This window comes from Idiotropiscis lumnitzeri, chromosome 12, assembly GCF_059441095.1.
Source record: "Idiotropiscis lumnitzeri isolate Australia: NSW breed Sydney's pygmy pipehorse chromosome 12, RoL_Ilum_1.0, whole genome shotgun sequence".
Classification (NCBI taxonomy): domain Eukaryota; kingdom Metazoa; phylum Chordata; class Actinopteri; order Syngnathiformes; family Syngnathidae; genus Idiotropiscis; species Idiotropiscis lumnitzeri.
In genome coordinates this window covers 19,803,943-20,027,956 of record NC_142402.1, presented here as the reverse complement: position 1 = coordinate 20,027,956, position 224,014 = coordinate 19,803,943, and the positions used below count along the sequence as shown (strand labels likewise).

The 224,014-nt window shown below is 43.0% G+C and overlaps 15 protein-coding genes across 31 annotated transcripts; 6 read left to right on the top strand and 9 right to left on the bottom strand.

Moving 5' to 3' along the window:
• Positions 1-3,326: 3,326 nt before the first annotated feature.
• On the bottom strand, positions 3,327-5,386 carry gbx1 (gastrulation brain homeobox 1). The gene is made up of 2 exons (XM_088311468.1): positions 4,885-5,386; positions 3,327-4,237 (listed from the first exon to the last, which is right to left on the bottom strand). The coding sequence occupies exons 1-2, from the start codon at positions 5,333-5,335 to the stop codon at positions 3,720-3,722; spliced, it is 969 nt and encodes a 322-aa protein (XP_088167594.1). The 5' UTR covers positions 5,336-5,386; the 3' UTR covers positions 3,327-3,719.
• Positions 5,387-7,916: 2,530 nt separating this feature from the next.
• asb10 (ankyrin repeat and SOCS box containing 10) lies at positions 7,917-12,317 on the bottom strand. Its single transcript, XM_088311894.1, has 5 exons — positions 11,993-12,317; positions 10,811-11,078; positions 9,995-10,499; positions 8,827-8,940; positions 7,917-8,102 (listed from the first exon to the last, which is right to left on the bottom strand). The coding sequence occupies exons 1-5, from the start codon at positions 12,315-12,317 to the stop codon at positions 7,917-7,919; spliced, it is 1,398 nt and encodes a 465-aa protein (XP_088168020.1).
• A 4,970-nt stretch (positions 12,318-17,287) lies between these two features.
• Positions 17,288-18,789, bottom strand: h2bk1 (H2B.K variant histone 1). Its single transcript, XM_088310645.1, has 2 exons — positions 18,488-18,789; positions 17,288-17,573 (listed from the first exon to the last, which is right to left on the bottom strand). The coding sequence occupies exons 1-2, from the start codon at positions 18,599-18,601 to the stop codon at positions 17,337-17,339; spliced, it is 351 nt and encodes a 116-aa protein (XP_088166771.1). The 5' UTR covers positions 18,602-18,789; the 3' UTR covers positions 17,288-17,336.
• A 4,228-nt stretch (positions 18,790-23,017) lies between these two features.
• Positions 23,018-77,651, top strand: asic1c (acid-sensing (proton-gated) ion channel 1c). 7 transcript variants are annotated; one of them, XM_088310638.1, is made up of 11 exons: positions 23,018-24,435; positions 64,506-64,656; positions 65,730-65,857; positions 69,731-69,881; positions 69,958-70,014; positions 71,137-71,290; positions 72,299-72,390; positions 72,509-72,588; positions 72,897-72,968; positions 73,676-73,728; positions 75,913-77,651. In XM_088310638.1, exons 1-11 carry the CDS (start codon positions 23,767-23,769, stop codon positions 75,983-75,985), a joined length of 1,680 nt encoding a protein of 559 aa, XP_088166764.1. In that variant the 5' UTR covers positions 23,018-23,766; the 3' UTR covers positions 75,986-77,651. The 7 variants fall into 7 exon arrangements, with proteins under 7 accessions (XP_088166764.1, XP_088166763.1, XP_088166769.1 ...); XM_088310637.1 differs by having other exon boundaries at positions 75,537-77,651; XM_088310644.1 differs by lacking the exon at positions 23,018-24,435 and adding an exon at positions 50,757-51,314 and having other exon boundaries at positions 75,537-77,651.
• Positions 77,652-77,873: 222 nt separating this feature from the next.
• cdk5 (cyclin dependent kinase 5) lies at positions 77,874-82,697 on the bottom strand. Its single transcript, XM_088311321.1, has 12 exons — positions 82,522-82,697; positions 82,125-82,213; positions 81,977-82,044; positions 81,260-81,320; positions 81,136-81,192; positions 80,828-80,923; positions 80,683-80,757; positions 80,435-80,531; positions 80,131-80,200; positions 79,930-79,990; positions 79,782-79,862; positions 77,874-79,634 (listed from the first exon to the last, which is right to left on the bottom strand). Exons 1-12 carry the CDS (start codon positions 82,556-82,558, stop codon positions 79,548-79,550), a joined length of 879 nt encoding a protein of 292 aa, XP_088167447.1. The 5' UTR covers positions 82,559-82,697; the 3' UTR covers positions 77,874-79,547.
• A 125-nt stretch (positions 82,698-82,822) lies between these two features.
• abcb8 (ATP binding cassette subfamily B member 8) lies at positions 82,823-87,789 on the bottom strand. Its single transcript, XM_088310962.1, has 16 exons — positions 87,614-87,789; positions 86,828-87,152; positions 86,601-86,756; positions 86,430-86,524; positions 86,255-86,360; positions 85,551-85,712; positions 85,088-85,173; positions 84,903-85,000; positions 84,698-84,803; positions 84,583-84,616; positions 84,377-84,513; positions 84,207-84,301; positions 84,001-84,134; positions 83,668-83,815; positions 83,217-83,467; positions 82,823-83,117 (listed from the first exon to the last, which is right to left on the bottom strand). Exons 1-16 carry the CDS (start codon positions 87,709-87,711, stop codon positions 83,034-83,036), a joined length of 2,115 nt encoding a protein of 704 aa, XP_088167088.1. The 5' UTR covers positions 87,712-87,789; the 3' UTR covers positions 82,823-83,033.
• A 244-nt stretch (positions 87,790-88,033) lies between these two features.
• On the top strand, positions 88,034-100,180 carry atg9b (autophagy related 9B). Of its 4 annotated transcripts, none has more exons than XM_088311384.1 (15): positions 88,034-88,411; positions 88,539-88,681; positions 88,804-88,849; positions 89,228-89,290; positions 89,984-90,154; positions 92,014-92,155; positions 92,318-93,066; positions 93,147-93,300; positions 93,564-93,743; positions 94,254-94,499; positions 94,577-94,815; positions 95,477-95,570; positions 95,675-95,759; positions 95,933-96,099; positions 97,157-100,180. In XM_088311384.1, exons 2-14 carry the CDS (start codon positions 88,573-88,575, stop codon positions 96,079-96,081), a joined length of 2,427 nt encoding a protein of 808 aa, XP_088167510.1. In that variant the 5' UTR covers positions 88,034-88,411; positions 88,539-88,572; the 3' UTR covers positions 96,082-96,099; positions 97,157-100,180. The 4 variants fall into 4 exon arrangements, with proteins under 4 accessions (XP_088167510.1, XP_088167509.1, XP_088167508.1 ...); XM_088311383.1 differs by having other exon boundaries at positions 88,523-88,681; XM_088311382.1 differs by having other exon boundaries at positions 88,520-88,681.
• A 2,378-nt stretch (positions 100,181-102,558) lies between these two features.
• Positions 102,559-151,186, top strand: obscnb (obscurin, cytoskeletal calmodulin and titin-interacting RhoGEF b). Its single transcript, XM_088310213.1, has 80 exons — positions 102,559-102,754; positions 104,023-105,100; positions 106,269-106,538; positions 106,839-107,099; positions 107,192-107,497; positions 107,583-107,849; positions 107,940-108,046; positions 108,617-108,785; positions 108,927-109,202; positions 109,280-109,561; positions 109,784-110,065; positions 110,170-110,451; positions 111,048-111,323; positions 111,427-111,717; positions 111,800-112,066; positions 112,174-112,443; positions 112,525-112,791; positions 112,994-113,260; positions 113,924-114,036; positions 114,116-114,269; positions 114,349-114,510; positions 114,868-114,972; positions 115,530-115,796; positions 116,787-117,056; positions 117,143-117,412; positions 117,549-117,815; positions 117,898-118,164; positions 118,973-119,242; positions 119,314-119,583; positions 119,870-120,136; positions 120,380-120,646; positions 120,803-121,069; positions 121,162-121,428; positions 121,769-122,035; positions 122,130-122,396; positions 122,805-123,071; positions 123,304-123,378; positions 124,074-124,151; positions 124,271-124,537; positions 124,775-124,852; positions 125,579-125,650; positions 125,892-125,969; positions 127,840-128,106; positions 128,426-128,695; positions 129,389-129,655; positions 130,648-130,926; positions 131,021-131,278; positions 131,823-132,089; positions 132,424-132,696; positions 136,116-136,382; positions 137,220-137,768; positions 138,181-138,471; positions 138,619-139,929; positions 140,094-140,375; positions 140,679-140,760; positions 140,847-140,968; positions 141,032-141,229; positions 141,308-141,340; positions 141,459-141,557; positions 141,669-141,887; positions 142,164-142,197; positions 142,295-142,347; positions 142,698-142,796; positions 143,139-143,195; positions 144,374-144,513; positions 144,581-144,781; positions 145,267-145,343; positions 145,420-145,590; positions 145,672-145,831; positions 145,954-146,061; positions 146,141-146,305; positions 146,506-146,664; positions 146,727-146,904; positions 147,167-147,280; positions 147,454-147,621; positions 147,693-147,795; positions 147,950-148,079; positions 148,194-148,284; positions 148,370-148,412; positions 149,071-151,186. The coding sequence occupies exons 2-80, from the start codon at positions 104,032-104,034 to the stop codon at positions 150,128-150,130; spliced, it is 18,786 nt and encodes a 6,261-aa protein (XP_088166339.1). The 5' UTR covers positions 102,559-102,754; positions 104,023-104,031; the 3' UTR covers positions 150,131-151,186.
• Positions 151,181-156,400, bottom strand: guk1a (guanylate kinase 1a). Its single transcript, XM_088310521.1, has 7 exons — positions 156,233-156,400; positions 154,623-154,736; positions 154,035-154,076; positions 153,723-153,958; positions 152,968-153,052; positions 152,793-152,878; positions 151,181-151,924 (listed from the first exon to the last, which is right to left on the bottom strand). The coding sequence occupies exons 1-7, from the start codon at positions 156,264-156,266 to the stop codon at positions 151,886-151,888; spliced, it is 636 nt and encodes a 211-aa protein (XP_088166647.1). The 5' UTR covers positions 156,267-156,400; the 3' UTR covers positions 151,181-151,885.
• Positions 156,271-161,175, top strand: c12h1orf35 (chromosome 12 C1orf35 homolog). The gene is made up of 8 exons (XM_088310520.1): positions 156,271-156,928; positions 158,006-158,153; positions 158,241-158,286; positions 158,384-158,466; positions 158,744-158,816; positions 159,193-159,272; positions 159,580-159,699; positions 160,611-161,175. The coding sequence occupies exons 1-8, from the start codon at positions 156,832-156,834 to the stop codon at positions 160,864-160,866; spliced, it is 903 nt and encodes a 300-aa protein (XP_088166646.1). The 5' UTR covers positions 156,271-156,831; the 3' UTR covers positions 160,867-161,175.
• Positions 161,176-163,456: 2,281 nt separating this feature from the next.
• LOC148326411 (ADP-ribosylation factor 1-like) lies at positions 163,457-166,274 on the bottom strand. 2 transcript variants are annotated; one of them, XM_088310686.1, is made up of 5 exons: positions 166,143-166,274; positions 165,467-165,677; positions 165,283-165,393; positions 164,685-164,809; positions 163,457-164,452 (listed from the first exon to the last, which is right to left on the bottom strand). In XM_088310686.1, the coding sequence occupies exons 2-5, from the start codon at positions 165,627-165,629 to the stop codon at positions 164,294-164,296; spliced, it is 558 nt and encodes a 185-aa protein (XP_088166812.1). In that variant the 5' UTR covers positions 165,630-165,677; positions 166,143-166,274; the 3' UTR covers positions 163,457-164,293. The 2 variants fall into 2 exon arrangements, with proteins under 2 accessions (XP_088166812.1, XP_088166813.1); XM_088310687.1 differs by having other exon boundaries at positions 165,467-165,566; positions 166,143-166,259.
• Positions 166,275-182,403: 16,129 nt separating this feature from the next.
• On the bottom strand, positions 182,404-194,765 carry wnt3a (wingless-type MMTV integration site family, member 3A). Its single transcript, XM_088310656.1, has 4 exons — positions 194,650-194,765; positions 189,227-189,468; positions 183,143-183,408; positions 182,404-183,038 (listed from the first exon to the last, which is right to left on the bottom strand). The coding sequence occupies exons 1-4, from the start codon at positions 194,721-194,723 to the stop codon at positions 182,559-182,561; spliced, it is 1,062 nt and encodes a 353-aa protein (XP_088166782.1). The 5' UTR covers positions 194,724-194,765; the 3' UTR covers positions 182,404-182,558.
• Positions 194,766-196,490: 1,725 nt separating this feature from the next.
• Positions 196,491-198,743, top strand: LOC148326409 (chymotrypsin-like elastase family member 3B). The gene is made up of 7 exons (XM_088310562.1): positions 196,491-196,648; positions 196,729-196,903; positions 197,793-197,918; positions 198,004-198,140; positions 198,218-198,360; positions 198,426-198,578; positions 198,691-198,743. Exons 1-7 carry the CDS (start codon positions 196,612-196,614, stop codon positions 198,706-198,708), a joined length of 789 nt encoding a protein of 262 aa, XP_088166688.1. The 5' UTR covers positions 196,491-196,611; the 3' UTR covers positions 198,709-198,743.
• Positions 198,744-199,323: 580 nt separating this feature from the next.
• On the bottom strand, positions 199,324-204,402 carry wrnip1 (WRN helicase interacting protein 1). 2 transcript variants are annotated; one of them, XM_088310560.1, is made up of 7 exons: positions 203,684-204,402; positions 203,117-203,311; positions 202,375-202,616; positions 201,122-201,345; positions 200,115-200,270; positions 199,942-200,021; positions 199,324-199,808 (listed from the first exon to the last, which is right to left on the bottom strand). In XM_088310560.1, the coding sequence occupies exons 1-7, from the start codon at positions 204,275-204,277 to the stop codon at positions 199,527-199,529; spliced, it is 1,773 nt and encodes a 590-aa protein (XP_088166686.1). In that variant the 5' UTR covers positions 204,278-204,402; the 3' UTR covers positions 199,324-199,526. The 2 variants fall into 2 exon arrangements, with proteins under 2 accessions (XP_088166686.1, XP_088166687.1); XM_088310561.1 differs by having other exon boundaries at positions 199,661-199,808; positions 200,119-200,270; positions 203,684-204,400.
• Positions 202,027-223,537, top strand: mylk4a (myosin light chain kinase family, member 4a). 6 transcript variants are annotated; one of them, XM_088310556.1, is made up of 16 exons: positions 202,027-202,690; positions 204,994-205,170; positions 215,685-215,822; positions 215,975-216,059; positions 216,126-216,558; positions 216,728-217,029; positions 217,705-217,810; positions 218,271-218,364; positions 218,636-218,745; positions 219,216-219,357; positions 219,434-219,504; positions 219,576-219,704; positions 220,358-220,510; positions 220,579-220,657; positions 220,860-220,914; positions 221,675-223,537. In XM_088310556.1, the coding sequence occupies exons 2-15, from the start codon at positions 205,090-205,092 to the stop codon at positions 220,911-220,913; spliced, it is 1,977 nt and encodes a 658-aa protein (XP_088166682.1). In that variant the 5' UTR covers positions 202,027-202,690; positions 204,994-205,089; the 3' UTR covers position 220,914; positions 221,675-223,537. The 6 variants fall into 6 exon arrangements, with proteins under 6 accessions (XP_088166682.1, XP_088166683.1, XP_088166681.1 ...); XM_088310557.1 differs by lacking the exon at positions 215,685-215,822; XM_088310558.1 differs by lacking the exons at positions 202,027-202,690; positions 204,994-205,170 and adding an exon at positions 212,581-213,395 and having other exon boundaries at positions 216,731-217,029.
• The last annotated feature ends 477 nt before the right edge of the window (positions 223,538-224,014 follow it).

The window sequence follows — 224,014 nt, the reverse complement described above, 5'->3', positions numbered from 1 at the left end:
TATATATATATATATATATATAATTAGAAATCCCTTTATTGTCATTGTACTCAAGTGTGCAACGAGATTAGATATATATATATATGGATATATATATATATATATATATGTGGATATTATTATTATTATTATTTTGAATATTTCACTTTTTTCCACAAGAAATGGGAGAGAAATAAATCCTGCAAAAAAAATTATAAATTTTTATTTATTAATTGATATTACAATTACACCAGTTTTTTACTGCCTTATAATGAGTAGGCGTAATATTTTTTTTAGCGGATATGGAATGACACGCAGGACAAACATAGTACACTCTAAAAAAGGATTGATTAAAAAACTACCAATCTAGTTGTTTAACGTAGTCAAGGCTCCGTTTTCACTTTAATTCAGTTCTCGTGAGATCAGGTTCGCGCATTTGTTCTCTCGCGTTGTTGAATACGATTTCCTGTTTCTGGCTTAAGTCAGGCGCATCCTCGACAGTCCAGTTTGTTATTAGCTTACTGGCAAATGTGTCCTTTTTTCTCAACTCATTGTTGCTGATTGAGTTGATGACAAAAACGTAAGTACGTACATTTGGGTGTACTCGAATTGTTTCGTTAATTATGGTTCGTGAATCAGTTAGCCACGTTAGCCCGCTAGCATTGGGCTTCGGCCGTTCGCGTTGATTAATATGTGACGTGACTCGCACAGATTCCTCTCATGTCGGATGACGTGTTGCGTTCGAGTGTCGCGACGGTTGCCGCCCCCTTGCAACATTGACGAAGGAGTGATTAATTCGCATTGCATATGTCACCGAATGTTGTTATTTGTGTGGCCCCTAGAAGGTCCTGTTGTACTGTTGTTTCTCTCATACATTTGTTTACATTCATAAATTTTGGGATGTTCACGTTTAGACATTGTATCTTAGTGATGGTCACTCGCAAACCGAAGCTTCGGGGCGCGTTTCAAAACCGGAAATGCAATTGCATTGGAACACTTTTCCGACGCTCCGTTCAGTCTGGATAAAAACACGTGACCTGTGACGTCCGACGCAATAAGTGTTTCGTTTCCTTCTATGAATGAACTCGAGTAAACCGCGTGACTGTCTCCAATAGAGTGCGCGCGAGTGTTGCGACCTCGACTCTCACCGCGAAGTCGATGAGCGAAAGCTCGATGAGCTTTGGTACTTCTCGGCAGCTTTTAGTTTTCAAATTACAGTGAACGTAAGAATAGTGAGATCTACAAATCCTTAAATATATGGTTTTAAAATAGAATTAGCTGGAGTTACCTTTTTAATGGCAGCCAATCTTATAAAGGAACCTAAAAATCACTATCAATATCTGTATATACATGTTTTGAAGATAGTTTAGCAGACGTGCATACGATCGTGCATTAAGATTCAACAAAATTCATAAAATTAATTTGACCTATATCTTGACCAGCAGGCGTGTATTTAAGTGCAGTGGCTGCTGTAAATCAGAGCGGAGCCGCAGTACCGCTGTAGACTTTGTATAATGGGTGGTTCAAAAACAAACATGGGGGGGGGTCAATAAAACACTTCTAATTTTATTTTCTTATTTTGATGACGTCAGGCCGCCTATTAGAGACGCTTTCGCTCATCGAGGTACCTGTGAATGATGTTCACATTTTTGGTGATTTTATTTATTCATTTTTTTGGGGTTGAACTTTTTTTTTTTTTAAATGAGTTCTTGGACTTAATGTTGACATGCTGATCAGCAGTTTTGTGCCATCCTTGAATGGTCATTTTTATGCAAGCAAACCGTTGCATTGGGAAATGAAATAATACACTATGTGGTTATGTTGTTGTTTGCTTCAAACGCTTTCTTGTTATGTTTGGTTGGAAAGTAGATTTTGGAAAAATGCATTATCAGAAAATAAATATATTAACAGCTCGTGTTTTTCATGATGTTTGTCCATATTTAAACGAGCATTTTTGTCATACATCAGTTTAAGAACTTTGTGGTCCCTACGTGACCTTCCAGTAGCACTGATGAAAAATTGTGGCCCCCCCTCTAAAATTCAAGTTTTGTCGCAAAGATTTTTTTATTTTACTTGACTTCTGCTTTTAATAACGGTTTTGTAATGGAGCTTTGTGAGTAAACTCGACATTATTTCCTTTCTGATGCCATTGGTTTGGATTTAGACCATTTTGGAAGTCAACCAGCGTTGCTCAGAGCGACTTGTGTTCCACTTTGGAGGTCTTACAGTACGCTGGGAGAATTCTTGATGTTTCTATTTGTTAGTGGAGTGGCTGTGTGACAACTTGGCGGTTGTTCACGAAAGACTTGAATGGAGGCAAGCTTGTCACCATAATGGATTTATGTGTCCTTCGCACGTAATAGCGGTGAGCAAATTTGAGATCAGCATGGTGACGGCAATCATGAGGTTATTGTGGCATGTCACCCGAAATAGCTGTGGCACAGTGTCGTGGAATTGAGCATCCCAATTAATCAGCACGCGCGATGGAATCATCAAAACTTCTCCCCGCGTCCTGGTGTTACAGTCTTTAAGGATGAGCTGAATGGAGAAGAAACATCAAAACGTTCACAGGAAGGGTCACACACTTTGGACAAATATTGACGCTGTGCAACCGGCATGAAATTTAAAGCAGACGCATATTTGAGGATTCTTCAACAGGTGCTGCGGTCGTAACACGAGCAGGGCTGGAGGCCGCAGTCGATTTTGGAAGGAAAACGTGAAAGGATTTCAGCTTTTTCTGGCCAGCGTTCAGAGAAAGCACAAGGATGTGAGATTTGCATAAAACACCAAAAGGCCCTCCGCTTCTCCTTCCTGTTCCTGGATGTGGTTAGATAAGATTTGGGATATGCATGCTTTTCATTCTTGCTGTCCTCTTCTGTATTTTTTTTAAACCAACATACTCTGTTTTTAATCATCCCAAACAACTACATTTTATTTATATATATAAGAATCAAACTGACCCTTGATATTTTTTTTTAAGCTATTTTTTTTTTTATTGGGGCGGCTTTATTTTCCCACAAAGGTGAATGAAGGAGAAGTTGATGTCAGTGCTCCATCAGTCCACAAGATTGTTTTAAAACAAATCAATCACTACGTCTGCGATCACTAAATCGATTTGCTAATTATTTTTAGCTGCTGTTCAGGTTTTCGGGGCGAACAAAAAAAATTCCATGTTTTTATATATATAATTATTTTACATGTTTATTTCGAAATGGAGAAATACTTGTATCCGATGCAATGATTTTCTATTTTGTTATGCATTTTTTAACACTTTTTAACCTTTTGTTTTGTGTCAGATATCAGCTGAGTGTTCTAACCTTAGTGAAAGATTCAAAGTGGAATCAGACTTTGATAAAGAAATGTATTTATTAGATCACTAGACTTTACACTTGTCCCTTGTTTGGTCAATTTTGTTTCATGATCTATCCAATGTGGTTCTTCCAAAGCAAAACCTTCTTACATGCAAACACATTGTACAAAAAAAAAAGTTAAACAGACTCTCCACTAAATCAGAAAATGACATGCAACCAACAGAAAGTTTTGGCCTGACATATAAATATTAAAAAGAAAAAGTTACACATTTTTTTTTCATAGTGCCCATTTGTACGGTTTTGTTTGCTATGTACATATTCACAAATCAATAAATAAAAGTGACAGCATATTTCCAGTCCCCCCTCTAGTTTGTGCTTCGTGCTGGAGCCTCGTAAGTGTTTCTTTTTCATTTAATGACGTCACTGCGCTCACGGTCGCGTTCCTTGTTCGATCTGCTGGTGCTGGCTCCTCACCGCGAACCTGTTGACGTGCACCGGGATGGGCACCACGATTTTGGGGTTCCTCACGGGCTCCCCCGATCGGTTGTTGACGTTGCCGGCCTTGATGCGTTTCCACTTGGCGCGGCGGTTCTGGAACCAGATCTTCACCTGGACCTCGCTCAGCTTGAGCGCATGCGCGATCTGCGAGCGCTCGGTCAGCGAAAGGTACTTTTTGCAGTGGAACTCCTTCTCCAGTTCGAGCAGCTGCTCGCTGGTGAACGCCGTTCGTCTCCGGCGGCTCTTGCCCGCCGAGGAGGCGCCGGGCGGCAGGGCGTCGTGGGGCCCGAGTTTCAGCTTGCCTTTCTGCGACAGCGGGCCGCACGTGTTGCCGTCCGAGAAGCTCTCGTTCTCGCTGTCCGCGGAGCTGTCGTCCCGGTCGCTGCACGCGGCCTCGGCGGACTTCAGGTCCGCTTTCTCGTCGTCGGAACTGTACAGCTTGGTCTCGCCTTTAAAGACAATTGGCGAGAGGAAAGGGAAAGCGTGAAACGACGTGGAGGAAATTCACGTTGATAAAAGAAAAATGCGTCTTTAAAACGGATTGGGCGTAAATATTCCAATTTTGTTAAAATTTAAAAAAAAAGGCGGACCAACTTTGGGTTGGTTTGTATCAAGACAGCCCTTTTTTCGTGTTTTGTAGGGGGGGTAAAGAAAGTTGGATCAAATTAAACCAAGCAAATATTTTATTTATTATTTTTTAGTGTATAAAAATAGAGATTCATAAAATGTATTTATTCCCAAAATAACGCGCACAAGCAAAAGTCATTTCGTGAGTTGTAGTCATTTAAGATGAGGAATCTGTCGTAAAATATTAAACAAAAAAAAAATATTGTCATTAACATTGCGCACAATGACTTTTACGCGCACGTGTTGCGTTTTTACGCACAACTTGCATCACTGCAAATCAGAAGTGTTCATGTTGCGCTTTTAAATTCAAACCTTGACAGAATTTGAGAACTCAGGCCAACGCGTTTTATTGATCTATTTTTATGTAGCGAAAATGCATTTCCGATTAATATGACGAAACAGCAACACACGTTATCTTCCTGAAAATTCTTCCAGTTCTGCCACTCGTATGTCGAAGACAAATATTCACCTGATATCGTCTGAAAACTTTCCGAGAAGTTCAGCAACTCTGAGCTTTTCTCCCGGCCGTGCAGCTCGTCTGAGTGCGGGCTCTCCTGCCTCCTCGAGCCGGGCTCGGCCGCGCTCAGACGCGGGCCCGGCAGCTCCTGGGGCGGGTAGAAAGTGTCCGGCGGGTCGGAGAAGTTGGGCATGGTGGTGGTGAGCGCCACCATGGACGGCACGCCTTGGCCCAAACTGGCGCAGAAAGTGTTGGTGAGGCGGCCCGCGAAGGACGCCAACGGCGCCAGTGGCGGAATCCCGGAGGAGAGAGGCGAGTGCGACAAGGCCTGCGGGATGACCAGAGGTCTGTAAGGCATGAACATGGGGTAGCCCGTGTAGAGCAGGTGTCCCGGTCTGGGCTGGGGTGTCCCGATGAGGGAATCGATGGAAAAGGCAGTCCCTTGCCCTCCTGGTCTCTGCATCTTTGCATGCAAACTCCCCCCCACCCCCAAAATTGTCAAACTTTTCGCGAGTAGATCCTGAGCCGCATCCCCGGAAGTGGAACTCGAAGGACGTTTTTTGCGCGATCCGCTTGTGTTTCCCCCCCTTTGCGCTCGTCTTATTTGTCACATCAACACACGCTGCCTGGACTCTAGAGCTCTTTGGCAACTCCTCCCTCTGTGATGTGAGCGAGCGAGGGAGGGCGAGAGCGAGCGCATTGGTTATCATGTGAAAAGGGGAGGGGTGGTGGGTGCAGGGGGGGGGGGGGTGCTGGTCCCTGGGGGCTCATCCATCTTCCTCAAATTACGCTTCATTTCCTTATTCAGCCTCTGACTTTTTGGCCGTCCTGAGAGGCGGTCGTTTCCCAGTAGGGACCCCCGCCCCTAAAAACCCCCTCCCACCTCCCACCCCACCCCAACCAAGTCCTTCCCCTTCTATCACCGTCGACCACACCAAGCCAATCAGCTATTATTAATTTTGATTGATGATTAGCAATTACTGTGGATTCAAAACAACCAAGCCTTTTGTGCCCCCCCCCCCCCCCACTCGCTTAGAGTCTGGAGGGGAGGAGAGGCAGATGTCCCCCCCCCTCTCTCTCCCTCCCCGGCTCTCTTGGCCTATTCTCCGGCGCCCCTCCGAACAATGTGTTTGGCCCCGGATAAAGAAGTGCTGCAACAATTGTTCCCCGGAGAGAGATACTTTGGGAAAATTAGATTCTGATAAAAGGCGTGCATGGGCGAGGTCAACTGCGGCGTGGGTTTGCAACATGGCTAAAGTCAAATTAGTTTGAAGTTGAGGCGAGAGGAGGGGGGGGGTGCGCTTCTGTATGTTTGTAAATTAACCGAAGATGCGACCTTTTTATTTGCTGTACGAAGGCAAACTTAAAGCATCTTTGGTCTTGAGGCAATAATAATGTCATCTTGTAAATGGCCATGCATGGGAGCTGATGATGATGATGATGATGATGATGGCGATGATGATTAGCCCCCATTGAGTCCCGGGTGGCCGAGCTCTCCAAGCGCTCTTCTGATTGCACGCTTGCGCGACAGCAGCATCAGATCACAGTCCAGCCTGATTAGCAGCGGAGGGCCCCGGCCAGCCTCTTGCTCATAATTGCACCGAGAACATCGCTGAGCGTGCATGCAGGCATGCCCTCAATTGGACTTTGATTTTCATGAAAATAGGTCCACTAGTTAGTGGGTCCAAAACACATTTGCGTCGTTGCTGCCTCGTGATTTGCCTGTTATAAATAGGTAAATCTATTTGTAATTGTTTATATAATCATTTCAATTGTAATTGACGCATTACACTGAAAAAAAAAGTTTTTGTTGAATTTGTTCAGTTTTATTTTGTCAAGTGCATGGTGACACGAAATATAATCAGCCGGATACAGATATTTCTTTTAAAGTGGGCTATTTAAAAGAATCTATAGATTCAGAACCAGATCATTTTATTTGGCGGAACCACCTGACGAAATCAAATTGAGTAAATTCAATGCGCTGTTTCTTTTTTCAGAGTACCACTACCAACAACAATGATAATTTAAAATACATATCTTAAAATGTTCATTATTATTTTGTGACTATAATTTCATATGCATCAAATTAAATTTCAAATGATATGTTTAAAAAAATGTGTGTGTCTTTCGGCTAAGGTGTGTTGTGGAGAGGAATCGGAAAATAAAATAAATGTTTTCATTATTATAAAATAAAATGTACATAAAGATTGTTCAAACGTAATTTTTAAAATAAAGATGCATCTAAAAAATTACTCCATCATCGAAAAAATCTGAAAATATTTCAGTCGTTCAAGTCAAAAAGTGAACTCATACGCAACTAATGCAAGATTTGATTTGATTAATTTTAATATGCTGTCTGTAGCTTACAATGAATTAAAAAACAATAACTCAGTATCTCAAAACATTTTGAGTGTTAGTCATTAGTTTCACTTTTTGAAAGAAACTACTTAAATTATTCCACGTTATTCCTTCATTTATGAAGAGACACCTGAATTGTGTTTTCCTCATTTTGATTCAAATATGTTGAGCTTCAAAAACGTTCCAATTCTGTGAAAAAAAATATGTAGTGAGAATTCGCACAAGTTTGCTCTGAATTATGATTAAAAAAAAATCAAAGTTTTTTGTCCAGGAGAAAACACACGAAAAAAGAAAAACTTCCTAATGTCTAATTAATTTGCACGTTCCTCCATTTGAAGTTTATTCCAGATAAAAGCTTCCTGTTAAATGCTTGGAATTTGGCAAAGTGGGACACACAGTGAACATTCACATCAAATTCAGAACATTTACACGTAAAAAAAAATAAATAGAAAAAGTCATCAAGAGCGAAGGTAAACTGCGATTAATGTAGAAGCCAGGACGTTTGACGGAAACTCGGCAATAGTTCATCACATCAAGTCTCTAGCGCCCTCTCGTGGTACAAAATGACGCATGCTTTCAATTTGAAGTCAAGACCAATCAAACTCTTGCAATATTGATCTCTAGCAGCAGCAAACTCTTCATCGAGACTTATTTAAAAAAAATAAAATAAAAAAAAAAGTGCTGAATTAGTGGATATAACCTCTGTAATCCAAAAGCAAGTAGTTCTTGATAAAAGTTGGCAGCTGGAGTTTTGGGACCACTTTGTTGAGTCTCCCCTCCATGAAGACTCTCAGCTTGCAGCGTGTCAAGTGCTGCAGGCAACGAGGAGTCCGTGCCAGGGAGAAGACAGACTCGTAGAACTCTTGGTGCTCCTGGTTGGGAAGACATGCAAAAATAATAAATAATAAAAAATACAAGTTAAAAAGTGGCCAGTCAGCATTGCGCTTAAGTGATATTTTTGAACGTAACATTTCAGATTAAAATGCCAGATACACCTGTACTGATAACCGGCCCTCATTTGACCGTTCCGTCGTCCCTTTCGATAAAAGTATGCAAGGTTATCCTGAGTGATTATCACCACCGATCGTAAACGTCAAACCTATTTAATATGTCCGACTGCAAACACTTTTGTGAGTGGACAACACCGTGGTCAGACGAGTCCCGGATTGTGACTGACAAATATCAATTTATGTTGCGGGTTTGAATAGTTTGATGCGCCAATAGTCACGAGTCCATCATAGATGGATGTAACGGAGGAGAAAAGACAGACACTTTTCAAAATAAGAAAATTGTTAGCCTCAAATAAAAAATCAACCACAAGTACTGGATGATTTTTTTTTTTTTTTTTCCATCAGTGCGGCCCAGCCCAAAGTGGCTTGCGGACTGCAACCGGGCCGTGGGCCGCTGGTTGAGGACCACTGGTGCATCGTGTTAGCTCAAGTACACTTGACTACACAAGCAATAAGCGCGCACACGTTTTTGTCCTCATCGTGCCTTTTGAAAATGAATTAAGATGTTAAGAATCGTTCAAATACGAGAACAAATTTGAGTAGAAAAGCGAGAGTTTCCTCCAGTTCCGCCCACTGGCAAACTTGCCTCAAAGACTTCGGGGGGTACAGACTCGACCCAGGTGTCGGTGACTTTGAGGTGACTGTAGGCGTTGAGCAGCACTTCGATGGTGCGTGGAGATTGCGAGCAGTGCCTCAGAACCTGAAAAGCAACACGGAGAAACGCAACAGGATTCCAACTATTGCCATTTTCTGGAGTTTTCGAGCCGGCGCCATAGAATCAAAAGAAATAAAGTAATTAAACACTTGTGAAATGAACAGATTGGGGCTCCCTCCGGGGGTCTAACTGGAAATTATGCAATTAGTGCTAATTAATCTCCTATTAACACTTGCCTAATTAGGAAGCAGGCGTTTTGTCGGAGGCACGTGGGTGCAATCGTAGTTGTGAGTCTGCTTCCCGCGGCGAGAGCAACGCTGCGCGTTGTGTCGGGGAACGGGAAGGGAAGGACCGGGGAGGTGAGAGGTCTTGGAAATGAGACCAAGTCAAGGTGGTAAAAGTGCAGCGCTCGCTAATGATGCAAAATTAGACAGCTTGATGGCTAATTAGCAATCGGCTAATCATCGACTCGAAGTTGCTGTCAAAACTAGAACGGGAATATCCGAACAAGGATCGTCATGTTCTTGATATGCTCTGTTTGTCCAAATCCAACCCCAAAAATATTAGCTTTTCTCATGTTTTATAAGAGGGCAGTCGTATAAAAGAGAGCGTAAGCATGACATATCTGCCATCTAGTGTTGATTGGGGATATTACAACAAGTCAGTGGTGGGCCGTGCATTTCACACGTACGCCTTCAGTGAGTTTGGACTTAGGACGAATAGTGCCTCCTACTGGAATTATGAAATCTGCCTGGCAACACGAGCTCGCTGAATTCTTATTGGATGAAAACTGTGACCTAAAAATTCAACACCAGGATATAATATGACATCAATATGAAGAATATGATGATGATTTCTTGATTTTGTTAGGCCAGCAGAGAAGACCTGGAAAAGCCTTGACTGTCCGCCACTTTTTGGTTTTAGCGGTGGTAGTTTTTTATTGATAGCAATTTAGCTAACATCGTCACCGTTGTAGCAAATGAGCTCCAAGAACACACCCACAACTGACGAATAGGACCATTTCGGGACCTTTTCCAACAGAAACGCAACAAAAGTTGCATAAACCGAACCCCAAAAACTTTGAAAGCAGTTTTTCTACCTTGGGAAGCGCTCCGGGCCACACCCGGATGGAGCCGTAGTTGAGCAGGGCACGGACAACCCTCTCTGGACTATGGGCCAGCTTGTAGCAAACCACCTTGAGGATGTTGTGCATGGGGGCTTCGCCGCCGTAGTCCATTTCGTTGACGTTGGCCCCGTTGGCCAACAAAAGCTCCACCAAGTCCGCGTTGACATTCTTGCACGCCATGTGCAGGGGTGTGTGTTTGTCCTGGTCCGTCGTGAGGATGTCGGCCCCCGCCTTCATCAGAATCTGGCACGAGTTGAAGTAGCGCCGGAGGTCTTGCAGCTCCTGCGGCTGGGAGCAGGCGGCGTTGAGGGGCGTGAGGCCTTCGTCGTTCTTTTTGTCGGCGGCGGCGCCGTAGCGCAAGTAGAGTTCCACGTGATCCGTCAGACCGTTCCGAGCCGCCACGTGCAAGGGAGTGTCGTCTTCATCCGCCGTGCGGCCGTTGATGGCTGCGCCGTACTGGAGGAGGTACTTGGCGCATCTGCAGATGAACGTACGGAGGAGCGGGAAAATTGCGATAGGGATGAAATGGTTCAACTTTCGCTGTTTGCTGTTAGCGATAGCATAGGCAGCTAGCAAGATGAAGGGCGGTGTTATACAATCCTGTTCCTCGAGGGCCGATCTCCTGCCTGTTTTCCATCTCTCCGCCGGATTCAAACAATCGGATATTCAAGCTCTGCCGAAACTACATAACGATCCTGATCATTCGAATCAGGTGGAGAGATGGAAAACAGACAGGACATCGCCCCTCGAGGAACAGGATTGAAGACCCCTCCTCGACCGAATACTCACTCAAAGGACTCTGGGTTTGCGCACAAGTGCAAAGGCATCCGGCCATCCTCTGAGACGGCGTTGGCGTTGGCACCGTGGACCAGAAGCAGTCTGGTGCACTCGGGCTGGGAGCGGGCACAGGACTCGTGCAAGGCGGTGATGCCACCTGGCGCCAGGTCCACACTTGCTCCTCGTTGCAGAAGGTGTTTCAGACACTCGGTGAAGCCTCGTCCAGCCGTGATGTGAAGCGGCGTTGTCAGCTCCTGCTCGTACGTCAGCGACCAAAGCCCTGCCGAGAGACAGAACGGCAATCAGATTCATGGTTCGACCGCTCACCCTCCCCCCAAAAAAACAACCTAGCCCTTCCGACGGCAGTCCTCGTAACCGTTCGAAGAACCTACTCAAGCTTCTGTAATTAAATCTGAAGTCGGTCCACTCGTCCATGTTGCTAGTATCATAAGTGGCGTCAATCAGCCCGACGTATTCGTCATCGTCCATTATGCTGACCAGCGTCGGCACGTCCCCCACAAGCAGCGAATTCCAAAAGCGCAATACGCAACCCGTGGCCTTGGCTGTGGCAATCACGTCGTGGCGGAACGTCTTTGGCTCTTGTCGCTTCACTTTTGGCGCCACGAAAGCCATTGCTTCTGCCTAACTGGATCACGACGAGTACTTGTTCCGTCCGGATCAACGTGGTTAGGCGTGTTGTCTGCGCAGGCGAGGCTATTTCAGGAGGTCATGTCATATGACCCAGTGAACGATGCCAGAGGAGATTCGGGACAGTCTTGGGTTTCGTTTCTCAGCGGCAAATGGTCAAAGGGTAGAACTACTCTGAAATGATCATTTTTGACCTAGAAACTGTAAGGTGGGCTTCAGTCTAATGAAGTAACGCTCGTAACTGCGTCAGGACAGATACCGGATTATATGGCTGACACGTTTCTCACCGTGTTCCTCGTGATCCGTTTCTAAAAATAATGCATTTCTGTGTTTAAACAGCACATCATGTTGAGTTGCGGAGCCGCCACGCCGCTCACGATTTGCATACTATCACAGTCGATTGTTGAGAACCAGTCAACGACATGCCCCCATTCAATGAGGGTCTCTCTCGATTAAAAACTCCACAATCCTCATAAATTAGGCGACCACCTACCGCGTGCCGAATTCCGAAATGAAATCCTAATGATGACAGATGTCGTCTCTTACCCTCCCCCCGGGCGACCCAGCGCATCTCCCCACCCAGCGGCTCGATGATGAGGCTGGCGGTGGATCCTTGAGGAAAGAGGCGCCGCACCGCCTCCGGGTCGCCTGTGTACAGAGCGTTTTGGATCACCACGTCCCGGCACATAGCCGGCTTCGGCGCGACGCCGGACCTCAACGGCGTCCTGTCCCAGGCCTCCTTCTTCAGAGCGTAACTCAGCAGATGATGGGAGGCCAAGCGGCGCTTGAGTTTGTGTCTCTCCAGCATGTCCTCGTCCAGTTGGAGCGAGCGTAAAGCATTGGACGTGAAGACGAAGCTGCCTCGCGACATGCCGGACGGCGTTGGCTCGCAGAAAAAGTGAACGGGGTCAGGTGGAGTCAAAGCGAAAGCAAAGTGTCTCACGCAGGAAAGATGTCAACAGTTTGCCGAGCAGCTGCTCGGTGCTGCTTGTTTTGATATTTGGTATGAAGCCCCCTCCCGCAGAACGACGCCACGCTATTTTCGTCTCACGTGGAGTCAAATCGGGCCTTTAGCCAGCGCAGAGACGGCGGTCACGTTTTGCTGTTTGACTGCCATCCGGACTACTAAAAATAAGAAATAAATATTTTCGCTGGTGTGCTACTCATGAGTCAGAATAGGCGTGGGAAAACTACGGCCCGGGGGCCACATGCGGCCCGTTAAACGTTTTAATCCGGCCCGCCAAACTTTAAAAAAATTAAATGAATAACACTTGTTAATGTTTTATTTTTAAAATAATGTGGTTTTGTGTCAAATACATAAATTTTGTTGTTATGCTTTTGTTCACTTTCATTTCAAATTAAATGTATTTTTTTTTTCTCTGATGAGGTGAGGTTATCGAAACACTGCATCCATCTGCTCCTGGTCCTGGTCCTTCTTGGCTAGCGCTCCATTTCGCGTCGCACTCAAAGACCAAAAGCGGTCCACCAATCTGGCCTTTACTGACTTTCATCGGGAGTGAGGAAAAAAAAAAAACGCTCAAATTTGGTTTGATTATCATCCCGAGTGCACTCTTCTTTCGACGAAGACAACTGCTCCTTTAGCAGCGTGCCCGTTTATGCGATGTTTGTAAAATATCTTTCCGTTCCTCCGTGTTTTTCACGAGTCTTAATGGCTTTTATGTATCCACACGACTCCCCGCATCGGCGCATTAGGCTGAATGACTCGCCACCGCTGTGCATCTGCCCCACGTGAAGTGTTCTGATGGAGGAGGGACGACGCATAATTAAGCCTTTTAGAGCCTACTCACCAGGCACCCGGCTAATATCTCTTTTTGAATGATGGGCCAGTATTTCCACGGCGTTGTGGTGATATGCGTGCTTGTAGCCAAGTGGCTCAAATGTATTAATGCAAAGTCGGGCGCCCAAAAAAATAAATAAAATAAAAATAAAATGACGGGAGGCCAGTGTTGTTTTTGGCAGGCATTTTAGATTTAGTCTTAGTTTTTTGGACGAAAATGCTTCTTAGTTTTTGTCACATGAAGTCATTCCAATTTGTGATAGTTTTAGTCGACAAAAACGCCAAAAGGTTTTAGACTAGTTTTTGTCGCCGGAAACTCCCCCAAAAAAGGCTTAGCTTAGTTTTCGTAAATTTCGTCGACTAATACAGATTTTCAGTTTACTACACTGAATTATAAAAAGTAAAGAGAGAGTTTTTAAAGATAACCGCTGCTTACAGTGTACGCATGACACTTGACGATGCTAACGCTATTAAAAATAGCGTTTTTACAGTCAAGAAAGCTTTTAGGAAAGCGACGTTTTTTTTTAACGCTATTAAAAATACAGTTTTTACAGTCAAGAAAGCTTTTAGGGTTTTTTTTGGTCGGTAATTGACGTCGATGGGAAATTTAGTTGAGAAATTCGACGTGATACCGTATCCATTTGAAGACACCAAACGCCAAGCTAGCCGCGTGGCGTCTATACCTTAACGACACTTCCTGCTTTTGAAATGGAGGTCATTTATTTTATGTTACAGTTTGGTAATGGATGCCGCATTCAACGGGAGGCGAGCGCCAGTTTCAAGTTGGAGAACACACATTACCCGAGACTAGGAATATTGTTTTCTGTGGCTGGAGTACATCCTTTTAAATGATACACATAATGAGTTTATAATATGCACGGAGGCTACCTCCTCTCTACTTTGATGTCTTCCAAATGGCCCGGGTGTCATCAGCAAAACATGTAGGCACTTTCCCGCCTCATTGGCTCCCAAATGTATTTTAAATATCATTCCTTGTAACACAATTATTTAAAACGCTGAACTAAACACTTACTAATGGGCGGAAAAAAGACGGAGACTTCAATCGATTCATTTCTCAAATGGTTGGCCTTGGTGTGAATTATTTTTTTTTTGTCTGTGAAGTCAAAGCAACTCTGATGATATAAAAAAAAAAAATAACATCAATAACATGCCCCCCCCCCCCCCCCCCCCTGTGGACGTATTCCGTTTCTTTACATTAGCCGGCACAAGCAGTATAGCATCATGGGTCTTCTTCTTTGCGGTCAAGCGCCTTCCTTCTCCCGAGGTGGCGAGTCCTGATGAAAGCGAGCCACTTCATTGATGCAATCATTGGCAATTAGTTCCCTCTGATTATGTGCCTCTTAATGCCGTTTGGAGTGCTGGGGCACACATACGGAGGAAGATTTAACCGCAGCCCTCCTGCCACACTGTCGAGTCATTTCATATACTGTGAGCGTGATGAAATGTAATTAGAGTAATATCACATGCTAATGGATTTGCAATTTCATTTGTTGTTGGTTTAAGGCGGAATTGGCCATGATAAGGTCGCTTTTCTTTGTCAGGTTTCATGATATGAGTTGAGCAGAGCTGGGCACTTGACCCTTTTTTTGACGCTCAGTTCTGGGTAGCCTTCCGAGCTCGGCCCGCTGGCCTTGTTCATAAAAATATTTTCTGAATGAAACAAACAAACAAAAAAAAGTTGTTTCTTTCTTTCCTTCCTTGAAAGTAATCTGTGTTAAATTACGAATGTTCAGCTGTTAACAAAAATGACTTGTTCATGATATGTTGTCGGCGGCGTGGTGGCCATCGGGAATTTGGGAAGAAGAACTCATCGATCACACCAGGAAAGTGTCCTGTTAAGCAGGGCTTGACGTTTTCTCGACATTAGCTAAGTAATTTAACGTGATGAATAACTCAAAATATTTCATTAACATTTATTTTAAGAATTAGCCGCTAGAGTAGTCGTCATTTGCCATTTTTTTTTTTTGCGTCACACATTTCAGATTTAAAGTTAGAGAAAATGTATACTATTTTGTTTTGACATATTAACTCACATTTAAAGGGGAAGGCAACCCCCCATTTTCTTTTTTTTGCAATAAAATGTTCTATGCACCTTGGCTAGTTCAAATATGGCATTCTGATTAATATTGCAGTTGTTAACTCATATTCCGCAAAGGCAATATTCATTTGAATTTTATATTTAGACTAGTGGGCCTGCATGGAAAATATTGTTGCAAAGAAACGTTCCCTTCCCCTTTTAAAAATCTTAACTACGTATCCAATTTCCACACCAGTTTGTACGCTGAACTTCCATTGCTTGACAAAGGTTTTATGATGGCGACAATTTGACTTTGGATCCAATTAATTTAATTTTCATTTTTTCTCAAGGGAAAATCATTTTGAAATTCAAACAAATCAGAGATTGTCAAGAATAACGGATTTATATCGCGCACAATCGAATCAACTCTAAATGACGAGTTTCAAATGACTTATCGTCATTATTGATTGCGATCAATAATGGTTCCTATGGCCGCATAACTCCATGAAAGCCGCCAACGTGGCCGAATGCAAAAGTACCCGATGTCTACTTAGGATGCTTGACATGTTGCTGGAGAACCCAAATGAATTTATAGAGCATTAAATTAAACCGCAGCTCGGAACTACTCTGCACTGGTGTGATTACATTTCTATATTGTTGGAGCGTCGGGCCTCACTCCACACATTGCGACGCGGATTCCAATTGTCTCTCGATGCACTGATCAACATGCAAATAGCTCGCTGCTTCACGGTGACAATAGGGAGGTTCATATTTCAGCATAATAGTCTTGGATAACTTTAACCATCGATCACAACCTCATTTCATTGTGCTAGCGGTTAATACGTGCTTCCCTGCCAAGTGGAACATTTTCTAATGATGTGCTCGCAACACAAAAACAAGGCAAGCCAGCCCAGGCGGTGCATCACTCACTAATGCACCCATCCGGAATATCTTTCATAGCTGCGTGCTTAACGGAGACGGCCAGCGTATTGACTAGCACTACGCGTGGGCGCGATGTTGGGAAGTCGTGGAATGGTGTGAAATACCAAAACTTTCATTTCCATTACAATCATCAACAAAGTTGCTGGCCTCAGATATCGCACAAGACCCTCAAGAAGAATACTTAGAAACGTGTTTGAATGCTTTACGTATATCGCTGGTAGACATCGTAAGCCGATATGTCAGAGATGCCCAAACTTGTTCCGATCAAAAAACAATATTTGAAATATGGTTCCAAACAGAACTTACAAAAATATATCCGGTTGGTATAATGTTTTGCACAATTGCACTTAATTGAACGATAACGAATGCAAAATGAATCTTCAGCAATGAGAGCAACTCAACAGAAATTAATCCCGGACCCATTTTGTTTAACAATAACTTTGTCCGTTCCCTACATGTTATGCAGATTACTCCAGAAACCGCTCAAATTACACAAAAAAAAAAAATTAAATGTCGTATAATTATTTAAAGACCAAAATTTTCAAAAAAGTATCAGTCTCCCCAAGATGGCTCATTTTTCACTAACAAGCTCAGTTGATATATTTTTGCTCAGGAAAAACATCCATGCCTGCCTGCTGGCCGCTGTCTTGTCTGGAAAAAAAAAAACGCAGTCAGGATTCGTGTGCACATTCTTGCGCTTGTCCGCTTCAGCCTGTGCAAGTGGAGTATCAATTGGAAGGGTATTTTTTTTTATTTTTGTGGAGGTGATCACATAAATCCAAACTATTGTTTCGAACGCTTTTATACTTTCACACGTTGAAGTGGTCAAGAGTAGTAACGTATAAGTGGCAATGTTAACGTCAATCATGCTTCCCTTTAAGCAAACTGCATTATTTTCATTCCGGCTTTCGTCATCTCTGGTGAGGTCCCACGACTTTTTTCTTTTTTAATTGAAACAGATTTTTTTTTACGTGTTAATACTGAAACAAAAAGAACTGCGTAACGACGCCATCTTGTGGTAAATGAGTAGCAGTGTTGCCGAGTCAAAGATGACGCCATTCGATTGAGGCCAGGGTCACTTCATTATTTTATTATTTTTATTCAGTAGCTGCTCACTTGGAGCTGGTGTACTTGGTAACCGCCTTGGTGCCCTCGGACACGGCGTGCTTGGCGAGTTCGCCGGGCAGCAGCAGCCGAACGGCGGTCTGGACCTCGCGGCTGGTGATGGTGGCGCGCTTGTTGTACTGGGCCAGGCGCGACGCCTCGGTGGCGATCCTCTCGAACAGGTCGTTGACGAACGAATTCATGATGCTCATGGCCCGGCTGGAAATGCCCGTGTCCGGGTGAACCTAAACAAAATAGAAATGTATGACATGTTTATAAAAGTGCTTTAAATGAAGTTGTCTTGAGTTGTGTTGGTCGTAGCCATATGCAAATCGCTTATTTGGAGGATTTATTTCATAACACTAATAACGTTTGTGCTTTTTTTAGCCTACTGCATTTGTTTTTTTTTTTTTACTATTAAAACAGTTGGCATTGGTACATAATATAAATGATTTAAAAAAAAACATTTGTCCCCCCCCACCTCCTCCTTATTTAGTTAAATGCAGTCTTTCTACTGACAACTGAGGCAGCTTCCACCGTTTAAAAAGCGCAGTAAAAAGTGGTATGGTACACGTGCGCCCTCTAGTGGACTTTTTATTTTCCAATTAGTTTCAGTACATACATTTAATCTTAGTTTCTTTTTATTTTCAACATAAAGGTAGTGCATTGTATATTGTAATTGAATCGTTTTAAGTACAGTACTTTTTTTCTCCTATATTTAAGCAACAGGTTAACCCTGATACTGAGCATAATGTTCCAGTGGCTTATGATAATTATTAATAATAATAGAGCCTCTGCATCATTCGTAATGGATACTTCGGCTTACTACTTTGTTCAGAGCCAAATATGTTTTAAGTAGATGTCCGTCCATCCATCATTTGTGTAGAAAACAAAAAACATTTGTTCTAAAATGAAAGACTATTAAAAAATTTATTATTAAACATGCACTAAATAAAACAATAACATGTTCAATTACTTTTCATGGGTTTCAATTGGTCAAATGATGCAATACAAGAACCAAATGGTACCATTTTGTGAACAATATATTACTGATATTTTTCCCCACGCGTGGGAAGTTAGCAAAGCTGAAAAAAACCAACAAAACGGAAGTGAGGTGAACACAAATGTTAAAAAAGCAGAAGTGAAAGTTGTTGCCCACCTGTTTCAAAACTTTATAGATGTACATGGCGTACGTCTCTTTTCGTTTGACCTTTTTCTTGGCCCTTTTCTCTCCGGAATTCTTCACCCTCTTCTTTGAAATATCATTCGACATTTTTTCTTGTTGTTGTTTTTCTTGCACAATTGTTTCACACGTTGTTTTGGAAAGATTCTGCCATTCTTTATTGGGCGTGAAGCAATTAGCAAATGAAGCTCACCTGTTTGCACTTGTTGTCCGCTCCATATTTGGGCCACGTCACAGGAGACAGAAGGTGGACTTAAGTTAACTTCTTTCTTTGAGTCTGGAGATCTTAACTTGTTTTGGTCGATTTAAATAAGAACGAATACTTGCACGAAGAAGTTTTGTCCACTACGTGGCGGACTTGTACCGTTTCATGGCTCCATGCAATCCAGTGACAAAATATCTTAAGTATTCTTCTGCCCTCTAGAGGTGGTTAGCCGAATTACATTTTATTTCCGTGACTGAATTCGCGAACTTGAGCAGGTATTTGGGCGGCTATTTTTGCTATTTTTGGTCTGTTATTGGATGAGGGTGTCATTGTCGTCATTATTTTGTTGTAGAAATGTTAATTAGTCACAAGTACAGAATATTATGCTTGTAGGTAGGAGTATTTCTTTTTGAAGTCGAGTGCTGTATATACCTGCATATTACTTGGTTGTCTAAGCAACTTTTTTCATTTTCTTCATGCCATGGATATTTTATTACTTAACCCAACATATTCAAACGTGTACAAACCGAGCCCATTACACTTTAAATGCCCTCAAAATGAGTAGTGTGAATAATTTGTATTAGTAATCAACAATTAATTAAACTCTGTTAGGTTAACCTAATAGGTTGTCTGTGAAGTTAATTTACTTCGCCTTTGCTTGGCAGAGTTAGTTTCTGTGTGGAACTGTTGTTTAGTTAATTATCGCTCAAATTATAGTGAGCAGCCAAACCTTTTCTAATTTGTGGTTCATGACTTTTGAGGCACATTGGCCACAAACGTGTAATTAAGCTCTAAATTGTGCCGCTTTTAGGGTGTTCTACCGTATCTTCAGAGTTAAAGAGAAATCCATCAAGTGCATAAGTATATTATCCTTGGGACTCGCAAAGTGCTTCTAGACGTGGTTCGAATACGAAATCACAAAGATGAAAAAGTTAATACAATAATACAGAAGGCATGCCAAAGCAAATGTGTTTTAAACAGTTTATTTTAAATATCTCAAAAGGAAGAGCATTTCACAATGTTTCAATTTGTGCTGTTTTTTGTTTTATTTAGTATACTTTTACCCACGGTGCACGACGCAGCGGCGATGTATTTTGTATTTGGCCCAGATCTAAAAAAAAATAAATAAATTAAATTGTAGCGCACAAAATCCATCACTCACAGAACTCTCGTCATTGTCTTACTGTTTGATCAGACAGAAGTTAAGAAGATTTAGATCGGTAAAGCTTCTGCTTGTTGAAACCTGACTTTTTTTTTCTCCAAAGTGGTGACTTGTGAGGCGCATTATTAGACAAAACCAAATAATCATTCTCGATAATCTTTTAGCTCGCTTTGACTTGGTGTGAAAAAATGCTCAAATCTGAGCCAATTATCAGCCGCCATTGTTGTCTGTGATTTATGGCTTAAAACTGTCGCCCTGCAGATGGCAAGAGGAGAAATGGACAACGTGTTCAAATTGAAAGATAAGAAGAGGCCTCTGTCGACGACTCCACCGAGAAAACGACTTGCACACCTTCCCAAGCCAGCGCTCGTGAACAGAGGTGAGTGTTGCAATAAACTCATTAAATGGGAGTTTGATTCAAATCAAGTCATCATGATCCAACCACTCCTGCCTTGTAAAAAGAATTGACTTCACTTCCTTTCGCTTGACGTGATTAATGTTCTCTAGAAGCCCAGCAGCGCGAACGCGGTCTTTGTTTATTTTAGAGTCCTTTTATGTTGCGATAAATACATTTAAAAAAAATTTTTTTTTTATAAAACTCAATCCGGAGCTCAATAGCTCGCATCCTTGAGTCACAAAAAGGACGAGTGGGTGATGCGTAATGCACGTCACATCATTGTGGTTAGCATTTCAAGAAAAGACTGAGGAAAGATTTATTTATGTTGAAGGATATATATGTAAAGGCAATTAGAATCATATTTGTTTTACTTCCCGCGTAAATCAGAGAACAAGTGGTTCATAGATGCATAGATAGTAAAACATGGCAGGCTGTGATTGCCATGGATGCCCGGCGAGATGTTTAAATTGTCCCAAAAATTTCCACTTGTTGGGTTGGCCACAACTAAACATTGCCGTGAATAAGTTGCGGCACGAGAAGTCTATTTATTTCCCGATATCTGACACTCCCTGCCAACAAGTCTTGTGACGCTAAGCCACAAATTCAATTTATCCACAATGCCCACGGTGCCGTGCCAGATAAGAACGCTTTATGTTGAAAGTGTGTGTGAGGACTGAGAGAGAGAAAGAGACCTCACGAGGCCACCGTGCAGCGTGTATGCGAGGGTCTCGCATGTTTTGGGACTGGAGACGGATTCCTGAAAGTTGTTGACCAAAAAGAAATATTATCAAAGATCGAGCCTCTTGGACTTGACACCCCCGTCCTGAGTTGTTTTCTTCTTGCTGGGGGGGCGTAACAGAAAATAATTGAGAAGCACTGGTCTTCATTGACATTGTGTTAGTTGTGAACACAATTGTATTATCCTAAATAATTTTGTAGCTTGTGAAAATCACCCCCCCCGCACCCCCCCTTCGTTAAAACGGTATACTTTGGTGCCTTAAATGTTAGCCCTCCTACTTGTTATTCACTGCATTAAGCTGTGAATTTCTCCATCTCCTTGAAAAGCAATTACTGCTGAAAAGTCCGCCACATTCTTGCTGCAATCTGCAACAACAGGCACACCGGCTTGTGCGGAATTAAAATGAGCGTTTCGTCATCTTTGCACGGGACGCTACGCCAAAATGAGTGAGCTCGGATTTGGGACATTGTTGCAAGATAACACACCGAAGATGACATTGTTTGAAAGAATCTTTCTGAATTGTCTGATTTGAAGCGCGAATGTGCTGTGCGGTTGTGAAATTGCCGTCATTTTACCACTTGACATCACCGACGTGGGTGGGCGTGTCACTCAAGTCATGAAGTTACATTTTCATCTTCGGGCGCATGACAATTTCGGGTTTCCTTTGCATCTTTTAATGTTTTTTTTTTATGTAGATAAACAGAAATTGCTCCGCTCCATCATGTGCGCCTTCGTCGTTGTAATGGTTGCTATGGTCTGTGTGCTTGGTTACCAAGGCAGAATATTGATTTAATCCCCGAGGGTTGTGGTCATATCCTTGACAGTTCACCTATTGTTATGTTGATTTCACATCCCTGGGTTGCCACTGAATTAAATGTTTGGTGCCGGAAGGAATGAAAAGGTTTCACGCAGCTTCGGCGTGAACTTTTGACCCAAATGAAAATTGCCCGGTTATGTTTCTGTTCAAGCCTGAAACTCGCCGTTCGCGGACACACAATCTGACATCAAATACGAGGCCCTCGCTCTTTATGGGATAAGCATTGGAAACGGATGAATCGTTCCGCTCCGATACATCAAATAATCGCTGTATTGCGACAAAATAATACGTTTTTGTCGCATTTTGATTTTCGTGCGGGGGCAAGTTGAGTTTACCAAGTTTGGGGAATTTGGCAGACTCCGCCCCTCCATGCTGGGTGTTACGTCGGACCCAACATGTTTTACTTTATACAGCCATGGCGCACTTGACTATTTAGTGAATTAAGACTATCTTAGAGCAGGTCTAAGTTGTGGCGCGCCGCTGATATGTGTGCTAGATCTCATTGTATTTTTATTTATTTATTTATTTAAATATGACAACAGCGTGGATGTGAATCCTTGCAGAAATCAATTAATTAAACGTCATTATTATTATCTTTATTCTATATTTATATTTTGTATTTATATATTTATATTTCATATAACACCCCACCGGACCGGGGCAGAGTTATGTGGGGGTTTTCACACACTGACACGAATGGTCAAAGTGTGAAGTGGCCATTTCTGTGATGGCGCCGGCCAACTTCACATCATCTTCTCACAGTTACTTCTAAACATTCGTTGCGTGTGTTGATCTCCTGAATTTATTTCATTTTGAAATTATTATTAGAAGCATTTGATGGTATTTTTCAAAAATTGAGCTATTCTATTCTTATACCTCTCCATAGAAACAGAAATAACCCCAATACGTTGAGGTCAAAAAACCTTCAATATTGCAGCAATGTTTATGCGTGGTAACCTGTGGCATGTTTACACAAACGTGTTGCTGCTATCCCGACAGCGAAGCATCGCGAGAGCCAAGGTGGTGTCCAGATTGAGCGACTTGGCTTGTGAGCGCAGACACACAAGCAAAAGCAGCCATTCGGCAGTGGGATGGATCCTGACTACTAAAGAGGAGGCGGAGGGAGGGAGAGAGAGAGAGAGAGAGAGAGAGAGCGATAAAAAAAAAAAAAAGAAAAAAGGGGGGGGTGCTGTTGCTGGTGCTGGTGGCGGCGAGGGAGGCGAATATAAATCTGTACGTTCGTAGGAGTAAAGCCGGAGGTCTCCAGTGCGGCTTTAGCGACGATGCCGACCAGAGGGCTGGTCGTAAACCATCAAGCGGCGGTCTTCCCGTTAACTAAAGGATTTGCGTAAGTAAGGAAGTAGATCCCGCGTGGAAGCTGCGAACACCGGTTGGCAAGAACAGTCGTGGGCTGTTTGGAGGTCTCTGACCCACCTCCTGCCCGCTCCCCCCCCCTCCATCTTTCCTTTTAATTTCCGGAAGGAAATAAGAAGCAACCCGAAGACAGATCTGAGTGACAAGAGAAGGTGGCGGTGAGGGACTCTGGAGCCCTTTTCTTTCCTTCTTACCTCCATTCACAAAATCATCGCATTCCATCATCACAGCAATGTAGAGGCATTCCCGATCGGGTCCCATTGACTGCTGAGGCTTAGCACCTCTCTCCAAACAGCTAGCCCTTTTCATTGCAGTCAACACACACACACACACACTCATCTCTTGCCTTTCTTTCCATTCGCAATTTGCCCTGTTCCTCGCTTTCCCCGTCTCTCGTGTTTCTTTCTCTCCCCGCTTTTGGGTCGAAGTGGGTGTTTCCGGAGCTGTCATTGTGTTTGTGACAAAAGCGCAGTTTGGCGTGGAATCAAATCCGCTCGGAACAGCTGACAATCGCTGCAAGGCGAATGGTGACGAACAAAAGTGGCAGACGCACTCATGTAGATGTTTCTTGAGAGCGTTTGGAACGCGACGAAGGGTGGAAAAAAAGCGGCGGCCGCCGCTGTTGCTAAGCAAAGCGGTTTTGAGCCCAACTTGGTTGGGCATCATTCTCCAAACATGAAAGGAAGCTCCGAGGAAAGTATGGCCAGCGCCAGGCCGTCCAACCTGCAAGCGTTTGCGAACATCTCCACGCTGCACGGCGTGAGTCACATCTTCTCTTACGGCCACATGACATTCCGCCGCTTCCTCTGGACTCTTTCCTTCCTGGGCTCGCTCTGCTTACTGCTGCTGGTGTGCATGGATCGCGTGTCCTACTACCTGGAGTACCCTCACGTCACCAAGCTGGACGAGGTGGCGGCCACCAACCTCACCTTCCCCGCCATCACCTTCTGTAACCTCAACGAGTTCCGCTTTTCCAAAATCACCCGGAATGACCTCTATCACGTGGGAGAGCTTCTGGCCCTCCTCAATAATAACTACCAAATCGCCAACCCGCATTTGGCCGAGCCGGAGGTTCTGGCCGCCCTGAAGGAGAAAGCCAACTTCCACAACTTTAAGCCCAAACTGTTCAACATGACTGATTTCTATAACCGCACGGGTCACGACATTGGCGAGATGCTGCTCCAGTGCACCTTTCGCGGGGAGGATTGCTACTCGGTTAACTTCAGCACGGTGAGTGACGCTTCAAAACCGCGAGCTTGTCTTTATTTCCCACGTGGATCGTCTTTTCGGACAGTACGCTCCATCCTTTATGAAATGCTCCCATTGTACCATTTTAGCTTTTTTTTTTTCAGGGTATTGCTTTCTGTGGCGTAGGCATTGATTTTTTATTTTTTTTTTATTGTTGAAAGCACGACAGTTTTATTTAAAGAGCAAATTTCATACACAAGACAACTCAATGTGCTTCACACAAGCAAAGACAAAATTTCTACCAGCGTTTGCAAACGACCGCTCACAACAATCAAAAGCAAAGCAGACACAACAAAAAATGCTGAAAAAAAAAAATACTAAAACGTACGTTGAGAACATTTAACAGAAAACATTTGAAAGTAAAGTAAAGAAATAAAATACTTGGAAAAAAAATTCACATTTTTTCGAGGACCTTAATCACAGATTTGAGAAAATGGAATAAAATGTTTCAAAGCATTTACGCTCTGGACGGACTCCGATTCTGTTGGCATCTTCTTCCTTTTGTGTGCAGCATAACGGCTAAATGCAGCTTCACCATGTTTACTTTGAATGTTGGCAGACTCCAGAGCCCGACTGGGTTTGGAGTCGATCTCCAACGTATTCAGGACCCCAACCGTTCTGTATCATTTATACCCCAATAGCGGAATGTTCAAATGTTTTTTTCTGTTTGGGTCACAACTCGAGCTGCAGCGTTCTCAATGAGCTGCAGCTCTTTGATGCTTGAAATAAAAACTTAAACTGTACTGGAGTCGAAATCATGTTGAGTTTGCTCTCAAAAGTAAATGTTGAGAAATTTGACTCACCACCAAACAAGATTTTGAACTAATAACGGCTGTTGTCGTTTAAAAGCGCTTTGTTGATTAGAAACGGTCAGATGTCACGTTCAATACCTGAAGAAACATCAACGCATTTGTTGTTTACGTTCAAATCCATCCATCCGTTCTCCTCGTCAGTGTGTCAGCCGAGCTGCAGCCAATCCTAGCTGACTTTGGACCAGCGGCGAAGTGAACCCAATCGCAGGTTTCTGTTAAAATCCGGAAACCAAATTGATTACTTGAGAAATCCCGAGGTAGAAATCCTTTGAAGATCTCCTGAAGTGTGTCCAACTGGCGGTCATCTGGTTTTGAATTGAAATCACGTCAGTGGTGTTCATTCATCATCGTGACATCTTGCAATTGGACGTTTCAATCGGACTGAGCGGCAATTCAAATGGGAGACGCGACAAAGAGTGAATGCTCTCATTATGTTTCCATCTTCTATAATCGGACGGCAATCTCACGAACGGGGACCCGTTTGCACAACCTGCCCTCGTGGATTACAAAACAGCGTTTATTGTTTTGATATCAAACATTCCTCAAAACGGGCCGCCGGTGGACCTGAGCGGGAGGCGGAGTCCACCCTGGACGGGTTGCCAGTCAGTATCGGGGCACATCGAGCGTACCGAGACCGCGGAGGGTTACGACAGAAGAATTCCAATTCTTCAAATGTCCCCACAGACCCAACAAGAAAAAGATTTACAATGCAAAACGACGGGTGAGAGTGATGACCTTTGACCTTGAAAAAATGAAGGAAGAATTCCATTTTGTCCGCATGATGATGCTCTTTGGATGCCGAGCGTTCCAACTGGTGAATTTCGTGAAGGCGCTCAAAGTATTTTTGAGACGCGTAAATATATATCTATTTTTTTTTCACAAGGCAAATCATAAAAAAAAAAAAAAAAGCCGTTCACAAACTCTGTTGTTCTCCCACTCACGACAGTTTATCATTTGCCTCCAAGGAGACACATTTACAAGAAAAAAAAAAAAACAGCGTTTTATTTTACTTTCCAGTTTAAAGTGAAGCACCATAAAAATCTGCGATTGTAAACTGTCAAAAACCTTTTCGTCAGTAGGAAGCATGTTAGGTGAGGGCAGTGCTTCTCAAATAGTGGAGGGGGGGGGGGCGTGTTGCAATGGTGAGAGGGGCACATGCGACTCTGAGGAACTTGCTTTTTTTTCTACTGTACGACAATAAAGTGTAATTGCACCTCCCCTCCAGTAGTTGGCAGTGGCGCTCTCCTTGCCTATTGTGCCCAGCGAGTATGAACTCGACGGTGTTGGTTTGTTTTGCAACAAAAATGAGATTATTTAGCGTTGCGGCGGAGATTGGGTGCTGCTGGGGGGCGCTGAATGTTTTCTTCTTGCTGGGGGGGGCGTAGCAGAAAATAATCGAGAAGCATTGGCTTAGAGGTTAGACTCGTTTGTCCCGATCAAGAGACTTTGCAGTTGGTTAACCTTCAAGTTTTTCTGAATGGAAAATCCTTTTCAATAGCATATCGTCGCTGTTGGGCACAATTCCCGTCCTGTCAAAATGACATGACTGAAAATCCCCCCCAAAAAAGTTGTATTTGAACTTTTTTTTTTGTTTGCGATTGCATACTCATGTTAGCATCATACTCCCTACAAAATTAATTCCATCGCTAATTTAAGGCTCGCGTTGAGTAAGAAGCCGACGGGAGCCGCGGACTTCAAAATCGGCGATCATGTGGAAAGGCCTTAAAAAAAAAAAAAAACGCCATCGTCTGCCTTACAGCATCTTCAAAAAGGCCTTCTTCAAAGTCTAAAGCCATGAGTGATGCAACCAACTAACCCCGTCTATAAAGTTTATTGGAATATGATATGGAGACTTCCCTCCGTGAAGCTCCAAAGAAGTACAATGCTGAAAAAGGTGTTTTTTTTCCCACCGTGTAATTGCACCTCCACTCCAGTAGTTGGCAGTGACGTTCTCATTGCGAGTATTAACTCTCCGTATTATTTCGAGTTGCGGCGGGAAGTGGGTGGTGGGGTGGCGTGAATTGTTCGACCTTAATCAACTTTAAACGCCTGTTTTTTAAGTCATTGAAATCAACCATATCAGGGAAAAGTCAAAACTTGGCAAGCATATATCGATATTTCCATTATTGTGCTCGATTTTGTTTGATAAAATAACGTTGGAATGTTTCTGTTGAATATGCAGAAAGCGCCAAGTTGCGGTTAATGGACTTTATATGCATTCAATGCAATTTGGAGCGATAGCGTCAGTCTCATCCGTTGCTCTTAATAATTCTAATAACCAATATTGTTGTTTTGCTGCCTGGTCAGATGGACACGTGCAGAGTCAAGGTAATTATTGAAGCAATTATCCCGGCCATCATTTCAGTAATTACTTTTGGGCAGAAGGTGAACGTTATTATTGTGATAAACCACAGCTCAGTTAACAATTATTGTCTCCAAAAACAAATATAAATCCTGAAAAGCCCATTATGAGTTTATGGTTAAAAGCAGCTTTTTTTCTTTTTTTTTTCTTTTTAATATGGTGATGGAAACCAATAGATCTTTTACTTGTACTTTTTTTTAATTTAATTATTTTTTATTATTTTATTGTTATTATACAGTATTATTTACAAGTTTTGCATTCCATGATTTGCTCTGACTGACATTTTCTAGTCAAACTATAATTCCAAGTAAGTAAAAAAAAAATTTAAAAAATCAGTTGGTAAAGTTCATGAGGAATCCCTTCGTAAAAAATATATATTTTTTTGCTTCAACAATGCAGAGCTTCTTCGATATAATAATTCACTGTTAAAGGTTAATGGAGTTTGGTTTGAAAACATCAACAGTTTTTTTTTTTGTGAATTAAAAAAAAGAAACTTTGTTGCCCGGCTCAAAGACGTGCGTTGAACCTTTTATTTGCTCGACTGCCTTTTCCATTAAAAGTACAGCAGTCCAACGAGAACGTGCAAATAAAAATGTCTCCTGATAGATCCGTTGAGAATGTTTATTCATTCCCAAATGATTTGGCCTTCAGATTTAAAACAAGCCACTTATTTTACATTTGAATTCATTTGATGAAGCGCATCGCCGACATTTGGGACTTTGCGCGCATCAGGGGCAGCTGCGGTTAAATCATCCTCATCAATAGTCTAATAGTTTTTCTTTTATTCATATTTCACCCTCATAAAGCGGAGTCTTACAACAAAGAGCTCCCTGCGGAGTGTAAACATCTTGTATCGTGTTCCGGCTTTGATGAGAATTCGCATTCCATTAGACCTTTGCAGGCATCCACGTGAACGGTGCCGTGAAAAACGATTTGCTCGCGTTTTTTTGATGTCACCCCCCAAAAAGTATTTGCGATAAAATGTCTTTTGTTCCTTCGCGAGTTTAAACATGGCATCATCTTTGATATTGTCTTTGCGGAAAATGAGCCAAGCAGTCAAATTCAGCCGTTTTTGTCCATATCAGGCGGCGGCCATTTTGTCACCTCTGTCGACTGAAAATGACATCACAGTTGCTCAGGGCTCCGCTCAAGACCAAACACTGCTTGCTTTTTTTTCTTTTAAGCTTAGCCATGATTGGGTGTTACCTGAGCCCTGAGCAACTGTGATGTCATTGATGTAAAAAAAAAAAAAGGAATCTGCCCCCAGGCCTGTCTGTCGCCATGCTAAAACTTCTAATAAATTGGCGTGAAAAGTTTGCTTTGCTGGTGGTCCGCAAACTCACCACGGTCAAATCTCTTGGTGGTCAACAGCTTGTTTGGTCAGCACACAAATGGGATTACCTGACCAAACAAGCTGGTTTGACGAAAGCGTCCGTGCACGCTCTCCCGTCTTCTTCCACTTGCTTCGGTTGCAACGGCTGAGGTTCCAAATCCGAGTTGCAAGCCGCCAGTTTTGTCTGCTGCTATGCCAGATGTCGCATGCAGCACAACGCCGTCGGTGAGAAGATAACACCTCATTGCCGATCATGAATTTCGACATTTTTTTTTTTATAAATGTGGAAAATACATGCCGAGTTAATGGCCTAAAGACCTCGGAAAGAATAGTGCGTGCTACTGCTATTGTGAAGTCTGCCTGGCAACACGAGCGAGCTGAATTCTGATTGGATCAAAACTCTCACCTAAAAATACAAAACTAGGATCTAATACGACATCAATGTGAAGAATATGATGCTGATTTCTTGCCGATGTTAGCTCGGCAAAGAAGTCCTCGACCGCCCCAATAATGTACTGCACCCTGCCATGAAAGGCCGATTTGAACAACACGCTGCATTCTAAGCGCCGACGTGTCCGACGAGACGATCGCCTGCAGGCAGCAGACGCGCGCGAGGCCTTGAATTAAGAGAACACCATCGTATTGCTCGACTTGTCGATTTGATGCAGAGTACATAAAATGAAACAAATCTCCCATCCTGTCTGTTGCGTTGCTCCCGCCTTACACACACGCAAACTTTTTTTTCAATTACATCCAATAGAAGACAAACGGCTTTAAATTAGCGGCCGTTTACAAATACTGACTTTGTCCTTTCGAAATGTATTTTCTCGAAAGCGCCTCGCACTTTTTGAACGTCTTCGCAGTCCTCCAGATCTCAACGGATAAGACCAATTAACTTTGTTCTTCGTTCATTTGATCCAACTGACTTCTTAAAATTGCTTTATTGCATTGAAGTCTTTATGTTTTTTTCTTCTTTTTTTTTGTTCATTATTTCTAACCAGTAAACCAAAAAACTTTTTTTTTATTTTTTTACTCCCAATGAGACGCATTCGGTGCCGCCTGTGATGATCACATACGTTATTTTAAATTGGATGTATTTTTAAATGTTTTATTTCTTTCTTTTTTTACATTTTGAAGTGTCGATAGATTGAATTTATGTCGAATCCGGCAGCATTTCTGTGCGTGCACAAAACAATTGCGGCCGGTCCCTCGTCACCTCGGCTAAGTCTGTTGCCATGGCACTCGGCTACGATGGGAGTGACGACGCCAATTGGAATTGCCACTTCTCAGACGCATCCAAGCGACTCTTGAGGCGCCGTATCGCTCTCGTTATGTGCTCGTTGCGCCGCTTTCATCGGATCATCAGCCCGAAACTCTTTTTGACATCACAAGGATCCCATTTGACCGATGCTGACCTATCTTTCTTTTTTTTCCTTAGTTATTTTGTCGAATGATATCGCAGTCATCATAAATTGTAATACCCCGTACCGATAATATAAACACCCAAATTTTTCAAATTAGAATCGAGTACTTTTTGTTCCAACTCGATTTGAATGACGTATCCGTCAGCGGCAGCGCGTTTCCGGTTTTTGAGCCTTTTCTTGTCTTGTGTTTGAAGAGAGAGAGCCCGGTTTTGTCAATGCACCCGCCCGGGACTTGTTATTGTTCTGCTACTGGAGGATATAAACTAATGGTTGCACTGGGGACTTAACACACATTTACAAACGTGACGTCTTCATCATGACACCTGCTCGCTGGCCGATTGCAACGCGGGAGCTCGATTGGTGTGACTCCATTTGAGTATGATTAGAAAATGTCAAGCGACATGTTTTGTCTTTCAAGAGCGCTAATTAATTAAAATGTTCATTTTTTTTTTCAATGTATTTTCAGTTTTTTATGCAAATTTTGGACGGATGCCACTCCACTTTGATGGGCCATTTACCCCATTTTGCCGGTCCATCCTGCGCCCCTCGCCCTCGGCTTGGGCACCCTTCCGTCTTTATACTTTTCTGCCAATGTGTGCTTCTTCTTACGCGATTGAAGCTCTAAAAGTGTTTTCGTAATCAGGATTTTGTCGGCGCTATCAGATCCAAAATGTTCTTCGGGCGAACCGACTGCAGTCAGCGTGGTGAACGGCAATAAAGAAGCAATAAGGTCGGCTGGGAAATTCTCTCTTTCTCCTTCGCCCTCCCGCGCACTCCAACTTCCCTTCCTGGTTTTCTCCTGCCATCCCGGTGAAACAGCGACGACGTCCGTATCAGCGGTGCGGATTTAGTCCAGGCTGCAAACCTGCAAGCGATAGCGAAACGCACAATGACGACGTTTATCTGTAATTGCGCTGACGTTACCGGCAGAGTGTTGTTGGGATACTTTGGAGAAGGAGCGGTGACTCATCTCATTTGCATTTTGTCCAACTTGTACTTATCTCACCCGCGTGTGCGCTCGACAGCACGGTTTATACGCTCCCGTCTCGGAGGTTTATGCTGCTGAACATTCACACTTTCAACCCCACCGCTTTTGGTGATTTCTGTTTCTTAAAGCGCATGCAAAAGTATGTTTCACAGGACGTGCAGAATGCGCAGTCAACTGATTTATGATATTGCGAGCACAAAATGTCGCAAGTGATGGAATGGGAAGTGTCAGTGGAAGACAAACTATAACAAAGATCTTCCTGAGTTACAGGAAATACATTGATTGCAATGATTATTTTGCAATCCCATTAAAGCTTTGTTTGATTCTTGCTCACTGACTTTATGATTTCATTTTTTTTTAATATGCAATATAAATAAAGTTCTTGTTATTATTACAAAGGCAGTGCTGTTTGAACACAAGAAATCATGTCACCTTCCAAAAGCACGCGTTTGATTCTCTTCTTTTCTTCTCTGCCGCATCAAAGGCCAGAACGTTATCCGCAAAGCGCAGAACTCGCGTTTGCTCCAAATTGAAATGGCAAGCAGAACGACTCCTGCTGCAAGTCTTTTAAGATGTACAGTAGAATATAAAATCAGCCTTGGCGCTTTTATTATTGTCATGAAGTCATTACTGTTCGGGTAATCGTCCCCACTTGGAAAGTTAGTTTTTGAATTCCGCCGTGTATCCTGTACATTTACAAAAAAAAAACACCAGCGTCATATTATGCAGCTACTGCCGGGGTGTCATATCTTTTTGTTGTATCTGTGTGATTATTAAAATTTGCTGAATGAGACTTCAGCGAATTGCGATGAATCCCTTTTCGGAATCTGGCCACGTCAAGTTGGAAGACGACGGTTATAATAAGGCGTCAAATCTGGGATTCTCCACGCATGGGAGGGATAAAAAGGGATTCGCGCTGGACTAATTCTGGTTTGCTGCTTTGGAATCCAAATGAGAAACTCTAGTTGGAGTTGCGGGATGATCGGTTAAACTTCCGAAAGACAAATAAATACATTTGGTCAGACCCCAAATTCCAGTTTTTGCGTCTCTAAAATGTAGCTAAGCTGACATTCAAAACCCCTTTTGTTGATTTCATCGATTCCACAAACATGGCGTCAATGGCGGCTAATTCCCTGCTGTCTCGCCGTCTTTTTTTTTTTTTTTCTTTCCCAGAGGTTGCACGAATTGCGCATACAAATTGGGTTTGACATTTAAAGTGCCGTAACATTTGGCGAAATCAAACGGGCATTTCCCCAAAGCGTGCCTCTTCCCGTCTGCGGCATGTTAAGAAGCACGAGAGCATGCTGTTTATTAGCGTTTGTAATGTGCCCTTCTGTCTGCGCTGCACACTCGCTGCATACTTAGCGAGGACGAGACCTCTGACAGCGCCACTGTTGCCCTGCCAACTGTTGCTGATGATTCATAATGCGCCTCATTTACGGAGCCATCAATACAAACCGGGAGTAAATAGCAGCCGGACCGCACCATGTTAAGATCACTGCGCTTACTTCTACTTATTGGCGTGTCGCTGGCTATAGATAACATGTCTGCTTTTGAACTAGTGGTAGATCAAGTATGGGCCAGGCCGATATTTGGCATTTTACCGATAATCAGTATCGGCCTTTTTTTTTTTAAACTTTCAAGGCCGATAAATTAAAAGTTAGTTTATTTTGGCTCGCTGCAGAACACTTTTCTCTCTCTCTCTGGTGTGCTGGTGGCCCTGCGTGCAGAAGCAGGTTGGCCCGCCCACACTACCATCTGATTGGTTCCTTGTGCAGTGGGTTGCAGCCAATCAGCACTAAGCTGCCTGTTTGCTTTTTCACCTCGAGTCACACGCATGACGTGAGGCAACAGACTTTGCCGAAATTTTAATAATGCCAGTCTACTGCAACTCACAACTCAAAGAAAACTATTTGCCGTCGTATACTTTAAAGAGGTGTTTGCTTTCATACAACTATAAGAAAGGCAGCTGAGCCTGGGAGCTTTGTGCACTTTTTTTTTTTTTTTTTAGACTTTTAAAACTAAGTTTTCGATTTTCTAAGATGTAAAAAAGCTTTAAGATGTTGTAAATCACCAAATTTGTTTTTGCCAGCTCAGGTATGAATGTGCTTTTTTTGCTTCTATATCCGTCAATGGTAGTGAATGAGTCGATAAACGTGTCCAAAGCGGCTTTGTTTTGGTTGTTTCGCCCATCGCGAGGATGACGTATCATGTGGTTATAAAACGCTTCCCTTTGATTTCCAAAAAGTCACAAATGAGTCAGTTTGAGTGTGCATCGTTCGCCGCTGAACTGTGCCCTCATGACACATTTTCTTCCTTTCTATAGCTCAACGTCACGTCGTTCCAAAGTTTGATTTATAAATCTGAATGATTTTCCCAAATGGTTTTGGGAAATAAAGCTTTCTAATTGACGTCTTTTGAAATTCAATTGATTGCGACGGTGTGTTTCAAATATGAAGTGGCAGCTGGAGGGACACACATGCTTACGCCTTCGTTCAGTCGCGCCAAAAGCTTTACAAGATGGAACGATGAGTCACACGGCACAGACTGTGTGCTGTGGATCGACAAATTCACCGCCCAAGCCAAACAAACGGCGATTTTCTGATGGCTGTGGCCCACTTGGATCGGCTGACCCTGGAAGCGGCGCTCGCCGTTTGGCGCTCGCTCAGTTACGTCTTCGAGTCTTTAGGCTTGCTTCATCAAAGTCTTCATTGACCTGTTCGCAAAAAAAAAAAAAAAAATCCCATCAAAATTCCATTTGCACACATTGCAAAGTTTCCGACCCAGTCTTTACACTTCCTACACATTCTCAAAGTTTTGTTTCGTGTGAACGTCCGATGACTATATTTCTCTCCCAGACTGCAATTTCCCGTCAAAGCTAAGTCACGGAGCACTCGCTTCTGGAAGGAGAAAGGGGATCCCCCCAGGTACTCTTTGGATTTGTGGGAAAAGTAGCTACATAAAACTAGTGTTGATCCGATACCGATACCGGTATCAGTATCGTTACCGAAACTGATACCGGTATTGGTATCGGTCCCGATCCTGCCTTAAAACACTGGTATCGGATCGGCGAGTACCAACCAGTGTGGTCCCGATACCGGCTAATGTCATTGGTATCATGCTTCAAACGCTTTTCAAAAGTATCGGTACAGTATCGGAATCGGCCGATACTGCACAGTATCGATGATCAGCGAGTCGCCGTATTCCCAAAAAATCCTACATAATTTCTGGAATTATGGTGGGTGGAGTAGTCCTGTAATAAATAGAATAAAGTGGTCGAGACCATCGAGCTATCTCAAAAATTCTTTACTGAAGAGGTCTGGAAAAAAAAAAAAAAAGACTTCGGGTCGTTTTGTGCGATGCAGGCTGGCTGATTGATTTTGCAAGCAAGCTTGCCCATGCTTGACATTAGAAAGAAAGAAGTTTACGAGGCACTTTCTCTTTGGCTTTACGTGTGCATTCCTTTTGGTGTTTCATCCCGCCAATTTCCATGTGTTCAAATATGAACGCGTAAGCAGGCAGCTTTGCATCAATCGGACGGCTGGACGCGTCGTTAGCAAAGCTGCTGGGATTGCGGCGTACTGCTGTTGAACATGAGTAATTACCTGGGCCTCTGCTGGTGGGATTAGCAGCAGAATTAAGATAAAAAAAAAAGGGAGCAATTTATCGCGATGACATTGCCAGTGGGAGCTTTTGTCGCACCTTGCAGCACGGACAGACGTGGAGTCCGTGGTGGTCGGTCAAGGCCTTCTTTGCTGAACAAACATCATCAAGAAATCATCATCATATTCTTCACATTGATGTCATATTATATCCTGATGTTGTATTTTCTAGATGAGAGTTTTGATCCAATCAGAATTCGGCTTGCTCGTGTTGCCAGGCAGATTTCACAATACCAGGAGCACGCACTATTCGTCCGAGGTCTTCAGATAGAATCGTGCGGGCGTCTGTTCTGTGTCTCAAGGGGGATTTTACGGTTGATTGACAGTTGCGATAGCCAATCAGATCACGAGTTGGTTACAAGGAGCCTTTTTGCTGGTTGAAGGTGAAGAACGCGTCTTGTGATTGGATCCTCACTCGTGAGGGGGCAGCGCTATGCGGAATCAACACGCCCGGAAGTCATCACTGGCGACCGTTCAAAAATCCAAATGATATTTTTGCTTTTTTAAACCACAATGGCAAAAGTGTGGATTTAATTGCAGATGCACTTGCATGGCCATTTTCAAGACGGACCTTTTAGGAGAAGCTCGGTCATCCAACACTCACTCAGTAGTGCGTAAGTGTGTTTGTATATGATTTCTCCAGTCATGGTGTCATAAATGATCGTATTATGAGGGGAATAAATTCAAGTCGGACTTCCCTGAAGGCCTTCGTGTGAGATGCACGTCCCGCCACTGCGTCGACGATATCTTCGAACAATGGAGCGTTTTGGTCTCTGCTGTCAATCTCACCTCGTCATCCAATCAAAATGGATTCCACTTGTCAATTTTTTAAATGTTCCTCTAGTCTTGCCTACTTTAAACTGAGGATCAAAGAGCCAACTGCACTAATGGGCGTCCCCTTTTGGGGGGGGGGGGGGGGGGGAACTGATTAGCAAAGACCAAAAGGTGACAGGCGGAGTCTGGCTGCTCCACTTGTTAATTATTGAACAAAGGGATTAAGCGCCCGATATTCACATACCGTCGTCGGTAGCACAGCGTCCGTGCTGCCGTATTAGTCAGTGTCATTCATTCCTTTATTTTATGCAAGGTTAAATAATTATGATAATACCTTTTTATTTATTTATTTGTGTTTTTAAAATGCTCTGACAGGATTGATAAAAGACAATCACAAAGCAGAGTCATTCAAACAGACCTCGATATAGAAATCGTTTGGTATAGCCTCGCGGGCCAAATATAATTACACTGCGGGCCCAATTCGGCCCGGAGGCCAAACTTTGACACCTTTGCCCAAAAAAAAAAAAAAAACGTTAGAAAACTCTCCGTCTAAATATGCTACGTTACAGTTGTGTCCATCATTAAAAAAAACTAGAAATAATTGCCAACGTGGAAGTGTTACTCAATTAAATCAACCAAGTAAACGTGACGTAGCGTTTCCTATCCTATCCAGTTTGCAAGCCTCGGGCGGAGTGGATGAGTAACGCACTGCTGCTTTGTCACCGCAAGTCTTTAATATAAAAGCCTCGGCTGTCCGTCTTTCCGTCTGACATTTGAATGCAACCAAAATAGATGAACCATTCGACCGAGCGCCGTGCTCGCGCGCAGCCAAAGATGGAAGCGGTCCGCGACATTCGCAGGCATGACAACGCGCATCAGAAGACGACTGGCTTTGGATCCTTCCCTCAGATGTCCACGTGGCGTTGTTGCATCTATTAATTCGCGTCTGCGATGGCTGCCAATTTTCCAGCCACTTGGACCTTCGTATTGTTCACACTCGCTTGCAGACAGCGGCGTCGCCGGCTCGCTTTAGAAGAAACTGCTGAGAGGGCAAAGCTTTGTTGTCGGCTTTTAGGGCGTCAAGGGGGGAATTAATCAGCCGCTACGATACAACATTTTAGGTGCTTGCGGAAAAGGATAGGACGTCTCATAAAAATTCTAGATATGTATTTTACTGTGGCGGGCCGTGCATTTCACACGTAGGCCTTCGGGGAAGTCCGACTTGAATCAATCCTCCTCATATTACCATCATTTATGACACCACGACCAGAAAAATAATATATAGAAAGACACTTACGCAGTACGAAGTCAGTGTTGGACGACCTCGCTTCCCTTGAAAACGGCCTTGCAAGCGTATCTGCAATTAAATCCAAACTTTTCCCTCCTTCGGCCGTTGTCGTTTAAAAAAAAGCAAGAATATATTTTAGATTTTCGAACGCTCGCCCGTTACGACTTCCGGGCGTGTTGATTCCGCATAGCGCTGCCCCTCATGAGTGAGGATCCAATTACAAAACGCGTTCATCACCTTCAGCGTAAGCCTCGCTGTCACCAACTCGTGATCTGATTGGCTATCGCAACTTTCAATCAACCGGAAAAGCTCCCTTGCTCACACCAAAGAGACGCCCGCACGATTTCATATGAAGGCCTCGGACGAATAGCGCGAGCTACTGCTTTTGTGAAATCTGCCTGGCAACGCGAGCGAGCTGAATTCTGATTGGATAAAAACTCTCACCAAAAAATTCAACACTCGGATATAATACGACATCAAAGTGATGATTTTTTGATTATGTGAGGCCAGCATAGAAGGTCTTGAAGGCTTTGACCGCCCACCACTGGTATTTTCTTTCTTTCCCTCATGACAGCTGTACCAGGTTGGTCTGCGCACATTAGCCGTTTCATGAAAGCCATTTTGATCAATTGCTGTGGAATTATTTCACCTTGGCGCAGTTGTGAATGAAAACGGGCAACGCTGTTGCAATTTGCTTTCCAAGCCTCGATGGGAGTCCGATTGGCGTCTCGTCAGAGCGTTTCCAGCGTCGTGAGTTTACTCGCCGTGCTTTTCAGTGAACAAAATGGCGCGCATCAATCACCACGAAGCGTTCGGCGAGGCCCGATAGCGACGGGCGTTTTGAAATGCTGAAGGCAATTATGTCATTTTTTTTAAATTTGGGGACTGATTACACCTGCCGTTTGTCTCCATACTGGCTGACCCATTTAAAAAAAAAAAAAAAAAAACTTTTGCCGCCATGACTCACTGTGTTCCGGACAAAATTAAAGCCAGTGAAGGGTTTACTTCTTCACTTCGGATACGAATATGATCTCGCCAGCTGAGGACGACATTATCAACATCGGAAGGATCACATAAATTCACCCTCTCCATTCTAGAAATGATCTTCAAGATAAAGTTGTTTGCATAAATTCGTAGACGACGTCCGTGGTTTGGATCCCTGTCTGAGTTTTCAGGATATTTCTCTGGGGACTGGTATAGGGAAAGGTCAAATCTTCGGGAATAAATAAATACACACGTGCACGCACACACACATGCACACACGTCTCACATTGACATATTCTCAACACCTTCCCTTGCTGCATGTGTGAATCCACCCACTCATCTGTGTACATATAGACGGGCAGCCACCCACACGCGCATGCATATAAATCATCCAACACACACACACACACACACACACACACCGTGAAACACATCTTGTCCTGAACCTTCAATTTAAAATCCCACCTGTCAGTTTTTATGAAAAACAAACAAACAAACAAAAAAGGCAAGAGGAGTAAATGAAGCGTTCAGGAGGCGCCAGTCATTATCAGTTTCACTTAACGTTTGCGTTCTTGAGTGGCAGAGAGTCTTCGGCTTCTGTTTGCTTGGTTCCATTTGCGCCGTTACGTCACGTGAACTTTGACCTGCTTAAAGAGAATGATGCTGCTATCCATTCTGTGAGATTGTTAATGGTTTCCTTTCGCGTCGCTGCTCATTATTCGGCCGGTTTTAAGTGTGATGTACGAACGCTTAAGTGTCAGTGGACTTCGGAGTCTTGCTGGACTTGGGATTGAAAAATATCAACAATAGAATATAATGACTTGAGTGAATTGCATAATATGTAATCTTGCACTTGACGAATACGCTATATATTACAAAAATATTAAAACTAATACTCAAACTAATAAAACAAAAATAAAATAAAACATTTAAAAAAACTAACAAACTAGCTTAAAAAATTATGAAAATTGAAAAATGCAAATAGAAACAAAATAAAAACTAACCAGAATGAAACGCCGCCAAATATTATAACCTTGATGGTTGCCGTATGTGGTGAGCATTGTTAATCATCTCGAGGGCACTACTCACAATAAGTACACGCGTGACATTTCAACAAATTTAGTGTGAAAGTTTGGATTTGGCATCGTTCAAATGCTGTCTAAAAATTTCCTGCTTAAATTTTGCATATATTTGCCTTTTTTTACATTAGTAGTTTTTTTGTAAACCCACCAAATTTTCAAGAAAAATGGGTAGAATGAAATCAATAGATTAAAAAAAAATTAATGGCAATTGAGAGAAAAAAATGTTGTTTTTAGGAGAATTAACTCATTTGCTACTAGCCAAGTAAAAAAAAAAAAAAAAAAAAAAGGCTCTTTGACGTCTTTAGCCGTCAATGGCAGTTAATGAATTGATCGGTGGGCCATGCACGTATCAAATATTCGACTGACCTTATGTCCGTACCCTTGTAAAAGACCAAATCTCTGAACATGTATGTCAGTACTAGAACGTCACGCGTCTTGGAGGACTTTCTCATTCTGTTGGAAACTGCGGGCTTTTTGTTCATCACTGGAGGCGAGCGTCCCCACTGGTACCAGCAGGGACTCTTGATGTACTTATTTGCTTCATTTTGTTGATGTTTTGTTACATTTCTTGTCAGCAGTTGCCGCCTTTTCCCTAAGGGACTGAAAGGCGGCGTTGTCAGTGGCGCGGCGTTTGATTGATAACGCTTCCCTCCCGTCGAGGCGACGTGTTCACTGGTGCAGCGGCGATGGAGTGAGAGGCTCCTGCTGGAGCTGGTCGAGTGTGCGGCTGACCCCCCCCCCTTATTTCCTCCCTCCTCGCGCTTTTCGAGACTGTTATTTCACCCATCGCATTTTTCCAACTATTATTGCAGCTTCGGGGGGTTGTTTTGCTGGCTTGGCTTTGGGGCGTAACACGTGATTTAGTGAGTGGCTTTTTAACCGCAGGTTATTTTTTATTTTTTTCCCTGATGGTCTGTCGAAAGTGTGGGTTTAACAAAGTGGCAGTGTGAGTCAGTCTTTTGTTGCCTTTATCACGACCAATAGTCTGAATTTGATGTGTGAAAAAGACGGGGGGGGGGGGGGCTATCTTGCCAAATTGCTGTTTTTGTGCTGATGCCAAAACCACGTCTAATATGAAAGTTGTGCTTTGGCGCCATCTTGTGGCGCATGTTGAAAGTGCAGGGAGGCCCAAAGCCACAAATTGCTCGCCAATTTTGGAGGAGCGCGCCCCCCCCCCCAAATAAAAGCGGATTTCTGTCCATGCATCAATCAGTGCTGCTTTTAAAGTCAGCAATGACATTTAAACAAGCTGTTTTTTTCCCTGATATGCAAACGGTAGACCCAAAAATTTGCCAAACCAACCCCATAATTAGTTTTACATTTTTATTAAAAAATAAAAAAACACTGAACATGAAATGCAAACTCTCCATAACATTTTTTTATGCTAACAGCAAAAATGTAGCTGAAGTAAGTTTAGTTGTCATGAAATAAAGCCGCCTCCTCCTGTACAATAACAATTTTAAAAATTCATAACACCGCTGCTAAACAGTGTGACTTTCTAATCACACAAAATATTTGTAGCTGGCTTCATATGCATGTCAAGACCTTGCATTTTGTTCATCGCTTCATTATCCCGGAAGGTACACTGACTCATCCACCTCCTCACTTATTTTTTTTTTCTCCCCTCAGCATAATTGAGCTCAAAACACCTGATCATCAGACCTCTCTGCTCAAAAGCTTTGGAAATTATTGTTTACACAGCTCGTGACTCAGCAGCCGTCATCATCCGATGCCGACTGGCGCTGTGGAATTTTATTTTACTTGCGGAGCTCGGTCACATCCTACTGAGGAATTTCCCTACAAAATGTTCATATGACGTTGCCGTGGGCTTGAAAAGACATTTTTCCTGAATGCACACACACACACACACACACACACACACATAGACGCTATTAATTTGTCGGAAGAAGAACAATAAACACGGTGACGATGCACTGCCGTCAAAATCATATTGCACGTCAGCATCGGGAGCGTTCGGCTCAAAAGGCAATTCCATGCTTCTGCTTAATTTAAGTTTCCTCATGAAGACGACTGATCTGCGCGACGTCCTCTCATTACACAAAATTGCGCTGCTTTTCCCACGTGCAAAGAAATTCCTTTGGAATCAATCCCAGATGATTCGCTCCAAGCGTTAAATCAACAGCCTGCCCATTGACATGTTTCTATAAATAGCTCACTGGCTTTAGAACGCAGCCTTTTACACTGATGGCAAAACGGGGGAAAACGTTGTTCCACTGAATCACTCTTCCTTTGCAATTACACCTCCAGTTAATCAGCTAACAGCTTCTTGTCATCGTAACGTTCAAGTGATGTCAATTGATCTTGGAATTTTCAGCTCACCTCAAATCACACAATAGCTGACCGCCTCGCAAATGATTTTTTCCGAAATTGAGCAGTCGCGTCGTTTGCATTGCCTGCTGACCTTGCGCGTTCCAAAGTAGCAACCCAAAATGTCAGCGGGCCTCGACCTCGCTCATGTTGTACGAGCATTGCTGTTTCGTGTTTGTATGAAGTGCTGGATTTGAATTCTTTTTTTTAAGCCACGCGTACACGTCTCCACTATCAATTTATTCATTGAATTTTGATTTTTTTAGTCGACTACAAGCGGCCGCCCCCGGAGACGGGAAAAAAAAGGATGGATTTTACTGCTTAATTCATATTACACTAACGCCAAATTAATCCGAATATCATGTTTCGACTAGCGGGCCTACATAGGGTTAACTTCCCCTTTAAAAAAAAAAGAATTCCAAAAAATGGTCAAAATTAGCATACAGGCCAAAGCTCATGAATTGAGTCAATTTGATCACTTTGTGGGTTGTTTTGCACAAAACAAGTCAAAAAATTAGGTCATTTTTGATAAAACCAGACAGAAAATTGCATCATTTTGTATACAACAACCCACAAAGTTTGATAGAATATCCTTAATAGAGCATTTTTGAACGAGTATGAATCCATCTGTGACGTCACGCAATTACCGTGTAGCCCTTGATCTTATTCTTCCCTTGATTTCTTTTTTGGGGGGCGGGAAAAAAAATGTGGAAAAAAAAAGTGGGATCATAAAAAGCCTACCTTACAGTCACTTATCGAAAGAAGAGCAAGTTACAAATATATATTTCAACCTGGTGAGAAGCGCTTAGCGCCGTTTGCACGTCTCAATGTACACGACAGAGCGAGGTACAGAGAGCCCCAGCTTCGTATTCCGTGCCCACACAAATCGCAGGCCGCGTGGGCGGGAGATTGAACGCGCACACAATGTATGGCGCTTCACTCCGTTTGTATTGCTGCTGGTTCCAAATTTATTATGCAACACTTTGTGGCTTTTTTTTTTTTTTAGTCTTGAACTTGACAAACACTTCATATAAAAAAAAAAAACATACCATAACTAAGAAAAATGAATAAATTGGAAAAAAATAAAAACTAATCATTTAAAAACTTGTAAATTAATTAAAACTGACTAGCAGAATGTAAGTTGTATTCCCCCTCGAGGTCTTATAATAAGGTAATAAATAAATCCTTTAAAAATGTACCCCCCCCCCAAAAAAAGTCCATTTGTTAAGTGAAAACTTTAAGCGCATCGTTGTACCTCAGTAAAGCGACGCAATTTTACCAAGGTTCAATCGAGGAAACGTATTGAATTTGGCTAGCTCTTGTTTACATTCCTAATTGTATCTTACTGGGTAAATTCCTCATGTGAGCAGCTTTCAGAGTGCCAGCAAGCTCCCGATTGGTTGGATGAAGCGAGCCTTCGTTGTTCTGCATCCATTTGCTTACCGTCCTCCCCTTCCGGGGCGACAAGCGTGAGCCTTCTCCCGCTAATGATCCTCTGCAAATTAAAAAGCTGCAGCCCCGAGGCTAAAGTCACCCCCCTCCCCTCATCAATCAGATTGCGGCCATCATTGCGCTGGCTCGTATTGAAATGGACCTAATCCTCTCTTCTCTCTCACCCCGAGGACGCACACTAGCAGCCGTTGCGTAATAAATGCGAGTACTAAGAGATCTCAAGTTTAATTGATCAGTAAAATGAGCAGTGGTTCAATGTGTTCTGATTCATTGGCTTTGTGGTTTGTGTACAAAGAGTCTGCAAAGTAAACCGCCCCGAGTACACGGGCCGGTTTCGGTACGAGATGTGGACGGGTTGCTCGATGTGGTCGGGGTCCTTCGGAGCGCTTGCTAATGACGTCACGCTTAACACGTACTTTTCAAATAGATTTCTTTGCCTCAGTATTTATTTTTACCCCTGGCTGTTTTAGTTGCATATTTTGATTCGCTAAATAAAAAATAACTGCATTGCCGCCACGTTGGCGCGTCAGCTCTTACGTCACTTCCGCCTGTGCCCCGAGAAGCCGCTGCTTCGACAGCAGTGGAACGTTAACGATTCTTCTTCCGAACTTGCAACAATGCAGTAGTTCTCTCGGGCTGTGAGACTGTATATAGTGTGAAATATTTCTTAATTAAACATTCCCGTGTTTTCCCTCCGACCCTTAGCCAGTCTGATTCCCAAAGCAACGGAACATTGACGTGACGTCTTTGACAAGCACACAGAGGACACTCGCAAAAGTAGCAGTAAATGTACTTTATTAATTTTCAATTGATATTTAGTAACTCTGAACATAAAAATGTAACAAACAGGGGTGACAAACATATAAAAAATATAATACATAAATATATGAAAACGCGTGACGTCATCAGCAGACGCGAAGGCTACTGAAGGGCCCCGTCCACATCTAGTACCGACACCGGTTTGAAGCAATGGCACCAATGCACCTCGTCAATGCGAGTCGGCGGCGTTCAAAGATGAGGAGTGATTGCGGCGCCAGGCAAAATGACGCTGCGTAAATTATAAACATGCTTCACGGGGGCCGCCGCGACGCACACGGCCGCCGCAGTTAGTAGCGAGCCTCGAGAGCATTTATCAGGGCGAGCAGACTTGTTGGTGCTCCTGCTCTGTCTGCTATCAGTCATGGAGGCTTGAGGATGGAGAGTAAGAAGGTGGAAAGCCAAGTCCTCTTCAATTGCCATGTGCCAGTGGCTCGTACACTCGGTCATCTCCCAGCTGAGTGAATCCAAATTAACTTTAAATTCACGTGTCAGAAATGTTTGAGCGACCATCCGCGAACGCCACTCCCTCGGCTGCTTCCAGGCAATGATTGGCACAAGCGGCTTGGAGCCAGGGGGGGGGGGGGGGGGCAAGCGGAAGGTGGCAGCTTTGTGACCTGGTACGGAAAACAAAGGGAATGAGACAGCAGTGCGGATGTGCCATGAAGCAAGGCACCAAGTCTATAATGCTGCCACGGCCACGGCTGTTGACGGGAGCAGATCTGGATTGGGATAGATAATAAATAGCTTGTTTGTGGGAGCTCACGTGATGATTTGTGGCTCGCCAGTTGCACTTTGATGGCAGGCGCTCGCATTGTTATCGGGGTTTAACAGCGCCGTATTCATCATGCCATTAGTCAGACGCAGACTTTGGAACGCGACTCGGTCAGGTTTGTTCACAAACAGTTCAAAATGTGTGCCAAAAAATACGGCATAATGGACGTGGACACTTGCCGCCAGTTGGGATCATTTTACACAGCAAACAAACAGATTTCTAACACTTTCATTTATAAAAAAAAAAAAAAAAAAAAGTCACCAAAATACATCAAAAGCGATCTCTCATCTCATTATTTTGCCATTGTCACGCTGGGATATCAGTTTAAAGCTGACAATTCCCTTTTGCTAATTTCCTGCTCAGTTGAATAATTCTACGTGAAAATCCGTCGCATTCGCCACGAACAATCGACATGAACACTCGCATGGTGACAATTTCTTTACTAGACTTCATGACCCCAAAATACCGGCCTTTGATTAGCATAAGTAGCGTTATTAGCAATAATCACAGCTATATGCTAGCACGCTGTAGCAGCATGGCTAACCGTGGCGGCCATATTGGCAAGAGCGAATTTCTCATCAAATTGAAAAATTACACTGAAAATACGTCATAACTTACTAATTTGTCATCTGATTTGAATGTGGTTACTTTTTTTTTGTCAATGCCAAAGCGTTTGCTAACAGCATGTAAAATTTGAAACAAGACACCCCAAATATTTTTACTTTATATTTCAACATTTGTCTGCCGTTGTACGCCACCGACATGCTTGTTCTTTTTGTTTTCCCGCCTTCCACTCCCATTGAATTTGTGACTTTGCCCCTCCTAGCTTAGCGTCGCCGTTAGCACACCGCACAGGTGTGCTAATAATGACATGAGTAGCCTAACGCTAAAGTTGATCTATCTTTTTGATTACGGCAAAACCTCCTTTGTGAAATTTGAGAGCCATTTTACTGTGTTGGCTAACAAATACCTTTTAATGCCATCTGCGTTTCGCATCCTCGTTGAAGCACCTTGTCACCGTTTTACGTGGCCAAGCGGCTCTCTTAAGCCCAAGTGTAGGAGACTGTAGCGCCTATGGGAGGGGGAAGACAATTTGTGGTTACTCAGTCGCTAGCTGGCACAGTCGAGATGTAGCTGTGGGGCACGCAGGAGAGCTTGTTAAAGAGCCAGTCGAAAAAGTAGTCATGGAAGCTTCATCGCACACACAATACAAAAATGGCTGGCCCTCCATCTGTATTTTGTAGCGCTAGTCCTCACATGGGTCGATATTTGAGCTGCAGTCTGACCGATCCGAGTAAAACTGGGATCTGGGATTAGAGTACAAGCCTTGAAAGTGCCTCTATTCACTAGTTCATCCATTTTATGTCCAAGTGAGCTGGAACCTACCCCGAGGTACACAGTCAAGGATTAGGCACATAAAACAAGTGTACACACACTCGGGGTTGAGACGGTGAGTTGACTTGTCGACCAGTTGACTAGTCTCTAATCACGTTTGCAGCCAATTCATGAAGTTGTCAGCGTCTATTTCGGATATTCTCTGTACTTCTGCTCACGTCCACATGTACATCAGCCACAAAGATGTTCTTCCTTTTGATATGTTGAAGTTGTCATAGGTAGGGATGTCCACGTGAATTTTGGTGACAATCCATCACCGTTTTTTTTTTTTATAAGCAATAAAAGTAGAATGATTTCCAATGGCCAGTTTGTAATTTTTTGTTGCTTCATGAATGATTACTTGTCAAATCGACTTGAATCGGCGCTGCCTTCCACACGGCGATTACTCAGTGACGACACATCGCATCACGCTTAAATTGCGGTGAAGGTATGGCGAGAGATGTTTATTCATTATAATAGGACAGCGTTGCGATATTTATTGCTTCGCTAAGGTCGAATGCAATCTGTTCCGTGGCTCCGGCGGACATTTCATTTTAATTGGATTCAGTTTTTCCACGGAAGAAATCATGTCAATTGGAACTGAAGACACAAAACACCGCCCTCAAATAGATTTTCTCTTTAAAGGGGAGGTCAACTCAAGCCTTTTTTTTTTTTTTTTTTTTTACAATTTTATGTTCAATGCGACCTCACTTGTCAGATTTAATAATGTTTCTGCGGAATATGAATTGACTCAATTCACTACCAGCGGATTAAAAAAAAAAAAAAAAAGGATCTAAGACGTCCTTCGCCGTCAATGGCAGTAAATGAGTTAATCAAAAATATCCACCCGTTTTTTTATCCAGCTTTGAGGGCGGCCATTTTGTCACTTGCTAACGACTCAAAATGACGTCACAAATCATCGTCAAATAATTTTTGTCAGTCTCAGTCGATTCAAATGCGCAATTATTCACTCACCTCGGATGAAACAAAGAGCCAAGCGAAATCGGAGCCATGGATTTAAAAATTTTCTTAAATTTAAGCAATTATTTCACGGCTGCTTGTCGTCAACAAAATGGAGTGTTCGAAGCGGCATGATTCACTGTTTATGAATGGGAAGATTCCCAGTGGACACGATTTATAAGGCCATAAATTCAACTCTGGTCTCTGTATTCTTCATGTCAGAGCACTGGGAGAAAAAAAAAAAAAAAAACTCTTCCTGAAATTGCCTGCAAAGCGCAGTTTACATATGCTCCGACCTTGGGTGATAACATCAACTAGCCGCTATAAAGCTTCAATCAGCGCCAGGGACAAGCTTGTCGTACATTTCGTGGAAAATAATCAGTCGCTGACGACAGCCCACTGGGGATGTTATCCTGCGCTGCGTCATCACGACGTTTTCCAGGCGGCCATGTTTAGTTTATTTTTTAGGGATCTTTTGAACGCAAAAGGCCTCGTTTTCGCCAGCGTTTATCGTCAACGTGAATACTTTGACGGCTGCGCGGCAGCTGGAATTCTTTCGCTAGTTCCCGTTGAAGAGCTGTCATCCTGGAATCGGCCTTTCAAATCCAACACGGGAGGCATTCTGTCATAACGCGATACACAAAGCGTCACATGCCGAGTCCCGACAGAAACTTACATTTCCGCCTCGCCATCGATCTGGAGTGGTTGCGAGGCAGCCTTCGGTCTTGCTCACTGAGAGTCACGATGAAAAAAAGAATGACGTTGATTGAAGCCATTTTCACGTGACGCTCGTGATGAACGTGTCTTGGCAGTTTCTGCTGGGGTGTCTTCTTTTGGATTTTTTTCAAATAATTTTTTTAAAGGAGCGGATCATGTTCATTTGCAATTTAATTGGCCACGGAATCTTTTGGAAATGCAAAAATAGAAATAAGACATTTTTTTTAGGGTATTTGTACATTGGGCCAATTTAGCAAAAATTGTACACTGATGAAATTGTGTTTTTTCAAATTGTTTGTTTTGATGCTTAATAGTTTGGCTACTGATGTGGAAGAAAAACGAAATAAAATTTCTGAAACTATTTGAAAATGTATTTGTTCAAATCTGTTAGCTAATCAAAATATATTCATTAATATTATAAAAACCTTTTTGATACTTTTTAGATGCTATTTGAGCCTCTTTTGTGCCATTTCACCAAATTTCAAAGGATACCCAGAATATTTCAACTGATGTTCATCTGTCAATACGTTGAAATATTAAACCAATTAATGCAACCGTCGCCTGCCATATGACAGAATAGTATCTAAGAATGTATACCCCGCATAAGTTGACACAATGGATCACTTTCCACACAGAAAAGCAACAAAAAAAAATGGAAATAACTTACGGGCACTTTCCCCGTAAAAAATAATAGCTGAAATTTGTTTTTAGGCATTTACGGTGTCAACAGGCTCCTCTGTTAGCATTTCGTGCGCATAAAGCGAGCGCCGGTACGTTGTCTGCTGGGTGGAGTGTGAATTGAGCATTCTGCTTCCCCCCCCCGCGGCATTTTAATGAGATCATTTGCATACGTCTTCGTCATTATCTCATTGAGGCCGATTGAAGTGCAATGTGTCGTGACATCAACATGTCAGCTCAGCACTTTCACACTTTCAGGCTGTCTCTCTCTGTCTTTGGATTTCGGAATTCATGACGAGACTTTGCAGGCACCTCAGTCAGAGACGGTGGATCACCTGTTTTTGCTTTTGTTCCATATGTGTGCGCGTATGTATCGATATATCTATTTTTATTTATTTAATTTTGCGTTGCTGAATGCTTTTAGATTTTGTGAAGCATTTTGAGTTACCGCGTGCATGAAATGCACAATATCAATAAAGCGCCGTTGCCTTGGCAACATAACATAACACAACAAGTTTGTCGGTTTGAATGCAAATGACCTCAAGATTTTCTTTTTTAACGAATGTTCTATGCCCCTGTGAGCTCTCATATTTAGTTAGTATTTAATGATCGATGCGATTTCACTTAAGTTTTGATTAGCGGCAGGTGTTTTTTTTTTTTTAATTCACCACAGGTGTGTTTTTGGTGCCATCGGTCGTCGAAATCAAGTGAGATCCTCTGAACTTTTTTTTTTTTTTTTTCTCTGTGTGTAACCCCGAATTTGAAAGTCGTTACATCCCCGTAGCACACCACAAATCTCCATAAATGCATTAGTGAAGTCATAATTATCAGAAATCTTTTTATGGAAACCATTTCTAAGCCACAAACGCTGGCAAGCGAGCGTGCTATGTGTGGTCACGTGATCACGGGTTCGAAGCCTTGAAATGTCACCTTACGAAGCGAGAACTGCCTGCATATGCAGTCGCTTGCAGTTGCGCTGGCAGGAAGCCAATTTCCCGCCATTTACTTTTGGGGGATGTTTTATGAACAACATCGATCATTGATGATGTCACACCTGACGTGTAATACGCTGACGTCGGATTCACACACGGATATTTGGATAACGGATTCCTTTTCTGTCTTTCCACATGAAGGACAAAAAAAAAAAAAGTACAATTTTGTGCATCCAGACTCTCATCAATGTGTCTGACTCGTGACCTTCTTGTGAATTGAGTGGCGAGCGCCAAGCTGGTCAATATTGAAGAACAGCGCAACCTTGTTGCAAACACGCTCGTAGAAGAGCCGCATCCCGGTTGAGATGCACTCCAACAAACCGGCGGCGCCGGTAATTAGAGTCTGAAGAGCAGCGACTGAAACCTTCCGGCGCTCACTCTGGAGGTGACCTTTCGTCAGCGGGAAAGTGGCATTTTTGACGCTACCTTTTTACACGTCCTCCTTGCCGTGCGCCCTCGTTCCTCCACACGGAGTTGGCATACCAAGTGGCAGATGAGAAGGGAGCACCTTTGCCACCGCGTTCTCTGGGAAAGAGAAAAAAAAAAAATCTGTAATCCCGACATGCGTCTTGACATCCAAAGTCCTTCCAGCCCGCAGAGGCGCTATCGGGTACTCAAATTGCAAATTCCTCAAGCTTATTAATTGCAGAGAAGTGCTCACGAGGCATAAAACTCACATAATATCTGTTGAAGCTGCTTTCGATGAAACCCGATTGGTGTTGATGTTGTGGAAATAACAACATTTCTATATCGAGCAGTGGTGGGCGGGCTGTGCTGGCCGAACATAACCAAAAATCAAGAAATCGTGATCGTATTTCTTTTTAGGTGAGAGTTTTTAATCCAATCAGAATTCAGCTGGCTTGTGTTGCCAGAAGAAAAATGGACACCATTTGACGCCTTTTTTCAAGAAATGAATATCGGCTTGAAATATCGGTCATCGGCCTCCACGACTTCCAATAATCGGCATCGGCCGTGAAAAAAGCATATCGTCTCTCACGAGACTGAATGAAAGTGTCGAATCAATTTTTAAACAACAACTTCCTTCCAGATTTCCCAGAAGCCGATTAGTGATGAAGAAAAATTGACCAGTTCTGTTTTAATGCCAATAGCACACGAGCTTGATTTGATTTCCTCCACTTTTTAATTGCTCAGCATCCCTTGATTCTCTCATAAATCATGATGAAAAAAAAAATATGTATGGATAAAATAAAATACGCTTCACTTTTTGCAATGACATATTTAGCGCGTCCTTGTCAATCCCGTGAAGGATCCGCGTTTGCTTCCCAAGTGAAACCCGATCTATTCCACCCAATGCGCCAATCTCCCATCTCAGTATGGATTGGCTGGTATAACCATCCCTTGGCCTCTTCCGCACTCCGGACATCCAAGCCCTTCCCCTCCTTTGGGTGCGAAGAAGAAACCAGAGCCAAACCCGCCCGAGCCCTTGCGCATTGGTGTCGACTGCACCACTCCGCCTGGACGAGCATCCGGTGGGCCGCCATTCTCGAAAGACCGTCCCCGGTCAACACGTGAAAATGGGAGCCCAGGAGGAAGACGCGCCGCGTCCGCCGTCGGATATCACGGTTTTCGGAGCCAACTGTTCCCTGCACGGTCTGAGCCATATCTTCCTACCTGGCGGGGTGACCCTCCGCCGGCTGCTTTGGGCCGGCGCATTCTGCTCCTCCCTCTCCATCTTCCTCTACCAAGTGGCTGACCGCGTGATCGAGTATTCCAACTCCCCTCATGTCACCATCCTGGATGAGATGGACAGCCCCCTCATGTATTTTCCCGCCATCACTTTGTGTAACTACAACAGCTTCCGCAAGTCCCAAATTCGTCGGAATGACATCTTCTGGATGGCCGGGCTCTTGGGTGTGGAGCAAGGGGATTTCGATGACTTCATGGCTGCCTTAGGGCAACCCACGGACAACAGCAAGTTTTTTCCCAGCAAGACTTTTAATATGCTGGAGTTTGTGCAGAGAACCAGTCATAACATTGAGGAAATGTTGCTGGACTGCAAATACCGAGGCAAAGACTGCGGGCCCGAGAACTTTACCACAGTAAGTAGGACGGACAACGCCATCCATCTGTTTTAGACCGCTTGCACACTGTGGCGGGGGGAGTTGGAGTCTACTCCGGCGGAGGTGGCGTGAGAGAGGCTGGGTTGGCAAAAAATCTGGTGATACGTTAAAGAGACGATGGTGAAAAAAATGTGGCAAAGTGTCGGACGGAAGTCATTTGTCACGTAGCCTGCATAACATAAAAGTAGATGCATACATCATTGTCGGCACGCCGATATTTTGGAATAATGTGGCCTCATCCTAAATGTTGCAACGAGAGGTTTCAGAAATGAAAATTAACCTGTTGCTGAACATAACCCTTAATTCATAAATATTACTATTTTTTTGTTTTTATTTTATTTTATTTTATTTTATTTTATAGTTTGTTTTATTTTATTTTAGTTTTAATTTTATTATTACAAAAACCTGATGCGTTGGAGAAAAAGCAAGGGCAGAGTCGGAAATCAATAATCATCTGGAAAAGTTGACTTGCATCTATGATTTAAAAAAAATAATAATAAAAAATGTGTTGACGAGTGTGACAAAACTGTGAAAAGGGAGGCGTCTATTTTAATAATTTAAAGCATTCATTGATGCGGCAGGTTTGAAGTGGATGATGCACTCGTCGACCCCAATTGAAGGAAACACTTTGGTTAAGGATAATCATCTTGAACACTTTTTCTTGTCTTCTGGCTCAAATCAAACCTTTTTTGCCAGCCCTTTTACTGCTGGGCCAATGGCGAGCTTAGCGACATGAAAGGATTCACCGGCTGCCTCCCGTCATCTCACTGGCAAGTGTTTGCCGAACAACAGGCTGGCTCTCACCAGCGAGTGCGCGCTGTTGGCTGCCTCTTGCCTTCGACTGTGAAAAGCTCACGGCGCGAAAATAAAAGAGAATAAAAGCATTTTCTCTTTTAACATTTTTGCTTTCCGCCTTATTGCATTTTTTTTAATATTCAGTCATAGAACGTGGGTTGGTTTCACACTTATTTTGGTCGAAAAAATAAACAAAACACAGGAAACAAGCTTTTTGTGAAAATACATATTTAATCCTCAACTGTGAATTTTGCGCTAATAATTCTTGTTTTAAGGACACCGAACGGGCTTTTTTCTTCTATAAATACTAACAACAATAATGAAAATATTTTTTTTTACAAATAATCACCAGTGTAACTATTTTTGTGTGCATGCTATCTCGTAGTAGTGGTAGTAATATTTAGTAGTGTGTGTGTGTGTGTGTGCATCATTAAGAGGGTACCTAACATATTCAGTATTTTTTTAAAGTAGTACTTTATGTAAAACGACTTCACGGTGTGTACGTGGCACATAAATCCAAAAATGACGACTTATATTTTAGTGCGAAAGTAAAAAAAAAAAATAAAGCAAAATGCGTGTTCTGCCGAAACGGCCGATCGGTCCCAAAGTGTCCAAAACAAGATGCAAATTGTTGCGATGCCATATGGTTCAACAAATCTCCGCTGGCGTGCGGCGTCATGCATTATGAAGCAAACATATGCTTGTTGTCACCACCGCCCCCGTTAATAATTCACCATTATTGTTTTCATATGGAAATATCTTAAACGCCGTTCCGGCCCATGTTTGACGACTCAACGCGTGACATTCAAAGACGAGCGAGCAAATTAGCACGGGAAGGTTATTGTTGCCGCCGCCCTCGCTTCATCGTCTGTGATCAAATCATGTCAGCAGAATTTGAGCGGAACTTAATGGTCCTGCCGCCGAGACAAGAGACAGGTTGCATTTGGACGCTTTCAATGAAAGGGCTCATCGACTTGAATGATGAAAGCCCAGCTCGGAGATGAGCGCCATTTCTTTACGCGGCGGCCCTCACGGAACAAAAAAAAGGCGACGACTTTATTGGAATCAGTTGAATGGAAGGCGTGAGAAACGACAACAAACAAAATGGCAAGGTGGACCACGGTTGGCCGAAGCGGAACTCCAGAAGCGGCCGTTGGGCAGATTTTGATCCTCGAGGTGACCTTGGCTTCTCCCATCCTCCGAATTTCAGCTAAATGTCAGAAACTGGAGACGGCCTAAGTATAGAGGGGGACTGATTAAAGATTCATGCAGCTCCTCCTCGGGCCTGCTGATCTCGAGATGCCATGGAACGGCCGTTTTAGGAAGCGTGCACGTCAGCAACGGGACGGCGGGACGGTGGACGTGTGTGACAATTCATTGTTGGATTTTCAGTTTATTTCTCAAAACCATCTGTTAGATTGCTTCGAGGGTGGAGGGGGGGAATACGGCGAACGGTTTTATCGTCAAGCATATTTCATTCACTTTGGTTAATATCGTAAAAAAATCAAGCTCATGCTCGGGGTTAGTTTTCATAGACGCTTTTTTTTTTTAGATGCTATAATTTTTTTTTAGTTGTTTTTGCTAATTGGTACGAATTCAAGTGGAATTGTCACGTCTGCACTAAACGATGAATTATGGTCCTCTCCTTATATGTTTGTCGCTGAGCCCCGAATGTTGCCAATGAGATGTGACCGCAGCAACAGAAGCAGATGTTCTGACTAATGTGTGGATATTAATGAGCTGCTTATATTTATTCGCCCTCAAGCTATTTGCAATCATTTTCCATTGGGATAAAATATTCCAATTTGTTTCAATCCGGGTGCCTTTTTCCCAAAAAACAGCCAAGTCAAAGGGAAGCCGTTCCCCCCCCCCAAAAAACGGTCTATGTTGTATAATAAGTGTACCGTATTTTCACCACCAGAGGGCGCATTTTAAAGTTACTGAGATCGATGTGTATTCATGATTATTGACTGGATCAACGGGCCTGTTCCCCATTTGGGCATTTCAGAGTGAATGTTAGCAACCCCTGCTGGTTAAAGTCTCAGACGACTGTGTGCGAATTGACTGTGACAAATAAATTCTGTGAATACGTTTTTTGGTGATGGTGGAAGCTGGACAAAGGGGCAGCTGTCCACAATTTTGTAGTTTGTCTTGTCATTCATGTTATTGCAAGCATGAAACATCGCCGGTTTTGACAACAGACTTCCAAAAAAAAAAAAAAACCACACTCCCAAAGCACACCACTCACATCTTTGTCATCAGCCATCTGAATCTGATTGGCTGAGGCTGATTGGCTCCCAGAATCCATTGCAGTAATCGTTGTGTGTTATTTTTATTTATATTTGGTATCTGAATGGCACGAGAGCTCGTATTGCATCTTTAGCAATTGCCATTGACAAAGATGCCTTGCTCTGTATGATAGCTAGCATGCGCGAGCTAGCATGCGCGAGCTAGGTATTGCACATTTTTTCACTGAGGAGGAATTGTTTTTACGTTTGCAAGACATTATGCGTCACTCAACCACTCAAGGTTCTATTAAAGAAAGCATTCAAATATGTAGCGCAGCTTTCATTTTCCTTCATTATCGTTATTAATCTCCCGCCACCGGCGTCGTGTCGGAGCCGTCGCGGTGAAGTGCGACGGTGATTGATTGATCTCATTAAGACTTAAACAAAGTCACTCCTCTGGATGACAGCGAGGCCACCAACACATGAATCAAAAAACGTGCACGTCCCACTTGCGGTCTACTTGTCATGTCATTTCAGTTGATCGCTTTTCACGCACTTACCGTAAAGTTCGGACTTAGAAGCATTGACTTTGTTCCTCAACAATAATCGCCGTGGCTTAAAAACAAAAATTCTATGTCAAATACATTTTTTTAAGTCGAGGTGAGCACATTTGAACACAAACTATCTCGCGCTTCAGTTGTATCGCTACTCTTTTTGTATTGTCGTGTGTGTGCCTTTAAGAGGCGGGGCCTGGTGTTTTGACGAATGACATTGGCGAGTATGTGTGTGTGTGTCTCTGGAAGTGAGACAGCAGCTCCTGCTTGCGTGTGCTCATCACAGATTTTGTTGATATAGCGAGGAAACACCGTTCTTGTCATTCTTCGCTTGTCAAAATCTCATTGACTGTTGATTTTTTTTTCACATGAGCTCCATATTGGAGTGTTAAACTGTTGATGATTTTAAATACATCTGCGCACTTTGAAACATTCAAGATGAGCTACTTTGATTAGTGGCGACTTTAGCGGGCTGTGTTCCCACCTCCCTCATTTAGATCCGCCGTTTTGCACTCTTCAGCAAAATTTCCAAGTTCGGCTTTGCCTCACTGTCATATGGCGTTCCACACGGTTCAATTTTGGGGCCCCTGCAGTTTTCAGTTTCTGCCCCTAAGGTCCATTTTTTTTGTGTGCTGTTTTATTCAATTTGAGTTCACTGTCTTTGTTATTTTTTGACAATTTCTTCCTTCCTCCTCTTTTCAATGCGACTAAAAGACAATCTAGACAACAAAGGTGAAATAGAAAAAAAATCCAACATAAGGAATGAAGACGAACGCTTGGATGGAATGAGGAAGAAGGTGTGAGTTGGACACAAATTGAGCTGGGACTGGGACTGTTCTCGGGTCTGACGCCATCGTTGTGAGTCAGCCGGCTTTGGAGGCACACGGATGAGGTGTGTTTTCCGGGAGCGTATAATGACCATGCTGCATGCAGCGTGAAACAGAAGGAGCCGAGATAGGTGGCAGGCCATGTAGTGTCAACAATACTTTTTTTTTTTTTTTTTCAAAAAAATGTCATCTGTTTGTTGCATCCGTGTACAGCAGCAGCCAGCGTTTTTTTTAATTTGTTTTTTTTTATGGACAATCAATACAGCTGAGGACTAATTTGTAGTGTCGGCAGCCTTTTTTTTTTTTTTGCTGACTGAGCAGATGAGGAAGCCGTTAAGAGGCGTCACTTGACAGAAGCTATTATGTTAATGAACTTGTTAGAGGAAGTGGCACACAAACGTGCATGTGTCCAAAACCAACAAAAGTCATTCGCCCTCCAAAACAAAGCCATCTGTTTTTTTATTTTTTTATTTATTTTTTTTCTCTCTCCTCACCGAGGTATGACTCACCTTTTCATATCTCATGTCCTTTACGGCTCAAATGACTTCTTTTCTTTTCGCACTAATGGCTTTTTTCCTGCTCTCTTAAGTCAATAAAAGCCATGACTTGTGTCTTCCCAAGTATTAAATCGCCCGTTTTCATTCACGTAAAATGAGATTTCCCTCAGCGTCGAGCGCACGTCGAACGATTCATCGAGCCTCGCCGATGTGACTCCAAGTCTTTGGGCAACACATTTACGATAATTTGAGTATTTGAGATTTTTCACTCTCTTCTGATCAAAGTCAGAAGGCAACAAAACTTTTTTTTCTTATTTTTTTAAATCACAGATGCAAGTAAACTTTTGGAAATGACAATCCAGTTATTTCTCAGTGTTCCGATCGACTTTGAGATTTAAAGACTCCAGGGTGTCTGCGGGCGAATCCTTATTGAGTCTGCGAGTCTGTTTCTTTACCCAAGTTTAAGATCTTAAATACAGAACACTTTAAAAATCAATAAATCCATTCCTCAGAGATCTTTATAAAATATATTCCGTTTGGAAATCATTGTCAAGTCTGATTCATTTTGTCGACTGTCGGTTGAGGAAGTTTTCCAGTAAGCGTTTATAAACTCCTCCGCAATTCAACGAGGAGCACTTTTCACCCACGTCTTCAATTTGATGGCCCTAAAAAAAATATCTTAAAAAGTTTTCAGTTTGCAGATATTACGTTCTTGCTGCGAGGCTTATTTGAATAATCCTATGCACCACTGCATGTTTGGAAAAAAAAAAAAACTGCTTGCAAGTGCTTCCTTTGCTTAGCGTTGAGACAACTGGGCACCAAGATAACACGTGCTGAGCGAGCAAGATGCAACCAGACATTGAATATGGATCAGAATATTCTTGAAAATGATTTTTTTTTTTTTTTTTAACAAACTGCCAGCCGCCCCCTAAAAACTTGAGTGACAACACGATTTACCTGCCGAGCAACCGGAGAAGTTGTGAGCAAAAAAAGAAAAAAAAAAAGTGTTTTCTTCTCGATTGCAACTTGTGCTCCATCTGTCAAGAGTTGTGTGCCGTCTCGTTTGCTTGCAGGTCATTCCGCCCGAGTCGCCTGTTATTTAATGCGATGTCGCGCCTCCCTGCCACAATTTGTGGCTTTGAATCAATTAAAAGCGACAACTCCGTGCGGGTGGTGCCGCTGGCGCATACGAAGTAAGCGCCAGCGTTTGCTTTCGCCAACCTTTTCGAGGCCGACCACAAGATGGCTCCCTTTGCTAAAGAAGGCGGCCGTCCACGAGCGTGACGGCGCTTTGTCGCTTCCACGCGTCTCCTCACATTAAGATGACAACAGAATCCCCCCCCCCCGCCCCGCTTCTCCATGTCAGCCATGAAATACTCGCTGCTCGGCACGACAGTTTGAAAAAGCACAAAGAGAAACGTATTTTCATACTTGGGGCGCGAGAAAGCTCGAGCCAATTCCAACAACCACTCACGTTCACGCCAATGGACAATGTGGACTTTTATTTGAATCAATTTCACATCTTGAGCAAACAGGACAAGGATGCGAAACGGGACCCAAAATGAGTTTTTTGGTTTTAAAAAATGACAGTGGATTTATTGAGTGAGCAAAACACCACAAACAGAGAGAACAGAAAAGACGTCCAACCGTTAACCCGCTAACGGCTTTTGCGCTCACTTTTTATGAATAAGGTTGGAACGGTAATAAGATTACAGCCGCAGGGTGAGGGGACTGACCGCCCAAAAAAAGGGTCAAGTGCCCAACTCTGCCAAATTCTGTCCCTTTTTTTTTCAAATTGCCTTTGAAAATGGACGGCCGGTGACACGCTAGATTTTCGCTTGCTAGCGGCTAGAACAAGAAGCTAGCTTAGCAGTCTGCGTCTCCTCGTGGTCCTTCGTGTCAAACAGCACAAACAGACGGTCAAAGTTCAAAGTTGAGCAATACGGACTATGAGCAAGAGTCAAGACATTTATTTGTTGGCAATTTATTGAGTTTTTCCGCACTTTGTTAAGCAGTGATGATCCAAAAGTCTTGCTAGTGCTAATTATTGGCTAGCTTCGAAATATTTTCGCTATTTATTTGTTTCCGCTGTGCCCGAATGACGTTCGACTTCTTGAATTGTTGCGTACTTAGTTTGGCAGTGATGATCAAACAAGGCTTGCTAATTTCTAGCCGCATGGCGTCTGGAGATCGTAAATGGTGGCTTTAGCCTTCCATCTTAGCCGCGGTGTTTCTGATGTGCATTTAATTGCCGCCACTGTCTCATTTGGTGTCGGGCGTTCTCACTGGCCCTTGAAGGAGCGCGTCTCGTTATTCCTTTGAAGCCCTGCTCCTCCTTTTAATGAGACCTCTGGGGATCAACTGGGCTTTGACAAGGATGGTGCCGGGAGGGGCGGGGGGGGGCTTGACAAGCTCACAGATCACTGAGCCTGGGCAAAAAAAAAAGTCACGTCGGAATTGACTGCTCGTTTAAGTTTAAGGGTTAAAAAAAAAAAGGATATGTGAAGATGAGATAAAAATAGAACAGCGGAAATAACGCAAGTGGCAGAAATAAGATCTGGCTGGAAAATACGATACTGGTGGTTATTAATTAGCTGCGGCGCATTTGCTTTGATGGCTTTTTTGCTTTTACCGATAAAGTTGCTTCGACTGCTGGAAAATCCATGGGCATTTGATCAGGTCCACCATGCACATCTTGAAAACAAATAAAACCTCAGAGTAAGTTTCAAAAAGCAGCCACAAAGACAAAAATTGGGTCCGTTCACTGGAGGCACTGGGGCATCAATTACTTGCGGGTTTTCACTATTCGTGGCAAGGCTCGGTCCAGGGATATCATCTTTTTTTTATTTTTTTTTTTCTTAATTCATTTAGTTTTATTTGATTTCAGTGCTAGTTTGTTACTTTTATTATTTTAAAAAATGATTTGTTTTAGTTTTGTTTTTATTACTTTTAATATTAGATTTTTTTTTTTATTCATTTAGTTGTAATTTGTTTTCAGTGCTAGTTTGTTAGTTTTGTTATTTTTCAAAAATATATTTTTTAGTTTTGGTTTATTAATTTTAGTATTAGTTTAATTTTTAAATTTTGGGGGGGCTGTATGGAATATTTGTCCAATACAAGAGGGTGGGAAAAGGTCCCAATTTATTTTGTAATAAAGTTCGGTACGCTACAATTATGCTAACAGTTATAAATTACAATTTTATTTTATTATTATATTTATTGTTTATTATTTAAATGACAAAAATTAACCCTGAAGTTATTTCATTAATTATAATACCATTGGTCCGAACACTTCCTGTGTGTAGCCTGCCTGACATGAGAACGCAGCAACTCTTAGAATCCAGCACCCCACCAAAGGTCGAGAAGATGCCGATTGGATATTGAGCTCGAAAGACTTCAAATAATTAGCGTGGCTTTACATTGGCTGGGCAAAATCTGACGCAAGCAATAACTCATAATAATGACTTTTGGGTCAAACTGCTGACAACGAACAATTTTAAGCGCCAATGTTCTTGCATCACTCACAGCAATCAAGCAAAGGTCTACTTGGGGGTGCGTCATTTTTATGTCGCCCCCCCTAGCAGGAAAAAAATCAATGCGTTGGGTCGCTAAGTGGAGCGACTGAGCTGTAAGTGTAATGAGGTCGTGTGTTTAGAAATTCACCCGAGGTTCCCTTTTTTGCATTGATTTCTGCTTAAGATGAAATAGAGCAGATCTCTCTCTCTTTATTTCCTTTCAGTTTGTTTCAAAGCACACCATCAATCACGAAGGCGAAAGTTAAAAAAAAGAAAAAGAAAAGAATGTCTTTGCTGTCATTCAAAAGCCAGATTGTTGTGTCACCAGATTGTTTACTCCGAAAATTGTCTCCTCGTGCGATTCTTTTAAAGAGTCGGTGGCCAACCCGTCAATGATCGTCTGAAACTTCTTCAGTGGACGTATTTAAAAAGCAGTTAAAAGCAAGTTTGTTTCTACAGGCATTCCGGTAAAATAAGATTTTAGATTTTGGGGAATTTGTGTTTTTCTACGTATTTTCCATGTATGTCCATGTTTGACATCATTTTTCATGACTGTACTCAAACCAAGTGAAGCATTTTGTGAGTCCTCTCTCAAAAGTGCGAAATTGGCAGATGCTTAACCGCGCCGTGGACTCTAGGGGGCGCCAAAAATCAGGTGAAAATTCGCCATCGATAGACTTAATATTCAAAGAAACGATCACGTGTAAGTCGTAATTTCAAATCAAAAGGAAAGAAGAGTAAATTGAAATTAATACAAACAATTATGAGCCAACAGGTGAATAAATGAGAAATCATCTTATGCACTGAGCATCCCCTGTTGAATCAACGCTTGATTTGTTGAGTTGCTCCGTATTTCAAAATGCATGATGGCGACAGTTGAACTTTAAATGCTAAATGATCATAAAATTATTTTTTGATGGAGTTAAAAAAAATAGAAAAAATAATCTAATTATTATTGACAAATATTTCATCTTAAATGGCATTAATAAAATATAATTACAATGTGAAAGGCTGCTAAAAGAATTGAAACGTGTTTATTATGTTTGGGTGCCACGTTGGCTTGGCCCGGCCGTTTGCTACATAAATAAAATTTACTGACTTGTACGAAGAAAAAAAAGTATTTCCTTTGAGTGTCCTTTTAAAATGTGTAGCGCCACTTTCCCACATAAACTGTGCAACCGCACTCTGTGATTCTCTTTTATGATCTAATACTCCAAGAAATTCAACTTTATATCTCTCTAAAGTGCTGCTTGCTGTCTGCTTAAAAAAAAAAAAAAAAACAAGATGCATTTTCTAAAGTCCAGCGCCACATCTGCATGCAGCACGAAGCTCTTGCAAAAAAAAAGAGAAAAGCTTGTCTAGCCTGACTTTTTCTTTAATTACGTGGCCGTATCGATCAAACAACAAGTTGATGTTTCTTCACCATCATGGAACATAAATTTTGCAACACGGTTTCCTTAGCGACACTTTTTTTGTTCTCTGATTGATGCGCTCCACCCGCCTCCTCGTGCACCGTTGCAAATCTACTTCATCACCGGTTGGCGGGTGGGGGCGAGGAGGGGGGGGGGACCCTTTTAATCGGCTGGCTTCACCTCACTTTCGAGCGAGCGAACGAGTGCGTGCGGGACGCAACAAGCTTTTTTTTTTTTTTTATTCCTTTCGACGGGCTGCAAGTCAACAGACTTGAAGAAAAGCGTCTCTGCAGGCTGTGCTGGAAGAAAAAAAAGGAGGCTTGGACAAAACGAGACCAAGACATCCAAATCTGCTATCTGACGCTGGAGAAGGGAATCCCCTTCCACTGCCACCCCCCTGCAAAAAATAAAAAATAAAAAATCAAGATTTTGGGCGTTTTTCAGCATTGGACGTTTTCCGCTGGTTGTTTCAAGAGATTTTCTTCTCCCTCAGGAGCCGCACTTGTTTTTTCTCGCAGTCGATTTGCAAGCCTGAGCGGCGTGCTCAACGCTTCCCGTCACCGCTGCTGGGAATTTCCAATTGAGAAGTCACATTGTTGGAAATGGAGATCACACGCGAGTCGGACTCGCCGCCAAGCGACGGGCGGGCGCTCCGGAAGGCAAGCGAACAATCGTGGAAGCAAATGACGGCGAATTTCGTCACGAGGACCAAAGTCCACGGTTTGAAGTTGATGTTCTCGCCGCACAAATCCAAACTGCAGCGGGGAGCCTGGGCGGTGGCCTTCCTGGTCAGCGTCGCCCTCCTCCTCACCTGGTCCCGGAACCGAGTCCTCTACCTGATGTCGTACCCGGCGGTGACCAAGATCTACACGGTGCGGGCTCACAACATGTCCTTCCCGGCCGTCACCTTCTGCAACAAGAACGTGTTCCGCGCGTCCGGTCTGACCCGGGACGACCTGTACCACAGCGGCTACTGGATGGACCTCACGTACGCCAACCGCACGGTGGTGGAGACGAGCTTGGCCATCCTGAAGGAGAGCCACAAGCAGGCTCTGCTCAGCCTGCTGGACTTCAAAGGCTACGAGCGGCCGCCCCGTCGCCGCGTCAACACCACCGAGATGATGGCTCGCCTCGGACACCAGCTGGACGACATGCTGCTGGAGTGCCGGTTTCGTGGTGAGACCTGCAGCGGCAAGAACTTCAGCACTGTATGTAGGTCCAGGCGTTTGTCCGATGGGTGTGCGTGTGTGCGTGTGTGTGGCGTCTCAAAATGTTGGCGGCATGTTATGCTTACAGAGGGGACAGATAGATGACAATTGTTTAGCCCTAAATGTAAAAAATGTAAGAGTTGCATATTTGAGAGAAAAATTCATGTTTGACAGAGAACAAGTCAAATCTTTACAGTATTAAAGTCAAAGTTTCATTTTAACGGGAGAATTTAAAAGAAAAAAATTCTACTTCATTTTCTTATGCCCTTTTTCCTTTCCCTGAAATTTTTTAAACTGACTACCTGCACATAGGCCGCGGTTTTCCATGTTGAAAAAAGTTGAGTTGTTAAGTGCATGCACAGAACGATTTTGTACCGTGAATGCACATCAACAGATTGTTAAAACAGTGCCTTTTAAAACGGCAACAACTTTGCTCATTAAAACAGATCAGACCCAAGAGAAAAAAAAAAAATCGAGATTTATTTAACATATTTTCTGAACTCTAGAGCGCCCCTACTGGTGAAAGAAAATTCCGCAGAAAAGCCGCACCGTTGTATTCGCCGCATGGGTCAAAATTGAGGAAAAACGTAGCGGCTTATCGTCCGGAAAATACGGTAGTCAAAACTAAGAATTGTGTCCGGCTGCCCGACAGCGGAAATGTTGGCGAAAATGTGCCCTCATTTAATACACTTACATGTAGGAATTGGTACAAAAGAAGTATCATATTACTTCCATGTTACTTAAATACGCTTCAGTGGGAAAACGTAACGTGAGCTCCACGATGCCTGCATGGCGCTCGACATTACAACCAATTTATTATTTAAAAAAAAAAAAAAAGAAACTTTCTACATCCCCGTTTTATTTCGGTCCTTTTATATTTTCTGTCAATTTCATATCGAGTGTTCGATGATTTGAAATGAGATTGTTCATTATTTACGCCTCCTGGCTAAGTCCTAATGAATCTTTTAGCTTCTCTAATTAAACATCTGGGGAATTATGGAGCGAAAAAAAAAACCCGACATGTGGGGCTGATTGACAGCTGCAGGTGGCATTTGTAATTTATACCTGAGCCTCGTTGGATAGCTCTTACTGTAATGTCATAAAGGTGAATAAATAACGCCTCGCTGGTCACTAGGATGCATAATTACTTCGACCTTAACCTGCTGCATGTTTCTTCTCCCGGCGGCTTTTAAGTAGGATTATTTGTTGCAAAGTCTTAGATCACATTTAAAGCCGTCTTGCGAATCATGTGGGTCTTTCGCTCGCTTCTAATATGCTAATATGGCCGATATTTGGCATTTTGCCTATTAGCGGCATCTGCCTTTTTTTTTTTTTTTTTTTTTACTTTCAAGGCCGATAAATTAAAAGCTGGTTAATTTTGGCTTGCTGCAGCACACTTTTCTCTGGTGTGCTGGTGGCCCTGCGTGCAGAAGCAGATTGGCCCGCCCACAGCACCGTCTGATTGGTTCCTTGTGCAGTGCGTAGCAGCCAATCAGCATTTAGCTGCCTGTTTGCTTTTTCACCTCGAGTCACTCCCACTATGGGAGGCAACAGACTTTGCCGAAATTTTAATCATGTCAGTCTACTACAACTCACAACTCAAAGAAAACTATTTGCCGTCGTGAACTTGAAAGAAATGTTTTTTTTTTTATGGAACTATAACACATGCAGCGGAGCCTGGGAGCTTTGTGCACTTTTTGTTAGACTTTAAAAATTAAGTTGTCTATTTTCTAAGATCTAAAAAAAAAAAAAGCTTTAACATGTTGTCAATCACTAAAGTTGTTTAATAAACGTGCTTAAGTCATGTTTTGGAGTTGCTCTCTTTCAAAATGTTGACGCAAGTTTGTTTTTTTTTTAAATTCACTTTTCATTATTTCCTGTGGCGGAAATCAATAAGTTGAGAACAATTGCAGCATTCCTAAAAATTTATCCTGACTTTGGAGGTTCCACTGTAAATAAAATTGGATCAAGATTAATTGCGTCCAAGGTAGTTCCGTTATTTTAAAAATGATCATTTAACACAAGTTGTTTTACTTACAAAATGAGAACCATTAGAATTTGACCTTTTGGCGACCTCTGGAATGCTCGCTCCATGTTGTGCTCTTGATTCACTTTTTTTTTTTTTCCCCTCCAGATTTACACACGCTACGGGAAATGCTACACTTTCAACTCGGGGCTAGACGGCAACCCGCTGTTGACGACCTTGAAAGGAGGCACGGGGAACGGCTTGGAGATCATGCTGGACATTCAGCAGGATGAATACCTTCCCGTCTGGGGGGAGACGGGTTCGTGCACGTTTCACTTTTAACGTCTGTCATCATGAAAAGTGGCGGAGAAAAGATCGATTGTCGTGCCGCGGTCGTAGCGCCGACCTCCAGCCACAAAACGGTGTCTTCATTTCTTCAACAAACTGTGAGGGCCTCTCAATAAACTAAAAAATGGTGCAATAAATTTCCCCATTGTGGGACTAATAAAGGACATCTTTATATCAGTCGTTGAAGACCAAAATCGAAGGCCATTTATTATATCCAGTCGCTGTACTCACCGGCAGATGTCGGAGAAATGTGGTGACCTGGCAAAAGTCATGGAACACTGGCCCCATATTACGTCAGATCGTTTTTAACGATGCGCAGGGAATATGTATACAACACGTGGCAAGTGTCCTCACCTTAATTCATCTGAGAAACGAGTTGGGTGCTGCTGTTTTGGTTAGCGACACAGTTGCAATGGGCCAATTCAACTCTTTAATGTCCTTTTGTGTGACGTGGATGGGGAAAAATCAACAACAAAATATCCCCCCCCTCAAAAAAAAATATATTAAAAAAAAAATCTATATATATATATATATTTTCTTTTTTTTAATTTATTTATTTTTATTTTTTTTAAACAAAAATATTTAAAATTCCCCAAATATGCAAATCCGCAAGTGTCGAACCGCGGGCATGCAGGAGTTGACTGTTATTTTAATATAATATAACCATTTATGAGTAGCTGGCTTAGTTGCAGGCGTTTATTTGTCTTAAGTAGATCACGCATCTATTAGAAAAACGGCGTCTATTTGGGGAAATACGGTATTTGTTCTAAAGCCTCCACAAGACAGGAGCCCAAAAAACAAGAACGAGGGGCCAACATATAAATTATGTAATCATGAATAAATAATGTAAAATAAAATTTACAGCAGGTCTTATGCATTTCTTTTGCATAAATCTAACATGTGATCTTGGCTTCCAGCATGACGTTCTGCAGCGCTCAGCATCCCTGCCAGTGAAAGGAGAGACAAAAAAAACAAAAAACAATCCCGCACAAAACGGCGAGTTTGGCCCGATAAAGGTGTGGCGTGCTGTATGTATATCCACAGATGAGACCTCCTACGAAGCGGGAATCAAAGTTCAGATCCACAGCCAGGACGAACCGCCCTTCATCGACCAGCTGGGATTTGGCGTGGCCCCCGGTTTTCAAACTTTTGTGTCGTGTCAGCAGCAACTGGTACCTCGTTCTTAGCACATTCACAACCGGCGTGCACCCCGCTTGACTGTGTGTTTGTCCTGCAACGTTGCCCCCCCCCCCCACCAGCCCCCTCTCATACTGTCGCCACTTCCTCAGAGCAAAATCGGATCAAAATCCATCTGAGCGGTACTGGACTGGAGTGGAATTTAATGAGCCTCATTAACCGTGTGAAAAGATATTCGCGACCCTCGTTGTTGTTCGTGGATTTTTCATCTCTATTTTTAGTCGGCAGAGCAAGAAACAGAAGTGAAAAAAAAAAAAAAAAAAGATAGTCATCAAGATGAAGGCTCAAAAAGATGTTTTCTAAATATAAACCTCACAAAAACGAGCGCTCACTTCAGAGGGATTGTTTTGGCAACATGAACGTGTGACCGAGAAATAAACCATTTTTTTTTCCTTTCGCTTTCATCAGCACTTCATTGTCATGACTTGTCGCAGGATCAAAACTTGAAGAAAGAGGCCACAAAGAGTTCCAGCATTGAGACGCTCCTGCTCGGGTGCCTCGTTGTTATGCCAACGCATTGTTTTGACAAGACAGAAATCAACTTTATAAAGGATTTTTTTTTTTTTTTTAGATCAGCCTAAATTAGCATGCAGGTATGAAATGCACATCACAATTTTTTTTTCTCTTTAATTAGGACTCAAGAAAGCATTGATTGTTTTGACATGAACGTATGAGAAAGAAATGAAAACTAGCTCTTCATTTATTCACAACTCAGTCTGGAAGCGACACGCGTGACACAAAGAGACACTCAAGTGTCGTGTATCCCCGCCATCGAAAACCCAGCGACTGCATAATCAGGTGCCGCGTTGTTATGGCAACACAAAGCGTCAGAAAAAGCTGCTTTTTTTTATATATATATATTTTTTTAATTTTATTTATTTATTTTTTTAAGCCATCTTTAATGAGCACCACTTCCGTGGCTGCATTCAAAGTGCTTCAGGCTTTTTTTTTTTTGTCAGACTGACAGACTTATTAAACCGTCGCATCTCATTGAATTTGACCGTCAAACCCGGTGACAACCGCCTTCAAAAGCGTTCCGCTACCCGGCCGCTCGCTTTGACAGGAAACGTTGACATATCAGTCTTGAATGCTGTTGGTAAAAAATGAAAAATGGCTCGGCACAAACGACAAAAGTCATCCGTCAGCTGCCACTCGTCCCGCGGCGGCAATCCTTCATTTTTATCATCCGGTTTATTTTGTGATGTTTCGGAACGGGAGCGTCAACATCGTGTTTACCAACAAGCTGTCAATTTTCCACTGATTTTGCTCCTGAAGTGAACTGTCCCGTCTCGGCCAAAACCATCCGCATGACATCCAAGCGAGCTTATTTTCTTCAAGCAGAATAACTTGGGATGACTGAGGCGGGCTTGGAAAAGACACCTGGACACCACCAAGTTGGAAATCATCACATTTCTCTTCTTTGGTTCAAAACACTTTGCAGGTCGAAAATAATGTGTGCTATTCATTATCTTAAAGACCAAAAAACAAGCAGACGGGAATGAATTAATCATGACGGCAGCTAAAAGGAAAAAAAAAAAAAAGAAAGATTTGCCCCATTCATTACACGACGGCTATTCGTGTCGGGTGCCAAAGAACAGATGGATGCGAAGGCGCCATTTATTTAAATGTTGTCATTTTGAATCAAGTCAGACCGCGCCACCAAAAACGTCGCCGCTCCAGAACTGCGGGAATCTAACAGTTGGGATTGTTTTGCTGTCGATTTTGGAAAATGTTGCCATTATTGAGCATTTTCAACAAAAATGCACCGCGGCGGATGAATGGGCGTTTTTTTTTTTCCTTCCAGGTGCCATCACATAAAACTTAAAAATACAAAAAAATATATATTAAAAAAAAAAAAATAAATAAATGAATAAATAAATAATTGAAAAAGTCTCACAAAATCTCACTCGCATGCAGTTCAACCTCCAGGTCTTTCCCAGGTTGAACTCCAGATTGCATACATTTGCGAAGTGACATTTCAACAGCGCAATTATGGCACGTCTCAGGTCGCCAGAATGTGTTTTCCCGTTTCATTCTAATGCAAACAGGCTGGCTGGCCTTCCGAACGAGGCGGCGGCGTGAGCGTCTCACCTCTTTCCATCTCTCGCCCGCTCCTTTTTTTAAGCGCTTTACTCTTAACGACGTGGGCTGTGTGTTCCCCTCGCCCCTTGCCCTAGATGAGACGTCTTATGAGGTCCAGCTTCACACTCAGTCCGAGGCTCCTTTCCTCCACCAGCTGGGCTCCCCCGGCTTCCAAACTTTTGTTTCCACCCAAGAGCAGAGGGTAGCGTTACCGTACAGTACAATATGTTTGTCGGGGCTCGCTGCATGCCACAATGTCCACCGAAGCTCATCCGTTGGTGCACGGAACATTCTGGTAGTGAATGAGTTTGTGTGTTCTCGACGGGATTGCGTCACGCGGGTCATTCGGTGTCATTGGCTGTTGTTTGCTAGCCTAGGTTGGTCAACGGACTTCATAGCAATAGAGAGCCCCGTTGCGCTTGATGGCCAATTTTAATTTATAACAAATATGATGCAACATTTTATTCGATTAAAAAAATTTTTTTTTATTAATTTTGACCTAATACTACAAAATTGGAAAGGCTGCATGGCAACATAACATTCTCAAACATTTGTGCTAAGTTTGGTGGCAAAGTGATGACTTGCCATAAAACACGAAATTCATTAGAATAAAAAGTTTGACTTCAAATTTGGGAAGCGTGTCTGTCATGAGTACAGCCACAAAAAAAAAGTCTCAAAAACCTGAAAAGTGGGAATGTAACGATAATCGAAAATTGATTTAAAATCGATTTTAACTGCTGAAAATCTGCATCAATCTAAAAAAAAATAAAAGAATGAATATGGAAATTTTGATCGCAAAAGGATTTTTAATGCTAGAACTTTTTGGTTCCAAAATTAGTTATCCATTAAAAAAAAAAATCGACTCAAAATCGGAACTAAAAATCGAAAATCAAATTGAATCAAGGCTTGAGTAAATCATTACATCCTGACTGAAAAGTCACAAATTTTGTTTTAAACCGACCGATCCAGTGTCATTTTCCACAATTTTGTCTTTTCGATTCTGTCCGATTACGAAAAGCATCAAATTAAAAGTCCGTAAAATAGTTTTTGGGATTGCATGTGAGCGGAACACAGCAAAAAAATTTCATGATGTGCCATAAAACATGAATGAGTCCACCCCAAAAATGAAAGCAAACGAATTTCACATATTTTCCAAGACGACCGTCATCGCGTCCAAAGAAATCAGCCGTCATCGAATTTCAAATTGCTGGATTGCACTTGAGCGTTGGCGTTGGTTTGACCTCTGCGACTTTTCAGGATCTCATTAGAGGCATCGCGCTCATTGTTTAACGCTTTCCGCTGGGAAATCTAATCGAGCTCATCAGTGTGATAAGCTTTAAAGAGGGAAGGAGACTGACTTGTTCACTTGCATATTCAAATTAATTTGCCGCGATGTCTGTCAAGTGAAGCACGTGCGTCCAAGTGGAAGCTGTCAGGAGTTTCATTTTTTTCCCAAATGATTTTTCTGGTTGTGGTGTCCAGTGTGAGCCGGTTTCTATTCCCACGTTACTCTGCTTCCTTCGACTACGGGACGAGACCCGCATCCCTAATTCTGTTCTGCATGACGTCTGCTTGCTCCTGATCGGAAATGTCGGTGTGAACCAAACATTGTGTTGTTGTTTGTTTTTTTTTTTGTTCTTCTTTTTGGACCGAGTGTTGGCTTTGAAAAGCTTGTCGATGTTGTTGATTTGTACGTGAAAAGTGCTTGCTCGCTCGCTTTCTATAATCCGCTGTCCTGCTTTTTTTTTTTTTTTCTTTCTTTTCAGCTTCAGTACCTCCCTCCGCCTTGGGGAGACTGCAAGTCGACTCCCATCGACTCGGAGTACTTCTCCACGTACAGCATCACCGCCTGCCGCATTGACTGTGAAACGCGCTACCTGCTGGAAAACTGCAACTGCAGAATGGTCCACATGCCGGGTACGACGAGAGGGGAAAGAAACATTTGCGGCTCGTGCGCTGCGTCAGGCGTAACTGTGATGTTGTTTCAACGCAGGGACCTCCACGGTGTGCACACCTGAACAGTACAAAGACTGTGCCGACCCAGCCTTAGGTGAGCACGCACACTGCACCAAAAGATTGCACCTCCTCCAAAAGCACTTCTTCACAGGAAGAAAGTGCTACAAGCACTTGGCTGCAGCTTGTTAAGAAAAAAAGAGATGGGAAAAAAAAAAAGAGAGGCACAGTGTGAGATGCGGAAATATTTTGATTATGCGACCAACAGTCAGAGCAAACCAAATAATTCTATAAACTAAGTCCGCAAAGCATGACTTCAAGCCAGGCAGAGCGGAGGAGTGAATATTTCTAAAACAGTCTGACCGCTTAATGGCATCGCCAGTAATTCAAAGACGCACTGGTTTGCAAATGTGTCACATTTTAAATACTTAATTTCAGCGAGAAGGCGAAGGAAGGTGAATTATTTTGTGTCAAGCAAATATGTTCCTCACCGCTTGCAATTCACAAAGCCGCATCAATATTCTTTGCAAATGAGCGAAGTCAAGCATTCAGCCACCAACTAAGAGACATCATTCAGTTATTAAAACACACACTTCTAAATAATGGATTTCATGTATTTTTTACTGTGAAATGGGTCCAATTTAATTTGCATCCGATGAAAATTATTGTGAGAAATCATTGACTTAATCAGTGTCTTCACATCAATTGATGTCATTAATTAGTTTGCATTTAGATTAACATCATGAAATATTTTGATTATAACATAGCCATCTTGCATTAATTATGAACCAAAAAGTCAGTTTCTATCATGTTAGTGACTCCTTCTTTTGAATCGAAGACGCAAATCCTGCAATTATTTGAACGTGCATTCTAAAATGTCAAATGTACATTTATTCCACTGGCACGTGAACGCACCATGTTGCCTCAGTCAGCGACCGTCGCTTCTTTTACAGCGGAGGCCATTATTCGACGGACTTGATTAGTTCCGATTTATGTGTATTGATCCCAAATGAAAAGTCCGCCGAGCCCCTTCCTCTCTTTTCTTCCCTTTTCTTTGTACAACACTTTAGCTTCTGTCATTATTTGCTTTCAAGGAAAGTGAACGATGGCGGCGACTGCAACGCTCCTGATTTGTGCTGAGATATTTTAAGCGCAAAAGCGCAAAAGCGCAAAGCGATTGTTTCTCGGCAGTTGTTTGACGAACTTTGATCATCCACAGATTTTTTGGTGGAGAAAGACAACGATTACTGTGTTTGTCAGACGCCCTGCAACATGACTCGCTATGGCAAGGAGCTGTCCATGGTTAAGATTCCCAGTAAGGCGTCGGCGAAGTATCTGGCGAAGAAATTCAACAAAACCGAGCAGTACATTGGGTGAGTATGACTTAGAATCCGTCAGCAGATACATTAGTTTGGTGATTCTCGTTTTTTTTTTACACCAAGTAGCTTCTAAAATAATACTTCGTTGTCCAATTAAAGCCGACACTCAAGTACAGTAGTTTCGTAGGCCTAAGTATTCATCACAAACGAGGCAGAAGTTTTATTTCTAAAAAAGAAAATTGATTTACGGTAGGATTATTGTAAAGAAAAGAAAAAGGGTACGACTTGAAAGGTAAAAAGTTTAACATGCATTAAAAGTGAAAAGTGGGTTTAAAAAAAAGTACGAAATGGTATCAGCCTTATTTCAGGGTATGAGGTACTCCAGAAAGATACCGATACCGCCCACTGATTGTTGAGGAAAAAAATCTAATAAATAAATAAAAATCTGGCACCTTCCGTGCTGTAGGTGGCGCTACATTGCAGGCGTTTGGCTTTTCCGTGAATCTTCATGTGCGTCAGAAAGACGGAAAGGTCTTTGTTTTCATTGAAATTTTATGTATCGCTATATTCAAATGTAATAATTTATTTACATGTATTTTAATAAAATTTGCATTCATTTCAATCTTAGTGAATTTAATTTGCATTTCATGTATTTATTTTAATTTAATCTTATTTCATTTTAATTTTATGTATCTTAAGTACAGGTGGTATCCGTACTTGGTATCGGCGCGTACTCATAAGTGAAGAACTTTAATATTTAGCACAGTTTGGACATTTACACTGTGCGTTGCGTCGTGTTTGGTTTTAAGGTGGCGTTTGAAATGTGAATTGAACTTTGCCACGTACTACTCACTGAGTACCACTAGAGGGAGCCAGTGTGTGCCACGTACTGCACTCGATCGCTTGTGTTCTTCTTTCGAACGTGCGCATGCACGATGAGTCTCCATCGTTCACCTTCAATGTATCAAAAATGAAAAATGTGACATGATGACGCGTCGGCCGCCAGTCACGGAGTCTTCAACGCATGTCGGCTGTGCTCTTGTGTGACTCGACCCTCCACAGGGAAAACCTTTTGGTTTTGGACATCTTCTTCGAAGCTCTGAATTACGAGAAGATCGAGCAGAAGAAGGCGTACGAAATTGCCGGGCTTCTCGGTAAGACGCTCGCCGCCTGCGAACTTGATGGACGCTTTTGACGGCTGAGCTCAGATTTCCTCTTGACGGATTCTCAAATGAGAAGTGACGTGATGTCCTTTCGTGTCTCGTCTTCTAGGTGACATCGGAGGGCAGATGGGTCTGTTCATCGGAGCGAGCGTCTTGACAATACTAGAAATATTCGACTACTTATACGAGGTAAAGCGACACTGGAAAGAGGTTTTGTTTTTCCAAGTGCCCCCAAAACTGACAAATGTTTCAGAGGGGTCACATTCTGCAAAATGGACTTTTTAATTACTTGGATACAAACAGTTTCCTCTCCGGAGTGCCTGCCTACCCATCAAGTGTGAAATTAAACAGCCGAGTGAATATTTTGTTATCTGCTTTGATGGCTTTTGTGGGTTAAATCTAAATACTCGCTGACACTTTTGATTCTAGGGAAGTTCAAGCTTGTGTATTTTTTTTTTCTTTTATTTCTGCCACTCATCTGTCGTTTGTGTCTTCAGGTGTTCAAGGACAAAGTTTTGGGTTACTGCATGCACAAGAAGCGACCGCAGCGCTGTCAGAGTGACAACCTGGTAATTTATCATCATCTCTTACAATGTGCTTGTTGACATGCAAGGAATGCAAATGAGGGGGGGGGGTGGGGGGGGGGTCCAGGTGTGACAACAGTCAGCTTAATTTTACGGCTGTATTTTTTGTATATCAGCGACGTAGCGCAGACGAGTCGCCCCGGTGGCAAGAAAGGAACGATGGAATTCACTTTTAGCGATTTGAATCCGAATCTGTTCGAGACGAGTTTGTGGGCATCGAGAGTCATTTGGCAAAATTCAACTTTATTCATCAAATTAATTTCACCTAATTGACATGACAACAGTCGGAATACGAGGGAGTACTTGTTTTTTTTTTTTTTCCCACTTAAAGCGTGAGAGATAACGACACACAAATTGTCATCACTTGAAGAACATCCTACAGTGTATGCCTCACTTTCACTCATCTTGTGATTTTTGCTGCCTTGTTCGCCATCCGTGTCATACGTTCGTCATCATCATCCTCATCTTCATCCTCTCAATGTGTCCCATTTCTCACCAGTGAAGTGAAAACGTTGACTTGTCATCCTTCAAAACCTTGCCTTACATAACGCTCATCCGACTCCATCGAATGCCCCCCCCACCACCACCACCCCCCCCCCTTTTTTTTTTTTTAAACGCCAAACACATTGTGCTTGACTTTCATCTCAGTCACCCTCACCCATCTTTCTTTCTTTTCATGATGTCTATTCCAGGAGTTTCCAGAGAACCCAAGCAGCCCTGGTGTCACGCCTAATCATGCCCCCAGGTAGCACAAGTCCCCACCCCCCCTTCCAGCCTCCCCCCCATTGCTAATAGGTGCTCCCACGCTGTCATAAAGGCATCTCATGCATCCCCCCCCCCCCATGATGTCACACTCGTTCTAAAATGTGGAATTTTTACGACGACAAAAGAGCAGAAAATGTGAACGGCAGCATTACTGCGATTTGTCCACTAAACCTCCTCGAGGGTATTTAAAAGATAAGAATAATGACCAGAATTGTATTCGCAATTATTTTTTTCACATTCATCAATTTTTTTTTAGTATTATTAGAAAATACCAAAGCATACAGTGTTTTTGTTCAAATTGCTTTTGCAATAAATGCCGCAAATTTCTGAACAATCAAAGCTATTGAACACCCGAGGCTCCGAGCTAATTAAATAACAACAGCAAATATTTACTATACCCTTACAGCTATAAAAGAAACATTCAACAAATAAAAATTTGCTTCGACGCTGCTCTTAGATGGTGAAGAAAGAAAGCAAATCCAGCTACCGAACGTGTTTGTTGCTCGTTAGCGTGGCTCATTGTGATGCATTCACTGCAGCGCGTTTTTCAAAGTGTGTCATCTAATATAAAGTGTGGTTTGGGAAAAAAAAAAAAAAGCCACACATTGGTTGATGTACGACAGCTAGCGTGGGCGTTGTAACTCAAGGACAGTTTGCCTCCTCAAATTCAATCTTCTCTTTGTCGGCTTTACGGACAACTTGAGTCGCTTTGCTTCTCTGGTGACGCCAAGACTTTGTTTCCGCCAATAATGGTGCCTGCCCCCTTGTGAAAACACATTACATATTCATTGAAAGGTTGTATTACTTTGCCGCGGCACTGAGGCGCTTTTTTTTTCTCCAGATAGCATCACTTGATGCATTACTTTGGGATGTTATCACAGCATTTGAAAAGATTTCTTTGTCTGCGGGCCGCTTTCACCATCTGACTGGCAGCGAGTTCATTCAGCACGCAAATGTTTCGGGAACTATTCAGCATGTCCTTTTCCCCTCAAATAGTGGCCATCGCTTAATAAAGACGTCCCAATCAAAAGCAAGAAATTATTTCAAATTGAGAAAAATGCAGAAAATGCGGAAACAAATTGATTCCGTTTCTGGTGTGCTCCGTTGCATTTCAGAAAATTGGCAATAATGTTGATCGTTCCTTTCCAAAGTAAAAGCAGATGTTTTTGAATGTATTATTTTGATGAAGCGCAAATATAATCGGTCCGTTTTGACACATTTGAGAATATTGACTGTTGAGAGGCTAAAATTGTGGACTATTTCATGTTAAAGGGGAACGAAACATAAAAATGTTCTGAGCAAGAATATGTTGTATGCGAATCCGCTTGTCTAAACACTATTTTGGTGAACATTGTGTTTGTGGAATAGCAATAAAGAGGATGAATCCATCCATTTACATCCATTTTGGCCAATAGCGCCCTCTGCTGTCGACTGAAATTGACATCGCCAAGGTCACATGACCTAATATAATCTTACCAAGACCATTGATGTTTAGTTCCCCTCTAAAGAGTTTTTCTAAAAGGTGAATCGATTATTAAAATAGTTATCGATTCCTTTGATAATTGATTAGTTGTCGATTAATCGAATTGTTGCACCGATGTAGATTCAAAAGGAGGACTAAGATTGTGCTCTTTTCTTTCTCCTCTCCCTCCTTTCACCCTCATGTTTACGTGTGCTTCGCACTCATCATCGTCACAATTCCTTGGTTTGATCCCATTTGATTCATCCTGCCCCCCCCCTCCGCCGCACCCCCACCACTCCCCCACTCCCCTCCCCGTGTCTCCGCAGAGCACCTGTGACACACTCCGGAGTCACTCGGACAGTCTCGGATTCACGCCGAACATGTTACCTCGTCACCCGACTCTAGGCAACTTTGAGGAGTTTGCTTGTTGACAACCTGATGTTTGTGTTTTTTTTCTTTTGTTTCTTTTGGGAGGGAACGGGGGGAGGGGAGCAGGACTTGACAGCAAACTGTGAAACTATTGCCGTATATTAATCAGAGAAAAACAAACAAGGTTGAAATGTACAGTAGTATATCAATGCCTGAATAGAAATAGAACACTATCATCATCCAAAAAAAAAAAAAACTTCCGAAACAGAACTCAGGTTTAAATGCAACATAATTTATTCATGTTTTTTTTTTTTCCAAAATGTCACTTTTCAGTCTCAATGTGTCCAAAAAGGAAGCGAAGATGCAACGTGACCCCGAAGGAAATCACATGAGCTGCTATGTGTAGCACTTGCCAGTCTGCAGCATCTTCTCCAGAGTGACCTTAGCAGAAGGAGTTGATTGAATGTCGCCTTTCAGCTTAAATCCATCGCCTCATATATGCTCACGAGGAAAAAAGCCTCATGTCGCAATGATTGTGTCGCTGAAAACATCTTTCGTTGCCTTTCTTAATAATGTCGATTGTGTCTTATCTCATCGGTATGAAGAAGTATTACGGCCACGCTTCAAAGACGAAAATAGTCAAAGTGTGAGGAAATGAAGTGAAATTGTTATTTGAGGGAACTGAATGTGCATTTTGAATGTAAAAAACAAAAAGAAATACGTAGAAAATTTTAAACTAATACAACAGCCTCACTCTTGTAAGTCGTGGTATGGAAATCTTCTGCCAACTTTATTTTAGTGACTATCCTCAAAATAATTTTTTTTTTTCGCAAAATATAATAACTTTTCTCGTAAATTACGACTGTGCTCCCGCACAATTCCATAATTCCGGGAAGATTGTGACTGTTATCGTTGCAACTTTATTTTTTACCGTTGCCAGTCATCTTGTGTGTATAATTTTGGAAAATATTAATGTGATAAAATTAGGGTTTTGAAAAAAAAAAATCTGACTACAAACTTTTTCATTCCGACATTATTCTCGAAAGATTATTTTCTTGTAAAAACTACACCATCTTTTAAGACTTTATCGCCATAAAATCATACTAGTTTGTCATTTATTTTTAAAAATAGAACTTTATATTTTGTGTACGGTAACTATAACTAGCGATTTTGCGGCTTCCTTCCCGTAAAATGAGTTGTCGCCGTACTACAAAATGATTTGAAGCAGGGGTGGGCAAACTTTTGGATGGGCGGGTCACCATGGGTTCTAAAATTTAACCGAGGGGCCGGACCAGGAGCGAGCATTACAACAAAATTTGTGTCTTTGAAAAACCAGAGTATTTCAAAAAGAAAACATGAACAAGGTTTATTCATTTAATTTTTATCATGTTCGACGGGACGGATTAAAACGTTCAACGGGCCGCATGTGGCCCCCGGGCCGTAGTTTGCCCACACCTGATATAAAGTTCCTATATTCCTTCAGAATTCCGAGAAAACATCCCGCCATTCTATGCGGAAGGTTCAAACTGAAACTTTTTTCTCGTTCACGAACATTATACACATTTTGCCGTCATTCTCTTGACTTGTCGCACGGCCGCTTTTCTTCTCGCCGTGGCCTCAATCCTTCCTCATACACCAAATCAGCACAATGCCTTGTGAAAGTGGTCTCTTGTCTCTAGAAGCTCCAGTCGAAAAAAATGGTGACGTGACGCCGACGCGTGTATATAACCACGACCCGATGCCATGAAGAAATTCTCTCCTGCTCATTTGTGTCGCGTGCGTAGAAATGACAGGTCCGGCTTCATATAGATCTCGAGCGACTGTTTCCATGTGTGACCTTTCACCACAGGGATGTAGACCAGAAGTGTCTTGGTGATTAGCACTAACGTGACGGAGGATCATCGTGGACACGTCGCGTTCCTTAACGACACGAGCGCATTGTACAATTCCGCCGCCGTATCCCGTTGTTATTCTTCTTCTTCTGAATATTCCTCAACATGTAACGCGTCACAAATGACACTTTGTGATGTAACGACCATCAAGTATAATAAAGTGGATATTTACCCATCGTATTTTCGTCTTTGTCGCTCTGTTGGTTTCCGACTTGTTTTTCTCGGATTGTTTCAGAATTTGGTTCTTGAAAGTCAACGGCTCGATTTGAAGTGGAGTGGTGTGAATGTCGATTGTCAGATGAATGTACTTTTTGGCTTCTATATCCGTCAATGGCAGTGAACGTTCTGTCACTGGAATGCTGAATAATAATTACAAAAATTTTAAAAAATAAAAATCACAAATCAAATTATATTGGCCCGTTTATTGAAAACCAGCTGCAATTATGTCACTGTTCAAAACTCTAACAACAAAAGTCATGAAGTCAAACAAAAAAAAAAAGTCTGTTTAAAAAAAAAAGTGCACAAAGACAAATATAAAATAGGGAGCACATAAAAAATCATAAATTAGCTTTTCATGCCATTCTTGTCATCATACAATCGTGAAACAGGAGCGCATTTGTTTGCATTTATTGTCCAAGAACAAAAAAAAAATGGAAATTAAAGTCTGCACAATTTTTTTTTGTTTTTTTGTCAAATTTAAGCTGGAGCTCATTTGAGTGTCACGCGACTACATTAGCTGCCCAAAGAACTTGACACCAGCAGAATTTGTTTCACCTTGAAAGAATGTGAAGGGCACAACTCAGCAGTCATCCAACTTTTATAAAGCAGACAATTAATGTCGAAATGAACGAAGAAGGAAGCGGCACAATGTTTCTCGTTCTGTGCGACTGACCCCAAACTTAAGGTTGGTGGCCAACTTTTTTTTTTTTTTAATTGGGTCCCACACGGAATAGAATTGTGCAACTTTAATTTCAAGACATTTAGACAGCCGTCAAAGTGTAAAGCTGCTTTTGTTTTTTTTTTTTAAACACATTGATGTACCCACTTGACTCGTATTGTGATATTGTTGTTTTTGGACTCAAATATTAAAAATCCATTTCCTCAAATAGTGGCTCCTGCTCTAATAAATCAATCGAGTGGAATAAATAAAGGCCACGCCTCAAACGCACAGCTCCTTCCTTCCTTCCTTCCGTCTGTCCTTCTGATCACCGCAATTAATAAAATTAAATAAACAAATGTCCAAGTCCGGACGCCTCACTCCATAACTCCTCCGAAAAATAACACGTAATGGCAATAGGCTGCTAGCAAACTTTATCATCTATACATTATTTTATTTTTATTAATGGGGGGGAAATGTATTTGGAAAAAAAATAGGAGACCAAAAAAACTAAACTAAATGGAGCTTTTTTAATAATAATAATGTTCAAAATGTCCACGTTTGTATTTTCTGATGAATTTAGTTTCAATTGAACCAAATTGTTCAATTTACAAACATTGAAGAGTATGAGAAACCGCTCATTGTGATTTGAGTCAGTGGCGTCTTAATATTTTCCAGAGGTCGCTGGTACTTTCTGCACTTGAGTAAAAAAAAAAAAATAAATTATTTAAATCCCCCTGGCCACTATATGAGGAAATAAATAATAATAAAATAAATAACGATTCGACTGGTGACTGTCGTCCTTGCGCTGCTGCTGAGCGGGGCAGCACAGTTCTCCGCCCCAAGTTGCCATGGAGACTCAGAGAACATGAGTAGCGGTTTACAGATTCTGCCCGGCAACAAGTGACCCAAAGTTCTTGCTATGCGTTATCATTGAGCAGGACAAAAATTGGATCGTCATTTTTGTATTGTTCCTTTTAGGAGAGAAACTGGAAGTTAAAAAACAAAAAGTTTTTTTAAAACGTATGTAGTTTACCCAATTTGTTTGCAGAGGTATAGTCCTCTACCGGGGAAATGAGTGCAGTCGGTACTGTGTGGTAGAAAAGAGCCGCTTTGGTGTTTTCCGTGGAGCTGCGAGCGTGACGGGAGGACCGGATTGATTGGCGGCTGACGTGGAGCCGGGAGGCGACGAAGGAGATTTAGGGCGGGCAGAAGTCGGCGAAGTAAGGATGCTGCAAGGCTTCTTCTGCGGAGATCCTCTGGACCGGGTTACATTTCAAAAGGTTCTGTGAGGGGGGAACAGCAAAGGTTTGTTGAGGTTGTTTAAATGTGCTCGCAAAAGGCCAAAGATTTCTTGAGATTTCTCTTGCTCTCTCTCTCTCTCTCTCTCTCTGTCTCTTATGCTTCTTGGGCAGAACGTGGCGTTCCGTTACCTGGAGTAGGTCTCGACCTGTGCTACTGAGTTTGGGCACCACGTTGACCAGCGAGGTGGTGGCTGGATACAAAGGATATGGCTGCAAAGACACGAAGGACGTCTTCAGCACCGCGCGACAAACACTTAAACGTTAAACGTGCGGCTACCTTGTAGTCGGGGAGCTTGGTCATCGTCTGCCACTGCTCTTCCGTCGGCGTGCCCAACAATGTGTCAGGCGGTTAAAGAAAACGGAACAAAAGACGTGGGTCAGGTAAACACATTTTGGCCTCTTGCAATTAAAAATCCAATTTGCAGCAGATCGGATGCCCTTAAAAGTGTAACCGAATGCTATGTCGAGAAAAAGATATCTGAAGATCCTTTTCAACTGGTCGTCCACGTCGTTCCCGGGAAACAAAGGCCTTCCAGCGTTAGCGAGCTCTGAAACCGAAGACCACATATGATATGTGTTCAATATTATGCCGAGACAAATGAGAATGCTCACTTTTGATTGGCGCAGTCACAGACGTATTCTCGAAACGATGTTTATTGCTGCGATTGTTGTTTCTGATATTGCGAACGGTAAAAAAATAAATAATAATAACTTTGTTTTCGACAGGTGGGTGATTGCGATGGTGTACCTAATGAAGAGTCCCATGAGGGTGAGGATTATACCTGCAAATATGCAGCCAGCAGACCACATGTCGATGGAGGTAGAGTAAAGTTTAGCACCAAACAGCACATCTGGGGGTCGGTACCACAATGTCACCACCTGCACACCAAAATGTGACCCATCATGCAAATTCAAATGAATTGTGAGCGGACTCTCTTATGCACTCAGCATCAAATCCAACGGTTAAACTTTGAATGATTTCAACGGGTCGTGAGCTAGTTAGCGATTAGCACGACGCGCGTCAGCTTACCTCGGCTGAGTAACACCTCACGGGAATGCCGAATGCTCGAGCGAGACCAAAGTCAGCCAGCTTCAACTCGCCGTTCTGTAAACACCAACGTGAATGCAAAGGAATGCTTCACGTTCTTCATGTGTGAGATCGCAGGTTCACTCACCCTGTTGATGAGGAGATTCTGCGGTTTGAGATCTCGGTGAAGAACATTGCGACTGTGACAGAAAGCAAGTCCTTTCAACAGCTGGAACATAAACGACTGCAGAGAAGAAGAAAGGCGTTGACGCAATGCCGACTTTTTGCCCTCAAGTATCGCAATTGGGGTAAATGTAAACACAAGTCCGAAATGGTTCTTGAAATGTACATGCAAGTGGACAATCCCCGCCCAAAAAAAGTTACATACAGGCATGAAATGAGAATTATGCACTTGGTCATGCCGTGTAAACGCCATCCTCAAATGTGATTTCTCACCTTCACTGTTTCAGGGTCTAAATCTCCATTGCAACTGTCAAAGTATTTCTTCAAATCCTGTGCGTTGAAAAAGGTAAACATGAGCTCGAGAGTGCACAAGGGCTCAGATGTGAGTTTGTCTCACCTGGTCACAATATTCAAAGACCAACGTTAGCTTCTTGTCACTGTGCAACACGTCGTGTAGCCTGTAAAGGACAGAATTACGATTTGAGAAGAATGTGCAAGTGCTGACGCAGAACTGAAATGCTGTCAAACAAATTAACAATAAGAAACAATGTGAAACTTTGGATCATTGGTAAAGTTGAGTTATAGAATAAAAGTCAATTTATTAGGAAGGCTTGACTAGGGGTGATTGGTTAGCACGTCCGCCTCACAGTTCAAAGGTGCAAGGTTCAATTTCGGCCTTCTTGTGTGGAGTTTGCATGATCTCCCCGTGCCTGGGTGGGTTTTCTCCGGGTACTCCGGTTTCCTCCCTCAGTCCAAAGACACGCATGGTAGAGTCAGGTTGATTGAATACTCTAAATTGTCCGTAGGTACGAGTGTGAGCGCGTATGTTTGTCTATGTGTGCCCTGCGATTGGCTGGCGACCAGTCCAGGGTCGCCCAAACACAGCTGGGATAGGCTCCGGCACAGCCACGACCCTTGAGAGGAGAAGCGGTACAGATAATGGATGGTTGGGTGTTTGAACAAATGTTTAACATTTGAAAGTTAGAATGACCATTGTGCATTTTAGATAATGATTACAAAAGCCTCCCCCGGCTAATTTTGATGGGTCTCTTCAGCATTCACACAAATCTAATTCTCAATGACACTCACTTGGAAATAATCGAAATGCACTGACCTCACTATGTTTTTATGCTTGAGCTCCTTCAGCAGGCAGATTTCTCTCAGGGCAGAGCTTGGCACGCCCTGCAGGGGGTGGAAAGCGGTTAGCATCGCTTTGCGAGAGACGAATATGCACAAATCCACGTTTTAATTCAAACACACACCTCGTCGTCATCGTCCAAACGGACTCGTTTCAGGGCCACTATTTCGTGGGTTTCTCTGTTTTTAGCCTTGAATACAGTCCCGTAGGTACCTGTGGAATGAGTTTAGATTAAAAAAAAACATTTAGCTCAAATTGAATGGGACTGCTGCGCTATGGACATGCTAGCTCATTAGATCATCTCCCCAAAGCTAACGAGATGTACACCGACACGTGTATTTATATATTATTCACGGACACGTTTACATCAACCTCTCGGTCACTAAATTTGCAACGAGAGCAAGCAAACGACGTAAAAAATAAAGCTAACGTCAGCTAACCTATAAGCTACAAATATGCTACGACGGCAAATCCGCGTTAGCTGATATAACAGCGACGGTATTTTAAAAATAATAACTTACCCTCGCCGATTTTTTCGAGTTTTTCATATTTCTGCATGTTCGCCCTGTTTTAGCCAGCTAAAAAGAAGGCAACGGAACAACCCAGTGACCAAGCCCCGAATTTCGTGGGGGGGTTGTTATGATTGCTAGCGTTAGCTTCACGCTAGCAACACTTGCCGCTTCGGAGCGAGCTTGTTGGCCCCTCTAAAGACCAAATCTTGTATTACAACGCTTGTAAAACCCAATCCTGTAGTAATAACACGATGCATAATTTTACCCCTAAGAAGATTAATTTGCCAACGATAAAAACAGTCAGCAACAATTTCATTAAAACATGTTTATTCACAAGTCATGTACAGTAAGCTTTGGATAGAGGTAAACTATTAAAAAAAATAATTAAAGACATTGTAGTAGTGTTTTTCATATCTGGTCCAGTTGGTCAACTTAAATTAAAAACGAGTCTTATATCATCATAACTCATTTGACTGGGCTAATGTAAAATTATCATCTATGGTAAACATTTTGAGCACGATTCATTTCTGCCCGTCAGCTCTTTGTCTTCGGATCAGGTCGCAATACAGTCCGCCTCGTCCCAGCAGTTCCCTGTGAGTTCCAGCCTTAAAAAAATGTTTTTACAAATTATAGTCAGACACCTTAAACATCTGCATAACTTACTTTTTCACCCAATAATGCTGAGGATGTTCTGCCTAACTCACTTCTACGATGCGCCCGTTGCTCATGACGCAGATGAGGTCAGCCGCCTGAATGGTGCTCAGGCGGTGGGCGATGATGAGCACAGTGCGCCCTCGGGCGGCCCGGTCCAGAGCCTCTTGCACCACCCGCTCGGACTCAGCATCCAAGGCACTGGTCGCCTCATCCAGCACCAGGATGCTCGGATTCTTAATGAGGGCCCGGGCGATGGCGATGCGCTGTTTCTGTCCTCCTGATAATGTCACACCACGTTCGCCTGGGATGTAAAGGGGACACATCATGAAAAACTTTCATGGCGCGTATACAGCGAACAGGGTCTCTGGAATGCTTGTGCAAAATTAAACAACCAGGTCAATCTTCTAACTGCCTTTTCTGAGCGAGCAGTTCTTTACATAATAGCAACCTACCACGTGACTACAAGCCGACATGTTAACAAAATCAGACAAATTATTAAACCGAGCACGGTGCTGTAGCCGTCTGGGAAACTTGTAATGAAGCGGTGAGCATTGGCTTGCTTGGCAGCCTCAAAGACTTGGCCGTCGGTGGCCTCGGGTTTCCCGAAGCGAATGTTCTCCATGATAGACGCTCCGAACAAAACAGGCTCCTGCGGAGGAGAACATGACACCGTTTAAATGAGATCCATTATGTGAGGTCATTGTAAAAATTGCCGACCGCCATTAAGTGGCCATGTACAAATACAAACTCGCTACAGGTCCTTATATAAGAAAATACAGTTGACTTTTTTTTTTTTTTTGGACAAAATTTGAACCAAACATGATTTTCACTTACTTGATTAATAAATCCAATAACTTGTCCCCTGAGCCAGCAGAGATCAAGGGTTCGGATGTCAAGTCCGTCCAACATTACTACGCCGCTCGTCGGGTCATAGAAACGCTCCAATAAGGACGCCACAGTCGACTTGCCTGCAAAAAAAAAAGACATTATGCACATTATTGCGCCCGGCTGTCAGATGACATCGTTCACGACGAACTTACCTCCTCCAGATTCCCCGACAATCGCGATTGTTTTGCTAGGCGGCAGCGTAAGGTTGAACTTGTCCAAAATTTGATGGCCTGGTCTTGTTGGATAGCTACAAATAGAAAAACACCCAAAATAAACACAGACGCTTGAATGGTTCGCGAAATGTCAAAATGAAAGCTCCAACCTGAATGAAATGTTGAGAAAATCAACTCTTCCCGTCAGAGAATGATACGGGATGCGTCCCCCGCCGGAAAGAGCGATGGAAGGCTTCAATGACAAATATTCAAAAACACGAGCGCCGGCGCTTGTTCCTCTCACCATCTGGAATGAATTTGTGAAAGCAATGAGAGCGATCCAAAGACAACTTGCATTTTACTACAACTGACTTACTTGTCCAAAAAGGATTGATATGCTGGCTAAGGACCTGAAAATTACGAAAAAAAAAAGTATTGTTTAAAATATCTACGATTTAAGGCATATTTCTCGGATGAGACGCATCTTTTACCTCTGCACCGTCTGAGAAGCAACCAAAAATGACATGAGGTCTCCGGGCGACATTTCATTGCTCGAAATGAGAGTTCCTCCAGCAAAAATTGTCCCGAGAACAATGCCTGTAATTGCAATGTTTCCAAAAAATAAAAAATAATCATAAATTGGCAACAAACTGCGAACATTTGTTTTAATTTATTGGTTCAAATGAAAAGACTCACAGTTTAGGGCAACGTTTGAAAGTCCCTGGAAGACAGCGATTCCAGTGCCAAGATTTTCATTCATTTCGCAAGACTTTTCAACCTCATACGCGTACAACCTGCGCGAGACGCGGTGGAAATGGAAGCACGTTGTTTGAAAACATACCACGAATTTGAGTACGCCAAATGAAACTTTTTTCACTTACTGTAGCTCCCGCTCCTCCATGGCAAAGGCTTTCACTGTCCGAACGTTCCCCAGAGCCTCATCTGCCACTCCAGTTGCTTTGGCAACCTTCATGGAAACAAATATTAGTTCATACTTGCGACACATTTCTCAACTGATTTCGATGAGACACATTCATGGCTAGAGTCACACGACAGGTGCAAGTGCCTAATTCCGCTTTGAAAAATTTAGTCAATCTGGGGTGAATCATTTCTTTTTTTTTTTTTTTATTTAATTTCATGCATTTTTTTTTATTTATGCCACAATGACGCGTGCCAAAAAATGTGCCATTTGAGAGCAATGGGCAAAAAAATTTGAATTGTGTGACTTGAACCATACATTGTTAATCCGGCCTGCCTAATCTCGTTGCACTCTTGAGTACAATGACAATAAAGGGATTTCTAATTCTAATTCTAAGGTGTGGGGAAAAAAAAGCCTTGCCTCACCTGCTCTTGAGCCAAACGAGAAAGTCTGCGGAGGAACGAACCGATGAGAGCCCCCACCCCTACCAGGCAGGGGAGCACCACCACGGTCAAGCCTGTGAGTTTTGGGGAGATGATGTAAAGCGACACAAAGCATCCCACTGTCTGTGTGATGCTCCGCAGACCCTGAAAGTGGCAGCAAAATCCCCAAATTTGAAATGCCAACAACAACTTCATATATGGCATTTCCTAATATAGTGGCCTCGGCTCTAATACGCACTGCGCTCCATTTAAATGGAAGGATCATCATCAAATGAAAAAAAAAAAAAACGTGGCGTGGTATCTCTGAAGCGGCAATTCATGTGGACGTTAAAGACGACAGGAAAAATCTACATACCGGTACATGTAGAAGCATAATAAACTTAAAATTTTTTTTTTAAATTAATTAAAACTTCTCGATTACTTCAGGTAACTGGACAGACACATTATGGCGAACGTTCAGGAAAGTGTAAGCAGAGCAATACTGCCACCTTGTGGCATCTTATTGGTAATGACTTTTTTTTTTTTTAAAATAAGTATTGAAATTTTATTTAAATCAAAGGTGGGCAATTCCACCTGTCAACACTTGTCCATCAGTACCCAACTTATGAGGTGCTAGTACTCTCCGCAGTCGAGTAATTAGAGCTCTGGCCACTATTTGACAAAACAAGATAACGTATGTGTTGTACCTGAGAGATGACCAACTTAAAGGAAGATTTGAACTCCTGAATATCAGCTGTTAAGCGATTCACCAGTTGTCCCGTTTTGTTAGCGTCAAAGAAAGCCACATCTTGCCTGAGGGACAAAAGGTACATCAACGACGGGACGGGTGGTTTATGTAGGAGGACAGTTCGGAAGAAACACCTCAGAAGGGATGCGAAAAGGGTTTTCCTCATGTCCGCCGCTACTCTTTCTCCAACCCTCGATAGCAAGATGATGTAGCCACTTGTCAACAAGCCCTGTTGTACATTTACAGTTATTTAAGCAATTACATCAGTGTCATAAAAGGATTGTTGCTTTCGAATGTGTACATACTTGGATGCCATACAGTACAAGCAATTTAAAAGCGGGTCCTCTTATCTCACCGACATAATTGCCAGTGTCTTCCCTCAGGTAGCGTGCCACGACATTCACCAGCTCCCCCAGCATGAGTGGGATTTGAATGTTTAAAATGGCCGCACCAAAAGCCAGCTGAACAGAACAGACATTAAGTTGATTTGAAGGCCATAAATGTTTCGCTAGATTTACACGCACTGGCTTACCACGACAGCACACGTTAGCGCAAGCAGCTGAGGCTTCACAAACTCCCACAGAATGTGCCATTTAAACTCTGGATTTTTGGTCACAGTCTCCACTGGGATGTTGTTGTTCACGTCTGCCTCGCAGTACGCTGTGTGGCAAAACAGTCGGCCGGAGACCGTAAGTGCCACCGGCGCCAGGATGAACCTCAGTGTCACGCCAGAGCGTTTGGATGAAAGCGTGGCTGACTGGCGCATAACTCTCTGAGCCACGCTCCACAAGCGACTGGGGACATTCCCATGTTGACGTGAGGCGCTGATTACATTGGATGCTGAAGATGAATGCAATCTGTAAAACAAAATGACATTTTTAAAACCTCTAAATTAATAAAGGCACAACAAATATCCATTTCCTATAGTAATTGTTCTATTAGTCCAATACTTCAGTATTATTTATTCTATTAGTAGTTAATAAACTAAACAATTATTACTAATTGCTTATTTTTACATTTTGGCCCTAATTGATCATATTTCCCATGAAGTGGCCGGGGAGAAATTGAATATTGGAAAATGTGATTTATTTCACTTCTATTTTCAATTATTTGATTTGAAAAGTTCAAATTTGCACCATAAATAATTATTTAAATCTTGTAACAATTACAATGGATAAAAACCTAACATTGGAAGTTTAAATGACCCGAACAAGCAACGTGCATACAAGCTTGTTATTCTACTAAGCAAAACTGGTTGAAGGAGCAACAAACATTAAGCTGTCATAAGCCACCATGTTCGCGGGTCACATTACCCTACCGTGAATATTTCCATAAACCAGCCGCTTTATTGCATTGCAGGTGTAGCGATAGTGACCGCAGGGGAGCAGCAAAGTTTACTAAACAATAATTCATCATTTTAACACATTTATTTATAAAAACAAACAAAAATTCATTTGTTATCTTGAGGTTACAAGCGCGCAGCCATATTGAAGTTTCCCAGAATGCACTTCTCAGGATAGGCAGAGGGTTTCTATTTTTAATTGTTTTAGAATTAGGTAATTCTTCATACAAACAACTATAGTACATTTTAAAATTAATTGACGTGTCTTTTAAATTGTTTCGGATTACTGAAACAACGTGACACGAAAATCGCACAACCGTTCGTAAAAAACTACAACCGTATACCGGAAGTAGTCACGGCCAAAACCTGTAGTGACGTTTGTTTGTGAAAGACAAAAACAGTGGGCACACACGTAAGGTATGTTGTATTTTTGGAAGAGGGCTACCCGAATTTAAAGACTGACAGACTCAAGTCGATTGAACCGTCTGGTGAACCGTAGCGTGCGGGTAGTTGCGACGCGAGTCACCGTTGTGGTTTGGCTGGACGGCGAGCAAAAAGGAGTTCGACACCAGTCGGATGGAAAGGAGCGAGTCTGGAAACAAACCGTGCACTCTGCGTGACCACGCTCGACTGGCTGAATCATTCCCACACTAGGCGACCACTTCACACTCGCCGCGGGGGCATTAGGATTGTCGTGTACGGTTGACGGATCTCAACAATAACTTAAACCGAGTACTCCTCTGGGGGATTTTGAGCGCTACGTCACAAGCGATCGTAAGTTGTCACGCTAATGTAGCTTGTAGCTAGCCTGACTTGGACCTCTCGAGTCGCTAGCTGCAGAATGTAGCCTCGCTTTTGAACGTCTCGGTGTGACTGACACAGTAGCTCCTTCTTTCGTGAGATGAACGACTGAGTGGAGAATGTGAAGCTCAACCATGGCCAACTTGGAAGCCTACCGGGAGTATCAGAGGATTGATGACCTGGAGGAGGACTCTCCACCCGGAGAGGAGGACTTGCTGGTTCATGTGCCCGAAGGCCTGAAAGGTAAAAAAACAACAACAACAACAAAAAAAAAAACTACCAAACCAAAGTAGCATACCAGATTTCCAAGTCCAACTCTGCACAGTTATGCTATTTTCTTATCCCCTTTAACATTTGTGTTGCAGATTCATGGCACCACATCAAGAACTTGGACAACTTCTTCACGAGAATATCCTTGTGGGTTTTGCTGTGACGTGTGTCATTGCACTGAGTTTTGGTGTGGTGACTTGTCAGTCAGTGGAAAAGGGCAGTGATAGCAGCCTGTGGAAGCTGCGTTTTGTTTTGCCTGAAGATTGTCCTGTGCTGTGGATTGTCCATGATGCACAGAAGCTTGTTACTGAGCAGCAAGGCCATTCTCGTCACACTTTTGCTCATTGACTGTCTCGTCACCGAAGCAGATATTTTATTTTCCAGAATTACAGTTTTGCTCCAAAATGGTTTTATTCCTGTATTTGTATATGTTCATTTTTAGCTTTTTTTTTTTTTTTTACTTAAAGTTGTACTTCTCATACAGATGTGCCATGTTTCCCTTAACCTGTTTGTCCACATCTATCATTTTCATCAAAAGAATGGCTTCGCCTGTATGATGCTGTCGGAGTTCTTTGAACTCGTGTAAGTATTTCACATCAGCTACCTGATGCTGATTTGATTGCTCGTGTTGTTATATGAGGTAACTAAACTTCAAAATACATCCTGTGGTGGATATAAAAAGTCTACACACATGACCTGTAACTTGTACAGCTCAACCACAGGCAGGACAAGTGCTGTTAGAAAATGGCAGGTTGGTTTTATGTTTACAGATAAAAAAAAAAATCCCAGGCTTTAACATGAACATGTTCAGATGGTGGAAATCAAGAGTTTCAATCGTTATTTTTTTTATTTTTCATAAACCGAACTAAAAATGGTTGTATTGTTGTCGACTTTTCCATCACCCACAGCTCTGGTCCCGTCCTCACATATTGTTTATTTTCCATTCCGGCTGTCTGAGATAACTTTTCTCTGCTCTGCCAGTGGGGGCATGTCTATTTTTAGGTCTTGTTGGGCTGTTTGTCTCAGCTCGCGTTAATACAGGCCATCATGAACTGATAACCATACAATGGCCCTGACTATTGCAACTCAACAATACATTGAATTCAAATTCTCAAATATATATTGGAGATATTTGGAATCTAAGTAATAGCACCTACATAAATTGGAAGGAGGACAAATTTGATGTGGATTCTTCCAAAAGAGCGCAGGTGGATGGAAGTCAAGTCTTGTGGTATTAAAGCTTTACCGTTCTTTTTTTTTTTTTGTGTCCGACAGTCAGTTTTTGTTTGTCGTCACGTTCACGACGTTCTTGGTCAACTGCGTGGAATATGACGTCCTGTTCGCCAACCGCGCTGTCAATCACACGGGGCCGGGCCACAACCCGTTGGATCGGAGCAAAGTCACCATCCCTGATGCCCTTCTGCCCAGCCAGCAGTGCACGCAGAGGTAGGCACTCGTTTCAAAAGAATTCTTGGAACATGACATCCATTGGCCATCATTTTTATGAATAATTATTCTCACTATGTTCTCCATTTTCTATTGTTGTAAAAACTTATTTTGCCCGTCATCGTCCCTTCGACGTTATTCATAAAATAATCATCCTCGTCCTTTGAAGGTGCTTCCGTCCTTGCCCAAAAAAAAAAAAAAAAGAAACGCGTCCGTGCATGACAAGACGCTAATAAAGGCAGTTTCCTAATTCATGAATATTATTTAGAGCTCATTCGCTGGCTAATTTCCTGTTCGCAATAATTTCCGTACTACAAAACACATCATAATAAAAATCACAATAGCAAAATTTAGCCATAAAAATGAATTTGTACTTAGATAAGGCACTTCAGATGAATTGCCACGAGTCTTTAAATGAGCTATTATCTATTTTCTAAACAATGGAAGCTGCTTTTTACCCCCTAAACAAAGTCGAACGCAACTCTATTGACAGAGCGTACCGGAACCTTACTCAGACTCTTTGTTGTCACGCAATTTGAATTCACAGATGAGCTCGGACTGTGGTCGCACTGTAGACAATTATTTATTGCACTTCATCCCTTTTGCTGAAATTAAACGTAACTCGTTTTGGCTCTCAATTGCTTCTTCACACAAATGTTTTTTGCCCATTTCAAATTTTGGGCCACATTGTGGTCATTAGAAACCACGCAGTTGTAGTTTTAAACTGATTCAGGCTATATCAATTTATAGTCGATAGAATAACTTCTTTTGTCAAACAAGTTTTATTTAAGATAAGATAAGAGACGCTATCATAAACACCAAGATGTCGTCCAGAGGGTCTTGTTTGTTGGACTGAGGCTGTTTTATGACTCGGGACAAGTTGTTCCCTTTATATTCGTACCTTGTGATTGCTTTTCCTGTTGCGACATTTCAGCGTTTGCTAACACTGCGAAGTTGTTGTGTTGCACGTTTAGTAATTGATCCGTGTCAGTGAGGTAAACGTGGTCAGCCGAGACGCCGGCATTTTGGCTAGCGCTGACTACCACATGAGACTTTGTTGGCAGGCTGTGAGGAACAAGCGCCGCCAAGCTTGTCATATTTTTTCCTCTGCGGTAGTCTTACCGGGGATCGTCTCGTTCCTTTTCTGATTTCCCAATGAAGTGGAGCAGCTTCCTTAAATTGCATAATTATAGATTTGTCCGGGTATCGGGATAAGATGTGTTGTTTTGCTCATCTTCTCAATGTGTTATTTTTCTCTCGCAAAACGCAGACGATAAAAGGATTTGTGAGGGCCACTGTCAAGAACTTTTCAAGTTATTTCAAGTCAAATCTGCAATAGTCGTAATTGAATGTTTTGTTGCTTGATTATGTCACTTTTTTATAATGTCATCATTTTGAAATCCGCCTGCTAGTTTTTGCTCGGATTTGTGAGTGAATTTTAACAGTAGGTTGTTCAAATTACTGGAGCAGGATGTTTTTAAAATACTGACTTTTTCTTTGAGGAATTAGATTTTTTCTTGTAATATTGGGAACATACTCTCAAAGCAACATGACATTTGATCAGGAAATACATTCCTCATCAAATTAGGATTTTAGTCTTATTCTACGATTTTATTTTTACACTGAGAAGTTATGGTTTTCACTTAATATTTCTGCTTTATTTTTGTAACGTTGTGTTTTTTTTGTCACTTTTTTTCTCACAAATTGGAGTTTTTGCTTGTGTTTATGGTTCTTATTTCTAACAACTCCCCCATAACTTTACGACTTGTTGGAAACCTCTAGCTAAGATTTTGGTTTCTCTCAATTATTATTTTTTTTTTTCTTGTTTGTGATTTTCATATCTCCCATGCTTCCATCAGCATCCAAGAGAACAGTTGGAACATATTCCTTCTCATCATGGCGGCCATTTTCTGGATCTATCGACTCATCAAGGTCATTTGCAACGTCTTGAGCTTCTGGGAAATCCGGCAGTTCTACATTAAAGCGCTGAAGATCAGAATGGTACACATCTCTGAGCATTGTCCTAAACATTCATGAGATTTTGAGACATTCATTCAGGATAATTTTCTTAATAACATGGTTGTGACACACATTTATCAAAATAAGCCAAGGTGCGAGAATGATCCTTCACTTAACACGTGTCCCACTCCCTCATTGTCCCAGGATGAACTATGCAACTTCACATGGCAGGAAGTCCAGGATCGTCTAATCAGCCTGCAGCGAGAGCAGCAAATGTGCATCCACAAGAAAGAGCTGACAGAACTGGACATCTATCACCGCATCCTGCGCTTCAAGAACTACATGGTGGCCATGATCAACAAATCGCTGCTTCCCGTGCGACTGCAGCTCCCCCTAGTGGGCGATGTGGTCTTCCTCACGCAGGGCTTGAAGTATAACTTTGAGCTCATCCTCTTCTGGGGCCCCGGCTCGCTATTCCAGAATAAGTGGAACCTGCACCCCAAGTACAAGCGCAGCGGCAATCGGCTGGAACTGGCGCAGCAGCTGAGCCGGGTCATCCTGCTGATGGGCGTGGCCAATCTGCTGCTCTGTCCCTTTATTCTGGTGTGGCAGGTGCTCTACGCGTTCTTCAGCTACACAGAAATCATCCGCAGGGAGCCCGGGAGTCTTGGCGCGCGGCGCTGGTCCCTCTACGGCCGGCTGTACCTGCGCCACTTCAACGAGCTCAACCACGAGCTGCACGGACGCTTGGGCCGAGGCTACAAGCCCACGTCCAAATATATGAACTCCTTCACGTCGCCGTTGCTCACCGTGCTGGCTAAAAACGTCGCCTTCTTCTCGGGCTCGGTGTTGGCCGTGCTCATCGCGCTGACTGTCTACGACGAAGACGTCTTGACGGTGCAACACATTCTGACTGGCATCACAGTCCTCGGGGTGGTGATCACCATCACCAGGTGGGTTGTTGAATCCTCGTCGCCAATTTCTGTGCATCCACGTTAGTAAACATGAACGACATGAACATGTCCGACACAAGGTCCTTCATCCCGGACGAACATATGGTGTGGTGCCCGGAACAGCTGCTGCAGTGCATGCTGGCCCACATCCACTATATGCCGGACCACTGGAGGGGCGACGCCAACAAGAGTGAAACGCGTGACGAGGTGGCACAGCTGTTCCAGTACAAAGCGGTGAGTCGAGGAAACATGGCTCAATGTTCTTAACTAATGAATTGAAATTGTCCGATATATTGTTCAACGATTGGGTGGCGATGTGCATTTTATTGTGCATCGGACTGGTCGTATTCAGATAAAAGCAACCGAATCCATAAGAAAATGATTGCATGTCTTTGCGTAATGCATATTGAGCTTGCCGTTATCGCTCAATATTTATTTTCGATATAAGCCACGCATTTCCAGAACTTTTTTTAAGCACGTTTTCTGCCGTTCTTCAGGTGTTCATCCTGGAGGAGCTGCTCAGCCCCATCATCACGCCCTTCATTCTCATCTTCCTGCTGAGGAACAAGTCTCTGGAGATCATCGACTTTTTCAGGAACTTCACGGTGGAGGTGATTGGCGTGGGAGACGTTTGCTCCTTTGCACAGATGGACATCAGACGTCACGGGAATCCCACTGTAAGCGCCGCTCAAGCAGCACAAGCATACCAAAAACAAAATGAAACATTTTTTTCCCGTCCTGATTATTGGATTGGATTATCCTGCGGTGTTGATTTGTTTTTGTTTTTTTGTCCTTCCGGAGTTATTTTTACTTTTTGTATGGCAAAATATCACAAGACTTTCACCACAAATGACAAGGAGTAGAGCAGATAAGCAAACAAGCAACAGAGCTTCTTTGAATGATTTCTTCAGTCAATTTCATTTTGCATCAGTCTGGTTGCGCTGTGGCACCATGCTGCCCCTCACAGGTCAGTCTTGATATTACAGCAGGCCTCCACAGTTTTGTTGATGGAAATATGATTCAGTGTGAGGCGTGCTCTGTTATTTTGAGGGCACCACCCATTTGAAGTGCAGTGCGTACACATGATTTATTTTCCCTGCCTTTCACATTTGAAAAAAAAAAAAAAAATTCTATACGCGCACACGTAGTTACGAATGACCGATTTCAACGCGTGTGATATTTCGCAGTGGATGTCCGAAGGCCAGACGGAGGCGTCCGTGTACCAGCAGGCCGAGAACGGCAAGACGGAGTTGTCGCTCATGCACTTCACCATCAAGAATCCGCACTGGCAGCCACCGCTGGACAGCTCGGTGTTCATCAGCCACCTGAAGGACAAGGTGCAACACGACGCGCAAGGTGGTCCATCCACGCAGCTCCTGCTCTCTGAGGCTCCTCTCTGCACATCGCTACAGTCCAACGAGTCTGCTACCGGGGTAAAAAAAAAAATAAATCATTTCCAATTATTATTAATGAACTCACCGCATTACAGTTTTTTTTTCCTTCTTCCTAGCCTGATAATCTGCTGGCCAGCGTCCTCGCGCACCCCGTTCTCACCGCGTCAGGACTGCAAGGCAGAGATCACCGCTTTATCCCGCCGAACACGACAGCGTCAGCCGCCGCCAGCGTCCTGGCCTCTTTGTCCACCTCGCAGCTGCCGCACACTGGCCGGGGCCGCGCGCAACGCCACCAAGCTTCTTCCATGCAGCAAGAGAGCACCATGTACCACAGTGATCGCACCGTTATGGACAGGTACCGAACAGACCTATCAAATAATTATTTTCATGAAGTTTAGTTAAAGCGGGATTAGTAGGATTTCAAATAAAGAACGTGAACGTAGTAAACAAGCCGTTCTTAATGATGATGAGTGTTATTGTTCCCCTTTTTTTTTTTGTCTCGTGAGATGTCCAATTACACGTTTTGAACTTTTGTTGTTTTGTTAAATAATCCGGCCGAAAGAAAGTGTAGTCTGCGAGACTGTCACGTGCGCACGGCAAATGATTGACAGCACTCTGCACTCACGCCTTCTATTTTTTTCAAGGCATGGTGTGTGTTAGCATAATTAACTAAATAAAAGGCATAGTACGTGTCCAGAGGTAATGAGAGACTGTTTTAATTTTTATGACAAAATGTCCAAACTTCCCATCAAAGTTATGACTCACAAAGGATAAAACATTACACGACTGAACACTTAATGTCCCGCTGCTATGTAACCGTGGCGATAGAGTGACACATTTTGCTCTCAGAGAATTTGGGATAACTAGGAAATAAACACTCAAAGTTCCTGCTAATCTGCACACGATTTTTTTGTTGGTCTAATTTCTCACTGAATGAGGACAGGCACTTCAATGATTTAGATTATAATTGACAAGCAATTAAAAACTAAATGTTCCGTGTGTTGTCTTTTGAATAGCATGTCATTCAGCGACAGCCGCTTACGGAGCAATACGCTGCACTCGGAGTTCGCCTCAGCAGAGATGAGCCTTCACGCTATCTACATGCACGAGGTCTTTTTTAATTTTTTTTTTCTCTCTCTCTGCTGCCACACACTCCCACTCACGTCCACCACGCCACTCACGCGCCTTTTATCGTCGCCAATCTGTCTCTTCAGCTCCACCAGCAGACCTCGCATCCGCCGAGAAGTTCAGGCCACTGGCATAGCGCGGTGCCAATGACGGAGCTGCACGCCAATTCTGGTAACTTGAGCGCCACTCAACGCGTTCGACTGCAAATGAGAACAAGAATGAAGGAACTGAAAGGAAAATGTTGGTTGAACTTTGGGAAATGGTGCCACTTCTGGGATGTTTTCAGAATATTAATACCGAAGGTGAAAACATTTGGTGAGTTAATTCGCAATCCAAATTGTCAGGTTTCCTGTCCCATGTCGGTTCTACGCCGTCTTTGGTCACGCCGGTGCACCTTGGTGGCTGGCGAGAAGAAGAGGAAGAGGAGGAGGAGGAAGGTGAAGAAGAGCTAAATAGTGGCGCCACTCTGAGACAGGACACCAGGACTTGTTGAAGTGCCTTATGACATAAGGTGTGTGCTCTATTTTTAACGATGCAGCTTAGTGCTAAGTACATAAAAGATTTGCTCCTAATTTGTTAAAAGTTTTGAATGTGGTGCGCCGATGAGAAGGACCTCAATTACAAAGTTAATTACGAGAGAGATATTAAGAACTACCTTGAGGATAACTGTCTTAATTAAGTCGCGTTTATGTTAGCCTCTCAGTGTTGGCTGTTTTTATACTTTCAGATGGCAGCTTCTTAGCAGAGCTCGTCTGCGACGCGAGAGCTTGTTTTAAGCTTCTTAGAACTCGTTTTTGTAATGGTGGTGCGTTAAAACAATTGCAGATACTGTGCTAAATTGATGAATGGACTCCATTTTGATGAATCTTGTGATGTTTACATCGATCTCCGCGTGTCACACAGCTATGACGCGGGTTGATCTGATTCACAGGCTGGATCGGAAATGATCACGTCACATGTAAACAGATGAGCAGAAATCTTCACTCCAAATGATTTCAATCAGAATGACAAAAAAGTCTCTATGGAAACCTGGCTGGTTTTGCAGTGAAACATACATAAAAAAAAAAGAAAATCATGACTAATGATGTCATTAAGTAAATTAAAAAGCATGACTGATGGTAAAGTATGAAAAAGAATGACAGGCCTTAGTCAACAAAAACATGATTATGCTCAAGAAAAACAAAAAAGTCGCCCTACGAGAAAAGAAAAAAAAATGGATTAAAAAAGTAAACAAACACGGCAGATGATCACAACAAATGAACCAAAATAAAAAGTAAGCATAAATGTGGCTGATAGTAGTAAGCAAGACAATGTGGTTGACTTTACTGGACAAAAAAAGACAAATGATTGCGAAAAAAGAAAAAAAAAACACTGCAGGAAGTAGACAAAAAGATGGCAGAACAGCAGGAACCTATTTGATGCTCACATTTCCTAGTTCCCTCAAATGCATCACAAGTCCAGATTTATGAAGCCAGTTGGAGCATATCTAGTCACGTCGCCTTGTTGTCCTTTTGCCGTCTGAAAACATTCAAATAGTTGCGCACTTTTCCCTGTCTTTCTCCTTCTAGTGTTTACATGAAACTTTTCACCAATGAACATCGTGGCCTTAGAGGATCTTCAGCGCGGACCTTTAAATCCATCCTTTTGACATGAGGACATCACCTGAAGTAACCACAAACTTCATCTTCTGCACAGACATCAGGGAAGCATACCTGTTTTTCTTTTGTTCGGATGAACCATGCGCGTGTGTGTGCGTGTGTGTGTGTGTGTGCACGTGCAAACAACGTGGTGTATTCACAATACCACTCATGGAAAAACGCCAAAGGCTCCACATGCACAATTTAACTGTTTGTGGTGCACATCCCAAGCATCTAGTCTAGTGTTTTGCCGCATAATCGCTGCATGAGAGTATCGCAGCGATTAGATCCTTGCAATGTGTAAATACTTGAAGAGTCCGCTTTGTTACTCTGACACCGAAAAGACGTGCATATAAATAAGATAGCACGCGTCAGTGCTAGAAGAGGATGTAGCTGAAGGACTTGACCGATGACTTTACATGGAGCATTTTCTTGCTGCTTCTGTGTTGGGCTCTCACACTCGCAGATTTTCTTCAGTATTATCAACTCTTTTGTATGATGTTTATTTAGTAACATTTAAGACGGACAAAATGGGGCCTGAAATCCACTAGAGGAAGTGAAGGTTTTACGTGCTGTATTCCACCTGTGGGAGTGTCCTAGGAAGACAACTCAAGTTGTGGTCACTTTCTGGTTGTATTCCACGAGGGTTGCCCTGTTAAGTGAGCACTGTGCTCTTATCCATGCGTCTCGAGGTATTTTTTGTGGTCCTAATTAGGGTGAGCCGGAGCGCACGTGGCTGGTCGTCAGCCAATCACAGGACTCATGTAGACAAACAAGCGTTCACGTTCAGGCTCATAACTATGGACAATTGGAAGTCTTCAATGACCCTAACGTGCGTGCTTTTGGAATATGGAGGAAGCTGAAGCTGGAGCACGAGAAGGAGAACATGCAAAGTCCTCACAGGGAGCCCCAGGATTTGAACCGTCGATCACAGAGCAGTGAGGCGTGTGTGCGTAACCACGAAAGTATCGTCCCAAATTTATCGGGAGGAAAATATTTTTAACGCATTAGAGTTGCTTTTACATAACTTGTTGATGCAAAAGCAGTCGCAATTTTCTAGAGAAAATGTTTTTGGTTTTTTTTTAATTATGAGCATTGCTCCTTTTGACTTTCATCAAGGCATTTTTAAGTGATATTGTATTTTAATCAAGTTCTTTCAAAGAACTACAGAAAACATGCATGCTTTATAGACTTGACATATTCTTTGTGTACATCATTTACTACTCATGGATTCTTATTCATTTTTATGGAAAATTCCCCTGAATTTAGTCACTTTTATCTTTGTCTTTATGATCAACAATTTTTGCCTCAATTGGCCTTTTCATGAAACAAAGGCACTCAGTTTATGACTATATATATATATATATATATATATATATATATATATATATATATATATATATATATATATACACCTCTGTTATGCAACAGAAGCATATTATTTATTTACCTAATTTTTATTTAATTTTTTTGTTTTCAATTTCTGTCTGTCAAATTGTTTGACTAATGACTTAACATCATGTTAGAGTAGTTTAACCTTTGGGATAATATATATATATATATAAACACACATATCAGACATGTGTAGCATATGTAGGCTACACACGATTGCATTATGGCTTTTTGAACATCCAACTCTTATCACTAATGCGAAATATGCTAGTTGGCCTCTTCATTTATGTATGCGTGTATGGACAAATGCTTCACGATGCTACCGTCATTTCAGCATTTTGCACTGATATATATATTTACATATAATAAGCAGCGTTTTAAGTGTACATAACATGTACGTACGGAACGTGCAACAGCTCAGAAAGGGACCTGAGCCACGTCCTCGATGTTTGTATATAACGACTCATTTTATACCGGACAGATTGACGAGGTCGCTGTTTGCTTGATTGTTTTTTTTTTTGGGGTGCGCGCGTGTGTGTTGCGTCTTACAAATTCACCTTGTAATAGACACTGGAGTTGAACTTTTTTTTTTCTTTTTTTTTTTTATTGCAGTCACACCTCACTGCTGGTGTTCCTCCTTTTTATTTGAAGCAGTGCCTTAGCATTAAGGACTCAAACTCTCTCTCTGGTCATATAGGATTGACATCACTCATGCTAAATATTCTTTATACAGTGTTGTGCTCTTAGTAAGTCACTGTAAAATACGACATTTGCTCGGAAAGTGGCCGCAATTAAGGCGAGTAATTGCTTCACTCCAATGAAAGCCGTGCCGCGATTGGCCAATTTGTCAACCGGTGCATCATCCAATTAAAAAAAATCGGCACCAAAAAATGACTTTCTCAAATCAACACTGTCCCCGCGTTGGTCGTCATGTGTAGCATCCACTTCTGGTCCCTAAAATAACCCCCATTGCTCAAGTCATCGAAATAAACTCCGCCCTCAAACAGATGCCAAGTCCCAATTAGTCAATGGGTTCTTGATCCACTTAAGACACTAAAGTGTCCCCTCAAATAAACACTGTGCCCCAATTAGTCGGCTGGGTGTATCATCCACTTGTGTAAATAAATGCCACGGCCACTTTTTGTGTAAATATTGTTGCTTAGAATAAACGTGGCTTTAAAGAAGAACTGCAAAGGGACTGACAACATATATATTTAATTTATTTATGCTGTCTGAATTGGCACTGTCCTGTCATCGACTGGCATCTCCGTCATCACCGCGGACAACCTCACAACACGCCAGTCAAGTATAGCAAAAGACTGGGACAAGGTGCTATATGTTTTCATGCTGAACTGAGTTATGCAGCACTTTGTGTACTTTCAACAGCAGCTGACTAATGCAAGTCGCCAAAAGAACTTTTTTTCAACACAGGATCACAATACATGTTGTCTGTGTTTGGCAGGTAAATCTTATTTAATCATTTTTTTTTCTTTTGGGTGCGTGTGTGTTATTGATTCTGTGATGTCTGTTTAAAATAAAACATTTCCATGGTTGTGATTGAAATCTGGTGTGATGTCTTCTTCTATTGCGGCACGAAGGCTCTTAAACGACTGACTGTTATCTGGAATTTCATAATATATTAAATGTTATCTTACGGAACCACTTGTGAAGCAATAAAAAAAATTAAGCCCCAAAAAAAATATTCATAGTCAAGCAAATCGTCAATGTCTTGTGAAGAACACTTTCTTTTTTTTTTTAACATTGTGATTTTTTTTTCATGTTACAGACAAAACTGCCCATACGTGTTTTTCACAGGACAGTGACAAAATACAGTATGTCCTGTTCAATTTCTACCTTCATAGGAATACCTACAAGATAGCATTAACTCAAAAATATACATGAAAAAAATTCATATATTAATGATTAAAATATATGATGAATCCCATTTTTATGATGATTTCTGATTCGGTTTTTTTGACAGCCAAATTCTAATAATTTCAGTCGCAATAATTATTATTTTTTTCAATAAAAAATGGATGCATATTTCATTGGACATAAATTACAATTATCTCAATATATTTCTTATTTATTATACTGATAAATAATCAACATAATGAAAAAACATTTGTTTTTTTTCCTTGAATGTTATATTTTCATGTTCATGTTTAGATAAAAACATCACAAAGATCACTCTTGTCATTCGTTCCAGCCATCTACTGCCATCTACTGTTCATTGTTTGCAATGTCATGTCATAATTGCAGGATGTTTTTATCCTCCAATTATATAAAAATGTGAAGGAGAAAAAATGCTGTACTGTAAATGTGGAGCATAAATGTAAGCTTGTTAACATTTTTACACCGTTCCGAAGCACAGAAACTAACCGGGCAGAATGTAGTCCAAGCATACTTGGTGTCTGCTAGAATTTCGAGTGTTGGCGGGGGCGAGTTAAGTGAAGGTCCAGGCGACCTGCTGCTGTCAATCACTGGTGAAGGTGGGGGCTGCGGAAATACAGCGTTGCAACACGCTGCAAAAATGTGATTATGCACTCAGATATCGTCATGTTCTAAATGTCGTTCCCGCTTTGGCATTTATTTGCTGTATTCGGGGTATGATGATCTTTCAGGCCTTCAATGCGACGATGCGGTCGTCACGTGGCCGAGCAGCTGTAGTGAGGCTTAGTCGCGGCGATGGTCCGTGGGATGCATTGAGTCACTTGTATCCACAGGTGGATGAAGAGGCTCAAGGGCTTAAGCGAAAATATCCTGATAACACACGGAAGGCAGAAAAAGTCTCAGTGGAGACGACACGGTTTTTGGCAGTCCGGCGCAGGACATTTGGCACGTTTGGTTGCCTTTGCACTTACTCGACTGGTCAAAACATTTTTTCTCCCACTGATTCCGAATCTATATCTAAAATGTGAAAAATATTTTTCATATAATCATTATTTATTTGGAGCCTAGGAAGTGTTTTTCATCCAACTATTTACTGTGTTATGTCTTTATGTTAACAGGTTAGTGATTGCTCCCCTTCAACGGGTGAGTAGCTTTAAGCCTAAACCCGGTCTAATAGAAAAGTTGTGCTTTGGCGCCAACTTGTGGCATCTATAGGCAATTTCAAACTATTTCATGGGTGCTTCAATGACTCACATTTTTCCGGAGCAGCCCAACGTCCTAATGTCACAAATACTAACTAAGTGCTCAGTTTTATCTTTGATCTTGAAAGCTATTAGAACCGTCTTTGAATTAAGATAGGCTTCATATTTGGTGATTTTTGCATGATTTCCAAGATATTATTCAAGGTAATATCTGTTACAAGCTTCACAAAAAATAGTAGTTGAAAAATGGGATTAATCGAAATTAATTACATAATTTCTATGCGATCAATTAATTTCAAAATGTAATCGCTTGACAGCACTACTAGAAATATAGGCCTTCGGGGTTAATTTGCATCCGTTTCAGCACTATATTAATAGAAAAAGATTTGAGTCAGTGGTCTGGACTTACATTACAGATAACACCATGATCAAAGTGTTATTATTTGCCTCGTGACCTGACCCCGGGTGAGCGGAAGAAGATGGATGAATGGATATATAATTATATATGATAAAACGGGATGCACTAGCTATCATTTTTCTCAGTCCGTATTTATATCCGCAGCAAAGATGTCACGGAAGAGCAGAGCCATAACTTCTAAAGTCTCATTCATAGAAATGGAAGATCTTTGACGTTATGAAGTGGAAAGTGTGCATTGCGAAAGTTTTGACTATATGAGGGAGCCTTGTTTTGAATGAGTGCACAACGTTAAGTGGCGGTGCCCAATCTGCCCTGCAGCAGTGTGCAAGCGCGGTATGAGCGACTATGTGCTATCTGCACACGAAATGACAAGAGTCTATTTTGGAAAGGAGGCTGCGCCAAAATAGGAACGTCAGCTATCTGCCAGCATCATGTTGGACCTGCACGGCACAAGAAAGAAATAATAAGTCTAGTCAAGCGCGCACCACAGGGCACTGGGGGGATGCTACAGCACCCTGAATTTTCAACCAATTTACGGATATTTGAGCTCAGAGAACTTTTTTTTTGAGGGGTGGAATTTTTGGAGCCTTCCATGACTGACTGACCCAGCGAAGAAGACTCAAGGTGATTAACATAAGATTTAAAAAAAAAAAAAAAAAAATTTAAAGTTTTGTATGCTAGGAGATTATTTAGCTGTCTTATATCATTGATATGCTTATACTTAAAAAAATAATAATTTCAAAGTGTTACATAAACAGTTTGTTGCGCTGGCCAAGCTAGCTGGCTAGCATCAAGTTTCAATCTGGCTAGCTAAAATGCCCGCCAATTCAATCCATTTCCTTCTTTCATGTTAAAGAACACATTTGAACAACTCGAGCTGGCTTTTAATGGCGTATTCACAAAGCCCATACTGGAGGAAGTCAGGTAGGCTGGCGTGAATGTCGGAGCCTTATCAAACAGCTGAAGCATCGCCGGCTTCTACAAATGGAAATGGAGCGAGACGGCCAGGGACAGCTGAGGTTATTTTCGTCCCGCCGCGGTTGAAGGGACAGAGGCGACAAAGCCACTAAATGTCACCCTTCGCAAAGGGGGGGAAACACTCTCTTTTGACCTTGTCGCTGTGGAACTCATTAGTTTGCGTTCATTAAAACGACTTACTGTTGTTTTGCGGCGTGTGCAGTCGAGCGGAAGTTGTTTATGCTCGCGTATCGATGAGCGCGATGACTGGCGCTTGCGGTAAGTGCTCGTAAATGTGTCAGTCTGCACTTTGGATTGATGTCTATTTTCATAACACCCATCAACATGTCAAACAATGACCGGTCACAATATTAGGTACGCGTGGAAATGATATGCAATGTTAAGGAGGTCCTCATTTAACAACGGAGTTCTGTTCTGATGGAGATGTAACGCTAATGGGTACGCAAATAGCAAGTTTGTTGTCAACCTACGCGAACGCAGTAGTAAAATCATAAATAGAGCACATATTTCTATAAAACGACTTTCTTAGCCTATGAATATAAAACAAGGGAAAAACAGTCCAAATGCACAGTAGTAATGAAGCGAATTTTAGGGTTGAGGTCAACCGGTTTGGAGGGGATGGTTCTGGCTTATGCTGATGCTGGTGCCACCAGTAAAACCAGCAGCAAAAACAAAACAAAACCGCCGAACCTTGGGTCACTGGGCAACCCGATCTGTGAATTAAACCAACGCCACCCAGCAAGTGCAACATGCTGTTAATGCCCTGCCGGTAGCTGGTGACACCAGAAAGATTCGAGCTGGTCACCAGCTCGCTCCTCCTCCTGGCAGGGCTCCAGCAACATGCCGGTCCAGTTGGGCAGCACTCAGTTCATAGAGCGAAAATTTCTAAAATTTCTCTTCCTCCTTGACTGTAGGTAAAAACCATGGATCAAAATTTGTTCGGAGGAGCCCCCAGGTTCCTCACCCGGCCCAAAGCGTTCGCCGTGTGCGTCGGCAAGGACGCCACACTGAGCTGCACCATTATTGGCAACCCCACACCACTCATCACCTGGGAGAAAGAAAAGCTGGAACTGACATCCGGTGGCCGCTTCAAGACCGTGGAAGATGGAGACGTGTACCGTCTGACCATCTATGACTTGGCGCTGGAAGACAGCGGTCAGTACCTGTGCAGGGCGAAAAACAGTGTCGGGGAGGCCTACGCGGCCGTGACTCTCAAAGTGGCCCTTCCGGCAGAGATGACTCCACGGGCCCCCGTTTTCATGATCAAGCCCGCCTCGGCACGTGTGGGTTTGGGGGCCGATGCCGCGTTCCACTGCCGAGTCGTCGCTCACCCCGACGCCAACTTCGACTGGGAGAAAGACGGCCGCTACCTGGGCGAGTCCAACCGCATCAAGATCTTTTCGGACAGCGACAGCAGCAGCTTAAAGATTCAGAGCGTGCGCAACCTGGACAGCGGCACGTACACCTGCAGAGCCCAGAACACTTTGGGCCGGGCTCACGCCGCCGCCACCTTGGTGGTGGACCCCCAGGATGCCCACCTCCTTGCCGCGGAAAACCCCACCTCCCTCCTCTCTCACCTCCAGAAGCGTAAAGAAGAAATGAAGAAGGACATATCTGTCTTTCGTACCGAGGAAAGTGCCGCCACGGACAAAATCACAAACAGTCTGAGTTCCCTGAGTCTGGAGCACGAGGTGAGGTCGTCGGCGCTGGCAAAACTACCAAAGGGCGTGTTCACCCGCACCTGCACCGTGACGGAGGGCAAGCACGCCAAACTCAGCTGCTTCGTTACGGGTCACCCCAAGCCTCACATCATCTGGAGGAAAGACGGCGCAAATATCAGCGAGGGCCGTCGCCACGTCATATATGAAGACCAGGCCGAGAACTTCATCCTCAAGATTCTGTACTGCAAGCAGGACGACAACGGTTTCTACACCTGCAATGCCACCAATATGGCCGGTCAGACCTACAGTGCTGTGCTGGTAACAGTCAAGGGTAAGTGGCTTTTAACTCGATTTCAAGTTTGACGGTTTAGCGTGCTTTGAAAGAGCCAACGTTTCAACAACCGTCGCCAGTTCTGCGCTCTTCTTTTCGTTTCTGAGTGGACGTCTAAGCAGGGCGCAACATGATTGGCTGCTTGCAGAGTTGAATAAACAATTGCCTCCAATTATTTTTTTTTTACCTTCTCTGTGTTTAACGAAGAAAGGAGGGAGCAAGACAAGATACTGCAAACATTGATGATAAAACTTTCCTTTGATTTATGTGCTTTGTCCTTTAAACAAAAAAAAGAAAGTGCCAGCGGCTGACAGTTAGCCCAGAGGACAACATAAGTCGCCCATGGGTTTCGGACAACGTGATTTACTAAGAAGAATTACAATGTAATATTTATTTGAACTTATAATACACTTTTGCTGCAAATGGTTGACAACCAGTCCAGGGTGTCCGAAAAATGTTTAAAAAAAATAAAATCGATTTTGTTCAACGGGAAAAGAAATGTTGTTTTTAGTTACCCGTTTTATTGCTGCGATTTTAATGCCGTAAGACTGCAATATTTTTGCAAATGGTTATAACATCAACATCGAATATCTGCCCGTGCCAACTTTTAACATAACGTACAGCTCAGTGTTTTCCCTCTTTCTAAAAAAAGAAAAAAGAAAAAATGGATTGTTGACAATCTCTTCACATTTGCTGTAAAACTAAAACATTTTTGAATGAAAACAATTTGGACGTCAACCAGCGTCATTGAATATGTTGTCCACTTATGTCGGTCAGATTATCAAAATCTCTTTTTGACGCTTCTGATTTCGATTTGGCAGGTGTAGAAAAAGTTAGATTAGATTTTGCAGCTATATCAAACGCGTTGGCGTGTGAGTGTGTGAGAGTCGAAGGAGCGACTGCACATTCTGTCGGTACCGGTAGGTCAAACTCGCTCACTGCGCTAAAACATTTTCAAATGCGTGCGGCTCGTCGCAACATGATTCAATTGTGGCTCGTATTCTGAGGGGACGTGTAGCGTTACGTCTATTTTCTGCTGCCGTTGAGAAGTTCGCTGTTGCTACGTGAGCTTCACTCACTTTGGCGCTCGTGCGAGCTTGTGTAGCTTAAGAATATTATCAAATGCATCGGCGTTATACCAACAACATTTCTCCCTTTGTCGCGCCAGAGCCAAAGGTGCCGTTCAGGAGGAAGCTTCAAGACGTGGCGGTCCCAGAGAAGACGTCGGCCACGTTGATGTGCGAAGTGCCGCTGACTGGCAGCAGGGCCGACTGGTTCATGGAGGAAACTCGTCTGGAGCAAAACGCCAAGTACCGCATGGAGGAACAAGGCACGCTGCGGCGCCTCACCATTCACAACGTGACCACCAACGACGACGGCGTTTACATCTGCGAGATGAAGGAGGGCAGCCGCACGGTGGGAGAGCTCACCGTCCTGGGTGAGTTCAACCACGTTGTTGTTACGCCACCTTAAAGAGGAAGTCACGGGAAAAAAAAGTCTTTTAAGGGCTCAGCTAGCAAACATCACATGACCAAACCCAAAAAAACAGATAATCATGATAAGTCAGTACCAGAGCCCTGTGATGTCATTTTTGTACATATGATCGAAAAGCATGCCGCTTTCTTTGTGTACAGCATAAACGCAGCGTAGTGACACTGATGTAATCATCACCGAGTGCTCCAAATCGAACCAAAAAATGTGGGCGGCACCCTTTCTAATGTCGTGTCCAACGTTTCAGGCAACATCACGAAGAAGCTTCCTCGCCGGACGGTCGTTCCGGTCAGCGACACGGTCATCTTCTGCGTGGAGCTGGAGCAGCCCTATCCTAACGTCTACTGGACCCGCAACGGCGACAAGCTAACGCCGGATTCACGGATTTCCATGGCTTGCCTGCTCCGACAATACACGTTGACCATTCGGGAGTGTCAGGCGGATGATTCCGGAGAAGTGGCTTTCGTGGCTGGGGACTGCAAGACGTCCACTCGATTCTCCGTCACCGGTGAGGAAATCCCCGCTTTGCTTTTTGGAGAAGCTACTCTGGCTTATATTTCTCTTGGATTATTCAATTGCATAAACCTCGTTGCTCTTCAGCGGCACGGAAGCATCCTCCTGATCCCCCAGTCGGTGCTGTGGTGCAAAACAAGACCGACTCCTCCATCACCCTGCAGTGGTCTCCTCCGGACAGTGACCGTCCCGTGCCCATCAAGGGCTACATTGTAGAAAGGAGGAAGGTTGCCACTCAGACTTGGCAGAGGTGCAACGTCGGAGAGACCATTTTGGCGACGCAGATCACAATCTCGAACTTCACAGAGGAAGCCACTTTCCAATTCCGTATATCTGCCGTGAATGACTTTGGTCAGAGCGACTACCTCGAGGTGCCCGGAAGCTTCTACCTTGGTAGGACGGATATGGTTGGCATCACGAGACACTGTTGTCGAATGCCGCTGAGAATTCTTCCCTTGTGTTCTGTTTGTCCTTTAAGAGCCCACTGCAGAAATCCGCAAAGGCCTCGTGGACAGCGCTGCTGTTTCCGGTGAAGAGTTCTCCATCTCGGTGGAGCTGTCAGCCGTTTGCTCCGGCTTCTGGTCTCTAAATGGCCGCATGCTGCGAAGTGGCGGCGACTACCTCATCACCCGTTCCAAGAACGTGCACACGCTGCTCATCCGAGAGGTCACCCTGGACATGAATGGAACAGAAGTCAAGTTTTTGGGGGGAGGCTCGCAGAGCAGTTGCAACTTAGCTGTGAAGGGTATGCCGCGATGTCACGCGCTTGTTTTTGCTTGTTTTTTTGTTATTTTTTGGGTGCGTGTGAACTTTTAATGACTCCCTTTCCTCTCAGCACCACCTGTCCGGTTCATCAATAAATCAGATCAGCAAGAGGTGGTGTTTTGCAGCGCGCAAGCCACCGCTCAGTTGACGGCTGAGGTGTCGGATTACGACGCACAGGTTTGTGATGTTAATTAACATCCCTTAAATTCTTTAAAATTTGCCGTGTTTATGCAAAACTGACTACAATCAGCAAGCAAAACTACTGTATTTTCCAGATAATAAGGCACAACTGTATGTAAGCCGCAGCAACTCTTTTTTGGGGAAAAAAAAAGATATACAAGCCGCACCAGGATATAAGCCACAGTTTTCTAAGTTGAAAAAAATGAGTTGTTTACTGCATGTACAGAATGATTTTGTACTGTGAATGCACATAAAGGTCCATAAACCAAATTTTAAAGCAGCGCCTTCAACACACCAACAATTTTGCTAATTAAAACAGAACTGACCCAAAAAAAAAAATCAAGATTTATTTAGCGTATTTTCTGAACTCTAGAGCGCCCCTAGTGGTGAAAGGAAAATCCACAGAAAAGCTGCACCGTTGTATTAACTGCATGCTTCAAAATCGAGGAAAAAAGTAGCGGTTTATAGTCCGGGAAATTACAGTATGCATTTTATGTTTTCATTTTCTTGACATATTCTGAAGATTTGTCGACTCATTTTGGCTTGTCAATGGATTTATTTTCACAGGTGGTTTGGATGAGAAATGGACGGGAGATAAAAATGGGCAAGAAGTACGAATACATCAGCGTGGACCGCAAGAGCTTCTTGAAAGTACACAACGTTACAGAGGAAGACGTGGGCATCTACGAGTGTGTTTGTGCTGATGACAAAATGTCCATGCAGCTCACTCTTAAAGGTACAGCTCAGCCTTAATCTTGACCATAAAATGGCAAAATCCAGCCACTGAATTCTAAAGGACCCAGCAGTCAATTCCACTTGCTTTCGAGGAACGGACCCTCTTTGAGGAAACACGGTAATTATTTTTTTTTTCTTTCAGATGAACCTGCCAAGTTCCTAAACAAGCCCAGAGGCCCGATGGGCCTGTCCTCCTCCCTCAAAGATGATCTCGAGCTGAGCTGCGAGGTTTCTCCCGCGAGCACGGCGGTCGTGTGGAGAAAAGACCAGGTGGAGCTCTTTGAGGACCAAAGAACAAGCATCATCTCCAAAGGTACCCTGAGAAAACTCGTCATCAAGAATGCAAAAAAAGTCGACGAGGGGCATTACTCCTGCGAGACAGCCACAGACAAAGTCTCATTCCACGTCAAGATTAAAGGTAAGGTCTTTTTTTTTTTTTTGGCTCATTTCATTTGTAGGCTCACTGATAGCAAAAACTTTTTTTTTTCCAATCAGAAACTCAACCCCAGTCTGCCTTCTCCAACAAGGAGTTGGTGCAGAGAGAGGTAAAAGTGGCTCTTTCCCAAAAAGCCAATCTCAGTTGCACCGTATCAGACAGCAAGACAGAAGTGAAATGGTACAAAGACGGCAAGCTGCTCGTATCCAGTCGAAGCGTTTACACCGAAGTCAAAGGGAACAACCGTCAACTGGTGATCGATAGCGTGGAGAAGAAGGATGCCGGGGAGTACACCTGCGAGGCCGGGGCGGAGAAACTGCTCTTTAAGATCCATGTGACTGGTAAGGAAATTGATCTTTAAAGTGTTGAATCCAACAAATAGCTCCTGATTTTTGCTGTCAGAGCCTCCCTGCCATCGCCAACAAAGAGTTGGCCTACGTGTGAAATACACGGCCCACCACTGGTTTTTAAAAAATTTTCTTAACCTTCGCAGACGTCTGTGCTCTGCTTCGTGCAGTGAATCATGCCAACGCAATGCGGTTATCCATCATTTTCCCCTGCAGATGCTCCAATCCAGCCGGCCTTCTCCAACACGGACTCGGTCAAGGCGGAGGTGATTTCCTCCTTGTCCCAGAAAGCTGTTCTGAGCTGTGAGGTGTTTGACAGCAAAACAGAAGTCAAATGGTACAAGGATGGCAAACTGCTGGTGCCCAGTAAGACAATTCGTGCCGAGTCCAAGGGCAAGACTCGTCTGCTGGTGTTTGACAGTGTGGAGAAGAAAGATGCCGGGGAGTACATCTGTGAAGCCGGAGGTGAGAAGCTGACATGCAGGATGCAGGTGGCAGGTAGGACATAGTCTCTCTCTCTCAATATTTGCACCGAAAAAGCTGGCCAAGATGTGAAAATCTAAGAGGAAATCACATGATATCTTCTGCCGTGATTGCCGCAGACGTTGAACCCAAGTCAGCCTTCTCCAATAAGGAATCCGTGATAAAAGACGTCAAGGCTTTTGTCAGCCAGAAAGCCACTCTGAACTGCGAGGTGGCGGATTCGAAAACCAATGTCAAATGGTACAAGGACGGGAAGCTGCTGTCTTCCGGCAAGACGCTTCGTGTGGAGTCCAAGGGAAAGAGTCGCCAGCTGGTGATTGACAGCTTGGTCAAAGAGGACGCTGGAGCGTATATCTGTCTGGTTGGAAATGAGAAGCTGTCCTTCAGTATACACGTGGCAGGTAAGAAATGCACTGAGAGGGATTCACATAACTATGATGATGTGCTATGTAGACGCAATATACACGCGATAACGATTATCGGCCAGGCCGATTATCGGGGCCGATATTTGGCATTTTGCTGATTTCAAGGCCGATAAATTATAAGCTGATTTGGCTCGCTGCAGCACACTTCTCTCACTTTCTGCTGTGCTGGTGGCCCCGCCTGCAGAAGCAGATTGGGACCGCCCACAGTGCCATCTGATTGGTTCCTTGTGCAGTGGGTTGCAGCCAATCAGCAGTAAGCTGCCTGTTTGCTTTTTCACCTCGAGTCACACGCACTACAGGAGGCAACAGCTTACAACAAATATCAATATATATAAATATAAAACTATTTGTCATCGTAAACTTACTAAAAAATGTACGGTTACTAAAAAATGTACGTTTTCATTGACTGATTTTTTTACACTATTTTACCCCTTTTTTCCCCAACAAATTAATATCGGTTTCAAATATCGGTTATCGGTCTCCATGACTACTAATAATCAGTTTCTGTATCGGCCCCGATAAAAGCATATTGGTCCATCACTGATATTTATGCTTCTCTCTTTGATCCGCAGATGCCCCCAGTGTTTTCGCGAACAAGGACTCCGTCCAGAATGAGGTGACTGCTGTTTATTCCAAGAAAACCACATTGCGCTGTGAGGTGGCCGATTTCAAAACTGAGGTGAAATGGTCCAAGGACGGCAAGCTGCTCACTTCCAGCACGGCGGTGCACATTGTGGCAAAGGGCAGGAGTCGGGAGCTGGTCGTAGATAAAATGGACAAAAAAGATGTCGGGGAATACACGTGTGAGGCTGGATCGGAGAAGCTGACGTTCAAGCTGCAGATGGCAGGTAAAATTCAAGCGAAAGCTCAAGCACGATCATGAATCCACGTGGCGACAAGTGAGAGCGCCGTCCGGGACGTGAGCCAACCCAATTGTGTTCATCTCCGTAGATGTGCCTGCCAAATTCCAGAAGAAGCTCGTCAAGGACACGTGCATCATTCAAGCCGGCGAGCAAATTGTTTTGACCGGCGAGCTGACCGCAGAAAGCAGCGGCAGCAGCGGCGGCGGCGCCGTGAGGTGGTTTAAAGACGGCGTGGAGCTCAAAGAGAGCACCAAGTACCAAATGAAAAAAGACGGCCTCGCTCGCACGCTCATCGTCACGTCCAGCGAATCCAAAGACAGCGGCGTCTACTCCTGTCAGACTGCTGATGACAAACTAGAGTTCAAAGTGCAGGTCAAAGGTTAGTCCGCTTTTCCTGAAAGTCAAGTGCTGATGTTTTATTTTAACTTTGACGCCCCAGGTTTTTTTTTTTTTTTTTGCAGACGTGCCTATTAAATTTATTGTCCCGTTGAAAGCCATCACGGTCGAATTGGGGGCCGCTTTAAATCTCATGTGTGAGTTGAATCAAGCCTCTGGCGATGTTCTATGGCGGCGCAATGGTGCCGAGGTTAAACCTGGAGGCAGGTTCTGCATCAAGACAGACGACGTCAGGCGAATCCTCATAGTGACTGGCGTGACGAAGGAAGATGACGGCGAATACAGCTGCGAATGTAAAAATGACAAGACTGCTGCCAAAGTCACCTCGATAGGTAACTGAAAAAATTTATATGTAGTGCAGGAATAAATATTTGTAATCCCCTTGCTGAATTTGTTGCAATTTTTGACCGACAGTCTATCTATCTGTTGCTCCTCGCAGCGCCCCGAGTCGTCAAGCTGACTTCCAAGCTGAACAACGTGGCGGCAATGGAGGGCAAAGACGCCATATTCAAGTGCACCGTCACGCCGGCGGACGCGCTCGTCAAATGGTTCCGCAACGACGTTCCCATCGCTCATGGCGCCAAGTATAAGATTGAGCACGGTGGACTCAGCCACTCGCTCACCGTCGTTTCTGTCAGCCAGACGGACGCGGGGGAGATCAGCGTCGATGCCGAAGGGAAAAGCTGCAAAGCGACGCTGCAAGTGCAACGTAGGGAACTAGATCATATTTTTTTCAAGTTGTATTTATTTTAGACCACTGTCTCAATACCTCTCGTGTTTTATCAATCAGGCGAGCCGGTGATATTCAAGAAGAAGCTGGAGAATCTGACGGTGGAGGAGCAGAGCGAGGCAAAGTTGGAGGTGGAGCTGAGCAAGCCGTCGGACGAAGTGCACTGGATGAAGAACAGCGTCAAGTTGCAGACTTCGGCGAGCGCGGAGGTGCGAGTGGACGGTGCCAAGCAGGCGCTGGTCTTCAAGAGCGTGGCTTACGCCGACCGCGGCATCTACTCGTGCGAAACGCTTGACGACAGAACCCAGGCCAAGCTCACTGTTGAGAGTAAGTTTGGCCACCAATCGTAGTTGCGGAAATCACGGTAATAATTGCGCTTCACACTGAACGTTTTGTTTTTTTAAAACACATTTTTCATTGATATAAATACTGTACGGTGTGTGTAAAAAATAAATAAATAAATCTCTCAATACTGCTCTACAAAAATATGCGAGGTCACTCTACTAATAAAAGCAATTTTTTTTCTCAGTGAAGAAAGTGCAGCTGATCAAAGGTCTCACGGAAACCAGGACACACGAGACACAAACTGTAAGCTTCGAGGTGGTGCTCAGCCAGGCCGATGTCGAAGGCTTGTGGACACGGGACGGCATCAGGTTCAAATCCGGGCCCAATATTCGCATCACAGCTCTGGGAAAGACGCACGGCCTCACCTTGTCAAATTTGACGCGAGGCGACGCCGGCGCCATCGGCTTCCAAGCGGAAGACGTTCGGACTTCCTGCAAACTCATCGTAACCGGTATGCACGCAGTCACCTACATCACGTGAGGGGGCACAATCAGGATTTTTTTTTTTTCTTTGAACGGTAAAGATGGCCCGCTGGAGTGCATGGCCACATCATCAAGTATATCATTCTTTTGTGAGCTTTGACGTACAATATTTAGACCACATTTATCGAATGTGCCAGAACTTAAACCATTTTACACAGTCTGTGCGCCTCTAATGTACCAATTTACATCATACGTGCGTCAATGCTGTCGTCTAATTTTTTTTATTTTTTTTAATAATTTTCTTTTTATTGAACAACAACAGACAAACAAACAGACGATGTGAAAAAAAAACTCAAGTGTTGTCAATGAAAAAAATAATCATGATGAAATAAATTAAAAAGGATCGGGAGCATAACAGAACACTTATTAACGCAAGACGTAAAACAAAGTAAGGAGCACTACCGATGTCAGCTGAAGTCAGACCTAATCGTTTTCACATCTTTTCTGTCCTCTTGTACCTCATCCAATAGAATTTATTGCGAATTATTATATTTGACCTTAACTTTTCCATAACATTAATAGCACAGTAGTTACCCAATCTTCAACAGTCCGTGATGCTGTCTTTAACCAGTTTCTTGTGATGGATTTTTTTTTTTTACTGGCCACTGAATTGTACTATTCTGATTCCATAGAACCTCCTGCTACGATCTCAAAGCCTATTGTGGACATCAGCGTGGCTGAGAAGGAGAAGGTCACTTTGGAGTGTGAAGTATCCAGAACAAACGCAGATGTAAAATGGTTAAAGGTGACAAGTCACACTTGTGTTTGCTGCGTAATGTCTGACATATTATCGGCGTTCAACTTAACGTCGTTCAATTCCGCAGGATGATGTCGAACTGAAACCGGGGAAGAATTACGGCATTCACTCTTTGGGACGAAAACGCACTTTGATCATCAACAAGTGCGCCCCCGAAGATGCGGGCACTTACATCTGTCGCACCGCCGACGACAACACCTGTGCCAAGATTACCGTTCATGGTGAGTCACACCTTGGCCAATCAGCGCCGCCGGCGCCGTTTGCAAATCGAAACGTCACAAAAGTCTTTCCCGCTCGCAGCCAGAGATGTTAAGATTGTGAAGAAGCTGGAGGATGTGGAGGTGATGGAGAAGGAGAGCGCTGCATTTGTCTGCGAGGTCTCACACGACGAGGTGGAGTGCCAGTGGTACAAAGGAAGTACGAAACTTCGAGTCAATGATAACGTCAAGATGAGACAAGAAGGTAAAGATCCAAACAATAACGACGATTGGCATTCCCAAATTTAAAACGTTTCTTCATGTAGACCACAGGTGTCAAACACGGGTCGGTGGGCCAAATTTGGTCAATTTCAACGACAATAGTTCTGCGGTTTGGGGTCCCGCATGTGTGTCCTGGACACGTCTGTGGTATTTTAGGAAGCACAATTTGCGCCTTGGCTCGATCAAGTTCAAGGAAAAAAAACGACCCGGCGTACATGGCACACTAGAATGCAGGAAACGCATACTTGTTTTTTTTTGTCCATTGTGTGTGGGATTGTCCCATCTTAAAAATGGTTTCATTTCTTCTGATTTTTATTTTTAATCTCTTTTGTAAACACAGGCAGGACCTATGTGTTGCTGTTTAGAAGCGTGTCCACCGCAGATATAGGTGAGATTAAATTTACAGCTGAGAAGACCTCGTCATCTGCGCAGCTGAAGGTGCAAGGTAAATATTCCTTGATGCGTGCATGCATATACTTTGCATGAGTGTATTTATGTGATGTTGCAAGTCGAGAGGCTCGCATGACCAAGTCGCCTTGGAACTTGCATGGACGTTAAAAATAGACTCACTCTAACGAAAACAAGCCAAAGTAGAAATGCATGTCAAGAACATTGTGGAAAAGCTTTTTTTTTCCCCTTCTTCAGTAATTCAATTGAAAAAAAAATGTAAACTTGTGTATTATATAGATTCATTACACACCCAGTCAAATATGTAAATATTTTATTATTATTATTATTTTTTTTTGTAATTTTGAACATTAGAGTTTGCAGTTTGGGAAAAATCCACATTTGAATATACATAAAAAACAAACTTTGTAAGTATAAAGTTAGGCAGGAATTAGCCTTCTGAAAAATATTTTCCTATGCATTCAATGAATCTGTATAATATGAGTTTCACCTTTTGAATTAAACTACTGAAATAAATGTGTTTGTTTTTCTCCAACATTTTAATTAAGTTCCTCCGTCCCGCATGCATGATCAAATACAATCCGTTTACTGTAGAGCTGCCCGTCAAGTTTGTGAAGAAACTCCGAGATAAGATAGCCATTTACAAGCACCGTGGCCACCTGGAGTGCCAAGTGTCCCGCGCCAGCGCCAAAGTCAAGTGGTTCAAAAACAAGACCGAGCTCAAAGCCGGAAAGAAGTATGACATCAAAAGCGAGGACGTGTACCGGAAGCTCACCGTCAACGACGTGGACGCCGCCGATGAAGACACGTACACGTGCGACGCCTCTGACGACAAGACGTCCTGTAAACTGCTTGTGGAAGGTAAAACGTTAGAAGGTCAGAGGTCATGTACAGGAAATGAGCCACCAGAGTCCTTTCTCAGACATTTGTTGACGAACCGAAATGGAATTGACAGATTGTCATGCTGACTGTGAAAATTGCGTTATGGTTGGAACTCACTGTGTGTTGCCACAGTTGTTTGATTTGTTTAGAATCCACTTGACTAATCAGAGTGCGGGACTCACGTTGATGATTGTTTGATGTGCGATGCACGTACGGATTGGAAGTGCTATTTGTCATTGTTTTGAAATATTATTACAGGTAATAAGGTTGGTTGTTTTCTGTTATGCAAGATGCTGGGTTGAAATGGATTCAAAACATATTAAGAACATTTACTGCCATTGACGGATAAAGACGTCAAAGATCCTTTTTTTTTTTTTTACTCAGCTGGTAGTGAATGAGTTAAGAACATTTATGGGCAGATTAGCAGAAAAATTTTGGAAGTTGTATACATTTCTTCATTTTCTATAGTGCTTGTTCACATTAAGGCAGAGCTTCTCAATTATTTTCTGTTATGCCCCCCCGTCCCCCCCCCAGCAAGAAGAAAACAATTTACGCTCCCCCACCACACACACTCTGCCGCAATTATAAATATTAGCATTTTGTTGCAAAACAAACCAACACCATAGAGTTAATACTCGCTGCGCAAAAATAGGCAAGGAGAGCGCCACTGCCAACTACTGGAGTGGAGGTGCAATTACACTTTATTGTAGTACTACGGGAAAAAACGCAGTTTCCCCAGGGTCACACGCGGACCCATCTGCATCACACCCCGCCCCTCGAGGGGGCCCGCCCCACTATTTGAGAAGCACTGCATTAAGGCGACGTGTAACGAAACCTGGACCGGCTGCTAGTCAGAGATTGTTAAGCAAACACATTCACACCTTTGCCTTCGTCAGAGTCGTTTATATTTGAATTATCTCTAACTTATCACTAACTTTTTTTTTTTTTTTTTTTTTTTAACCCTTTTAGAGCAGTCCATCAGCATTGTGCGGGAGATGAGTTCCGTGGAGGTGACGGAACCTTTCGCCGCTGTCTTCGAAGTTGAGATCAGCATGGAACTGGTGAAAGCGCCCGTTTGGACTCTCCGTGGAGTCGTGGTGCAGGAGAATGCTGATGTTGAGATGGAGAAAGAAGGCACCATGCATCGTCTCACGTTCAAAAAGACCAAAGCGGCCATGACGGGACCCGTGCAGTTCACGGCTGGCAAGAGCAAGTCACTGGCCCAGCTTACAGTCAAAGGTACCGTACCTGCGTGTGTGTGTGCACTTCATAATAACTCTTTCATGTTCATATATTTTTGTAAAGCTTGTCTGCTTTCTGCTCAGAGCGTCCCCTTGAGATTGCTGAGCCCATCAAGGACGTGAAGGCCAAAGAGAAAAGTTCCGCCATGCTCACTTGCAAATTCTCCGTTCCGCCAAAAGACAAAGTGCAGTGGTTGAAAGAGCAGGCGCCACTGGCCGCATCGGACAAATTTAACATGAAGCAAGACGCGACCAGGGCTCAACTCACCATTCATATGTTGACTGAAGAGGACAGTGGCGAGTACAGTTGTCAGTCCGGAGCTGCAATGACCAAAGGAAATCTTTTCGTTGAAGGTGACGTTTGAGACCAAAGAGCAGGCTTTTCCAAAATGGAATGTTTTTTTGTTTTTTTTAATTTTGGGAAACCTGCCATAGAAAATACAAAATGTTCAAGTGTGGATGAGACTAAATCCCTGCTTTCCATTCTCAGTGCGTGACATTAAATTCACCAAGCATCTGGCTGACACCGAAGTGGATGAAGACAGCGACGCAATCTTCACGTGTGAGGTCAACTACTCCGACGAGGAGGCTCGCTGGCTCTTGAATGACAAAGCGCTCTTCAACAATGAAGTCAACACCATAACCCATGACGGAAAATTACATCAACTCACGCTTAAGAACCTGGCGCCTCAAGATGGGGGGACGATCACCATTCATATCCGCAAAGTGAAGGAATCCGTCACACTTGAGGTTAAAGGTTAGAATGTGCCCAGATGAACGTGGTATTTTTATTCATATACATAAATAAATTAGAATAATTTCCTTGCTTGACTCCCTAGAAAAGCCCGCCCTTTTCCTCAAATCTCTGGATGACGTTGTTGGTGAGGAGAAAGGTTCCATCACTCTGGCTTGTGAGGCATCCAAGCCCAGGGTCTCTCCCACATGGAGGAAAGAAGGCAACCTCTTGACGGCTGGACCCAAATATGAGCTCCTTCACACGGGCAAATCTTTGGGGCTGATCATCAAGGATGCGACCAAAGACGACGCGGGGGAGTATACTTGCGATCTTGGAACTGAGGTGTCCAAAGCCAAGGTCACTGTAAGAGGTCCGTTTTGTGTCAGGCTGGCCAAAAGCACAATTATTAACTCGTGATAGACCGATGTGCTTTTTTTCAGGGCCAACAGATTATTAGTTGTCATGGAGGCTGATAACCGATATTTGAAGCCAATATTCATTTGTTGAAAATGGGGTCAAAATTTGGACAAATAAAAACTCCAAAAGTGTACAGTGTTTAAATGCCTTTAAACACGTTTATTAATTAAATAATTATTTATAATTAGAGCTTTTTTTTTTTTTTTTAAAATAGAAAATAGACAACTTAGTTTTAAAAGTCTAACAAAAAGTGCACGGAGCTCCCAGGCTCACCTGCATATCTTATGGTTCAATGAAAACAAACATCTCTTCAAAGTTTCCCATGCAAAATAGTTTTCTATTAGTTGTGAGTTCATTTATTTAAGTCTGTGACCCCTCCTGTAGTGCGTGTGCCTCGAAGTGAAAAAGCAAACAGGCAATTTACTGCTGATTGGCTGCTACCCAGTGTTCAAGGAACCAATCAGATGGTGCTGTGGGTGGGCCAACCTGCTTCTGCACGCAGGGCCACCAGCACACCAGAGAGAGAGAGAAGTATGTTGCAGCGAGCCAAAATAAACCAGCTTTTAAATTATCGGCCTTGAAAGTAAAAAAAAAAAGGCAGATGCGGATAATCGTCAAAATGTCAAATATCGGCGACAATAATCGGCCCGGCTGATAATCGGTCTATCACTAATATTCACACAGTAATAGTAACATTTTCTGGATTTATACAGGCTGACTCAAGTATATTTTGGACCACATGTTGTTTCCCTCCTCCTTAGAAATTGGCATCGGGATCACAAAATGGCTGAAGTCGGCTGAGGTGAACGAGGGCGAGACGTGCGCTTTCGAGTGCATCTTATCTCGCGAGAGCACCGACGAGTGCTCTTGGGCTCTTAACGGCCAAAGCGTTACCAGCGGAGGACGCTTTAACGTGAACAGCAAAGGACGCAAATACCTGATGACCATCAAGGACGTCACCTCTGCTGATGCCGGAGACGTGGTCTTCAGCATTAAAGATCTGACCTCCAAAACAACGCTGACTGTTGAAGGTGAATTGTCTTCCTTTCGTGTGCTTTCAACAACGAATACAAGATAAGAATGAGAAAATGTTTTGTTGCAGGAAAAGCTTCATCACTGTCAAGGGAGCTGGAAAATGTCAGTGTGGTTCGGGGTGAAGATGCCATTTTTACCTGCGAGGTGGCACAATCCACCTCCACTGTCAAATGGACAAAGGAGGGCAAAACCGTAAGAAAGAGCCAGAAGTATGACATCATCAGGGAAAAGAGGGTGATGAAGCTGGTCGTCTACAACGTCTCCGATAAAGACTCCGGAGAGTACAAATGTGAGGTTATCGGAGGCGCAACCACCAAAGCCAAGCTTGAGGTGAAAGGTGAGGAGGAAATGATTCAAGTTTGGCCGTTTGTTTTGTTTTTGTTTGTTGCCTAAACTTTCATATTACGTGATTGCACTCAATGTAAATCATTTTAATATTCAACCTTCTTAACAAATTGATTTAGGTCATTCTGTAACATTTGGAACAGAATCGATCCTTAAAGGTCTTCTACTGGATTTCTCAAAATTAAAGTCTCAATTTGAAACGGGAAAACGTCTTTTTCCAAAACCTTTTTTTTTTTGCGACACTGTCTACATTTGTAACACTATTCAATATTGGACAGAGCCGATCCACAAGTTCACCAGCGAACTAAAGGACAGCAAAGCGGATGAGAAGACCTCCGTGACTTTGCAGTGCGAGACGGCCCAAAGCCCGTGGGCGGTTTCGTGGCTTAAAGGGCACACGGAGCTCAAGGCCGGCGGTCGATACCAGATGAGCCAGAAGGAAGGCGTTTTATCGCTCACCGTCAAAAACCTCCAGGAAGACGACACTGACATCTACACTTGTGACGTGGGCACTGCCAAGAGCATGGCCAAGCTGGCTGTTCAAGGTAAGCTCGTCTGTCTGGAGCCGATATTTTTCCCCTCCACAAAACTGAATTTTATGATCATGCCACATTTGCTCATATGTGCCAGGTGTCTGACGTGTGTGAGGCGTTTATTTGCGACCATAATTTTTTTATAACTGTCTTCTCAAATTGTTATGAAGTCATGTGAAAATATTGTCATGCATGTAAGATAAAATTGTTGTATCGTATCTTAAATACCGTAATTATTAATTTGTTGTATTTTAGCCCTGCCTGCCACTTTCAAGGAAAAGCTCAAGAATCAAGACGCAAAGGAAGGAGAAACTGTGACACTTTGCTGTGAGTTATCAAAGCCGGCAGCCAACGTTGAGTGGAGGAAGAACTCTGAAATTCTCACCGCTGGAGACGCGTACGAAATAAAGCAGAAGGCGGCATCTTGTGAGCTTCGCATTAGGAATGCCACGACGGACCATAGTGGGGAGTACGCTTGCCTTTGTGGGGACCAGAAGACATCGGCGACTGTAAAAGTCAACGGTAATGATTTTGGTCTGCTGGATTTAAACTGCAGCTCCAAGTGTTTAGCGAAATATATCTCGAGTTTTGTTGCTTTCCTTCCACATCGAATTATGTCACTTGAACACATTGTGTGAATCCCGAACTTGACCGGGTACTAAAATGTTTGCCGTGCAGCATTACCGCCGTCCTTCACGGTGAAGCTGCAGAGTCAGGAAGCCGACGAAGGATCCGGGGTGACTCTACGCTGTGAGACCTCGAAACCTTTTGTCGCCGTGGAGTGGAAAAAGGGCGCTCGGGTGCTGACGTACGGAGAAAAGTACCAAATGAAGCAGCAGGCACGCGAGAACGAGCTCCTCATCAACCAAGCGGAACCCGAAGACAGTGGGGAGTACAGCTGCGTGTGTGGGGAGCAGACGACCTCGGCCTGTGTCAAGATCAAGGGTAGGATCAAATCTTTACTCTCAATACGTCCATACAGACATTTTCAGTTTAATTTCATGCTACTGTTCCAAACATTCTACTTAATTCCTCAGCCCTACCCGTGACCTTCAAGGTGAAGCTGCAGAGTCAGGAAGTTCAAGAGGGATCCAGGATTACACTACGCTGCGAGACATCCAAACCAGGAGTCCCAGTGGAGTGGAAGAAAGGAAGACAGGTGCTGAAGTCTGGCGAAAAGTACAAAATGAAGCAGCAGGCGTGCATCAACGAACTCCACATTAGTGAAGCGGAGCCGGAAGACAGTGGGGAGTACAGCTGCGTGTGTGGGGAGAACAAGACTTGGGCGAGCCTCGCCGTTATAGGTAGGAGGGTTTCTCGTACAGTGGGGCCCACCTTGGGGGCGGGGTCCGATGCTGAGGGGGGCGCGTGTGACCCTGGGGAACATGCTTTTTTTGGTGCCGTACTCCAATCAAGTGTAATTGCACCTCCACTCCAGTAGTTGGCAGTGGCGCTCTCCTTGACAATTCTTCGCAGGGATTGTTTTGCTATTATTTATGATTGCAGCAAAGAGTGGGCGGTTCAATACATCATTCCGGACTCTACAAGAATTGTCGACGGGATCATCTCACTGAACTGTGTTTTTATCATTTCCCAAAAAATATCATGACATCATTGGTTGCTGACCAATTTCCAAATGTTTAGCCCAACCAGTGACCTTCACAAAGAAGCTGCAGACTCAAGAGGCCGAAGAGGGATCTGGCGTTACTCTACGCTGCGAGACGTCTAAACCTTCAGTTCCAGTGGAGTGGAAGAAAGGAAGACAGGCGTTGAAGTCTGGCGGAAAGTACAAAATGAAGCAGCAGGCGTGCGTCAACGAACTCCACATTAGTGAAGCGGAGCCGGAAGACAGTGGGGAGTACAGCTGTGTGTGTGGGGAGAACAAGACTTGGGCGAGCCTCGCCGTTAAAGGTAAGAGGACCACAAAGTCACCCAGGAAGTGTTTTTTTTAATAATCATCGTCATTTAATGTCAGTGGTTGCTAACCAATTGAAAATATGTTTAGCCCAACCCGTGACCTTCACAAAGAAGCTGCAGAGTCAAGAAGCCGAAGAAGCCTCCATGGTTACTTTTCGCTGTGAGACATCTAAACCTTTCGTCCCAGTGGAGTGGAAGAAGGAAAGACAAGTTCTCAAGTCTGGCGAAAAGTACCAGATGAAGCAGCAGGCCACTGTGAATGAACTCGTTATTCGTAAAGCGGCAAATGAAGACAGTGGAGAGTACAGCTGCGTCTGTGGGGAGAGCAACACGGCAGCTCACCTCAACGTTTTTGGTAGGACACTTTGAGTCACTTGGTTTTTTTTCTAAATGTTTTGAAATAAAAAAAAAATAATTATATCGCTGAAAGTGGCACAATTTAAAGTTCACAGCCCCTCAAAAATGCATGCAATATATTTTGCTTTTTCTTTCTTTTTTTTTAATTCATGATCTAGCCACAAAAGTAACATCAATGACATTTAAATGTCTTGTGTAGTTTTTAAATTGCATGCAATGGTCAAAAAGGTGGAAGTCAATCAATATTGTGGAACAGATTCAAACTGACTTTGTTTGGAGGATTTCCCTCTGCACACATGATGTGCGGAGTCACCTCATCAGATGTATTTATTATTTTTTTTTTTTTGAGTGTACCTGACTCTGTGATGTCATGTTGTTCGTTGCTGACCAATCGAAATGTGTTCAGCCCAACCAGTCACCTTCACAAAAAAGCTGCAAAGTCAGGAGGCCGAAGAGGGATCCAGCGTTACTCTTCGCTGCGAGACATCCAAACCAGGAGTGTCCGTGGAGTGGAAGAAGGGAAGACACGTGCTCACGTCTGGAGAAACGTACCAGATGAAGCAGGAGGCCACTGTGAATGAACTCGTTATTCGTAAAGCGGCAAATGAAGACAGTGGAGAGTACAGCTGCGTGTGCGGCGACAATCAAACGACGGCGAGTCTCAAAATCAAAGGTAGGAAAATGTGATTTAAAAAGAACCGTGCTCTTTGATACTCACATTTGTCATCCATCTGTCATTCAAACTTCTCCATTTGGCAGCTCTTCTCTCTTTCTTAAACCATCTCGGTACTTCTAAAATATTTTTTTTATCATCTGTTGATGGTTGCTTGATGGTCCATTCGTGGCTTTAAATTGAATTAGGATGAAAGTTGTGGACAGTTGGTGACATCATTGTTTTCTCTCAGCCGTGAAGCCGGCGGCTTCCCTCCCGGCTGCTAAAGTGGAATCAAAGAAGGTGGAAACCAAAGAAACTGTGAAAGGTATTTATGTGGATTGAAGCTGCCGCTCTTTGTTGCGACTTGTGCTGGTCACGTCCGTGGATTGGTTTGAACTGGAGGCACTTTGCTGTTCTTATAATTATGTCATAATTGCAGATCAGCTAATAAGACATGGAAGGAAAAGAAGCCAAATTGGGACAAAAGTCTTATGTCGGTATTCATGCATTTTTTTTTTTTTTTAAATCAGTCAGTATTGTCCATTTCGGTGGTCTTTGAAAGTGTCCCAGTGTGTGATGGTGTTTGGTTTTGGCTTCGCTTCTGCTTTTTTGGAACAATGTGTTGTTTTTTTTTATGTATCAGCCCTCGGTCTACGGAAAGCCATATAAGCACAAATTCCTCATTCAAAGTAGGTGTTTTTCAAGTCGTCACTTATTTCCTTATTTTTCTCCAAAATGAAAATTAATACTAATTTCAGTTTCCTGATCCAAAAATATTTAAACGGAGCTGGTTAGTGAAAAATGGGCCACCTTGGTTTTCTCCTCCTTTAACTGACCAGCAAGACTTCAGGTTACTAGAAAGACAATTCTACTAGTGCGCTCTAGTTGTCAGCGTTGCTATCGGGAGGACGAAATTGGTCCGCTTGCTTCCACACTGCATGGAGGTTGAATGACTGGCAGTGTCCTTGTTGTCAAAAATTGTTGGTTGTGCTTAGCAGTTATCATGTTTGATTTTTATAGTCGTGACCTTGCAACAGACCAGCGAGATTTCTAAACAGCAAGTCGCGGAACAAGAGACTCGGGAGCTCAGAGTCGAAGGTAAAAGCGTGATTATGAGCGTGAATGGTTATTTGGCTCGCTACAAGTCCAGGGTGCACTCCGCCTCTTGCCCAAATATCAGCCACGGATGCCTGCCGGAAGTAATCCTTTTATTTTAGCTCAACCCGTGACCTTCACCAAGAAACTGCAAAGTCCGGAGGCCGACGAGGGTGCTACGGTTATTCTTCGCTGTGAGACTTCAAAACCTTTAGTCTCAGTGGAATGGAGGAAGGGAGCGCAGGTCCTGACGTACGGAGAGAAGTACCGGATGAAGCAGCAGGCATCTGCGAACGAATTGCTGATCACCCAAGCGGTGCCCGAAGACAGTGGCGATTACAGCTGTGTGTGTGGGGAGCAGACAACCACGGCTTGCGTCAAGATCACGGGTAGGCAGTTGGAAAGATTCGACTTTTTACGTCAACGTGATTCCTTGGCCTTTGTTGGCATGCTTCAGTTTGCTTTTTGAATCATTTCAATTTGACTAAGCTTGTCCGTCTTTTTTCCTTTTTTTGGGGGGGGGTCGCGCATTGTACGAGGCTGTGTGCGATGATCTTGTTGTGGCGCCGATTCGGTCGGCAGGAGGGAATGAAAGAACGATATGTGCCAATCTTATTTCCTCTCAGCCATGAAGCCGCCAGCAGCTTCCGTCCCAGCTGCTAAAGTGGAAACTAAAATGCTGGAAAGTCAAGAAAAAGCGGAAGGTAGTAATGTTGACGTGGCTTTCGGCTTTTTGTGCTTTTGTCCAGTCTGGAATTGAAATGATTGGTTTTTTTTTTTAATTATTGCTCCGTCTTTGCATCTTAAATACTCAGTGACATGTCTGAAATATAATGTACACGACATAAACTAGAAATTTCTGCAACTCACAATGCAGACGTCTACTGCTGTTTTTTTGGGGCCGTTTTTTTTTTTTTCTTTGCTGTTTGTGCGCATCCTGCTGTGTCAAATTCTCGATGATGTTGCTGAAATCTACAAAGTATTCGTCACATGGGGACTCTTGTTTGCCAATTGCACTGGCTGCATGAAAGTCGTTGTTTCTGCGTTTATGCAACTCCGTATTCAAGAAATGCAAAGCTTTTAATGTTTGGCCGAAAAGTCGAAGGTATTTGTGATTTGTTTTTTGTGCGTGTGATGAATCAGTGCAACGCATTGCTGTGATTTGCACAAGTATTTTTTATTTTTTTTTATGGCTTGGCTTTTGCTATTTGGCACAAAGTGTCCATGGTCTTCTCCATGCGAGGTTGCTTATTTTTTATCTTGTATCTTTTATGTCAAACGCTGCTTTTAAAATCAGCCCAAAATTTGATTTATTTTGACACGTTGCTGGCCGCAAGTATTTTTTTATGATTTTTTTTTTTTTGGACAGACATAATTAGCTCAAATTTTGCACCTCCGCTGATCGCACTTATATCATATTTGCATTTCAGCCAAAGGGATTGAAGCAACATTGGTAGTCGCTAAAGATAAGACGAAGAAGGAAATACATGAGAAGGTCGAAGGTAATGTTAGTTCTTCTAATCTTTTTGTAAGTGCTTCGCTTCAATGTGGTCTGTGGAAGTGACCGCGTGAGTCATGTCACGCACACGCATGCGTGGCTTCTCATCACGTCCGTCGTGTTTTATTGGTGGTGTGTTTTAAATAGTCAACGTGTTTGCACACTGCATGGAGGCTGAATAACCGGCCACTGGCCCGGTCCTTGTTGGCAGTTGTTGGTTGAAAATGTTCTGTTCAATTTCATAGTTGTGACACTGCAACAGACCAGCGAGACCTCAAAAGAGCAACTTGCGAAACAAGAGATGCGGGAGATCAGCGTTGAAGGTAAAATTAGAATTTTCGATTTTTCTTGATACTGAATATGCTGATGGTGGCCGACGCTCGCTATACATCATCCGCTTGAAATCGACAACCCATCACAAATAGACGTGGCATCTGTAAAGCGGAAGGTTCCCGCAACATTCTAAGAATAGAAAGAAAAATGTCTTCATCCTGCGATATGTGGTTTTACGCGCAGCCTGGCTCGGAACTGTCGAAGGTTTGACATTTGCAACGGGGGTCGCATCTCAGGGATCGATCATGAGAGTCCTTGAGCGAGTTAGTGAAAACCAAGTGGATGGCGGTTTATGTGGCAGGTCTTCTCCGGATTCAGGGATTGTTCTGTTCTTTGAAGGAATTCAGTTCTGTGTTTGGTTGACTGGAAAAAGGCTCGGTGGAATTCGTATCTCCTTGTGTGAGCGTGAACCAATATTTTCTTGTCGAAACATTCAGCCACTCTTTGAGGTACGTTCAAATGTTTGCTGCATTTCTGAACGGACACGAGTCTTCATCTGGTGTCCAACCTGAAAGTCATCACGCCACAACTGACCACTTTTTAATGATCCGTTCCATTCGCCTCTAGTCCTTCCGGTCGCATTGCTCCGAGAAGTGGAAAGCCAAGAATCCGTCGAAGGGGAATGTGTTACTCTGCTCTGTGAGCTTTCCAAGCCGGGACTTCCTGTCGAGTGGAAGAAAGGAACTCAACTCCTGAGTTGTGGAGAAAAGTACCAGATGACGCAAAATGGATTCCGTTATGAGCTACAGGTCTTGGATTTGACCCCTTGCGACACGGGAATGTATTCATGCTCTTGGGAGGACACGACAAGCGCTGCCTCCCTTCAAGTCAATGGTAGGATTGGCTTCATCTCTCCGATTCAAGCGGCGCATTTCCGTCACTTCATTTTCTCTCTCCGATTTCCCATCGTCTCCATCCCCCATTCCCGATTCATTTTTTTTTTTTGCATCAGCTCTCCCAGTCACTTTTAGAAAAGAACTGCAAGACCAAACCGCCGATGAGGGCCAAAGCGTGGCTCTGCAGTGTGAGCTCTCCAAACCTGGCGTCCCTGTTGAGTGGAGAAAAGAAGAACTCGGTCTTTGTCCGTGTTCCAAGTATGACATTAGACAAACGGAGCGCAGCGCCACGCTAGTAATCCACGACGTAGACAAAGACGACGCGGGGTTTTATACGTGCGACGCCGGTTTCCATCAAAGCACGGCGAATGTGGCCGTGAAGGGTATGCTTGCCATTTAGTGTCTGCTGGCGTGTCGAAAGCGGGGTACACGCATAACAAAACGGGCTCATTTACGTTGTAAAACAAACCTACACCGTAGAGTTAATACTCACTGCGAACAATAGGCAATGAGCGCCACTGCCACCTACTGGAGTGGAGGCGCAATTACACTTTGTTGGAGTACTGTAGAAAAATAGCATGTTCCCCAGGGGGGCCGGCCCCACTATTTGAGAAGCACTGCTGTACACTGAGTACAATGACAACAAAGGGCATTCTGAATCTGATTTTGTTACATAAAAATAAAGCTTCACGTTTTTTGTAATAATACCCCACCCAGTTTTTGTGCTGCTCGTTCATGCACGTGGTGTCATTTGAAATCTTAGTGACCGTATTAAGATTGTGGACTTGCGTTTGTTGTTGGGGCATTTTATTAGTCCGTCAACCCCATCGCTGCAGTTGCCAGTACACAAAAGTTCCCGACTTGTAAGAACCGGAAAAAGTTTGGTGACCACTGCTCTTATAGACCTCACAAGCAGATAAAGGAAGCTTTGATGCGCGTACCCCGCTTCTGACTTTGGCTGTTTTTATTTAGTTATTTATTTTGCAGCAGTAGCTGGCACACTTATCATTTCCTTTGTTTCTAGCCCAGCCAGTACTTTTCAAAAGCCTCCTGCAGAACTTGGAGAGGCAGGCAGGGGAGTGTGCTGTTCTCCGCTGTGAGACGGCAAAGCCCGGAGCTCGTGTGATCTGGAGACGCGGTGACACGGTGCTGGTATCCAGCAACAAGTATCACTTGAAACAGGCAGGAGCGCTTGTTGAGCTCGTCATCTATAAATTGCGGGGAGCCGACTCGGGAGAATACTCTTGTGATACCGGCAGCCACAAGACCTCAGCCACCCTCACGGTGCAGGGTAGGCTCCTTTCCGGTTTTCATCTCGTGTGCACTTCTTTCATCAACTTCAATTCATGTCTCTTGAGCATGAATTCACCCGGCTCGTATCCACTGATTTTTTTTTTTTTTTTTTTGGGGGGGTTGTCTTGACTACATTTGAAATGTTCAAATGTAATTTGCCCCCATGTGTGGAATTCCCTCTTCTCCCAGCACTTGTACCTAACGCCACAAACACTTTTCCGTGTTTGATCCCATCACCAACATTAACACGCCTTCCTCTTCACGTATTGGCCGAGCACTTGCTCACCCCAGACATCAAGTATTCATATGTCGCACAGAAGCGGAGGTGTCCATCGTGAAATTCTTGGAGAGCTGCGTCGTACGCGAAGGCGAAGACGTCCACTTTGAGTGTCTGGTCTCCCATGAGGACGTGCCGTCGGCTCAGTGGAAACTTCTAGATGTCCCGCTGCAGAATAATGAAATGAATGTTATTAAGGCGGAATGTTGCACACACAGCCTCACGCTTCGAGGCGTCACCACGGCCGATTCGGGCATGGTCACGTTCTCAGTGGGCAACCACACATCCACGGCCTCCCTGACGGTCAGAGGTAAGGGAATTTTTCGCCGGTCTTTTCAGCATATACGCGAATACTTGAAATTTTGAACCCATGTATTTATTACGCTTCTTCATCGTGAATGGTGAATAGTCTTGGAACATGTTGCTCCTTTTCTGAACTCGTTCACTACGAGTCAAGTTAAAAAAAAAAAAATGCATCTTTGACGTCTTTAGCCGTCAATGGCAGTGAATGAGTTAAATGTCGACATACATTTTCTTTGATGAAAAAAAATCAAATTGTTAGGTTTTGCGGATCACAACAAAACTGAGCAATTACGTTCAGTTTTGTTGTGACCCACCCACCTTACTCACTTTGTTTTGTTAAAATAACATTTTTTGTTTTAGCCCTTTTCCTCAGACTTTAAAGGTAAGCAGTGCTTTTACCTGTGAGTTATGTAATCTGTGTTTCAACATGTTGCTTTTGCTGAAATTTTAAATGTTCAGGTAGGGTGATCATATTTTGTTTTTACAACAAAAGCAGTGTTATTTTTTTTTCATCTTAGAGGTTGACTTCTTTTTCATTCAATTGTACTGCAGCTTTAGTTGAAATGACCTAATTTTTATTCCCAATGCAGCACATACATAGAAACAGCCGCTAAATCAGGAATAATTTTTTTTTTTCTTTTTCCATCTGGAAAAAAAACGCATGTGATTAATTCTAAATGACACTGATCTTTTCTGGCAGCCGCACCTGTTTTATTCAAGAAGACCCTGGACAGCCAAGAGGGCACCGAGGGCGAAGAAGTCACTTTATCCTGCGAGACATCCATCCCCGACTGCAAGGTGTCTTGGCGGAAGGGCGCAACTCTGCTCGCCCACGGGGAGAAATACAGCATCGAGCAGAGTGCCGCCATTCACACGCTCATCATTCACAAGCTGAAACGGGAAGATGGTGGGGAGTACAGCTGTGACACGGGTGACAAGAAAAGCACAGCTACTGTCCTTGTGAAAGGTAAATCAGACCATCGCTGTTACACTCAATGACTTAACCTCAATTTTGTCTCAGAAATTGTGACTTAAGCAAACACAGTAGTAAAGTCGTAAATCTGCATAGTTAATAATTATTTATTTATTATTATTGTTATTATTTTATTTTTTTATTTTTTTTACGAAAAACACTTTCATAAATATAAAACAGTTCAATGAAAAGCAGAGAAGTATTTGCAATATAAGGCTCAGTCTCAATAAAGTGGCCTTATTTGGGAAATTGCTAATTGTAGGCTCACCGCTGCATATTAAGGGAAACAAACATAACAGAAAATAAGTCCAACTATTCAACTTATATTCAACCATACATAAAGTGTGCCCGGTTAAAAGGCGCACTGTTGATTTTTGAGAAAATGAAAGCATTTGAAGTGTACCTTATAGTCTGAAAAATACGATAAGTACGGTCCTAACTTAGCGTGCCTCCACCCGTTGACATATTCGTCGACTGCTGAGCAAAGTAGTTCGTTGTGCGGCGTTTATAACCTCAAAAACAACAAAACAATCAAACCAATAACAGTCAAGTAGCATTGTGTCCTTCCTGTGCCAAATGACAAATATTTACACCGCTGCGCAAAGTACTGAAGTTCACTGTCAGGCATTCAAAAACTCAAGATTGTTGTCGTATGTCGGGATCATTATACGCTAAACCGAGGACCCCTTGTTCATTAAATCCCTGCAATTCAACTTCCACCAACAATTGAAGACAACCTTAGCTCCTAATGAGACGCAAATACCGTCCACCTCCTTCACACCAATTACTACTTTCCTACTTGCCAGAGCTTTGATGCTATCTTTTAGCATCCTCGAGCTTTAGTGTCAGAGAAAAAGCAGAAAATGATGATAGGCTCCTCAGAAAAAAAAAATCAACATCGTGAATAGTGAGCCATGAATCAAGGGGTCTCTGTATATCTTTTTCTTATTCTTGTCCTTTGTCTCTGACGTCCCATTCGTCCTCAGAACACGTGCGTATCCTACGGGAACTGCACGACATTACCGTGCAAACCGGGCAGGACGCCGTCTTCGAGGTGGAGTTGTCTCACGCCGGTGTGACCAACGGAGAGTGGTGGCTCGCGGACAACCTCCTGCAGAACAACGATCTGAACCAGATGAGCAGCGACGGCAGAGTACATCGCTTGGCCCTGAAGATGGTGACCAGCGACGAATCGGGAGACGTCGCCTTTGTTGTGGGTGAAGAGAAGAGCGTTGCTTGTTTGCTGGTGGAAGAAAAACCAAAAGGCAAAGGACCGAAACAGCCACAATTGGACTTGGCAAACGCAAACCACAGCGCGAGTGACGTCAATGTGTTTTTTTTCCATCTGCGTCCTTCCAGTGCTCATATTAGAGAAGCCAGATGACACGGCAGCATTAGAGGGGGAAACCGTCACCCTGGCCTGCACCGTCTCCGATCCCAAGGCGACCGCAACCTGGATGAAAAACGAGGTGGTCATCAAAGCCGATCTCAAGCACGACCTGAAGCAAAACGGGGCTTTCCAGCAGCTTTGCATTCACAATGTGGTGCCCGAAGATGCGGGGACTTACTCTTGCCAGACCGTAGATGATCGCTGCGATGTTACCCTAACTGTGGAAGGTAATCCTAAACTAAAACAAAAAAATATGCCGCTCTCCTGTCAATCAAGCATGGCCGATGACTTCAAAGGAATTTTAGTATGTGTGTTTGATTCCACGATTGAAAGCAGTTCCCCGGCGTTTTGAGAACTTGCATTTGCAAATCTCCTAAAGGATGAAGTATTCTAACACACTTTACACTTTTCCTTGCTGAAAATTGCTTCCGTCAGGCTTTCGTTACCATGACAACCAAAGGCCGCACCTTATCCTAGCTGTTAGCTATGGCTAATCTAAACATCCACCAAAGCTCGATGCAGCTCTGCTTACCTTTTGGGCTTTTTGACGCGATAGCAAGAATGTGAGATCCATTTTCAGAAAGAGTCAAAATTCAAAAAAATGTACTTGTAGGTTTTTACTTTCACTTTTGATGGCTGGGCTGGCACCGCAAAGACCAAACGATTGATATTTAGGTCGTCCTGATGTCCATCCCCTAGAAAGGAGCTCAATGGCACTGACCATCCATCTCGACAGATCCTCGCAATTCTCCTGTTTTAAATTCCCCGTAGCTGCTCCAGCATTCTTCAAGAAGGAGCTGAAGAACCAGGACACCATCGAAGGCGACGATGTCACCCTCTGCTGCGAGCTCTCCAAGCCGGGAGTCTGCGTGGAGTGGAGGAAAGGAGGCGCAGTGCTTGCGCCTGGTAAGAAGTATGACCTCTGGCAGGAAGGGTGCATTCGAGAGCTCCGTATTCGCAACCTGGATCCGGATGACGGTGGTTACTACACCTGTGACGCTGGAAATCAACTGACCACTGCCTCTGTGACAGTGCAAGGTAGCGTATTCAATGAACGATTGATCCGTCCTTTTTTTTTTTTTTTTTTTGCTGAATTTTTACATTCAGAGAGTGTCACATTTACAGGGGTTGCTTGTTTGGTGACTTTACCGACAAGTGTCAAATGAGCCACAACCAACTAGTTTGCAAATTCAGTTTCTTTTTCCGATTTTAGCATTTTTAACCTAGCAGGTTAGCAATAAACAATCGTGCGTTCCGTCTTACTTAGAAAAATCGTGTTTTGCCGCCACCGTCATAAACAGGAACCCCTGTCTTGTTATTGTGAAAATGTCGATCTTGAGATTGTGCCTGTATGTGTATTCTCACTCAACAGTGAAAGAGGTCTACATTTTGTGCGGTCTTAAGGCCGTGGACGTGTTTGTCGGGGAATGGGCAACCTTCTCTTGTCAGCTGTCGGGCCAGGCGCCCGGCAAGGTGCAGTGGTGGCTGGACGGCACTTTGCTGAAGAGCGGCCCCGTTTGTGAGATAGGGCTGAGCGAGGGCCACATCCACACACTCACCTTTAAGAACCTGGCCACAGATGACTCGGGCACTGTCATGTTCAAAGCTGGCAGTTTAACTTCGGCAGCCAAGCTCCTCGTCAAAGGTATCGCTGCAGTGAATACGACCAAAGCCGACGATCCCGTTTACACTCTGCAGAAAGCAAATGAATGCATCAAATGATCATGGTGGATCCGTTGGAATTCGATTCCATATAAAACATAGTGGAAACGCCAGAGTCGCACGCGCCGAAAATGGTGCAATTTAGAATTCAACCGAATATCGGGGACAATTAAGCCTCAAAAGTCGCAAGTTCTTGCATGATGATGAGAAATGTCAGCAAATCTCAGCTTAGTGAGCATCTAATGCACGTTTCATACATGCCGATTTTTAATATCTTTATTGTTTTGTTTCACATCATAATCATGGAGCACACATTTACAATTGGTTTTCGCGCAATTCCGGGAGATAAACTCAGTCTTAACACACGCCAAGAAACAAGATAATTATTGCGACAAGCGAGTTTTAAGCGAGGAAAAATAAGGAAACGTGATGATAACCATAGAACATGAAATTGTATTTACTGTAACCTTGAAAAGCTTCAGGCTACAATATGAACAATACATCTAATTCATGAACACAATTTAGTTTTATCAAGCAAAACTTAATGACACGAGACCTATGCAATTACATTTGGTGAGCTTAGTAAACATACGTCTACATTTGTCTGTCACCTTCCGGGTCTTAAAAGCGTGAGTAATTTTGCTATTGTTTGTTTTTGTTGTTGTATCTAGTTGTATTGTCCAGTAGTTCTGAGTTTTGGGGGTTCAAATCTCATCTTGAGACCAAAGTCAGCTGACATAGGCTCCGGCTCACCCGAAACGCTTACGAAGATGAGCGGTACAGAAGATGGATGGTTGGTTGGATGGATATACAGTCCTACGCCATACACTTAAAATGATTTTTTGGACATTGCAACAAATGAATGTGAGTCGTTTTACATTTATTTGACTTCAACGCAGGCAGCATAAATTCAGCTTCCATTTAGTGTCGCGGAATGGATTATGATTGACTTGGGGATTCCACTGTAAATGTGAAGATGAAGTCACTCATTGTTTTCTGCAGAGGTTTGTAAAATTGTCGAATAGAAGTACTCATCATCTAAGATACAAATTAATGTTGAGTGTGCTTGAGCATGCGTGCACGATTTTTTTATTTCAAAAGAAAAAAAATCATCTGGATCTGGGTGTGGCACAACAGCAAATTTCAAAACACATTTGACTCGCTTTTTATTTTGGTTTTATCTTCCCCCTAATTTTCCTAAGGTCACATGGCCTGTTTTATCATACAGTAGACCCTATCTATTCATCCATCCATTGACAGCTATCTATCTATCAATCTCTAGCTACCTGGCTAGCTAACTAGCTAGATTTCTATCAATCGCTAGTTAGCTAGCAAACTATCCATCTACCCATCTACTCTTCCAGCCATCATCCATTGCCAGCTAGCTTGCTAACTAGCTTGGTATCTATCAATTGCTAGTTAGCTAGCAAACTATCCATCTACCCATCTACTCATCCAGCCATCCATCCATTGCCAGCTAGCTTGCTAACTAGCTTGGTATCTATCAATTGCTAGTTAGCTAGCGATCTATCTATCTATGTATCGCTAACTAGCTAGCTAATTAGCAAGGTATCCATCTACCTATCCATCCAGCAAGCTATCCACTTGTTCTTGTTCAAAGCCGTTCATTGCGCATGTTCATATATTCATTGCAAAGGTCCTAAATGAAACTCAAATTTCTTAATAAAACACATGGAGTGGTTTATCACCACCAAACTTAGTAGGTTCCTTAACTAATCTTTGTGCAGAAGTTGCACTCCATGTATTTATGCACGTGTTTGGGTCTAGAATGTGTTCAAAGATTTTAACTATTAACTTCAATTTGTCTTAAACATGCACATGTGTGCAATATTCACAAATTTTCACATTTCGAGGGAGTTTGCAGATCGCGAGTGATGGCGGGGTCTACTGTATTTGAGGATTTTGTCATTAAAAAAAACAAAACAAATAGAATTTGGTTCGTAACCCCAAACAGTGCAGTGCTGCTCCACTCATCCATACCGGCCGTTGCTTTCCATTACTGACTTTTTACTTTTGACACCATTTGACCAAATGAATCTGCTCATAACCTGTAAGCACACCCCTCTCTAACATTTTGTCACCATCCTTTTGTTTTTAAAATTTGTCACCTGCGATTGAAAATAATCTGGGCATATTTTGTATTTTGAGCTTTTTGACCTCCGTTATTTGTCCGGTCAATACCAGGGGTCATCAACGTGGTGTCGGAGGGCACCGGGTCGTCCCCAAGGACAACACGAGTAGCCCGACTAACTATTCCAAAAATAGCTCACCAGTAATGAGTTATTGTAATTTCCTAGGAATTTTGTAGAAGTGGTCATTTGAAAATGTGAACGCTGGCAGAAATTTACCCACTGTAAAAAACACACCATGTACTTTTTTGGAAATTAGCACAACAAAGCAAGCAAGATTACAATTTGCTATGTTGTTTTCACTAAGATCTTTTTGTTGAGCAACAATAGATGGAACAATTAGTTCTTTAAACGCATATTTCTTTGTCGTGAAATGCAGAAAAGCCAATTTGCACGATAGTCAAACTTTAAATATTTTGCTGACTTGTTGCCTTGAAATATTGATATCACTCAACTTTTTGTGTTTGACATTGCTATTTAATTGTTTCCTAATTATTGTGAGGAACCGATATATCATGAGTAATATCTTGACATATTTTGAAATTATGACACTATACAATTAAAGGTAGGGCTGGGTTTAAAAAAAAATGATATCGATTTGAATTCATTTTCCTTTTCATTGCCCGATATCGATTTATAAAACCATATATTGATACTTTTGAGAACGACTTTTTCCCCATAAATTTAGTTAACTTCATGCGTCAGCGAGATCTTCGCGAACGTTGCGTATCAAAACAAAATTAAAACTTATTTATTGTTCTGATCGGGTCATGTTAAATATAACATACGTGATTACATTTTTTTTTTCCAATTCTTCACGTCAATTTTCATATTTTTACTCATGCACCTCGTTACAGCAAAAAATTTGCACTAATTGCAACATTGCTTCTTCTGAGAATGCCTTCCGTTCCAAAGTCAAATTGGTACTGCCCGAAATCCTTCATCAAATCGAAAATCAATCAAAGTGAATCGGAAATCAAATCGATTTTGGACATTTGAATCGATCCCCAGCCCTAACTAAAGGTAATGTGATCCAATTTGTGAATTTCAGAGGTGTGTATCAAACTGCCCTCGAAGTTGCTCTCATTTACCAAAAACTTGGTGACCCCTGCCTTAAACAACATGAACACCACTCACTCCAAAAAGTTTTTTGGGGGGGGGGGTTACAAAGCCCTCATTTGGCATGTGCTGCACAGATATGATCAGTGTGAAAGCACCGCCCTGACCCTGTAACGCCTGACCTCAACCTCAGATCCCACGGTTGAAGTGGTCAACGACATGGAGGACCTTAGGGTGCTCGAGAACCGACCGGCCGAGTTCATCTGCCAGTTCTCGAGGCCGGTGAAGGCCGAGTGGAAGAGGGACGGGCGGCCATTGCAGCCTGATGGCCGCAGGGTGGTAGTGGAGCAGGACTGGACTGTGTCTCGCTTGTACTTTAGCCGCGTGTGCGCCGACGACAGGGGCGAATACTCCTGTGAGGCGGAGGGGACCCGCGTGGTTGCTTCGCTTCACGTGGAAGGTGAGCTCTCCTCCACATGGAAAGAGCACTGACCTTCAGGGACTCACCTACTTGTGAATTCTGTGTCGCTGTCAACTAATCTGCTGCTTTTTTTTTTTCAATCATAAAACCAAAAAGATTTATATTATATATTAGTGATAGACCGATGTGGGTTTTTTTCAGGGCCGATACCAATTATTAGTCGTCATGGAGGCCGATAGCCGATATTTGAAGCCTATATTCATTTGTTGAAAAACGGTTTTGAAAAATAGCAGCTCCAAAACTTGACTTAGTTTAATTGCCTTTAAGCACGTTTATTAAACAACTTTAGTGATTTACAACATGTTAAAGCTTTTTTAGATTGTAGAAAATAGAACACTAACAAAAAGTGCTCTCGGACTCAGCTGCATGTATTATAGTTAAAACAAACATCTCCTTAAAGTACACAACGGCAAATAGTTGTCTTTTAGTTGTGAGTTGTAATAGACTGACATTCTTAAAATTTCAGCAAAGTCTGTTGCCTCCCATAGTGGGAGTGACTCGAGGTGAAAAAGCAAACAGGCAGCTTACTGCTGATTGGCTGCTACGCACTGCACATGGAACGAATCAGACGGTGCTGTGGGCGGGCCTATCTGCTTCTGCAGGCATGGCCACCAGCACACCAGAGAGAGAGAGCGAGAAATGTGCTGCAGCGAGCCAAAATAACCAGCTTTTAATTTATCGGCCTTGAAAGTTAAAAAAAAAAAAAAAAAAGCTGATACCGATAATCGGCAAAATGCCAAATATCGACCCCAATAATCGGCCCGGTCGCTAATCTGTCTACCACTACTATATATCTCTTTTTTTCGCTCCCACTAGCCAAACCCATCAACATAGTTCAAGGCCTGGAGAATGTGGAAACCTTTAACGGAGGAGAAGCTTTGTTTGAGTGTGCCTTGTCTCGCCCGGAGAACAAAGATTGCCTGTGGCTTCTGGATGGCAAACCGGTGAAGGAATCGCCTAACGCTGAGATCGTGTCCTTTGAGAGCGGCCGTCGTCACCTGCTCCTCCTCAAAGAGCTTTGCCTTAGCGACAGTTGCACAGTCACCTTCAGAGCAGGCGCGGCGTCCACGTCTGCTCAGCTCTCGGTCAAAGGATGGCAGCTGGGCGTGGCAAAGCATCTGGAGGACGCGGTGGCCGCCATCGGCGAGAGGGTGGAATTTTGTGTGGAGCTGACCGAGCCAGTGCCCGCGTCAGAAATCGTTTGGTACGCCAACGGAGTGGAGCTGACGCCCGGCGAACTGTGGATCACCAAGAACGACGGATGTCGCTATCGCCTCGTTCTGAGGCGGGCGCCGCTCATGCCTCAGCAGGAAATAACGTTTGCGGCCCGAGATGCTCTCTCAATGGCCAAGCTCTCCATTATCGGTGAGTCTGACAGTTTTTCGAACCATGGTTTGAATTACAGCATCACTAGTAGTGTTCTCCCTTGAGGAAACCACCTACCGTATTTTTTCCTCGATTTTGAACCTAATTCAACGGTGCAGCTTTTCTGTGGATTTTTCTTTCACCAGTAGGGGCGCTCTAGAGTTCAGAAAAAACGCTCAATAGATGAATTTTTTAAATGCTCCATTAATTTGAATAGTTTTGGTCTACAGGATGTCCTGAATCAGAATCAGAATGCCCTTAATTGTCATTGTACTCAGTGTGCAACGAGATTGATTAAAAAACGTGGAGCAACAAATGCTGTAGAACATTCCCACAATAAGAAGTTCAAAAGTCAGACTTTACTTTTTGTGTAGTCCTCTACTTCTCAATCCTGCTACTTACTTCATCACAGCTGTCCCGGACCCCCCGGAGGACCCCGAGGTCCTCAGCAAGACCAAAGAATCCGTCACCCTTTCCTGGTTCACTCCCCTGCATGACGGCGGGAGTCCCATTCTGGGCTACAAGGTGGAGTTGAGGCTGGCAGAAAGCGCCCTCTGGCTCCCGTGCCACACCGCTCCCGTGTGCAACACCGAGTTTGTGGTGGAAAATCTCATCCAGGGCACCGGCTACAGGTTCCGAGTGGCGGCCATCAACAGAGCCGGCACAGGGGAGCCGGTTGAGCTTCCTCAGACCGTGCAGCTTGGTGAGTGCATTTCCGATTTAGCACGAAAATGTCTATAACGGAGTCTGCTAAACTCCCAGTTACCAAATGCATGTCCCGCCATTTCACAAGATTGCATTGCTTGTACGGGTACCGCCAAAAGTCTCATTAAAAATGCTGTGTCTATAGAAACCGAGGTAAAAGAAATTGAATCGGAGCAACTGGGACAGCCCCGTCTTCCTCCGGAGGCTGCCGAAGAAGGAGATCTCCATGAACTGTGGGAGGCCTCGGCGAAGAAAAGGCGCATGAGTCGCGAGCCGACTCTGGACTCCATCACCGAACACCCAGAGGACGACGGCAAAGGAGGCCAAAAGAAAACGGAGCCGAAGGAGAGCGGTGCTTCAGAGAAGCTGGAGTCGACGTCAAAAGAGATCGAGCAGACCAAGAAGTCTGAGTCGAAATTACACACCAGCTCCGAGGAGTCCCGTTCTGGTGATTCTTCGCTCGTAACTTACCTTAAGAAGAGCAGTCAGCTTGAGTCCTCAGCCACGATTGTGACTTCCGATGACCAGACACAAGCCACCGAGCGCTTCTTTAAACACTTTCAGATGTCCGACCAGACGAGTACGGTTCAGCGGGCTGAAACGAAACAAGTGTCGGCACCGGAGACCGGCATCGTGGAGATCAGCAAGGAGGACGAACCCGACCTCCGAGAAGCTGCCATCAAGATCCAAGCCGCCTTCAAAGGCTACAAGGCGCGCAAGGACATGCGTCCCGTTTTCAAGGAGGTTTTCAAAGACCAGACCAAAGAGCCTAACGGCACCATACATCTGGAGTGCGTGGCCGACGGTAAACCCGAGAAAGTGCGTTGGCTGAAGGACGGAGAACCGCTGTCCGACGGAAAACACCACCACATCGACATCTACAACGACGGCACTTGCTCCTTGGTCATCACCGCCATCACCACCAAGGACACTGGCGTGTACACGTGCCAGGTCACCAATAAGTTTGGCGTCATCTCTCACGGCGCCAAGGTCACCGTGGGAACGCTGAGAGAATCGTCCGGCCGGCGTCCGCTCACCGTCGGCTACAGCGCCGACAGCGAGCCCGAAAGCTCGTCGGGCAGCGAGATGGACGAGTCGCTGAGGCAGGCGAGCAGACGCCTCCGCCGGCTGCTGCGTACACACCTCCCGCCGGATGTGGAGGAAGAACCTTTCGTCAGCGCGGACGAAGGAGACAACATTCCTCCGGATCCTCACTCTTACCGGGAGGACGACACGTACATTTACATCCGCTTCGACACGTGGTCGGAGGCGGAGGTGGCGTCCAAGAGGTTCCAGGAGATGTTTACGGTTCACGGAATTCCCGTGGAAACCACCATCCTGGAGGCCGGACATCTCAAAGTGGAACTGCGGATCAGGAAGTTGGGGTACACTGAAGATGGCACGGAAACGCCCACTGAAGAAAAACAACCGCCTGCGTTACTGTCTGGAGCTCCTGGTAAGATGAGGAGTATTTGGTGTCCACTTTTTATTTGTAAAACCAACAAAATGCGGCCAGGTCATTTTGTAGATGAAGTGGAGAGAAAAAAAAAAGTTACATATCTAACGTATATTTAATTAGTTTATAATTGTTTATTTTGCCTTGTTTTCTTCTTCCACCAGCCGCTCCCGTCTTCTTGACCGAATTACAAAATCAGGACGTGCCCGACGGCTATCCAGTCAGCTTCGACTGCGTGGTGATCGGCAAGCCTTCGCCCGCCGTCCGCTGGTACAAAGATGGCAAAGTGCTGGAGGAGAATGACCACTACATGATCAACGAGGATCAGGAAGGCTGCCATCAGCTCATCGTCACCGCCGTGCTGCCCTCCGACATGGGCGTCTACCGTTGCACGGCGGAAAACAGCAGCGGCATTGCATCCACCCGGGCTGAACTCAGAGTTGATGGTGACTTTTTTTTATTTTTTTTATGTTACACCTATCGTAGGCTGTATTTTTATATGTAATGCCAACGCGTTTTCCATGAAAAAATATTTATCTTCATTAGAAGCGTCTACTGTGTCAGCATAGATTGGTGACTATGACGCATTGCGAATTACAGACAAATGTGGGTTATGTTGCCACCATAGGAATATAATCCAAAAAAAAAATGTTTTTTGACAAAGCACATTGAGTCATGCATCAAATTATACATCTTCATAAAGGCTTTTCTGGATCCTTCATTATTTACTGCCTCTCCTTCTCCATTAGTGTCGTGCAGCTCCGATTATGACACTGCCGCCGACGCCACTGAAACGTCATCTTACATCAGTGCGAAGGGCTACTTGTCCAGGTGAATTCATTGTACAAACATAACATTTCCGGATACTCTACACGTGATGCTTTGATCAGTAACTGATGTTGTCATTCTTCGAGCAGGGAGACGGAGACCTTTGAGTCCGTGACGGAAGATGATCAGATGCCTCAAGTTGTGGAGGAACTTCATGATGTTCACGCTAGTCCCGGTTCCCCGATGGCTAAATTGCAGCTCCGGGTCAAAGGTACGGAGAGGAAGTTGCTTCTTAAAATGGTTTTGTAAACGTCATCTGCTGCTTGGTTTCCAGGTTTCCCCAAACCCAGAGTGTATTGGTTCAAAGACGGCCATCCCCTGCGCGGTTCCGAAAGGATTTTGCTGTTAGCCCAGCAAGGCGTTCACAGTCTGGAGATTCTGGAGGTGGAGAAAGACGACACGGCGGAATACTCGGCCTACATCAGTAACGCGGCTGGTTCTGCTTACTCTTCTGCCCGACTCATTGTTCTAAGTGTGTATGCCGGATTGTCAATGCAAAAATATCACCTTGGAATGTATACCGATTTTAAGAACCATTGTTGGATTTCAGATCCAGGAGAGATCATACCTCAAGAGCTGAAAGGTAATTGGATTGGATTGTGTTTTGGAAAAGAAATCTCTCAAACTCTTATCCAGATCTTGTGTTCTAGAATGTGACTGAGCGTTAATTCATTTCCAATGAACTGTATTATTTTTCGTAGATTCCCGAGAATCTTTGGTGCCGCCGCGTTTCCTGGAGAAGTTCTGCAACCGAAAAGTCAAACAAGGAACCAGCATCACATTGTCCGTCAAAGTCGAAGGTTTGTACATCACATCCTTCCAAATAATTATTTGAACAGATCCTTGCACTTTGACACAGTGGTCTCATCACTTTTGCGGACCGGCAACGCACTCTGTCCATCCTCCTTTAGGATCTCCGACTCCAATGGTGTCGTGGCTCAAGGAGGAGTCGATGGAGGATGTGTTGTGGATCAAGCCTGATACCAAAGGATACAAAGTCGCAAGCTCAGGCCGCCAACACAGCCTCATCTTGATGGATGTTGGGACAGAGTACACGGGCGCCTACACCTGCATTGCCACCAATAAGGCGGGACAGTCCATCTGTACCGCCCACCTCGAGGTGGATGACAGTAAGAAGAAGAAAAAAAAAACATCACCCACTGGGAATCGACATGAAAAAATGTTGCTCTTTCAATTCTGATTAATATTGCATTGGCAAAATAAAAATGAAGCAGATCAATGCGAGCATTTTAATTTTTCAATTTTGACATTATACCGCCCTCCGCCTTCGAATGAAATTGACGTCAAAATGCCTTAGGCTCGCAGAAGCGCGGAAGCCAACCAAAAGGATTGTTTGACACTTTGAAAGTTCCAGTGTACTTATTTGTTCTTGTTGTTTTCCTCAGCTCCTCCACAAACGAAAGAGACCAAAGCCTCAGAGTATGGTTTTTTTTTTCCATCATTATTTTTACATGTATTTATCAGGAAAATGACAAATGTAAATGCAGATAAATGACTTCTCATTTTTATTCATCAGCGTTCTCGGGATTACTGTCAGTCCACCGGAGGACGATGCAAAGAAAGGAAAGGGCAAGTAGAACTTCTTTACACCATTTATGAATTTCTGTCTGCTTTCGGAGTATCGTATCATGTACTCAGTACCTTGGACTGGATTTACAATGCAGGTCCAGTTGCTCAATTCTGATTCACTGCCTGCGTCTTTTTTTTTTTTTTTTTTTTTTTAGACTTCCCATTTTCATGTTCAATCATATTTTGAGAGGCCTAATTACTATCTCAAGATATCCAATTCCCTGTTTATTTTTTTTTCTTCTCTCTATGATGTGCCAATTGAGTTGCAAAAAAAAAAAAAAAACACAACTGTGTCACTTGAACAATCCTGTGCAAATTCCAACTAAAAGTGTTGTGCCATTTGTTTAAAGAGAGTAAAATGGCCTACCTTGGAGAAGTCGGCTCTGAGGAATTCCTCAGGAAACTCACGTCCCAGATCACTGAAATGGTCTCGGCCAAGATTACACAAGGTGCGTTTGTCCTGTATGTCAGCGACCGTCTTCTATATGAAGCTGTTTTTTATTTGAAACATGCGGTCAAATAATATCACATTTTATGATTTTTAATTCATTCCCATTGCAAGTATTCTCCACTTTCTTGCACGTTTCCTCTTAAGCTTGCTGTGCGCTTTGATTGTTGACCGCGACTCAACTAACAGTAGTCTTCGTGTGTTTCCGCACGTATTGATGTGTTTACAGCGTCCGAGCGCATATCGTGCTTCGTTCAAGCAACACTTCTTCACCAGTTAATCTGCAGTCACGTTACTAATAGCAGCCACCCAATGCTCATCCAATCATGAATTTGTTATTCAGACAGCACACAGAATCAGGAAGTGCTCCAGTGGATGAAATCTTGGCCCAAAACGACCAGTATGTATTACAAATGCATCCATTATCCGAACATTTGTTAATGATGATGATGATGTTGTCCATGAAACAGAGATGAATTCTTTTTCCACGTCAGGATGAAGTCTAAGCATTCGCTGCAACTACAAATGTTTTCTCTGTTGTATTATGAGTGACTATTGACTATTAATCTGTCTCGCTGTCTCTGTCTGTCCATCCGTCTTCTTTTTTTTTTCGGGCACAGTTTTTTTTAGTTATCTTTATTTATTTATTTATTTAATTTAACCTATAAAAGCATACACAATACAGAATTTTACATTTAGATTTATAACATGTCAGAAAAAGTTCCACCTGTTGCTGAACCGAACATTTGATTAAAAAAATATCACTACATGTATTTTTCTTTGGATTATTAGTATTATTGTTATTATCATATTTCCATTATTACTGTGTTATTAATAATAATTACAATTACAATAATAATTATAATTACTATTTTTATAATTATTGTTTTATTGATAATAATTACAATTATAATATTACTATTATTATAATTATTGTTTTATTGATAATAATTACAATTATAATAATTACTATTATTATAATTATTGTTATAATTATTATTATAATAATTAACAGTGTATTTAAATGAGAATATTTTTTCCAGAAATCATCACATGTACGTATAATATTTCCCTATATAAATTTTTATTAGAACTGTTGATTTCATCTTTCGTCTTCTTTGCAGAATGATTAGTAAAAAATAGTAATTAATCGGATTTTTCGAGTCACCCTTGTTTTTATAATGCTTTCATGTATTTATCATATTGATTACATTTCATTAGAATTTTCTTAGTATTCCTTTTCATTTTTAAATATATATTTTTCATTCATTGATTGGCTGCTGAGAATCGCATGGTTGTACTGCCTTAAAGTCATTTGTTGTCCATGTTGATTTATGGCGCCAAATATGCTCATTCGGGGTGTTCAACGATCTGCATGCGTACATCTACATCTTACAGTAGTCATTCACCTATTCGTGTGTTTCTATTCACACGTAAATTCGCATGAAAAAAAATGCCAGTCGGGTCATTTGGTGCTTGTCAGCTCTCACCAGAGATTAAACTTTGCTACTAACGCAATTTCACCAATATTCAACAACACAATTGACTCTCTCCCTCCTTCCCTCCTTGCTGTCTCAGCCTCATTGCGCGTACCCGGCGTGGACAGCGACGACGAGACCAAGACTCCTTCGGCTTCTCCTCATCACGGACGCTCCCGTCCTCCCTCGTTTGTGGCTGACTCGTCGTCTGAGTCTGATGAGGGGGACGCCAGGGGGGAGGTGAGACACTGCCATATGCAACACGCCTTAAGTGTCATGAAAAGTGAAAATAGGGATGTGCTCTCAGATGTTCGACATCTACGTGGCGACGGCCAACTACGACCCCGCCGTGGCCAGCAAAGAATCCATCTCGCTGAAGGAGGGACAATATGTGGAGGTGTTGGACTCGGCCCACCCGCTCAAATGGCTCGTCCGGACCAAACCCACCAAGACGACGCCATCCCGACAAGGCTGGGTGTCACCTGCTTACCTGGACAAAAAATTCAAAGTATGCCTGCATGCGTGGCGTCGAAGCACAAAGGGGTTGTTATAGTTTTGGAATTTGAATTTGAATTAGTTTTTAATTTCATTTTTGAGTTTTGCTTTTTAAATTGAGTTCATTTTAATTACATTTCAGGGCAACTTTGTTAGTTGTTATTAGTAGTTTTAAAAACACTTAGTTTTAGTATTAGTTTTTGCTTTCAAATGAATTAGTGTTTTACTTGTGTGCAAGATTAGAAAAACATCATGGTCAATATTCTATAGTGAAAATTCAACAAAAATGTTACTTTTGAAACATTTTATTAATACAGGCTACAGTTTAAGAGTCGTTTCGTTTTCATTTTATTTCATTAAGGAAAATGTTTTTCTTTCCAATTCTTGTTGTGGTTATTTTGTTAGTTTTCGTTCACTAAAATAACCTTTTAAAATGGCAAAATTTAATCTTGAAAATGTCCATATTCTTACACTGATGACAAACATGCATTCCTCCAGCTATCTGCCGATTCCGGCGACCTTCCTGAGGCAAACATAGAGGAGGTGACTGAGGGAGAATACAAGAAAAAGTTATTGTAAGTCAACCAAATCTAAAAAGTCGTTGCGAATCCTCTCAGCCTCTCAATCAGCGTCTCTGTTCTTCTTCTGCAGCCAGTTGATCCAAGACATAATTGTCGGTGAATCCGAGTTCGTCAAAGAGATCGACTTCTTCACGCGTCATCACCCGAGGCACGCCGACACTCCCGACGCTCCGAGTGACGTCAGCAGCCAGAAGGAGGCCATCTTTAGGAACATCGACGACTTGAAGGACTTCCACGCCAGGTACGCTCGCCACCTCCCCCGCGACCCGCTCGTCTTTGGGCGGAGCTTCGCGGCAGTGACCTCGCCGTATTTGCGTTGTAGCGCCTTCCTGCCGAAGCTAAGCGATTGTGAGACGGATGACGACGTAGCAATGTGCTTCCTGAAGAGTAAGGACGGCTTTGAGAAGTATCTCCAGTATCTTGTAGGTCAGAGCCAGGCTGAAAGTGCCATCAGTGACAAGACGGTGCATCGCTTCTTCAAGGTATCGCCAGTCCTCCCTCAAGCGCCTCCAACTGGTTCAAAATGTTGCTGCTCGCCTTTTCACTACAGCTCGGAAGACGCCGCGCATAAAAATAACCCCAGTCACTTCACGTTGTGTTCTAGGAGTACGCCGAGAAGGAGCAAGCCAGTGCTGACATGCCTATACGCAGCATCAACGCGTACCTGCTCCAACCTCTGGATAGGATTCAGAAGTACAAGGTCTTCCTCAAGGTGACGTTTAACAGTCCCGGCCCGTCTCTTTGACATGCTGAATGTTCCCGGTTGTAACACACGCCCTCAACGTGACCAGGAGCTCATTCGAAACAAGGCCAGAAATGGTCAGAACTGCTGCCTGCTGGAAGAAGCGTACGCTATGGTGTCGGCGCTGCCGCAACGCTCGGAGAATACCCACCACGTCTCCATGATCGAGAACTATCCCGCCACCCTTGAAGCTTTAGGAGAGCCGCTTAGACAGGTGAGTGGATGAGTAATTGGTGGTAGGTTTGACTTCATTTCCTTTTATTTATTTATTTGCTTTATTTTGGCTTGCCGAGAATGCATCACAGTAAAAAAAAAAATATAGCCTCAGTTTGCATTATTTTCACTAAACTGATATAGTGACTAATACCGACCTCGAAGATATTCTATCGTCTCCTTGTTGTGTCTTGTCACTAGGGACCCTTCCAAGTTTGGGAGGGAGCTCCTGGAATAAGGACGTCCTCTCGAGGTCACCACCGCCACGTCTTCCTCTTTAAGAACTACTGCATCATCTGCAAATCCAAGCGAGACAGCAACACCGATACGCAAACATACGTCTTTAAGAACATGATGAAGGTAAATAATATCAACACCCATCGGATAATGTGCAGACAGTATTTTTAACCCCCCCCCTGCAGCTGAACAACATTGACGTGAACGAGACGGTGGAGGGTGATGACCGCGCTTTCGAGATCTGGCACGAACGCGAAGATTCGGTGAGGAAGTACACCTTGCAGGCCCGAACCGTGACCATCAAAAACTCGTGGCTGCGAGACTTCCGAGAACTTCAGCAGCGATACAGCATGCCTGCCTGGAGTGAGTAGACCCAAATTTAGTCTCCATTTTGAGAATGGATTCAAATCGATTTATTGATTTTTTTTTTTTTTTTCTTAACCCCGTCCTGGCTGAGATAACTATTCAAAACATATGGTACAATAATAGAAAAAATGTTGCACTAACTTGACTTGACTTCTAGAAAATAATTCCAAGAGAAGATCGGTCACCCTGACGAACAATAAAAAGCATTTTTTCCCAAATGTCCTCTTAATTTTTTTTTTTTTTTTTTTTTTTTGGGAAGGTCCTCCCGACTTTGTAGAAATATTGGCAAACTGCACAGCCGAGCTTGGGCAGACTGTTAAACTGGCATGCAAGGCCACAGGAGTTCCCAAACCTGCCATCACCTGGTACAAGGGTAAGACATTCCCTCCTCAGCCGCACTGTGACCTAAAGTTAAAAAGATAAGGCCACCACTACTTTAATCCAAAAGGCTTCTTCAGCTCTAAATTTTTAGGTGAAGCCCATGATGCGCTGGATTGAGAATCAAAATGTTTTTCACCAATGCTGCCTCCGACTTGTTGGTCGTAGACGGCCGCATCGTGGAGGCAGACCCTCATCACATCATAATCGAGGACCCCGACGGCTCTTGCACGCTCATTTTGGATAACATGACCGCCGAGGATTCGGGCCAGTACATGTGCTTTGCCACCAGCTCGGCCGGCAATGCGAGCACACTCGGCAAGATCACTGTGCAGGGTGAGCACTTCACACACAAAAGGAAGCATGCTTCCATTTTGTGCTTTTAACTTATTCATTTGTGTCTTTAGTGCCGCCCCGCTTTGTGAACAAAATGAGGAACGCCATTTGTGTCATCGGTGACGATGCTCAGTTCACCTGCGTCATTCAGAGCGCCCCCAGTCCTAAAATCAGGTAACAATGTTTGGAGATTGCAAAGGTCTTCCCACCAAGTCACAAAGTATTTGAACTTTCTTAATCCACACCACTTCCAATGTTTGGCAGCCAGTTTATAGAATTTATCTTAAACGCATGATAACTTCTGGCAATGTGTGTATGCGCGATGAAGATGGTTCAAGGACAGCCGGCTGCTGAGCGAGCAGGAAAAGTATCAGACGTACAGTGAGCTCCGCAGCGGCGTTTTGGTTTTGGTGATCAAAAACTTGACAGATCGAGACCTGGGACGCTACGAGTGTGAGGTTGGTCCACATCAATTCATCCTTTGTAAAGCACTCCCGATGCCTTTGTTTGTGGCGACATGTCAATTAAAGGCAGTTCGTTGTCTCTAAATGAGAATTTCTCACTGTTGCCAGTTGTCCAACCGTCTGGGCAGCGCCAGGTGTGCCGCTGACTTAGTTCTTCCCTCTGCCGCCGGCACTGCTGAGCAGGCCATTGTTCTTGAAGGTAAGAGCAGACGGTGTACTTAGCAATAGCGACCATATTTGCTACATTCCATCCATTTGATGTCTTCACTTTGTTTACTGTCAAGTTACCGAACAAGAGACCAAAATACCAAAGAAAACCATCATCATGTAAGTGCCATTCGTGCATGTTTGTATCATACTTACCACTCGTTTGTCCATTTGGCCACGAACACATCACACACCCGAAGGCGGATTTGTGGGCCGGACTAAAATCCACCTCCGGTCGTGCGGACTGTTCCGCCCCCAAGACCGACTGCTACTACTCTGATACTTACACGTGCATGATGGAAATACGGTGCGCTGGAAATAATAGAAAATGTGAATAACTTGGTTTAAGGGTCAAAGCACTGCCGTGACAAAACCTTTATTACCTTAACTGGTCATTTTTAAAACACAAATAGTTAATGAACTTTGTTGTTTACGCGACTGCAGTTGGAACGGCAAAAGTTTTTTTCTGAAATTTGTGCGACCTGCGTTCTTGTCCTCATTAAGCTTGCTGTGTGTGCGACTCATAGCTGTGGTATGTAAAGCGTGCGTGCTAACAATTCTTCCACATGGTGGACCAAAGGATTGGCTGTTCTCACCAGGATGTAAATGTAACCGGCAACTCATGACACTACATAAACGATTGACTGTCTGATCGCTGCATTTTGGAGTCACATTTGGCTATTCCTTCCTTGCTTGGACTGTCTGTGTGAAAAGTGCATGCCAAACCAGTGCAGAGTCCTCTTGGATAATGACATCCACGGTGGTGGTTTATTAACAGCGAGGAGACGATCACCACAGTGGTGAAGAACCCGAGAATGAGGAGGCACAAGTCCCCCGGCATGACCATCGCTGGAACCCACCGCTCGGAGATGACCACCTCAGAGACCTCCACCACCAGGACGAGGAAGATGGCGGCTTCCAGGAAAAGCGCGGTGCCAACCTTCTACGTCACAGAGGCTGAGGGTGTCGAGGGTGCCAGTTGCGGTGTCGTGGAGAGCAAACCCAATTGGGTTGAGGTGGAGGAGGTGATCGAGTACAAGGTCAATAAGTCTCCCAGGCTGTCCAGGAGGAGGGGTGTGTCACCGGCCATCTCGGATCGCTCCGCCAAAAGATCTCCTCCGGAGAACCCGAATGCAAATAATTCCAACAACAATTTGGTGGAGATGGGAGGCGGCGCCAGTGGCCAGATGCCGTCCTGGGAGGAAGAGGAGGCTCCTTCTGGTTCAGGAGATCCCCGTGAGCTCTCATCTGTTCTTACCACAGCTGGGGAGGCTCGTGAAGACCTGGAGGATCTGCAAATTGTGGTCTTTGAACCCGATGATGATGAAGACCTTGGCGGAAAGCAGGAAGCAAAGACACTAACACGTGGAGGTCGCGTTCTTGCACTGGAAGACTTGGAGGATTACATCCCAGAGGAAGGAGAATCTTACGGAACGACCGGCGACAGTCCCGCCGAGAAGCCCTGTGAGATCTCCGTGCTCCAGAGAGAGGTTGGCGGGTCCGCCGTGGGTCAACCGGTGCTCCTCAACGTGGGACGCCCCGTCACGGCTCCGAGGCAGAGGAGCGGATTTTTCTCTCGCTTCAGAGAGCACCTCCCCGGCAATCTTTTCCCACCGAATGCGCCGCAAGCTCGCGGCGCCCAGTCGGAAAGGCGCGTCCCCATCCAAGTGAGCCACGCCGAGCTGGAGGTGAAGCCTTCGTACTGCTCCGAGGTGCAGCGGGTGGAAGGAGGGCAGCGAAGCTTTAAAACCAAAATATCAACTCAGACGTCCGGCTATACATCCGTGGGAAACCCGCTCACCCTTCAAATTAGCGACAAGCAGCAGCAGAACCAGTAGCTTGGAATTCTGTTCGGCGCCATCCTCCTTAGTCTTAAACGACATCGGTTTGAGTCCTCGCCTAACGTTCGGTATATTTTCAGCTTTGAACAAACCATTCCATGTGACAAAAATACTTCAAGATGCGACGGTAACACGTGTTGACGCGATCCCGATAAAAGCTGAGTGATCGTCACCTTCGATTCACGAAAGGACCGGAAACATGTTTGTTTCTGTGAGAGACTCTGGGGAAAAAAAATAAATAAATAAAAAAGTCACTCAAAGGAACAGAGAGACAGACAACCAATTGACGTGTACATTCACGTCGTCAACGAGTGGGGAAATAAACCCACGCTGCTTGTACGGAATTCAAAGTCAAACGACGTTTAAATAAATAAATCATAAAATTCTCTACTCAGAAACACCAAATTGTAATTGATGGAAGCATTAGACATTTCCATATAAATCGTTCTCGGTAGCATTTAGGTATGAATTAGGTGCCTTATTCAAGTTTTGTTGCTTTGTGTTGTTTTAAACAGGAACTACTTGCAATGCTCGATTTTAAACGTTCACGTTCATCTTTTTTTCGGTAGAAGGAGTTGACGAGATATTGAAACCCATTTTTTCATGTTACGACATTTCTAGCGCCATGATTTGTCTGAGTGTGTCCATGCGGTGCAATAGCGTGCGCTCACGGGCTCGTTTTCAGTTCACTTCAATGATTTCACTGCATGCTGCTTTTCCAAAGCGCTTGTGACGATTTAAATTGAGAGCGATTAAAGTCCTCCAGAGTTGAAGAATTCGGGTTGTGTGTAGTTCGGAACACTCTCAAAGGATTGCAATTGCTTGGGTTTTTTTTTTTCAAATGTGTTGTTTGTGAATGGCAAAACATGTTTGCTTTGAAATGTGTTCAAATCTGAATATTAAAAAAAGAGAATATTTTATGTTAAAGATCTACAAATTGTTCCCGTTTGCTTAAATAACTTTTCACCAGGATACACAAAAAATAAAAATGGGTGCGTTTTCTGGCAAATTGAGGTCCTAATTAGAATGATTCCAAGACACTTAAAATAAAGAAACACGGCATTTCCTTTAGTTAGAATCCTCAAAAGTTCACAGAAATAAATTCAAATGCAGGTTAAATACACAGAATTGTAAAAACAAACAAACAAAAAAAAACTGACACGCTCACCATGTTTGTTACATGTTATAGAACATACCAGTAATCCTACTACACCCTTTTTTTTAAATAAAAATGAGCAGAAAGTAAAACATGAAGTGGAATTCAGTTTCAGTTGACAAAAATTCGGTGAAGGGATGTGTTGTTTTTTTTTCATCATCACATGATTTTACACTGATTAATCACACAAAGCACAATGACTCACGAACAAACGGCCAAATAAAAGTTAGCTTGACAGACCAGTCGGTCAACATCTCGGAATGAGTTCAGTTATGTCCGGTTTAGAAAAAAGAAAAAAAAAAAACTGTTGCTGACTGCATACGGTAAAACATCTGCCTAGCAAGCTGACAACATAACACATAGCAAAGTTTCTAGAGCACAAATTATTATTATAAAAAAGAGGAACGCTCTCCTTGTCATTAAAAAAAAAAACATCTTCCACTTTGATAATAATAACTATGTCTAAAGACATGTAAACCTAAATATTTGGACAAATATGCTCAGGGAGCTTTTCCAGACCAACTTTCTTGGATGGAATGTTCACAACGAGGTCGATGGTTTTGTAAGGAGTGAATGGTGTCATGTCATGCTGCGTCCTACGAAGACATGTTGATTTTCTTGACCATGTTGATTTCCTAAAAGGAAAAAAAAAAGATATTTATACATCGTCATTTCAAATTGAGTGCAATACATTTCAGGGTTGTCACTCAAAGATTTAAGACAGTGCTTGTATCTGTAACATAAAAGATAAACGTCTTTGTGGTTAAAAATGAATTCAATGTATCACTCAAGCGGCATGTAATAAAATAGAACCGCTGCAGTTTATTATTCTATGTAGCAGCCGAGCTTAAATAAAACAATTACAACCGTTTATTTAACGTCGCATCAAAGTGAAAATGAAACCATTTGCAATGGTTAAAGATTGATCAAATGCAAAATGAATTTCACGCACAATAGTTACTGATTCATTAAATGTAGCATCCAAGATGGATAAGAAAACATAATTACATGTCATGAAAGGTGGCATGCAAGAGACAATCACGTTGTAACGTCTTTAAACTTGCAATAAAAAAAAATATAGCATTACAACTCGGTACAGATGCTCGTCCAAATTGTGATTGTGCAGCAACATTTTTGGTGTAAGCTGTCACCAGCTAAGGCCGATTATATAAATAATGTATTTTCTTTTACGTGAGCCATAACTCGACTTGCTATCGACGTAATAAAGTGATAATTCCATTTTAAGTGTCACTGCTTGCTTACTCATCAATACGCTGAGAAAAAGAAATGCCTTCTCAGTAATTCTGACTGGACAGTAAAGTAAAAATGAACCACGAGCCTAACCCTGTTTGCCAGCGATCCTAATCACACCTTAAATAATTTTACACGGACCATTAAAGCGCTATGTTCCTGAGGTAGCTTGCGTGTACGTGACGCGACATAAAGGAAAGCCGTGTTGAGTGGGACGCCACGACTGTCAACCGAAATCTAATTTAAGCTCACCTCAAGAAGAGCATCCCTTAAGCGCCCGTAAGCGTCTTCCAGGTTGGCATTGACGATGATGACGTCAAACATGTTGGGTTCTTTACCTGCACGGGAATACAAATACGGGTTCTGGACTTCATGATCTTCATACTGTAAACAAACCCCCCCACGCCCCCCCAAAAAAATAACTTACCTAACTCAATATCCACTTTGGCGGCATCCAAGCGCCTCTTCAGGCTTTCTTCCGTCTCTGTTTGTCTTGCTCTCAGACGGGCTTCCTGAATGAATACGAAAAGCATGACTAGGACAGGTTTATTGTCAAGAACAAGTACTCCCTTTGAGTATTCACCCGTACCGCTAGTACTTAAGTCATTCACTACCGGTCGAGTTAAAAAAAAAAGGATCTTTGACGTCTTAATCCGTCAATGGCAGTAAATGAAACAAAAAAAAACACATTTACGTAATTCTGACAATTCAAATGATGATTTGCCTTTGTGTCAAACTGTTGCAGTATAGCGCCAACTACTGCCAAGGAGGACTTACTCAATATCAATTTTTCTTTTCCCTTAAGTAATGGTGGCCGGTACTGGCAGCCTCCAAGAGTACCCGATCGGCCCGATACGGAAACCTGCTATCTGTAATCACCCAACCCTAATCATGAGTATTTTTTAATTATTTTTATTTATTTATTTAAAAAAGGAACAATAGTATAATATATATATATGGCAGTGTGTTTATAATTTGCCCTGCTGTGACGCACAAACGGGTTCCTCGCTTTACAACATTTTTAAACAAACGAGGTGCAATTAACTACTTTACGCCGCATACTGAGAATATGAGGTCATAGAATGCAAATTCGAGTTGTGTTGCAGCCATAGGAACAGAACTCAATCGTAAAGCGAGGACCGCCTGCATATCGTTTTTTTTTTTTTGTTTGTTTTTTCTCACCAGGACATCCAAAGATGGAGGCTGGATGGAGATGTAGATGGGATTGAGGTCTGTCTTCTTGATATTCTTCACCCCTTGCATGTCGATGTCGAGTATGCAGATGAGGTTGCGTGCTTTGACGGCCTGCACGGCGGCTCGGCTCGTCCCGTACATGTTCCCGGAAAACTCGGCGCTCTCAATGAATTCGCCTTTATCGATGGCGGTCTGCATGGCTTCCCGTGTGACGTAATGGTAATCTGGAAAAGCGGACGGGGAGGTCACATGATAATGATGTTGTCACGTATAACAAAAAGAGGAGAAAATCAGAAGCACCTTTGCCATTCTCTTCTCCAGGTCGTGGGTTTCTTGTTGTATCTGAGCGAGGAACCAAAATCGTGTTATAAATATGGATCGGGACCGTCCATGCACCGAGAAAATGATCACTTCAATATGGAGTCATTTTGTATTTTATAGAATTGTTTTATGGGAAAAAAGTAAACGTTGACACATTGTATTTACCCGCAATTCAGTTTTATTAATAACGGAACTAATAGTCGACAGACAGCGGGCGTGAGGCTCTGAGATTATTTTCTAAACAAAGTCCATATGTAAAAGTAGCCTATAGTGACAGTTGAGTAGCTTAAAAAAATAATAATAATAATATGCACTGAACGTTCCGCATACTAATTTATAAGTGTAATTGAGCTGCTTGGTGATAAAGTGCTGCCTCCACAAACGAAAGTACAATCAATGCTTTGATGGTTTTTAAGGGGGTTCGCGCTCGATTTTTTTTAACCACTCAGTGCTGCCAGCCTCATCACATTTCTTCTCATAAATTTACAAAGGAATTAACATAACCTCAGTTAAACGTCACCATGTCGTAAACAGATGAAATTGAAAGAGAACAACAGAACAACTCACGCGAGACGCTGAAGCCAAAGACGCCACTGTATTCTTTCATGAGCTTCTTGAGCAAAGTGCTTTTGCCCGCCCCGGATGGGCCGCTCAGCACCACGGGCCTGGGTCCAGCCATAGCTAAAAAAAGACAGAAGAGAGGGAAAGAGGGCACACTGGAAATTGAGAGGCTGACTCATAACTTTGACTGAAAACAACATTGCAGGTTTCCAGGCTGACAAACGAGACTTTTCCAAGACGTGCAATCAACACCCTCGTGGAGTCATTATTCGGCTCAAATTACAGAGGAGTTTTCCGCTTGTGGAAGCAGGAACGCAAAAACCTGCGATATCCCAGTCACCACCACCGTATCTGAGCTCCGTTGCAATGCGCACCTTTTACTATCAGCCGTGCCTGACTCATGAAAAAGATTCTTTCCCTCCTTGCCTTGCCTGAGTGCTCACAGTTCAGATAGCACTCTCAATTGAGCCGAGCCAGACGGACAGGCTTGGGCTAAATTGACATACCCGTCCTAGTAATGCACAAAAAATGTGACGAGAGCAATCGGGAAGCGAGAGTTACATTATCACAGAGGTTTTAAACCATCACATGCAATAATTACATTAAATGTCAGATGGGGCGTCGATTAGTGTCAAGAGAGGGTTGGCAGGGTGATAGCTGACATGCAGAAAATTCGCACAGCAATTTAGCAAAAAAAAAAAGGCTGCATTTAATAGCGTTCTCGTCTCCAAGCGATCCCGATGCCGCCTTGTTGTGTTTGCAGGTGCAAATGACAAGAGTCCTTGTGTCCATTGTCTCTTCCTTTAAAGGCCCAGGGACTTCCTTTCTTCCACTCCCACATTGATGATCCTTGTCTATTTTAATCCCAACTTCATACAGCCAAAGAGGTTTTTAAAAATCCGGATCCCATACACTAATTGATTTTCTTTTGATTGACACAATTAGACATCAATGTGGCATTTTTTAGAAAATACCAGATTTAATGATGGTCTTTTTTTCAGTTTATATACTAAATCGTTTTACTTTAAGTAAATAAAAAGCAATGACTGGAAATAAAATTGATCTATACGACACCACAACCACTGACAGACTTGCAACACCAAACTTGTGCAGCATGACAGGAAATTAGATATTTGACTTTAATCAACTCCTGCTGACTCTCATTGCAAGCAAATCATGTGAGATTCATTCGCAATGGTTGGGCAGGAACAGTCATCTACTGTCTGCAAACATAATATGTAAATGCATATTACAATCGAGTTACAGCACGATAACAATGCCTGTTTCGGTCCGACATGTTGGTTGCTAAGTATTTCAAACTTCCACCCTGATCCAATTTCTGTTCTTCCTCGATTGTAGTTTCATAAGCAAAGACGCGATTAAAATATCAACTATATTGCACTCATGGGAAGAAGTGATAAACCGATGCATAACGTGTGACTTCTGAATAACATTTTGCAATATGAAAGAAAACACCAAGTGATTATAAAACGTCTACAAAAAGTCTTAACAGGCAAAAAAAAAAAAAAAAGGAATTGTAGCATCTCAAAGGCAGCCTTTGCCACAGCTGATCACTGTGGAGATATGGAACAAATAAACACATTTGTTCGTCCTACCTGAGTAAAGCCGGGCGAAATATCTCATATACATCGGCGGTTACTTAGACGTCACCTTCTGAGGACGTCCCCGAGGGATTGTGCTCGTCCTCGGGCTCAGGATGAGCTCCTTCGCTCGGAGAGACATTTTGCGTTGGTGTCGTGCCTCCTACGTCACTACCAAGCGACCGAGAACGTAAACAAGCTGAGTGCGTGAGCGACGGGATGTGCACGTTTACACGACACGAAAACAATAAAACACGGGCAGATTTATAAAAGGATTTTTAATCCAAAAAGCATACGGTGCTTAAAATTGTTTAATTAATTGTAATTTGAAACTCTGCTACGCATTGAGAAAACTACATTGAGGGAAATATTGAGTGATCGAGTGACGTCAGTAGTATTTTCCATTCATGTAAATACATGTCCATATTTATGTGTAAAAAATGTAACAGTCAAATCGCACCGGGGGAAAGTCGCACAGCGAACCCAGGGGAAGGATTAAGCAAGTACCCGGATGTAAGAACGACGGAGGCCGCTACCGTGTGGCTAAAGCTAACTAGCTAAATTTAACAGGCGCCTTGGCTTTTCCAATAAAAAGAAAGTGAGGAAGGACAAAAATGTTCGGTTCTTCGAGAGCCGGAGGGGTTCGAGGAGGCCAGGACCAGTTCAACTGGGATGACGTCAAGGTAGACAAACACCGAGAGAATTATCTGGGTAAGTGTGCAAAGCAATGCTAACAACAAGCGTGTTTTAGCTAGATAGCAAGCACAAGCAGTCATACAAGAGCTAATAAATTAGTGAACGTGCTAACGCGGCGTCCTAGCGTGTTTCTTACTTTCCACCGCCGTGTCCTTCATCACAGAGATTCTTGATGGATTCTTATTTGTTTTTAACTAGTCCCGTGTTCCGCTTAAGTCCAATTCATCGCCCACCCAGAATTGATCCACGTAGCCGCTCCGCTATTTGAGCCCCCCTTTCAACTAGGTCAACATGCTGGCCACTGTGTTTGCGAATTGCTGCATTAACTCAAATAATATGAATTTGACACTATATTTGAATTATGTCCTAGGATATCAGACTGCTTGGAAATATTTACAAGATGCTCAGATGGCCCGAAGTGATTTGGATCTGTCAAATAAAGCCATGCTTTAAAAAATATATATTTACTGTATTATTGATGAATTGTGCAAACTAAATATGCCATTGTCCTTTCTCCCCATACTCAAGGTGTTATTTACATCCCAGCCTTTATTGAGCTGAGGTTTCTGTTTTGCATTAGGAAAATCTCAAGACAAACAACCAATCAGTCAGAAAAAGTATGAATACTGAAATAATGATCTCATATCAATCACTTCAGTGACAAGTGTGAAATGTGGGCCCGATTAACAAAACACAAATCTGATATTTTCGCTGAGATATTTGAACTATTCTGTTTTATGGATGGCAAAAGGTTCTCCCATCTGATGGAAGACATTTGAAGTATTCTGTCCATCACTATGCATCGCCGTCATAGGTAGACAAAGCAAGATATATTTGTGATCATATTTGTCATACAAATACACCCTGAGCTCCCATGGCACACTTTTGGGTCATCACTGATCTGTATTAGATGTAAGAGCAATTATCACTTAACTACTACATTTGCGTTGGTGAGTGATTAACTATAGTCTTTTCAGGCTCAGGCACAAATTCGGATTATGTTGGCGCTAAAGATACAGAACCGAGGACACGCTGTATTTCTTATGGATAAAATAGTTTTCCACATTTTAGTGTTTTTGTTCTTTCTTTCAGGAAATTCTCTCATGGCTCCAGTGGGTCGATGGCAAAAAGGAAAAGATCTGACATGGTACGCTAAAGACAAAACAGGCCGCGCCCGGACTAAAGAGGAGGAGCTCGCTGCTGTCAAGGCTGCAGAACACGACGCATTGATGGCTGCCTTGTAAGTGTGCCACACGGAAAGTTTTACCGTAATTGGTAAAAGAATAAATCTGTCTAAAAGTGTAATGTGTTGTCATTGTCAATACAGAGGTCACAAGGTTATAAAGAGACAACCCACTGGACTGACAAAAGAGGTGCTGTATTCCATCTTGTTTTCTTTGACCTCAAAGTTTCTTTTTTGCCATTTTGAAGAAAGAAATCCGTTAACCCAAATGGCCGACATTCACGCAGGATTTGGCAGATATGTGTCGAAGAGATGACGATGATGGTGAAGAAAAGAATGTGGATCGGCTCTCTGGATTGGGAAGCTCCAGGTGATTCTTTTTTTTTTTTGGGGGTCATGGTATGAATTTTTTTTAAAGACTCTTAAATAAGTGTAATACAAAAATGCAAATTTAACCACTACTTAATGAACAAGATGTTCAGGTTTGCTTATTGTGTAGTAGCGCACTGACTGGCCACTTCCCAGTCGTAATTGCGTCCCATTAACAATGTTCCTCTTGACATTCAACCTCAACAAGCAGACGAGAGCCGTGTTCTCCTCCTCCCAAGTCTGATGACTGACAAGTGTGTTTATGTCTCTATTTGCAGCGCCGGCTCACGGAAAATGATCCTCTCCCAAAAGGAAAAGGAAGCCGTTAAATTGGGCCTGCCAGTTTTTACAGTAATGCCAAACACAAACATTGAGAAATATTTTTGGATTTGTTGTGAAAAGCTCCAAAGGTGAACACAATCTGCTCCATGATGCTGGTTGACACTCCTATTTTCTTCCTAATTGAGATTAATTAAAAAAAAATAGTCAAGAAAAAAATAAATCAATCCTCGGGATGCTGCCTGAGCTGAATTCTCACGAAATCATCTCGCATCATGTCACGCATGATGACTTTGTGTGACTTTCCAGGTTGTGTTCAACTTTTGAAGGTGGTTCCACGACATACATTTCTACTTTTGAGTTGGCTCTTTATTTGTAAGGGTTTATTATCTACAACTTGATGGGACATGAGACAAGTAAATCTTTTTTTGTCTGATGTTACTTTCAGCACCATAAGACTGCAAATCGTACGGAAACCTCAACTGCAAAGGCATCAGAGAGTGCAGAAAAGGTAGAGGTAGAGCAACGGTGAGAAAGCATTTGTACCACACGACATTAGCCACACTTGCATAATCTATTACGATCAGTACAATACGAGCTGTATCAAAAAAATATTAATTTATTCACAGTTTTAGCGTCGGTGTTTGCGGTGCAATACAAAAATAAACATGCGTTTCCGGTGTTGAGCGTTCTTTATCTTTTTAAAGGTAGGCTTTTAAATGCAAGTCATCTGCAAGTGTGCCTAATGTGGAGTCCATCATTTTTGTCTGGAAAAAAATCATTTTGCAGTCGCAGTCAGGCTCTTCACAGCTTTTGTTTTTTAAAATCTTTTTAGCCAGGAAAGTAAGAAGAAAAAGAAAGAAAAGAAGAGCAAAAAGGAGAAAAAGAAGAAGAAGAAAAAGAAGAGGCAGAGAAGTGACTCATTCTCCTCGGATTCAGATGATGACAGGAAGAGGTTGGTTTACGAGCAAGCACATTTTAGGAAACCATGTGTTTTGCGTTCAGATGCATTTCTGCGGATTGAAAAAGCTTCACTAGAGGGCGCTAAGGCGTCACTCACACTGTGCTTGACTTTTTAAAAATGTGGACTCGAATTGTGAGCCTGATGCTGTCCAGTAAAGCGGAGGCAGTCCAAAAAGGATTTGACTCAAGTGCATGGCGGTCAGGCATTTATTAATACAAATAATAATAATTCCAAAAGTTAACATGGGGGCTTTTATTCGGAAATATAACAAATGCGTACAATGTATGCAACACTTTGTTTTGTTTTTTTAAAATAATTTTAAAGAAAAATAAATCAGGCTTGATTATAATAATAATAATATATAAATAATATACAGTATTAAAATATTATTGAAACATTTATTTATATCAGTAAAGTTTGAAAAGTGGAACTCATTGTCCAGAGTCATGAAATGGCAATTCATCCCTAATTTCTCTATTATCTGCAAAAGCTTTTTGATGGTGTCTTATATTATATATAGTTATTATGTCTGGAAGTTTTTCTTAGCTTTTGGTGTAATAATGAAGTGTATAAAAAAATTAGGTCATTCAGTTTTAATTTTTACATGTAACTACCAAAATAAATGAAGTATTCCACTAATTCTTATTATATGAATTTGTTCTTTCACTGAGCTGAGCCGAGCCTGTCTCTACATTGACATTGGAGATGAAAAAAATGCTACTATTGACAAAATTCTTTCATCCGATGTGAGAGTAATAGAACGCACACAACTCTACGGAGGCAACTTGGATTCTTATCTCCAAAATGTCTGCCTTCGCAGAACAATTGCAACGGTTAGTTTTCATGATTGAAGAGCGGATGAGAAGCCGCAGTCCGATTATCTGCTGTCTATTGCTCTTCAGGTCCCGAAAGGACCACCACCATCCTAATCCATCATACCACAGTCAGAGTGGAGCCAGACCCCATGACAGCCATTCAAGGGGGGGAGCAAAGGCACAGCAGCAGCCCCCACGCCCCCATCATCGACAGCAGCGCCACGACACAGACTCCTCAGACGGGGGGTCCCCTGTCCCCCGTAACCCCTCGGGCCACAAGACGGCCCCTGGCGGTGCCGCACAAAGCCGCAGGCGACGCCACGACACTGACTCGGACAGCTAATGTGCTTCTTCGCCAACCCCGCCCCTCCCACTCGCTCTCTCATAAAGACGCTCTTCAGAAGCTTGACCGCTCCTGAAGACCTCATTTACCTAATGGAGGCTTTGAGGGCCATTTTTGTTGATGGCCTTTTATGACCGATTTGTTGTTTTTTACCCGCAATCACAATGATTAAACCTTCGAAATAACATTCAGAATTGGCCTTTAGTTATTTTTTGCCATCTTACTAACTAAGCCTTACGACTAACACGATACCTCAGATTGCCACAGATCAGGAAGTATATCTGACTGAGTACATTAAATACATCAATTGAATTTATTCGACTGATTGTCAATTGCATTAAATGCACAAGCTGTATAACTATAATTTGAAAACAACCAGAGAAGCTCACCAACAACCTCCATTAGGTCACACGTCTTCAAAGGGTGAGTAGTTTTACTTTTGGTTTATGTTTATACAGTTGTTAAGAAGGTATATTTTTACAGTTACTACGCAAATACTGACGTCAATATTATTTCGCTGAAATCGTAACGCGTCACCTCTAATGACAAGCATGAAAAGGACCAGAGAGGTTCGCCATTATTTCAACTCTCTCCAAAAGTTGAGTAATTTTACTTGATTGCACTTTTATTAACATGTTTAAGACATCCCTGTACTGGTTTGACCAAGCAAATCGCTAACCCGAATGTCACAAAAGCGTAACGCCAGCATGAAAATGACCCAGAGAAGCTGGCCAACAATCTCCACTGTGTCAGGCGTCATCCAAGGGTGAGTCGTTTGAATTGAGTTGACTTTTATCATACAAAGGTTAAGACATCCTTGTGATGTTACCAAACAGATGCTAACCCAAATATCCTATACTTGAAAGGGTGACGACGCGCAAAGAAAATGACAGCGGAACCACTGTGTCAAGCGGCGTATTGAAACGGTGAGTAGTTTTACGTAATTATACTTTTATTTTAGAGTGGTTGTGGTATGCTTGTATTGAAGGAATGCCTCTTTGACGTTAACATTTAACACTTGGGTTTGCATGTAAAAATGACATCAGTCCCAAAATCAAAAACACCCTTCCAATCGATACTCCACATACACAGGCCGAAGCGCACAAGAGCAAGAATGTGCACACCAACCCCGACTGGTTATGTTTCGGACATTTAGCGACGCTAAAGTCGTGTCGACTCTCAGGAGGCAGACTGCGGCCGACAGCGGGCATCATAAAATGAGCAGATTCTACTTTTTGTGACTTGTCTTCACAGGGTGAGTCGTTCTATTTCGTTTTTCTTTTATTATCCAGTGGAAAAGAGATTCTTAAGTTAAAATCAGACTTAAATTATAACCCGTGCAGTTAATCATTTAGTTTGAGCCTTGAACAAAATCAATTAAATTTAGCATTTAATATAAAAATAAAATCAGTTGTAAATGATGACTTGGAACTTGTAGGCATCCCCCGCCCCTCAATAATGCTACTAGAGACCGGTTTAATCCCTTCAAGGTTCGCGCCTCCGACTGGTACACTTCCATTGTCAGAGCTGCTCCGAATTGAGCCTTGTGTTGTGTTTGCATGATGTGCTCTGAGCAGGGGGGGGGGGGGGGGGCACTTAAAAAAAAAAAAAAAAAAAAGAGCAAGGGATTCATTGAAGACCCCCCCTTTTTTTTTTTAATGCGTTAGCGTGCCACACACAAACCAAGCTGATGGAGCAGCAGGAGAGGACGGCCCACACAAAGCCTCCCTATGAGCAGCCCTGGACTTGTCCTCCCCGCCCCTTTGCCACCACCTCCATTTTTTAAGCTTGGCTGCTTGAACCATAGCAGCCTAATCAACCTGCAAGAATGCCCTTCTCGGCGCAGTGTGCACGCCGCAGGTCACTTGCTGCTTCAGGCTGAACATTCAAGTGTCCTACAGCCACAGGCAGCACATTGCTCCCCCCTGGGTCACCTAATGAGGGCAGCGATGACCACCCGCTTTTTTTCTTTAGCTGTTCATCAATCGAGACAAGATAGAAGCTACCCAAAAGTAAATTAAAGTAATTCCCCACTTCATTTGCTGAGCATTTTTAGGTAGGATAACTCGGTTTGCGTGACCTCAGACTGGGTTGATCTTTGACCCGAAAGCACACAGCCAAGATATGAAAGGGGTGGCTGAAGGACAATCATGAATGTCTCTCAAATGGGCCAGCCAGAGCCCAGACTAGTCAGAAAGAACATCCCTGGAAAGGTCTGAAATTGGCTATGCACCGATTCTCGCCATCCACTTTGATGGAGTGTGAGAGGTGCTGCAAATAGGAATGGGCCAAACTGCCCAAAGATTGCGTTGTGGTGTCATAGCCAAAAGACTGGACAGTAATTGCTGCTGAAGGAGAGTAAATATCAGCCTTACTTTAATCCCCCCCCCAAAAAAAATTCAGTAGCATCTTGCTCATTCACAGGTCAGTCTTGGTAGTACGCGATTAGTGTGCTGTGCTTTGTCAACTTGAGGACAGCCCGTTTCGTCGTCTTGTGTGGTGTTCTGCACATTTAAAAAAACTGTGTACCCCGTTTGAGGCAAGTGTCTTAAAAGAATAGCAAATCATTCCGGATTAATGGCATTCACGGTTAATTTTGGAACATTGCACCACTTTTATTGCATAGTACAAAGAAAAATCACTTTCACATACATTGAATCCATTCACTTTAATTACAGTGCTTCTTTACTCACAACACCAAAAGATTAAATCAAAACTGTCAAGTTATAAATCACAAAACCACCCGACCCCCGGATATATTAAGAGCTGTGCAGTAACAGTGAGGGAAAAACAAGAGGCAACACTTTTCTTTCTGGATGAAGGCATAATATAGTTTTCTCTCTACACCAAACGTGCCAACGTGCAAAGCAGAAAATGTAGAAAAAATATGTATTGCTTTTGAAAAGCTTTGCCTTACTTCCTAAAAGGCATTAAGGACAACCATGACATTGTACTGTCACGATGCCACCAGTACAAGGTGTGAAAAGTTGTGCATTGGTTTTCAGTTAGTGTATGCTCTTTAAGGCAAACGTGGACCTGAGACAGACGAAATAAAAAAGAAAATGCCATTCCAACAGGATATGTTGCATAAAACATTCCAGTGTTTACAAATAGGAAGCAGCTTGGAGATTGATAATCTGGCAAATTGCCGCAAGTGCATTTTTTTTTGACCAATTGATATTATGTCTGCTGGGAAAAGTTGATTTCACACTTCCCTTATTAATCACCCAACTGAGAGTCAAACAAATCAGACTAGGGAAAAAAAAAAAAGTCACGTAAAGCTGGCCCATTACCAAAATCTATTAGACTTACATAAAAATACAAACGTGTCAGCTTTGGCCGAACGGAGTAGTCGTCCAGTATGTCTGCGGTAACAATCGCTCAGTAAAGGCAGAATGTAAAGAAAAAAATAATAATGAGGTGACTGTTAGTTATTCTTGAGCCTGTTGGACAACCAATCAAGTCCCTCGTAGAGGCCTTCCCCGTTTGTGGCGCAGGTCGCCTGGATGTACCATTGTCGGCCGCGTAGGGAGTGAAGACCCAGCTTGTCTGTGATCTCAGCTGCCGTCATGGCATTGGGCAGGTCCTGGCAACACCACAGCGCATTCATTTCAAATGAAACCCAACAGGACGAGAATGCTTGAAAAGGGTCTTGGAAAACTAAATGGAAATTAATGGTTGGTGACATTTAGATTGTTTTTCTCCTTGTGCAAGTCTGCTGATGTTGAACATACTTGGGGGCGTTTGTACGATTTTGTTGTGCTATTTTCATGCACGTAAATCAGAACTCTGAAAACAAATTCAGGCAACCAGCTCACCTGTTTATTAGCAAAAACTAATAGCATAGCGCCACTCAGTTCGTCCTCCGACAACATCCTCATGAGCTCCTCGCGCGCCTCACTACATCGTTCTCTGTCATTGCTATCCACCACAAAGATGAGACCTGCGACAGAAACACACTTTAGGTGGGGTAAACGCGCACACACACACACAAACAAACAAAACTTGTGCAAAAGGGCGTTTTCTCCTCGAGCAGCTGTGATACTGTTATAAACAGTGTATCGAATTAATCCTTCTTAGCTACCAATATATTTGCCAAAAGATATGCGGTGAGCACATGCTCCTCACAGCTACTTCTCCTACATTATACCAAAGTTATAAAAAGACAGCATTACTTGTTCAGTAATTCATACTGTTAACTTTAAACCATGACAGTGTCTTGTCTGTCACTGCATCCGTTTTCAGAGCAGTGAGCTCTCTAAAGTGAGGCAGTGAGACAAGCCACATTAGAGATGTTTGAAAAGAGAAACAACTAGTTTCCCTGCGTGGGTTTAGAACATTCTGTAAAAAATGTGCTTATTCGGCACAACAGTTACATCATTTCCATGGAATACAGTGTGATGCTTTCACACATGCCTTGCGTGTTCTGAAAGTAATGACGCCACAGCGGCCGAATCTTGTCCTGACCGCCGACGTCCCACACCGTAAAGCTGATGTTCTTGTACTCCACCGTCTCCACATTAAAACCTGCCAAGCAGAAAGTACGATCATGTTATAAATGTTCTTACCCAAAACACTGACAAACATCAATGTGAATTACCTATTGTTGGAATGGTGGTGACAATCTCCCCGAGTTTGAGCTTGTACAAAATGGTGGTTTTGCCAGCGGCATCCAAGCCCACCATGAGGATCCTCATTTCCTTTTTGCCCAAGAATTTAAACAGGTTTGCAATCATGTTTCCCATGTCTGAATCTTCTCGCATCGACTGGTTGCGCGACGCGCTCAAGTGACGTCGCAGAAATGGGAAGCGCTATTAAAAACAACACCCAAGCATATATGATGAATACTTGAATATTGAAATACATGGAAATAAAGTAAGAACGTTAAAACCAAATAAGCACCGATTGGTGTCGATGACGAGTCGAATATCAAATTACACGGAAATAAGCCGCTTGTTTTCAGTGCTAATGCTAATGCTAATATGGATGCAATTGACAAGTACAACATCAAGTCATCACGGAAGCAAAAAAACTTTATGTCGCGAACTAAACTTTACAGCGGCACTCATTTGAGTGGTTATTTAAACTTGGTGCCTTAACGAAAACAGACGATTTTACGCTTCGGCAAAGTTACTCAACCGGTTAGGTTAGCATTTAACAGCTTGCGTAGATAAGCTTTTAGCTCGGCCGCTTGTAATCAACGCTGCGCCTCGTTTATAACGAAACACGACGCGAGAAAAGACGAAGTTGAAGTGGTTTCTCAGCTGATCACTTACCGGGAACTTTTACGCTGTGGCGTCTTCGAGGCGTTTCCTTCAACTGGGAAATGGCGACAATTTGACACGTCCCAACTTCCGCCGTGGCTTCTCTTCCGCGTTCCTTCCGTCCTTTCCGCGGGACATCGCCCCCTGTGGTCAAAAGGGGCACTTCATTAGGCATAGCTGTTTTTAAAAAAGGAGTAAAAAAAAATAAATACAATTCTTCACTCTAATTAAAGTAATTTTATAATAATAAAGGTGCACAGTTTTGTGGGCAAGTTCCTATATTTAAAAAAGTATATACCATCGAGTATAAAGAAGTTTTCGACGTAAAATGTCATGTGATTTTGACAGGTTCAACCCCCCCAAGATCAAAGTAGTGTATATTTTTTTACATTACAACAACAAAACATATATATTCTTTAGATGAACATGTTTATATTTTCGAGAACAGTCGTATATATAAGATCTGTGTTTTTTAGATACAAGCTGTACATATTCAATAAAAATATTTTGATAAAAATGGGAAAACATCTTAAAATATGCCACTTTATTTTAAGATTACCACTACTCTCATAGTGTATTTTTCTTTTACCACTTTAAAAATGAGCATTGAACATTAAATCTTGAATCAGAATAAATATTAATAATGACTAAGAACACAAACCTACTATTATTTCCAAGTAAATCAGCAAAGGTATTAGTAGTAGTGCTGTGTTTTAAACAACAATCAATCCACTTCCTTTTTCTTTTTAAGCAGAGCAGGTCATTGAGGAAAAAAAAAGAGCTCATTGAGGAGCCAGTTGAATTTTAACCAGGGTCAACTATGCCGGCTACCCCCAGCAGGGGGGGCAGCAGGAGGCCAGTGGAGTTTATGAGCTGGTGACGGACCACACAGAGAAGGGTCATAACACTGCCCCCCCCAAAACCATAATTTGTGTTTGGCCCTGCCAAGCCTGAGATCTCTTTCAGCATATTTGCACGCATTGTTGTCATTCATGTGGGTGTTGTTTATCCGGAAACAAAAATGATTTACAATGGAGACTCCTCTTGAAAATTACTTCTCAATCATTGTTTAGAGTGAATATATTTTATTTTCAGTCAGTTGTACTCATTCAAAAAAAAAAGAAGTCAACATAAACTTACTGAAGTGCACGCAAACCGATTTTAAACGTGAACTTAGACCCCAACACATGCAAACAAATCCAAATGCGTGCATATGGCGTTCTTTCGGTTCTTACAGTTTTCTTTGTGTGCTCCTCATGAGCGACACAGCAAGCCACACGTGTGACAGTGTCTGAGCAGTGAGAGGTAGCATGGTGTCACAGGGCCAAAAGAATAGAAGGAGAAGAGGAAATAGATGTTGGCTGACTTTTCGCTTTTGTCACGCAACAGCGCCGACTTTAGATCGCTTCGTAATCGATCCCTCTGTCCAGGGCATGTCGCCACGTCTTGTAAAAAGTCTTCCACTCTTCCTTAGCCATCCGTCCAAAATCGGCCGTGTCATCTTTTATGGCTCAGTCCAAAATATGACTTCAATACGTTCCAAAAAAAGAAGTCTGAGGACTAGGAACAATGCGAGCGGTGATGTTAGCTTAGCTCGTTGTTGTTTTGTAAACAGTCATACCACTGACCTCGCTGGTAAACAACTTGAAATTGGCTTCTATAAATCACACACACACACAGATACACTTGGCGGTTTTCAAAACCACTCTTGACTTTTTCTCGCTCTTTGCCTCATCCTTTAATTTCATGCTGAAGACACCCAGTCAAAGAATTCTCGATTCCCCCCTCCAAAAAAACAAAGCAAAACAAAACAAATGGTCTTTTCCTTTCGGTTCAGGTGGTGGTCAGCCAATAAAAGCGGTCCGTCAAATCTCGTCAGAGTCAATGGCTGATTAGGAAAAAAAAAAAAAAAAAACTCTCTTAAAATGTTCACTTTTTTTTTTTAACGTCAAAAACTTGTCACATTCTGTGTTGCATGCTTGTTGTTTAAAAGAATGAAGAGGCGTTGAGTCGGGAGCTTTGTGCTTTCTTGACCGGTTTGGAAAGCGACATTTGCATCTGAATGCTTCCTCTGTCATTCCGGTGACTTCACGCACACTCGGGCCACTCATTGCTCGGCTGCGTTCTAGTTTACACTCGATTGTCCCACGTCAGCCGATTTCGATGGCACGTCCGCTATACGTTGTCAGGTTGGCTGACAATGAAATAGCGTACAGTTGCACAACAGCGACGAGAAATACGAACGAGCCTGCTTTAACGATGGTACGCCATAGGCGAATATGCCAATATTTTATAGTTTGAGAGAATGTAAACTTTGTGATATGGGATTTGCCAAGAGAAAATGTCACGCAGTTAGCGTTAGCATTTCAGATGTTAACTGACGTTACTAACGTCCGATTCAGTATGTGGCGCAGCAGCCAGATAAAAAGTTGTAAAGTTCCGATGACAAACGCAGGGATTTTTTATTTTTATTTTTATTTTTTTTTATTGCTTTGTCAGGACCAAAACAATTCTAATCTTATGAGAATAATGCCATTTTTCCATGATGTAGTCTTACTTTTACGATTTTTAAATTGAAGTTCACAAAGCAGAAAAGTCATAGTTTAACTGGTAAACAAGAAACCAAAATAAACTTTATTCTTGTGAGGCTACCGTATGCCTCTTATTCTGGAAACCATTCCTTCATTCACCAAAACCTTTCTGCCCTCAAAAATCTGTTTTTGATAAAAAAAAAATAAAATAATGACAGACTTTATTTCTGAAATAGTATGTGTGCCTTTTGTAAACAAAAGTCATATCAAATTTCAAATGGTGATATTTCATCGCATCGGAGCTTTTAACTCCGCCAAAGTTAAGTTAAGGAGGAGTCGTTAGTTTATCTTGCTTCTTTTATTAGCGCGCCAGGCCAAAATCGTAGGGATGCCCTTTTCCAAAATATTACGACATAAAAATATTTTTTTTTTAAATAATTTTGCAAACTCACGAGCAGGAGTCTGAAAAACAGCCATAGAAGACATTCATTATGAGATGGAAATTGTCTGCAATTTGTCATTTGGAATCTTTTGATCCAACTTTTCAATTATTGAACATTTTCAAAATCCTCGTCAATGGTGGTCAAGATGTGGTTCGCGGGCCGCATGTGGCATTCTTTGAATTTTCTTCACATACATTTGACTTATTTATCTTCATTTAATAAGTACTTCATTACATCGAATTAAGTTAAGTATGAATAGATTTTTTAATTATTTAATTTGTATGATATTATCAATTATTTATTTATTTTTTTTAAATTTTTTTTCAAGCCTCATTTACAAATGTCCTGGCCCATCTGCCCCTTTTAAAAGTCAAATGTGGCCCTGGTGCAAATCTTTCAACATGATTCTAAATGACATTTATTCCGCAAAGAACACCTTCAGGCAGCCAGCAGAACTGCATGTTTGTTGAAAGCGAATATATATTTGAAAAATACTTCAGTAACTTACTCCACCCCGGTCAAAATCGAGATTTAGCGCCACGCCGCCATCCTTCGTCGCCAAGCTGCTCGAGGTCCGGTTAAATCCATCATTTCCTTGCTCCGCGTGACATGTTCTTTGCACCTTTTCGCCGTCATATCTCAGCACATACTGACAGTTGTGATGGGTGGACACAGGACTATAAATAGGACAGTAGGGGGTGAACATACGCCCGACCCCCCCAACTCCCACTCTATCCAGTCTAAAAAAGCAAACCGACAAATTCTGATCGCTCGACAAATCTCCTGCACGCACGCGAGCAAAATGTCATGGTCTCGTTAAATCCCTCTTAAATCGTTTCCCCTGAGAGCACCTTGTCCCCGATGGGGGCCCCCCAATACCCTCAAAACATATCGCTGCACATCATATCAGAGCAATATGAATGTATGACTGAGTGAAGGAGTGGGGAGGGCCTGCCGGGGGGGTCAAAGAGGCTTCCGAGGGTGAGGGAACTCAGTAGGGGCCTTGCTCCCCGCTAAGTGGGGATAAAAAACACTCAGCAAGGGGCATGGGAATGCAGTGGCCCATATTCTGCCAGTTTAGTCACGAGCAGGACACATCAGGTTGAGAGAGTAATTGTCATTTAATGTAGTTTTAAAAAATAAATTAAATAAAAAATGGTTGGCTTCAGTATTGCGCCAAAAACGGTCCGATTCGGTCCGAGACGTAACGCAACTTGGAGGGACAGGCATGGGATGCCTCCCTCTGCGTCTCGTGTTCAGGATGACGGCTCGGGCCAAAGGCTCCAAAAGAGGCAGGAAACAAACCGAACATTATTACGGCCGCCATGAGAGGATCCGCGCTGGCTGGAGCTGGAGCCAGCGGGCACCGTACCCCACGCCTCTCACAGTAGGGGGCGCCACGGAGGGAGACAGGCCGAGGGCAAAGGATCAATGTGCGGCGGTGTCGTCTGCCAATCACCTTTGTGTGCTGATTGAAAAGCTTGCTAAGCGGATTTACATACGATTTTACACTCCGCCCCGGCTACATGCGGACACGTTTGATTCCGAGTGCGCCGTCACGTCCGTATACGCACAAAATCGGTGCTTCCTTTCTACTCCAAATTGCATATTGATGAGACGCAACGTTCTGGGAGAATATCCTCGGAACAGATGAGACCAAAGTGGAGATTTTTCAGGTCTAAAAGAATGGAGGCTCACTTGTGTTCTGCGGCTGCTTTGCCACTTCAGGATTTCTTGAATCTGTGCAGGAGACGTTGAAATCTCAAGACTATCAAGGCATTCTGAAGTCAAATGTGTTGCCCGGGGCCAAAAATCTTCATCTTGGCTATCTTCTGGCGCCGCTTTGCTACATTTGGCCTCAGGATATCTCGAATCGGTGCCGGATGGAATGGAAACTCAAGACTATCAATGTATTCTGGCGAAATGTGTTGGAAGGCTTGAGACATGGCGGAAGCGCCGCCCAGAGTATTTCAAATCGCCGTCGGTTACAATGAAATCTCGATAATTATCAAGATATTCGGCAAGAAATTTAGTCCCTCCTGTCCGAAAGCTTGGTCTTGGTTCTGTTTTGGAGCTGCTTTGTTATAAGTGGCACCGGCTGCCTATTATCGGGTCAAGTGGACATTCTACGTTCGCTGTCACCCTTCAATCCATCGAAGTCGAAGTGGCTGAAGAACACGAGAGTCAATGAGCGACATCGTAGGACATCCGTGACAGAAGGTTTGAGACGAGCCCTCGCAGGATGCGCGACTTCCCAAAAGACACGGGGGCCTCTTGATGTCAGGATGCGCCAATTGTTGCCTTCCAGGATGTGGGCCTTCCTGGCAAGGCCATAAAGGTAAAGACGAGCACCGTGCCAGGGAAGTGGATTTGGTGGCGGAGGGTGACTTGGTTGCGATGTGAGCCGCATGGTCCGTTGCTCAAAAGCCGAGATTCACAAACTTGTGGGTGAGCCTTTTTGGAAAGTTGCTTCGAAGATCAAAGAGTCTTTGCGAGATGAAACGAAATGGCGAGTGAAGGTGTTTTCTTTGGAATGAGAAGTGAAGTTGATTCACGTTTGCCGTGCATGCAGATTTGTTTTCTAATCCCTGCCGTCCCGGGACCATTAAATGGTCGTGGTGGGCGGTCAAGGCCTTCAAGGCCAAAAATCAAGAACTCATGATCATATTTATGATACACGTTAATATCTAAATATTTAGATGAGTTTGTATCCAATGAGAATTCAGCTAGCTTCTGTTGCCAGGCAGATTTCATCGCATTTCTACCACCAGCTTCACTATTTCATCCACAGCTCCATCTAAAATGAAAATATGGTTCAATATTTTTTATAAAACGCTATATGCTCGGCGTCACAAGACGAGACCGGCCTGCTCGCTAAAGGGAAAAATCTTGCGATCTTTCTATGCCGGTCTGTCCAAGTATGTCTTAACGTGAAACCGGTCTGGGGCGCAATAAATGTTCAGGACCGCTATACTGCCACGAAAGGGACATAAGGAGAAGAAAAAATACAAGTCATGGCTAACCGAGAGAGAAAAAAACCCAACTCTGACATAACAGGACACAGTTAAATGTAATTGGATAATTAGTGGTTGGGAATTTGACTTCTCCCGAGTGATTATCCTGCGGTGAGGCGCGTGCTACCGTTAAGTGTGATTTCCCCTCCCGTGTTCGACTTGTTCGATGTTGACGATTGCAAATCTTTTTCGGTGTGGTTGGCCCGAGCCGCAGGAGGAGAAGGAGAGCCAATGAGGAAGCTGGCGCTGTTGCTGAATGCGGTTCGCGCGTCACAACCACGCTGCGGTTCTTCGTTTTAATGCACGTTATCCTCAAGCTCAAGTGGCTTTTCTTCAGGTATTGCGCATTACGAAAACAATTGAGGACTCGAAATTAGGGTGAGACAACTTCTGAAAGTTGAAAGCTCGGCTGTCGGTTTGAATCATAAATTGGATTCGATTCTCTTTAAAAAAAAAAAAAAGTCCGATTGATTCAGCCGATAAAAAGAAAATCAGACTTGGGAAATCACAATTGCCCCACTACTGGTGAGTTATTTTTGAAAGCGGCCCCACGGGCTACTCGTGGTCCTCGGCAGTGGTCTCCAACTTCCGGTCCGCGGGCCACTTATATAATAAATGAAAGAGAAAAAAAAATCTTGCATTAGTTCCGGTGTATTTATTATTCGAGGCTGAAAAATATTTAACTTTGAAGAGTAACCGATTACTCCGCGGTACTTCGGTCTACGCTAATTGTCGCCTCACTCTAATATTAAACGCACAACCGACAGCACTATTTTCGGACTTGCATGAACTGGTCCGTGAGCGGAAAAAGGTTGGTCCCCACACTGGTCCTCGTGTTGAATATTGGCAAGTCGCGACAAAATCTTTTAATGGGGACCAAAATTAATTTGCGGGTGTGAAAAAAAACTGCAGCTCTAATGTTTTACTTCACCAGGCCGATCCCAAAACGTGCATGAAATGCAAAACATCAGCCGATCCGATCTGAATAAAGTCGATTATCCAAAGTTTCCACGACGATGAACACGTTTCAAATTGTTTTCAACATTCTCAACGGGCCCTGCGTCATCAAAACATGTTGATGTTCACACTCCGTGATATCATTCTCCAATTTTCTGAGTCATTGTTTTCATGTAGACAGAAGGCCTATTTGCGTGTGGCGCACCTGTCTGCCTCCAGGCTGCGCAGTCTACTGCAGCCTCTCATTTGTGGCTGGCGCTGGTGTGCTAACGCATTAGCGGGCTTGTCGCGGCACCTTATTGAACGCTTCCGACCGGCTGCCTGACGCGCCTGACGGGGTCAGCGGTGTCAAACCGATCGCGCTCACATCACGACGGACACGTAAGGGCACGGGCAAATTAGATCGCTACCTGAGTCAAATGACGCTCGGGGGCCCCGCAGGCATGCGTAAAAAAAATGTGTTACACACTATTACAAAGCTTTTGAAGGCAATGCTGGGCTTTTATTTGCATTTATACAAATAACCTTTCTGATTTAGCATTGGTAGCAAGGTTTAAAACGAATGAAATTGCTACAATTTTTGTTAAAGAAATAAAATAAACACAAGAATGCTTTGAAAAAAAATGTCAAATGTAAAACTAACTCTAATTCTAACAAAACAGCTTTTTGAGAATTGTAGTATACTTTATTACACAATACTTAATGACCTTTTTTTTTATCTTGCACTGGACAAACACTCCATATATTAAAAAAAAACTAATACTAAATCTAATAAAGACTAAACTACAACAAAATTAGTCTAAAAATGAACTGAATCTAAAAATAAAAATTTGAAACAAAATCAAAGTAACTATAAAGAAAAATCCCCAATTATTTTAACAGTTTTTGGCAGAGTCACATCATTTAATTATTCAAAAATGTGAATGCAAGGAAACAAAAATAATAAATTGGTAACTTATTGTCTTTATCCAACTTTTAAATTGGAGATTTTTATTTTATTAGGAAAGGTTAAATGATATATATTGTATTCATCATTTTTTAAATATTCTTTCTATTGATTTATTAATTTTTATTACACCATCGTGATTAAGTTCCATTTTATTTAATAATTAAAATATTATTTTATACAATTAAATTACACAAATTGTAATTATTTGATGTGTATGTCTTTTAAAATGAACATTTTTTATTTGTTAAAATAATTAGCAAAATCAATACGTTTTCGTATTATTAGCCTTTTATTGAGTTTTACCTACAAATAAATTTGTGTGCCAGTAATTTGAAATAAAATATATCGACAATGTATGAATGAAGGACAAAAATAATGATCATGACCATATAAATTTCAAATATGTTATTTGAAATTGCTTCTGTGCATGATTTACATCCCAGTAATTAGTGTCAAATCCTCCGTTGACATTTCCAAGAATATTTCCTCAACGCCTTTTTTCTTTTTCCCTCGTCATGAACATTTGTCCCGGCCACGCAGCGAAGTGGACACGCAGTGTCGTACGGAGCAAAACGGCTCGACGCAAGCCAAGAATGTTGGGTGTCTCTTTCAAAGCGCCATAATGAAACGTTTTCTCCGCTCAAGCGGGTTTGTATTGTGACGCCGACCTTGTCGCGCAAAGAATCCATGTGAGCGAGTGACACTTGCAGGACACGATGTGCTGAGCCAAAGACACGCTCGTCTCTTCTGCGCGACTCGGAAATGATGAAAAAAAAAAAAATCAAAATGCCGAGCCCCCTGCTGACCAAAACCTTCCAATTAGGGGGCTAATGTTATCTATATTAACCCTTCGCCCCCCTTCGCAGCCTCCCCGGTTTGACTTTATTGAGGCAGCAACGAGGAGGTGGGGGGGGCTGGGGGGGGTTATGCGTAGGCCTCAATAAAAACAACACTAAAAAGCAATTACAGTGCTGTGAAGAATGGAACTTGTCAGTAATTTGCCGTCTAAAAAGCGAGGAGATTGCAGGTCTGGGGCCGATTGGAATTCTGAGCCTGCAGTGTAGTGTGGGAAAAGCAGTGGGAAGGCAAGCGCCGCCCTTTGTCAGCTAATTACTGGAACTCGCCGAGGCCAGCGCCAGGCCCCGCTAATGATAACCCCGCTCCTCCACACCCCCCCCGCCGACGTGCAAACCCCGTTTGTCACCTTGTCATTGATACGCTCCATCTCGCCCACTCGGGTCGCGGCCGCCGTGTCCGCAGGTTGCGTGTAAATTCATCAAGTAGTGAGTAACTTTTTTTAAAATGATTTTTCAATGGTCGCATAAATGCCAAGTACACCGACATTTTGTTAGATTTTTCAATTTCAATTGCTAATTGTCGCTATTCTGTGAAAAACATCTGTCCAATTTTGTCATTTTTAAAATTAAAGGCATCTGTGACACAAAAGCCTGTTCAAGTAGAAATAAAAAAAATACACAGAACAGCAACGATATCAAATTTGAATTTCTTAAAGGGGAAATCAAGTCCAAAAATGTTCTTGACAAGAATATGTTGAATATGATGCGTCTTAACAACGTCCTCTGATTAATACTGCGTTTGCGTAACGCGAATTAGCTGACAAAATGTTTTTATCCGTCTCGTTCACTTGCTGTCGACTGAAAATGACATCACAGTTTGGTCATGTGACATTCGCTAGCTGATAGATTGATACTTGCACGTTCAAATATTATACATGGGAAAAAATAAAACATTTGCATTTCTGAACACATTCATCCTTGCTTTGTATTCCCAATAAAATGCAAATGTCAGGAAAACGGCCCCCTCTGATTGGCCACTTCCTGCCTTTGCTCCAAAATGTGAGCGGTCACTGCCTAAATGAGACGACAGATGAGTGAAACCGCTGCTGGCGATGCAGGTGAGCTCATCTCACTTGTTCAACTGCTTGCGAATACACACACACGCACACACACACGCACGCACGCACGCACGTAAGAAGGTGACTAATGAGTGATCATGTCTGCCTCCTCCCCATTGCACCTCTGATCCGCTGATGACCCCTCGTCATAGCCTTCAGGCGGCCCCAGTAACCTCACGTCAGGGCCGCACCACCACATCATACGTCTACTGTAACACGTGATTGACGCACACACACGCACACGCACACACGCAGGCTCAAGTGCATGAAAATGTCTCCCGTATGGCAACCCCCGTTATCCGTCCGAGGTGCCGAGAGGTCTTTGTTGGCCGCAACAATACAAGCAGGCACTTCAAAAGGCGGCTTTGCAGGTGTCGCCGAGTTCTCTTGGCGTTTCATTCCGATAAACATCCCTCGCATTCAAGGCGGGCGACGCGTTTCGCACCTCAAAGCTCAAATTTGCCTCCACGGCCGCGCCACTTTTCCACACTGACTCGTAAGGTCACTTTTTTTATTCACACAAGAAAGTCTTTTCTGAGAATGACGTCATCCGTTTTGTTTTTAAAAAATGAAATTGTTTTTTTTTTCTTTACATATTTAAATTTTGTGCGATCTATAAAAGTACAAGAGATTATATCATGCGTTTTCATTTAAAAATACGAACTTTCTGGAAAAAAAGGAGTATCTCGTTACTCGGCCATTCCTTAATAATCTTTTTTTATTCTTATTATTTGAATAAAAATCAAACAAATGAGGGCTGATTCGGAGTCAGCACAAAATGAAAAATCTCTAAAAGTTTACTTGCATCTCTGATTAAAAGATTTCAGAAAAAGGAGCAGTGCAGTGGCATTTTTGTGATGTTTTTTTTTTTTCTTTTCTTTTTTTTTTTCTTTTTGTGGACCCGTCCAGCTGTTCGTGGCCGTGAAGAGGTTAAGCACTTAAGAAAATGGTGATGGAGAACAGGAGAAGTTTTAAGAAGAAAAAAATAGAACATTGTTGCACTTTCTGAGGGGCGAGAAATTTTTTTTTGATTTACTTTTTGTGACATTTTTTTGTTCCCTTTTTGTCGCTTAGGTCTGGGGGTGTCGCAAATATTTGTTTTTGTGAAGCCATTTGAGACTTTTCTGTGGAGTTGAAACTTTTTTATGACTTAAAAAAAAAAGTTTTTGGAGGTAAATGTTTTTTTCATTTAATTAACTTTTTTAAACTAAAAAGTTTTTTTTCCTCAAGAAACAACTTGACAACATTTCGAGGAAAAAAAACATTTTTTGGGGGGTAAAACTTTAAAAAAATTTTTTTTTCAAGAGATACATTTTTCAAACAAATTTTTGGGGGGAATTTGAAAATCTTTCCTCTCATTTTCTGAGAAAGAAAGTCACATTATTTTCCCGAGCAAAATGCTGCAATATTACGGAGGCGACATTTGGTCTGACCTTTTCCTCTTCTTCATTCTCTTGTTTCTGCGCCGACGTTGACTCGGGTCGTCCTCACCTTGAAATGTTTGCTGTTGTCAGTGGTGAAACTCCCCCCCCCACCCCCCCGCCATACAATAAAAAAGGCTGAGTGATTGCAATTAAGTCCTTTGTGTTGCTTTTATATGGTTATTGGCTGCTCCCGCTCTCCGTTTGGCCGTGTCAAAGTTCTCACAGTCGGGAGGACTTGATTCGTCCTCTGGCAACTATCTGCTAACAATGTCCGTCTCACGTGGGTGACAAAGGCTCCGCGCTGGCCGCCAGCGAGCCGGCCAGCCAGCTTGCGTCCATCCTGAGAGCCGTTTCATGTTTTGTTGTTTTTTTTTTTCTTCTTCTTTTGGACTCATTTGCGTCCTCGTTGGCTTTGCGTCAACGCTGTCAACGGGCCGTGTTGTGTGCTGCTGCTTGCGTCGAGCTTCCTCACAGATCCAATACGGAGACGTTTGCATGTTTTTAAGTGGAAAATCATAAAAATAAAATTGTGCTGCTCTGGTCAACTTCCTGGGGGGGTTTGCAGGGTTAGAGGCAGGTTTTAGTAGTTTGTTTCTGTTTTTAGTCCCAAAAACAACCAAAACTGCAAATGTTGTCAATTTTTTGCTTTTTTTTTTTTTTCTCCAAGTCAGATTTTTCCAAGCCGAAAAAGTCAAATTTTCTGAGGAAAAGTCTTTTTTTTTTTAAATCAATCTCAATGTACTTTTTTTTTTCTCCAAAGGAAAAAAATCAAAATAAAAAGTCACGTTTTCTTGGAAAAGGTTGTATTTGTTGTTAGAAAAAAACATTATTCAAGATTTTTTTTTTTTTTAGAAAAAAGTTATTTTCTCAGTTTATAATAATGAATGTAGCAACTTCTTACTTGTTAAAATAAACTACGATTTTAGATAAAATGTCACATTTTATGCAATAATGTTATTTTTCCAGTATTTTTTGGGGAAAATACTAATTTTGAAAAGAAAATCTTCAAGGTGTGTTGTGAAAAACAATTTTTTGGAAAATCGTAGATATTTTTAAGTCCATATTTGAAGAAATCTTTTTTTTTTTTTAAATAAAATTTTTTTTTTTAAGAAAAACAATTCCACAAAAAAAAGAGGTTGTATTTTTGGAAGTGAGAATTTCAATATGACCATATTGTCATCTTAAAAAAAAAAACACAGAAGCGTAACCTGTAAAATACATTTGTGCTAATAACCATAGAAGCAACAAATCATTCCAAGGGTTTTCATTTGGTCCTCGTTCCTTCACCTGCTTGATTAAAAGCCGCTTTGAATCTATTTGGTTGTTTGTGGAGTCGCTGGGCAGGAATGAGAAGCACTAGGAGACTTTTTGAACGCGTTGCGTGTGCGATAATGTGGTGAGAACGAAATGACGAAATGAGACGAGGCCTCTGGTGGTGACATTGTTGCAGGCCTGCAAAAATCACTCTGAGGGGTCCGGAGAAGGAGCACTGGTGGCCTCTATTCACTACTTAGTACATCTAATCTTTTTCACCTTCTTCTTTTTCCACTAATCTTTTTATAAACCAACCTGTCGTGTCTCATATAAAATATAAAATCAGTCTCCACAAACATATTTGTAAATATATACTTTTACTTACTAATATATACAGAGCAGGAAATAAATAATAGTAAAAAAAAAAAAATCACAAACACTAGTATGTACAGAACTTTGGACTTTAAAAAAGATATTAGAGCGCAAATATTAAACTACTCAAATGAAGACAAGCACATCAGGTTTCCGAAATACATCAGATGACATTAATAGTGTGAGGAAATTAGCTGTACTGCAGCTAAGAATTCATCTTTTAAAACAAGGCACACACACAGTCGAAGGATGTTTGCAAAATGGATTCAAATGTTCGCCACAAAAAGGACGAGTTTGTGTCATATTTTTGCAAGAGATTGAGAATAAGAATAGAAATGCGTTTTGTTGAGTCTTTTTCAATGAACTCATTTACTGCCACTCACGGCTAAAGATGTCCAAGATCCATTTTGTAGTTTATTTCCAAATTAAAATTTGCAATTGAGTGGGTTTTTTTTCCCTGCAAAAAAGTTTGATTTAGTTCAAGAGAAAAGTTATCCATATTAACATGAAATATTTCCTGAAAAAAAGGCGTGTATACAGAAGGCATGTTCTTTTCAGTTATATTGTGTATATATGTTTAAAAAAAAAGTCATATTTTAAGGAAAAACAACAAAAAGTCATGAAAAATATTTTTAGAGAAAAATCTTTTTTTTTTTGGGGGGGGGGGGCTGTCTTCTAGGGAAAAAATCTTTTGTTAAAGTTGTAGTTTTTTAAAGGATTTTTTTCCCCTGAGAAAAAGTTGCATTTTTAACAGAAAGTCCTAATTTTGGGGAAAAAAAAAACCAAACATTTTTTTAAACATTTTTTTGGGTGTATTTTATTTTTTTCAATTGTTTGTATTCCTAAAAAATATTAGAAAGCCTTCATTAAACTGTGCAGGTGTACCTAATAAAGTGGCGACATGACCTCTCAATTCTGCTTTCAGTTGTTTTTACTTGGAAGGAAAAAAAAAAAACAAAGAGTAGCTGTGAGTCATCTTAAATTAAAAGTGGAGCAACAAGTCAAATCACGTTTGCTCTAATCATTCTACGAAGCAACTAAAACAAGAACAACTCTATTTTGCTTCAAATGCAGATTAATCTAAACAGGAATGAGTCCAAACTTCACATTTTCCAAAACTATAAAGCACACTTCTTTCACAGAAAGAATCCAAAACCAGATTCAAAAGAAAAAAAAAGACATTTGAATGTAAGAGCCTCAAAAGAGTCAACAAGAAAACTTAGCAGCATGACAAGACAGGAACGTTTGAGTGACGCTGCTTTTTTTTTTTTTTTTTTAATTCAGAAAAGATTTTTTTTTTTATTCTGCACACAAGTTATTTTGTGTTGCTTCCAAGCATTATAATACAATATTCAATGGGGGTAAAAAGTCATAATATTAAGAGAATACATTTATTTTCGGAGAAATATTGTTGGGATTTTGAGAAGAATTCTGGGAAAAAAAAGTGTTTTGGGAAAAAAAATCAGGATAAAGTCCAAAACTACAGTACATGATTTAACCAAAATCGTAAGTTTGCGAGAATGAAGTGAAAGTAGAAAAAAAACAAAAAAAAAACTAAAGACTGACGGCTTCTATTACTCAAACAAAGTCATGAATTTATGAAAAAATAAAAAAAAAGTAAGTAAAATGAATCAGCGTTGCATTGCGACAAAGTAATAAAATCGAAAATTGTATTAGTACAAGAAAATAATATTCAGAATTATAAGGTCACGATGAAGCAAATGACGTTGTGATTTTCTAAATGCTATGTAATAAATGGCGAAAAAATATTGTATTTTAAAAATATAGCAGACCAATTGCAAGAATAATATTACAATAAATAAGTTTTAACATTAGAAGAAAGTTGTATTTATCGTTGAAACAGAAAAAAACGATAAAAAAGATTTTGACTCTTAGGATAGTCCTATTTTTAAAGTTTTGAAAATATTCGGACTTCTCAGAACACTTTTTCTACGTTGTTTTTTATTTATACAGGAATGGCGAAAAATATTTTTTCTTTCAATAAATAACGGCCCTCTGGTCACAAGCACCTCCCATTTGCATGAGACATTCGTAATACTGATAAAAAGAGAAGCGAAACTTGCTTCATTCTACATTAAGGACACAAGTGCTGGACTCTGCATTTTTTTTTTTGTTTGTTTGTTTTTTCTCGAAAGGGTCTTTGGTTCCAAAATTCCGTATTTTTTTGTTTTAGGAAATGATCTTGCTTTACTTTATTACACAACACATCCCGTGACCTTCTTTTTAGCTTGCTTTTTACAAATATACTCAATGTATCAGAAAACTAAAACTAATACTAAAACTAAGAAAAACTAAAAAGCAACATTTTCGAAAAAAAAATATAATTGAAAAAAATCCACTCTAAAAACGACTTAAATTGAATTGGAACTGAATTGCAAAATCAAATCAAATAAAAAAAAAAGATCCCAGACTATTGTAACCCTGCTGCCTCGTGATTTATTGTTAAATCCGGCTCAAGTCGCACCTCGTCCACGATAGAAGAACTTTGTTCGCATTAGCGCTTGGCCGACACATATTGTGGGGCGTCTCACGTTTTAAAAATGCGTTCGAAAGGAGTATTGATGTACCCCGCTTTGCACACTCAATATTAATTCCGCAGAAGATGCACTCATTCATGAGGTTAGTCACGTACCCACGACAGACGGTCCAAAACGTTAACTTTGGATTTCAACCTGACAAGTCATACTTTCCATGCATCCATTTTCTCTCCCTCGTTTGGGATCTGACTTTGAGAGGAGAGACTCATCGCGGAATGCTCACCAGCCAATCGCAGGCGAAACATTCAATAAATAAACGACCACTGATACTTGCGTTCACACCAAAAGGACAATTTAGAGTCTCCAATGAACCAAGACCGATGTGACGAGGGGCCGGCCTGATTATGATATTTGCCGGAATTTAAAAAAAATTCAGATAACCGATTAATCGATGAATTAAAATAAATGGAATAAAATGATGTTTTTGGTCACTTAACGTGTTCAATACGATTATCGATACAGTATGTATTCCAGGAAGAACATTGGGCAGTTTTTTAACACTAGTGAACTTTACAACGGTGAGAAAAATCGGCAAAAAAGTTTAACAGATTTTTTTTTTTTTTAAGCGAGGTGAATTTTAAAACGTTATCTTTGTTTTATGTAGTAATGTGTTAATGTGTTTATTAAAAAAATAATAATACTTAAAAGAGCTACGGTCCTCCGATTAAATCGGCCGGCCGATTAATCGGTTGGGCCCTAATGGTAACCACTATTCCCCCGTGCCGCCACTAGTTGTACTATTCTCAACTAAACTACACGAAACACAAAGGTAACATTTTGGGAGGAAAAAAAATCAAATAAAAACACCAATATGGTGTTTGACATTTACCAAACAGTCCTTTCTGAGTCACTGTGAGAAAATGGTGGTCCGCATTAGCATCGCAACATCTCATAACATCCTCCTTGCGGTGCGTTCCATAAGATGGAGGCTGACAGAATGTAAAGTTCCGTCCGTCCATGGACAGACGGGTCTCGTCCAAAGTCCGAAGCTTGAAGACGAAGAAGCGGCTGTTATTTGCAAGTGTGGACATCGTAAACCCTGACGCACTCCTGGCAGCTGACGTAGCAGCACCAGTGGAAAATGCAGTGGCACTTCTCCTTCCGCCTTTCCGTCCGGGTGTTGTGGCCGCGGCCGCAGCACAGAAGGTCGCAGCCGTCGATGCCGTGCGACGTCAGATTGCAGACGCGGTCGCGGGTGCCGAACGAGCCCGTCTCGGCGTTGGGGTCGCAGAAGTTGGGCGAGCCCTCGTAGTAGACCAGGTCGCGGTCGCCGGGGGGCTTGAAGTAGTTGTACCTCGGTCTCAGGGTCTCCACCCAGCCCCGCGACTCCTTGTGCTTCTCCACCACCATCTCGGAGGCGCTGTCGTACTTGTCCTTCATGTAGTCGCCGATGACCCGGAAGTCCGGCTGAGACCACCAGCACGTCTTCACCTCGCAGCTGCCCGACAACCCGTGACACTTGCACTTCAGGAAAATGTTGTCATACAGAGACTGAGGATAAAACGAGAAAAAAAATGAGTCATCCGTGCCGGGACTTAGATCGAGGCACAACCAGACCGGCGGCAGCCGTTCCTAAAAATGGCAGGTGAACTCACCGTGCGTCCGGCCTCGTTGTTGTGGCGATTCATGGCCGAGCGAGCATCAGGGCGGTTCTCCCGGGCGTCGGCGAACTCTCGGGACACCATGCCGCCGAAATCCACGTCTTCGCTGCAACCGCCCCACTTCCAGCCATCGCCGGGGGGGCCCTTGTGACGCGTGTCGCAGCCACAGATGGTGGCCGAGCCATCGGCGCAGGACCGGGTGACCGCGAAGGCCACGCCGGCCGAGGCGATGGCGTGGACAAAAGCTGACTCTCGAGTGGCTGCAAGGACACAGAACTAGGTGACACTTCGATCCATCGGATCATTTGAATGAGGTGTGTTGCAGCACGGCGAGATGGAAAACAGACATGGCACAGGACATGGAGGAACAGGATTGAAGACTCCCTGATCGAGCAGCTTCCGCTCTTCAGGGGAGAAACTTAACCCGAGACGAAACCAACATTCGAGTTACGGGGGATTCTCCCATTGAGGAGGAAGTGCAAAGGCTGACTTCCACGATTCCGCTTCCAGTGGCAGATGTTCACTGTTCCGATTGGAACTGGGAAGTCTCATCGAGTTTATTGCAACTTCCACATCGACCTTATCATTGTCGTTTTGGGAAAGTCCAACTTCTGCTGTACGATTGAAGCTAATATCTCACTCAGCATGACAGCCCAAGATTAGAATCGATATTTCACGATTGTTACACTCAACAATTACAAATCGTAAAAAAAAAACGATTATTAGATACAGCATAATATTTGAGTTCAGAGTTTATTTAGAGTATTGCAAGTAAACTACAATCGTTTATGCAAGGGAACCATACTCACCTATATATATTTGCAACTTTTTAAAAAAAAATTAAGATAAAATAAATTGCATGGGTCTAAAATTGTTTAGTTTTTTTAGTTTTGTAAAAAAGAAAAATAATCGCAATTTCAATTATTACTAAAATAATCTTTTTTTTTTTTTTACAACCACTTTAACCTTTCATGTTTTTACATTTCCACAGCAGCAATGCAAGAATCCGAGTGCAAATTTAAACCTCAAAATGTTCAACTGAACCCCAATCGCACGATGGAAGCACATCTTGGATCTCACTATCTGAGTTGAGTGGTGGAGAAAGTCGGTCACAACCTGCTAATCCTGTCTTGCACGGCCTCAAAAGGCAAACCCACGCTAACGAGACCACTTGAAACACATTCAGGTGGTGAACTTCTGTCGCAGAGGTCGTCACTCGTGTCGACCACATGTGTTTAGGTAGCCGCCACAAAAGGTGCCGGCGTGCGCCTTCATTCATCCCAGACATCAATCGTCGCGTCTGTGAAGAAGGCCAGCGAGGGCCTTTTGTCTCTGGGCTGACATCGTTAACTGATGACTCATCAGGCATCGTGAGAGGAAGACACGAGCCTGACAGGCCTATCATTAGGAGACTCAATTAAGCTTTTCAAACGCGAGCAAATGGACGCCACCAACGGGTCAACGTGATTGCGATTGTTGGATAAGTGCAATCACGTCTTGTAATACGTCCCAAAAAAAAAAAAAAAGGATTTATGCGTGCATGTTTCTGCTGACGATGAAGAGTGAAGGAGGAGAAGTACAAAGCGAAAGGCAGAAGGAGGAGCTCCTCCCTTTCAGCAGGTTCCAACCAGTTGAACGACTAAAGGGCATTAGACAACAATGACGCAAGAGAAAAAGGGCCCACCGTCGTCCTCCAACGCCTACGCCGCACGGCGACTCGATGCGAGAACGCTCGCGAGGTGCCATAAATGTAACAGAATCCTAACCGTCAAAAAGTACACTGTTGAGCAAATTAACTGTCAGGATAGAAGAAAAAAAAGATCCTGGCGGGTATGTTGTCTGAAAACACCTGTGCATGCTTCACAAAAATATGAAATAATTTTATTTAAGAGAGGGAAAACTTGTCTATTATCACTTAAAAAAAAAGCATCGCAAATTTTCCATTCAAATGAATGGCAAATTTCGACTTGCAATTTTGGACCTGAAACTAACGTGTGGTTCGAACACGGAGCCCTGATGAACTCCTTTGACCGCTTTGCATTGATGCGGCGACGGATAAGCGAGTTTAGGGATGAACGGGGTGAGGAAAAGAGGATTATCCGGGGACAAAATGAGCAAAGGAGGAGACCCGGGAAGCAATTAAAGAGGCCCTGGCCTCTCAATGTGAACATGCTAACTAAAAAGATGCACTGGTTACTCATCTGTGGATTTTTGCGAGTAAAAATAAACGTGCCCATTCCTCGCAACATTTGGCCAAACGTTGCCGTTTCCTTCGCATGCCTCGTCACGATTTTGGGCCGATCAACGTGAGGTTGACCTTTGGCGCCAATTCCAGCCACAATCACATTTATTTCACCTGCTCTCGTATCAGTTCCGCCGTTTGCTTTAAAGAGCAACGGATGGCGTTTCATGACACTTTGCGACGCTTCGCCGGCAAACGTTGCCAAACGCCGGCGGGCCAAGCGGTCCCTGCAACCTGCTGGGGGGGTTCAATCCCCTATTGTGCCTCCACTGTCACGCTGCGTTAGCCCCACAATGGCTCCAGATATTTGATATGAAATTTGCCCCGGCCACTGATTAGTGGGGAGCAAGTTAAGTCATAGCAACAGAGAACTATGCATTGGCTGGACCCTGCTTGTCGGCGGACGGGGAAATCCCTTTTCAAATGCTTTAATAAAACAATCTAAAGGGCGTGTGAATGGGGAAAAGCACTTTTTCTCCCGCTTAATCTCATGGTTGCAAAGATATTGTGCTCCGAGCCCAGCCCAGCGGGGAGCGGGGCTAAGGTCCCCCCATCAACTCCATTTGCCACACCCCTTCTTTCTTTCTTGCACACAGTTAATGATATACCGCCGGCGCGATGGCTTCCCTCCCCCAGCGTTCGCGAGACAGACGTTTCGGGAAAAAGCCGAGCCCTCTTCGCTCATCCCAAATACCTTCACTTTCCCGTCGGCAGGTCACGGGTGCTCATCGGGGATCGCCCACATCTTGTTTAATTCATTGACTGCCATTGACGGCTAAAGACGTCAACAATGCATTTTATTTACTCGGCCGCTCGCGGATGAGTTGCGGAAGGGAAGGCAAGAGTTCAGTTCGTCGGATCGTGGGAGCTGGCGATTCGCAGCTCGTACGCGTTACGTCAATCGAGTTTCTCGTGGTTTGACGTAGGCGTGACCGTGTACACCTATACCGGTAATACCTGCGTAATAACCACGATTGCCTCATTTGCTTTTAAAGGAGGCCTCCGTAATGCCGTCAACTGACTCACAAAGCGTAGCTTGATGGCAGGGAGGTGTTTCCGTGAATAGCAGGAATGCCACAAGAACAGCTCCGGGATCGGCTCGCCGCGCTGAGAACACCTGCACGGCTATCTGTTACCTTTCATCACGGGCGGATTCCTGCCGTGCATGTTTTGACACTTTACTTAATGCAAATTAATGAGTGCTGACGCAGACGCCGCCCGCAGGCAGGGCTGGCGATTCGGGGTGTGGAGTGAGCCAGGGAAAACCGAGGGAAGACGAGCGACGACGCGGCACCTTGTTTGACCGTATTGAACGTACGACGTCGCGAACGGCGTTTGAGCCGTGGCGGGCGGTCAAGGCCTTCAAGGCCTTCTCGATGGCCTCACATAATCAAGAAATCATCATCATATTCTTCACATTGATGTCGGATTATATCCTAGTGTTGAATTTTTAGGTGAGAGTTTTGATCCAATCAGAATTCAACTCGCTCGTGTTGCCAGGCAGATTTCATAATTGCAATAGCACGCACTATTCGTCCGAGGCCTTCAGACGCAATCGTGCAGGCGTCCGTTCTGTCAAAGCCAATGAGCTTTCGGATTTGATAGACAGTTGCGATAGCCAATCAGATCACGAGTTGACAGTAAGGCCTCCTCGCTGGCCTGACGTTGAAGGTGATTGGATACTCACTCGTGAGGGGGCGGTGCTACGTGGAATCAACACACCCAAAAGTCATCACTGGTGACCTTTCAAAAATCTAAAACATATTCTTACTTTTTGGCTAAGGGAGGGAAAAGTGTGTATTTAATTGCAGATGCACTTGCACATGTGAAAAGGCGCGACCCACCGCTGCGTTTGCGGTCACTCGGCTCATCTGAAACGTTGCCCGCTAACCGCTCCGAAGACTGAAGGTGAGGATTACGAGGGCCATTACGGATGGCAAAGGAGACCTATAAAGACGCCTGCTCCCCTTTGGCCCGAAAGAAGCGGGAGGAAATGGACACACTATCGTCTGAATTGCAGACAAACAGACACCAGCGAGGACAATGAGCCCGAAGCGCACACAAACAGCAGCATCAATCAAATCCAATGAAGTGGAAGCCCTCTCCTACGAAGCCCCATCAAAGGCCCGGGAGCTCCCGAGTCACTCGGGTTGGCCTCCGACAAAGGCACGTAATCCAGCCACTTTGACCTCTCACATTATTAAGGGCTTCACTGACCTTAATCCAATCAAAATGATCTAGTGAAGCCCTGTTGCCGCCTCCCCTTTAACACCCGGCGACCCGGCAATTTGGACTCGAGGAGGGCGGGAGACGCGGAGGGATTTTGCGACACAAAAGGAACTCGGGTGGAGAATCCTTCTCACTCGAGATTCATCCTCAAGTCTCCTTATTGGGAGGCTCAAGAGTTCATGAAGTGTTAAGAGATTAAAGCCGTCGCTCCGGCTCACCTCCGCGTGTTTAAGTTCAATTTGTGGTCGTCGCTGGGTGGCGGGTTCAGAACCGGGACGGAGTTGGAAATGTTTCATGAGAACTTGAGAGAATGCTGAGGGGGGGGGGGGCGCGTGTGACCCGGGGGAACATGCTTTTTTTCTGCCGTACGACAATAAAGTGTAATTGCACATCCTCTCCAGTAGTGGGCAGCGGCGCTTTCATTGAGCATTAACTCTCACGGTGAAGGTTTGTTTTGCAGCCGAAATGCTTTTGTTTTTTTTTAATTATTATTATTTAGAGTTGTGGTGGAGAGAGTGGGTTGTGGTGGTGGGGGGAGGTGAAAATTGTTTTCTTTTTGCTCGGGGGAGGCGTAACAGAAAATAACTGAGAAGCACTGCATTAATACTAAACACATGTAAAATAATTAGCTGCCATTTTAGAAAAGTTCAACTACGAAAATAACTTTTTTTTTTTTTGATGACTTGACAATTGACTGGAAGTTGCAATTCATCATCACTGAAAGTCAACATATTGACATAACACGCCACCTTTCAGTCTGAAGTGTTGTATAAGGCGCTTCAGAAGTTCAACACCGGAACAATCGGCGGGGATTCCCTCTTTAACAAAACTCCAACAAGACCGAACGCAGTTTGATTGTGTGCATGGTTTGGGGCGTAGCGTTGTCTTTGTTTTATTGAAATAAGGATTTGAGTGAGCGTGATGGTTGATGCTTGCGAGAAGAGACTTTTTTTTTGGCGTCTTTCTCCTCAGGGTGGTTTGAGAATGTGTCATGAAATTCACATGCAACACTTGTCAAATGGTCTGTTGGGAGGTCACAAAGCGGCAGAGAAAATCATTTTCGGTACATTAGACAAAGTGCTGCAGGGAAGGGCTGAACGATTTCAGGACAAAAAAAAAAAATGAGACTGGGATTTTTCGGACAGATATCGCAATTTCGAGTTGATTTGCGATTTTACATACAGTGACATTTAGAAAATGCCACAAATGATCAAATATATTAGCTTAATAATACAAGGACACTAAAGAGGTATTTAAAAACTACTTTCCTTCAAGGATAATTTTTAATTCATGTGTAATATTGTCTATGAAAACGCATCACTTTGTAGATAAATTTATATTAATAAAAACACTTTCATGTAGCAAAGCTAAATTGATTGAAAATTTAATTTTGAAACCTATTATTGTGCAAAATAGTTTCAGCAGCTTAGAGGTAAATTACTTCCGGGACTACAGGCGACAACTCGATTATTTATTTATTTTTTTAATACAGAAACGACGATCTCAAAATCACATTGTCTGAGATCGCGAATTTGGTCCCAAAATGATAACCACAGCAGTGCATCATCAAAATTGGCAGGAACAAAACACAAAAAAAGGGGAATTACCTTTATCCAAAACTGGTCCAAAAATGGCCAGATTGTCATTGACGGTGGTGCAGTTCCAGCGCCGCCCTCTGAACTGGTGTTGGCACTCCTGGATGCCGATCTTCACCCCTTCCGCCACGCTGGGCATGATTTCCAAGTAGTTGCGGCAGAAGCGCAGCTGCTTGGGCACCAACCCCGGAATGCTGCTGCACAGGATGGGTTGCGTCCCCAAAGACGAGTACTGGTGGCCCACCGCCAGCGACCTAGACGCATACAAACTCATTAGCGTTTGGAGTTGTAGTCCCGAAAAAACACAATTAAGAACGTTTGGAAGAGTAATTTCATCTCTGGATGCGTGATTGCTAATTTGACTATCAGATGCTAGCATGCTAGGCGCCCGTCAACCTCCTCACCAACTTGCAGACGCCTGGCCTTTTTTTTTTTTTGGAGCAAGGAAATTGCAGGCCTGGCACGGCAGATTGCTTCTGTCTGAGATGAAAGTCCACGATGCTGTTCCGAGTCTTCATACGACCTCAAACCGACAACCAGGAGAGCTAACACCTTGTTATTAACCAGACCGCCATCTTGGGCTAATAAGAGTGCAAACGCGACGAGGACACTTCAGAGAGCGTATCAACACGCACGCACGACAACTCGCCGCCTTCCCCTCATTTCTTTTGAGGAGCAAACAAGCGCAAACTTGGTTCAATCATGACATCCTGGCTATTTTTTATTCGCTTTTCCTTTTAGCTTGCTCGCTTCATTGGCGCTGCGGCAGAAGCAGGATGCTAAGTTTTGACTGTCAGCATTTTTTTAAACTCCCAAAAGTTGCTCAGCTGTCTTGTGCTGTCGACAACCTCGAATCATTATTCATCCTTGACAGAGTCGAGCGCTGCGCCCACGACTGTCGACGCGATTCAAACGCTAGCTGGCATTAGCCACGTGATTGTCTTCGTTGTTTCGTCTCAGACATCAGTAATCCAAGAAATTGGAAATTTTCTCGAAATACATGAACTGTTGACCTGACTAAAATCAATATTCGGAGCGCTCGACACAAGTCACGACAGATAAATTGTTTAAAGAACGGCCCCCATTATTCTCTTTGGGGCGAATGCCCCGCAGGTTGGCCGCAAAGTGACTTTTTGGCAAGTGAGCGTGCCACGTCAGCGGCCTATTAAAGTTGCCGCTAATCTTTTGATCCGCCCAAATGATACCGGTTGCTGCCACGCAAAAGGTAGCGCCCGACAATTCGGCCCAACCTAAATGATTAATTTCAACTTCACACATTCTTGAAGAAAGATTGTTGCAATAAAAAAAAAAAAAAAAAACTTTGTTCTGCATTTTATCCCCCCCCCCCCAACTCGCAATCTGTTGGCCTTTCGTCCAAAGATTAATCACAACAAGATTAGCAAAAATCCTGACACTGTCTTGAGGCTCTTTTCCTAAAAAAAAATGGACCCCTCGCTTGGCGCCTCCAAACGAGCCGACCTTGAATAGCTCCATTCCGCCTTCAGATGATACAAACGGCTCGTTGCGATTGGAATTTCCAGATTACATTTCGATGCCGTCAGGCGTCACGGCGTGTCAGCGAGTGAATTACGGTTTTACGTGCCCTGGGGCAGATGTCAGATCTTTTTGGTCACACTGGTTCTGGCACAATTTCTCGCCTATACGGCGACAGTAAATCACAGGAAAAAAAAAAAAAAAAAAAGGCAAACAACGGCCTCGGAGGAAGTCGCCGTCGTCTGCGGCGCTATCACGAATTGACCTCTCTTTGGCCCTCGTCGCTTTGAACACGCCCCCCCCCCTCCCCGAAACAGAACAAGACTCGGCGGCAGAAAGCCCGAGCGAGTCCGCATCCCGGAGCAAAGCAGACTTTTGCTTGGCTCCGCCGCTCCCGCACAACAAAAGAGTGCAAATGCAAAGGAAGCCCGTCCGTGTTGACCAATTCATCACTCTGATACTGCAGGGGAGGTGAAAACAAGCGCCGCCGGCTCGCATTTTTAAAGAGCTGCTTGTCACTCACATCCTGAACCTCCTCCACCTCGGTTGCCTCACAGAAAAAAAAAAACGGTGGCGTCTCTTCACAGCAAATTACGCAAATCTCAAAATTCAGATTTGGGAATTGGATTGAAAAAATTATCTTGACGGACCAAATTACAGTTTCCTCACTTTTCGCGGATGATTGGTGAATTTCTGCTGAGTTTTTTTTTTTTTTTTTTTTAGGATTTCCAAAATGACGAAGAAATACCAGCACTGTAATTTTTTTTTTTACTAGTTTCCATGGCAACCGCAATTCTACTTCCGTACCTGCGGCGGAAGTTGTTGTTCTTCGTCTGCCATTCAGGAGAAGAAGAAGAAGAAGGAGAAGGACGGTAACCATGGCAACTAGCCCTCGGCCTTCATCGCAAGGACCCGTAGCATCGAATTCCGTTTAACGGGAGCCATTTTAAACTAAAAGAAAAATTTTAACGTAGTTTTAAGCGGACAGACGGCGTACTTACTTTACTCCTACTTGATTTTTTGGCTGAAGAACCAAAAAGTCCATTTGAGGAGCACTCTAAATTTGACAGAGCGTTTCCGAACGCACTCCCGATGAGCGAATGACGATTTTGGAGGCGACGACCTCAAATGATCATCATTTTTTTTTTTTTTAAACTAATTTCCACTCCCTGCAATTTTTGACTGTTCCACCCGAAAGATTTTTTGCAGAGGTTCTTTGACAACAAACTCATCCAGTCCTACTTTGACGGACAATTTTTTTTTTTGGTGCACCGAGAACAGAAAAGAACATTCAAACTGTCCTGATGAAGTTTGGAACATGAAAGAAAAATGTTGAAAAGGCTTTCATTGGTCCACGTTGACAGTGACAGAGCCTGCTCCAAAGTTCTGAGGAAATCAGCCGTCTCTTTCGGGTGAAGTTGCTGCCAATAAATACTTAAGTAAATCGCATATACACGTACAATTATTTGTCCGGGCACACGCTTGCCCCCCCCCTCTCATATGAGCATATCCAGTGCAAGTTTAATGCATATTTCAGCAAGCCCATGCAGGGCGCTTCAGAATTACCACTTTACTCGTGGGCCCCCGGGGCCTTGGAGCCGACTTTGACATCAAGAGAATATGTTTGGGAAAAGGAATGTGCGGCGAGCTTTCACCTCCAGGTATTTATCTTCTAAAGGTGGGGTGGACTCGAAGGGGGAAGGGGATGGCGGATGATTTTTTTTTTGCCGGGTGCAGCCAGGCGATGTCACGGCAGGTTGAGAGCATCTTTGGGGCAACGAGGCCGGAGAGTGACGCAGCGGGCCGAGCGAGCGTTTTACAATTTTTTTTTTTTCGTGTTCTTCAGTTGCCACCAAACAAAAAAATGAAACTAAAACAATGACGTCAACGATTAGCAACTTGATCTACCTGGCAAAAATCAAACCATCAGGTCGAGAGCTGCGTCGGAATTTGCTTCTCTTCTGATGACACAATGGAAAACATCCTTCCATTGTGTGCCACGTTTGGCATCCTTACATTTTCTTTTTATTTTATTTTTAGAACCATCGAGTAATGATTCTGATGTGGGTCCGCATTTTTTTTTCCATGTAAGGCCCAAAATGTTATATCAGGATTTCCTCCCAGCTGAGCTCCATCAGAACTTTCTCATCACTCAAAGCAGCAGGGGACCCGTTACAGGAAGATACACCCGATGTGCAAATATTGAGTCATAAAATAAATAAATTGTGTTTTTGTTTGTGATGTTCCATGAGCTCTGAGCTCGCTGCGTCTGACGCACGGACGTTATTGACGCCTGGCAAGAACCGCACCAGAGGGGATCGGAAACGATGATGTACGGCGCGGGAAAACTATTGAGTTGGAAAATGATGATTCCATTTTTCACGGCAGCTAACGGTTTCTCTAGATAGGGGTGGCTAACATATGGCGAGTGGACCTTAAAGTGTGCATGAGAGCATTTGATCCGGCCCGTCAGAAAACGTAAGGCGACTTCATTTTTTCATTGAACTTGATTTTCTCGCTTTTTGGAAAATGGATGGATTTCGAGAGAAGCTGGACTTTTTTGGCGAATGTTAGCATTTAATGAGCAGAACCTTCACTTAGCAACAAGAGTGTATCGTGTTAAAAAATATCGATGATTTATATTTCTCATACCAACTGATTTCACGATGACAAAGTGGATTTGTTAAGTTTGACAAAATTCAACTAGTATGACGAAAATTAATTCATTCATTCGCTTCCGCCGCCATTGAAGAAAGACAAAACGCTGGTCACATGTCACTGAAGTCATCAGAGGGGGGTCTTAAAGGGGCAGTTGGCCCACAATGACAGGGTGGGGACAAAATATCAGGCGCACTTGCAAAAAAAAAAGAAAATTCATGACTAAAATGGCCGATTTCAGCAAATCATTTTAACAGGTGGACAATAAAAAAGCAACTTTTTTTTTTTAGTTTCATTTTGCCACTGTAGTTATCAGGGCAGTGTAAGGGATGTGACAAAATCTAATTAAAATCATGCCTTTCATTATTTTTCATTATTCTGCCACATTGTCGTGATGAGAGTGTGACTGTTATGAAAAGCTTGGAGGGGAAAAAAAAATTGACAAATATTCCTCATAATAATTTCTTCAATTGTTGTCAAAGGTGACTTGTTTATCAAAACAAGAATGTCTCCGGCTTGAAAATTGATGTCGTTCTAAATGTAGAAAAGATTCAGGGGAGAAAAAAAAGGAAACTAAATGAAGGATCCACACATTTAACGGCTCATTTCTTTTCTATCCACAAAGATTTGGCAAAATTGCTGCGTGTTTACTAACAAACTGCTGGGAAACCACAACTTCCCCACTTGTGGGAAAGGACAAAATATTGGACACACCTCTTCGGATGATGCAATGCAGTTGACACCACAACAAACGCCAATGTCATCCCAAAACATCATCATCTCATTTTAGACAGTTTTTTTTTTTTTTTTAACAAAGATGTGCTCATCACATGTCTGCGGACAGAAGGTGATTTTGACCCAAAATGACCTCCACATGTCCAAGCATCTCAAATGTGGGTGACCATCGCTCACGCGGACAGACGCCAAAATTCTGCACCTGCTGCACTCTCAGAAGGAAAAGACAACTTTTGGAAAATCTCCCTTAATTAAAAAATAAAATAACTGTCCAAAACCTGCCTTACATGTATTATCAATAAATGTCATTTGTTGTATTTATTAAACTTCATATGCATTGAACCACCAGCCCTTGGCACCCTTGTTGGAAAAACTACTTATTTTTAAATAAAACTGACACAAATAAAAACGCAGAATGAAGTCATTTCTCCCAAAATATAAAAACGAGAAATACAAACGATATAATATAAAATACATAAACATAATTTTAACATCCCACACACACACTCATTTGATTTGAAGTGACTTTTGCATCCAAAGTGACTTACCACCAAATGGGATAACTTGCCGTGACACGCGTGAGCCCGCACAGCCACAAGAGGAAACATCCAACGAATATCATCCTTACAAAAGTTCGTCCGAACCTCTCCAGCCTGATGCCTGATTTCGCGCGCCCGCCTGACGCGCACACCGAGCGGATCCAAAGTGGTCCCCCCTCTCCTTAAAAAAAAAAATCCCCCCCACCACAAAAAAGAATTAACAACAGACAGTGGCGATGATGGGCTCTTTATCGCTTTGCGCCAATCAACTCGCGCGTGGCGATCACACCGTGGCAGAAGCTGACAGTCATCTAAAAAAAAAAAAAAAGTTAAAAAGCTTGCCTCCTTTTTTTTTTTTTTTTTTTTTTAGGACCCAATCATGAGGAATTGCCAAAGGGTGATCTGTGATAATACGTTTCCTCACTCGCTCAAGGAGCCAATTTGAAGATGTCTTTTTTGGAGCTCATTGAGAATTGCAGTGCGTGTGATATATAATGTAGTTTAAAGGGGGGAGGGTCCGGGGGTCGGGGGGGGCTTTTAAATAGACGTCGGAACCCCCGCCGATTGCGTAGCTATAACAACCTGTCCGGATTTCACTCCCTGGCTTGAAGCTTCTAAAATGCAGAAATAAATATGTGTGAATTGCTCGGGACCATTATTGACTTCTCCAAGGGCTTTTTTTTAAGGGGGGCAAGATGAGGCCCCCTCCCATTCCCCCATTCAGGTGTAATGGATAATATGGAGTGGGGGTTCTTTTTAAATTTAATGAGTGAATTTAAAAAAAGTCGTACGAAAAAGAAAGTTTATTTCTGCTTCAGTCAAACGAAATATTAAGCAACGACGACGGTTACACTATATAAGTTTGTATCACGTTTTATGTAAAAAAAAATTGCTTTTTTGCGATAAACCTTTCAAATGCATTCGGTTGAACTTGTCCTTATTTAATTGATCTCCGAAGAATGTCCAAATATTGTCACATACAACTTCGGAAAAACTTTACTTTTAAATCAATCCTAAAATTTTCTGAATGACACAAACGCCAATAACACAACAATTTAATTTAAATCCTCGGAAAACGGCACGTGATGTACTTAACCGCAACAGAAAAACGAAATATTCATCATTTTGAAGCATAGTATATTGAACATTTACATCATTTGGCCAGCAGGGGTCAGCAAATTGAAGTAAGTCGGCCATAAATCATTTGTAAACTAAAATCAACAATAATTAAAAAAAAAAAAAACTCACAGCGACACTTCTGGAATATCACACCGTCATCAACCTCATTTTGTATAATTACAGTTAGGTGACTGATTTCTCAAATATTTGGCCAACTCTGTTGTATTAATCCCGAACAGTTTGAGCGCTCAGCAGTTGGCTTGAAGGCGGTCAAAAAAGATGTCAGCGCCACCTGGTGGCCATTAATAAATGGCAGTTAGACGTTGCGCACGTCTGCCTGACAGCTGGGCGGGTATGGGTTCGAATCCAGGCTTTGGCCTCTCTGTGTGTCGTTGTATGCTCTCCCAACAGTGGCTCTGTTTTCCGGCTTCCTCCCCCATTCCCAAAACATGCTTGTTAGTTGTTAAAAAATACTTGGCTCTTCAATGACCACAATCTTGACCAACATTAATATTTACAGTCGTGTAGTGGGAGTCAGTAAAACCAAAAACGAGAAGAAGTATATTTAGTATGCTACTGTAACATGATGCAATTTAAACAACACTGTTTTAATGTGTTCAGGATTTTTACTCAAAGGAAGCTTGAAAGAAAAAAAAAAAGAGGACAATTTTGTGAAAGGCTAACTCTCCTCATGAAATCTAGTTAACAAGACAGGGGCTGTGGCTCGTACGTTATTTTCTCACCACCTGGCTGAGGTGGGGGAAACTCCCAGGTAAACTCAACATCTAGGCCATAAATAGCACCGCTTGATAAGCCTTATTTTTTATTTTAGGGGGGAGGCATAATAAAGACATGGAATTAGCACTTGTCCTCCTGTTTGTCACGGCCGGTAAGTTTTAAAAAACGTTTTGAATATTGGATGCAGGTGTCTAAATCCCATTTGACGGACTTGTGGCGTCTCGTCCGCAGTGTCGGGCTGCGGAGTTCCCAGCTACCCGCCTGACACCACCCAACGTGTGGTGAACGGCGCCGAAGCACGTCCATACAGCTGGCCGTGGCAGGTTTCCCTGGAGTCCTTCTACCCGACATGCGGGGGAACCCTCATTGCTCCAAATTGGGTTTTGACCGCTGCACACTGCATCACGTGAGCTGTTAAGATGTCGAGAAGTACAGTGGGTATAAAAAGTCTACACACCCCTGTTGAAATTTTCGTTTTTTGTGATTGGTGATGAAAAAATGAAACCAAATGACATTATTTTAAGCTTTTCCATAATGAGTGTGACCGAAGTGTGACAGCATCCGACTTTCACAATTTAAAGTGCCTGTGATTAACCTTGAGTTTTAGATGTTTACGTTTTTTTGGGGCATTTTTTTTTTCTGGCAAAGGCCTACTGTTTTTGTCTTAAGATCAGCTGACTTAACTTTTTCCTCAAAAATATGTATATATAGAAAAAAATATTAAATTGACCTAAATCGTTCAGATTATAGGTCACTTTAACGGGGAAGTGTCAAGTCCAAAATATTCTTCACCATATGTTCCAAAAATTACTACTAGTCTAAACACATAATTAATCAAGGAAATGCAGTTAATTATCCGTTTCGGGTGGCAGCCATTTTGTCTTGTAGTGCCACTTGCTGTTGACAGGGAATGACATCACAGTGCCTAGGGCTTATCTTACAAATGTCACATGACCAAACTAAGAAAACAAGTTAACCGTGATTGGTGGCTACCTGAGCCCGTAGGCACTGTGATGTCACTTTGTCAACGGCAAGTGGCAATATGGCTGCACCCTGAGATGGATGAAAATGGGTGGATTATTTGAATTCATGTTCCACAACAGAATACTGTGATTAACGAGAACGTTTTATTGTAAAGAACATTTTTTACTTGACTTCCCCTTTAATAGAAAAGTTTTCCAATGATTTATATTGATCTCTCACAAAAATCTGAGTGCATTTGAGGGTGTGTGGAATTTTGAGATCCACCGTCTGTCACGTGACGCAAAGGTGATTGTTTGTTCCGCCCGCTCCAGGTTCCACACATACAGGGTTGTTCTGGCTGAGCACGATATGAGCTCGGACGAGGGACCCGAACAGTCCATTCGGGTGGAGAAAATGATCATCCATCCCAAATGGAACGACAACTGTGTATCCTGCGGGTAATGTTGTCATGCCCACAGTAGACAGCACAAATTTTCCCCCCAAAAATAAACGTCTTTCCTGTAATTGCACTTTTTTTGGTAGAAATGACATTGCCTTACTCAAACTGGAGCAGAGTGCCGTCCTCAACGACAAGGTCCAGCTGGCATGCCTACCGAAACATGAGGAAACCCTCGGCCACAACCAGCCCTGCTACGTCACAGGCTGGGGTCGCCTCTACTGTGAGCTTCCAATCCCCCCCCCCAAAAAAAAATCCACTTGCTATGTAAATAAATGCTGTGTGTTTTTTGTTTTAAAGCCGGTGGGCCCCGAGCTGCTAAACTACAGCAGGCTCTCCTACCGGTGGTGGGCCACAGCATTTGCAGTCAAAGCGAGTGGTGGGGCAGCTCCGCCAAAATGACAATGGTGTGCGCGGGAGGAGAGAGCAAGTCGGCTTGCCATGTAAGTTTTAGCGGGGTGTTCATTGGAAAGAAGCCAGATTTGTGATATGTGCCGCCATGTTGCAGGGCGACTCGGGGGGGCCTCTGAACTGTCAAGGCAGAGACGGCAGATGGCACGTCCAAGGAGTGAGCAGCTTTGTGGACGGGCGAGGCTGTAACACCCCTCGCAGACCCACCGTCTTCACCCGTGTGGCTTCCTTCATCCCCTGGATCACACAGGTCACAAATCTCAATACACTTTCGTGGAGGAGGAAAAAAAAAAAAAAGCAGCTCACAACTTATCCGTAAATGTGTCTTGACACCTATTTTTTTTTTTGGTGTGTCTTTGCAGACGATGGCCCAAAACTGAATGCTTCTGGCTTGATAAAATATTTTAGAGCAGCATTGTTTGTCTTTTTAATTTTATGCACAAAATAATAGACAATTCAAGGATCAGTACGAGTCCTGCAATTCAATCCAAAATAGAAGATTTCCTGCATAGGACTTTATTGGAATTTTTTATTCCTTTACTATCATGCACTTTAAAAATTGATGCGTTTTGGGGCATGTTGAAGGAAACACGTGCGATATGTGTGCTGAATATTGCGATAATGATATTATTGCGATATTTAACATGAACCGAAAGAAATTATATTTTTATTATCAAATGAAAGATTTTTTTTCAAGTGATGAAATAAACAAGCTCAATGTATTCCTAGCTAGATAACGCATATTTTGCATTGGACTGGTCCACTAAAAGCATACAATTCCATATAAAACTAATTGCATGTCTTTGCGTGTGCATATTGCCTGGACCGGTATTGCAATATTTTTTTTCGGTATATTGTGCAGCCCTAATTCATAATAATAAACACTGATTCCAAGAATGACTGAGCCTAAAAGGTCTAAAAATACAGATAACGCTGGGACGGTGTCAATCAAAAGTGAGCACGATAATCTTTTGATGTCAACAACTTGGAAAATATTGGAATCCTTCAGTAATGTTTAATTTCTGAAAAAAAAAAATTACACTGGCAAGATAATGAAAAAGCAGCGTAATTTGTCAGTACAAAAGACCATAACTGTGCCAATGTTGATCGCACTGAACGGCAGAAGTTAACAGATGCAAAACTTAGTCTTGTTTTACCTTCGGAGGTGCAAACATAAGCCGACGAGTGACTTTGGTTATCACCCTTTTGATGGAGTCCAAGTGAAGAAGTCAATGTCCTGCAACTCCTCGGGCAGGTACTGCTGCTCCACCGGCTCGCTGAAGGCCGGATTGTACTTGTAGCCCTTGGCGTAGCCCAGCTGCTGCATGAGGCGGGTGGATGCGTTGCGCAGGTGCAGCGGGACGGGTGGCAAGGGGCCTTTGTGGTTCCGCAGACACGCCTTCACGTTGTTGTAGGCCTTGTACACCTCGACTGATTTGGCCGCTCGAGAAAGATAGATCACGCACTGAGCCAAGATCACCTGAAGAGGGAAAGAGAGAAAAATGAACCAACAAAATGCAGCCGAGACATTTTTTTTTTTTTTTTAAATACAAATGACATCCTATGCTACACTGCGATGTAAATTTGATTAATTGTTAAGCCCACTCACATACCTCACATTCAGGCATCCCGATGAGGTGACAGGCCTGGAAAGTAGACACGGCCTGAGACAGAGCGAAAGGATCTGCGATACCTTAAGACAAAAAAAAAAAATGCCGAGTGAGGAGGTGTGAAAATAAGTCATTCATTGAACTTGGCTCTGTTGTAAACAATCTCCATCTCCTACCCACGTCCTCACTGGCAAAGCGGACCAGCCTGCGAGCCACATAGAGCGGCTCCTCGCCGCCTTCCAGCATGCGGCCCAGCCAGTAGAGGGCAGCGTTCTCGTGGGAGCCTCTCATGGATTTGTGCAACGCCGAGATGCAGTTGAAATGCTCTTCGCCTTTGAGTCACACAAAGTTACGTAATGACTATTATCTGCTGTCAAGAGTTGCATTTTGCCCCCCCCCCCCACAACACCAATCACATCAAACTTTGCTTTGTGCACTGGTAAAGAAGCACTGGAAACTGTTTTAATCTAGTCATTCGTCAAGCGGGCAGAGTGCTTTTCAGCGCCTCATAAAAGTGGGACCAGTAAATCTCAGAGTTTCGGGACAGCTGAATGTTATGCAACCGGACAACTGGGGAGGCCACAGGGAGAACTAGTGAGTGGGCATGAAAGGAGGTTGGGAGGTGACGTCCAAAGGGGACCGAATACATAATTGCTTGCATACAAATAGTTACAACTCGGAGTGCCTGGGTGACAAAAAAAACAAAACAAATGCTGTTTGTCTTTTGTTATCTGCTTATTTCTATCAACGCGTCTGTGAGCTAGCTGCTCTGAGCTGTGCCAAAAACATATTTTACAGAAGAGCCACTCGAAAAAAATGAGCTTTTTCTGGCTATGATTTAGGAGGCATTTTCAGATTAAGGTAAGAAGAGCTGCAAGGTTAGCACAGATGAGCATAAAACAGCAACATCATCAGCATTCATTTATGATGAGCAGCTGACGTCTCTTTTAATTTGATTACACGCAAACGATTTTAATGAAGGAAGAAAGAAGTCAAGATTGAGATCATTCATTCAACAGTACAGCACTCTAGTTTGCGATAACCAACTATTTATGGAAAAGGGTACTGGATGAAATGTAAGATAATTTATTCCACTTCTAAATTTGGCCTCAGTGTTGTGTTGCAACAGAAGTTGTTGTGTTGTGGAACAATTTGCTTTGGTAAGCGAGCTGGCTGATCTTACCGGCTTTGTCGTAGAGAATATGAGACCGCTGCAGGCCCTCCTTGATGTGTTCTTCCTTCACAAGAATTTCTTGGGTGGACCCGTCTGGTCCCGTCAGTCCGGGCCGGGTCAAGCCAACCTGAGCTTGAACGGCCAGCTGCAGACTGTTGAGCCCCGACCGAGCGTCGCCGTCACACAGGTAGGTGATCGTGTCCAGAGCTTTTTGTTCAATGGAAACTTTTGGCCTGTCAACAAATCAACACACTCATTAAATATAAATATTTGTTGACAGAGATTATAATTCACCCTGAGTGTTCCTATAAAAAATACACGGAACGAATATCGGGATCTTTGATGCCGAAAGCAAAGATAGCTCATCCTCTTATTCGCACAGCGACAAAGCCCCCCCCCCCGCATTTATTGCTCTAATATTGTTGAAAAGTTGAACAAACTTTATTGTTGTATGTGTCGAAGGACCCCCCCCCCACACACACACAAAAAAATATTTTATTCATTACATATTTGCTAAATGTATCGGCCGATCAATCGGTTATCAGAATTTTATTCTGCCAAACATTGGAATCCAAATTAATCGAGCCCTAATCATGACTGTTAAATTATTTACATTCTGATGATGTAATTATTGAAGTGCAAGACTTGTATGCTACTTGTCATATTTTAAATGCATCACAACAATTTCAGGTGGGGCTATTTTTTTTTGTGGTGCTGGAATGGATTAATGGCATTGCAATTCATCCCGATGAGGAAAGATGATTTGAGGTAAGAATATTTTGGGCTACAAATCAAACCCTTAATTCAAGACACGACTAGAGCTACCGTATTTTATTCTGACAACCAGCGGCCATTAAAAACAGATCCGGTAGCCATTTTAAGCATCTGTAGGGGACTGGGCTTGGCGAGTAGATGTCCTGGTGCAAGTCCAACCTTTTAATGTGAACATGTGTGATTTGTGATTTGCTGCGTTCTTTCCGCGCCTGGCAAACAATACGGTCAACAAATCTGCCTGACGTGCAGCATCGCATTCCGTTCGGAGCCAGTAGTCATCAAAGGCCTCGCGGGCTACAACTTGTGCGCAAATCTGATCTGTCAACACATCATACAGGACCAGAGCAGAGGGGATTGCGCTGGCTCCCGCTGCTCTCCTCCCATAAATGATCTAACCGGGCCCGCTGAGCCAGAAACAGAAGACGAGAGCGCTTGGGGAAAGAATTTTGATTTGTGCCGCGGTGGCCAGTCGGGAGCCGAGCACTCACTCGTTTGCCTCCGCTCGGTGGTCTGTCCTTTCGTGATTGTCTCGATCCCGTCCCAGCACGGTGATCCCCAGCGCCGCCACCGCCCGGTCCATAATCGATCCCATCGCCTCGACAGAGAGTTTTTCGAGGACGAGTACTCTGCAGCGGCTCAGTAGAGCGGCGTTGACCTGGAAAGACGGATTCTCCGTAGTGGCACCAATCAGAGTGAATGTTCCGCACTCGACGTGAGGAAGGAACGTGTCCTGAAATACAGAAGATGGGACATACGTCTGTGAGGATGTAACAGTGAGCATTCTGAGGTGACATCTTTTCCCCAGTAAGTATTGGCTTCAGTAAAGTTATGGTTGTTAGATATTTTTGTTTCTCTTGAATTGATTTAAATGTACACAAACAATTTTAACTTTGCGCATGATGCTTCTGTTGGGATTACTTAATTCATTGTATTGCGCAAGTGCAAAGTGCATTTTAGAGCACAGAATTGTAAAATTAAATATCAAAACTTTACAATAAAAAAAAGACCACTAAATTACATTTTTAACGTAACTGCATTTTGCACAAAGTGATAATTGCATGGATAAAATTGTAATTTCTAGGAAGCGCAGACATCTAAGGATAAAAACGCGACAATGAATGCGTCAGTGCCTTTAAGAGGCGGGGCCTGGCAGGGTGGCGAGTGACATCGGCAAGTTTGTAATCCGAATGTCTGGGCGCTTTGAATTTCTGGCACAGACAAATAGCTCACCTGTTGGGATTTGTTGAAGCGGTGGATTTCGTCAATGAACAGGATGGTCCTGCGTTTGAAAAGCCGCAGGTCGTTCTGCGCATGCTTGATGACTTCTCGCACGTCGGCGACGGACGCGCTGGTGGCCGAGAGCGTCACAAAACGAGCCGTGCCCCTCTTCTTGCTGTTGCTGGCGATGATGTGAGCCAGAGTGGTCTATTACAGAGAATGTAGTATTGAAATCACAAGCACAGCTTGGATAAATTACAAGCAAATTTCAGAAGAAATCAAGGCTGAACATCGGGACAATAATTGTTTGATTGCTTGCTGCCTGAGTATGATTTCTGGATTTTGGTCAGAATATCATCACTGTAGTGTTTTGATGGTATTAATAATTATATTTCATGTTTTACTTAACTTGTACTTTTTAAAACTTTCACTTAATAGGGTTGAATCATTAGTTCCTCTACTATTTGACCCCCCCCCCACACATATAAGTATGCCTACTTTTACTCAAGTACATATTTTTGAGTGCTTTTGCCACATGCGCTGCATGATTCCTAATGTCGAAACCGTCACCAAAAGCACCTTGCCACATCCAGGTGGTCCCCAGAGGATGAGAGAGGGGATTTCCTGGCAGTCTAACAGGGACCGCAGGAGGGTTTGCTCCCCAACAACTTTACTCTGACCAAAGTACTCCTCCATTGTGTTCGGCCTCAGTATATCCGCCAAAGGTTTATTTGACGTCAACACTGTCCGTAAACTCAAAGTAGGTGGTGCGTTCAAGGGCTGTCCGTCACTTCTCCTTCGAGTCCCGGAATATTCGGGTTTATCTTGGATTTGGGTCGGATAGCTACGCTTGACTCCCTTGTTGACCGCGCCGCCACCATCTTGTTTGTTGGAAAATGACGCACTGGTGTCATCTTGGTGTGAACTTTTCTCCTTGTTGCCGTGAAACATGGAGAAGACTCCGAATGCGGCAGACGTCGCCGTGTGGTGGTCGCCAGCCGCGAACTTTGGCGACGCTTCGGAACAAAACTTCTTCTCTGGTGGTCCACCGTCGGCGTTGCTCTTCAGTAGACAAACATCGAGGTGGCCATTAATAGCGTCAGATGCGAAGTCTTTAAAACAAACTGGACATTGCACCGAATCCGACGCCGCCCCTGATGTCTCGGCCGCCATCTTGCGCCCCGCTAAAGTTTGAGTCCTGTCACGTGACCAACACAAGCCTTTAAAATGAACATTTAAAAAAATAAAAAACTTCCACAAAAATCACCGTCATCTTCTGTGTCCTATTTTGATATCACAACATGACATTTATATTACATTAAAATAACTTTAGCTTGTGCGTTTATACCTTCGTGTCCTTTTTTATGTTCGAGGGTCATGGGAGATTCTTGTTTCAGGTAATAGACGCGAGCACTTTCATCGCTATAATTAATTTGGAAAATTTACTTCAGGTTTGATCGAACTTGCGATTCTAAGTCTGAACTGCATTAAAGTGTATGAAAACGAATAAACTACACTTAAAGTCGTGGAAGTTTGTATTGTCCCTCAGTTTAAATGAATTACGTATTGTGCACTGTCTTAAACAGTCTCGTACTGGCTTCTTGGACGAAAATGCAGATCTAGTTAGACACAATAAAAAGCACAATACATCTTATTTCATACGAATAGGGATACAACAAATACCAATATTAAAACAACTAATGACATGTAATTGAGGATTTATAACATTATTTCCAATAACATTTGAAAGTGATCAATATGGCATTTATTATTATCATTATTACTTTATAGGTAGATGGTTGAAGAAATCATGAACAAAATAACTATTTCCCCAATTGGTTTTGACATTTACTTATAAGTGCATCAATTTTACTTATATTTCTGCTCAGATTAAAGCCCTGACTGAGTCCATCAACAAGATGAGCCAGGCCAAGTTAAGAATGGTCAAGATGAAGTGAGTTCCTCTGTGCGCTGACAACAGAAGCATGAGCACGCCTGTCTTCTTCCCGGACTTAGAACAAGTGAAAACGATGCGCTCCTTCTGGGAGATGAAGTGGAAAGTAGAGGTACACATGCATGTTCTGTATTTGAAAAATATAATATGGTAAATACATATTCAGGACTCAGGAATACCAGCAGAGGCTGCTATAAAGCCAAGCAGTGATAAAATATTTTCTTTAGAGGCAGGTCTTCATGGTCATTAAGTCAGACCAAGCAATTATTTATATCGCAGAAACAGCCCACAGAACAACACATGCCTTTTTCAACAAAATAATTTGTGAAGAGTGGATTTTGGCCGCATATTTCCGTCAAACATTTGACTCTTTCTACTTTGCATAAAAAATGGCATTTTTACTAACATTTCAACGTTCATCATTAATTTTTATTCTTATCATTAGTAGAATGCTGGAATATTAAAAATTACTATAGAAATGTACAATATAAATAAAACCCAGAAATTAAATGTTACTATCGAACCTGCATTTAGCACTAACCGATGACAACTGCATGCATAAAAGTGTCCTTGTATATCAAAAAAATGCACAAAATCCACCAAGTAGTTTTTGATAAAGACGCGAGACTGGTGCGGTTTTTTTCCCGACGCATGTCTTTCAAAATAAAACAATTTTCAAAATAAAAGTAAAACGCAATGTACGCTTTATCTTCTGTTGTGTTTCTGTTGACATCCTTCGTGTGGCATTAACAACAGTGATATAAAATAATATAGCGCAGGCAGGCAATTCATCACACCGGATCCCCAGTGTGTGCGCGCGTGCATGTGCGGCCATATCCTTTGTGTGGGTTTGTTGTGTGAAAGCGGACTTGATCCCCTCGTGTGACTTCCTCGTTTCACAATATCAGTGTTATGTTAAATTTTAATTGTAGTAATTAAAAAAATGCTGGTTTTAATAAAGGGCCACTTTGTCGTGCAGATGAGGAGAGATTACGCAGGATTACGCACACGCGTCATAGCTGTCACACGCCTCGCGATGGCACCTGTCACTCTTTGATCACAGGGACAAACCGACCGTCACTGGGCTCGAAGTGCTGATAGGAGCCGAGGGGGCATGACTGAATTAACGGAGGCTCTATAGACGACTATTCATGTTTGGGTGTCCCATGCACGACACCTTGCTGTCATCCCCTCAAACCCGTCACTTGAAACTGTCCTTCCCCACCCAGCACGTAACAGCTCTTTCTTTGGGAGAGTGCAGCAAAGTGTTAGGAGTTGCAAAGAAGATGCGGGGGCTGGTTCAAGCGATAGGGGACTTCACCAGGACTTGGGATGTTTGGTTGCTCAGCAGCATGTGTGTGCTTGTAGGCTACATTGGGTACAGGCTTTGGGATTTACTCTGCCTCAGGAGGAGTCAAAGAGCATCAACGCACGACACACAGGTACTACAGTTAACACATGCATCTTACCTGGCAAAGAATTATTTCATATATGTAGTCGATGTTACAGCGATCAGACGATATAGCGAGGGAAATCTCAGAATAAGATTGATCTTTATCATCTTAATTACTGTTCAATGTTGTTTATTTCGTTGGTACAGTAAAAGTGTTCACTGTCTCACCTGCATGTCCATTACAAAAAAAATGTATAATTGAAATAGTACTTTTGCATGTATTGTGCCGTATAATAAAGCAAATTAATTTCATTGCGTCTGTAAATGTTTTATTGAAAACATTTTTCATGACATTGTCAACATAATATGGGCATCATGTTGTACTGTAGTTTGCACATCTGCCTCAAATTTCTGATGCCGCTGCCCTAAATTTGTGCGATTGTCTGGGATTTGAACCCTGGACCTTAGGGACCCGAGGCGTTAGTCCCACTAGGGACGAGTCACTTGAGTGACACCTCGATTAATTAAAATAAAGTATATATATCTATTTTTCCAATTTACTTTACAAACATGTTTCCTGTACGGAAACGGAGCCCTGTATGTAGTCGCTACTCGGCACCTGCAAATTCACCTGTTCAAAAAAAAAAAAAAATCATTGTATTTTTTCGATACATGAAAAAAAGTGTTTGTTTTTTTAAGGGGTTTTTCATTAAAAAAAACATATTGAAGGTTTCTCAGTATTGTTTGGGTTTACCCCCCAAAAAACGCTTCTTCTCTCAATTTTTCCAGTGCATTTCAATGGGCATCAGTCATACGTAGATGTTTGCGGGCTGACATGAATTTTGGTGAGATTTATTCAAGAGTAATGGAGGGAATCTATTTACTGACATCAAAATAGATCCGCCGACTGGAGGAAAATAATAGCAGCCCATGCAGTCTGGCCCACAGAGAATTTACCAGATGGTATTGATTACCCAAACCAGGCCTCGTCAAATTGACCCAAAAGACCGCTGATGCATGCAACGACAATGAGTACAGGACAGAGTGAAATTCGTCATCAGGTTATTTTACACTGACTTTATTTTACCCAATTATCCCCGATAAATTAGGTAAATTCATTAATGATAAAATAATTAAAAAAAATATATTTCTAAAGTGACAGGCGGCTTAATTTAAATGGTGGGAGCTCCTTCCAGCCTTCACCAGCGTGCACGCCTGTGTACATGTGCCTAACGTGCCTGGTTGTACTGTACACAGCAGCTGGAAGTATTAAACGTGAGCTAATAACTAGGCCACCGGCGTTTACGAGCGAGTGCACCATGTCAGGGATTGTACAAGACACAGCTGGAGTTTGCAACATGCGTTTACTGCCATCTAGTGATGCAAACTGCTGCAGCTTTGCCCCGTCCAACGCTGCCAATGAAAAGTTCCTGTTACATAGATTAATATAAACATATTGTTTGAATCTAAAATAGCTTCGAAAACACGCATTTATTTTTAACAGTGCATCAAAGACTCCTTGAGCAGTTCTGCTTTATGCCATTAGAGGGCGCCACGTCAGAGACAAGCTGCCGTTCTTTCGCCCTCTCTTGTTTCCATTCCTCCTTTGACATTTAGGAGAGCTACAATGACATTTACCACAGCAGATTCATCACGATGTGACTAAGCTCTTCCCATGCGACCGCCCGCATTCTGTCATTGACCTTGAACGTCTCGTGTAGCATCCTCACAAGTGGATGGATACCATAATGACGCAATAATAAGGGCAGCGCAGTGTAACAGGAGCGCTGCCTTGACTTCAAAAGTGAAAGTCGAACATAAATATTTATCATATTTGAACATTCGACATTTGTTGCACATACATTACAATGAATAGCAATCATTCTAAAGCAAAAAAAAAAGGTGTCTAAACAGATTACACCCAAGAGCTAGCCTTGTTAGCTTAGCAGGCTAATCCTCCTAGCGCCACAGATGGCTGCCTTCAAGTTATTAAAATAACACAACTAACGAGAGCACAGCAATTATTTTACAGATGATACAAGGACATTGCTTACATTCCAACAGATTCCCACGAGTCTGGATAGTCGCATTATCGCAGATTTTATTCACCTGGATTCATTTTGGGGGATTTGGAAATGTGCCTGACACATCCCTTGAGCTTCAGTGGTTACATTTCTAACATCTTTACTAATTTATTCTAACATCTTAACTAATTTATAAAAACAGATGATAGGAAAAAAAAAAGATTCCTACTGTAAAGCAATACCACCACCTTTGTTGGTTAGCTTGAACTTTAATTTTTTGTAACAAAAAAAAAAAAACAACAACCAAACAACAACAACAAAAAAGATTCCCGGAGTACTGTCAGTAACTTCCTGTAACAATCCCGGCTAAATCTAGCTCCTGCCCGACATACAAAGATCTTATTCCTTGACAACAATAGCTGAGGTTAGGTTGCACGCAACTAGAACTTGACTAGGCGCAGATTTAAGATCCAAAAGCTGCTCGGCTAACTGTTAGCTTATCCTTTAACCATAATAACAGTTTAAAAGAGCAAAACTTAAATATATCGTAAAATGAAAGAAAAAAAGAACATAAAAAAAATAATGGCACACTTCCAGGAAAGTATCTGACCTCTGTTGTTTGCTGCACTGTGATTGGCCCGGCAGGATTTCAGAGCTTTGATATCGCAATAAATACATAGTTCCGAAAGGCTTTGATGCACAATTGGGACTACATCCAACCAATCAATATATCTGTTTTGAAATGTAAAAAAAATATATTTGCATGCGTTGAGAGCACACAGGACGATGGCAAAAGAACACTAGAGGAGACATTAGCACGGGGGAATTAAGTTTCACGGCTGCCGCATACACATTGAAGTGCAGAAGTTTCCGAGGTAAAGTAGAGCCAGGGCTGGCAGGCAGAGCCACCGCAGCGAGGCTGACTGGACAGTAGCCACGCAGCTCAGTGGCCCTTCGCCTCTCGGGACATTTTGTTCTTTGACGAGGAGGCAGCGCTCCATTTTTAACTGATCACATTGACCACTTGCCAAATAGCCTGATAGCAGTGGGTCAGCCAGGTCACTCGTTTACGACCAAAAAAGGAGATTTCCAAATGCAATCAGCTGGAAAACCTGGGGGGGGGGGAGAAAAGCAATAGTTCAAACATGTCGATAAAGGCTGACGTCAACAGCGATGTCAACAACCATGCAGAAAACAATAGTAACCAAAAAAAAAAATTGCAAATACATATTTTTTCGTTTTTACATTGACCGTAAAATGAAAATAATTTAGCAGTTTACTCAAGTGCAAGTTGGTGGTCACAATCTTCCATTTACTCGATGGACAGCGTATCCAAACATAACATGTCGCTGTGACATTAGCTAAAAGAACATTTAATTGTGCAGCAGCTGATTGAACAGGTGCCACGCTGTGCATTCAGGTTGTGTGTGTGTGCGTGTGCGTGTGTGTGTGTGTTCAGACTTGTTTGGCAGCCAAGATGAGTGAGAATGCTGAAGACATGGTCACCATGTTGTTACTTTCCTGAAATGAATTGAGTGATACAAACGATAGATTTGTCCAAATTCTCAACAGTCTCGAGTGTGTTTACATCCCCTGCTGGACACTCACCTCTCTTTGTAGCGAAATGAGTTTTACACTACTACAAATACACAACATAAAAAAAAAAATCAACTTAGTTGAATTAATATTATTGGGGACATATTTGTGGAACTGCAAATGGGGTCAACTGGGACATTTGTCCAAATTCATTTGGCAGTTGAAAATAAAATCACGTACATTGACATTCACTGCCATTGACGTGTATAGACGTCAAAAAGTACATTCATTTTACAGGGGCTGGCAGTGAATGTGTTAATGAATGTCAAAATGGAATTTAAAGCCAAAACCAAATTATTATAGCTAAAGCAATCGAGTTAAACTGTCCTCAAGCACACTCACGTCACTTGTCCAGACGGATAGCCTCGTTTTCGGTGATTTTTACACGCGTACCAAATCTTTGTCATTTGACTTTGGATTGTTCCATGCACAAGAAAGTACCACGCGTGTCCAACGGACTCGACATGCAGCAATCGACGTGCGTCGTCTGTCATCCGTTGGCTGTCCCTGCTGGCGCGATGGATGTCTGCTTTCTCTCCAACCTGTTTCCGTTGCGTCAGAAGAGCTCGTTGTTTCCTGCCAATGCCAATCGTACACAGATGCAGCCAGGCGTTGACAATCCAAACAAACAAAGGCACCTGCACCAATTAGGATAACGGATGTTGCGTTTTAAAAATGAACTTTTTTTTTTTTAAAACAAGAAGACCTTCATCATTAATTGAATAAGAGTCAAGTGTCACGCTTGAATAGCGACTTGAGCTTCTCCGCTGGGTCTGCCAAGCCTTCGCTCATGGCGCGCTGCACCCATGAGCTCAGCTCTTGGCTCAAACCAATACAGTGTGGCAAATTTGGCCGGGGTCACCCTGGCTCAGTTTGCAGTCCGTGCCGCCGACATTGTCAAGTGTCATCGCGGCGGCCGGGGTCGGGCCGCATTGCAGCGAGACGGCATCGGGGATTCAGAATTTACGATGATTTGAATCACTTCAACTATGGTGTCTACAGAATGTCGCCAAGGTTTTCCTTGATGACGTCAATATCTGTTTACGCGGCGAGAGCCAAGCCCGTTTGGATACACCCGCGTATTGTTTTTGAGGGGGAATCCGGATTATGTTCATCTTGCGAGCGCACAGTTAAAATGAGCTCTTTCCTGGAGGTTATCAGTGGATGTTTGTCAGCGAGCTGGCTCACCGTAAATCATCCGTGTCAGCCATCTCTTTTTTCGGTGGGTGGGCCAGTTATCTTTGTGGACTGTATGTCCCCTAAAGATGGACGGAATCACGGGCCCCTTTTCACATTCCCCTGATAGTGTCGAGATTCCAACAGGGTTTGGAACATATTATACACACTCTTTAGTCAAGCGGCACTAACTTAAAGAAGGCATTAAATCCGACGACTCGTATCGTTCTTGTAAACATGCACGAGACGGAAACATCTGAAGGCCCGATAATATATGTCTGCTCACTTAGAGTCTCTCAGTATCAGGTTGTTTTTTTTTCCACTTGACCTACTTGACTTCAATACTTAACCAGAAGCAGGTGAACTAAATTGGTGGCAGAAAACAATCCCTGCTCATGTTACAGTTCTGTACACGGATGGTTTGTGGCGCATGCTTTACGTTGATTGCAAATGACACGCACCCTAAGCCATTTGTCAGACTGTCAGTCCAATTCTGTTTCAAATAGAACCATCTGGTATTTTGATTGTGGAATGGACGGTATTATTTAACGAACTAGCCGGCAAACTTGCTCAGATCTTAGCTAATATTTCAAAAATTGATAACAAAGATGCTAACTCATTTCATAACACGATAACTAGGTTTCTGACGAGCTAACTGGCTAAATAATTGCTAGTATGATAACTAACACATTTGCTAACCTGTCAACTAGTTACTTTAGTTAACTTGCTAACATGCTAATTAGCTCATTTGCCAACCTGACAGCGAACCAATTAAGACAAGAAATGGCCAACTAATTAATAAAGTCGCTAGTAGAACATGCTGATGAGTGCGTTACAAAGCTCGCTTATCAAATAAGCTAACTTACTAAAATGCTAACTGGCAAGCTAAGTTGCGATTATAACGAGCTAACAATGTCACGCTAACTAGCATGGGAAATTGATAACATTTGAGATCATTTTCATGATAAATAAATAAATAAATAAAACATTATTTTGTTAGTGTCATCTCTTTAATGGCTCAAAAAAAAAAAAAAATTTATGCTCTGGAACTTTTATTGAGCGGTTTTAGAAAGGGCTCTCTCATCCCTCACTTGGCGAATTTGCCCTTTGATTATCAAACAATCTTGATCATGCTTCTGTGCCACTCAAGTAGTGCGCACGGCGATCATTTTGACACCAGGCAGGCGAGTGATGCTGGTGAGCTTAGCAGTGAAAGGCTCTCAAATGTCTCGTAGCCCGAGCAGTGCCAAGCCCCCTCCCCGAACACTTGACCCATGCTGACGCAGGCTGCCCATTTACATTTAGGTCTGCGGGCTCACTGCAATCCCAGTCGTGTGGAGTGTGGGCAGGAGCAGGCACCGGGAATTTTGCACGAGAGACCTATGGATTGACTGGATGCTTTATTGCGTGTTATTTTTAGATTCTTTACTGATCTTATGCAGTCCAGATTGTTTGCGACAGATCATTTTCAACCCTTAAATCCTTTTTTTCCCGGCGTGTGAATTGACAAGTTTGCACACCTGACGGGAGCACTGAAGGGTAGCGCTGGCTCCGATTGTTAAGGAAGTCTTTCCGTCTGGTTCACGGACGTTACCGATTCTGCTATTGTCTCCAGTGGGTGTCTTGACGTGATTTTATTTTTTCACGACAAGAGCCATGAGTTCCTCCATGAAGACCAAAGGTTTAGGTCAACGGGTGGGCGACAACGGCAGTTTTGACCTCATCCAACATCGGATCGAGTCTTTGAGCGGCAAGATGGACAAGCTCATCACCCTTCAGGAGAAGGTCCTGATTCGACTCGATGCCAAGTCCACTGGTATCGAAAAAAATGAGAAGGAGAATGTCAAAAGCCTCATCCCACGAGGGGAAGTCAACCAGTCGCAGGGACGAGACGTCAAGGAGATATACCAGGAAATGAGCACCATCATGTCGGCGGTCAACCAGCGGTCTGAGATTCAGGCTCAGAAGCTGGAGGGGATGGAGAAACTAGTCCTCAGCATGCAGCAGGTGATCAGCTTCATCGGGGAGACGATCAAGAGCTCCAAGGTTATGGAGCTCATGTTCAAAGGTGCCTCCGACAGCAAGGTTGACAAAGGAAAGCAAGCCTCAAAGAGGAAATCATCAGAGACGGTTAAAAAGCCAGACAAGGTGAGAAATAATGAAATAACCCAGCTTCATTTTGTTGGGAACCTTCAGAGTCTAACCTTCTCTTCTGACATCTCTGTCGTCTCATCCCGGAAAAAGACGTGAAATGGATCATAACAGAAATGTTTACATGTGACCTGGCTTGTGAGGTCAATTTGCAGCGGTTGTGTGCGCGTGCGCCCTCGGAGCAAGCGTGGTCTGACTAGCGTGAGATGAGTGTGGTACGAGAGATGACTTTGAGGCCGGGGGTGAAAGTTTTTGGATCTGGGGATCAAAGTTGGAACCTATTGGTCAATCTACACCAGTGGGTGTTGTTTGAAGAAATTATCGGAACGATCTAAAGTGTTGAAAATGACTTGATCCCTTGAAAAGTGAATTTTGGAGATACAAGGGTTTAGCCAGATTTCAACGAGGTCGTCTGTGCTTTATTTCTGATGGTCCTGAAAGGCTGTTATGAGTTTTCCGATGGTGTGCGTAGATCAAGGTTGTGCAGCAGAGAAGTACATTTCGTGGTCAAGTGGCACTAGAATGTTCTTCCCTGCTAAAAAAAACAAGTATGAGTGTAAACTGCTTGAGTGGCATTCCATTTGCAAGCTATCCAAGAATTGTGATCATGTCAACAAAAGTGATAGATTATCTGCAAGAAATTTCTTTTCTTTGGGCCAACAAACATCACCAATGGCCTTGGCGGATGTACTAAAAAAAATGCAAAGAAACATAATCACATTATCTTAAAAGCCTAAGATTGCTTTCAATTTCATTGACAGGTCTGAGTGTTTTTTTGGCATCAGGAGAAACATTCGCTGGCGCCCTCGAATGTTATCAGTGTGTTCCTATCATGACTTATGTAACCAAGAAACAAAGATTAGCCTTGAGGTTGTCACCTACTTGAGAATTGTGTCATGAACAATGTAGATAAGATCAAAAATATTGACGACTGGAGGCACATCATTCATCCAAATCGAGTCCAGCAAGTGTATTGCTACCGTGTGGCGTGTGACTCACGTTTCAGAGAATTTCTGTTGTCGTCAGAGCCCTTCGACTGTATGTCCTTGTCTACCACAAGAGGTGTGACATTCCGAAATTTCTGTCGAGTAATTTCTCTTGCTCCAGCGTCTCCCAATCAGTGATTTGATCTCCAGAAAGTGTCGCTGTCACCGGGCAGACACGGAACCGGAAATATCCCGTGCACGCTGTTTACCTCACGGCAGCAAATGTGAGCCCCCCTCCCCCCGGCGGGTTCAAGACAGTTTTTTTCCATGTCATCCTGAGCGCCCAGTGTTTAGTGAGTTTCCTCGGCTGCGGCATTTGGACCCGAGCCTACCGTCACTTGTAATATTTTCCACTCAGGGTGAGCCTCCAACGCGTTGCATTCTGTGACGGAGTGCATCAAGCGATCAGCTATAAATTTGCTGGACCGCTGCCGTTGATCCATTTGCCATGAATAATCAAAGGCGTGCATGAGTGGAACCTGCAAACAAAAAGGAATCCTTGCTTATTTTTGTGCTACCGTCATTGTGTTTCCATTGCTGTGTGTAACATCATCACATCTACCTGTTGCCATTGACGCCTGAAAGCCGAGCATTCACATTCCATCAAACGATATCAGCCCGCTTCTAAAGCAAAATGAGGTAATCCAGAAGGTGGTCAAAAGAAAAAAACATTTGGTGATTATCAACAAAAATTGCATCCAAATTTTGGCTGTATTAAAGCTAGCTCACGGAATCCATTTGTCGAGATGTCCTGGAAGCTAACACAAGAAACGGAGCCTCGACTCTCAAATTCTTGGTCAGATTCTGACAAATCGGAGTCGGTCTCATCATTTTCCAGAAGCGGACATTCCGTCCAAACTGACGGAAGGTAGTATCTTCCAATGGTGAGTGGTGGGCGCAAGGGACGGACGGCCCAGTCGACGCCTCGTAACGATAGGCATCGCTAGAAGCCCCTCACACTGAGCAGCCAGCCTCAAATTTCAGGAACTTTGTGTTCTTTTCAGGAACTTCTTGTTCTTGATACGAGCTAAAACGTTCCAGTCAGATATGTTACGAGCTGCTGGCATCAGCCCAAAAGTTCCTGGGCCCCTCGAAGTAAGTTGAGTCCTCCCCTCCCCTGCCCCCCCCAGAGCCACGATAACTTACCCCGGAAGTACATTGACAAAGTTCTGCTCTTCATCTCTTGGAAGTTGAATCCATTTGTCCTGTTGTGTGTGTTTCGTGCGTCTCATCACGTGACACGCCATACTCATGTCCCGTCGTAACCCTACTAAGCGCTGCCATCTTGTCTTTCAACTAGAAAACTTCATCTAACAAAGCCCAAAAAGGGAATGAAGAGATAACCGCTGTTTGCGAGCCCGCTACTCTCCTGTCGTCTCACAGGACAAAGCTCCACGGACCAAAGCATTTCCTCGCCGCTCGCAAACATGGAACCTTTGTAGGTCTACTGGCGCTCAAGAAGAGCTGAATAATCTACACTTTTCTGGTTCCTTTATGTTTTGGTCGCAGATTTCTACCATTGAAATGCGTTCTACTGTACGGCGGCACATTTTCGAGAATTTGTGATTTTTAACGACTTGTACTTCGCAGTTCAAGGACCACGGTAAAGATGGCACAGAGAGGCCGTGTATGACCCCCAAAGCCCAAAAGACGATGAAACCCCCAGACACTGCAGGTATATAGGAGGCCTTCTTACCGACACTCAGAAAACCCCACTAATTTGCTTTGTATATTCTCGTAGACGTCTCGCCGAAGAAGCAGGCGCTGCTCAGAGAAGAAGTGCTGAAACTCAACAGGGAGAATGAAGAGAAGTCAACTCAGCAGCTTAGCGCTGTGTTCTTCAATCTGGACGCTAACGTTCCCGCTGCGGACTCGGACGGCGGCGCCCTGCGATACGACTCCCAAAGCTCTCAAGAGAAGGCTGTCGGCGCTGGATGGAAAGAGGAAAACGATCCTGGTGTCGACGTGGACGTGACTGAGGAGGTGGTCGAAGTGGAGGAGGTCGTGGAGGAGGTCGTGGAAGAGGTAGAGGACGAAGCACTGAAGGAGGGTGAGCTGGTAGAAGAGGTGGTGGAAGAAGTTTTTGAAGAGCTGGTGGAGGAGGTGGAGGAACTCACAGAAGAAGAATCGCAAACGTCCGAGTCCGACATTCAAAAAGAACAAACAGATGCAAGGTAGTTAACGGGTTCCACCATCCCATCCAACTGTATTTGTTTCGCACTTTAATTCAAGTGGTTTAGAGTAATATCACAACAATAGTGTACATTGGATTTATAAAGAATATGTGCTGCATTAAAAAGTTAAGCCAATTAGAGTCAGTCCTTCACGTTTATATTATTCCAGCAGAGACGATCGTGAAGCTACCTTCCTGGACTCCAAAATGGAGGTCAGCGTCGCCGCCGGGTCCTTTGAGACTGAAGAACTTGTGGTGCTGGAGGAATACACTGAAGTCCTGGAGGTTAAGGAGCTTGAGGAGAAGGAGGAGAAGCAGGAGGAGGAGGAAGAGGAGGACTGGGCCGTCTTCCGGGTGGACGGGGTTGAGTTCCAGTTTGATTTGAAAAAGCGGTTGGAGCGAGAGAGGGAGGAAAACAAAGCCAAGACGGGAGAACAAAAGGAGCCCGGGGATGTGCAGCAATACTTCATTGGTGAGTCAGCAAATTTTGAAGGTTATCAGAAAGTAATGTGATGGACAAATATTTACTTGGGTTTTGCCTTAGTCTTGTATAATAACCAGGTGTCCTTCTGCATCTTTGGCCATGACGTATTTTCACAACGATTGCTTTATAGGTCTCCATTTCTTTTTGATTGGAATCCTTTGAACACATCAGCGTCACATGGAGCAAAAAACTGCATGGCAGACGGTGCCACTGGCCTCATTTATAGTCAACGCCAGTTTGCTGCACAGCCCTTGCACCTTGTTGCATTGAACGTCGTGTTCTGAAAGCCAAAAATGGATTTGCAATTCATCCACTTCAAGCTATAGCCGTCATTGCGCAATAATAGTCGATGCACCGACGAGTCTGGTCAACCCTTACTGCAGACTCTGTACCAATTGGCCGACTGAATGACTTAAATTCCTCCACTTGGCAGAAGCTCATCCGGAGAGGGATCAAATCAAACAAAAAAATCTGTACAATCACCTTTAGTTTTTAATTTCCTGTGAAAGACATTTTTGTGTCAAAGGCAGTCAAGAGACCGCCACGACCTAGCAGGACAAAACGATTTTACCGAGTGGCAAAAACCTTAAAAAACAAAAACCAAACTGATTGTCACGGCAATGGCAGCCAATGACAACGGATTATTTCTGCCCCCCACTTTAGACACCACTCCTCCGCCGGCAGCGCCGTTTAATCACCGCATCGTGTCGGCCAAGCCCAACCAGATCAGCAACTTCTACACCATCAATTGGCAGGAGGTCCTTGGCGGGTGAGAGATGCTCTTCAAATCCAGGAGCAATTTCAAACAAAAAGAATGATGATGGCATGTTTATGGGTCAGTGAGTGAAAGGGTTCTTACTTCCACTCCCCACAATGAAGCCTTGTATAACCTGCACCCCCCCGCCCCCCTTGCCTCACCTTGTCCGCTTCATAACTCCAGAGTCTTGGCGTCTATTTTTATTGCCGGCGTGAGTGGAATGTGAAACTGTATCTGCGGTGCCAGCTGCTTTCTAATCACCAAGTGTTAATCCACATCTTCAAAGCGGAGGCACCAGCGAGCTCCGCTGTAATGAAATAACAGATTAGGCTCGTTTGTTTGCACGGAGATCATTTCTTTTCATTAACACGCGGGAAACCCATCAACATGTCGTTGTTTGGTGAGAGCAAAATGGAGGTTGCTGTGTCGATTTCCAATGTCCAACTTCTCCCTGTCTTCGTTTTCTCCAAAGGGGTCGTTTCGGCCAAGTACACAAATGTGTCGAAAACTCATCCGGGCTGACGCTGGCAGCCAAGGTCATCAAGGCCAGGTCCCAGAAAGAAAAGGTATAACCGATCCTCATGCGCATCACCGTCATGGTGGATTAGTCCCGCTCGATACGCAGACAGCTACTCGAGCACGCGATATAAAAAGCCAGAGGCTCATTTACAGTTTTTAGCAGGCGCTGGTAGAACAGGAGACACGGAAGGGATCTTAACCGCCGAGGTGCGAAATATTTGACCTAGAAGGGATGAGGAGGATGCATTGTGTGGCATCACCATCGCTGAGAACATTTGGTGAGTTGTTTTTCTGACTCCTGTGTCGATTTCTTACCAGGAGGTGGTGAAGAACGAGATCCAGGTCATGAACAATTTGGACCACGCCAATTTGATCCAACTCTACGCAGCATACGAGTCCAGGAATGACATCATCCTCGTGCTCGAATAGTACGTGCTATCTTTTACAGTCTCCATTGCCAGTCGTAGGGATTACCTTGAAATCTTTCGGTGTGTGAGGCTGATCTCCAGAACCTTGCGGGAATCTTTTTTTTTTTTGTAACTAAAGTAGGACATTGCATGCATTACGATGAGATGAATTCGGTTACCAAATACACACCTCACCAAAAGTATTGGAACGGCAAGGTCAATGCCGTTGTTTTTGTTGGATACTGAAGACATTTTGGTTTCAGATGAAAAGATGAACATGAGAGAGAAATTCAGAAATTGCAGATTTCAAGATTTAAAAAATTGTTTTTTTGCATTCTTCATTTGAAATGTTAGTCCTTACGCTTTTCTCCCGACAGTCTCCTCTTCATGAGGAAAAATGCATGCTCTATTGGGTTAAGATCTGGTGACTGACTCAAGACAGTCCAATTCTTCTTATTTTTATGGATTGATTTTCACCGTTGTCTTGCCAGCGTGGGCGGAGGCGAGCTGTTTGACAGGATCATCGATGAAAACTACACGTTAATGGAGCTGGATGCCGTGGTGTTCATTCGGCAGATTTGTGAGGGCCTGCAGCATATGCACAAAATGTACATCCTCCATTTGGACTTGAAGGTAACGCAATCATATAACATTCTTTCTTATGTTATGCAACAAGCAAACTTGAAGGTGGATTTTTCTTCAACCGCAGCCAGAAAACATCCTGTGTGTAAGCAGGGTCACGAATAAAATCAAGATCATCGACTTTGGTCTCGCTCGCATGTAAGTGCGCACGTCTTCTTTTGTGATGTTGACTTTTTTCTCAACTTAATTGTACGATTTTATTCTCATAGATACAAACCGAGGGAGAAGCTGCGAGTCAACTTTGGCACTCCAGAATTCCTGGCCCCTGAAGTGATCAACTACGACTTTGTGTCGTTTAACACCGACATGTGGAGCCTTGGAGTCATCACATACATGCTGTGAGTACACATCGGGGTTGTTAGTTTGGGAATTTTAATTCGTTTTTTTTTTTTATTCTTTATTTAGTTTGATAGTTTTTATTAGTTTTAGTTTTTTTTAAGTGTTTTACATGTGTTCAAGATTTTAAAAGAAAAGAAAATATTAAGTATTGTGCAGTGAAAAAATCAACCAAAATATTATTCCCCAAAATTTTAGATTTTTTTTCAACTTTTTTTCATGTATGACGCAAATAGAAAATCACTTTTTACCGAGCGTTGTTTTTTTTTTTCTAAATAATTTTACTTTCATTTTATTTTGTCGTTAAAATATTTATTCAATTTTTAGTTATTTTGTTCCTTTGCTAAAATAACCTTGGTACACATTAATTTGAATGATTCCACTCCACTCATTAATTTCACAATTGATGGAGATTGAGTTACTCCGGCTTTCCTCCCACATTTCCAAATCACGTTTGGTTGATTGAAGACTCGTCTTTAAATGTGAATGGGAGTTGAAACGCCTTCTTTGCCTATACGTGCCCTGCGATTGGCCGCCGGCCATGCGAGTGCGTACGCCGCCTCTGGTCCGATGTCAGCTGGACACGAAACCAAGCTGACGTGACATGATATGTAATAATAAAAATAAACACGCATGCCTGTCTGTCCCCGCTTAGTCTGAGCGGCCTCTGTCCTTTCCTGGGCGACGACGACAACGAGACGCTCAACAACATCTTGGCCTGCCAGTGGAACTTTGAAGAGCAAGAGTTTGTGGACACGTCCGAACAGGCCAAAGACTTCATCACCAGGCTTCTTGTCGTCAATAAAAGGTGCACTGCCACCTTCGGCCAAATGTCTTTTTGTCTCCTAGACCACGATTGATTAAATCATTTTTCAGTTGGAGGATGGGAGCGTCCGAGGCCCTGAAACATCCTTGGCTGTCTGACGCAGGCCTGCATCATAAACTTAATACCAAGGTAGTGTGCGCAGAAGCTTTGCTGTGCTCTTGACGCGTAACTTTAAGTGCAGTTAAACGGAAGCGAAAAGAATTGAACGCAGTTACTGCCATTGACGGCTAAAGACGTCAAAGATCCCCTTTTTTTTTTTTTTTTTTAACTCGGCTGGTGGTGAATGAGTTAAGTATACAGAATAATGCGACCCTTCTTTCTCTTTTAACAGAAAACCATGTGCCGATCTCGCCGGTCATCATGTGTGCCGCCAACGGACAGTTGAGGTAAGTTCTCGTTAATCAGTCCGCACTGGTTGCAAGTCACTCCCAAGGCACTTACTGACAAAGAGTCTTTATCTATCCATCCATTGTTTATAGCTCATTTTAGTGCAGGGGACACATCTACCATATTTTCATCTCAAGTGGGCCGGAGTCCTAGACGAGCATATTTGCAAAGGTGGCAAAGTATTTGCTTGCTTTGCTACTGTAACTTGGGTATCTTATAACCTTCACAAATGTAGCAATCAATGTCATGGGTGATCTGCTTCACACCTACGGACAATTTGGAGTCTTGTTGGTTGTGGGGACTGTTTTGGGGGTTGCTGGAGTACCGGCAGACAGCCCAACCAAACATGGGGAGAACATGCTTGCACAACTAGCCAACACCAAGATATGAACTCTGAACCACTTCACCGTGAGGCAGATGTGCTAACCTGGAGACCAGGCAGTGCAGCTAAGACGAATTATTTGTATTCAAAATCCTCATAGGAATGTTTTAACTGTCCACTAGAGGGCAGCATCACGCCAGTCTAAGAAGGCGACCTCATGTTCGGGACTTAACTGGACATGATGTGAGAGTAGTCATTGTATGTGACAATGAGTAGTCTATAAAATGCATGAGCAGTTGAGAATGAAAATAAAAATAAACATCAGAAATGCAAACCAGCAGAAATAACGTGACAAGCTATAGACGAACGTAAACAGTATATTGATGCTCTGTATGCCTTCAGAATAGTCAGCGGCATTGTTATGTTTTCTTCTCAAGGCACCAATATGACGCGATGGCGCCCAGCTGTGGCCACACCGGACCAAGCTTCCTGTCCCCTTACATGACCGCCACTTCGAAATGAGGAAAATTGTGGCCCAAAGTGCCATGATATCTATTTTTTTTTTTTGTTGTTGTTACAAATGAAAAAAAAAGCCTCGTTGGCTTTGGTTGGGATTTAAAAGGTAAAAACACTTTTTACTCCAATATATTGAAAACTATTTTTTGTATATATATCGCTGGTGTCGGGCCAAAACCTTGTACCTCCAAAATCGGCACTTTTCAGGAAACTCTCAAAATGTTTTTAATTAAATCGTCAGAGAACGCAAGCCATTTTTAACACTGCAGATTGGTCAACATTTTGTAATAATATTTAACAGCCGCTAAGCAATAGTGTAAAGAAAGAAAAAAGGACATTTACAAAATGTGACATAAGAGGTTCCGGCGTAATGCCAGCGATATTATATTTATAAAAAAAAAGTCAGAGGTGTCCAAAGTCCAGCTCAGGGCCTTTTGTAGCCCGAGTCATCCATCCATTTTTGTTGCTGTCGTTTTTAATAAAACTCATTTACTGCCATTGACGGCTAAAGACGTCCAAAATCTTTTTTTTTTTTTTTTTTTTACTTGGCTGGTAGTGAATGAGTTAATAATAAAAATGGTGAACATATTTGGACACCCCTGATTTAAGTCATCTAGCTGCATTGAACACTCCTAAACGGATGTGAGCCTCACTTGGTGGAACGACATGATTTGGATGCAGACCGAACATTGTTCTGCTCGTGTCCACTCTCACCATGACTCTCAAGACATAATCATGCTTCGCAGCATGATTCATTTCATGTTTTGTAACATTGTCCCCATTGCATATACTATAAAGGGACGTGAATATTTTTGAGGGTTGACAAATAAGACCTATATAAACTTCCATGTGGTGTACTGTATGTTTTTGCCGTCATGTAGAATGCACACTTTCTAACGGTATTTATTTAAGTATGAGGAAGTATAATTAAGTAGAGAAGCTTCTGTAGGTTTCACCGCTCGGTTTCTACTTTGTAATGCTTCAACAAAATGTCTTATCAGCTGAATGCTTTCGTTCTGTCAGTCCACAAGAACTAGCAATTTTTTTTTGTATTTTTCTTTTTCTAAAAACGGTACTGTATTGCATGAGCTGTCAACTGTCAGCTGCCACTTTCCCGCCGCCACGTGATAGATTCACCTTCTGTGAAGGTTCACTCCATAACAAAGGAGCACACGATTGTCTCGACCTACCTTGCTTGGGTTAGTACGCACACTTGCGGGGGTTCTCGTTTAAAGGGGAAGTCAACCCCAAAATATTCTTTATGTGCCTTCATGAGTCCAAACATGGCATTCGGATTAATAGCGCATTTGTGGAATTTGACTTCAGCAAAATCCGTCCATTTTTAGTCATCTCAGGCGGCCATTTTGTCACTTTTGTCGACTGAAAATGACATCACAGATGCTCAGGGCTCAGATCACAACCAATTATGACTCAGCTTCAGAAAACATGAGCCATGATTGGTCGTTATCCGTGCCCCGAGGAACTGTGATGTCATTTTCAGTTGACACAAGCAGGTTTCAAAATGGCCGCCCCCTGAGAAGGCTAAAACGGGCTGATTTTGCTGCTTAACTCATATTCCGCATACACAAAATTAATCAGAATTCTGTTTCGACCAGTGATGATGCATAGAACATATTCTTGCGAAGAAATTATCGAGCTCGACTTCCCCTTTAAATGTCAAAATATATGTTAGGATTGTTGAAGTTCAATAAGTTACGCACATGATTCAGCATGTTTTCTTTTTGTTGTTGAGTGTACGCACATTAAACTGATTATGTCTCAAACCGACCTGATTGGTTTATTTTCAGCTTGACTCCAGCATTGGCTCAATTGCGAGAGACAAAAGTAGTGCTTTTTAGGTCACATAAAAAAATGTGATTAAATCTTCCAAGCGGGGGGGAATTTACCTGTTTAGATCTATTAAAAAAAAGACACTGGCCTTAAGTCATTTTCTTATAATATGTGTTTTTAAGGCGCCGCGTTCAGGACCCAGTCTCCCCAGGAGGCCTGGGTTCGAATCTCCCCATTGTGGGACTAATAAAGGGAATATTATTATTATTATAGTAATAGTAAAATTGACTGTCTTTAAAAAAACTGTAAAATTGAAGAACATTTTTACCAATATCTCCAGGCCCTATTTTTGCCTTTAAGAAACACAACAATGACATATATTGTCATATTGTTGAAAACACTTTCCACATTAACGTGGCACTTACGTTGTGGGTTCAAATTGACTTATGATAGTTTTCAATTTAAACATG

What these genes read in the sequence shown, in the direction of transcription:
- gbx1 (XM_088311468.1), bottom strand. Translation starts at nt 5,335, where the DNA reads ATGCAGAGACCAGGAGGGCAAGGGACTGCCTTTTCCATCGATTCCCTC. An exon ending in AAGTTTTCAGACGATATCAG is followed by an intron (nt 4,238 to 4,884) that starts GTGAATATTTGT and finishes TTGTCTTTAAAG; the next exon opens with GCGAGACCAAGCTGTACAGT.
- LOC148326411 (XM_088310686.1), bottom strand. Translation starts at nt 165,629, where the DNA reads ATGCGAGAAGATTCAGACATGGGAAACATGATTGCAAACCTGTTTAAA. An exon ending in TTACTTTCAGAACACGCAAG is followed by an intron (nt 164,810 to 165,282) that starts GCATGTGTGAAA and finishes TTTCTGTCGCAG; the next exon opens with GTCTCATCTTTGTGGTGGAT. An exon ending in TAGTTTTTGCTAATAAACAG is followed by an intron (nt 164,453 to 164,684) that starts GTGAGCTGGTTG and finishes TGGTGTTGCCAG; the next exon opens with GACCTGCCCAATGCCATGAC.
- wnt3a (XM_088310656.1), bottom strand. Translation starts at nt 194,723, where the DNA reads ATGATATTCGTTGGATGTTTCCTCTTGTGGCTGTGCGGGCTCACGCGT. An exon ending in GCAAGTTATCCCATTTGGTG is followed by an intron (nt 189,469 to 194,649) that starts GTAAGTCACTTT and finishes GTATGCGTCTAG; the next exon opens with GTCGCTGGCGGTGGGCCACC. An exon ending in TGGACCAGTTTTGGATAAAG is followed by an intron (nt 183,409 to 189,226) that starts GTAATTCCCCTT and finishes GTGTCCTTGCAG; the next exon opens with CCACTCGAGAGTCAGCTTTT.
- cdk5 (XM_088311321.1), bottom strand. Translation starts at nt 82,558, where the DNA reads ATGCAGAAATATGAAAAACTCGAAAAAATCGGCGAGG. An exon ending in ACTCGAAAAAATCGGCGAGG is followed by an intron (nt 82,214 to 82,521) that starts GTAAGTTATTAT and finishes CTCATTCCACAG; the next exon opens with GTACCTACGGGACTGTATTC. An exon ending in GTTTGGACGATGACGACGAG is followed by an intron (nt 82,045 to 82,124) that starts GTGTGTGTTTGA and finishes CACCCCCTGCAG; the next exon opens with GGCGTGCCAAGCTCTGCCCT.
- wrnip1 (XM_088310560.1), bottom strand. Translation starts at nt 204,277, where the DNA reads ATGGCGGCCGAGACATCAGGGGCGGCGTCGGATTCGGTGCAATGTCCA. An exon ending in GACCACCTGGATGTGGCAAG is followed by an intron (nt 203,312 to 203,683) that starts GTGCTTTTGGTG and finishes TCTCTGTAATAG; the next exon opens with ACCACTCTGGCTCACATCAT. An exon ending in TATTCTCTACGACAAAGCCG is followed by an intron (nt 200,271 to 201,121) that starts GTAAGATCAGCC and finishes TGTGACTCAAAG; the next exon opens with GCGAAGAGCATTTCAACTGC.
- LOC148326409 (XM_088310562.1), top strand. Translation starts at nt 196,612, where the DNA reads ATGGAATTAGCACTTGTCCTCCTGTTTGTCACGGCCG. An exon ending in CCTCCTGTTTGTCACGGCCG is followed by an intron (nt 196,649 to 196,728) that starts GTAAGTTTTAAA and finishes TCTCGTCCGCAG; the next exon opens with TGTCGGGCTGCGGAGTTCCC. An exon ending in AGAGCAAGTCGGCTTGCCAT is followed by an intron (nt 198,361 to 198,425) that starts GTAAGTTTTAGC and finishes GCCATGTTGCAG; the next exon opens with GGCGACTCGGGGGGGCCTCT.
- mylk4a (XM_088310558.1), top strand. Translation starts at nt 212,904, where the DNA reads ATGAGTTCCTCCATGAAGACCAAAGGTTTAGGTCAACGGGTGGGCGAC. An exon ending in ATCATCCTCGTGCTCGAATA is followed by an intron (nt 218,746 to 219,215) that starts GTACGTGCTATC and finishes TTGTCTTGCCAG; the next exon opens with CGTGGGCGGAGGCGAGCTGT. An exon ending in CTTCTTGTCGTCAATAAAAG is followed by an intron (nt 220,511 to 220,578) that starts GTGCACTGCCAC and finishes ATCATTTTTCAG; the next exon opens with TTGGAGGATGGGAGCGTCCG.
- atg9b (XM_088311384.1), top strand. Translation starts at nt 88,573, where the DNA reads ATGGCCAACTTGGAAGCCTACCGGGAGTATCAGAGGATTGATGACCTG. An exon ending in TCGGAGTTCTTTGAACTCGT is followed by an intron (nt 89,291 to 89,983) that starts GTAAGTATTTCA and finishes TGTGTCCGACAG; the next exon opens with TCAGTTTTTGTTTGTCGTCA. An exon ending in GACGTCACGGGAATCCCACT is followed by an intron (nt 93,744 to 94,253) that starts GTAAGCGCCGCT and finishes GATATTTCGCAG; the next exon opens with TGGATGTCCGAAGGCCAGAC.
- c12h1orf35 (XM_088310520.1), top strand. Translation starts at nt 156,832, where the DNA reads ATGTTCGGTTCTTCGAGAGCCGGAGGGGTTCGAGGAGGCCAGGACCAG. An exon ending in GACGCATTGATGGCTGCCTT is followed by an intron (nt 158,154 to 158,240) that starts GTAAGTGTGCCA and finishes TTGTCAATACAG; the next exon opens with AGGTCACAAGGTTATAAAGA. An exon ending in TCTGGATTGGGAAGCTCCAG is followed by an intron (nt 158,467 to 158,743) that starts GTGATTCTTTTT and finishes CTCTATTTGCAG; the next exon opens with CGCCGGCTCACGGAAAATGA.
- asic1c (XM_088310637.1), top strand. Translation starts at nt 23,767, where the DNA reads ATGTTTCTTGAGAGCGTTTGGAACGCGACGAAGGGTGGAAAAAAAGCG. An exon ending in ACTCGGTTAACTTCAGCACG is followed by an intron (nt 24,436 to 64,505) that starts GTGAGTGACGCT and finishes TTTCCCCTCCAG; the next exon opens with ATTTACACACGCTACGGGAA. An exon ending in GCTGTCAGAGTGACAACCTG is followed by an intron (nt 72,969 to 73,675) that starts GTAATTTATCAT and finishes TGTCTATTCCAG; the next exon opens with GAGTTTCCAGAGAACCCAAG.
- obscnb (XM_088310213.1), top strand. Translation starts at nt 104,032, where the DNA reads ATGGATCAAAATTTGTTCGGAGGAGCCCCCAGGTTCCTCACCCGGCCC. An exon ending in CGTCAAGATGAGACAAGAAG is followed by an intron (nt 114,511 to 114,867) that starts GTAAAGATCCAA and finishes TTGTAAACACAG; the next exon opens with GCAGGACCTATGTGTTGCTG. An exon ending in TTGAAGGACTTCCACGCCAG is followed by an intron (nt 145,591 to 145,671) that starts GTACGCTCGCCA and finishes TTTGCGTTGTAG; the next exon opens with CGCCTTCCTGCCGAAGCTAA.
- abcb8 (XM_088310962.1), bottom strand. Translation starts at nt 87,711, where the DNA reads ATGATGAATTATTGTTTAGTAAACTTTGCTGCTCCCCTGCGGTCACTA. An exon ending in CTCGTTTGGCTCAAGAGCAG is followed by an intron (nt 85,174 to 85,550) that starts GTGAGGCAAGGC and finishes GTTTCCATGAAG; the next exon opens with GTTGCCAAAGCAACTGGAGT. An exon ending in TGTCGGGGAATCTGGAGGAG is followed by an intron (nt 84,135 to 84,206) that starts GTAAGTTCGTCG and finishes TTTTTTTTGCAG; the next exon opens with GCAAGTCGACTGTGGCGTCC.
- asb10 (XM_088311894.1), bottom strand. Translation starts at nt 12,317, where the DNA reads ATGTCGCGAGGCAGCTTCGTCTTCACGTCCAATGCTTTACGCTCGCTC. An exon ending in GCAAACCCAGAGTCCTTTGA is followed by an intron (nt 10,500 to 10,810) that starts GTGAGTATTCGG and finishes GTTCATCTGCAG; the next exon opens with ATGCGCCAAGTACCTCCTCC. An exon ending in GGCCCGGAGCGCTTCCCAAG is followed by an intron (nt 8,941 to 9,994) that starts GTAGAAAAACTG and finishes GTTGCTTTTCAG; the next exon opens with GTTCTGAGGCACTGCTCGCA.
- h2bk1 (XM_088310645.1), bottom strand. Translation starts at nt 18,601, where the DNA reads ATGTCGAATGATATTTCAAAGAAGAGGGTGAAGAATTCCGGAGAGAAA. An exon ending in TCTATAAAGTTTTGAAACAG is followed by an intron (nt 17,574 to 18,487) that starts GTGGGCAACAAC and finishes TATTTTGTTTAG; the next exon opens with GTTCACCCGGACACGGGCAT.
- guk1a (XM_088310521.1), bottom strand. Translation starts at nt 156,266, where the DNA reads ATGTATATGAGATATTTCGCCCGGCTTTACTCAG. An exon ending in TTTCGCCCGGCTTTACTCAG is followed by an intron (nt 154,737 to 156,232) that starts GTAGGACGAACA and finishes GTCTTTTTTTAG; the next exon opens with CTATGGCTGGACCCAGGCCC. An exon ending in TAAGGGATGCTCTTCTTGAG is followed by an intron (nt 151,925 to 152,792) that starts GTGAGCTTAAAT and finishes TTTTCCTTTTAG; the next exon opens with GAAATCAACATGGTCAAGAA.